This window comes from Trichomycterus rosablanca, chromosome 5 (genome assembly GCF_030014385.1).
Source record: "Trichomycterus rosablanca isolate fTriRos1 chromosome 5, fTriRos1.hap1, whole genome shotgun sequence".
Lineage (NCBI taxonomy): Eukaryota > Metazoa > Chordata > Actinopteri > Siluriformes > Trichomycteridae > Trichomycterus > Trichomycterus rosablanca.
Genome location: NC_085992.1, coordinates 23423383 through 23711740, shown reverse-complemented (window position 1 = coordinate 23711740; position 288358 = coordinate 23423383). Strand labels below are relative to the sequence as shown.

Sequence of the window (288358 nt, the reverse complement as noted above, 5' to 3'; positions counted from 1 at the left end):
TCTTAGAACATATTAAAAAAATATCTACTCTAGATTGTCCTCGATGGGCTGAGCAGGTAGTTCTTTCACCCTCTCCTGTGATTACTCTGTGTAATTATTTACAGAGTAACTCATGTTCTCCCCGTGTCTGCATGGGTTTCCTCCGGGAGCTCCGGTTTCCTCCCACAGTCCAAAGGCATGCAGTCAGGTTAATTGGAGACACTGAATTGCCCTATAGGAGAAAGAGTGTGAGTGTGTGTGTGTGTGTGTGTGTGTGTGTCTGCCCTGCGATGGCACCCCGTCCAGGGTGTAACTGTGTGCCCTGTGCCCTGCGCCCATCGAAAAGCTGGGATAGGCTCCAGCCAGCCAAAACCCACCCCGACCAGCAGTTAAGAAAGTGAGTGAGTGAGTGAGTGAGTGAGTGAGTGAGTGAGTGAGATTGCTTTGGGCTACAAATTGTGCCTTGCTTTGGGTGTGACTGCCCCCTTCCTTTTTTATTTATTTATTTATTTTACTTTTAATTTTATTATTATTATTATTATTATTATTATTATTATTATTATTATTTATTCTTTTTTGGGTATTGCTTTGTAATTTGCTCAGATTCTGCATACTTTTATATGCCTAATGTTTTATTGTTTTGACATTTAAAATTAAAAAAATTAATTTAAAAAATAATAATAGTACTGTGAATAATGTGAAATAGTATTATAAACAGTATTATTTCTCATTTTTTAAATATAGTGATCCTAACTGATTTAGGAGAGACAAATGGCAGTTATTGTGAAAAATGAATTTAAATTAATGGTCTAAGGTGTATGTAAACTTCTGACTTCAAGTGCAAAAATATTAAAAAGACCAACTAAAAATTTAACTTCATTTGACCAACATGGGCTCTAGGACCTTGATTCTGCTCACTGTCTGTGAAATGTTTTGCATGCTCTCCCCATATGTCTGTGAGCCTTCTTTAATTGTTTTAATTTACCTCTAAATGTGAGTACGTCAATCAGTGAGTGGGCTAAGGAGGCAGTTGAGAAGAGGAAAGAAAGTTCTACAGAGAGAAAGAGGAGGAAGAGTAAAAAGTTTGACGAAAAAGTAGGAACATTGAACGTGGGCACTATGACTGGTAAAGGGAGAGAGCTAGCTGATATGATGGACAGGAGAAGGGTTGACATATTATGTGTGCAAGAGACCCAGTGGAAGAGGAGTAAGGCTCGGAGCATTGGATTTGAGTTTAAACTGTTCTGTCACGGTGTAGAAGCAAGCAGAAATGTGGTAGAGGTCATCTTAAAGGAAAAAGAGTGTAGGGAAGAGTGTACTGAAAACATGGAAGGAGTATCTTGAGAAGCTGTTTAATAAAGAAAATGAGAGAGAAGTTTGGATGATGTACAGAGGGGTACCTCAGATTAACAAGAAGAAAGAGAGGGCATCTATAAAGCGAATATAGAGTGGAAAGGCCGTTGGCCAAGATGACATACCAGTGGTGCATAGAAACATTAAGGAGAGATGGCAGTTTTTAAGTACACTGTTTAACAAAATCTTGGAATGTGAGAGGATGCCTGAGGGTGATGTGCAGAGCTGCAGCAACTACAGATAAATAAATTTGATCAAGCATAGCATGAAGATCTGGGAGTAGTGGAGGCTAGGTTGATAAAGAGGTGGGGATTTGTGAGCAGCAATATGGTTTCGTGTCAGCAGTGCACCACAGATTTGATGTTTGCTTTGAGAATGATAATGGAGAAGTATAAGGAAGGCCAGAATGAGTTTTACTGTGTGTAAATCTAGAATAAGCTTATGAGAGGGTGCTGAGAGAGGAGCTGTATTATTGTATTAGAGAATTTGAGTGGCAAAGAAGTATGTAGGAAAATGGTGTGGTTTAAAGTGTTCTGAGTACTTTCTTGTTTGCACATGTCATGGACAAGCTGACGGATGAGATTAGACAGGTGTCTTTATGAAACATGTTGTTCACGGACGACGTTGTAATTTGTAACAAGAGTAGAGAGCAGAAAGCAGGTTAAGGGGAGCCTGGAGAGATGGAAGTATGCACTGGAGAGAAGGGGAATAAAAATGAGCAGGAGTAAAACGTGATGAGCGTGAATGAGAGGGAGGGCGGCAGAAAGGTTAAGTGGCAAGGAGTAATGAAAATGGACGAGTTTAAATAATTGGGTTGAAGTGTACAAAATAATAAAGAGTAAAGAACAGAGTGCAGGCAGGGTGGAACGGATGGCTCTAAATGGCAGGAGTGATTTGTGATAGAAGGGTATCTGCCAGAATAAAAGGGAGAGTTTACAAAACAGACATGAGGCCTGCTATGTTGTAGGGCTTGGAGGCAGTGGCACTGACTAAAAGACAGGTGAGATAGCTGGAGATGAGATAAATATGCTAAGATTCTCATTGGGAGTTACAAGAATAGACAAGGTTAGAAACAAGTTTATTAGAGGGACAGCACAGATTTTGGAGATAAAGTTAGGGATGAGAGATTGAGATGGTTTGGGCAGGTGCAGAGGAGAGATGAGGGTTATATCAGAAGAGTGGTGCTGAGGATGAAGCTTCCACTGAGGAAAAAGACGAATTATCCACTTTGGTGACCCTTAACAGGAAAAGTCAAAAGAAGAAGAATTTCATTAATGAGTGTGTTTATTTATTCCTGCCTTGTGCACAGTGCTTCTGAGAGACCCATTGCAACCCTGATCAGGATAAAGGGGTTAGTGACTGCATATTTAATATTCATCCGGTGGTTAAGAGTAGAATTGCATATAATTCTGCATTACACAGCACCAACTGCATACAGTGGTGTCTTGAAACCCAAAGTCAATTGGTTCTAATAGCGGCATCAAGTTTTAAAAGGTGTTGAGTTACAAGATATTTTTTTCCATATGAATGTATGAGAAACAAACCTGTTAATGCATTCCATGGTCCTGTGGAACTACATTCATTTTAAAACATGTAAAATAATGGGGTTGTTTTTGACACTTATACACTGAAAATAACACTAATATAATATTACAAAAACACAGAAATACAATTAAAAACAGTTGAAAATCTATTTAAAAATACAGTAAAATCTGCACTTTACCTTTACTTCTTTATTGTTTCTTTTTGCTTCTTAATTGTTGAGAAGCTTGATCTTGGAATACCATATACCGTTCAGTATAGGCGCATTCACATTCAAATTGCTTTTGCACTGGCTGTGCCGTTATTTCCTAGGAAGTGTGGCGGCGCACAAAACTTAATGTGACTTATTGTACTAAAACATCGAGCGAGGAATTTCATTAGTGGAGAGAACTTATGAGCAGTAATAATTCAGAGGAGTTTAGTGTTTCTATGTCGTTCTTAAAACATTAATTAATACGTTGTCACATCAAGCTTTTTTTTTTTTTTGTTTTTACAATAAGCGTTTTAGTCTCAGAAAAGCTGATTCTCACAATTTCTCAGCACCCTGAGCCATAACAGAAGTTTAAAAGTGAAACAGTGAGCAAAATCCAGCTAAACACAGATACATGTGGACACTTTTAGACTACATTTGACGGTTATTCCACGCAAATGCAGATTTGTGTCATATGCGCACTTTGATGACATTTTACCACACCACTGAACAAAGCGGCTGTTCATTGTTAGTTTAAAATTAAATACTTAAAAAAAAGCTAAACATGTCAAGTTTAAGGGAAACGTCAAGTTTAAGGGTACAAATTTCTCTACGAAGTGCGTCAAGTTTAGGGCACGTCGAGTTACAAGGTACCACTGTAGTTGGAAGTTAGGAGGAAAGTGGCATACCACAGACACAATTAAATCCAGGTCCCAGGACTCATGATACATTGTGGCACCCACTCTACCAGTTCTGACAATGAAGTGCCATGAAAGCACTGATTATTCTTTGCTAGTAGTGACTCCATAAGGTCCTGGTAGGTTGTCACAGGTATCTAGAGCCATGTAGTCCAAAGTGGATCCCACAGCTGCTGGAGGGTGCTGGAGGAGGATCCATAGAGTGAACACGATGATCAAGCTGGTCCCACAGATGCTCAATTGAGTTCAAGTTTGGGGAATTAGGGGGCCAGGGTAGTGCTTGGAAGTCTTGGTCATGCTCTTTCAACCAGTGTCGTGTCGGATATTTCTAGCCATGTGACATGTCGCATTGTCTTGCTGGAAGATCCCATCCGCCCCATGGTACTTTTAGCCATGACAGCAATGAGGGATATACGTACACTGATCAGCCATTACATTAAAACCACCTCCCTGTTTCTACACTCACTGTCCATTTTATCAGCTCCACTTACCATATAGAGGCACTTTGTAGTTTTACAATTACTGACTGTAGTCCATCTGTTTCTCTGCATGCTTTGTTAGCCCCCTTTCATGCTGTTCTTTAATGGTCAGGACTCTCCCAGGACCACTACAGAGTAGGTATTACTTGGGTGGTGGATCATTCTTAGCACCATAGTGACACTGACATGGTGGTGGTGTGTTAGTGTGTGTTATGCTGGTATGATTGGATTAGACACAGCAGTGCTGCTGTCAGTTCTGGACTGAGAATAGTCCACCAATCAAAAATATATCAAGTCAACAGCGCCCCGTGGGCAGCGTCCTGTCACCACTAATAAAGGTCTCGAAGATGACCAACTCAAACAGCAGCAATAGATGAGCAATCATCTCTGACTTTACATCTACAAGGTGGACCAACTAGGTAGGAGTGTCTAATAGAGTGGACAGTGAGAGGACACGGTATTTAAAAACTCCAGCAGCGCTGCTGTGTCTGATCCACTCATACCAGCACAACACACACTAACACACCACCACCATGTTATTGTCACTGCAGTGCTGAGAATGATCCACCACCCAAATAATAACTGCTCTGTGGGAGTCCTGTGGGGGTCCTATGGGGGTCCAGACCATTGAAGAACAGGGTGAAAGCAGGCTAAAAAAAAGTATGTAAAGAAACAGATGGACTACAGTCAGTAATTGTAGAACTACAAGGTTCTCCTATATGGTATATATAGCTGATAAAATGGACAGTGAGTGTAGAAACAAGGAAGTGGTTTTAAATGTTATGGCTGATCAATTTATGTGCAGACAGCCTATCTCACACCTTGTATACCCACCAAGCCAGCTCACGAAAGCAGACTTCCTTTCTGAGCTACATGCTGCCACCATCGATTGTGTATGACAGTAAGTAGACACATTATGTTGCTACCAATCTGTCTGTCACAAATTTGTGATGGCGTAAATAAGAGAGTCATTAATAATGTTAGCACTAACATATTTACAACTTAAATACAACATTGTCTGGATTCTTTGTGTTTGCTCCGGAGTCACTGGCAGAATTAGAAAATCACTGTTCACTGTGAACTGAAGGCACTATTTAGATCTGAATAAATGTGGCTGCCTGGATCATTGTCAGAGTCATCAAAGCCATCATCTGTACTTGCTGTCAGGGCCTCTATGTCTTCATCTGAGGTAGAGGGATGAGTCAGAATGATACGTGGTATCTAACGAGAGAGAGAGGGTATTTTGTGGTTATGATTTAAAATGTGCAGTTATGCAAAACACTGAAGTGTCAGATTTGTAGTTATGTCTATCAACATTTTACAAACCCAAGTTGGGATACTTTCTAAACATGCAATTAACGCTAAAAACTGTAATTTGTTCAATCGCTTGAACTTTAAAATTATAAAAGTACTAAGAAAACATTTTCAGTGTTTTTCACTGACAAACCTAAAAAAACTATAAAATGTGACACCTGCAACACACTCAAAAAATTGGACAAAGGCAAAATAAGACCAAAGTTATAGAAGTAACACTGTTCTGGAGGGTTCCACAATTAGCAACCTAACCTGTTAAGTGAGTTAATCAAGACTGAGTTTACAAGGGTGCTCAGATGGCGCACTGGCAAAACACGCTAGCACACCAGAGCTGACATTTTGAACTCGTCGGTTAGAAACTTAGCTCTGCCATACAGCTGGGCTGGGCACCTACATGAACAATGATTAGCTGTTGTTCATACAGGGTGGGAGCCAGATAGGGACTGCTGGCTGATTGAGGGCGCCTACATAGAGTTGAGGAATAATGTGTTGATCAGGGTGTGGCTCTCCGTACACAAAGCTGAGCCTCATTTGATCTCGTGGAGGTGAAATGATGCAGTCGGCTACTGCACACGTGTCAGAGGAGGCGTGTGTCAGTCTTGCTGTCCTCAATCAGGGGATCAGTGAGTGTTAGCATCAGTAGAGAGAAAGCATAATGCAGTTGGGTAACTGGATATGCTAAAAGTCGGGAGAAAAAGGGGAGAAAATGCATAAACAAAAATATATATGAAAAAAAGAGTATACAAAGTATACAAGTAGCATCCACCAAATGCTTAGAATGGGTCGTGGTTCAGCACTTTGTGCCAAACTTTGTGGGAGAACTGTCAAAAAAATAATGTTTCTCAGCACAAGATTGCATATAATTGAGGTATTTTGCAATCTACAGTTCATTATATTATGAAGAGATTCATGAATTCAGGGGAAATGTTAGTGCTCTAAAGGCCAAGGGTAGAAACCACTGTGGAATGTGTGCGACCATTGAGCCCTCAGGCGGTATTGTTTGAGAAAACATCATGCAACTGTGATGGATATATCCAAGTGGGCTCGGGAGTACTATGGAAAATCATTGTCAGTAAACACAATCCGCCACTGCATCATGTCAGGTAAATGCAACCTGAAACTGTGTTATGCACAGAGAAGACTTAGCTAGACTGATGTCAGAGTCAGTATTATGTTCTGGACCCTTACTAATTCAGCGCAGTAGTGAAATGTACAGCAGGTTATTGATGTAACTGCTGGATGTGTACATGGTGCTCAGAAAACAACATTGCTTTTGTAGACAGCTGGTTTCTTAATATACACCGACAAGGCATAACATTATGACCGGTGAAGTGAATAACACTGATTATCTCTTCATCGTGGCACCTGTTAGTGGCTGGGATATATTAGGCAGCAAGTGAACATTTTATCCTCAAAGTTGATGTGTTAGAAGCAGGAAAATGGGCAAGCGTAAGGATTTGAGCGAGTTTGACAAGGGCCAAATTGTGATGGTCAGAGCATCTCCAAAACTGCAGCTCTTGTGGGGTGTTCCTGGTCTGCAGTGGTCAGTATCTATCAAAAGTGGTCCAAGGAAGGAACAGTGGTAAACCGGCGACAGGGTCAAGGGCGGCCAAGGCACATTGATGCACATTGATGCACATTGGGAGCGAAGGCTGGCCCAACAGATGAGCTACTGTAGCTCAAATTCCTAAAGAAGTTAATGCTGGTTCTGGTAGAAAGGTGTCGGACTCCATGCCCTGATGGGTAAGGGCTGTTTGGACGGCAAAAGGGGGACCAACACAATATTAGGAAGGTGGTCATAATGTTAAGCCTGATCGGTGTACACACTATTACGTTTGCAATTGCAGCTGCATTTATTAACAAACCTATCAGATTTAATGACTGTCATCATCTGAGCCTGAATAGTGAGAGCAGACAACCAAACACAAAAATAGTATTCCGCACCACCTCAGCAGCAATTCACTTGAATCAGCATGAGCAATAATTGTGATCTATCCAACAGTGCTATCCAACTAAATTCCTTTAATCCAATCTCCCAGTCTGAGCTAACTGCATTAATTAAATCATCAAAGTCATTGTCATGCATTTTCCACCCTATTTCAACCCACTTTATTAGGGTGTCTGTGGTAGCTGGCGAACTTACCCCAGGTTCACAGCGAAGCAGACGTTACAGACCCACTAAAACTAAGGCCTTAAATAAGAGGCCTGGTAATTAGGGCTGACGACTCGCAGCTGCAACTAATTTATTTAACTGCAACTTTTGGGTTTTTTCCTAAGCAATAGCAGCGGTGTCCTTCCACTTTTTAGGGTCAGTTGGTATCCCCGGGCGGTGCAAGATCGGTCGGGTGTGTAGACTGAAAGGTTGAGGTAATTAGCCTTATTATTTTATCCGACAGGAAAAGGGTGGTGCGACTCCGCTCAGCCCTTGTGCTGCTCTTGCTTTTGCGTGTTTTTCACTAGCATTTTCCGGTAGCCACCGCTGAAGGCTAGCGGCGTATCTCACCCTGTCTTTTAGGGGTGTTCTATTAGCTATAAGGAGCGCAGTTTGTTAGCCCCGGAGTGGCGCATCCGGGAAAGCACTCTTCTCTAGTGTGAGCAACCCCGGTTCAAATCGGCTCTCGTTTAACTATTCGTGTTCTCTTATTTTTCCATCTTTGTATTACAGGTTGGCTCGCTCCGAGTGCCAGCGATATTCACCGGAAGGCGAGGCCAATTCTGCGATTCCCCGCTTGTGCTCCGCGAGATCCAGATTGGCTACTGAACCATTTCGTGGTTCTCTTTCACATACAAGCCAGCGCTTCATAGGAGCTTGGCGCTTTGTTACTGTTAACCTCTCGGTAGCTGAGGGAGAACGCAACCGCCTCGCAAGCGAGTGACCGGGGTTCGCGTCTCGACTTTTGAGTTTTCTTTTGTCATTTTTTCTCATACTGTTTCAATTGCCTGCGGCGTCCAGCGGCATTAATCGGGGTTCTCCCGATCTGTTTTTTTTGTTACGTGTTTTGATTCTTTTGAGTGCCTACTTTATTTTGTTAAATAAATATTATTTATTTACTGCATTATTGAGTCCTCCTCCTTTCCACCTAACACACTTAAAGATTTACCCCCTGCCATTACACAGCCCCTGCTTAGCTTAATAAATACATCCCGTTCCCTTTGATATGTACCTAAATCGGTTAAATGTGCAGTTAATAAACCCCTGATCTTGAGCCACATCTGCTATCCAATTATAGGGCAATTTCAAACCTTCCTTTTGTCTCAAGACTGTACAACCACAAATCAGAAAAAGTTTTGATGGTATGGAAATTGCTTTCATTTTTATTTAACTGCGGACAGTATGACCCCAAGATTTACTTTATGTTTTGCCTGCTCAACTTAATTTCATTTATTAATATACATCCATTTCTGCATTTCAGGCCTGCAACACAATCCAAAAAAGTTTGGACAGTAAAGTATTTACCACTTTTTAATGTTGCATATTATTGTTGCCAAAAATATGCAAATCCAAACTAAAGATCCTCTGCTCATCTCTGCTCCTTAAAGATTCACTTGCGTGAATACTGCTTTTGTACCAAATCATGATTACAATCACCTGTTGACATCATCTGTTTGAAATTACATCATCATTTACTTTTTTACCTCATTACTAGCCTCATTACTTTATGGAATGTGTTGCAGGCCTGAAATGCATGCTGGAATTGATGCATATTAAGAAATGAAATTAAGTTGCCAAGACAAAACAATGAAATAAAAGTCAAAGTAAATGTAAAAACACTGCATTTTTCATAGTCTCAACTTTTTCTGAATGGTGTGTAGAAGAAGCAATAATTGCCAATAATTATATTTCCATATTCAGATTCCATATTCATAAAACATTACAATCAGGATTTAGACCCAACCACAGTACTGAAACTGTATTAATTAATGATTACTGATCTGTTAGGTTCCTCTGATAATGAATGTGTCTTTTTTGTTCTATTAGACAACAGTTTAGCATTTGATACTATAGATCAAATGATTTTACTGGATTGGCTAGAAAATACAGTAGGCACTCTCTTGATTCAAGTCCTATCCGGCTGACCGCTCCCAATTTGATCATGTTAATAATAAATTCTCAGAAACTACAAAAGTAAAAGTATAGTGTTACACAGGGGTAAGTGCACTCTATGTGCAAAAATACAAATATTCATAAACATGAAATAAATTTTCGCTGATTGTTAGGGTGCCTTCGACGTCTGGTGAACATAACACCAGTTCCCAGCGTCGCAGGCGTTACAGAACAAAGAGCAGCGTGGCCTCAAATAGGAGGCCAGCTGATTAGGGCGAACAACCTGCAGCTGCGAGCTCCCTATTTAAGGGGGCATCGCCAGACTGCAGGCGTCGCATCTTTGTTCTCTGTTTGTGGCACGGCTGCACAGCACCAGCCATTCCTTTTATCTGGGCAAGATCGGTTACCCTAGGCGCTAATAGGGCGGTTGGGTGTGTAAGCCTCAAGGCTGAGGTAACTCAGGGTTTTGGTTGACTTTTCAGGGAAAGCCAGTGCGATTACGTGCAGTCCTCGCGCCGTGGTTATTTTGGCTTTGCCAAACATTCCCCGCTTGTCTAGTTAAACAGCGGGCTAGCTTTGGGCTAACCGCCAATTTCCGCAGCCTTCTAAAGGCGTGTCTGGATTTCCGGTTTCGTTACTGCTGACTTGGTTGAGCGGTAAGACACCGCTCTCCCACTGGTGAATCCCCGGGTTCGAATCTGCTCTCCTTTATGCTAATTTTGAGAAATTAATCATCGGTTCCTTCCCAGTCATATTAAGCTGGTGACATAACCGATTTTATATTAGTATTCATTTCTCTTGTTAACTTTCGCTTTTGTTACGGATTAATTCCGGAGATCCGTCTTTTCCCATTCGCCTCGTATTCCGAAGGCATGCCCCAAGTCCAAGCCATGCCGTAGCGTAGCGGGACTTCCCTCATCACCGCGTGTGAGTGACCTGAGTTCGCTCCTCGCGTCTGCTTATTTCCATTTCTTGTTTTTTCTTTCTTTTCAGTTGCCAGCGACGACAGCGGCGTCATTTGGGATTTCCCCGAATTGTTTTCTGTTTACGTTTGCCTTTTGTTAAATTGTATATTTATTATTCATTGTTAATAAAAATATAATTTTTGCTCCGCATCCTTGGGTCCTATTTCTCTCCTCATAACACAGATGACACATTTGTATGTTTCACCCAAGCCAAATCACATCAGCACAATCAGTAAGATTGAGGTTTGTGTGAACGACATAAACAATATAAACTTCTACTTAATTCAGAAATGTTACTTGTTGGATCTATGGCCACAAGGGGCAAGTTGTCTATCCTGGTGTAAAAACAAACTTTGACATCACAATAGATTTAGACTTTTCCTTTGATGCACACATTGCATAATATCTCTAAAATAAAAAATACACTTTTTGTTAATTATGCTGAGAAACTGATCTATGCACTTGAGGGTTAGATTACTGCAATGCTCTTTTTACATTGATGATTTGACAGATTCATAAACAAGCTTCAATTGGTTCAAAATTTGGTTCAAAGTTTGGGGTCTGTGCAGTCTGATGCTCTCATGCTTTGTCACTATTGCTCTTACGATATGTTGCCTTATCTGGCAGCGCCTGGTTTCAGTTCCTATGACTGGGACTGCCCACCCCAACTATAGAAAAAGGCATAGAGTCTAGGTAATAGAGTTGTGCTGATAAGTGATGTTGCTGTCGTTCTACCTTGTCCGATCACTCAGATTTGTTGACGGTGGGAGGTAGGGGCTGATGTCCTGTGAAAGCCCTCATGCTACTGTATGCAGAACTGACATATTACTATTAAACAGCTCATATCACGTTTTACTAAATCTTCTGTTTTGGATTCTGTAAAGTTGTTTTGAGTTTTGTAAAAATGTCACAAATTAAGCGTCTTTGTGGTCCTGGAGCCATGTTTATGTGCCACGCCCCTCTCTCTAGGAGTTGTCAAGCTTACGCCTCCTCTATTCTGATTGGATTGTAGCCAATGATCCACAGCTGCTCCTCGTTTCAGGTGAAATGCTTAAGGTATTTAAGGGAGCAGATGGGGATCATTTGGTGGAGGCTATTTTGGTTTGACTTTGGCTGGATTGTCTTGCTTTTGACTGTCATGCATTTGGATGGAATCTTTGATTGTTGTCATGTCATTTCATGATTTTGACTCATATGATGTTCATAATTTTGGTTCTTGCTCTTGCTTTTAATTAATGTCTTGTTTAGTCTTGTTCATGTCTTGTTAGTCTTTATGTTTAGCCTTAGCATAGGGTTTATGTTTTTAGCTTTAGCATTGTTAATGTGTTTAGATTAGCATTTAGCATAGGTCATGTGTTAGTGTGTCTTGTTTTGTGTTATCCTGTCTTGTCTTTTGTAATTATTAAACTTTGTAAACATCTGTGTGTGTGTCCCTGCCCTCATGTCATGTTAGCCCATTCGTTACAAAAAAGCACTATACCGATATATTTGACTATACTTGTCTATCCCAGCTTTTTTAAATGTGTTGCAGGCATCAATTTCTAAATTTGTTTATATTTAACAAATAGAAGATTGTAATTGAACATATTTTCTTTGTCCTTTTGGCTGTTAAACAGAGGTTTAAGTGAATTAACAAACTATGCTCCACTGAGTGAATAAGAATGTAGGCTTAAATCCTTGAGCGTACATCCCTGTCTAACTGTAACCTTGAATGCTATTGCTGTGCAGCATTTCTGCCAGAAGCAAAAATTAAAAGATCGCTGAAAATGACTATGGGGAATAAATTAATCAGTGTGCTTTTATTTATTAAAAAGTAACAAAATCTTATGCACTGTAATACTTTAACTTCTGTACTTTAAATATATTGTATTTACCTTTTTTTTTCTTAGTAAAAAGGCAAAATAATATTTTATCACAGTAATAAAGCACTAAATTAAACTGATCAGGCATAGCATTATGACCACCTTTTTGTTTCTACACTCACTGTCCATTTTATCAGCTCCACTTACCATATCGAAGCATTTTGTAGTTCTACAATTACTGACTGTAGTCCATCTGTTTCTCTACATACTTTTTTACCTGCTTTCAACCTGTTCTTCAGTGGTCAGGATCATTCTCAGCACTGCAGTGACACTGACATGGCGGTGGCGTGTTAGTGTGTGTTGTGCTGGTATGAGTGGATAAGACACAGCAATGCTGATGGAGTTTTTAAACACCTCACTGTCACTGCTGGACTGAGAATAGTCCACCAACCAAAAATATCCAGCCAACAGCGCCCTGTGACCACTGATGAAGGTGGACCAACTAGGCAGGAGTGTCTAACAGAGTGGACAGTATGTGGACACGGTATTTAAAAACTCCAGCAGTGCTGCTGTGTCTGATCCACTCATACCAGCACAACACACACTAACACACCACCACCATGTCATTCTCACTGCAGTGCTGAGAATCATCCACCACCCAAGTAATACCTGCTCTGTGGGGGTCCTGACCATTGAAGAACAGGGTGAAAGCAGGCTAAAAAAGTATGCAGAGAAATAGATGAACTACAGTCAATAATTGTAGAACTACAAAGCGCTTCTATATGGTAAGTGGAGCTGATAAAATGGACAGTGAGTGTAGAAACAAGGAGGTGGTTTTAATGTTATGGCTGATCAATGTATTTTGCATAATAAACAAACAGTAGATTTAAAGAGTTTTTGCAAATTGGTATTAAAGAAATGCCCATTGTAGCTGCTTTTGATGGTTGACAGGGGTTAGCATGGGCACTTGTAACTATGCAGCCCTATTCATAGATGCAGTGTTATGATTATCTGCCGTTTGAGCCACAGTAGCCCTTCTGTTGGTCCTTATCAGATGCTTTAGCCTTAATGTCTTTTGGCATTTAAAGGACTTGGCCCCCCAGATACCTTATGGCGATATTCAGCATGGCTGCCTGTGAGCATCTCTTGCTATTTTAGAGATAAATTATCCCAATCATTTGCCCATTACAATTTGGCCTTTATCAAAGTCACTTCACTCAGGGCTTCATGCTACCCATATCTGCTGCGTTTTTAAAACTGTGTACCATCTCCTTTCCTGTTAATGAGACTTCTTGGCAGTCACACACACTGTGTTTATGAAGCCACACTGTTGTACAGAATGAGGCCTGGCATTATCTTGTTAAAATAATTACTGACTTCTCAGGAAAATACTTTATAGCAAATCGCATTAATGATACCTTCACACATATGCAAGGCATCCTGATATGGCCACTGATGCACCCCATTCCTCTTTAAGGAAGGCCTTTATAATCTTTGTCATAAATAACTTAATGTTCTTTTCACTGAAACGTGGACTCATCTTGCCACAAAACATATTTCCACTTTCTATCAGTCCATGTGAGATGAGGTCAGGGCTAGAGATCTCTGTGGTGTTTCTGCATAGAAGTAATGTCTGGATTTCTCTTTGTGTGATAGTTTTAGGTTGCATTTTCTTCATGGTAAAATTTGCAATGCAGTTGATTAGTGAAAATGTTGGAAATAATTTATTTCTATTTTTGTCAGTTAAATAAAGACCCAGGAGAATAAATAAATCACAGATTCTTCTTCTTATTACATTTTACATTATGTCCCAACTTTTCTGAAAATGGGGTTTGTACCATCAACCCAACATTTAAAATATCCCTAAGAGTGACATGCACAAATTTAATGAAAATGGCATTGCCATGCACATTTTAGGCTCATCAGTTTGTTTCATCGTGCTCTTCTGCATTATAACAAAAATAATACAGTATGGACCAAAATAAAACCCAGTGCAAAATTATGTGAGAACGAAAGGGTTTTTTAATAATGGATTATTTATATTTAGAACTGGATTTGTGCTCCCTGTATGTTGTAAGATTTACTCAAACTAAACATCATATTTATGTTTTAATAACACATGATAAATTACATATTTTGGATTTATTCTATGAATCACCCACTTCTTTAACCAGCCAGCAGGGTTGGTAATTGTCTAGTTGCTAACTGGTTGCTATGGTATACCAGATGGTTGTTAGGGTAATGCTAGGTGGCAGCTATGGTAATACAAGTGGTTGCTAGGGTCGTTGAATATTTTTTGTTAGTTCTGTGTGTGTATGTAAGATGTATGTGGGTGGTTGTGATTATGTGTATGTAAGAATCTGTGTTGTTGAATAATTCTGGTTTGAGACGTGTAAGTAAACATGAATGTGTGGGGTTATGTTATGTGATTATGTGTATCTACTATCTGTATGTTTGGGGTTGAATACTTTTGGCCAGGTATGCAACTGTACTTATGTAAGTATATATGTTTGGTTGAATACTGGTTAGTTGTTACTTTTAATCAGATATTTGATTGTGTGTATGTATGTACAGTGCCTTGCAAAAGTATTCAGCCCCCTTGAACTTTTCAACCTTTTGCCACATTTCAGGCTTCAAACATAACGATATGAAATTGTAATTTTTTGTGAAGAATCAACAACAAGTGGGACACAATCGTGAAGTGGAACGAAATTTATTGGATATTTTAAACTTTTTTTAGAAATAAAAAACTGAAAAGTGGGGCGTGCAATATTATTCAGCCCCCTTGCGTTAATACTTTGTAGCGCCACCTTTTGCTGCGATTACAGCTGCAAGTCGCTTGGGGTATGTCTCTATCAGTTTTGCACATCGAGAGACAGAAATTTTTGCCCATTCTTCCTTGCAAAACAGCTCGAGCTCAGTGAGGTTGGATGGAGAGCGTTTGTGAACAGCAGTTTTCAGCTCTTTCCACAGATTCTCGATGGGATTCAGGTCTGGACTTTGACTTGGCCATTCTAACACCTGGATACGTTTATTTGTGAACCATTCCATTGTAGATTTTGCTTTATGTTTTGGATCATTGTCTTGTTGGAAGATAAATCTCCGTCCCAGTCTCAGGTCTTTTGCAGACTGCAACAGGTTTTCTTCCAGAATGGTCCTGTATTTGGCTCCATCCATCTTCCCATCAATTTTAACCATCTTCCCTGTCCCTGCTGAAGAAAAGCAGGCCCAAACCATGATGCTGCCACCACCATGTTTGACAGTGGGGATGGTGTGTTCAGGGTGATGAGCTGTGTTGCTTTTACGCCAAACATAACGTTTTGCATTGTGGCCAAAAAGTTTGATTTTGGTTTCATCTGACCAGAGCACCTTCTTCCACATGCTTGGTGTGTCTCCCAGGTGACTTTTTATAGATATCTTTGAGAAATGGCTTTCTTCTTGCCACTCTTCCATAAAGGCCAGATTTGTGCAGTGTACGACTGATTGTGTCCTATGGACAGAGTCTCCCACCTCAGCTGTAGATCTCTGCAGTTCATTCAGAGTGATCATGGGCCTCTTGGCTGCATCTCTGATCAGTCTTCTCCTTGTTTGAGCTGAAAGTTTAGAGGGACGGCCGGGTCTTGGTAGATTTGCAGTGGTCTGATACTCCTTCCATTTCAATATAATCGCTTGCACAGTGCTCCTTAAGATGTTTAAAGCTTGGGAAATCTTTTTGTATGCAAATCCGGCTTTAAACTTCTCCACAACAGTATCTCGGACCTGCCTGGTGTGTTCCTTGGTCTTCATGATGCTCTCTGCGCTTTAAACAGAACTCTGAGACTATCACAGAGCAGGTGCATTTATACGGAGACTTGATTACACACAGGTGGATTCTATTTATCACCATCAGTCATTTAGGTCAACATTGGATCATTCAGAGATCCTCACTGAACTTCTGGAGTGAGTTTGCTGCACTGAAAGTAAAGGGGCTGAATAATATTGCACGCCCCACTTTTTAGTTTTTTATTTCTAAAAAAAGTTTAAAATATCCAATAAATTTCGTTCTACTTCACGATTGTGTCCCACTTGTTGTTGATTCTTCATAAAAAATTACAATTTCATATCGTTATGTTTGAAGCCTGAAATGTGGCAAAAGGTTGAAAAGTTCAAGGGGGCTGAATACTTTTGCAAGGCACTGTATGTATGAATGTGGGGTTGAATACTTTCAGTCAGATGTTTGATTGTGTGCATGTGGGGGTTAAATACTTTAAAATCAAATTTGTGATTGCGTGTATGTATGTATGTGTAGGGTTAAATACTTTTGATTAGATATGTGATCATGTGTAAGTATGAGTGTGGGGGGTCTAATATTTTTGGTTAGGTATGTGATTGTGTGGGGGAATGTACAGTGCTGTGAAAAAGGATTTACCCTTCACCCTATTTCCTTTATTCTTGCTTATGTCACATTTAAGTGTTGTAATTGTTGCCTTAAATGATCAAAATAGCTTTTAATGATTACTCCATTTATTAAAGATAAGGACTTATTTAAAACCTGCATCACATGTGAAAAAGTAATTACTGATTGAGACAAGATATGAGTAATACATTCTAGGTGCATTCTAGGCGGGAAGGTTTTTTTTTTTTTGTAAATAATGTTTCTTACTGGAATTTACTGGAATTCCAGTCTTAGGAAATGCGTTGTAACCTTTTACAAACATTCTAGATTTTAATGACTTGTACTGCATCTATGTTTGAGTCTCTTTAGAACATGACATTATGTGAGACCTTCTATCCTGCTTCACATTGCCACATAGGTTATATACAAGTAATGTTTACATTCAACAGGTCTGGCAGTAATCAAGTCTGGGTTGACTAGTTGAATTGAACCTATTTGTTAAATGAATTTGGTGAATTGACTGATGTTGTAGCTAAAGGAGGCAATTACTTTTTTACATAGGGCCAGATAGGGCTGCTCTGCATTTTTTCTCCATAAATGAAATGAAAGGTTTTATTGGTATTTTTGTCTAATATTAAGAGTACTTTGATAATCTGTAATATAAAGTGTGACAAACATGCAAAAAGAGAATAAATTGAGAAGGAAGCAAATACATTTTCACAGCACTGTAGGTGTAATGGTGGGTGAGCCACAGAGAAAAGGAGGGATTCTGTATGTGAGTGAAAAAATGACCACTAAAATTTGAATTCTTTGAATTTGAACATTACATCAATGCATTTCAACTGTAAAATTTTAAACTTTTAACATATTTTTTGACTGCAAATGTTATTATCTCCAAAAATACATGGCACAGATCATTGCTTATTTTTTTTCAAACAAGTGTTTGAATTGGTGTTTGTCTTTGGGTTAAGCGGTTTGGGCTGTAAAAAGATGGATAACAATATAATGCTTTGCAAGCACTACAATTACATTAGGGGAAATTAGTCATCTGTCATGAGGGAAATTTAAACGTTAATCAAATGATTTATTACATAGATTTTTTTACATACCAATCCCTTGCCATTGCAGAGTAAAGCTTCAATTCTGTTGCCTAGTGGACCATTCTCAGTTTCACCCCTCTTGTGAGCAATCAGGACCCGAGATTCAGCGATGCCAGGGGAAGCTTTACTGGCCTCAAGTTTTTGATGCAACACTTTTATTCTTACACAGCTGTCAGCACTGCAGGGGGCGCTAACTGCCTTATGGTGGCTAACTGCCTGCATGTCTTGTCTGTTGACCTGCGGGCATAAAAATAAATTCAGACACAGGTCAACAGGTGAAGATGACTTACATTTTGCCCTGTGGACATAAAGGTAAACTGTGAAATGTTTGTTTGTTTGTTTATTAGGATTTTAATGTAATGTTCCACACTTTGGTCACATTCATGACAGGAACGGTAGTTACTCATTACACAAGATTCATCAATTCACAAGGAGAAGAGTCTTGGAGAGTTTAGTATCTCCAATTTACCTCACTTGCATGTCTTTGGACTTAGCCACTGTGCCGCCTGAATCTTTGAAAGTTCTTTTAAGGACACAGAGTACAGGAGGCTAATATTGATCGACCTGATGCTCTCAAACACCTCATATTTCAAAATTTACTCTCAACAGATGTTGAATAATTGAATGTGGTTGGTTGTCTGTGTGACGACCTTCAATAACGACCAGCAGAGAAACAGCTCCACAGAGTGGAATAGAACCCAAGTGCAGATCCTGTACTAGTATCTCTCTCTCTCTCTCTCTCTCAATTCAATTCAATTCGCTTTATTGACATGACAAATTCACATATTTGTATTGTCAAAGCATTCATGAAGTATATACAGTGTATCACAAAAGTGAGTACACCCCTCACATTTCTGCAGATATTTAAGTATATCTTTTCATGGGACAACACTGACAAAATGACACTTTGACACAATGAAAAGTAGTCTGTGTGCAGCTTATATAACAGTGTAAATTTATTCCTCCCTCAAAATAACTCAATATACAGCCATTAATGTCTAAACCACCGGCAACAAAAGTGAGTACACCCCTTAGTGAAAGTTCCTGAAGTGTCAATATTTTGTGTGGCCACCATTATTTCCCAGAACTGCCTTAACTCTCCTGGGCATGGAGTGTACCAGAGCTTCACAGGTTGCCACTGGAATGCTTTTCCACTCCTCCATGACGACATCACGGAGCTGGCGGATATTCGAGACTTTGCGCTCCTCCACCTTCCGCTTGAGGATGCCCCAAAGATGTTCTATTGGGTTTAGGTCTGGAGACATGCTTGGCCAGTCCATCACCTTTACCCTCAGCCTCTTCAATAAAGCAGTGGTCGTCTTAGAGGTGTGTTTGGGGTCATTATCATGCTGGAACACTGCCCTGCGACCCAGTTTCCGGAGGGTGGGGATCATGCTCTGCTTCAGTATTTCACAATACATATTGGAGTTCATGTGTCCCTCAATGAAATGTAACTCCCCAACACCTGCTGCACTCATGCAGCCCCAGACCATGGCATTCCCACCACCATGCTTGACTGTAGGCATGACACACTTATCTTTGTACTCCTCACCTGATTGCTGCCACACATGCTTGAGACCATCTGAACCAAACAAATTAATCTTGGTCTCATCAGACCATAGGACATGGTTCCAGTAATCCATGTCCTTTGTTGACATGTCTTCAGCAAACTGTTTGAGGGCTTTCTTGTGTAGAGACTTCAGAAGAAGCTTCCTTCTGGGGTGACAGCCATGCAGACCAATTTGATGTAGTGTGCGGCGTATGGTCTGAGCACTGACAGGCTGACCCCCCACCTTTTCAATCTCTGCAGCAATGCTGACAGCACTCCTGCGCCTATCTTTCAAAGACAGCAGTTGGATGTGACGCTGAGCACGTGCACTCAGCTTTTTTGGACGACCAACGCGAGGTCTGTTCTGAGTGGACCCTGCTCTTTTAAAACGCTGGATGATCTTGGCCACTGTGCTGCAGCTCAGTTTCAGGGTGTTGGCAATCTTCTTGTAGCCTTGGCCATCTTCATGTAGCGCAACAATTCGTCTTTTAAGATCTTCAGAGAGTTCTTTGCCATGAGGTGCCATGTTGGAACTTTCAGTGACCAGTATGAGAGAGTGTGAGAGCTGTACTACTAATTTGAACACACCTGCTCCCTATGCACACCTGAGACCTAGTAACACTAACAAATCACATGACATTTTGGAGGGAAAATGACAAGCAGTGCTCAATTTGGACATTTAGGGGTGTAGTCTCTTAGGGGTGTACTCACTTTTGTTGCCGGTGGTTTAGACATTAATGGCTGTATATTGAGTTATTTTGAGGGAAGAATAAATTTACACTGTTATATAAGCTGCACACAGACTACTTTTCATTGTGTCAAAGTGTCATTTTGTCAGTGTTGTCCCATGAAAAGATATACTTAAATATCTGCAGAAATGTGAGGGGTGTACTCACTTTTGTGATACACTGTATATATATATATATATATATAAATAAAAAAAGAACAAGTATATACATAGAGATAAAATAGTAAAGAAAATATCATTATGCGTGTGTGTATGTGTGATGGGGGGTTCACTCACTGTTCCGGGGTGTGTGACACTCGTGTACATATCTGGCTGCAGTGGAGGCTGATGGACCCTCTCCTAATATAATGGCCAGTTTCTCACTGTCTGTCAGCGTTCTGAAACCGCTCACTTTCTTTTTCTTTCTCTCTCTCTCTTTTCTCCGTCTGTCTTTGTATATGTACACACTCACCAGTTACTTTATTAAAACACCTGTACAACCACCCAGTGTTACTATTTAATCAGCTAGTCATGTAGCAGCAGTGCAATACAGACCATTCTAGAGAGCTTTGGTCACTGTTGATACATGGGAGACACCGTGCTCACTCAAGCAGGCTTTATATTGCCATGGGCTTTGAGGCAAGAAAGAAGTTTTTGCTTCAGCTTGCCAATTTCAAAGCAATTACTTATTTTCTTGCATGTCAGTTGCTAGGCATGTTTGAAATCTTATACACCATCAACTCTATGAAGTATCAGAAGGTTTTTTTAATTAAAAGCAGGTTGGCTCTGCCAAACCATGTTAAAACCAAAAAGCTAAAAACGTATGACGGTTGGATCATTTGGAAAAACAATATTTTTTTTATTAAAAACATACTGGAGAGATTGGGAAGCACTCTCAGTTTTCTTTCAGCACTGTTATTTACTTCAATTAAAGGTAAGATTTCTTTGATATTTGTACTGTGGAAACACTTTAGGGTTACCAACAAGGGTGCCACAAAATTTAGAGCTAGTTTGAAACTAGAATTTATCATAACACTGTCATAACAGTTTTAGTCACAAAATACGTACATTTTAATTGCTTGGTGTGAAAGCTTTGAAATCATGTCAGGTTTCAAAACTTTTTGGCTCTGACAGATCAGTATTTTAAATACTAAAAAACATATCAATTATACAGTCAAAGCCAGACAGTCTGCACACCCCTTTCACCTTCTCCACGTTTTATTACATTACAGACTCATTCTATAATAGTTTGAGTTCTCAAACATTTACACACAATCACCAATAATTAAAAAGTGAAAACAGGGTTTAGAAAATATGCAATTTAATTTTACTGACAAAAATAGTTTATTTAGAGGATACATATCTGTACACACCCTTAACCTTATACTTGGTTGATGCACCTTTGCCAGCAATTATAGCTTCAAGGCATCTTGGGATCTTTCCTTTCAAGCTACAAGCTTGGCACACATTTTTGCCCATTCCTTTTGGCATATCCTTGCAAGCTCCGTCAGGTTGGATGGGGAGTGTCGGTACACAGCCATTTTCAGCTCGTTCCACAGATGTTTGATTTGATTCAGGTCTGGGCTCTGGCTGGGCCACTCAAGGACATTAACAGACTTTCTCTGAAGCCCCTCCTTTGTTCTCTTGGCTGTGTGCTTCAGGTCGTTGTCATGTTGAAAAGTAAATCTTCACCAAAGTCTGAGGTACAGAGCGCTGTGGAGCAGGTTTTCTTCAAGGATCTCAGTGTAGCTGCATTCATCTTTCTCTCTATCAGGACTGGTCACCCCGGTCCCGCTGCTGAAAAACGATCTCTCAGTTTGTCTGGGCGGCCAGGTCTAGGAAGATTTTTGGTGGTTCCAAACTTCTTCCATTTACGAATGATGGTGGCCACTGTGCTCTTTGGGACCTGTAAAGCTGCAGCAATTTTTCTGTACCCTTCTCCAGATCTATGCTTTGACACCATCCTGTTTTTGAGGTCTGCAGATAATTCCTTTGAGCCCATGGCTTGGAGTTTGCTCTGATATGCACTGTCTACTGTGGGACCTTATATAGGCGGGTGTTGGCAATCCCCAATCATGTCCAATCAGTTGTACACTTGTGTACATATGATACTTTACATTTAGATTTTTAATAAATTAGCAAAAATGTCTAAAAACCTGCTTTCACTTTGTCGTTGTGGGCTATTCTGTGTAGAATTTGAACTCAATCTATAATAGAATGAGTCTGTAATGTAATTAAATGTGGAGAAGGTTAAAGGGGTGTGCAGACTTTCCGGCTTGACTGTAAATTCCCCAATTGTCATGCATTACATATGGCATTTGTGGTGTGGTTTGTAGCCTTTCCAGAAACATTTACCATATCAGGTGTACAATATAACACGAGATTGTGTTATAGCTGAAATAATTGTAAAATTTTTTCTCTTTCTCCGAATTCCCCCCACCAACGCTTTCCCCTAATCTAGTCATATCCAATCACCCTGATTGTGTTACGCTTCACCTCCACTGATACAACCCTCCACTGCTGACCGAGGAGCTTCGCAACTCACACACGCCCCCTCCGACACGTGCTCAGTACCAACTGCCTCTTTTCACCTGCATGAGGCGAGTTCATATGCTGATCAGCCTTGTGCACAGAGAGCCACACCCTGATCAGCATTATTTTCCAACTCTGCTCGGGCGCCATCAATCAGCCAGCAGAGGTTGTAATTGCACCCGTTATGAGGAACTCTGGTCCGGCTAACCCTTCCTGTGAACAACAGCCAATCATTGTTCATGTGGCCACCCAGCCAGCCGGATGGCAGAACGCCACCTGAGCGGCCTATTTGTACATACAGTAAGAATTTATTTTAATGTTAAATAAAAGTAGGACATTTTGTAAAATGCAGTAAAAACAAGAATCTGTCATTTTTTTTATTTAGTTTCCTCGACCTTTTATTCAGCTACACAAAGTATAAAAATGTCATTTAATGTTTTAGCTGATCAACTTAATTCATTCATTTTCTTATTTGCTTATCCAATTATGGTTGCGGGGGGGGGGGGCGGGGGTGCTGGAACCTATCCCAGGTTTTCAATGGGTGCAAGGCACACAGGACACCCTGGAAACCCACGCAGACACAGGGAGAACATGCAATCTCCTCACAGAAAGGACCCGGCCCGCCCCGCCTGGGGATTGAACCCAGGACCTTCTTGCTGTGAGGCGATGGTGATACCCACTAAGCCACCATGTCGCCCTATCAACTTTATTGTATTTTGTAAATATTAACACAATTTAAATATAATGCGCACCTGTAATAAATATTGAGATTTGTCACTTAACTGTTGTCACTTAATATAGTCCGCCACAATATAGCATCCTCACAGCTTTAAGAAAACACATTGATCAGTATTCAGGTCCTGGTATGCTTGTGCTGGTGTGTGCTCTTTGTGTGTGCTCTTTGTGTGTGCTCTTTGTGTGTGCTCTTTGTGTGTGCTCTTTGTGTGTGTGTGTGTGTGTGTGTGTGCTCTTGTGTGTGTGTGTGTGTGTGTGTGTGTGTGTGTGTGTGTGTGTGTGTGTGTGTGTGTGTGTGTGTGTGTGTGTGTGTGTGTGTGTGTGTGTGAATTATCCTAATCCATGTGAGTCAGTGATGTAGTAACAAGAAATAAGAAGTGAGGTAGAAGAGGCAAGCCGAGAGCAAGATAAACAACCTCTCTGACCATTCACTTTAATCAGGAGCTGAGGGAAAAAGAAAAGAAATTAGAAAGACTGTGTTAGCAATAAAACCTAAAACTACTAAAATACTATTTCATGTATTAATTAATTCTTTAGGAAGAATGCCTGTATTTGTCATATATACATTTACCTGTGTACAGTACATTCATTTTTCTGCATATCCCAGCCACTTTGGAATACTGGGGTCAGAGTGCAGGGTCAGCACCCCTGGAACTGAGAGGATTAATGGGCCTTGCTCAAGAGCTCAACAGAGGCCAGGATTTGAACCCACAACATTTTGTTTCATAGCCCAAAGCTCTACCTACTAGGCTACCACTGTCCCAAATCATTCACTAAATGACCATGAGCATGTAGGCATTTTTTTCTAAAACCATGGCCCTTAATATGGAGTTCTCCAAAACTTTGAGATCATTATAGAGTGTGTCTGTGGGAATTTGTGCACATTTAGCCACAAGAGCAATTCGAGAGGTCAGGCACTGATGCTGGACAAGAAGGCTGATAACTGTCATTTCAGTTTATCTGAGATGTACTTAAAAAAGTTGAGGTCAGGGCTGATCTCATCGGTACTGGGCTAACAAACTTTATCGCTTCACCACCTGAGCACCCAGTCGTGATTATTTAACATAACTGCAATTAATCAGCAGGTAGGGCAGTGGTAGCATGGTGGTTAAGGTACTGGACTAGTAATCATAAGGTTGCCGGTTCAAGCCCTACCCTTGCCAAGTTGTCACTGTTGTGCCCCTGAGCAAGGCCCTTAACCATCAATTGCTTAAACTGTATATAGTGGCCGCTCAGGTGGCACAGTGGTAAAGTACGCTAGAGCACCAGAGTTGGGTTTTTTAATACATCGTATTGAACTTCAGCTCTTCCTTTCCGACTGGGCTGGGCGTCAGCATGAACAACAGATTGGCTGTTGTTCAGGGTTAAAGGGTAAGAAAGTCAGATCATAGGTCCTCATAACTGGTGCAACTGCGGCCCCTGCTGGCTGACTGATGGCGCCTGCACAGGGCTGAGGTATAATGCTGATGGAGGTATGGCCCTCCATACACAGTGCCCGTCAAGTGTATTAACTCGACTCATGCAGGTGAAAAATGCAGTCTGTACTGACTGTACGTGCCGGAGGGGGACGTATGTCAGTTGAGAGGCGTCCTCAGTCAGCGGTGAAGTATAGTATAATCAGTATAGAGGACACAATCAGGGTAATTGGACATGACTAGATTGGGGGGGAAAACATGTATATAGTGATAATTGTAAGTCGCTTTGGATAAAAGTGTCTGCTCAATGCCGCAAATGTTAATAGGTTACACAATCTTACATTTTAATGCATTGGCAAACATAGGGAGAACTCATACTTCTAATGGACAGCAGACACAAGGATTTACCCAAGTTTCCAGGACCCATCTTGCTTGCCACCATGTTACCACTGGATTACAACAGTTCTGACATATCTGTAAACTTACATTTACGTTTAGCAGATGCTATTGTAGGCATCTGTAAAATGTAACGTTTACAGTTGTGACTGAATGCAAGCAAGTGAGGGCTTGCTCAGGGGTACAACACGTGCAACACTTTACCAGATGTGCTGCTGTGCCACTCTTTAATGCTGATTTCTTTTTTTGGTTTTTTTTTACAGTTGGCATCCTGCATTCGTTCTTTTAGTTTCCACAAAAAACAACAAGTTCCAGCTAGTGAAGCATGATTCATCACTACAATTATTGTGCATAATCATTTTAGACTTAAGTGTGGCAGCTAGGCTATGAACACCTTATTGATGTCAGAAATGTAACTCAGGAAAAAAAGCCAGAGAGTGCATCAGGACTCCGTTTCAAATTGTGTTCCAGGTACACAGTCAAATCATTGGCCTAGATGTTATAATGTTTGATGAGACATTGGGAATGATCTGATGTGAGTTTAGAGAGAATTTTATCTTCCATCCAACTGATCCTCCTCCAAACTGATCATGGCCGATGGGAACTTCACAAATAATACGTGGTTTCTGCTAACATTGCTTTCAGAGGCGGTTTGTATGTCTGTAGTGTGTGTTGCACCCAGTGACAGACTTTTTGTACAAGTTTTAGTATTCAGTGGTTTCCATTTGTGAAGTTCTGAGAGCTGAGCTGTTGTTGCTCTAAAAATTTTACAATATCAGGAATTAAAACAGACTAATTTAACAGGGCAGCTTTACAAGTAACTGAGCTTTCTTTCTATGACTGTCTAATTAGATTGCACAAGTGCATAGGTTATACAGTGGTTTTCAAAAAAATAGCAGTGATTTTAAAAAAGTGAATAAAGCACAAAATCATTATAATAACTTTTATTTCTATAAATGCAAATGCACTGAAAATACTACAACATTCAAAACATTAACAAAATTTAGCCAGTTAGTGTTAATCCTTTACAGAAAGTTAAGAAAAATGAATATTAGGCTGTTCAAAAAAATAGCAGTGCCAGCATTTTTCTTTAAAAACTCAAAAAAAATTATCTATAAACTGAAAAAAATGTTTGAGGTTTCACTTTAGTTTAAATTACTGAACTAATATTTAGTGGCATAACAATTGTTTCCAAGATCTGTGTTGCATGGAGTCGACCAACTTCTGGCACCTCTGAACAGGTATTCCAGTCCAGGATGATTAGACTACATTCCACAGTTCTTCTGCAATTTTGGGTTTTGCCTAAAAAAAAACACGTTTCAGATATCAGCCCACAAGTTCTCTATGAGATTGAAGTCAGGGGATTGGGCTGGTCACTCTATTACTTCAATCTTGTTTGTCTGTAACCAAGATGTTTTGGGTCATTGTCATGTTGAAACACCCATTTTAAGGACATTTCTTCTTTGACATAGGGCAACATGATCTCCTCAAGTATTCTGATATATTTAAACTGATTCATGATCCCTCGTATGTGATAAATAGGCATAACACCATGGTATAAAAAACATCCTCATATCATCATTTTGTACCACCATGCTTTACTGTCTTCACAGCTTGAATTCAGTGCTCGAGGGGCGTCAGACATACTGTCTACGGCCACTAGACCCAAAAAAAAAAATTTTGCTTTCATCAGTCCACAAATGTTGAACCATTTCTCTTTGGACCAGTCAATGTGTACCTTGGCAAAATTTGAACCCATTCAGGACGTGTCTTTTTCTTAACAACGGGACTTTGCAAGGAGTTCTTGCTGGTAAATTGGCTTCACTTAATCATCTTCTGTACTTACTGGTAACTTCAGATGTTCCTTGATCTTTCTGGAGGTGATCATTGACTGAGTATTTGCTATTTTGGCTATTCTTTGATCCATTCGAACAGTAGTTTCAGGTCTTTCAGGTTTTGGTTGTCACTTCAAGGCATTTGAGATCATTTTAGCTGAGCAGCCAATAATTTGCTGCACTTCTCTGTATGTTTTTCCCTCTACAATCAACTTTTTAATCAAAGTACGCTGTTCATCAGAAAAATTGCTGGAACAACCCATTTTACCCAGTGTTTCAAAAGGAAATGTGCTATGACCAACCTGTGCAACATTTGCCATCCTCCTACATTAAATAAGGGCCAAAATTGACACCCGTTCTTGTGCAGAATGAATGACTTCACCAATTGAACTCCTCACTGCTATTATTTTGAACAAACCCCTTTCAATCAATGCTTCGATTACTCAGAATGAGCAGCATGCATGTCCTAATTGTTGGGTTTGTTTTGTTTTCATTACTCTACTACACTTTCAAGTAAAATTTTTGCTATGTAGAAATATCACTTCTACTAAAAACAGTGATTTATCAGGTTAATGATGTTGGACTGCTATTTTTTTTAACACCACTGTACATCTGTCAGCAATAGGTGTGGCTAAAATAGCTGAGCTCATTAATTAGAAAGTGTTTCTATATAATTTGCCATGTATTCAATTTAATGATGCTTTATTTGTTCCGAAAGATCTCACTCTTAATGGTACCTGATAGATAAATGACTTGTATCTGATCCGACTGATCTGAATCTGGATAGGAATTGAGCTCGTAGCTGTCATCTCCTTAATGTCGTGTTGCCAGAAACGGCACTCGAAATCTGCAGTTTTTTGTTTCTGCAGTGTTGCCTCAACCTCATTGCAGCTCTTTCAGCTGCTATAAAATAAGCTGAGCTGTCCTGACGGAGAAAAGATGTTGCCCTATTTTAAATAAACCCTTTACTCCCAACACAACCCATGTCTTTCATCACTTTGCAGATGTTCACTCCGAAATGCATCTTGCAATGCAAAAAAATATATATTAACAATATTTGCATATTTAAATACATTTTTATAATCATCAGGAACTATAACAGTTTTATTCTATTTAATGAAGTTACAGTTAAGTTAGTGTTTCCATATATTATAGTTTATAATATATATTCCGATCCCCAAGTGGGGCGATCTGGGTCCTTTCTGTGTTGAGTTTGCATGTTCTCCTCGTGTTTGCGTGGGTTTCCTCCGGGTGCTCCGGTTTCCTCCCACAGTCCAAAGACATGCAAGTGAGGTGAATTGGAGACATTAAATTGTCCATGACTGTTCGATTAAAAAATTGCAGCCTTGCTGCTCATGCAGTTACGCATGAGTTGTACAGGTGGGCTAGTTAACCAAAAACACAGATGTTTTTGAAGCAACGTTTCTGTGCATTATCCACTCCAGCCAGTGCCACTGTCCAAAAATGTAAGGTGCACATCAGGGTTTGTCTACAATTAGGTAGCTGATCACAAATGGGCTATGAAGAGCCCTCTAGTGGTCCCTTGACCTATAGACAGGAATAGTCAGCATAGTCAGTGACTGCACCTGTTGTCATATTAAAGTTTAAAAAAAAGCATGTATTAAGTATTATACTTAAGTAACAGATGAATGTAATATATATGCCGTACAAATGCCATGGTTTTCTCCATATTGATCACTTTTTACTAGACACCATTTACACATATAGTAAATATTTATTTACAACCCCAAATCAGAAAAAGTTGGGACAGTATGGAAAATGCAAATAAAATAAAAATGCAGTGTTCCTTACTTTTAACTTTTATTTGATTGCAGACAGTTTGAACCCAAGATGTTTCATGTTTTATCTGCTCAACTTCATTTCATTTGGTAATAAACATTCATTCCTGCATTTCAGGCCTGCAATACATTCCAAAAAAATGTTGGGACAGGGACAATTTAGGGCTAGTAATGAGGTGAAAAACTAAATAATGATGTGATTCCAAAAAGGTGATGTCAACAGGTGATTGTTATCATGGTTTGGTACAAAAACAGCATCCAGAAAAGGCTTTAATGAGCAAAGATGGACAGAGGATCTTCAGTTTGTCAACAAATGCGTGAGAAAATGATTGAAATGTTTAAAAACAATGTACCCCAAAGAAAGATTGGAAGGGATTTGCATATTTCTCCCTCTACAGTGCATAATATCATTAAAGGATTCAATGAATCGGGAGGAATTTTAGTGCGTGAAGGACAAAGGCGCAAGCTTAAGCTGAATGCGAGTGATCTTCAATCCCTCAGACAGCACTGCATCAAGAATTGCCACTCAACAATAGCTGATATAACCACATGGGTGAGGGATTACTTTGGCAAACCTTTGTCAAGCACTACAATACAGAGTTACATGCACAAATGCCACTTACAACTTTACTGTGCAAAAAAAGAAGCCTTATGTTATCCATGTCCAGAAGTGGCGTCAACTTCTCTGGGCTCGGAGGCATCTAAGATGGACCATCACACAGTGGAAACGTGTATTGTGGTCAGATGAATCAGCATTCCAGGTCTTTTTTGGAAAAAATGGACGCTGTGCGCCCCGGACCAAAGAAGAAAAGCCAGGGTCTGTCATGGTATGGGCCTGTGTCAGTGCCCATGGCAAAGGTCATTTACACTTCTGTGATGGCAGCATTAATGCAGAAAAGTACACTGAGATCTTAGAGCAACATATGCTGCCTTCAAGACGTCATATTTTCCAGGGACGTCCATGCATTGTTCAACAAGACAATGCAAAACCACATGCTGCACACATTACAAAGACATGGCTGCGGAAGAAGAGGGTACGGGTACTGGACTGGCCTGCCTGCAGTCCTGACCTGTCCCCAATAGAGAATGTCAACGACGACCCCATACTGTTGCACATCTTAAGATGTGTTTGCAGGAAGAATGGGACAAAATAAAAGCTGAAACACTAAATCACTTGGTCTCCTCAATTGGCAACATTACAAAGTGGTAAATGCTTTACTGTTACAACTTTTTTTGGAATGTGTTGCAGGCCTGAAATGCAGGAATTAAGGTTTATTAATAAATGAAATGAAGTTGATGAGACAAAACATGAAATATCTCAGGTTCATCCTGTCTGCAATCAAATAAAAGTCAAAGTAAATGTAAGAAAGTTTTTATTTTATTTGCATATTCCATACTGTCCCAACTTTTCCTGATTTGGGGTTGTATTTATACAAGTGTAAAGTGTTGCCTGTTTTGATGTTAAATTTGGCACATTACACTAAATTTGGTTGCCTTTAAATATCTTTTTTGTACAAATATATTATTTCTTTTGATTCTTGACATTTACTTCCACTCTTAAAAGATTATGCTAGCATTTACAGCATGAAGCAGGTGATTTTATTCAAAGTGACTTACAATTGTGTTTAAATATACTGCATATAGTAGATCAATCATATTGATAGAAAACTTCTTCCTGCTCCCTTAGCAAATTCCTTAAGGCATGATTAAATATATCACATTTAGTACCCCATTAGTATTCTGCTCCATTGACAATATTATATTAAGAATGTAATACTTAAAATCCTTGTTGAATTAAAATAATTTTAAAATCATTCATGACATGCTTTCTCAGGCTGCCATCATCATAATAGTACTGCGTGCTTAGTGGAGGTCCAGCACACTTCATCCAATTTTATGAAATCACATTGATCTTTTTATGCTTAATTCTAAGCATAAAAGTGTTTAATGCCATGAGAACGTTACTTGAAAACCTGGAAGATTTACAGGTGAAATGTATGCACCCAGTTATTACAACCCCAAATCAGAAAAAAAGCTGGGACAGTGTGAAAAATGCAAATAAAACATGACAAATAAAAATACATTTACGTGTACTATTTGCAGACATCCCCAAACTGGTCAACTTAATTTCATTTGTTAATATACATCCATTTCTGCATTTTAGGCACTTAACACATTCCAAAAAAGTTGGGATGGTAAAGCATTTACCATTTTGTAACTTTGCCGTTCCTTCTCACAAAACTCAAAAGATGTTTTAGAACCAAGGATACCAAATGAAAAAGTGTTTAAGGTATTGTTTTGTCCCATCTTTCATGCAAACACGTCTTAAGGTTAGACAGGCAGGCCAGTCCAGTACCCGTACCCTCTTCTTCCGCAGCTATGCTTTTATAATCTGTGCAGCATGTGGTTTTGCATTGGACATCCTTGTAAAAGATGTCACCTTGAAGGCAGCATTTTTGCTATTAAATATTAAACCTGCCATCATACAAGTTTAAATTACCTTTGTCAAGGGCACTGACACAATTCTATACTATGACAGACCCTGGCTTTTGGACTTGTTGGTGTTAACAGTCTGGTTAATCCTTTTCGTCTTTTGTCTGAAGCACCAAAAAAGATCTGGAATATTGCTTCGTCTGACTACAATACGTTTCCATTGTATGATGGTCCATCCCAGATGCATCAGAGCCCAGAACATGGATAGCTTAGGGCTTCTTTTTTGTACAGTATAGTTTTACATGGTATTTTTGAATGTTACTCTGTATTATAGTGTTTGACAAAGTTTTGCCCAAGTAATCCGTTGCCCATGTGATTATATCAGCTAATGATGAATGACGGTTCTTAATGCAGTGCCTTCTGATAGATGGAAATCATAAGTTTTCAGCTTAGTCTTACACCCTTGCCCGTTTCCGTTAATCATTTATTAATATTATGCACTATAGATGAAGAATTATGCAAATTCTTTCCAATCATTCTTTGAGGAACAATGTAAATATTTTAATAATTTTCTTGTGCATTTGTTGACAAACTAAAGATCATTTCAAAGATGCAGCCTTTCATGGATATTCACATTCACATTATCATTTAGTTAATTTACCCCATTGTAAACTGCCACTGTCCAAAGAATTTTTGGAATGTGTTGCAGGCCTGAAATGCAGGAATGGATGTACTGTATATTAACAAATAAAATAAAGTTGACCAGATTAAACATTAAATATCTTTGGTTTACTTTTATTTATTTGATCTGCAGAGATACAACCTCACACAAACAGACAGAATGTTGGAAGCTGCAAATGAAAAATTCAGCACTAAGCTTTTTTTCATTACCTTATCCGTTGGCTCCTCTATCTAATCGTCATCTTTCTCTGGGCTCTGGTTATTAACAGGCTGCAATTTCTTTTCTATTATCCAGCACTGACAAAAAATACTTCTGCTATAGCGGTTCATAATTTCTGAATGCTTGGTGTCCCTGAAAATGACAAACAAGCACACAGAGATGCAGAATTACCTGTATAAATACTAACAGCTACCTGCTGGTCAATTTTGAGGAGCATTTAACCAGGACACTGACAGGTGGCGAATGGAACAGTCTGTCACATCTAGCAGATTCCGTGCTTGCCAGGAGCAGGAACAGAATGATGGATGGGATTTATTTTGCCTCTTCTGAAATGGCTCTGTTTTTCTTTTTTCTGTGAGCCAGTCAATTTGTGATAACGAATTAATTAGATGTAAGTTTGTAAGTTAGTGCATTTTTAAGGGGGTAACAGCAAAACAGTTTGTTGCCAGAGAGCCAAAGGGAAATATACTATGTATTAATGCTAAATCAAAATATGTTAATCCTGCAGTTTATGTACTGCAATCTTCTAACCTGAAGGCACATGGATTAATATGATGTCATTGTCCAAGAGAGTCTGGAGTCTGTTTGTTTTTATTCACTTACAGGCAGATGTATCATTAGCCCTTACACTGTTTATTGCTATTAATTCTGTTTATGAGGATTATGTCTGTTTTGCCAAATGCAAATGTTTCTGCATTGTGGTGCTACTTAACCTCTTAAATTACAAAGTTCTGCAGAGCTACAGGTAGCATGTATACACCAGAGGTATGTGGACATGTATAATTTTATTTAATAATATTCCCTCTAATTCCCCCCATGCATAACAGTCCCCAGCTGTAATAGTCTTTACTTTTTTTGGAAAACTTACAACATGATTGTTTGGTAACAGGTGAGGGTATCATGATTGGGAATTTAAAAAAAAATCCACCGAAGACTCAGTCCTTGCAAGCAAAGAAGGGTTATGGCTCACCACTTAACAAAAAACATTTCTCAATGCCATATTACACATAATTCAAGTCTTTCACCACCTACCGTATATAATTGTAAAAAGATTCAGGAAACCCACAAAAAAAATCAATCAATCGACAGTGCATCCGGAAAGTGTTTACAGCACTTCACTTTTCCACATTTTGTTATGTTACAGCCTTATTCCAAAATGGATTAAATTCATTTCCCCTTAAAATTCTACACACACATGATGACAAAGTGAAAAACGTTTGTTTGAAATTTTTGCAAATTTATAAAAAATAAAACAAATATATAACATGTAGTACATACAGGGGTTGGACAAAATAACTGAAACACCTGGTTTTAGACCACAATAATTTATTAGTATGGTGTAGGGCCTCCTTTTGCGGCCAATACAGCGTCAATTCGTCTTGGAAATGACATATACAAGTCCTGCACAGTGGTCAGAGGGATTTTAAGCCATTCTTCTTGCAGGATAGTGGCCAGGTCACTACGTGATGCTGGTGGAGGAAAACGTTTCCTGACACGCTTCTCCAAAACACCCCAAAGTGGCTCAATAATATTTAGATCTGGTGACTGTGCAGGCCATGGGAGATGTTCAACTTCACTTTCATGTTCATCAAACCAATCTTTCACCAGTCTTGCTGTGTGTATTAATGCATTGTCATCCTGATACACGGCACCGCCATTGGATGCACATGGTCCTCCAGAATGGTTCGGTAGTCCTTGGCAGTGACGCGCCCATCTAGCACAAGTATTGGGCCAAGGGAATGCCATGATATGGCAGCCCAAACCATCACTGATCCACCCCCATGCTTCACTCTGGGCATGCAACAGTCTGGGTGGTACGCTTCTTTGGGGCTTCTCCACACCGTAACTCTCCCGGATGTGGGGAAAACAGTAAAGGTGGACTCATCAGAGAACAATACATGTTTCACATTGTCCACAGCCCAAGATTTGCGCTCCTTGCACCATTGAAACCGACGTTTGGCATTGGCACGAGTGACCAAAGGTTTGGCTATAGCAGCCCGGCCGTGTATATTGACCCTGTGGAGCTCCCGACGGACAGTTCTGGTGGAAACAGGAGAGTTGAGGTGCACATTTAATTCTGCCGTGATTTGGGCAGCCGTGGTTTTATGTTTTTTGGATACAATCCGGGTTAGCACCCGAACATCCCTTTCAGACAGCTTCCTCTTGCGTCCACAGTTAATCCTGTTGGATGTGGTTTGTCCTTCTTGGTGGTATGCTGACATTACCCTGGATACCGTGGCTCTTGATACATCACAAAGACTTGCTGTCTTGGTCACAGATGCGCCAGCAAGACGTGCACCAACAATTTGTCCTCTTTTGAACTCTGGTATGTCACCCATAATGTTGTGTGCATTGCAATATTTTGAGCAAAACTGTGCTCTTACCCTGCTAATTGAACCTTCACACTCTGCTCTTACTGGTGCAATGTGCAATTAATGAAGATTGGCCACCAGATTGGTCCAGTTTAGCCATGAAACCTCCCACACTAAAATGACAGGTGTTTCAGTTTCATTGTCCAACCCCTGTAAGTATTCACAGCCTTTTCTTAATACTTTATTGAAGCACCTTTGGCAGCAATTACAGCCTCAAGTCTTTTTGAGTATGATGCTACAAGCTTGGCACACCTATTTGTGGGCAGTTTCTCTCATTCTTCTTTGCAGAACCTCTCAAGCGCCATCAGGTTGGATGGGGAGCGTGGGTGCACAGCCATTTTCAGATCTCTCCAGAGATGTTCAATCAGGTTCAAGTCTGGGCTCTGGCTGGGCCACTCAAGGACATTCACAGAGTTGTCCCGAAGCCACTCCTTTGTTCTCTTGACAGTGTGCTTCATGTTGTGGTCCTGTTGGAAGATGAACCTTCGCCCAAGTCTGAGGTCCAGAGCACTCTGGAGCAGGTTATCATCAAGGATGTCTTTGTACATTGCTGCAGTCATCTTTCCCTCGACTCTGACTAGTCTCCCAGTTGCTGCTGCCAAAAAACATCCCCACAGACCAGAGAATTTTGTTTGAGTCTTTCAGCTGCCTTTTGGCAAGCTCCAGACGGGCTGTCATATGCCTTTTACTGAGGAGTGGCTTCCGTCTGGCCACTCTACCATACAGGCCTGATTGGTGGAGTGCTGCAGAAATGGTGGTCCTTCTGAAAGGTTCTCCTCTCTCCACAGAGCAACAATGGAGCTCTGTCAGAGTGACCATCAGGTTCTTGGTCACCTCCCTGACTAAGGCCCTTCTACCCTCATTGCTCAAATTGGCCAGGCAGCCAGCTCTAGGAAAAGTCCTGATGGTCCCAAACTTCTTCCATTTACGGATGATGGAGGCCACTGTGCTCGTTGGGACCTTCAATGCTGCAGAAATTTTTCTGTACCCTTCCCCAGATCTGTGCCTCGAAACAATCCTTTCTCGGAGGTCTACAGACAATTCCTTGGACTTTATGGCTTGGTTTGTGCTCTGACATGCACTGTCTACTATGAAACCTTATATAAACAGGTGTGTGCCTTTCCAAATCATGTCCAATCAACTGAATTTATCACAGGTGGACTCCAATCAAGTTGTAGAAATATCTGAAGGATGATCAGTGGAAAGAGGACGCACCTGAGCTCAATTTCGAGTGTCATGGCAAAGGCTGTGAATTCTTATGTATATGTTATATTTTTGTGTTTTATTTTTCATCACTTTGTCATCATGGGGTATTGTGTGTAGAATTTTGAGGGGAAAAAGATGAATTTAATCCATTTTGGAATAAGGCTGTAACATAACAAATTGTGGAAAAGTAAAGTGCTGTAAGTACTTTCCAGATGCACTATCGAACACAGATGTTTGATAGGGTTTATTTCTGGTCTTTGGCTTTACCACTCAAAGGCATTTAAACAACTTGCCCCAATTTACATTAACAGCATTTAGCAGATGTGTTTATAAATCCAAAGCAATTATATTTGTGATAGAACACAGTCCAAGCAATTGAGGGTTGACCTTGCTCACAGGCCAAACAATTGCAACCTGGAGGTGGTGGGGCTTGATGCAGCAACCCTCTGATTACTAGTCCAGTTCTTGTATTTGCCTTTATCCAAAAGGTCCTACCCCTTCTGCTAAGAAGCACCCCCATAACCTGATGCTACCACCACCATGTTTCAGCGCAGGGATGGTATTAGCCAGTTCATGTGCAGTGTCAGCTTTTGCAACACATAGTGCTGCTGATCTATCCTAAGATTTTAATTTTTGTCTTATGACCAAAGAATCTTTTTCCTCATCTTACCAGAATGCTAAACATGCTGTTTAGGAAGCTCTGACCCAACAGTGGCTTTTGTCTTGCCCCTTTTATAAAGACCTGATATTTAGAGTGGTGCAGAAATAGTTGTTTGCCCAACAGGTTCTTACGTCTCTGCACAAGACCTTTGGTCTATTTTAGAGTGACCATTGTTTTACTTTAATGTCCAAGATATGTCTTGAACAGATGCCAAATTTGGTCGGACTGCCAACTCCAAAAGGTTTCATGGTGGTGCCAAGCTTCTTCTATTTCAATATTTACTGAGGTCACAGTGGTCATGGGAACACTCAAATAAAGAGATACTGTTTAATATCCATCTCTCACCACAATTTCATCAGAGATCCAACAGTTCTTTCGACTTCACAGCACAATACAAACTGTGGGTCCTTGACATTTACATTTTCAGCATTTAGCAGACGCTTTTATCCAAAGCGACTTACACAATGAGCTGAACACGATGAGCAATTGAGGGTTAAGGGCCTTGCTCAGGGACCCAACAGTGGCAACTTGGTGGTGGCGGGGCTTGAACCGGCAACCTTCTGTTTACTAATCCAGTACCTTAACCACTGAGCTATCACTGGTCCTTGACTGATCCTGATCAAGGTCATGGTGGCTCTGCAGATTGTCCTGGTAAATTTAGGCATTAGTCCATCACAAAGCATATTAGTTATTTCTTACGTATTCACACACACCTAGACAATCCACCTACTGATCTAAATTTGTAGAGTGTGCCAATGTAGGCAGAGGAAGAACATTCCAAATCCACTCAGACAGTAACTGGAGTAAGTTACAAAACCTGATTTTATGCAGATATAAATACCATTATAAATACAATGTTATACAATTATCAATATGTGTGCTGAATTTTGTTATCCAGTTAAAAAGTAAACTTGATCAGTCCAACAGAAAATTTGATAGATTTGTTAAAGTTGGAAGGCAAAGCAGCCTTATACAAACTTAGTGTCACGCCCAAGATGTGCAATACAAAACACAAACTGCTAGATATGGTCAGCATCACCATTTCCACCGATAAAGAGACTGGACTAAAATTATATCCATGGTGGGCGCCCAGGTGGCGCAAAGGGATGTTCCGCTAGTGCACCAGCGCTGAGATTCTGAACTCCAGATTTCCAACCTCAGCTCTGCTACCAGTCAAGTCAAGTCACCTTTATACCGGCCAACTGAGCGCCCTCTAGCGGGCATAATTGGCAGTGCCTGCAGCAGACAAAATTGGCCAATTAAAGTCTGCCGGGAGGGTTGAAGAAGGCTCTCCACATGCGAATATTGGCCTCATGCGCGCATTTACTGTACGTGTGGGTGAATAAGAAGGGGTCGTGTACTGGGTACGCATCGGAGGGAGCGTGGAGCAGGTGAATATACCCTCCTCAGACATGACCAGAGTCTCCAGCATCGATAGACAAATTGACTACACTAAATTGGGAGAAAATGGGTAAAATACATAAACAAAATACCCAAAAAAATTATATCCATGGGAAAGTTGCAGAGAAAAAAACTCCTATTTAACAAAGACAATTTACCAGTTTTACATTTGCCAAATACCTTGATGACCAACAAACATTTTGAAATAAATGTTTACTCAAATACTCAATAAAACATAAAATCATAAAACATTAGTGATAACGTGATTGTGTGGGGATGCTTGCTGCTTTAGAGCCTGGTTAATTTGCTTTAAAAAAAATACCCCACAAATGTCCAAGTTTGATTGACTAAAACATTAGGTTTTGGAGTGCCCTAATCCTGGTTTGAACCTAGAGCTGGGCATTATGACAGTACATTCAGTATACTGGCTTTGATTCCTCATACGGTATGGATTTTTCATATACCGCCATACCTTAGCATAGTTAATAAAACAGCTGTACGCTTCAATAGGCAGCAAATCATATAATATTGTTCACCGCTAAAAGAGCTATGGAGCATTAGCATAACATTGTAAACAGATGAGAGAGGTTTTCTAGATATGGTGGGAAAAAAATACGTTTACATTTTCGGCATTTAGCAGACGCTTTTATCCAAAGTGACTTACAGTATACTGTACAATCTAAGCAATTGAGGGTTAAGGGCCTTGCTCAAGGGCCCAACAGTGATAACCTGGCAGTGGTGGGGTTTGAACCAGCAACCTTCTGCTTACTAGTCCAGTACCTTAACTGCTAGGCTACAACTGCCCTAAAATAACCAAAAACAGAAGGAGGATGAATAGAGGGAGACCAAAAATGTGCCGGAAGGACCTGCCAATGAAATGAACTTTGAACTTTTTTTTTTGTTTCCGACACAGGTTAAAACACTATATACTGTTTTTCGGGACACGGTTGTTGCAAAAAAGCACACGGTAGAGTGACATTACTACCGGGGCGAAAATACTTCAGTTTAATTGCTATACCAATGTTCACGAAGTTAAATCAGTTCATCTGGACACAAGTTTGTTGTAGAGATACGTTTCGTCACTCAATCCGAATGACTTCTTCAGTCAGACTGAAGAAGTCATTCGGATTGAGTGACGAAACGTATCTCTACAACAAACTTGTGTCCAGATGAACTGATTCAACTTTGTGGATTTGTGTACCTGGATTATTGAGCATGCATCAACATATACCAACGTTGTACCAACAACACAGAAGCAAGCTGGAAGCGTAGAAATATAAAGTCGTCCACTTTTCTACAACAGATCTGTGATTAAGTTGTACAATCAGTGGAGTCATACCTCAGTATAACAGTATAACTGTGCACTTGCAAACATCGTTTTATTTGTTAAAGGGAGGGCTAAGGTAATTGTACAATACTTAAATACGCATACTGATTCCATCATAAAGTCTGTTAAAAAAACTAGTGATTAAAATTCCTCAACATGGATGTGAATGACTGATCACCAGTTATTAAAAGCATTAGCTTGCACTGCTGCCAAAGGTTGTACAAGCAGTTATTACATTAAGGGCTTTTTTCCCCACACAAGGTCAGTTGGTGTTGGACAACTGTTTTCCTTTTAATAGATAAAATGACTCACATCCTGTATGTTGAGTTTACTCTGCTTTACCCCTGATCTAGATGTAATCAAAAACTTGTACTACCAGGACTCTATTTCCATCCTTCAAAAGCTGATTTGATCCTATATACTCATTTTGAGTTGATGTCACGCATCAGACCTGGATTCAAATTACTGTGTAAAAATAACGGTAAAACAAATGTATGATCTTTAATGAGGTACTAGTTTGTTCAGTGTACATTCCTCACCAAGTGAGAGGGGAACGAGGTGGAAATATCTGAGTAACACAAACAGATGTAGCGACGTGAGCAAAGCAAGTGCATCATCAGCTCAACAAATCTGAAATGAACAAAGCCTGACTTGTTCATAATAGGCATCCGTCAGTCTCGGGAGACTATGGAGTTGTGCACTGTTCAGTTTTTGCAGCATCGGTTGTGGCTTGTCCGTCCTATACGGGAATGACGGTCTCTTCCACATCTTGCGCAGATGAAGCTTAATGCTGGTCTCTCAATTGCACTTAGGGCTTTCCTCTTCTGGCGTTGTACCTCTGTCTTTTGGGCTATTTTCTCTTCAAACTTGGAGAGACCCTTCTGCACTGTATGCTTCCAGGATGATCGCTCGGTGGCCAGGGCTTCCCACGTGTAGAGGTTGATATCCAGGGCTTTCAGGTCTCTTTTACAGACATCCTTGTAACATAGCTTAGGCCTGCCCGTCGGACACTTTCCTTTGGCCAGCTCTCCATACAAGAGGTCTCTAGGAATGCGCCCCTCATCCATCCGGACAACGTGTCCAAGCCAGCGCAGCCGTCGTTGTTTCAGTAGGGTGAACATGCTGGGGGTGCCAGCCCTCTCGAGGACTGTGGAATTGGGCACCCTGTCCGGCCAGGTGATGTTGAAGATGCGGCGAAGGCAGAGCATGTGAAAGGTGTTGAGCTGCTGTTCTTGTCTGGCTCGTAGAGTCCAAGTTTCACTGCCATACAGGAGTGTGCTCACTACACACGCTCTGTAGACTTGGACCTTAGTGTGTTCTTTCAGCTTTCTGTTGTTCCACACTCTCTTTGCCAATCTGGACATGGATGTAGAGGCCTTGTCAATGCGTTTGTTCAGCTCACTGTCAAGAGAAAGAGAGTCTGAGATTGTTGACCCTAGGTACACAAAGTCACGGACCACTTCCAGTTCATGTTCTGATATGCAGATGTTAGGTGGAAGGTCCACACCTTGTCCCATGACCTGAGTTTTCTTTAAGCTGATTGTAAGCCTGAAGTCGCAGCAAGCCTCACTGAAGCGGTTCATGAGCAGCTGAAGGTCGCCCTCTGAGTTAGTGGTGATTGCTGCATCGTCTGCAAAAAGGAAGTCACACAGGCATTGCACCTTAGACAACGTCCTCAGTCTGGAGAGCTTGAACAGCTTTCCATCTGCTCTGGTGCAAAGGTAGATGCCTTCAGTGGAAAACCTGAAGGTGTGCTTTAGCAGGATAGAAAAGAAGATTCCAAATAGGGTGGGGGCGAGGACACACCCCTGCTTCACTCCACTTCGGATGTCAAATGCTCTTGAGGTGGAACCGTCATAGACCACTGTGCCCTTCATGTTTTTGTGGAAGGACTCTGTGATGCTGAGGAGCTTTGGAGGACATCCAATCTTTTTGAGGATTTTGAAGAGACCGTCCCTGCTGACATGGTCGAAAGCCTTTGTGAAGTTGATGAAAGCTATGTAGAGGGGCTGTCTTTGTTCCCTGAATTTCTCCTTCAGCTGTCTCAAGGAGAAGACCATATCAGTGGTGGACCTGTTCCTCCAGAACCCGCACTGCGATTCTGGGTAGATTCTCTCCGCGAGTACTTGTAGTCTTTTAAGTGCAACTCTGGCAAAAAGCCTCCCGACAGTTCTGAGGAGTGAGATACTGCGGTAGTTATTGCAGTCATTTCTGTCTACTTTGTTCTTGTACAAAGTGACTATGTTTGCATCTCTCATGTCTTGTGGGACTTTGCCCTCTCTCCAGCAGAGGCACAGGATCTTGTGTAGCTCTTGCAGGATGGGACCTTTGCAGCATTTCAAAACTTCGACTGGGATGCCGTCTTTTCCTGGGGCCTTTCCAGAACAGAGGGCGCCGAGGGCCTCATCAAGTTCAGAGAGGGTAGGTTCTCTGTCAAGCTCCTCCAAAGTGGGCAGACACTCAATTGCATTCAGGGCATCTTCAGTGACCATCCTAAATAAACATGTTAATCCCTGGTCTACACTACATTACTATAACAATCCTAAATAAACATGTTAATCCATGATCTACTCTACATTACCATAACATTTCTAAATAAACATGTAAAATAATAAAATAGACTTGTTCATATTCCTCCTTCAAATCACAACAATCCATCTTTATTGTTGCTGCTCACAAATGAAAACATTTAGTCTCTCTTACTAAATGACCAGCATCTGCAGACACTAGAGTATCCACACCACCACCACACCACCCAGGCAGCTTTTAAATAGAAGCAGATTTGCCTTGCGATTCATTCAGAAAAACCTCAGACACATCCAGTGTGTAGGTGGTATTAGGAGGTTTTGGTGTGAGCAGGAGGGCGTTACTCGAGTAGTTTGAGAACCACTGGTGTATAAATATGAATGACATTTTTGGAGAGTGAAGACGTTCAGCTTAACATTTTTTTTTGTTTTCTCGCCAAGTGGAACTAATTTTAAATACGTGTTTAATGTCACGTCACCACGGCACCATCGCTTTGAAATGGTTGGCTGCACAGATGGGTCAGCATTCTTCATTGCCCTCTGTCTAGTGTCGCCTGTAGCAGACTTATTCTTGGTCATCCTCATCTTCTGAGTCATTCCACAAATCCTGTCATAACACTGCTTTCAAAGTTGTCATGTGGATACCTCATCAAATGCCCAAGGTAATCTAACTTTAGGACTTTTTGTGGTTCAGTAGCTCCTTTTCTTCTGGACATCTTACTCAGTGGTTATCATCCTTCTCCATGAGGTTTTCATCAGTTTTCTGTATCTCAATGTAGTTCGGTTTAAAAAGAACAACCTGAAGTAAGCAGCTGTATACTGTAAAAAAGCTCACTATGTCAGGCTCTGTTTATGGGAAATAAATATTAAATGATTTGAATTGGTAGTTTATTCACCTGCCTTGTTTCTTGCTTTTAGAGTGTAAAGGGTTACTTCTAATCATGGAAATAAGTCAGTTCATTTGATGTATGACAGTAGTATCTCAGTGGTTAAAGTACTGGACTAGTAATCAGAAGGTTAGGTGGTTTAAGCCCCAGCACTGCCAAGTTGCAACTGTTGGGCCCCTGAGCAAGGCCCTAAATACTCAACTGCTTAAACTGTATTGAGTTATAATTGTATATTTACATTTTCGGCACTTACCAGATGCTCTTATTCAAATCGACTTACAGAAGTGCTTCCATAGTGAACGTTACCTTACTCTAGTTCAAGTAGACAACAGTCCAAGAATACTAATCTGCTGAAACCCTGTTAAAACCAAAGTTTTTTTTATGCAAGAAATAAATAAGAGCATTAGTAAGTACAGTACATGTCAGATTAAGTGCTAGGTAAAGAGGTGGATTTTTAATCGTCTTTTTAAACTGAATGTGAGCAGCTACAGGAAGCCAGTGAAGGGAACGCTGCAGTGGGGTGATGTGGCTGGTTTAGGTTGGTTAAAAACTAGGCGAGTAGCTGCATGCAAGTTGCAAGGGTTTCATAGTGGACAGTAGTCACACCGAGAGATTACAAGTGACTGGACAAGAGAGAAATGGACGAATCCTCTTGATGTTGTAGAGGAGGAACCGGCACAATCTTGTTGGCTACATGAGAAGAGAAGGTCAGCTGGTTATCCAGGACAACACCAAGGTTTCGTACATTATCAGATGGTCTGATCTAAGAGTCAAAAGGGATTACTAGGTCTTGGGTTGGAGATTGATCTCCAGGAGTAAGTATCAGCTCTGTCTTGCTGAGATTAAGTTTTAGATGATGAGCCGACATTCATAGAGAGATATCGCGCAGGCATGCTGAGATGCAAGCTGAGACTTGTGTGTCTGAAGGGGGAAATGACAGAATGAGCTGAGAATCATCTGCTAGGAGTGGTAAGAGAGGCCATATCATGATATGACCCTACCAAGAGAGCAGGTGTAGATAGAGAAAAGAAGCGGGCCAAGTACAGAGCCCTGGGGAACACCATTTGAGAGAGTCCATGACACCTGGTAGGAGCGCCCTTCCAGATAGGAGGCCATCCATTGCCATGCCGAACCAGTTACTGCAAGGTTGGAGAGAGTGGACAAGAGAATGCTATGATTTGGATAAAAGTGGATAACAATTTGGGTAATTTGGATAGTTTGGATAAAGTCTGTTAAATGCCACAAATGTAAATGTATGACATCCTTATTTAGCTAAATAATGTCTTATAAAAGATGGCAGGAATAACTTAATTTGAATGTTGACATGAATTTTGAGACTTAATGCTTTTTGAAACCAACAACAGGCCCAGTTTAGTTGTTCAGTTCTTAATGCTGAGTCAGAATTCGACTTATAACTAGGAAGACAGTATTTCTCCATTCAGTATCAGTCCTTGGCATAGGCAATAGCGACTACTGCCTAGAGGAGCAACTTGGCTGGAGTGGTATAAACATATTGTGCTCTTCTGAAATCAGGCTTTTGCCACTTCAGCTCCACTCCTCAGCAATCCCAAAACTGCCAAAAACAGCACTGGCTACAGGCAACTATATATGCCGACCCTTCTCTTTGTCCCCGTCTGATTCTCTTCTCAATAAACCCAGGCTGAAGTGAAGGGAACACAAAGTGTCCGCTTACTGTCTGTATGCACCAAAGCAAACAAAACCAAAAATAAATAAGATGTAACAAACATTAATTTAAATACAGCTACCAGGTGGCACAGCGGTAAAACACGCTAGCACACCAGAGCTGACTTTTCGAACTCACGAGTTCAAATCTCAGCTCTGCTAGTGGCAGGGTGGGTGCCTAATATAAAACAATAATTGGCTTGTTCATAGGGAGGGTGCCGGAGGGTATTCCTCATAACTGATGTAATTACAATCTCTGATGGCAAAAGCACAGAGGCAAGGGATAATGGGATCAGTGCGTGTCTCTACATACGAGTCTGATCCACATATGAACTCACCTCGTGCATGTGAAAAGATGCAGTCGGCTACTGCACGTGTTGGAGGGGGCATATGTTAGTCACGGCTCTCCTCAGTCAGGAGTGGTCAGCATCATCGGAGAGGAAGCGTAATGACTTTTAGGTAATTGGATACAGCTTTATTGGGAGGAAAATTGGGGGAACAAGAAAAAAAAAAAAAAAAGATATATATACTGTATATATATATATATATATATATATATATATATATATATATATATATATATACAGTGTATCACAAAAGTGAGTACACCCCTCACATTTCTGCAAATATTTCATTATATCTTTTCATGGGACAACACTATAGACATGAAACTTGGATATAACATAGAGTAGTCAGTGTACAACTTGTATAGCAGTGTAGATTTACTGTCTTCTGAAAATAACTCAACACACAGCCATTAATGTCTAAATGGCTGGCAACATAAGTGAGTACACCCCACAGTGAACATGTCCAAATTGTGCCCAAAGTGTCAATATTTTGTGTGACCACCATTATTATCCAGCACTGCCCTAACCCTCCTGGGCATGGAATTCACCAGAGCTGCACAGGTTGCTACTGGAATCCTCTTCCACTCCTCCATGATGACATCACGGAGCTGGTGGATGTTAGACACCTTGAACTCCTCCACCTTCCACTTGAGGATGCCCCACAGTGCTCAATTGGGTTTAGTCCATCACCTTCAGCTTCAGCTTCCTCAGCAAGGCAGTTGTCATCTTGGAGGTTGTGTTTGGGGTCGTTATCCTGTTGGAAAACTGCCATGAGGCCCAGTTTTCGAAGGGAGGGGATCATGCTCTGTTTCAGAATGTCACAGTACATGTTGGAATTCATGTTTCCCTCAATGAACTGCAGCTCCCCAGTGCCAGCAACACTCATGCAGCCCAAGACCATGATGCTACCACCACCATGCTTGACTGTAGGCAAGATACAGTTGTCTTGGTACTTCTCACCAGGGCGCCGCCACACATGCTGGACACCATCTGAGCCAAACAAGTTTATCTTGGTCTCGTCAGACCACAGGGCATTCCAGTAATCCATGTTCTTGGACTGCTTGTCTTCAGCAAACTGTTTGCGGGCTTTTTTGTGCGTCAGCTTCCTTCTGGGATGACGACCATGCAGACCGAGTTGATGCAGTGTGCGGCGTATGGTCTGAGCACTGACAGGCTGACCTCCCACGTCTTCAACCTCTGCAGCAATGCTGGCAGCACTCATGTGTCTATTTTTTAAAGCCAACCTCTGGATATGACGCCGAACACGTGGACTCAACTTCTTTGGTCGACCCTGGCGAAGCCTGTTCCGAGTGGAACCTGTCCTGGAAAACCGCTGTATGACCTTGGCCACCATGCTGTAGCTCAGTTTCAGGGTGTTAGCAATCTTCTTATAGCCCAGGCCATCTTTGTGGAGAGCAACAATTCTATTTCTCACATCCTCAGAGAGTTCTTTGCCATGAGGTGCCATGTTGAATATCCAGTGGCCAGTATGAGAGAATTGTACCCAAAACACCAAATTTAACAGCCCTGCTCCCCATTTACACCTGGGACCTTGACACATGACACCAGGGAGGGACAACGACACATTTGGGCACAATTTGGACATGTTCACTGTGGGGTGTACTCACTTATGTTGCCAGCTATTTAGACATTAATGGCTGTGTGTTGAGTTATTTTCAGAAGACAGTAAATCTACACTGCTATACAAGTTGTACACTGACTACTCTAAGTTATATCCAAGTTTCATGTCTATAGTGTTGTCCCATGAAAAGATATAATGAAATATTTGCAAAAATGTGAGGGGTGTACTCACTTTTGTGATACACTGTATATATATATACACACACTGGTGCTGGTCATAAAATTAGAATATCATGAAAGTTGATTTATTTCAGTAATTCCATTCAAAAAGTGAAACTTGTATATTATATTCATTCATTACACACAGACTGATATATTTCAAATGTTTATATGATTATGACTGACAACTAATGAAAACCCCAAATTCAGTATCTCAGAAAATTAGAATATTGTGACAAGGTACAATATTGAAGACACCTGGTGCCACACTCTAATCAGCTAATTAACTCAAAACACCTGCAAAGGTCTTTAAATGGTCTCTCAGTCTAGTTCTGTAGGCTACACAATCATGGGGAAGACTGCTGACTTGACAGTTGTCCAAAAGACGACCATTGACACCTTGCACAAGGAGGGCAAGACACAAAAGGTCATTGCTAAAGAGGCTGGCTGTTCACAGAGCTCTGTGTCCAAGCACATTAATAGAGAGGCGAAGGGAAGGAAAATATGTGGTAGAAAAAAGTGTACAAGCAATAGGGATAACCGCACCCTGGAGAGGATTGTGAAACAAAACCCATTCAAAAATGTGGGGGAGATTCACAAAGAGTGGACTGCAGCTGGAGTCAGTGCTTCAAGAACCACCACGCACAGATGTATGCAAGACATGGGTTTCAGCTGTCGCATTCCTTGTGTCAAGCCACTCTTGAACAAGAGACAGCATCAGAAGCGTCTCGCCCGGGCTAAAGACAAAAAGGACTGCTGAGTGGTCCAAAGTTATGTTCTCTGATGAAAGTTAATTTTGCATTACCTTTGGAAATCAAGGTCCCAGAGTCTGGAGGAAGAGAGGAGAGGCACAGAATCCACGTTGCTTGAGGTCCAGTGTAAAGTTTCCACAGTCAGTGATGGTTTGGAGTGCCATGTCATCTGCTGGTGTTGGTCCACTGTGTTTTCTGAGGTCCAAGGTCAACGCAGCCGTCTACCAGGAAGTTTTAGAGCACTTCATGCTTCCTGCTGCTGACCAACTTTATGGAGATGCAGATTTCATTTTCCAACAGGACTTGACACCTGCACACAGTGCCAAAGCTACCAGTACCTGGTTTAAGGACCATGGTATCCCTGTTCTTAATTGGCCAGCAAACTTGCTTGACCTTAACCCTATAGAAAATCTATAGGAAGAGAAAGATGCGATACGCCAGACCCAACAATTCAGAACAGCTGAAGGCCACTATCAGAGCAACCTGGGCTCTCATAACACCTGAGCAGTGCCACAGACTGATGGACTCCATGCCACGCCGCATTGCTGCAGTAATCCAGGCAAAAGGAGCCCCAACTAAGTATTGAGTGCTGTACATGCTCATACTTTTCATCTTCATACTTTTCAGTTGGCCAACATTTCTAAAAATCCTTTTTTTGTATTGGTCTTAAGTAATATTCTAATTTTCTGAGATACTAAATTTGGGGTTTTCATTAGTTGTCAGTTATAATCATCAACATTAAAAGAAATAAACATTTGAAATATATCAGTCTGTGTGTAATGAATGAATATAATATACAAGTTTCACTTCTTGAATGGAATTACTGAAATAAATCAACTTTTTCATGATATTCTAATTTTATAATTTGACCCTACTAAAACAGATTAACATCTTTTCCACGACCACAGGATGTGTCTTTTGACATGGTTGTTTAACAAATGAGAAGCTACTCACTGCATCAGCAACATAATCACCCATGCAGTAATTATGTTTGTTAAATCCAGGTGGTGACCTTTTTTTTTGGCCAGGCCAAAATATACACATTTTCGATGTAATTTGTTGGATTTCAAGAGGATGAGCGGAGTTGCTGAATAAATGTTGATGCAAATCCCCACCTAAGGTGCCAAATAGATCAAAGCCCTACTTACATATTCAAAAGAGCTGAGACTTTTCCAACTTCTATGCAAATAACCCTGATAAAAATATTTTCAACAAGAATGGAATGGTTAGTGTTCTCCTCCAAGCATTTTCAGCTGCTCTGTCATGTTTATTGAGCTGCAAAGAGAAAGCTGGATTAATGAGTCTAAGGGTAGGCATGTTAGTCATGCATTTGGGTCAGGAAAGTGAGATTTGGGACTGGCTAAGTTAGTACAGTTACGAAGAAAACTCTATACTACCGACACATTTTACGCCCATATGTTGTATACGCATATATAAATTTTTTATTCTCATGTTTTACCACTGCCTTATCCTGGTCAAGGCCACAGTGGGTTCTTATTTTCTTCGAATCACTGGGCGCAATGCAGTGACACACCCCTAACAGGATGCCAGTCCATCACAGGGCCGCGACTATCAGACATGGACAATCATCTTTGTGTGTAGACGCCCAACCGGCCAATAGCATTGATTAGGGATTCGAACCTTGGATCCCAGTAGTAGTGAGCTAGCAGTATCTACCACTGTGCCACTCAAAGCACTGTATATACAGTGGTGTTAAAAAAAATAGCAGTCCAACGCCATTACCTTGATCAATCAAAGTTTTTAGTAGAAATGCTATTTCTACATAGCAAAAAATTTACTTGAAAGTGTAGTAGAGTATTGAGAAAAAAACAAACCCAACAATTAGGACATGCATGCTGCTCATTCTGAGTAATCGAAGCATTGATTGAAAGGGGTTTGTTCAAAATAATAGCAGTGAGGAGTTCAATTGGTGAAGTCATTCATTCTGCAGAAGAACGGGTGTCAATTTTGGCCCTTATTTAAGGTAGGAGGGTGGCAAATGTTGCACAGGTTGGTCATAGCACATTTCCTTCTGAAATACTGGGTAAAATGGGTTGTTCCAGACATTGTTCTGATGAACAGCGTACTTTGATTAAAAAGTTGATTTTAGAGGGAAAAACATACAGAGAAGTGCAGCAAATGATAGGCTGCTCAGCTAAAATGATCTCAAATGTCTTGAAGTGACCAAAATCTGAAAGACACAGAAGGAAGCGTGGAACTACTGTTCGAATGGATCAGAGAATAGCCAGAATGGCAAATACTCAGCCAATGATCACCTCCAGAAAGATCAAGGAACATCTGAAGTTACCAGTAAGTACAGAAGATGATTAAGTGAAGCCAATTTACCAGCAAGAACTCCTTGCAAAGTCCCGTTGTTAAGAAAAAGACACGTCCTGAATGGGTTCAAATTTCCCAAAGAACACATTGACTGGTCCAAAGAGAAATGGCTCAACATTTTGTGGACTGATGAAAGCAAAATTGTTCTTTTTGGGTCTAGTGGCCGTAGACAGTATGTCAGACGACCCTCGAGCACTGAATTCGAGCCAAAGTACACTGTGAAGACAGTAAAGCATGGTGGTACAAAATGATGATATGAGGATGTTTTTCATACCATGGTGTTACGCCTAGTTATCACATACGAGGGATCATGGATCAATTTAAATATATCAGAATACTTGAGATCATGTTGCCCTATGTCAAAGAAGAAATGCCCTTAAAATGGGTGTTTCAACATGACAATGACCCAAAACATCTTGGTTACAGACAAACAAGATTGAGGTAATAGAGTGACCAGCCCAATCCCCTGACCTCAATCCCATAGAGAACGTGTGTTCTGATATCTGAAATGCGTTTTTTTGAGGCAAAACCCAAAATTGCAGAAGAACTGTGGAATGTAGTCTAATCATCCTGGACTGGAATACCTGTTCAGAGGTGCCAGAAGTTGGTGGACTCCATGCAACACAGATCTCGGAAACAATTGTTATGCCACTAAATATTAGTTCAGTAATTTAAAGTAAAGTGAAACCTCAAACATTTTCAGTTTATAGATACATTTTTTGAGTTTTTAAAGAAAAATGCTGGCAGTGCTATTTTTTTGAACAGCCTAATATTCATTTTTCTTAACTTTCTGTAAAGGATTAACACAAACTGGCTAAATGTTGTTAATGTTTTGATTTAGAATTAAAAGTGTAGTATTTTCAGTGCATTTGCATTTATGGAAATAAAAGTTATTATAATGATTTTGTGCTTTATTCACTTTTTTAAAATCACTGCTATTTTTTTTAACACTACTGTACATATCCATACTATAAATGAATTAAAATATTCATTTAATTTTGAATGAGAAGATCTGATATGCTAATCAATCTATTACTATTTATAATTTTTAAAGCACATCCAACTGTGTGGTAGCAGTTTGGGAAAAGGCCATTTTCTGTTTCAGAATTAATATGTCTCTGTGCAGATCTATCTGATGAGCTTGGTGTGAAGAAACCCTTAACTTTAACACCACTGAAAATCTTTGGAATAAATTAAAACATTAATTGTATTGTAAGCCAGGCTTTCTAGTCCAACATCTGCCTGGCCTCACAAATTCCTTTTGGCCTGAATGAGCACAAATACCTACAAACACACTCCTAAATCTTGTGGTAAGCCATCTCATAATAGTGGAGACTGATACTGCTGCAAATGGTGAGGCTGGCTCCTGCAAAGCTGCAAGAAGCCAGGCAAGATCAAGGCCAATTATTTACTGGCAGAGGTGAGAGTATCAGTCATGTTACAAAAAACAGATAACCTGACATAGTTACCATGGAAACAATAAAAATATATGGGCATCAAAACTTAAAAAAAAACATCAGAGGCCAAAATCATGGATATACACTATGTGGCCAACAGTAAGTGAACTGTGACTGCTTGGGTGGAACAGCAGTAAAACACACCAGTCCACTATTGGCTGCTCGGGCATGTATACAGCCGGACCATGCATGCCCGTTACAGCTTTTAAAGGACCATAAAGACATGATTTGACGTGTCTGGTATGGAGAAACTCCAGTGGTCTTAATTAAAACACCAGTTTCAAGCCAGGCATTCTCGTCCACACTTTGCAGAAGCTCTTTTAACTGTATGCTAGGTCACCACCACTGAGATGCGGGTTTGAGTCTCAGTGGTGCAATTGGCCGACCGGACATCTACACTGGCTATGTCTGAGGGGAAGATTGCCAAAGCCCTGCAATAGATTGCCACCCTGTCCAGGTGTTCCTGCCTTGTGTCCAGTGTTTTCCAGTGGAGTCAGACCCGCTGCAACCCTGACCAGGATAAAGAGCTTGATGGAAAAGTAATAAAATAAAAATCTGGATTATTTAGTAATACAGAAGGCATTTCTACACACAACGTAATTGTTATTTATGGTATCCAATCTTGGTTATCAAAACAAATTACAATGTGCATACTGCACAGGGGTTTTTGTCCTGGATCTGTAAAATTGCTTTGAGACAATATCCACATTAAAAAGTGCTATACATATAAATGACTTGACTTGGCCTGCCTGCACCTGACATTTATTAAACACCGATTAGGCATTACATTATGACCACCTTCCTTATATTGTGTTGGTCCCCCTTTTGCTGCCAAAACAGCTCTGACCCATCAAGGCATGTACTCTACTAGACCCCTCCTAAAGGTGTGCTGTGGTATCTGGCACCAAGATGTTAGCAGCAGATCCTTTAACTCCTGTAAGTTGCGAGGTATGGCTCAGACTTGTTTGTCCAGCACATCCCACAGATGCTCGACTGGATTGAGATCTGGAAAATTTGGAAGCCAAGTCAACACCTCAAACTCGTTGTTGTGCTCCTCAAACCATTCCTGAACCATTTTTGCTTTGTGGCAGGGCGCATTATCCTGCTGAAAGAGGCCACAGCCATCAGGGAATATCGTTTCCATGAAAGGGTGTACATGGTCTGCAACAATGCTTAGGTAGGTGGTACGTGTCAAAATAACATCTACATGGATGGCAGAAAATTGCCCAAAGCATCACACTGCCTCCGCCGGCTTGCCTTCTTCTCATAGTGCATCCTGGTGCCTTGTGATCCCCAGGTTAGCGACGCACACGCACCCGGCCATACACATGATGTAAAAGAAAACGTGATTTATCAGACCAGGCCACCTTCTTCCATTGCTCCGTGGTCCAGTTCCGATGCTCACGTGCCCACTGTTGGTGCTTTCGGCGATCGACAGTGGTCAGCATGGGTAGCCCCATATGCAACAAACTGTAATGCACTGTGTATTCTGACACCTCTTTATCAGAACCAGCATTAACTTCTTCAATCATCAATGAGCCTTGGCCGCCCATGACCCTGTCGCCGGTTTACCACTGTTCCTTCCTTTGACCACTTTTGATAGATACTGACCACTGCAGACCGGGAACACCTCACAAGAGCTGCAGTTTTGGAGATGCTCTGACCCAGTCATCTAGCCATCACAACTTGGCCCTTGTCAAACTCGGTCAAATCCTTACACTTGCCCATTTTTCCTGCTTCTAACAGATCAACTTTGAGGATAAAACGTTCACTTGCTGCCTAATATATCCCACCCACTAACAGGTGCCGTGATAGAGATAATTAGTGTTATTCACTTCACCTCATAATGTCATAATGTTATGCATAGTCGGTGTAGATTACCACTCAGAATGCATGCCCTGTTCTATCCTCTTCAAGATCTAATCTCACCATTTAACTATGAAACATCAAAATCCTGCCAAATGCATAATTAATCATTCAAGGCAATTATTCATCTGCTATTTAATACAAGAAATATAGGGTGCTAATAGGGTTTTACTTTAAATATATGCATATGGTTTTTAATCAATGTACAGGTAAAGTTTGCAAACAGAGCCTAGTTTTACTGTAGAAATAAAGAATCATGTTCTGATTTCATTTAATCATTTTATTGCATCAGTGGTTAAAAGTCGTAAGAATATAGGCCCGGACCTGTTTGAGTTTTTTTTTTTCTGTGCAGCTTTATCACAGGCAAAAATCATAATAAAAAATAATAAAAAGATTTCTCTAAAAATCAGCATTTAAAATCTTGGTCTCTTTGTAGCAATAGAAAAAACACAAACTGTATTATGTAGTGTACCATTGGAAGAATAAACAAAATACAATTAAAGTTCAGAAAAAGTGCACTGTATGTTTTTTTTTTTTGTCAGAAAATGCACCTAAATAAAACCACCCTAAACCAGTAATCTATGATTAAAACGACACCCACAGGATTTATTGTACCAAACTTGCTCAAAGCAGCAATAACATTCAAAGGTAGTGCTGGTGACAGGGTGATGCATCTCTAATTCCAGTTGTAGAAAATGAATGTTTAGTGCTGCTGTATGTGAAGCCCTTGCTTACTTTAAAACAATAAAACATCTTTATTCATAATCATTGGTTTAAGAAAAGAACACACCCACCTGAAAGGTTTTAAATACGCAGTGGTCATCTGTTATATAAGATAGTGTATAATCTGTTGTATAAGAAATTAAAAAATGTTTTGTTCAAATGTTTTGTATAAAACCACGTTTTTGCTGAAGTAAAAACTGTTGATTAAAACTTGCTTTACATCGATTTTACCTCCAAACATAACACCATCTGAGCTGCCTCGGGTACAAAAACTATCAATATTCACAAAGATCTATACAACTTTAAAAGCAGTAGGTCCAACGGGTTCAAAGAATCCTGAACAATTGGAGAGAAAAAGAAGCATCCACCCAGTGTTTCAAACATAAAAAAATAAAAAAGAGAATATAGGATGTGTATACTTATTACATCTGTCGAGATTTGGAAATTAACTGTAGTGTAAGACTTAATGTAGTGCATCAAAGTATTTACGTGAAAAATAAAAATCCAATCAGAGCCGGATTTAAAAACATACCAATAAATTGATGCTCTGAAGAAATAAAAACAAGAAGGCACTTATTTTTGGAGTCATTCCCCACTTGGAGATTAGAGGAGGTAAAGGAGAAAAACAGACCCAGCACAGTGAAAGGAGAGTCACATTCCAGGAAAAACTGCAAAAGGGGGAAGGCTGAGGGTGCAAGGGAAGAACACGATGGGAACTGGGTCATCTCTGAGGTAAAAGCGAGTGGTCACACGGACGTGGTTACTCGGTCCACAGTGTTAGCGTTATTGACCTCGTTTTTGTTAGAGTCCAGGCCTTTGGCAGCATTCAGGTCATTGCGGAGGTTCTCCACTACCTTCTTCATTGTCCTCAACTCACCGGGGTGTGGTGTGGCCCGTCTCAGCAGCGTTCCCTGGAAAATAGAGGGGGTGAGGATATGACAAACTCCTACACTTGCACTTTTAACTATTAGTTGGTAAATTACCAATGAATTCTTAGTATAAATGTCCTGAAATACATCAACATTCGACAAAGCAACATTCGACAGAGTCATGAGCTTTATTCATCCTCAGGTATTTACAGACAGGACCGAACCCTGATAAATCACCAGATACACTATATTGCCAAAAGTATTCGCTCGTCTGCCTTCACACGCATATGAACTTGAGTGACATCCCATTCTTAATCCATAGGGTTTAACATGATGTCGGCCCACCCTTTGCAGCTATAACAGCTTCAACTCTTTTGTGAAGGCTTTCCACAAGGTTTAGGAGTGTGTTTATGGGAATTTTTGACCATTCTTCCAGAAGCCGTTTGTGAGGTCAGACACCGATGTGTCGAGAAGGCCTGGCTCGCAGTCTCCGCTCTAATTCATCCCAAAGGTGTTCTATCGGGTTGAGGTCAGGACTCTGTGCAGGCCAGTCAAGTTCTTCCACACCAAACTTGCTCATCCATGTCTTTATGGACCTTGCTTTGTGCTCTGGTGCGCAGTCATGTTGGAACAGGAAGGGGCCATCCCCAAACTTTTCCCACAAAGTTGGGAGCATGAAATTGTCCAAAATCTCTTGGTACGCTGAAGCATTAATAGTTCCTTTCACTGGAACTAAGGGGCCGAGCACAACTCCTGAAAAACAACCCCACACCATCATCCCCCCTCCACCAAACTTTACACTTGGCACAATGCAGTCAGACAAGTACCGTTCTCCTGGCAACCGGCAAACCCAGACTCGTCCATCGGATTGCCAAACAGAGAAGCGTGATTCATCGCTCCAGAGAACATGTCTCCACTGCTCTAGTCCAGTGGCGGCGTGCTTTACACCACCGCATCCAATGCTTTGCATTGTGCTTGGTGATGTAAGGCTTGGATGCAGCTGCTCAGCCATGGAAACCCATTCCATGCAGCTCTCTAAGCTCTGTTCATGAGCTAATCTGAAGGCCACATGAAGTTTGGAGGTCTGTAGCGATTGACTCTGCAGAAAGTTGGCGACCTCTGCACACTATGTCCCTCAGCATCCACTGACCCACCTACCACTTGGTGGCTGAGTTGTTGTCGCTCCCAATCGCTTCCACTTTGTTATAATACCACTGACAGTTGACTGTGGAATATTTAGTAGTGAGGAAATTTCACCACTGGACTTGTTGCACAGGTGGCATCCTATCACGGTACCACGCTGGAATTCACTGAGCTCCTGAGAGCGACCCATTGTTTCACAAATGTTTGTAGAAGCAGTCTGCATGCCTAGGTGTTGGTTTTATACACCTGTGGCCATGGAAGAGTATGGAACACCTGAATTCAATGATGTGGATGAGTGAGTGAATACTTTTGGCAATATAGTGTATGATAGACTGACAGACTAACATGGGTGATGTACAAACAATAGCACAGTAATGAGACCCTGGGAGTAGTAATAGTAGTTTCAGTATTACTAATACGAGCAAGGAATGAGTAGTAATTGGACGTGTCTGAGAGACTGAGAAGAGAGCTTATAGTCCGAATTTAGCGCCATTTGATTTCCACCTTTTTGGACCGCTCAAAGAAGCTTTAAGGGAAGGCGGTGCATCAGTGGCTACGCACTTAACCAAAAAAATTTTTTGCTGATGGCATTAAAAAGTTGGTACAACACTGAGAAAAAGGTCCATTGTCCACATGGACAGTGACTATTTAACCAACAGACCACAGTATGTGCAGCTTAAGGACTGCGTTTCAGACACAATCATCTGCAGCAAAAAGGCACCCAGGTGGCGCAGCAGGATATTCCGCTAGCACACCAGTGCCGAGACTCTGAACTCCTTGGTTTGGAACTCGGTGTTGCCACCGGTCGGCTGGGCGCCATCTGGCGAGCATAATTGGCAGTGCCTGCAGCAGATACTAAATGGGCACTGTATCTGCAGGGTGAGACTAAATGAGACAATGGCAGCCCTGGGTAGCTCCTTCAGTGACAGGCTTTTCCACCTGCGTTGCTCAAAGAAGAGATACCGCAGCTCCTTTCTTCCTTCTGCTGTCAGACTATATAACCAGCATCATCCCAAACACAATCATCTCCATCACAATAGTTTATATGGTTTTAATCTGCTCTCAGTTAACATAACTCTGGATCAAGTGCAATATCTTTTAAAATATGTGCAATTCTTGCTGTACTTTGTGCAGTACACTTATAGAACTGTGCAATATTTGTTCAACTTTTTTTTTAGAGACCCTTTATATATTCTCACATTTCTACTTTTTAATATACACCAATCAGCCATAACATTAAAACCACCTCCTTGTTTCTACACACAATGTCCATTTTATCGGCTTCACTTACCATATAGAAGCACTTTGTAGTTCTACAATTACTGACTATAGTAGTCCATCTGTTTCTCTACATGCTTTGTTAGCCCCCTTTATGCTGTTTTTCAATGGTCAGGACTGTTTCAGGACCACTACAGAGTAGGTATTATTTGGGTGGTGGATCATTCTCAGCCCTGCAGTGACACTGACATGGTGGTGGTGTGTTAGTGTGTGTTGTGCTGGTTCTAGTGGATAAGACCCAGCAGCACTGCTGGAGTTTTAAAACACCTCACTGTCACTGCTGGATTGAGAATAGTTCACCAACCAAAAATATCCAGCCAACAGTGCCCCGTGGGCAGCATCCTGTGACCACTGATGAAGGTCTAGAAGATGACCAACTCAAACAGCAGCAATAGATGAGCGATCGTCTCTGACTTTACATCTACAAGGTGGACCAACTAGGTAGGAGTGTCTAATAGAGTGGACAGTGAGTGGACACGTTATTTAAAAACTCCAGTGTCTGATCCACTCATACCAGCACAACACACACTAACACACCACCACCATGTCAGTGTCACTGCAGTGCTGAGAATCATCCACCACCTAAATAATACCTACTCTGTGGTGGTCCTACAGATGGACTACAGTCAGTAATTGTAGAACTATAAAGTGCTTCTATATGGTAAGTGGAGCTGATAAAATGGACAATGTGGGTAGAAACAAGGAGGTGGTTTTAATGTTATGGCTGATCAGTGTATGTGTAAACACTATTGTATTTTTAGATTCTTGAAAGATACTGTAACATTGCAAATTTCCCTGTGAGGGATAATAAAAGGCTATATTATCTTACCTGAAAGATGACTATGTAGAAAAGTGATGTAATTTGTTTGAGATTCTTAATAAATTAAGTTTTAAAAAGTGTGGAAACTTTTTGAAGAACGCTTGTAGTTAAAGACATGGTAGTGGTAACAGTAAGGCTGCTTTCACATGATAAGCATTTTGTGCTTTCTTCACTGCAAGGCTCCATGCATATTGCATGATATATTTGAATGATATGTGGCAAAACCACTTTCTACTGGCTGTGCCACTGAGCAGCAGGCTTAAAAACAATTTTCTTATAAAAGTATTTCAGTTTAAAACAAGAGTGCTCTGGAAGATTTAGTTTCATAACGTGAAAAGAAAAACGGGAAAGTGGGTGCATGAAAATTGAATAAGGTTTAATGCGCTCTTTGAAGCCATAGATTCAGGGATTAGGAACCGTGTGATTGCTATCTACACTGCAAACACAGTCTTTCTATTTCACAGCTCACTAGTCATCTTGCCGTATTTTTTTCTCATAATTCCGTGGTTCTAATTTAAAGTACAATCCAATAGTTAAGTGAGAATCAGTTTCTCACTGCCATATCTATGCTTCGGTTCTATCTATGTCATATAAACAATTTGTCTAGTTTAAAAAGGTTAGCATCAAACTTGGTCAAAGTTCAATCAGACTGAACTTTGAATGCAGCAGCGAGCAGTAGAAGCCAAGCATTAAAGCTGTACATCTGTGTCAATGCTGCAAGTAGTGCAGAAGCAAAGTAAACAGCACTGCCCAACTTCATAGTAGCACCACAGCACAAAATTGGTTTTGCTGTGTACAATGTCATTTTTGAAGAAGTAGTGTCAGTAGTATTATAGTAATAGTAATTATACAAGGGTTCTTCAAAAAGTTTTCTTACTTTTTATTAAGAAATGTTACACTTTTCTACAGTCACCTTTTGATAAATTTTTCTCAGCATTGTACCAACTTTTTAATGCCATCAGCAAAAAATGTTTTTGGTGGAGCATGTAGCCACTGATATGCTGCTGCTTTCACATCATCATCACATGAAAATCTTCTTCCCCTTAAAGCTGAAAGGTGGAAATCAGATGGCGCTAAATCCAGACTATAGGCTCTCTCTCAGTCTCTCAGACACGACCAATTACCACTCCTCCCGCCCTCACCGTTTCCAACAGAAAAAGTGCAAAAACTTTATGAAGATTCCTCGTAGTTATAGTAATAGTAGTAATAGTATTAGTGGTGGTGGCAGTGATTATAGTTTGTTTGTTTGTTTATTAGGATTTTAACGTCATGTTTTACACTTTTGGTTACATTCATGACAGGAACAGTAGTTACTCAGTACACAAGATTATATCGAACAGTCATGGACAATTTAGTGTCTCCAATTCACCTCACTTACATGTCTTTGGACTGTGGGAGGAAACCGGAGCTCCCAGAGGAAACCCACGCAGACACAGGGAGAACATGCAAACTCCACACAGAAAGGACCTGGACCGCCCCACCTGGGGATCGAACCCAGGACCTTCTTGCTGTGAGGCTACCCACTTAGCCACCGTGCCATGCTCAGTGATTATAGTAGTAATATCAATAGTACTAGTAGTGGTGGTGGTGGTAGTAATAGTAGTCATAGAAGGAAGAGTAGTAGTGTGTGTAATGTTGGTGATAGTAGTAGTATTAGGAATAATGTCATTATTAGTCATAATAGTGGTGGTAGTAACAATAATAGTGGCAGAAGTAAAATCAGTATTAGTAGTAGTAGTATTAGTAAGGACCAGAAGCAATTCTAGTGTTGTTTTGGCAGTATGCTTTGGGTCATTGTCATGTTAAAAGGTGGTCCGAGTTTGCTTGTGCTGTGGAGTATGTTCCTGTATTTGGCCGCATTTATCTGTCGTTCAATTAATCACTTCTCTCAGTTCCTTTGTGGCATCACCATATAGAATGTAAGTATGTGCTTGTGTCTTTTCTGTCTTGACTGTTCTTGTCTAAGTGAGACTAATTCTTGCCTTGGGTGGCCAGTATGCTAGGGCTAGCCCAAAGAAATGGTAGCAGCAATAATCATTATATTTAATAATGTAATAATGTTCGGCAAGTCTGTAACTGCAATATTTTGCAAAATACATTTAAGTATTTTAGCCACTGACAGTGTTGAGCTAAATACCTATCGCTTTAATGATTAATATAATTTCATTTTTACATAAATGTTAAAAGAATCTCATAACGTTTATTCTTTGCAATAAAATATGTATTAATTGTATAACACAGTTTTGGTCAATATGGACTTTTTTTCATATTTTCTCACCTTTTCATCATCCTCTTCATCATCATCCTCCATGAACCGAATGGTGCTCATTCTGTTCAGGGCTTTGTTGTCCCATGTGTCATCGGCCATGTCATTTACCAGACTCTCGAGAGCGCCACACCGTGCCAGGTTGTCTGAACCTATACACACAAAGACAGCACAAAGACCCGTTTTATAAACATTTTACACATCAATTTGTTCTTTTACTTTATTATTTCAAGGTTTTCTTATAAAGTTCAGAAAAGTGTGTGTGTGTGTATGTGTGTGTGTGTATGTGTGTGTGTGTGTGTATGTGTGTGTGTGTGTGTGTGTGTGTGTGTGTGTGTGTGTGTGTGTGTATGTGTGTGCGCGTGGGTCACAGCAGGAGAAAATCGGGGCTATGAGACACCAGATCATGCTTACAAATCCTGACTTACCCAGAGGCTTAGCGCAAGACAATCTGCAATCAGGCTTCTCCCACCCTTCCCCCCTCAGTATCCTCTATGGATTCTCACCCTACTAGGTCTTAGTCATGACCAATGAAATGAGATTGAGCATTGACCAATTAATTATTTTCCAGTAATTATACTATGCCTAGTGGTACCATGATTTTTCGACTTTGGTAGGTAAATGTGTTGTCACTGTGACTGGTGCTTAAGAGAGACAAGTGAGGTTTGGCAGACATAAGCCTCTTTGAGTCATCCCATTCACAGACTACATGCAAGACAGCAAGAGAGGAAATGTCAAGCAAGAACAGAGATTCCACTCCGTTCCGTAAATAAATTACACAGCCAAAAGTATGCACACACACCCAGATTTCAGGTGTTTTTGCCACACCCACTAAGAACAGTTGTATAAAAGTGATTTGTTTTCTTTGTCTTCCCTGCCACCGTTATAGCAGTTTAGTATTCATAGCACATATTAAATGATACATCACATTCTCTAAATGGGCAGAGGCAAAACAAATGGTTCAAAAACTATCCTGCACACATATACAGGGGTTGGACAAAATAACTGAAACACCTGTCATTTTAGTGTGGTAGGTTTCATGGCTAAATTGGCCAATGGTGGCCAATCTTCATTAATTGCACATTGCACCAGTAAGAGCAGAGTGTGAAGGTTCAATTAGCAGGGTAAGAGCACAGTTTTGCTCAAAATATTGCAATGCACACAACATTATGGGTGACATACCAGAGTTCAAAAGAGGACAAACTGTTGGTGCACGTCTTGCTGGCGCATCTGTGACCAAGACAGCAAGTCTTTGTGATGTATCAAGAGCCACGGTATCCAGGGTAATGTCAGCATACCACCAAGAAGGACAAACCACATCCAACAGGATTAACTGTGGACGCAAGAGGAAGCTGTCTGAAAGGGATGTTCGGGTGCTAACCCGGATTGTATCCAAAAAACATAAAACCACGGCTGCCCAAATCACGGCAGAATTAAATGTGCAGCTCGACTCTCCTGTTTCCACCAGAACTGTCCGTCGGGAGCTCCACAGGGTCGATATACACGGCCGGGCTGCTATAGCCAAACCTTTGGTCACTCGTGCCAATGCCAAACGTAGGTTTCAATGGTGCAAGGAGCGCAAATCTTGGGCTGTGGACAATGTGAAACATGTATTGTTCTCTGATGAGTCCACCTTTACTGTTTTCCCCACATCCGGGAGAGTTACGGTGTGGAGAAGCCCCAAAGAAGCGTACCACCCAGACTGTTGCATGCCCAGAGTGAAGCATGGAGGTGGATCAGTGATGCCATATCATGGCATTCCCTTGGCCCAATACTTGTGCTAGATGGGCGCGTCACTGCCAAGGACTACCGAACCATTCTGGAGGACCATGTGCATCCAATGGCGGTGCCGTGTATCAGGATGACAATGCACCAATACACACAGCAAGACTGGTGAAAGATTGGTTTGATGAACATGAAAGTGAAGTTGAACATCTCCCATGGCCTGCACAGTCACCAGATCTAAATATTATTGAGCCACTTTGGGGTGTTTTGGAGAAGCGAGTCAGGAAACGTTTTCCTCCACCAGCATCACGTAGTGACCTGGCCACTATCCTGCAAGAAGAATGGCTTAAAATCCCTCTGACCACTGTGCAGGACTTGTATATGTCATTTCCAAGACGAATTGACGCTGTATTGGCCGCAAAAGGAGGCCCTACACCATACTAATAAATTATTGTGGTCTAAAACCAGGTGTTTCAGTTATTTTGTCCAACCCCTGTATATATATATATATATATATATATATATATATATATATATATATATATATATGTGTGTGTGTGTGTATGTGTGTGTGTGTGTGTGTGTGTGTGTGTTAGCGCGACTGCGTCAAGCTTCCTCTTCACCAATGCCGATCCCCGCTCTGATTAAGGAGAACGAAGCTAACCCACGCCTCCTTCGACATGCGGGCAGCAGCCATATGCATTTTGTCACCCACACTTTGACAAGTGCAATGCAGACCAGCACTGTGTAGGGAGAGACACACCCTGACAGCACTCTTTTCCCGTCTTAGTGCAGGCACCATCAATCAGCCAGCAGAGGTCGTAATTGCATTAGTTATGAGAGAGTCCCTATCCAGCTTTTTATATTCCACCCCTATCTGAACAACAGGCCGATCGTTGTTCATGTGGCTACCCAGCTCAACTGGGAGGCAGAGCTGAGGTTCGATATGATATATTTGAGATCCCAGCTCTTGTGTTCAGCGTATGTTTTACTGCTGCGCCACCTGAGCGACACTAGGCTGCACTGTTACATAACACATGCGCTAATATACGTTAACAGGTAACAGGATCACCCATTGCAACCAAAGTCTGTGGATTGCAAGCAAATTATTATATTAAAATGATAATAATAACAATAAATCTAATGTGTCTTTATCAGTATTCCAAATTTCTACTGTGAGCTGCATTTTTTGTGTTTTTCATTCTGGCATTTTTAACAAAATACACTGACAAAAAGCCTTTTGTTTTGTATTGATTCATTTTTTTTAGACGGACATCACTTACAAGTAAATTGTAATACATTTAGGGGTTGAGAGCCTCTCTCAGGGCTTCATCAATGGCTCTGTAGTTGCTCCGTTTTTGGTGTTTACATTAATTTTTATTATTTTAGATTTATTTCCACTAGTGACTCTCCTGAGCTGCTATCCTATCACCAGCATATACACGATCAGCCATAACATTAAAACCAGATCCTTGTTTCTACTCTCACTCCCCATTTTATCAGCTCAACCTACCATATAGAAGCACTTTGTAGTTCTACAATTACTGACTGTAGTCCATATGTTTCTCTGCATGCTTTGCAAAACCCCTTTCATGCTGATCTTCAATGGTCAGGTCTCTCCCAGGACCACCACAGAGTAGGTATTATTTGGGTGGTGGATCATTTTCAGCACTGCAGTAACACTGACATGGTGGTGGTGTGTTAGTGTGTGTTGTGCTGGTATGAGTGGATAAGACACAGCAATGCTGATGACGTTTTTAAACACCTCACTGTCACTGCTGGACTGAGAATAGTCCACCAACCAAAAACATCCAGCCACCAGCGCCCATGAGCAGCGTCCTGTGACCACTGATGAAGGTCTAGAAGATGACCAACTCAAACAGCAGCAATAGATGAGCGATCGTCTCTGACTTCACATCTACAAGGTGGACCAACTAGGTAGGAGTGTCTAATAGAGTGGACAGTGTGTAGATATGGTATTTAAAAACTCCAGCAGCACTGCTGTGTCTGATCCACTCATACCAGCACAACACACACTAACACACCACCACATGTCAGTGTCACTGCAGTGCTGAGAATGATCCACCACGTAAATAATACCTGCTCTGTGGGGGGCCTGACCATTGAAGAACAGGGTGAAAGCAGGCTAAAAAAGTATGTAGAGAAATAGATGGACTACAGTCATTAATTGTAGAACTACAAAGTGCTTGATAAAATGGACAGTGAGTGTAGAAACAAGGAGGTGGTTTTAATGTTATGGTTGACCGGTGTAGGTTTAAGCATACAGGTGTAGGGAGACTAAAATGCATCTCTAAAAACACTTATGCATATTGCAATAGCATAAAAGACCCAATACAATGATGCTCACATCAACAGATCTAGAAGCCTGGCACACAGAGAGGTGGAGATAAATTACTTGTAATTAATAAATGGAATTCTGTTGTGTAAAATATGGTTTAAAAACATAGTCCACTCAGGTGGCACCCAGTCTGCCTTTCACCCAGTGTTTATGGGAAAACTGGATGTACCATTATCTTGACCAGGGTTAAAAAGAAACATGAAATAGGCACTCGGTTCCAATATGAATGGAATGAATGAAACATGAAAGCCACCAAGATCTCAAGCTGGAATCTCAGCTCTGCTATCAGACCAGGCACCTACACAGAAACGATTGACTATGTCTGAGGGTAGGCGGGCCAAAGAAATTCCTCAATACAGCTGCAAGTAGAGCCTCTGCTCTTCTTAGTCAGGCCAGAACAGGGGTATCTGGACAGCTGACCATGAGCATGTTGGACATCACAGTTTAACAAATGGTGTAAAAATAATGTGACTTCTATGTGATTTTTTAGCTATGATACTAACTCTTCTAAGAAGGCTTGTCACTAGAACTTTGAAGTATGTCTGTAAGAATTTGTGCCCATTCAGGGTCAGGGCTTTTTGCAGGCCACTGGAGTTTCTTTAAACCAGGCTTTTCTTCATGTCTTTATAAATCTTCCTTTGTGCACAGAAGCACAGTCATGCTGGAACAGAAAAAGGCCTTTCTTAAACTGTTGCTGCAAAGCTGGAAGCATAAACATTCCTTTATACATCCTTAATTGGTTTATTACACCTGTTAGCAATTGTTGTGGCTGAACACACCTGAATTAAAAAATTAAAGGGTGTCTCAATACTTTTGTCAATATAGTGTATTTACTATGACAGTGATCTAAAAGTCCACACGGTATTGTTTACTACTTTAGACAGACTACAAATCATAATAAATGGCATAGTGCACCTTTTTCAGACTCGCAGGGCTGCTGAGGAAGAAGAACACAAGTGAGCACTTTCTCCCCCGAGTCAGGATCAACGTCTGTCTGGAAGGTAAGCAACGGCTGAGACTGATTCTCTGACAGCCACAAAGCCTTGAGCCTCAGTGTGGTAAGAGACATGGGCAGATAAGTCAGTCTGTAAAAGAAGAGTAACAATATAAATATGCTAAAGACAGAAGATAAGACAGAATATAAACCTGTGCTATTCAGATATACAAATAGGTTTAAAAAGTGTATTAATTTATTATTATTAATATATATATATATATTATTTACTATTAACTACGACCTATTATAAACTAACCTCATGAAAACTTTACATGTACATTTACAGCATTTAGCAGACACTTTTTATCCAAAAAAACTTACAAATGTGACCAAATACAATGAAAGCAACTAAGGGTTGCTCAAGAGTCCAACTTTGGCAACCTGGTGGGGGTTTGAATCAGCAAACTTCTGGTCACTACCACGGCCCAAAAGTATGTAAAATATGTACATTCCACAGTAATGGTGTCATTTCTCTGCTTACAGACTGTTTATTGTTTATTGTGTGGTTAGGGCACCTCCTCAGTCTTTGGATTTCATGGAGGAAGGTTGAAGAAAGATGACTGTGCAAATTAAATAAACATTTAGCACTATGGCGAGCCAAAATCAAGCAAGTTTTAACCAATTAACAGAAAATACAGAAGATTTTAAAGATTTTATTTATTATTGATTTATTCAGATGTTTTACACCATGTTTACACAATGGTTATATTCACAGCAGTAAAGGGTAGGAAATTTTTATATCAGTCTATAACTCTTTTGTTTAAAGATTTTACATCTTTGCAGCACCACCTGCTGTGAATATAATATAATAGAATAGAATCTTTATTGTCACTATACACAAGTACAATGAAATTTCGAGTGGCATCTCTCCAATAGAGTAGCAGCAGTAGAAGAAAGACAGTAGTAGTAATCACACAGAAAAATTATTTACACTCTAAAAAAAATAATAATAAAAAGATAAAAATAAAAATCTTTGCACTCTTAAGTGAATTTACATTTAAGCTTTAAATATTAAATATTAACTGTGTGTGTGCAAATGCTCAGTCTTTTTCAGTTCTGTGGTGTGTGATGGAGGCCACAGCTCTAGGAAAAAAGCTGTTCCTTAGGCTATTTGCCTAAATCGTTTGCCTGAGGGTAGTATTTTTGTGCTTTTATTGTCCTAAAACGTTTGCCTGAGGGTAGTATTTTTAGGGTAGTATTAGTATATGAGGGTAGTTTGCCTGTGGAGATGTGGCTGGGTACATTTACAGAATCATTTTCTCCATGTCCTCCTGCTTTGCCAAAAAATTAGGCATTAGGTGCATGGAGGCACAGACGAGACAAGTTCCTCCTAACTGCCAGTAACAGGTAGCTCATTAATCTTTATTTTGCTCAAGGAGGAAGTGTTCCTTTTTATGATGTTTTTTTCTTCACATATTTGCCAGCACCTCTGTTGGTAACCTGCTTTTTATTTGAAACCATAATGCTGGGCTCAGTCCGGTCTGGTTTTCTGCTGGCATATGATGCCAATATACTGTGTTTCTTTCTGGGAACTCAGAGGGTCTTGCGGTTTGGATCCTGGATGAGTAAACTTCCCCAGAAGTGGCATGAGGCCACTTCTTTTTACTGTTCTTCATCAACACCATTTTTATTACATTCTGCTGTTTTTCATGAAATAACAAATAACAACTTGTTTATATGAAGGTCTGTAATAATTACTATCCCATGATGGGACGCTAGAAGCTTGTCAGTCATTAGTCAAAGGGTCCATAAATCCCTTACAAATATATTGCTTGTACATTAAGAAAACAGAAAGTTTCTCAATTTAAACAAACACTGACAAACCTGTTTCCAGACACATCAAAAACATGCAGCTCTGTAGCCTGTGAGAGTTCAGCGGGGATGTGCGTCAGACGGTTGTCTCTAACACACAGTACGTTTAAACTACTGCAGCCTCCAATCTGTTGGGAAAAAAACACAAACGCCTGAATTAGTGCTGGGTGGTATATCGGAAAATAACATATTCAATATCACTTTTTACACGATGTTGAAATTGACCATATCGTTATATCGAGTATGCCTAGGATACACAGGTTACCATGCTCTGAGTGGGTGGGCGCGTCCACGCACACACATACACCATGTGGGCCTACCATTATCAGTGTGTGCCGCTATACTAATTATCCTCGCGTTCATTAAGCTCATTCAGGTCTACCTCATTAATAGCTAATAAATCCAGCAACTATGGAGAAAAATGAACTAAGTGGCAAAGATTTAATACCCAAAAAAGACGGCGCATGGTTCAGTCGTCTAAAAATGGTTCGGCTTCCGTAGTGATGCGAGTAGAGTTTTGTGCAGTAAATATTCTGGAAATATTCTGGGAACATGAAGGAAAACATTTACAAAAGTGGATTATATCCCTAATGGAACAACACACGGATACAGATTTGGTCTCAATTTGAGAAAAAGAAGCTCAGGTAAGCAGCAGTTATAATTTTATGCTGCTGTGTAGTTGATCTGGATCCCAGTGCTGCTGCTTACCGTGCACTTTCATTTTGCAATGATAGCAAATCTATCAAATATTGAACTTTTTCGTGATTTTTTTTTATTTGAAGTAAAAGTTTGTTGTAATAATGCAAAATATAAACACTCCGTATACGGGCAGTGGTCTGCCATTGTACTTAAAGTTTACATTATATCGTATCGTATATCACCACTTTTTAAAAGCATTTTGAGATATGAGTGTTTTAGTCATATCGCACAGCCCTAGTCTGAATATAAAAGCTACAGGGGGGAAAACCCCATACCAGAGCAGGTTTAGACTAACTCTAGAACAGGGCTAATTTTTTTTCTATTTTAATCAAATGAGGACCATTTATATGACTGCATAACTAATTAAGTGAGCTGCTATAAAGGCTTAAACTGGTGGGTGGTTAAAAGAAAACCTTTTCATTGTGCTTGCTGTAGGATCCACTTTACATGTGTAAATGACTGGACAGGTGGATGATTGATTAAAAAAAGAAAGCATTCATTAAACCAGCACGTCTACAGCTTGGTGTGTGATGGATAGTGAGTTTCACATATAGCTCCATAATCATCCCAGCTTACCATGTCTCATCATTAATTCTCAAAAGGTCAAAAAATGTCAGTGTGTTCTTGAAGGCAATTATCATAACAGCATAAGACACCTGGACTGATTTCTAAGCACTTATAACAGCGAAGAATACATAATGTACAATAAATTAAAATGGATCTGTCATTTTTACGATGGCTTCCATAAAATAATGAGCTGTAGGGACATCACGTTACAAAAGTTCTCTGATATTGGTAACTTAATGACATGCCCGTCATTTACTGTCAGCACATTATGACATCTGGTATGACAGGTTTCTGAATTGTCACACAGGAGACTTCACCTCTAACGAGAACAGTGTGAGAAAACTTTTTGGTATTAAGTTTTTAAAAATGGTCTAATTTGTGCACTACTGTATACACTGATCAGCCATAACATTAAAACCACCTCCTTGTTTCTACACTCACTGTCCATTTTATCAGCTCCACTTACCACATAAAAGCACTTTGTAGTTCTACAATTACTGACTGTAGTCCATCTATTTCTCTACATACATTTTTAGCCTGCTTTCACCCTGTTCTTCAATGGTTAGGTTAGATAGTGGATCATTCTCAGCACTGCAGTGACACTGACATGGTGGTGGTGTGTTAGTGTGTGTTGTGCTGGTATGAATGGATAAGACACAGCAGCACTGCTGGAGTTTTTAAATACCGTGTCCACTCACTGTCCACTCTATTAGATACTCCTACCTAGTTGGTCCACCTTGTAGATGTAAAGTCAGAGACGATCGCTCATCTATTGCTGCTGTTTGAGTTGGTCATCTTCTAGACCTTCATCAGTGGTCACAGGACACTGCCCACGGGGCACTGTTGGCTGGATACTTTTGGTTAGTGGACTATTCTCAGTCCTACCTAAGACACCTAGCGCTGCTGTGTCTTATCCACTCATACCAGCACAAGATGATGAGGCCAACCTTTTTAAAAAGGTAAATCGAGATAACCTGTCAACTGAAATACTAGATCTCAAGCCACAAAAGTATGGGCACCCCTGGTCTAAGGTGTTGTTTTGCAGGTGTAATGATAAATACTCCTTAAGTGTTCAATATGGCAGAGTTTAGATTGTCTATAGGCATAACTGTGTTTGTTTTCAGTACAGTTAATAGGCAACATTTAAAAAAAGTAAGTGGAGCAGTAAGCGCAGTCCTGGTAAACATCTGAAAGAGCTGTATATGAAGATCCGGAGGCAAAGAACTACAGGTCTTACTTTTTGCCTTACCAGTACGAATGAATTGAATGTAACAAGCACTGTTCATAGGCGGTCTGAAATAATACTAAGCTGAATGTGCTGCGTGTTACCGAGTGGTGGCAATGTGCCAGTGTGTGGTGTATGACAGTGTGTGAGGTCAGACAAACAGTAAAGCAGTGAAGGCTCTCACTGCACAATCTAAATCACTGTGACACTGGGTCATTGTTACAGGCCTGAGAAAGCTCTTTCAGATAGCATGTTCACCAGGGCTGCGCTCACCGCTCCACAACATACTGAGGTTTCAATAAGGGAGAGAGAGAGAGAGAGAAAGAGGAACTAGGGGCGAGTGATATGGTAAAAGAATAATAATATAATATAAATCTTTACATTTGTAATACTTAGAAGGGAAAAACAAAATCAGTGTAACAAAACGAACAAAATAATGTGTCATCAACTTGGCAAAGTCTCTGGAACTAAAAGTAGCACAATACTTCTCATACAGCAATGTTCCCTAAACTGGTGTTTTGATGGTGGTGGTGAAGTGGTGGTTAATAGTGCTTTTTTTTCTATTATTTTTCTATTTATTTTTTCCCATTTTCTCCCCAATTTAGCATAGCCAATTTGTCTTCTCCTGCTGGGGGATCCCCGATTGCAGTCGAGGTGGGTATACTGCTGCTCACGCTTCCTCTGACCCGCGCGCAGCCCTCAGCGGAACCCTTCCTCACCCATGCATTCTGCACAGGCGCCTCTCTATCTGCCAATCAGGGTCCTTACACAGCGTTTAAAAACCCCACCCACTTAGTTTGGTCATCCCGTCCTGCAGGCACTGCCAATTATGCCTACTAGATGGCGCCCAGCTGACCGGTGGCAACGCCGAGTTTGGAACCGAGGAGTTCAGAATCTCGGCGCTGGTGTGTTAGCGGAATATCCTGCTGCGCCACCTGGGCGCCTATTAATAGTGCTTTTTAACATTATAGTCTATCTACTTAACTGTCTATCTACTTTATCTACCTAAATCTACTAAACTGGTTGAATTTCGGTGACAGATACGGTTTTCATTGTTTTCATATGCATTCAACTATTCTGTGATCACATAAGCTGTCATGTTTGCAGAGATCACTTTCGTTAGGATAGAAATGTTCCATTATATCAATCAGATGATGAGAATGAGTACAGATTGTACAGATTTGATGTGAGCTTTTTCTTTAAGAGAACATGTTAACCCAAACCATGCCTGCAAACTTACCCCAAACGCATAAGACAAAACAGAATGGGGGGTCAAGCATTAAAACCTTAACCATTTTCTTGGTGTATGCTACACATCATAAAACACACATAATACACTATTCAGTTTAGCAGTCTTTGTAACTGAAGCTCCTCTCATTTGGACTCAAAATCACCAAGATGCTTTTTTTAGTTTCAACATCTAATAATTCATTGTATCCTGCAGTACATGAAACATATACTTAATTTGTCACCCTGATCGTACAAGGTTATTTCTAAGCTTTTAATGTCCCTATCAAACTTAAAATCTAAAAACTGAGGCGCTCAGGTGGTGCAGCGCGGTAAGTCACTAGCACACCAGCGCCGAGATTCTGAACTCCAAGGTTTGAGTCTCGGCTCTGCTGCTACCGGTCGGCTGGGCACCCTTAGCAGGCATAATTGGCTAATGCTTGCAGCAGACAAATTGGCCTGAAGTCTGCTAGGGTGGAAAATGACCGGATTTAACAGAGGGATGGGGCTGTGAAAGGAACCTGGGCCACCCGTTCACAGTTTAGTAATATTTCGCTCATGCACATGACACAGAATTCTGTGGAAATTAGAAACAGTCGAGTCTGTCAATCAAAGCGGAGTCTTGTTCCTACAAAACATTTTCAATTGATTTATGAGTAATTGGCTCAAAAATAACTACATGACTGAACTGCAGCATTCAGTTCCAAAAGAATAATATAACGCCAACAGCTAGGCAGCACCCTAATTAACAGAGATTTTTATTATTTATATTTTTGGCTCACTTCAAGCTAACCCACTGTTTCTCTTTACTGTGCTAATATTTGAAAACAGCAGGCTTAAATCAACATCATTATAAATGATAAATTCACAACTTAGTTTACCCAAGTTGTTACCTGGAAATTGCACTGCCTCAACCTTATCTAATCAATATTCCTACGATTTTCTCTTACATGTACATACATTGATTTAGAGTGTCTGTGGGATATTGTGCCAATTTAGACACAAAAAAGTCAGGCACTGATGGATTAAAAGGCCTGGCTTGCAAACAACAATCCAATTGATCTCAAAGGTGTTTGGTAAGATTAGAAATAAGGTCAGAGCTAAGTGCAAAGAAGAACAGTCATGCTGAAACAGGACACATACTTGCCACCTTTGTTGCCACCAAGCATGTAATTTATTTTATTTATTTATTTAGATGTTTTACGCTGGGTTTACACAATGGTTATATTTACGGCAGGAAAGGGTAGATATGTCATTTATTTTATACAATTTGTTTTATACACCTTTATACACCTTTTGTATCTGTTGGTCCTGGATTTTGTAAAGTTGCTTTGAGACAATGTCTACTGTAAAAAGCGCTATATAAATAAAGTTGACTTGACTTTAAGTAATGCATGTGAGTAAAACAGCTGTGTGTCTACACACTTTTGTTCATATAGGGTCTGAAAACCTAGTGAGCTCTCTACATAGACAAGATTTTAAGGGAAGGGGGCTGTCCTAATTCTTAGATGCCTTAAAATGCTGCCTACTAAGGTGCCTTATTTTGAAGCTATAAACTGACTGAATAACGAGGAGTCATCCAATGCTTTCTTAGCAGTGAAGGCAAACTATTCTTACAAAAAACTACAAACACGGCGGACGATTGAGGAGCAATGAACAGAGGTCTTTTCAAATGTTAATAATTTGTTTGTTGTGCTAGCACACCAGCGCCAAGACTCAGAATTCCTTGGTTTGAAACGCAAAACTCGAAAACGTTGCCACCAGTCGGCTGGGTGCCATCTGGCAGGCATAATTGGCAGTGCCTGCAGCAGATACTAATTGGCCACTGTATGTGCTAGGGTGGGACGGCTGGACTATGTGTGGGTGGGATCTTCATACGCTGTGTAAGGACCCTGATTGGCGGAAGAGACGCCTATGCAGAGTGCAGGGGCAAGAAGAGGAGGGCTGTGCACGTGTTGGAAGAGGCGTGGGCAGCGACATGCTGTCCTCGGATGCAACCGGGTATCCCTCAGCAGCGGAAGACAAATTGACTGCACTAAATCGGGAGGACAATGGGGAGAAAATGCATTAAAAAAATAGTGTGTTGTATGGAAGAATGAAGCACAAAAGGCAGCTAGGGTAGAGGATGGTAAATAACAAAACTCTTTCACACAGTAAATGTTCTAATTGACCAGGCACATGCTGTAGGTTGCATCACAATGTGCACTGAGGTCATGCTATAGGAACATCATTCACTCAATACACAACACAGCCTGTAAAAGGCCGAGGTGCTGTGTGATATGACGTGTGAACATGATGATGTAATGGAGCATTAACTACAGAATCAGCTAGCAGAATCCTGATTTGATGTAGAGTGTGAGCAATTTATGTAATGTACTGATTGACCCCTATTTACCCTTACTGAAGTTCATGGTACTTAACCTTTTAAAAAATACAATCTTTTTGCAAACGTGGTTGCAAACTCTATCATAAATTTACATTTACATTTTTACACTTGCATGTTATGCATTTAGCTGAAGCGACTTACAGAACTGTGACAGTTTGTTTGTTTATTAGGATTTTAACGTCATGTTTTACACTTTTTGGTTACATTCATGACAGGAAACGGTAGTTTATCTTCACACAAGGTTCTTCAGTTCACAAGGTTATATCGAACACAGTCATGGACAATTTAGTTTCTCCAATTCACCTCACTTGCATGTTTTTGGACTGTGGGAGGAAACCGGAGCACCCGGAGTATACCCACGCAGGCACGGGGAGAACATGCAAACTCCACACAGAAAGGACCCAGACTGCCCCAACTGGGGATCGAACCCAGGACCTTCTTGCTGTGAGGCGACAGTGCTACCCACTTAGCCACCGTGCGAACTGTGACAGAATACAGTCTAAGCAACTAGGGGTTAAGGGCTTTGCTCACGAGCCCAACAGTGGAAACCTGGCAGTGGTGGGGCTTGAACCAGTGACTTTTCAATGACTAGTTCAGTACCTTAACTGCTAGGCTACAACTACAAAATCTTTTATTCACAAATGTATTTTAAACAATTTATTCAATACTTTGTAAAAGCCACTTAAGCTGTAAAACTTTTGCACACATGGATTTGGGCAGTTTATCCCATTCTTTAGGGCAAATCCTCTCAACTGCAATCAGACTGGATGGACACGTCACCATCCTGTATCACTAAAGGATGGCATTAGCATGATGATGTGCCCATCTTTCACCAGACACAATGCTTGCTGTTTCACTCAGTATTACATTTTTGTCTTATCAAAAAAGAAACCTTTTTTCTCATGCTGCCTTTACATTCTAACTCTTTTACATGCTGCAGAGATGGTTCTTTCTCGACCTCTCTCAACTCTGAACACTTTTCTTCAGTTGTATATTTTGCTTTTAAATGAAGTCTGTATCAGCCCAATGATACAGAAATTAGATGATGTAGTATTTTAGCAAGGCAGGCTATTTTGTTAATATTGCCATGTCACAATTATTTAGCTCCTACAAAATATCTCCTATCTTTAAACCTATTGCTAAGTGGTATGACCTAAAGTTGTGTTACAACATGACTAAACCACTGGAATCTTAATAACCACCTAGGTATGGGCGATTTTGCCAAAAGAAAAAAAAAATCTCGATTATTTTTAATTTATTACCGATTCTCGATTACGATTTAGATTTTTTTGTTCTTGTATAATGCAATTGAAAAAAGACTCATATTTCTTTTCTTTTTTTTACATTTTAATTTAAAAGACTGCAGAAGTACAAAAATAGTAACAGCACCACCTATAATTATCCTTTCAAGGAACTCAAACTTTATAACAATAACTGTATAACAATAATTAACAATAATTAAAACAAAATAGAAATCTTAATTAGCTATATCCTTTATAAGAATAACTCACAAACAACTCACTTTAAATAATGTGCAGCAGAACCTCCTTACATTAAGAAAAGTGCAAAACCTTATAAGTTCTTTACAGGTTTCTTAAAAGGAACACGAGCCTGTTTACTGTTTCCACCACTGAAGTGAGTCTGTATCAATATCTACACTGGGGGACATCAAGTAATCACTCAGCTCAGCTTTGATTTTGTCCTCTTGTGATGGGGGGGGGATGGGGGGGGGGTGGAGGTCTTATGATATGCATCTAACAATATGGACTACAATTCCCATGCTCCCACGGACTGTCACGTGATTATCACATGTCCCCGGTCAGCCAATCCTGATCGCGCTCATCGGCTCCGGAGTGTTGATTCATTTCAGCTGTGTTCGATTCAGTGAATCTTAATGAAACTCTTCTGTTTGTGTGTCTTGTTTTGCCGATCGTGTTTGCGGTTCTTATTACTGAATCTAACTGTTACCGTGTATGACACTTGTTGTCTTCCGTTTGCTGTTTTAGTTTTCGCTGATTTTGTACACTGTTTTGCCTTTTTGATATTAAACTTTCCTTGATTTATATTCCGCGAGCGTCTGGTCAGTTTCTGCCTCGTGACATGTTGGTATTTTAATTAAAATGTAAAGTATGTAAACAATCGCGATTGTCACATTTCTAACATCGGGTGAAAACATTCATTCGAATTAACTGAATTAATCGTGAAAATCGCCCAGCCCTATAACCACCATCAATTTGCTTTAGCTGAGATGTGTTATATACACACCATCCAGAGATTTAAGTGTTTACTATGGTTGTAATACACCTTGAAACTAAGCTGTCACAAAAGATGAGCGAGAAGATCATATTATTGCTCCGAAAGAGCGATATTTATAAGACCTTCTGGAAATACTGTCCAAAAGTTCCAAACCTGCCTGGCAATGAGTCTTACAAGGACAAGAAAGAAAACCATGTGTTATTTCAAAAGACTTGCAGAATGACCTGATGAAGGCTGGGACAACTGTGTCAGTGTTAACTTGACAACCAAGGACTTCATGTCATGGTCAGACTCCATGACAAATGCCACTCTTGACCAATTAGCTCATGAAGGTAATTGGAACTGGAACTGTCAGGTCATAATGATCTGAAGTGTCTAGTGCAGGAAAGGTGAGGGAGGGTCATATCAAACACATGCCCCCTCTTCTTTTTACCTGCCAAAGGCGGGTTCACACAGGGATAAGTATCTTGTACATAGAACCATGCAATGCTCACTGTTATTCACCGTCAGCCAGCAGAGACCTCTAAAGTCTAAACTCTAAAGACTATTGTAAATGAAAATCCCAAAAGATTGGTGGAAGTCAAATCAACTTGTCTGGCACCAACAAGCATGCAACATCAAACTCAACTTAAAACACTTGTTTTCTCAATATTTTCATCAATTTCCTGCAGTAAACAGTTGATAAAGTTTTGTTGTAAAGCGACCTTAAGTATGAGAAAGGCACTATATAAATCTAACTTATTATTATCATTTTTTCCATTTTGATGTTTGATGTGAACATCAACTATTCCCCTCTGACAGGATAATTACATGAACAGGCAGGTGTACAACTCCTAAAAATGAAGTGGATGGCAAGTGCATAATTGCCCTGTAATTAAAATAGAATCCACTTGCAGTTTTCAATACAAACTCAAGTGACCAAAGTGCCTTCTTCACAAAAGTGCTTGCAATAGTTTTTACTCCTTGTGAGTCAGTTTAGTCTATTTCTGTACTGAAAAGGATAAAAAACAAACCAAAAAGCAGTTTAACTGAAATTATTAGGTGATTGATGTTTCACTTCCAGTGACACTGGAGCTCCAATGCCTTTTGTGTGTTTACAGATCTTAATGCAACTTTGCCCACTTGCTTCAGCACATTCTTTAGCACATTTCCTTACACAGTCCTCAGTTCATCTAACAGTGAGATAGGACGTAATTAGTTCAATTAAATCAATTACAGTTCTGATGACCAAACAAACAAATTTACAAAGTACAAATGACCTGAATTAGAGACTTTTATGATAAACTAATAATAGACAAATCTTGAGATCATTGTTCAATTAATGCTGTTGGTTAAAGTAGCATTTACATTTACACTGATCAGCCATAACATTAAAACCACTTCCTGGTTTCTACACTCACTGTCCATGTTATCAGCTCCACTTACCATATAGAATCACTTTGTAGTTCTACAATTACTGACTGTAGTCCATCTATTTCTGTACATACCTTTTTAACCTGCTTTCACCCTGTTCTTCAATGGTCAGGACCCCCACAGGACCACTACAGAGTAGGTATTATTTAGGTGGTGGATCACTCTCAGCACTGCAGTGACAATGTCATGGTGGTGGTGTTTTAGTGTGTGTTGTGCTGTGTATGAGTGGATAAGACACAGCAGCGCTGCTGGAGTTTTTAAATACCGTGTCCATTTACTGTCCACTCTATTAGACACTCCTACCTAGTTGGTCCACCTTGTAGATGTAAAGTCAGAGACGATCGCTCATCTATTGCTGCTGTTTGAGTCATCAGTGGTCAGAGGATGCTGCCCACGGGGTGCTGTTGGCTGGATGTTTTTGGTTGGTGGACTATTCTCAGTCCAGCAGCGACAGTGAGGTGTTTAAAAACTTCATCAGCATTGCTGTGTCTTATCCACTCATACCAGCACAACACACACTAACACACCACCACCATGACAGTGTCACTGCTGTGCTGAGAATGATCCACCACCCAAATAATACCTGCTCACATAAACTTAGATATACAGTATGTGGACGGTTTCAGAGTGGATTTGATGCTTTTCAAATTTAGGATCTATCTCCTGTGAGTGTGTTTTGATAATGTTCCACCACACTGCTCAAGAGGAAAGCAGCAATTTACGCCCAGCCTTGTGGTGAATGAAGAGCAAAGTGCTTTTCATGTGAAAGTCCCCTAACACACACACACAAGCAGTACAGAATGCAGAATCCTTACTCACCCTAATGCAACAGTTCTGTTTACAGATGTGACAGCACTGCAGTTCTAACCAAACCTGAAAACTTTTTATATGAATATGTACTATTTAAATAATGAATGACAGAACGAATAAATTCACAAACAACAGTAATCAGCAGTATGGATTGTGAATAGACATTAAACTCTGCACATAATAATAATAATAATATTACATAAAAATTATTTTGATATTTTACATTAAGCCCAAGATAACTTTATATTACTATAAATTAGGGCTGTCGTTAATTGCGTTGACATGACATTAATTCAACCACTCACCTCACTGCCCCTAATCCCTAATTAATCGCGATTAATCTAGATTGAAAAATTTTAATCGCGGGACAGCCCTACTATAATTAACATATATTATATACAGTGTATCACAAAAGTGAGTACACCCCTCACATTTCTGCAAATATTTTATTATATCTTTTCATGGGACAACACTATAGAACTAAAACTTGGATATAACTTAGAGTAGTCAGTGTACAACTTGTATAGCAGTGTATATTTACTGTCTTCTGAAAATAACTCAACACACAGCCATTAATGTCTAAATGGCTGGCAACATAAGTGAGTACACCCCACAGTGAACATGTCCAAATTGTGCCCAAAGTGTCAATATTTTGTGTGACCACCATTATTATCCAGCACTGCCTTAACCCTCCTGGGCATGGAATTCACCAGAGCTGCACAGGTTGCTACTGGAATCCTCTTCCACTCCTCCATGATGACATCACGGAGCTGGTGGATGTTAGACACCTTGAACTCCTCCACCTTCCACTTGAGGATGCGCCACAGGTGCTCAATTGGGTTTAGTCCATCACCTTTACCTTCAGCTTCCTCAGCAAGGCAGTTGTCATCTTGGAGGTTGTGTTTGGGGTCGTTATCCTGTTGGAAAACTGCCATGACTGCCAGTTTTCGAAGGGAGGGGATCATGCTCTGTTTCAGAATGTCACAGTACATGTTGGAATTCATGTTTCCCTCAATGAACTGCAGCTCCCCAGTGCCAGCAACACTCATGCAGCCCAAGACCATGATGCTACCACCACCATGCTTGACTGTAGGCAAGATACAGTTGTCTTGGTACTTCTCACCAGGGCGCCGCCACACATGCTGGACACCATCTGAGCCAAACAAGTTTATCTTGGTCTCGTCAGACCACAGGGCATTCCAGTAATCCATGTTCTTGGACTGCTTGTCTTCAGCAAACTGTTTGCTGGCTTTCTTGTGCATCAGCTTCCTTCTGGGATGACGACCATGCAAACCGAGTTGATGCAGTGTGCGGCGTATGGTCTGAGCACTGACAGGCTGACCTCCCACGTCTTCAACCTCTGCAGCAATGCTGGCAGCACTCATGTGTCTATTTTTTAAAGCCAACCTCTGGATATGACGCCGAACACGTGGGTTCAACTTCTTTGGTCGACCCTGGCGAGGCCTGTTCCGAGTGGAACCTGTCCTGGAAAACCGCTGTATGACCTTGGCCACCATGCTGTAGCTCAGTTTCAGGGTGTTAGCAATCTTCTTATAGCCCAGGCCATCTTTGTGGAGAGCAACAATTCTATTTCTCACATCCTCAGAGAGTTCTTTGCCATGAGGTGCCATGTTGAATATCCAGTGGCCAGTATGAGAGAATTGTACCCAAAACACCAAATTTAACAGCCCTGCTCCCCATTTACACCTGGGACCTTGACACATGACACCAGGGAGGGACAACGACACATTTGGGCACAATTTGGACATGTTCACTGTGGGGTGTACTCACTTATGTTGCCAGCTATTTAGACATTAATGGCTGTGTGTTGAGTTATTTTCAGAAGACAGTAAATCTACACTGCTATACAAGCTGTACACTGACTACTCTAAGTTATATCCAAGTTTCATGTCTATAGTGTTGTCCCATGAAAAGATATAATGAAATATTTGCAGAAATGTGAGGGGTGTACTCACTTTTGTGATACACTGTATATTGTATTTTTTGGTTTGCAATTTTAATTAGCCTTTTTGTGGTATTAGTTTTACTATCTCCTGGTGTAAAATCTACACTCTGAAAGCTAAACTGTTCAGCTCATGGTGTTTATGTTCATCATATTGTTCTACATAGCTGCCACCTTCACTACGTCAACCTCCTTTTTATTAAAAAAGCATTACAGGGTGAGTCAAAATTATGTTAACACTTGAATGGTGGAAACCATTTATTCACAAAACATACTTCATATGTGTAAGATGATTTACAGAACAGTGTCAACCTGTTCGCCATCATGTTCAACACACAAAAACCAGCGAGAAACAGTACCATTTATAGCCCGGACACACATTTCGTGGGGAATAGATCCATTAGTGTTAACATTATTTTAACTCACCCGGTATTATGCTCAGTGATGTGTTTTATATTTAGTTGGAAAGCTGTAAGCTTGTCGATTAACAGTTAACCGTTAACCATTGACAGTAATCAGTAAATCATAAACTGGTGAAAATTTGCATCTCTATCCTGGTACTAAGTGCATCAACATTATTACCATCAGCTGAATCCTACTCAATAACTCAAGCAACTGTGCTAGCCTTCTGCATCTCTTCCCTCAACACCTCCACAGCTCCTCTTTGACTGTTCTCTCCTCCTCCTTAATGTAAATAACACTTAATGTAAATAACACTTAATGTAAATAAGGCCACTGTTTGTGTGTAAAGCAAATAACACACGAAGATACGTTCCAACTGAGTGCCATTTATTGCCAGCTATTTTTTTTTCTTTTTTTTTCCCGTTTATTGCCAGCTTGATGACATCATTAACATGTGCCACTGATCTACAACTCATCAGCAACAGCCATTCAGAAATTAAAACACACTAGCTGCGTCCGGAATCCCATACTTAGAGAGTACGTACTAGATTGGAGGAAGTATGCACTACTCTGTCGGTAAAAAAGTACATACTTTCAGCACAGAAGTATGCAGTATGCACACAACACTGCTACGCACTACATCCGCCATATTGCTAACGTCAAGTGACGACGTGGGACGTGATGACGTAATATCACCATGGTTACAGACTCATTACAAACCCCACTCACCAAACTTTTGGATATTTATCGTGTTTTTGTTATTTATTCGTCTTTAAAATGTTTTATTTTATTTATCTTACTTACACTTGTAAACAGAGGACCGCTATCTTTCTTGTTTCTTATTACGCTTCGAACGCCTACGCAGCTCCAGTTGCATTATGGGATACATTAACGGACCGCAAGTGTGCATCGCTTGCATACTCAAACATGGCTGCCCAATAAGTAGGTCATCCGGGTACTTCTCGCATACCTCTTTGTGTATACTGTGTATTCGGACATACTAACCGCTCTCGCGTCCTCATTTCGCGTACTATTGAGTATGGAAGTATGCGATTCCGGACGCAGCTACTGATCTACTTAAACTTTTAGCATTTAAAAAAATCATCTACTACTGCCACAACAAAAAAAACACTGTTTAAACACAATAAAAATCGCTTTATAAATGATAAATCGCTCACCTGAGATAAAGAAAACCTATCTTGTCCCAGCTTGGAGATATATCACATCCTCACTAATTAATCCATTAGTGTCATGAAATAAAACACCAAACTACACCATTTCCCGTTTAGCCACCAGTGTTAATTTCGTTGACGAATAATTTTCGTCATAGTTTTCGTCAACAAACCTTTTTTACATGACGAAAACAAGACGATAACTAAATAAAAAAGGATAAAAATGATGACGAAATGAATCGACACTTTCGTCAACGAATAAAAACGAGACGAAAATGTTTGGCAGGGACGACATCCAATCAGAACTGATTTAGTTTTGTGGAAGGTAGGGACAAGTTAGGAAGAGATCCAATCAGAACTACTTTAGCGAATGTGGAGGGGCGGGACAAGCCGGGTAGCCATCCAATCAGTACTAATCTTTTGCAGTACCGCGGCAAGACCACACTTGCACACATTTGATCTAAACCCGGGAAGACCAGACCAGCCTGTGAACTGTCTTTACTCATGGAACTAAGTTAACTTCACAATGTCAACAGGGAAAAAGAGGAGAGTCGATATATGGACACATTTCTCATTTTACGTCGTGAAAAACAAGACGATGTGTAAACCATGTGGGGCACTGCTGCTTTTACGGTACCCAGTTTTATAAAGAATGTAATATGCAATTTGTTATAAACAATGCATATATTTTTCAGGCAGAGCAGGCCTACTGGTCATTAATCTTTTGTTATTGTTATGCTCAATAAGCAAGGTCAGGTAAATAAAGATATACAGTGTATCACAAAAGTGAGTACACCCCTCACATTTCTGCAAATATTTCATTATATCTTTTCATGGGACAACACTATAGACATGAAACTTGGATATAACTTAGAGTAGTCAGTGTACAACTTGTATAGCAGTGTAGATTTACTGTCTTCTGAAAATAACTCAACACACAGCCATTAATGTCTAAATGGCTGGCAACATAAGTGAGTACACCCCACAGTGAACATGTCCAAATTGTGCCCAAAGTGTCAATATTTTGTGTGACCACCATTATTATCCAGCACTGCCTTAACCCTCCTGGGCATGGAATTCACCAGAGCTGCACAGGTTGCTACTGGAATCCTCTTCCACTCCTCCATGATGACATCACGGAGCTGGTGGATGTTAGACACCTTGAACTCCTCCACCTTCCACTTGAGGATGCGCCACAGGTGCTCAATTGGGTTTAGTCCATCACCTTTACCTTCAGCTTCCTCAGCAAGGCAGTTGTCATCTTGGAGGTTGTGTTTGGGGTCGTTATCCTGTTGGAAAACTGCCATGAGGCCCAGTTTTCGAAGGGAGGGGATCATGCTCTGTTTCAGAATGTCACAGTACATGTTGGAATTCATGTTTCCCTCAATGAACTGCAGCTCCCCAGTGCCAGCAACACTCATGCAGCCCAAGACCATGATGCTACCACCACCATGCTTGACTGTAGGCAAGATACAGTTGTCTTGGTACTTCTCACCAGGGTGCCGCCACACATGCTGGACACCATCTGAGCCAAACAAGTTTATCTTGCTCTCGTCAGACCACAGGGCATTCCAGTAATCCATGTTCTTGGACTGCTTGTCTTCAGCAAACTGTTTGCGGGCTTTCTTGTGCGTCAGCTTCCTTCTGGGATGACGACCATGCAGACCGAGTTGATGCAGTGTGCGGCGTATGGTCTGAGCACTGACAGGCTGACCTCCCACGTCTTCAACCTCTGCAGCAATGCTGGCAGCACTCATGTGTCTATTTTTTAAAGCCAACCTCTGGATATGACGCCGAACACGTGGACTCAACTTCTTTGGTCGACCCTGGCGAAGCCTGTTCCGAGTGGAACCTGTCCTGGAAAACCGCTGTATGACCTTGGCCACCATGCTGTAGCTCAGTTTCAGGGTGTTAGCAATCTTCTTATAGCCCAGGCCATCTTTGTGGAGAGCAACAATTCTATTTCTCACATCCTCTGAGAGTTCTTTGCCATGAGGTGCCATGTTGAATATCCAGTGGCCAGTATGAGAGAATTGTACCCAAAACACCAAATTTAACAGCCCTGCTCCCCATTTACACCTGGGACCTTGACACATGACACCAGGGAGGGACAACGACACATTTGGGCACAATTTGGACATGTTCACTGTGGGGTGTACTCACTTATGTTGCCAGCTATTAAGACATTAATGGCTGTGTGTTGGGTTATTTTCAGAAGACAGTAAATCTACACTGCTATACAAGTTGTACACTGACTACTCTAAGTTATATCCAAGTTTCATGTCTATAGTGTTGTCTCATGAAAAGATATAATGAAATATTTGCAGAAATGTGAGGGATGTACTCACTTTTGTGATACACTGTACATAAGTTACATTTTAAACTGTTTTTGTGTGTATTGCACATTCAAACATTAATAATATTCCATAACTGGTTAAAAATGTTTCATTTTGTGTAAGGGTATATAATGACTTAAATCATTTAGGGGAATTGATGAAAAAGCATTTACATTTGACACCCTTTATATTTATTTTAGGGCGGCACGGTGGCTAAGTGGGTAACACTGTCGCCTCACAGCAAGAAGGTCCTGGGTTCGAACCCCAGGTGGGGCGGTCCGGGACCTTTCTGTGTGGAGTTTGCATGTTCTCCCCGTGTCCGCGTGAGTTTCCTCCGGGTGCTCCGGTTTCCTCCCACAGTCCAAAGACGTGCAAGTGAGGTGAATTGAAGATACTAAATTTGTCCATGACTGTGTTCGATATAACCTTGAGAATCGAATAAATTTGTGTAATGAATAACTACCATTCCTGTCATGAATGTAACCAATGTGTAAAAACATGACGTTAAAAACCTAATAAACAAACAAACAAACAAACATGTATTTTAGTCGACTGAATCGACTGTAGATTTAGTCGACTATATTCTTATGATAATTAGTCGACTAAAACTAAAACAATTCAGATGACTAAATTATGACTAAAACTAAATTACATTTTAGTTAAAACACTATGACTAAAACTAAATCAAAATTTGCTGTCAAAATTAACACTGTTAGCCACAGATGTCCTCTTCAAAATCCAGCAGGGTTTTATAAAAACATGACAGAAAATCTCAACTCTGCGTCAGTTCTAATTGGTCCATCGCGTTTGATTGCTCAAAAGTAAGTAAAACCAAAAATGCTGCTAAATGTTCCGTGTGTAAAAGTTCAAATAAAAACAGCAGTTGTGCATAAGTGAGATGATGTAGGTTCTGTATTTATTCCTTTAGAATATTAGTTTCACAGTCTGAGCATTGTTATTTAGGTAGCTACTTTAACCATGGTGCATTGAGACATGTATTATTACTGCTTAGTTGTTTGAGAGGAGAAATGATGGTATCGGATTGGTATCGTTGTCGGACATAAAAAAGTGGCATTGAGCCAGCCCTAATCTCAATCATGTACCTCCCTTACTGTGTCTCCAAAACATCCTACCTGCACTGTCCCTCTAATAAATTTGTTCCTAAACTTGTCTATCCTCATCACTCGAAACAAGCATCGCAACCTCATCTCTGCCACCTCCAGCTACCGCTTGTCTTTTAGTCAGTTCAAACCGCCTCCAAAACATACAACATAGCAGGCCTCACTACTGTCCTGTGTTTTTTTACTCTGGCAAATACCATTCTATCACAAATCCCTCCACAAGCCATCCACTCTACCCCCTCCTTCACATCTCTATCACACTGTCCATTACTTTGTATTTAAACTCATCCACTTTCACCACCTCATCCCCCTACAACGCACCTTTCCACCTCCCTCTCATTCACACACGTCCTTTGTTTTATTCCTGCTTTCATTCCCGTTCTCTCCAATGCATAACTCTAACTCTCGAGGCTCTCTTCGACCTGCTCCCTACTCTTGCTACACATCACAATGTCATCCGTGAACATCATATTCCATAGAGACTCCTGTCTAACCTCAGCTGGCAAACAGGAAAGGGCTCAAGAGCTGATTCTTGATGAAGTCCCACCTTCATTTTGAAGATGAGATCACATTTATGAATAATGTATGAAGAAATATAGGTAATGCTAAATGGTTTATGAAGTTCCTCTTGCAAATGATAATTCTTTGACATGATAAAGGCGTAACTTAAAAAGCTATAAGGTTTATGTTTACAGCCAACTTTGCCCATAAAGAGAGCACAAGTGCCTCTTAGATGAACCACTGTAGAAAAATCTAATCAATCAGCCAGCAGAGGTCGTAATTGCATTAGTTATGAGAGAGTCCCTATTCGGCTTCTAATATCTCACCCCTATCTGAACAACAGGCCAATCGTTGTTTATGAGGCTGCTCAGCCCAGCCGGCAGGCAGAGCTGAGACTCGATACGATGTATTCGAGATTCCAGCTCTGATTCCAGCATGTGTTTTCACCGCTGCACCACCTGAGCGGCCCTGCAAGTAATATTCTTAATTTGCTCGCCAGTGGTGGCACGTAACAGCCATGAGTAGTCTTAATAGGTTATTGAATTTTTATTATTATTATTTGGTTTTTTTTACAATTGACACTTTTTGCTCTATTTAGTATTTGTTTTGGACGATTTTTCATCTATCTAATGAGACAGATAATAGCGCCCAATTCAAAAATGCATCCACCCATCAAAAAATGTCTACTTGCTAGCTCGAGTTCCAAGTGGCAAACTGTAAAGACCAAAGATTATTGCTGCTTAATTTCTCAGAGCAACTGTTCACATAAAAAAGGCAAACAAACAACCTGCGTCTCTACTTCTAAATCCAATCTTAAAGAATCATTTGCAGTACCTGAACCCCAGTTTGATTTAGCATGACTGAACTACTAAGAGCCGCACACAGTCGTACTTCACCACTTTAAGCTGTTCACAATAAGTACAAACACAGAGAGGCATTTTTATCATTTAAGATAGCTTCAGGGCTTCGTCTGGCTCGTGTGATAACAATAAGCAGGCAATGTAGAGTGACAAAGAAGTTCAAAGAAGTAGCTGGCAAAGTGGATTTCATAATAAGAACAATTCATTATGAGAAAGAAACAAGGCAAGAGTCGAAAGCATCTTATTATCGCAAAGCAGGCTCCAAAAGAAACAGAGTTGGCTCGTGATGGTTTTGTGCAAGCAAAAACCTCAAAGAGCTAATTAATTAACACTGAGACCTGACATAAGTGATTGAAATGTATTGTTTGGCACTTCAATAAAAGCTATAGGCAACTGTTTTTTGTCCATTTTAGAGCCTCTGGCTTCTTACACTAATCGAAAGCCCATTCAGCTCTACATGTATTCTTACAGCTAACCCATGGTTTGTGTGTTCATAAATTCAAAACATTTTACATACCTCCTTGGGCAAAGATGTCAGGCGATTCCTGTCACAGTTGAAGTTTGAGAGTTTCTTTAGTTTACCAATACTTTTTGGCAGGCTCTGATAAAACACATAAGCAATAAAATCAGAAAAGCTAATGCTTTGGTTGATCTTTTATTAGCCAGCTTATTGGCATAATGTAACTAATCAAGAAATTAGAGAATATCACTCTACTCTGTAGTAAGACCTTAAGGCCAAGGTAACCATGTTATTTATAGTAAGAAAATTATCACTAGCAAATTGAACTGCTCGTCAATGTCCAGATGAAAATGGCTCAGTACCAATAATTACATTCCATGTTGCACTAAGAGCACTTATTCAGAGCACAATTCATTCCTGCAGATGGTTAACCCACACTCCTAAACATATATTCAACGTCTTAAATGGGGCCCGAGTGAAGTTTGAGCTTACCAGCAGCTGGTTCTCAGTCAACACCAGTTCTGTCAGGCTTTCACAGTCACCGATGCTCACAGGCAGCTGGAGCAGGCGGTTCTGGTCCGCTTTTAGTATTGAAAGATGTTTTAATTTTCCTGCAAGAGGACATAAGCACTGTGAGACAGGGTCTTAATACTACTACTACTAATAAGTTGTATTTATATAGCACATTTCTCATACCCAAAGTCACTTTACAGACGCTAAACAAAAAAAAAAACACAAACGACAAAGGAGGTACAGGGAGAAGAGTTTTAAAAGAGAAAAATGTGGCCACTCAGGTGGCGCAGCGGTAAAACACACTAGGGGCTGAGCTTTCGAATACATCATATAAAATCTCAGCTTGGAAAAGCCGGGAAAGACGGACCAGGTTTCCTCATTACTGGTGCAATCACAACCTCTGATTGCACCAGTAATGAGGTGATTGATGGCGCCTGCACAGAGTTGGGGAATAACGCTGTTCAGGGTGTGGCTTTCCCTGCACAGAGCTGAGTCTCTAGCAGTGGAGGGTTGCACTGGTAAAGGTGAAGCATAACGCATTCATGGAAATTGGATACGACTAGGTTAGAGGAGAAAATTGGGGGGGGGGGGGGGGGGGGGGGGGGGGGGGTCTGAGGAAAGGGGGGGGGATGTAGAGCAAAAATGTAGAGTTTGTGGTAATGCTGAATGATCTGCCACCAACAGTAACTAATCTGAATTTTGGAACTGAAAAGAGACCACTATCTGAGGACCTAAGAGAACTTGCAGGAGAATAGGAGTGTAAAAGCTCTGATAAATAAACTGGGGCCAGGCCATTAAGGGATTTGTATGTTAGCAGTAGAACTTTAAATTTAATATGAATTGGGACAGGTAGCCAGTGCAGTTGATAAAGAATTGGGGTGATATGAGCTGATTCTTTAGAATGTGAAAGAACTCGAGCAGCAGAATTTTGAACATGTTGTAGAGACTGTATGATTTTGTTGGGAAGGCCAATAAAAGGAGCATTGCAGTAATCTAAGGACAGGGACAAGTCAAAAAGTACCCCCAGGTTGCAAACCACTGGAGATGTTTTTACAGCCACACTATGAAAGTTAAGAGTAAAGTCTGAGAGCTTTGATATCGTCGATTTCGGGCCAACAAGCAAAACTTCGGTTTTCTCTGTTGAGTTTAAGAAAATTAGCAGGCATCCAGTTTCTAAGATCAGAGATGCAGGAAATTAGGGTGGCAGAGTAGAGGCAGTTTTAGTGCTCATGTAGATCTATGGGTCATCAGCATTGCTGGAAATTAAGAACATGGCTGGGAATTATCTGACCAAGAGGTAACATGTAGATGATACATAAAAGAAATTAAATCATGTCACATAAAACGACTGATTGTTTTCACAGTTCTGGTGCTTAGCAGACACAACTGGCCATGACCTGGTCTGGACGAGGCGCGAAAATAAGTGGAGGAAGAATTCATAGTGAGTCGTGTGATCTTCCACACGTGCTGAGACTTTCTATAAAAAACCACCGCTGGTCAGTGTAACGTTGTAGCCAGCGGATTCATACATGACAAAGGTCGCACTGCTTGGTCGGAAGGCCATCGAGCAGCAGGCAGAGGTCAGCAGAGATCCGGGAATTTAATCTCAGAGGTTCTATTGGCCAGTCAGCTGTTTACACAGACATGACTGGCTATGTCTGAGAACAGGGGTGGCCGAACTGCCAAGCCAAAATAAAATAAAGAGGGATGCATCAGGATGGGCATCCAGCATAAAACTATGCCAAATCAAGTATGAACACCAGAATGATCATTTGCGGGGACCCCTAAAATTGAGAGCAGCCAGAAAACCAAATAATTAAAGTAAGTTTATATAGCTGTAAAAGCTTTTTGTCAGACATAATAGTTTTGTTGTCCAAAAACTGCTTAAATTTGATTTAAACAATTATATAACTTAACACTGTTGTTCAGTGGAGTCTTGGAACCATATAATATTATATTAATTTTTATCTCTTTTCAGACTAATATGTTTTAGCAGCTTTTATCGCTCTTAGAAATTCCTTCATTGTGGCATAGTGGTCATGTAGAAACTTCAACCCCCTTTAACACCAGTTAAGACGCTTGGAAATGATTGAAAAGCTGACCATCGTTGGACAGTGCCCAACCTCATAGTGTGTTGTGTGTCCATTAACTTTTCCTGATATAATGTAAAATGTTGTGTAGCTTGAAATATTCAATCAAACGTTTGATAATAAGTCATGAACAATTTAAAGTTAAACCATTTTGCATATTTTAGCGGAGCATTAACATAAGTTAAGATAAGATTTTTACTATCTTACAGGGGGAGATTTGCATCGTTACAGCAACTTAAATAGATAAAGAGATATAGAAAAGTGTTAATACATATATAAAAAAAAATACAAATGTAGGAAATATAAAAAATATAAAGATTAAAAAAAATTAACAATCTATAACAGAATTTAACAGATATTGCACTGACTGGTATTGCACAAATTCAACAAATGTTTTACTGTTGTAAAAAAGGTATTGCACATGCTTCAAGTTTGCTTTAGATGAGTGCAGATATAAGAACCATATAAATTACTGTGATTGTCTGCGTTTGGGGCGGTGCTGGTTATCTGTCTGACAGCAGAAGTTAGAAAGCAATGCAGGTGGAGAAGCCTGTCGCTAAAGGAGCTGCCCAGTGCTGCCACAGTCTCATGCAGTGGATGAGAGATATTCTCCATTAAGGATGAAAGCTTGGCCATCATCCTTCTTTCACCTACTGCCTCCACTGAGTCCAGGGTGCGGCCCAGGACAGAACTCGCCTTTCTGATCAGTTTGTCCAATTTCTTCATGTCTGCTATCATAATGCTGCTACCCCAGCAGATAACACCATAGAAAATGGCTGATGCCACCACCGAGTCATAAAAATAATTGAGAAAGGCCCTTTGTATTCCAAAAGACCGAAGCCTCCTCAGCAAATAAATTCTGCTCTGGCCTTTCTTATACAGTGCTTGTGTATTGTTAAGGTGAACACCTGGGTATCTATATGTGTTGACAATCTCAATATTTAGTCCCCGGATGTTCACTGGTTTTGGTGGTTAGCCTAGACTTGCGAAGGTCAACCACCAGCTCTTTGGTCTTGAAACATTTATGAGCATCTAACCAAACATTTTTAATCAAGACAATTTTCTCTAGAATTTTACAATGAGAAGACACTGACACTAATGACAATATATTAGCAAAGTTAATGTCAATTAATTTCCCATCACTACCAATTGATGTTTCAATTCGAAGTAGAGCTGAGGACATCAAGCAATATCAGCAATAGCAAAGTCTTGTGTTAAAATCTGACCGAGCAGAAATTTAAATGCCTTGGAGCCCATGCACCAGTTCTCCACAATACATGTTTACAACACAAGTGTTAGGCTTTATTTACATAAGCTTTACTGACATCAGTCAGAGAACACATTAAAGTGCTTTGCCAGTGTGCTTGTGGGCAGACTTTGTACTGCAACTCTACCCGTAGCACTACCGTTCATTCTTGTAACTGTTCCACATGGTTGCCACACGATTTTATGATTTATTAAAGCTTGTAGCCATTTCACATGTGCTGTATTTTATATTTAAATGGGTTACTATGTTTTTTCACTCTGACTAAGAACAGTCAATATTAATTAGCTGCAAAGTCATAATGTGATTATGCAAGAATAAACCCCCTATGCAGCGTGTGTAATAAGTGTAATGACTGACCTATGTCGTCTGGCAAAGCATCAATGAGGTTCTGAGACACGAGCAGATCAGTAAGAGAGACCAGGCAAGCTAATTCCTCTGGGAGATGCTCAAGCTTGTTCTCCGACACATCCAGACAGAGGAGGTTTTTTAAGTTGCCTATTTCCTACAGGAGAAAAGAAACATAAGCACATTTGCAAATGTGTACAGTATGTACAGTAATATTTTAACTGATTTAATTAACTCTGATTGTGTTTATGTAAATATTCATATACTATGTGTATAGATACACTGACAACAAAAGTTATGGGATAGTAGAATGTGAATTATAAAGTGGCGTTATTTAGAGGATGGCTTGGTAATAACCTATGCTGTAAAAGTTGTGAGATGTTACCTTGTGAGTGAGGTTAAACACTGGCCAGCATGCCTATGGCAAGGCGATGTGAATTATCAGAATTGGGCATTGTAAAGCATTATATAGTGCTTTTCAACCAAAAGAACTTTGGTTCTTAAACTGGTTCTGTTCGGCTTTCTTCGACCCTTGGTGCTTTTTTAAAGAACCGGCCTGTGTTTGTTTTTGAGCACCAAGCATGCGGCATCAACGGTGGGCATTGCGCAACGGAAGTAGTAACAAAGTGATGGAGTGCGTAGAGATTATCTGCGAGCATTTGTGCTGCTGTTACAGACGTTCATTCCAGTCTATAGAAAGCAAAGGCACAGCAGCGCAAAAGCGGTTTTGCAGCCTCTCATGTGAAAGCACCCAAACCTCTACAACTTGATGTCAGGGTTCACTGAAAACCCTAGTATTCTTTTGTGTCATTTCGCAATTGATCATATGATCGTGATTGGCTGTGTCGGGCTAAAATTCTCCATGCAAATAGACAAGATACTCTGCCAGAAATCACATCCACATTCAATGCACAAGGTCCACAAGAGTGTCTTTGTTATCTTGACATAAAACACAGCACCTTCCCTGGGCTTGTGAGGTTGCTTAGTGAACACTAGAGGACTTGGCAATATGTGGCGTAGTTTATCGAGTCACATTACCAATGGTTTAAGTCTGATAATAGGGTTCATGTGTGACCATATGCGCAGCTGTAAACATGGCACTGTGCAGGCTGGTGGTTGTTTCATACTGGTGTGGGGTGTGTTCTCAAAGCATGGGTTGGGTCCACTGACCCACCTAAACACATCGCTGATCAATGCTCTCAAATTTTCAGTGCTTGGTGACCATTTGCAGCCCTTCATGAACTTCATATACACCATACCCCCCACCCAAAAAATGGTGTATTCCAGCAGGATAATGCATTTGTGCTATTAAGCCCAAGTTGTCCATTGTTGTGAGGGGTCCATTCAAACTAGAGATCCTGCACCTACAAATACCATGGAGCTGTGTGTGTCTATCCAGACATCATGGCTCAAAATCCATTCAGACGTCATCTGTACACTTGTGGAATCAATGCCATGATGAGTTACTACACTTTGCCGGGTCATAGGGGGTCCTAAACAATACTCGTTCCTATACCATGACTTTTGGCATGCCAGTATACACTGATCAGCCATAACATTAAAACCACCTCTTTCTTTCTACACTCACTGTAGCTCCACTTACCATATAGAAGCACTTCGTAGTTCTACAATTACTGACTGTAGTCCATCTGTTTCTCTACATACCTTTTTAACCTGCTTTCACCCTGGTCTTCAATGGTCAGAACACCCACAGAGTAGGTATTATTTAGGTGGTGGATGATTCTCAGCACTGCAGTGACAATGACATGGTGGTGGTGTGTTAGTGTGTGTTGTGCTGGTATGAGTAAATCAGACACAGCAGCGCTGCTGGAGTTTTTAAATACTGTGTCCACTCAGTGTCCACTCTATTAGACACTCCTACCTAGTTGGTCCACCTTGTAGATGTAAAGTCAGAGACGATCGCTCATATATTGCTGCTGTTTGAGTTGGTCATCTTCTAGACCTTCATCAGTGGTCACAGGACACTGCCCACGGAGCGCTGTTGGCTGGATATTTTTGTTTGGTGGACTATTCTCAGTCCAGCAGTGACAGTGAGGTGTTTAAAAACTCCAGCAGCGCTGCTGTGTCTTATCCACTCATATCAGCACAATACACACTAACACACCACCACCATGTCAGTGTCACTGCAGTGCTGAGAATGATCCACCACCCAAATAATACCTGCTGTGTAGTGGTCCTGTGGAGGTCCTGACCATTGAAGAACAACATGAAAGGAGGCTAAGAAAGAATGTAGAACTACAAAGTGCTTCTATATGGTAAGTGAAGCTGATAAAATGGACAGTGAGTGTAGAAACAAGGAGGTGATTTTAATGTTATGGCTGATCGGTGTACAGAGGGAAACTTAGGGCAGCCAATTTCTGTTCTGCATGTTTTTGGTAGGTGGGGAATACGAGTGTACCTGGAAGACAGCCAGGCAAATACAAACACCTCAAAGCCCTCAAAGACCAAAAGTAAGGTTTAAACACAGGACCTCAGACACCATGTGGCAAGGCAGCACCTACCATAACAGCTGCATCACAGTGCCAACCAAAAACAGTTCATAACTTTAGAACTAAACCTTTTAACAGCAATGCCTGTGAGGAGCTTGGCATGTTCATTCAGTGTCTGCCTCAGGGCACTCAGGTCTGGCATTACTGTTACCATGACATCCCCCCTCTGTACATCGTTCATAGCACGTGAGTGAACTAATCAGCACATTTCAGAAATACTTTACCGCTGGTATTTCAGACAGCTGGTTTCCATCCAACCACAAGTCCTTTAGGTTCACAAGACATCCAATTGTCTCGGGCTGCAAAAGAATCAACAACAGATTGACAGTTTATTAAACAGCATACTCAAAAATGCACAAACATGCAAAATACGTGCCAACTAATTTTCCACTGTGGTATGAGAGTGGTAAATATAGTCACAAATGAAACTGGCTGGCATGTTTACTGGGAGGTTTTCACTTTAAAATAACCTCTGATATGAAAATGACTACATATTAATCCTTTCTGTACATTCAAAAAGCAATAAATGAAGCAAAACTTACCAGACTATACAGCTCATTGTTACCCACATCGAGTTCTTCAAGTCTGTGTAGCTGTGAAAGAGATCTGCCAACAGACAATCAATGAGGAAATAACTGAACTTTTAGTAAGTGATCGGTATGTAAACTCATGCACATACACACATGGCACAGCATACTTACTCAGGTAAATATGTCAACAGGTTTTCACGGAGCTCCAGTGATGCCAAGTTACAGAGGCTAAAAAAAAAATTGGCATCGTCACAAATTCATTGCGATATCAATGATTGACAGGGCGTTTCCACACCTGGACCAACGACTAGAATCTATCATTCTTATCAATTTTGAACTTGTTTAAAAAAGGGTGGTGTGACAAATTTTCACATTCCAGATTATGAACTGTGGATTTATTGCTCAATTCTAACTGACAGACATGTAAAACAATTAAGTAGTCAAAACTATCACTGTCAATTCCAGGACAAGTTCAAGTTGAGAACAGACAAGAACGAATAAAGATCAAGTCTAAACAGGGTCAGGACAAAATTTAAACAGAAATTAACCAGTATATAACATTAAAACCACCTCCTTGTTTCTACACTCTCTGATCGTTTTATCAGCTCCACTTACCATATAGAAGCACTTTGTAGTTCTACAATGACTGACTGTAGTCCATCTGTTTCTCTACATACCTTTTTAGCATCCTTTCACCCTGTTCTTCAATGGTCAGGACCCCCACAGGACCACCACAGAGCAGGTATTATTTAGGTGGTGGATCATTCTCAGCACTGCAGTGACAATGACATGGTGGTGGTGTGTTAGTGTGTGTTGTGCTGGTATGAGTGGATCAGACACAGCAGCACTGCTGGAGTTTTTAAAAACCGTGTCCACTCACTGCCCACTCTATTAGACACTCCTACCTAGTTGGTCCACCTTGTAGATGTAAAGTCAGAGACAATCGCTCATATATTGCTGCTGTTTGAGTTGGTCATCTTCTAGACCTTCATCAGTGGTCACAGGACGCTGCCCATGGGGCGCTGTTGGCTGGATATTTTTGGTTGGTGGACTACACTCAGTCTAGCAGTGACAGCGAGGTGTTTAAAAACGCCATCAGCGTTGCTGTGTCTGATCCACTCATACCAGCACAACACACACTAACACACCACCACCATGTCATTGTCATCATCCACCACCTAAATAATACCTGCTCTGTGGTGGTCCTGTGGGGGTCTTGACCATTGAAAAACAGGGTGAAAGCAGTCAGTAACTGTAGAACTACAAAGTGCTTCTATATGGTAAGTGGAGCTGATAAAATGGACAGTGAGTATAGAAACAAGGAGGTGGTCAATGTTATATGTTTCCTTTTGCATCTTTAACTGATAACAGTCTAAGTGGTCCTTTACATCTTTGGCTTCCATTTTTCCTAAAAATAAGCTGAAAATAGACTTATCTGACCACAGCACATGTTTTCACTGTCCTTTACCCATCTAAGATATTCTCAGACCCAGAGAACTCTGTGTATGGATTTCTCATTGTGGAATAATTTCAGGTTGCATTTCTCAGTGCAGCGGTACACTGTGAAAGTGACAACAGTTTTCTGAAGCTGTTCCAAGCCAATGTGGCTATATATTTATTTTTAGCTTTTTTATGCAATGTTTTTGAGAGCTCAAAGGTTTTTTTGGCATTATGTATGATAGATGGTAAAAACCTAAATTATTTGCAATCTTACATTGACAAATTATCTATTTGAACTTTTATTGCATTATACAAAATATCCCAATGTTTCTGAATATTGGCAACATCAATAATGCTGATGGTTGTAGGTTTGACATATAAACCTACTAGTGTCTTTTTAAAAAATGTTTTTATTAGTTTGCAGAATGAAACACGTTATTCAGATGCTTAATTTCAGCAAGGAATCGCTGGAATTGTGCAGCTCAGTACATTCTGCATGCTGCCATAATTACACAAGAATCTGCACAAATACATCAGTTCTGACTTCTCTCTCTCTCTTTAGCTTTAATAATAATAGCTGCTGTGTTCCAAAGCAGTCCTTGCATACCGAGCAGTAAGCAAAATAGTAATGTTATTGCTAATGTCTTAATTTCATTAACTTTTTAGTATTTTGGTTGGCACTATATTGCCAGAAGTATTCACTCACCCATCCAAATAATTGAATTCAGGTGTTCCAATCACTTCCATGGCCACAGGTGTATAAAACCAAGCACCTAGGCATGCAGACTGTTTCTACAAACATTAGTGAAAGAATGGGTCGCTCTCAGGAGCTCAGTGAATTCCAGCGTGGTACCGTGATAGGATGCCACCTGTGCAACAAGTCCAGTCGTGAAATGTCCTCGCTACTAAATATTCCACAGTCAACTGTCAGTGGTATTATAACAAAGTGGAAGCGATTGGGAACGACAGCAACTCAGCCACAAAGTTGTAGGCCACGTAAAATGACAGAGCGGGGTCAGCGGATGCTGAGGCGCATAGTGCGCAGAGGTCGCCAACTTTCTGCAGAGTCAATCGCTACAGACCTCCAAACTTCATGTGACCTTCAGATTAGCTCAAGAACAGAGCTTAGAGAGCTTCATGGAATGGGTTTCCATGGCCGAGCAGCTGCATTCAAGCCTTCTCCGTATGGCAATCCGATGGACGAGTCTGGGTTTGGCGGTTGCCAGGAGAACGGTACTTGTCTGACTGCATTGTGCCAAGTATAAAGTTTGGTGGAGGGGGGATGATGGTGTGGGGTTGTTTTTCAGGAGTTGGGCTCGGCCCCTTAGTTCCAGTGAAAGGAACTCTTAATGCTTCAACATACCAAGAGATTTTGGACAATTTCATGCTCCCAACTTTGTGGGAACAGTTTGGGGAAGGCCCCTTCCTGTTCCAACATGACTGCGCACCAATGCACAAAGCAAGGTCCATAAAGACATGGATGAGCAAGTTTGGTGTGGAAGAACTTGACTGGCCTGCACCTTTGGGATCAATTAGAGCGGAGACTGCGAGCCAGGCCTTCTCGTCCAACATTAGTGTCTGACCTCACAAATGCGCTTCTGGAAGAATGGTAAAAAATTCCCATAAACACACTCCTAAACCTTGTGGAAAGCCTTCACAAAAGAGTTGAAGCTGTTATAGATGCAAAGGGTGGGCCGACATCATAATAAACCCTATGGATTAAGAATGGGACGTCACTCAAGTTCATATGCGTGTGAAGGCAGACGAGCGAATACTTTTGGCAATATAGTGTATGTCCTCACTGCAGAATAAGCAGGGAATGTGTACAGGTTGAACTACATCATACAATTTAAAGCAAAAAATAGCAAAATAAAACAGTTAACATTTAAGGTATCTGGCAGATGTGACACTACCTTACAAAACAGTGGGCATTGAAAAACTTTTAAGTTGTATTTTATTATAATCCTCATCATCATCATCACCATCACTGGCATGATCGTTATTATTTGCTACTCCTATGCACAATGTTTAAGTCACCAATACCTAAACCATAAAGACTTGAGTCTGTTTGAAGCCCACCTTTGGTATATTTGAGCAATGTGAACACAGTTTAACCATTGCAGGTTTAGTTCTCTGCTCTGTCTAGAAAAGAGGGTCTGGGTTTTAATGTATAACACTGTGTGTGAAAGTGCGATTATGTAAACATGTCATGTTACTTTCAATTGCAAGTATTAGAAAGGCAGGGAAACAGGACCCTGTAATCAGTGAATGAATGACAGACATAATGTATACCTTCTATACCATAGATTGACTTAAGAACCTTTAGTGCAAAATGAGAATTACATTAAATAACTAAACACTGATTTGTTTTTGTACGCACAGTGGAGAAAACAAGAATTCAACCACAGTTTTGAGCCTATTATGATATTTTAGTGCAGAGACAATGAATTTTGACTTAACACTCATAAATATACACACTTAAATAAAAAAAGCTTGGGACAGTATAACCACATGGGTAGGAAATTATTTTGGCAAACCTTTGTCAAGAACTACACTGTACAACACAGAGTTACATTCAGAAATGGCACCCATCACACCGTCACACCGTAAAAACATGCACTGTGGTCAGACAAATCAGTATTTCAGATTTTTTTGGAAGAAGTTGATGCCATGTGCTCTGAATCAAGGACAAAAAGGACCATCCAGTGTCTAAAGGTCAGGGTCTGTCATGGTATGGGGGTGTCCCAGTGCTCTTGGCAAAAGTAATTTATACGTTTGTGATGGCAGCATTAATGCAGAAAAGTTGAGATTTTAGAGCAACATATGCTGCCTTTAAGACAACAGGTTTAATTCAGATACGTTCATTCATTTTTCACTAGACAATGCAAAACCACATGCTGCACACATTAAAAGGCATGGCTGTGAGAGAAGTGGCCTGGACAGCCTGCATTCCTGACATGTCCCCAGTAGAGAATATGTGGAGAATTTTAAAATAAACAATGTGACAACCACATACTGTTGCACGCTTTAAAACATGTTTGTAGGAGGAATGGAACAAAACACCTCAAACGCATGGTGTTTCACTTGGTCTCCTCAGTGCCAAAACGTCTTTTAAGTTGTGTTGTCAGAAGGAATAAGTGTTGTCAGAAGGAATGTTACCAAGTGGTAAACGCTTTATCGTCCCAACTTTTTTGAATGTTTTATGGACCTGAAATGGATGTATATTAAATAAATAAAAAAATAAAAACAAAACTTTAATTTAATATCTTGAATTCATACTATCTGCAGTGGAAAAAAGTTACATTAAATGTGAGAAACGCTGCATATTTTTAGTTGCATTTTTCATACTGTCACAACTTTTTGGGGTTGTATATAAAATTGCATTTCTAGGGTTTATATTGAATAAAACGAGGTTTGCTGATTGTGGCGCATTGTTACATAGCAGCTCTAACTTTCAACAACTTGGGAATCTCAATAGGTCTGTCTCAAAAACTAGTCAGCTCTCTATTTCTGTTAAATTTGCATGTTCTATATACAGTATATATCTCCACACCGATTAGCCATAAAATTAAAACCACCTCCTTATTTCTACACTCACTGTCCATTTCATCAGCTCCACTTACCATATATAAGCACTTTGAAGTTCTACAATTACTAACTGTAGTCCATCTGTTTCTCTACAAACTGTTTTAGCCTGTTTTCACCCTGTTATTCAATGGTCAGGACCCCTACAAGACCACCACAGAGCAGGTATTATTTAGGTGGTGGATGATTCTCAGCACTGCAGTGACAATGACATGGTGGTGGTGTGTTAGTGTGTGTTGTGTTGGTATGAGTGGATCAGACACAGCAGCGCTGCTGGAGTTTTTAAATAGTGTCCACTCACTGTCCACTCTATTAGACACTCCTACCAAGTTGGTCCACCTTGTAGATGTTAAGTCAGAGACGATCGCTCATCTATTGCTGCTGTTTGAGTTGGTTCATTTTCTAAACCTTCATCAGTGGTCACAGGACGCTGCCCACGGGGCACTGTTGGCTGGATATATTTTTGGTTGGTGGACTATTCTCAGTCCAACAATGACAGTGAGGTGTTTAAAAACTCCAGCAGTGCTGCTGTGTCTTATCCACTCATACCAGCACAACACACACTAACACACCACCAACACATAATTGTCACTGCAGTGCTGAGAATGATCCACCACCCAAATAATACCTACTCTGTAGTGGTCCTGGGAGAGTCCTGACCATTGAAGAACAGCATGAAAGGGGGCTAACAAAGCATGCAGAGAAACAGATGGACAGTCAGTAATACACTCAAGGAGTGTGACCTCCCCTTACACTTAAGCAATGTCAGGCACCATGGGCTCTTAAATCTAAATAGAATGGAACCCTAATGTCATTTGCTAACACCTGTATTTGTCCTACCTACTCTTATGACAAAATGACTGCACCAGGTTCGTGCAAGACATGCTTGAGCATTACATACACATGCATAAGTTTAATTCATTGGCAGCTTGCTCATCAAGATCAACTTTCAATCATATTATTCCATTCAAAATGAAAAAGATCATACAATCTGACATAAAATCATTATTTTGCATCAGCAAGACCTCTCTCAAAGGGAAATCAGCAAACAAACTGAATACCAGAGATGTGGCATCCAAGATGTTTTAAAGAAATCTAAATTATCAGGAGAGATTAAGGATGAAAAATAACTGAAAGGGCAAAAAAACCTTTAAAACCACATCAACAAGGGCCTGGCTCAGCATCTGGCAAGATATAACTTATAACCCTTCTGCAGTCAGAAGAAGCTTGGTCAGGAATGGTCTCTTTGAAAGGTTAGCAGCCAAGAAACCCCTTTTATAGAAGAGGAACAAGGTAAAAATGCTAAAATATGCTAAAACTCACAGGGATTGGAATGAAGATCAGTGGAAAAAAAGTATTATGTAATGACAAATCCAAATGTCAACATTATGGGCTCAATCATATCAATATGTTAAAAAAAAAGTTTGAGAAAGGTGAAGGTCTATCTTTTTGGGGCTACATTTCAGCCAGTGGTGCTGGTGATATAGTGAAAATTGATGGGAGCATGAAGGCTGAAAATACACACAGATTAAAATGAATTATGCCATTTCTTCCCTCTGGAAAGCGCCCAACCGAGAATGGTTTTATTTTTTTCAGCATGATAACGATCCCAAGCACATTGCTTAAGCAGTGAAATCATATTTGGAGAGAAAAACAGCTAATAAAACACTGACATTCATGGACTTGCCTTCACAGAGTGCAGACCTGAATATTATGGAGGCAGTATGGGACCTGGACAGAGAAATAAATAAAAGATTTAATTAAAATAAAATTTGAAGAAGGACTCTGAGAAATGTTGAAGGAAGCCTGGTACAATATACCAGAAAATTACTGGACAGCCCCAAGATGTGTTAAGTGCCAAGAGAGGTCAAACTAAATACTGACTATTGACTGTAGAGCTCATTTTGTTCTAAAAATTGTGTTTTTTTTTCATTATGTGTATATATTTTCTGCAATGCAAGCGGTGCTGAGAAATACATGTACTTTAACATACAACCCCAAATCAGAAAAAGTTGGGACAGTATGGAAAATGCAAATAAAATACAAATGCAGTGTTCCTTACATTTACTTTGACTTTTATTTGATTGCAGACACTTTGAACCAAAGATATTTCATTTCATTTGTTAATATACCTCCATTCCTGCATTTCAGGCCTGCAACACATTCCAAAAAAAAAGCTGGGACAGGGGCAATTTAAGGCTAGTAATGAGGTGAAAAAACTAAAATATGATGTGATTTCAAACAGGTGATGTCAACAGGTGATTGTAATCACAGTTTGGTACAAAAGCAGCATCCAGGAAAGCCTGAGTCTTTGATGAGCAAAGATGATCAGAGGATCTCCAGTTTGTCAACAAATGTGTGAGAAAATTATTGAAAGGTTTAAAAACAATGTACCTCAAAGAAAGATTTGAAGAGATTTGCATATTTCTCCCTCTACAGTGCATATCATCATTGAAATTTTTCCAGATTCCTTGATTCGTTTAAAGACCAAAGACGAAAAGGACCATCCAGACTGTTATCAGCAACGTCCAAAAGCCAGGGTCTGTCATGGTATGGGGCTGTGTCAGTGCCCTTGGCAAAGGTCATTTACACTTCTGTGATGGCAGCATTAATGCAGAAAAGTACATTGAGATCTTAGAGCTTACTGTCCCAACTTTTTTTGGAATGTGTTGCAAGCCTGAAATGCAGGAATGGATGTTTATTAATAAATGAAATGAAGTTGAGCAGACAAAACATGAAATATCTCAGGTTCATCCTGTCTGCAATCAAATAAAAGTCAAAGTAAATGTAAGAAACTCTGTGTTTTTTATTAATTGCATTTTTCATGCTGTCCCAACTTTGTCTGATTTGTGGTTGTAATATAAGTAGAAATGATGTACTAAGATATGTTATAGGAGAATTTAATCTCATCTGTTGTTAAATAAAACCTGGAGAGGAGACTGCTATATGACAAAAGACAGAAGACAATGACCTGGTGCTCGGGTGATACAACAATTTAATACAGTAGGCCATAAGTTGAAAGCCACGTGCCTGTACAGACTCATGATTGGCTGTGTTATTGGGGGGTTGGTGAGTGGGCAGCACTGGTTGAAGCAGGGTTCCTCATTGCTGCTGCAATTATGCTGCTGCAATTACAACCTCTACTGGCTGATTAAGGTGCTTGCATACTGCGAGACCCCCAACTGTTACGTCAGAAGCTATAGGTGTGTCCAATCTGACATGATTGGAAGTAAAGTAAAAGTAAAAGTGCTTGTGAAATTATTGCTGATTAAAGTGTATGGTGGATTTAGAGGAGCCATTGTAACTTTTGGGAAGTAAAGACCAAGAAAACAGGTCAACATTAAACCAAAATGCTGCAAAAAGCTAACTATTATTTTGCACCCCTAGTTTTAATTGCTGTCTTTTGTCTGTATATTAGACTTTCAGTACTGCAGACCCAGACACCCTACTTCTGTGATGGCAAAATTGACAGATTTAAGTATTTATGCATGACACTGCATCCTAACTTGCTTGAACCTTAGTTCTACTCTTATGAGGTGGACCATGAAAAACTTTTTGTGTGCAGCTTAAAAACAGCACCTTCTACATCAATCTATCATCCACAGTAAAAAAAACAATAGTAATAGTATAGACTATTGTACTAGACAATAGTATTAGTACAAGTGTGTAGAAGTGATTTGATGCACTTTTTATTTTTGAGTACGGAAACACATGAATTATAAAGCAGGCTTCAATTTAGGGATAGGATCAAGCAGAGATGTTCACAAATCACAAAATATGAGTCCGAGTCAAGTCATGAGTCTTTAGGCTAGAGTCCGAGTCAAGCCACGAGTCAATATAATATACACAAAACATATACTGTATTTGAAATGTAGTGTAGAAATAAACAAATAATATTTCAGTTCAAATAAAAAAAAAACCCCAACAGATTAGCAACTGCATTTTGCCGTTTTACTTAGTGCCATTACTTTCCTAGTCATTGTTTAAATGAATGTAATATCTACAGTATAACAAGAAGGCACCAGTTAAAAGCTTAAACTGAAACATTTTGTTTTCACTGCAAAACAAAAACGCACGATAAATCACAGCACAGCGGCCAAAATCAAAAACACAGCAAAAAAAAAAATCACTGCTTACCTTAACTTATGTTCTTCCAGATGCTATTAAATTTATAACCGTGTGTTGTCCCATTAGGAATATAATCCGTTATTTTGTAAATGTGTGCTTATAATTAAAAACCTCCAAACTTTTCTCGGTTGTGAAGTAAAACACAAACTCGTTAGAAAGCCAATCAAGCGTTTCACTGACATCATCTGTGTGACGCAAACAAAAAATTTAAATCAGATCACAATCTGATTGATTCAGAAAATGGTATGTGAACCATTAGCGCCAATACTGTAGGAGTGTTCCATTCACCCCAGTTGTTTCTGTGAAGTGCACTATGTAGGGTATTCCACCATTTTAAGTGAGATTCCAATCCAAAGGTAACAAAAATGTGTAGGGAGCGATGCTATCACCACGCCGTAAGCTGGCTGTAACATTTACCCATTGCGTGCATTGCGGGTTAAGACGGCCAGAGCATTATTAGAGAGCAGAATATTTATTATATATATATATATATAAATAATTGTCACACGTAACTAATGTTAACACATGCTGACGGAGTGACTCTTGTTGTTCACAATTTTTTTGCTAGTCATGAGTCGAGTCCGAGTTGTTTGAAACAAGTCCGAGTCGAGTCTGAAGTCGCTGTGTGTGCGACTTATGTGCGACTCGGACTCGAGCCGCAGACTGGAGTGCCCATCTCTGGGATCAAGTTCTTTTGTAATACTGAAGTGGACATAACTAGGCACACACTATGCAGTTTGGGCCTACAGGACACTCACTAGCTTGTCTCGAAACTATTAAACATGGGGACATTCCTGATTTGGATTGATCAAAGCCACCAGGGCATTTTGGTTTCCAGCATATAATTAAACACACCAGGGTAATCAAAGCGCAATGAGGTACTGGCATAATTACAAGGCAATTTAAAGAAATACTAGGGAATGTACGGCGAAAAATAAACATTGGGTCCAACACTATAGAGATCAAGATCAAACACACTTCAAAGACAAAAGGTAAGCCTTTCTCCCTAATTTACATTTCATTCATTAGAAAGTCTTTGAACAAACTCAAACATGCACCTAATTACCCAAAGGTTAAGGGGTTGGAACTGAGTGGCCCAACAACAGAGCTCTGACTGTCCTCGGAATTTGAAGTCACAACAGTCCAGTCACTAGGGTACAGCTTTAACCTCTGAGCTACCACCTCTTTAATAAAAATGCCAGCTAAAATGTGCTCATGTTAAACTATGACCTGTTTTTCCTCTAGACATGAACTAGACAGCCCACAACCCTGAAAAAGGGGAGGCGACCAATTAGTTTCCAGTTTGCTCTGGCATAATGCCAACCAGAACCACATCAATTTATAACATCAACTTGATGTAGACAGCACTAAAAGCCTCAGTGTAGCACAAATGGGTCACTGACTTATCACACTATCATTGTTTCATTTAGTTTAATCAAATGGTTAGAGAAACAGAAAGAGATGTAGACTGAATAAAATTATTATATTAAAGGAGATTACTTCTGGGAGGTAGATCCAGTATTAAAATTCCAGGAATTACAGGATTCAGAAATAAAAAGTAATAACTTCACCAGAAAGAAAAAGTTAATAACAATGCTCAGCTAATTTTTTGTTCGCACTTATTTTAAATAATCTAGTCAGCCAAGTAATACATACACCGACCAGGCATCACATTATGACCGCTGACAGGTGAAGTGAATAAACGATTATCTCCTTATCACGGCACCCGTTAGTGGGTGGGATATATTAGGCAGCAAGTGAACGTTTTATCTTTAGGTAAGTTAATGTGTTAGAAGCAGGACAAATAGATGGATTTGAGCGAGTTTGACAAGGGCCAAATTGTGCTGGCTAGACGACTGGATCAGAGCATCTCCAAAAATGCAGCTCTTGTGGGGTGTTCCCGCTCTGCAGTGGTCAGTATCTATCAAAAGTGGTCCAAGGTCTGTGTGGTCCGATCCAACAGACGACCTACTATAGCTCAAATTGCTGAAGAAGTTAATGCTGGTTCTGATAGAAAGGTGTCAGAATACACAGTGCATCACAGTTTGTTGCGTATGGGACTGCACAGCCGCAGACCAGTCAGGGTGCCCAAGCTGACCCCTGTCCACCGCCGACAGCAGCAACAATGGGCATGGGAATTGGATCTGAACCACAGAGCAATGGAAGAAGGTGGCCTGGTCTGATGAATCACGTTTTATTTTACATCACATGGATGGCCGGGTGCGTGTGTGACGCTTATCTGAGGAACACATGCACCAGGATGCACTATGGGAGGAAGGCAAGCTGGCGGAGGCAGTGTGATGCTCTGGGTAATGTTCTGCTGGGAAACCCTGGGTCCTGCCATCCATGTGGATGTTACTTTGGCACGTACCACCTACCTAAGCATTATTGCTGGGCGACACGGTGGCTAAGTGGGTAGCACTGTTGCCTCACAGCAAGAAGGTCCTGGGTTCAATCCCCAGGTGGGGCGGTCTGGGTCCTGTCTGTGTGGAGTTTGCATGTTCTCCCCATGTCCGCATGGGTTTCCTCCAGGTGCTCCGGTTTCCTCCCACAGTCCAAAGACATGTAAGTGAGGTGAATTGGAGACACTAAATTGTCCAAGACTGTGTCTGATATAACCTTGTGAACTGATGAATCTTGTGTAATGAGTAACTACCGTTCCTGTCATGAATGTAACCAAAGTGTAAAACATGACGTTAAAATCCTAATAAAACAAACAAACTAACTAAGCATTGTTGCAGACCATGTACACCCTTTCGTGGAAATGCTATTCCCAGGTGGCTGTGGCCTCTTTCAGCAGGATAATGCGCCCTGCCACAAAGCAAAAATGCTTCAGGAATGGTTTGAGGAGCACAACAAGTTTGAGGTGTTGACTTGGCCTCCAAATTCTTCAGATCTTAATCCAATCGACTGGACATGCTGGACAAACAAGTCCGATCCATGAAGGCCCCACCTTGCGACTTACAGAAGTTAAAGGATCTGCTGCTAACATACCACGGCACACCTTCAGGGGTATAGTGGAGTCCATGCCTCGACGGGTCATGGCTGTTTTGGCAGCAAAAGGGGGACCAACACTATATTAGGACGGTGGTCATAATGTTATGCCTGATCGGTGTATATTTGATGTTTTAAATGCTAATGTTTTAATCACAGCTTTTAGGCATCATGGGATGGGTCTTTTACATTGCTGTTGGGTGAATTTATGTCACTCCAGATGCAAAAATGCAAGCAGCTCAGATTTGTTCGATGGCTTGAGGCCAACCATCTGGAGAATTGGCTGACCAATTCACACACTAGGCCACTATCCACAACTTGATCGACCAGGTCGTGTGGAATGGATCACTGTCCTGCGAGAGAAAAAAACTATCCCCAGAGTTGGGGAACATTGTCAAAGCAGAAGGTAGCAAGTTTTCTTTTAGGATAACCTTCTATCAGCCATGCTCCATCAAATTTCACATTAGACTAGGTGTGGGGTCATGCTGAAAATTAGACTCTGAGAAGATGACCTTCCTCCAGTCATTTCATAAACCTCAGCTGGGTTCAGAAGCTCAGCTTCTCACTTCTACCTTTGCCTAACTTCAGCCCTGTCCGTAGAAGACCATTTTAAACCATACTCGCCAGGCACTTTAACCTAGCTGCTATTTGCCATATTTTAACTTTATAGGTTACTAGTACTATGGTTGTTGTGACATGTAAATGAGTGGGCGATCATCCTAGTCAGTGCAGAGTTGTCGCCTACTGCCATTCTGTAGCTTTGTTGTCCTCATTCCCTGCTGCCTGACCTTTTTGTTATGAACCACCATCATTGGAATTTTAAATTTTGCATCCCTCAATCCTTTTTCTCAAAAACGTCAGTTACTTTTAAGGTACTACTAACACTGTTTGCATCACCCAGTTAGTCCTATTGCAATATGGTAGTGATGACCAGCAGTGGTTTTTTAAACTTTATCTTGTTAAATAAGATTGGGTTCAGGTGTCATTACATCAGTAACTCATTAAGTGAAATAAGGCATGTATGTATTAGTTGAATGATACTGCAAATGAACAAAGAACAAGAATGATGTATTTTACAGTAGCGAGATATTTTGTTAATACCGCTGTGTCACAGTTTTCAAACCCCTATTTAATACTGCTGATCTTAAAACCTACTGATAGTTTGCAGTGGGTTGCAACATTATGAAACTATTGGAAACCAATTGTTTCATGGTTCTTCCATTTCAAGATTACTGAGGCCACTATGGTCCTGAAAACACTCTAAGCCTTAGATATCTTTATCTAATCTTTATCTTAACTTCACTCATGTCTTGACCTATGAATGTGATGGTTGAGTCCTCAAACAATGGCTGTGGGGTGAGTGGGTTATATGGGAGTGTGGTGTTGGTGATGGAGTGGGGGAGTACCGCTGCAGGTGTCGAGGGAGAGTGACATGCTGAATATGCTATTCAGCTGAATATGAATTTATTGATCTGCTTCATGCCAGCCCACACCTGCTTGGCATTTTTTGCTGAAGGCTTCCCTTCTGTAGGCCTCTTTGTTTTCCCTCAGTCTTACTTTCAGATTCTTCTCACACTCCTCATTTGTTCTGTCCTTTTGCCTAAATTACTGTTCTTTTTTGTCGATTTTGATTGCAGAGATTTACAGACAGTTCTCTGGGCTGCATTTTGGGCCCTTATAGACCCAAAATGTTTAATTATTTGAAATTGCAACAAGTGGTTCTAGACACATCTCAAAGATAATCTAATTAAACAGAATGTACCTGACCCTAATTTGGAGTGCTAAAGTGTTTAAATAGTTTTATGAACACAAAATTTCACTTTCTTATTATTGGGGATTAAGTGCTATTTGCATTCAAGGCGACAGAGTGGCTTGGTGGGTAGTGTGAGCGGATGTTATTTGGGTGGTGGACCACTTTCAGTACTGCACTGGTACAAACATGGTATTGTGTGCTGTACTGGTATAAGGAGTAGTGGTGCACTGCATATGGAATGTCGCTCTATGTGTATTTTTCCATTAAGGATTAATGCTTAACAAATCAAAACCATTTCACTGTGTTTAATCTTGAGGCCAATCACATTTAATAGTCAAGCTATTAAACCATTACAACAGGAAACTTGCAAGGTAATTACCAGGAAGTTAGCTAATCTGCTAACTGTTTGACTTTTAGGTATGTGCCAGCATTACATTTTATTACATTTATTACATTTATTACATTTAAATAACATACAGCATTTAGAAAACTCTCTTATCCAACATGACCTAGAGAAGTGCTAGATTTCTTTACTTTAGTACAAAAACACAATGGGCTAAGAACACATCTGCCAAACCCTGTTAGAATAAAAGTACAGGTAGAACATTTTTTGATGTTCTACCTTTGAAGAAGGATAAATAACTATGTAAATGCTTTATAAACAGGTGGGTGTTTAATTATCTTTTGAAGACAGTGCAGGACTCAGTTATGGAGCCCCTTAGGGGTCACTAACGGGAAAAAAAATATGTGAAAAGTAAAATCCGTACCCTCAGTTTAGTAATCCGTACATACGGATTTGTAAACTGTACCCTTCCGTTTAGCAAAACTGTACCCACAGATATGTAAATCGTACTCTCAGATTTAAAATCATGCTATCTGCACTTAAGGTTTTACTGTCCGTCAAAACCCTGTTTTACGGTAATACAGTTGCGAAACATTGAAAAGGGTAAAGCATCTCTTTACAGCTTAATATACATATAACCTACCGAGTCCTGATGCACAAAAATTTACCAGAAAGAAAAGTGTGTTACAACCTATATGTAGATCTAAAAAATTGGAAATTCAGACCTTCTCTGTTATTAATAAAATCTATGCATTTTTACTAAACTACTAAACCGTGGGTACTGTTAACAAATCCGTACGTACGAATTACTAAACCGAGGGTACGGATTTTGCTCTTCACATATTTTTTTCGTTAGTGACCCCTAAGGGGGAGCCTCAGTTGTTTGAACAGTCAGGGGAAGTTTATTTCACCACCTGGGTTCTAGTAAAGAAAATACCCTTGATGCCTGTCCTCCTCCTGTTCTGATGGCTGGATGCAGACGAGCTAGACTTGTGGCTCAAACGCAGTGTGGTACAGAATAAGGTTTGAGAAGTTCCCCAAGGTAGGTCGGACTGATCTATTTTTGACCTTGTAGGCAAGCATCGTTGTTTTGAGCTGATTGCAGACTGCTACAGGAAGCAAGTGAACTGAGTGCAGCAGTGGGGTGATGTGGCAGCATTTGGGTTAATTGAAAATTGGTGGGCAGCTGCATTTTGAATCGGTGGACATGGAAAGACCAGCCAGGAGGGAGCTGCAGTAATCCAGCCTCGGCATGGTAAGTGAAACTTAATGGACAAAAGTATGTGGACATTTTAACTAATCAACTGAAAAGAGGTTAAGAAAATCAATTTTATAAAATAAGTGTTTTTTGGTGATTTTTCTTCCTGTGGTTTTTTTTAAAATTATTTTGGACTTGTAGTGTTTATCTAATAGATCTTATTCAGGTACCTGCTACTACAGTTGTGTCGGCAAGACAATGCACATACACTTGATGATTGGACTTGACAGGAAGCTTTTAAAAAAGAAAGAAAAATAGCTTTATGACACCAAGTAATTTTCTTTACGGAGACCAACTGTCCATGTCTTAATGGATCCCAGAGCAAAACAAACCTGCAGTTACCTACGTTACATTCATCATGAGGAGAGATGAGTGAGGGATGAATGTGGCCTAAAAAAGAATCCTGCTGCAGGATTAAGCAAAGAGCAGAGTGATTTACAGCTATAAATAATTCCAGCCCAACGACGGACTTAGCTGTGTTGTGTGTCAGATGGTGAAGCCGTTCCTAGCCCTTCCCACTCTCACCGAGCTTGGCTGACTAATTTTGGAGGAGTTTAGTCTGGTAAATTAACCAGCATTGCTGTCAGCAATAATTACTCTGATGAAAATATGTGATGTCGTGCTGGGTTTAAAAGCAGTCAAACCTGATGTAGCATTAACATAATGACCCCCCACAACCCAATCAATCAAACGATTTGTTTTGCTTTATACAGGAATACAAACATTCAAGGTTTGCTGCAAACTATTTGAAACTGGCCTTACTGGGTTGGTTGGCAAAATTACACATCAATCAGCTAAGCTTAGAATACTAATCATTTTTAAGGGGTGATAAGCAGATGTAAAGTAATTGACAGTGTGTGTGTGTGTGTGTATGTGTGTGTATATTTACACACACACACACACACACACATATATATATATATATATATATATAGATATATATACTGTATATACACATACTCTATATACATATATGCAAACATGTACATACAGTGGTACCTTGTAACGCAACGTCCCCTAAACTCAAACTTTTTGAAACACCCTTCAAGTAATTTGTACCCCTAAACTCAACATGTGTGCGACCAGCTTGAGCGGTGCAATAAAAGGTCATCAAAGTGCGAATATGAGACGAATCTACATTTGTGTAGGATAACTGTCAAATACACTCTGAAAGCTGCACATGTACCTGTGTTTGTATGGATTTTCCTCAATTTTTCACTTTTGTGTTACAGTTTTCCAAGAGAGTCTAAAAAGCTTACTGCTAAAAAAAATAAAAAATCTAACGTGATTTAACGTATTAAAAGAAACTCTCTTAATTATTACTGCTCATAAGTTATCTCCATGATTAAGAAGCATAAGGAAACAATAAAAAAGTTAAGGTAAAGTGCAGGGTTTATTGTTTTTTTTTATAGATTTTTATTGTAATTAGTGTTTTTTATATTATAAAAATTATTATTTATAATATTTTCAGTGTTTAAGTGTCAAAAACAACCCCATTATTTTAAATAAGCCTAAAATATATACAGTTCCACACGACCATGGAACACATTAACAGGTTTCCCATACATCTTTACGGGAAAAAATACCTTAAAACTCAACGCCCTTTAAAAATCAACACCACTCCAAGAACCAAGTGACGCTGAGTTTCAAGGTATCACTGTATTTTATATATTATTAAATTTAAAATCATATATTTATTCGACTACTATTATACTAAAATCTCCAGGGCCTACAATCAAAATCCTGAAATGTACAGAATTTTGGGTAGTGTTTATCACATTTTTAATACCTAATCGTATACACTAGGGCTGCAACGATTAGTCGACGTAATCGATAACGTCGACTATAAAAATTTGTCGACGTGGAATTGCATTGTCGACGCGTCGTTATTATTGCAATGCACTAAAGGAACTGCAGGGGGCGCAGCATCGCTTCCATGGCGCAGCGGGGAGTTTATGAAGACAGAGAGGCAAAGATAAAGAGACTGAAACTTTCTAAAGTATTTCAGCCAAAATAACCCAAAGAAATGAGCTGGACGCAGACACTACAAAGCAGAGTTAAGGTTTCACACCAGCACTACGGTGAAATGCCTTGCAGCAAAGTTTTTACACCGCTTTGTGCTTTAACCAACGTAGTTAATGTTTGTTAATGCTACTACTACTTGTCGGAAAACTATCTAAGAGTTCGCTAGTTTTCAGGTTTGTTAGCTAGCTAACGCATTAAGTGCAATAGTTAATCAGTCATTTATATGAGTAACGTTATATAACTTAACATCATAGCCTAACGTTACCCTGTCTCGTCTTCCATATTTTTGCTCTCGTTAATGAGAGCACTGATTCTAAATAATAAGCCTCCTCTACTTAATGATAGCTAGTTAGCTCAGCAGATAATTCAGTTAAGATATTTAACCTGTTATGGTTTAGTTGGCATAGCCAGTACACTATTTGTAATAAACTATGATACATAGCCTTCAGTTTGTGATAATTAATACAGCTTTCTCGTTTGCTCTTTCTATTAATAGCACTAAGCAATGGAGTGTGGATGAGAAGAGAAGTTCATGCACCCCTCAAATGGCTGAGGTCTTCACAGACAGCATTCACATGTTTCTCAACGACATGTTATAAATGTTTTTTGACTTCCAGAGTGATAACTTCTGAAACATAACAGCTTCTAATGCTGTTCAAAGCTTTCATATTAAATTGAATTTTTTTATTGTGATTGTGTATTAATGTTTCAAATATATTTAATTAAACTATCAAGCTTAAGTTTCATATTCATGTTTCATGGGTCATTATTTTAATTTGATATTGGAACTTAAATAACATAACAGGTTTTTGTTATGTTAAGGCAGAGATGGAGGGTATGACATAAATAATCGTTGACTAGTCGACTAATCGAAAAAATAATCGTCAGATTAGTCGACTACTAAAATAATCGTTAGTTGCAGCCCTAGTATACACTATGTAACAAAAAGTATGTGAACAGCCCTCAAAATTCTTATGCTTTAGCCAAACCTATTGCAACAAGTGGACAACATAATAATATAAATTACACGCTGCCTACTTTGTGGCCACAGTATAGTAAAAACCTTTTGCAGTTTTAGCACAAGGCCCACAAAGATATCAGTGCCTGACCATAAAAATGCCATATTGAATATGCACAAATTCCCACAAACATACAGCCATCCCAAAAGAAAAAAATAGAATGAATGTGAGGGTTGGTTTCGAAACAGTATGTCTAACAAGCTCACTGTCAGGTGTTTGATTCTACACTCAGTGTCCATTTAATCAGCTCCACTTACCATATAGAAGCACTTTGTAGTTCTACAATTACTGACTGTAGTCCATCTGTTTCTCTGAATGCTGTGTTAGCCTCCTTTCACGCTGTTCTTCAATGGTCAGGACCCCCACAAGACCACTACAGAGTAGATATAATTTGGGTGGTGGATCATTCTAAGCACTGCAGTGACACTGACATGGTGGTGGTGTGTTAGTGTGTGTTGTGCTGGTATGAGTGGATAAGACACAGCAATGCTGATGGAGTTTTTAAACAGCTCACGGTCACTGCTGGACTGAGAATAGTCCACCAACCAAAAACATCCAGCCAACAGCGCCTCATAGACAGCGTCCTGTGACCACTGATGAAGGTCTAGAAGATAACCAACTCAAACAGCAGCAATAGATGAGCGATCGTCTCTGACTTTACATCTACAAGGTGGACCAACTAGGTAGGAGTGTCTAATAGAGTGGACAGTGAGTGGACATGGTATTTAAAAACTCCAACAGCGCTGCTGTGTCTAATCCACTCATACCAGCACAACACACACTAACACACCACCACCATGTCAGAGTCACTGCAGTGCTGAGAATGATCCACCACCTGTGGGGGTCCTAACCATTGAAGAACAGCATAAAAAGGGGCTAACAAAGCATGTAAAGAAACAGATAGACTTCAGTCAGTAATTGTAGAACTACAAGTGCATCTATATGGTAAGTGGAGCTGATAAAATGGACAGTGAGTGTAGAAACAAGGAGGTGGTTTTAATGTTATGGCTGATCGGTGTATAGTAGCTATAAGCCAAATATATTATTGTTATTAACAGGGACCTACAGCAACACTGTCCAAGTTAAAACTGTGTTTATTGATTAATTTATTTGAGTTTTTAAGCCATGTTTAACACATATGTGTCGTATAATGGCAAAATAGATATTATGTTTCTTAAAGTCATGCTAAAAAATGAAAATAAAATGACAAAACCCAAAATAAAATCCTTATAAAGATTGTATGAATCAATGTAATGTAAATACGTTCATTCTCCTGGGAGGTTGGTTGCCATCAGGACCTTGTTTCTGAACCTAATGGGTGTGGTTATGAGATATCTGTATGACTGATATGGGCGGACAGAAGGGTAAAAAATAAAAAAAGCCACTTACAAAACAATCGCAAATAAATAAGAGGGAAAAGAAGAGAAGAGAAGAAGTGGATAGAATAAAGATGACAGGCTGCTCTGGTCGTCTGCGACAACTCACTTCTAAGAAATAGAAGCACACCAACTGGCTAATTCTGCAAGTAATGTGGGTTTACAGACAGGGTTCGCTCTGAAAACAGGATACCACACCCCCTCTGGGGCAATCCTCTCTCCAAGGGCGGTTCTGAGGCCCAAAAATGCCACAACACTGGATGAGCTCCCAGAAAGATATAAACGAACTGGCATTGAGGCCAGCAAAAAAACTGTACCAGACCAAGCAGCCCAGGAATTGCGGCTTCAGAGTAAAGCAGGTTTGCCAACAGAGGAGCTGGCAAGAGTGAAAGGCAGTAACCTTAAAGCTGAAAAGAATAACAAGACACAGTAAGAACTAAGAGACACATTAATCATTTGCTTCTTTATGCTCCCTCTGCCGGCCAAAATGGAAATGCAGAAGGACACGACTCTTAACTTGGAGCAGCAGCCATGCTTCAGCTGACATGATTGTAGCCATGCTTCAGCTAACATGATTGTAGCCTACCTAGGCACCCTCCTGAACTATCATATGAACTAAATATAACAGCACATAAGCTCAATGCCTTTCAAAACAGTTATGCCATTGGATGCCACCTTTCAAACAATTCATTAATTTTCTGATCTGCTATGGCTGTCCCAGCTGAAACAAATGATCTGGACGGATAAAAGATGGTAATGCTAGATACGAACCCTAATTTTCAGAGAGTTGTGACAGTATGCAAATAAAAATATTCCACTTTAGCAGGCAGCTGAGTGCCATCTAGTGGGCACAATTGACAGTGCCTGCAGCAGAGTCAAACTGGCCACAGTGTCTGCTGGGTGGGGAAATGACCGGAAATGAGTGGGTGAGGTCTTCAAACGCTTTGCAAGGACCCTGGTTAGCGGATACAGGCTGTGCAGAAGCACGGGTTTAAAGAAGGGGTCCGCTAGGGGGCACGTGAGCAGCAATATACCCCCCTTGAATGCTATCAGGGATCCACAGCAGCAGAAAATGCATAAATAAATAGAAAACAATTCCACTTTTGACCTTTATTCAAATTAGAATGGTACAACGACAAAATATCCTAAAGATTTCAGTAATTTCACCTCTACTGTGCATAATATTATTGCAAGATTCTGAGAATTCCACTGCTGAATAGCCACGGCCTTAGATCTCCCAGAATGCAATGCATTTCAAAACAGGCATACTTCTCTGATGGATATCACCACATAAATCCTGGAATAATTTGACCGACACTTGTGAATGCAGCAACAAACACTACTTATTGACAAAACAAGTCTAAGATAAGCCTGAACTATACACAGCAGAAGTCAGAACAATGTCTCTGTAAATGAGCTCATCTAAACTGGACTGATGTGCAGTGAAAATGTGTATAGTGATGTCAACCTACCCATTAGTACTACTTTTAACTTCTACCATATTGGTCAATAGTGGTGCAACAATAGACAAATTCATCTATTTAATGCATATTATACTGTAGCTACACCATGATATGATACAACACATAATAAACACCTATTATTAGGCCTTTTTTCGTGTAATATGCGATATGCTGTGAAATTCAAGGTTTGTATTTAGTGATTTCACGCTTTTCATTCATGTAGCCTTCAAGTGTCCTACGTTTACAAAAGCAATAAGCCACGAGAGACTGTGCGTTACTGCGATTTTATCACGGGGAATGACGTTTTTGGCGCGAAGCGGAGTGCCTAAAACTTCTTTCCCCGTGATAAAATCATAGCAGTGGCTTATTGCTTTTATAAAACGGCGGTCAACATAAAATACAATAAATACAACAATGTTTAATTCATAAATGTATTTATTGTGTATAAACTTACAATAAAGCATTCTTCTGCGACGCAAGGTAGTTCGATTAACAGTGTTGCTAGGCAACATGAGGGCGAACATAACATTAACTTTTTCTTTTCAGTGGCGTATTAATATGGGATGATGTGAGGTGGTCCTAGGTTTGCGTTTATCAGGGATTTTACAACGGCTTCGAACGCGGCTCAGCCAGTCAGATTTTAGGACCGGAACTATCCGTTTTATAATGGTTAATTTGCACTTTGAGGCGGTCCTAGTTTAACCGAGCCTCTTTAGAGTTTGCCGAGTTTATAAATTAAGAAATAAATGTACATAGACAAACTATCGAGAGCATAATACTTTACTGGCTTGTTCTTTTGAGACGCAGGACAGACTACAGAGAGATGATCACATGTGTAGAGAAGCACACTTTCTCATTGATTATGGAATTCCTAAAGGGAATGCACTCAATACTAGGGCTGCAGCTATCAATTATTTTTGTAATCAAGTATTCTACCGATTATTCCAGTGATTAATCAAGTAATCGGATAAGAAATGCTTTTGATGATGGCATTTTTAAGTATGCAAATATAGCATACCTGCATACTGAAAGATTTCGGAGTAGCCCTTGTCTTCTTCACATCACCTGCCCAAAGTGTGAATGCATTGTGCAAAACTAAAAGTCATCCGTGCGAAACAACATGAGATGTACATAGTTGGATTATATGGATTAAACGACACTTTGATGCGAAAAATTTGAATTGATGATTTTTAGTAATCAAATTACTCAAGTTTCTCGAGAAATCGTTTCAGCCCTACTCAGTACGTAAACACATACATCAAACCCTGTCAGCACACTACACCACAGAAAAGTCTGTTATACAAGCAATCCTACGGCAATTCAGTCAGCAATCAGGTAGTCAAAATGTCTAAGATGTTGAAGTCTAAAGCAGCTAAAAACACAACTTAGGTAATTGAGTTTGGAAAACTTTCAACCAATTCTGTAGACGCGGGGGGTGTCAAAACACGGACAAGTTTTTTTATATTTGAAACGGAGCCCCACACCATCGCTGGATGTTCTAGGTTCACATACAACTATTAAGGTAGGTTGTCCTGTATATTGTAGCTTCCATTACTTTTTATCATTTAATTTATGAGTGTTATTTAATGACTGTCGTGAAATGTGGCACTTTTCTTTAAAAATCTGTGAAACCTGTGATTTTTTAAAAACAAGGATGGTGAAATTAAGCACATTTTCCTGTGAATTTAGTAGGGATCCTACCCATTATATACTAGTGCATGCAGAACAGGTCCAATAAAGTCCATGCTACTACATGTTTAAATGACCTGGTGTTTAGCAACTCCCAACATGGCATGAGTGTATGATGATTTCGGAGGTCATGTTTAAAAGAATACATATGGTAATGTATTAATGCTAAGTGTTTATTATGTGAAGCATTTAAAATGATCATGCAGTGCTTGGTACACAGTGCAGTCAGATTGTAGCAGACCCCCATTTGATGGCAGACAAGATAAAGCTGAAGAATTCAAGCAGCGGGCGGAAATAACACAGGAAACGAACAAAGCAATGGAATGAAAAAGGCAGAGGAGGAGATGACAAACAAATTTCCAGAAAGGATGCCAGACAAATGTTATAGTTCATACAAACACATCAGATGTTGATGGACAAAGCTGATTGGCACCTTCTTTGAATCTATGTGTTTCAGCCAAAGCAGTTGCAATAAATCCATAATATAATAAGGAAACTGATTTAAACTGATTGTACTTTGCCGCAATTGTTTAGGGAAGGCCCTTTCCTGCTTCTCAGTTTCTGTATGACTGTGCCCCTGTGCACAAAGCAAGGTCTATAGAAACATAAAGAAAAGCTTGGTTTAAAGAAACTCTAGCGGCCAACATCAATTTCCCACAGAGAAGCTTTCTCAGAAAAGTGGTTGTTGTAATAAATATACAAAAAGAGAGACCTGAGTGAAATACAGTACAATGTTTTTAAAACATATTTTTTAGTGGCTTCAGATAAAGAGTAAATAAAAAAGTGTACTTACTTTCCAATGTTTTCAGGAAGTGCATGTAACGAAATGTCGTTGATGGAAAGGCATGCTAGATTCCGTAATTCAGCAAAACTCTCTGGCAACCTAAAACAAAGAGGTATGTTTATTCCTTTGCTGAAAACCTGGTAGCATAAACACTTATACCCACACTATATAATGCAGAAACAATACTCCAAACTATTTATGCAATACAGGTTATAAAATGTATTTATTTGTTTATTAGGAGTTTAACATCATGTTTTACACTTTGGTTACATTCATGACAGGATCAGTAGTTACTGGTTACACAAGATTCATGTTGAGTGAGTTGAATGATTTGCAATGCAACGTTGGTATTATGTTTTGTAGAGAACGTTAGGGTCAGAAATACTGTAAAACGTGTGTGTGTGCTGATGTATTCTGAAAGAAACTATATTATGCCCCTGTACCACATTTTACAACGTCTTCCCTGCCAGGCGCCCGAGTGATATCCAGATATTTAGCATGCTACATATCTATCGTCAAGCCCTACCACTTCCAGGTTGCTGCTGTTGGGCCCTTGAGGAAGGCCCTTAAACCTCAATTGCTTAGATTGTATACTGTCACAGTTATGTAAGTCGCTTTGGATAAAGGCGTCTGCTAAATGCTGAAAATGACAAAATGACAGAATGACAGCCGAGTTTCGATCGCCGAGCAAACGCCGAGTTGCTTCCAAGCTACCAAATAAGATTCCTTTATTGATCCCCATGGGGGAGTGTTACAGCAGCTCCAGTACAGTGTAAGTAGTAAATAGAGTAAATAAAAGAGTAGAATAAAATAAAAATAATAATTATGAAAAAATATTAACAATGAAATGCAATTACTATTATACAGCTGTAATAGTAATTGCATTTCATTGTTAATATTTTTTAATATTTTTTAAATCTAGTGGCAACCAGTCCACGAGCAAAAATCAGGGCAAAAATCATGTAGTGTGAACTAGGCATTAGTCAACAGTGGCTTCCGCCTTGGCATTTTTGGCCATGATGATGAATCAGGACACCATGAAGGTGCCACTAAACTTCTGCCAAAATACTTAGGAAATTCAGAACTTCTGAAAAAAGACAAATCATTCCACATAAAATTCTAAATTAGCCTGGACAAAAAGATAAACACCTTCTTAAAACTGCAAGAAATAATTGGATTGCAATTGTGATGCTATATTGAGTTGTACCGAAAGATGTGGCCAGAAAAGGTGCTGGAAAAAATAAAAATTACACTTTCAACCAGTATAAATGGCAAAAAGTTACTCCATCTCTGAGTCTGTATGTACCACACTGAGCATGGAAAAAAACGAAGGCCAAAGAATTGTCAGAGGGTGACAGAATTAAAATTCTAAAAAGCATGGACAAACTCAAGGCTACAAGGATCATGTTCTTGCATCCACTGTGTGCAACATCATTAAAAAAGTTTACATCCCATATCACTGGAACTGACCTCCCTGAAAGTGGACGGTACAGCAAATTGATGAATAAATGCAAAAACCTCAATCGACCTCCAAACAAATTCAAACTGACTTGCAGACAGGATACAACAGTGTCAGTTGCACCATTTATCACAATCTGAATAAAATAAAATGCTTAAAAAGAGACCCAGGAGAACCTCATTACTGACACAGAGACATAAAAAAGCCAGACTAAAGTTTGTCACGTCTTACCAGAGGACACCATAATCAATCTGGTTTAATGGTCAGATGAGACCAAAACAGAGCTTTTTTGATGAAGCTCATGATAGTACCATTTACAGAAAATTAAATAAGGGCTTCGAAGAACAGAACATAGTCTATTTTTATGTATGTCTTACATAAAATGTAAATATAACGTCTTATTGCTTTAATATGAAGGGATTCTTTATCATGAGAAAGTTATAAGGGTTAAATAATACAAAAAGATGCACATCGAAAATGATAACATAATATCAGTAATCTCTTTTGCTGATATAAACACTGCAACACTAGGAACTACACACAATGGTCATGTCCATGAAAATAGGAATGCCCTAAAAACATGGTTTGTGAAGCTGCTGCTTACAGTTTAAAGCAAATACAACCACAAATCAGAAAAAGTTGGGACAGCATGGAAAATACAAGTAAAATAAAAATGCAGTGTTTCTTACATTTACTTAGAATTTTATTTGATTGCAGACAGTTTGAACCCAAGATATTTCACGTCTGCTCAACCATTTCATTTGTTAATATACCTCCATTCTTGCATTTCAGGCCTGCAACACATTCCAAAAAAAGTTGGGACGGGGGCAATTTAAGGCTAGTAATGAGGTGTAAAAACTAAATAATGATGTGATTCCAAACAGTTGTCCCAACCTTTTCTGATTTGGGGTTGTATATTAAGGTAGAACCCTTGCTTGTTGTAAGCATTTTACTACAAGTTAAATTTATCGATATGAACTAAGCAACTACACATGAATGTGATTTGTTTGTTTGTTGTTGTTTTGAAATAAAAATCTTTCCTCTGCAAAAAGCTGGCTCACATATCATTCAGCGGGGTCCATACAATGCATCCAGACAAGCTTTCACCATTCTAGTCATCTGACCTAAACCCTATGGAAAATCTGTGCAGCGTGGAGGAATCCAGGACCTTCTTGCTGTGAGGCGACACTGCTACCCACGGAGCCACTGTGCTTCCCCAGGGCTAAAGTAAAAGCTGTCTACATAGGTGCCATTAATTGTGAAAAGGTTTTGAGCGGGTGTTTCTGAAGCTGACTGTGTATGAGGAAATTAGAATATGACGGGTCTAAACCTGGAAGCGTAGAGCATTATACTGTAATCAAGCTGCATTCTGACACAGCAACAGAGCAGATAATCAGAAAATGAGACAAAATATATTCAGTGCCAAAGCAGTGTGAATAACCAATCAAGCCATTACTGCAGTATGAGTGTATCTATGGCTAAGCCCACATGCTCATTAGGGTTCTATTTATATTAAAAGTAATACAACATAACACAATCAGTGCAACAACGCTTACGCTGATCACTCAAAACTGAAAAATGCAGCAACCTCAAATTACAGCACACAGTCTTTGGGATCACAGTGTGAAAACTAATTAAAAAGAATACATACATTCACAGATTAAATATTAAACAAAACCAACATTTTAAACCCAATTTGCAGGATGCTGAATCAGGGTAAAAACAGCACTGGGGTTGAAAGGTCACAAATGAGAACCACAAAACTTCTGCTGCCCAAACACAAAAAAGTGGATGGAACAGGGATAGCGCAGAAATGAAGCTGGTTGTCACAATATGGCAAGCTGCTCAGAGCATTAGAGACAGTCAAGTTCTTTCCAGAACAAGCTGGGGACACCAAATGCACAACCGCACCAACAAATGTAGCCTACATCCAGCCCTGGTCCAAACATGAGGCCTGCTCCGGAAAGGGCCGCCATCTCTGGGAAAGCTTGCTCGTCCGGGATGTGATGTCAGCTGGGTTCCAAGGAAAAAAGTAGTGGCACCTAAATAGCAAAAAGTGGGCTAATTGAGCCGGCCATCACTAGACTGTATTCGCTTTTTATTAAAAAAAGCAGGTTGCCAATGGCTAAGCCGGTAAAATCTGTGAAGAAGAAACTGTGTTAGATAGAAACGCTTCCATCTGGAGCAAATTAACACTCAACGAGACGAAAGTGACCATCAGTTAAAAAGAACTGACACGTCAATCACCTGCCTCCCATCCCACTCTGTCGGCAATGAAAGGCAGAAGAACTTGAATTCGTAACTATGACAAGTCACTTCGACAGGTGAACCTAGAGCTGGGCGGTATGACGGTTCATTCGGTATACCGACTTTGATTCTACGTATGGTGTGGATTTTTCATATACCACTGTACCGTAGCACAGCTGTAGGCTTCAACAGGCAGTAAATGATAAAATATTGTTCGCTGCTAAAAGAGCTATGGAGTGTTGTGTAGATTAGATACAGCTCACTTGTTAACCAGGTAGTATTAGCATAACAGTGTTAACAGATGAGAGAGGTTTTTTCAATATGGTGAAAAAGAAAAAACAAAAACAGCAAAGGAATGAGCTCTGTCGGCATTTTAGAAGGTTTTATTTTTGTTCCGATATAGATTAAAACACTATACACTATACACTATACGGGTTGTCAGGGCACGGTTGTTGCAAAAAAGCAAGCGGTGGATCGACGTCACTACCAGAGCGAAAATACTTTTTTTGTATCTGTTGGTCCTGGATTTTGTAAAGTTGCTTTGAGACAATGTCTATTGTAAAAAGTGCTATATAAATAAAGTTGACTTGACTTGAGTTTAATTGCTATACTGACGTTGTACCAACAACACCGAAGCAAGCTGGAAGCGTAGAAATATAAAGTCGTCCACTTTTCGGACCTGTGATCAAGTTGTATAATCAGTGGAGTCATACCTCAGTATAACAGAGTATAACTGTGCACTTAATCAGTGATGACTGAAAGACTGCAAACATTGTTTTATTTGTCGAACATTCTGGTCTGCACTGGCACGGTTTTTACCTCCAGATGCAACCCTACTTATTTAATCAGGGCTTTGCACCAAAAGCAGACGGACAAGTGCAACTCTCGATGGCTGGGACATTTGGCTATCATTCGGCTAGCAGGAATGGGCTAGCATATTTTACCGCTGACCCAAACATTGTATAATAGGGCTTTAAATATCTGATGAACTATTTGTACACAGTTCAGATCTCCGGCTTATTTACACATGACAATGTGAAAAATCCAAACATTTTTAAGATCCTCTTTAATATGCATTGTGTGTGAATGCCAGATCCAGACTACAGTACTGCAATACTGTATCACACTACATACTTGCATGTTGAGGAAGCATATTTATTTATTTAGATGTTTTATGCAGTAAAATACGCTAGCACACCAGAGCTGGGATTTCTAATACATCGTATTGAATCTCAGCTCTGCCATCCGGCTGGGCTGGGCGGCCACATGGAACAATGATTGGCTATTGTTCAGGGATGGGATGACCCGGACCATAACTGGTGAAATTACGACCTCTGCTGGCTCACTGATGGCGCCTGCACAGGGCTGAGGAATAATGCTGATCAGGGTGTGGCTCTCCGTGCACAAGGCTAATCCGTATATGAACTTGCCTCGTGCAGGTGGAAAGGTGCAGTCGGTACTGCACACGTGTCGGAGGGGGCGTGTGTCAGTTTGCGAAGCTCCTCAGTCAGCAGTGGAGGGTTGTATCGGTAGAGGTGAAGCGTAACACAATCAGGGTAATTGGATACAACCAGATTAGGGGGGAAATTGGGGAAAAACCACCCTTACAAGATACAAGTGTGTTAAATGTGTGTGTCTAATGCTTCGTCTGGTGTAGACCACCTAATCAATACGTTTCGCTGGTTGTATTCTTACTTTGGTGGCATATTTCATGAAGTTTAGTTTCGCATTGTGTGTTCCATTCTATCTGCCACATATTTTTAATGTAGAAAGATGCAAGTGGTTTGACATCTGATGGGGGAAGTTTAAAGTCTGTTTTTTCATCTCCTGCTGTGTTCCGTGCTAATTGGTCTGCCTTTTGATTACCAGCAATGCTGCAGTGTCCCGGACTCAAGCAGAATCTTATGTCACAGTTAAGAAGCATATTGACAACATGCTTATTTATTTAATCATTAGGATTTTAATGTCATGTTTTACACACTTTGGTCACATTCATGACAGGACAGGTAATTAAGTAATCATCAGTTCATAAGTTTAAAGTTAAACACAGTCATGAACAATTTTGTATCTCCAATTCACTTCACTTGCATGTCTTTGGGTCTGTGAGAGGAAACCGGAGCTCCTGGAGGAAACCCACACAGAAAGAACCAGGACGACAACATGCTTATCAGACAACTCGCACAGGGTCAGTAGGCCAAGTCAGTTGTATTAACACACAGTTAGCTAGAACAGTTTACAGATTATGAGCAGCTGACTGTTGTTTTAACTTACAAGGAGTTTTTTTCTTACAGGAAAAAGTCTTTAAGCTGCTTTGTTTGGGGGAGGCCTCATAACTAGCAATAAATGATTTCAAATATGACTATAAAGTTCAAATGTAAAGTTGAAATAGAATAAGGAATAGCGTTGTTTTTCTGTCCCATCTGCTCTGAGAAATTAAATAGGCAATTTTCTTGAGTCTGGAAACTCCCAGCGGCGCTTTATCTCCCAAATGCGAACGTGCTGGACACAGAACAACCAGTAATTTACCATTTAATTCTAATGAGCAAGACTACAGATTCTGAGGAGTGTGTTGCTCCCATCTTGAAAAGTTGAAGATAAATGAATAAACAACTGATTGTTTCAATTCAATTTATAAAGATTTGTTCTTAGTGATGTGATGTGTAATTATTGGCTCATTTTAATAAGTAAGAGTGAAATAAAACTCTCCCGGGTTTATCGCTTATCTAAGAAAGAACACTTTATTAGTTTATAAACAGAAATGACACGGCGAGCTTTAAGGAAAAACGCATAATTATTCTCTAAACCCACTTCTAAGAAACTGATCATGAAAAGTGCACCAATGTTGCAGGACCAATAATGACTGCACCATGCAGGTGGTAGCACAAGTTAAAAGACTCGAGGTTTATCGGAGAAAAGGCAGTCTAGGATTTTTAATTGACTTCCTCCCATGCTTCATACAGACACAACTACATCACAAATCCACATTCACTAATGAATAGTCTGAAGGAGAGTAAAAAACAATCCCCAAAACTTTGGAATAACACAGACTATGTGCCTCCCTTTTGAACAGAAACAAGCCTATGCCTGGAACTAATGATTTCAGGAAGTGCTTAATACTAGGACTGGCACTGATCCAATACTCTGTATCGGTATTGGTCCGATATTGGCCCAAATCACTGGATCAGATATCGTAAGGAAAAAACGTGTAATCCGATTCCGATACTGTTGCTTAATGTAAATAAGGCCATTGTTTGTGTGTAAAGCAAATAACACACGAAAATATGTTCCACCAGACTGCCGTTTATTGCCAGCTCACTCTGCAACTGCCGTAACAAGGTGCATCTTGATAACATCATTAATATGTGCCACTGCTCTACAACTACTAGCGAGATGTGTCACATGAACGACAGCTCGAACGTAAGTGAAAACAAAAATGCTGCTAAATGTTCCGTGTGTAAAATTTCAAATTAAAAAAGCAGTTTTGCATAAGTGAGATGATGTAGGTTCTGTATTTATTCCTTTAGAATATTAGTTTCACAGTCTGAGCATTGTTATTTAGGTAGCTACTTTAACCATGGTGCATTGAGACATGTATTATTACTGCTTAGTTGTTTGAGAGGAGAAATTGACGGTATGGGATTGGTATCGGTATCGGCAGATACTCAATATACAGTATCTGTATCAGTAATGGACATAAAGAAGTGGTATTGAGCCAGCCCTACTTAATACATGTTTATTTATTTTTGATTGGATGATTAGCTGGAACCTATGGAGCCCCTAAGAGGGCCTTAGTTAAAAAAAAACTCCCACCTCCATTAAAGCTTTTGTGTTTTAGATACCCAGTCTACACTGAGTTTATTTAGTAGTTGTTTAAAACTCACAATAATTCGAGTTAATACAGGAGGACAAGTCAAGAGCAGTGATAATGACAGTGATGTCATAATCATTCATTCATTGTCTGTTTTACCACTGATTAATCCTGATATTGCGCAATGCAAAACATTTGTAAGAAAATGCATTTTTGCAAAGGAATGCCAGCTGTTAACTAGGAAACACATCGGGTCTGTCTGATAATTTTGTGAGATCTCTACATAGAGAGCATTTTATGTCATCCTATGCTCCCAAAAAGACGTCTGTCTCAATTCTTACATACCTTAAAATGCTGCCTACTGAGGTGCCTTAATTCTGCGTGATAATTTGAATGAATAACGAGGGAGCATCCGATGCTTTCTTAGCAGCGAAGGCAATCCCCAGCATTCAGTGCGGCACAACATTTCTCAGAAAAAAATTACAAATATGGCAGACAAATGTGGCGCAACGAATGAGTTCATTTCAAATGTAAATACATTCTTATTGACTTTTAATTTGTATAAAGGTGAACAAGTGTAATTTATTTGCAAATCAGTTTATCAGGCATGTCAGTGACAATTTAACCATTTTTGGTACACAAAGGGAGATGTTAGCTGGCATGCTAGTGGGTTGTGCCGCCTCAGCCCATTGGTTCAAATGGCCTGAGGATAACTGTGTTAGCTTAGTAAGCGCTGTCTAAGTAGTGCGTTTAAATAATTTGCCTTATGATGTCAATGACTTATTAGAATCCTCTCTACATAGGCAGCTGCCTAGGTAGGCAGTAGGCAGCAAGTCAGCTCACTAGGTTTTCACACAGACCCATTGTCATTACCTCTTCTTTTTTAACCATGGGCCCTTAGGAGCTGCAAAGGATCATAACATTATATTAAATACTAAAAATCAAATGTACAAGTGCACCTCCCAATGGCTTCCAATGGGATGTTTGGCTATCCTCCCTCAGACATAGGTATGCAAACGCCCAAACTGCTTATGGCACCTGTGATTCAAACCGAGCATCTTAATGGGCTAGCATATTTTAAATACTAAAAATAAAATGTACATTTACAGCATCCTGATCATAAATGAGCAAATAAGCATGAAAAAGTCACTTCATTTTTGCATCTTTTAGAGAATAAAAGAATTATAACTTTTTTAAAAGGCTTGTTATTGAGGTGCTGTATTTATGTACCAAATCTGACAGACAAAGAGAAGAAAGAAGCCTCGGTAATAAAATTAAAAAAAGAAACCATGGAGACCTCCTAAAAAACTGCAACTTAAATACTATACATTTAATGTTTCATGATAGCAATGGTAGCAAATAAACACATCATCTACATACACATGTTAAGCATCCACCCAACCATAATATTTCTAAACTGTGATGAAAATGACCCAAGAAAAATGTTATAAACATATAAATATATAAATGGTTTGCAAACCAAGTTGTCAGTGTGAAAGCAAGGGGACTTTGTAAAAGCTACATAGTGCATGATTAATATTAAAGCCATTGCTTTTGTGCTCAGTGTAATGCAGAGAAGAAATACTGGGTCTGGCACCAAAACACTGGAAGCTACCTCATGGTTTGAACAGACACACGTTCACTGTAAATCAAAAGTTAAGAAAACAGATGGAAAACACTCATGTTTTAAAACTTTTGGCATGGAAATTGCTGGCTAGTTGCTTTTGTTTTGCCATTTCTATTTATTATATTGTTTAGATATTGCAGCAATAGATAAAACTATATAAAATAAAATGTTAAAAACTTTGTCTAAAACTGTGGTACAGTTAGTTGGTCAAATGGTTGAGTTTAAACACTTTACCTTGTCAAAGGGTTTCCACTAAAGTCTGCTACTTGAAGAGCTTTGCAAAAGGAAATGCTTTCGGGAAGCTCCATAATGTCTAAATAAAACAGAGAAAAACAAGTGGTAACAGTCACTTAGTTGAGATTATATCATTAGTTAAACCAATCTTAATCTTTTACTTTACCAGATTTATCTTATCATATACACTGATAAACATAAACATAAAATTAAAACCACCTCCTTGTTTCTACACTCACTGTCCATTTTATCAGCTCCATTTACCATAATAAATTACTGACTGCAGTCCATCTGTTTCTTTACATGCTTTGTTAGCCCCCTTTCATGCTGTTCTTCAGTGGTCAGGACTCTCCCAGGACCACTACAGAGTAGGTATTATTTAGGTGGAGGATCATGCTCAGCACTGCAGTGACACTGACATGGTGGTGGTGTGTTAGTGTGTGTTGTGCTGGTATGAGTGGATAAGACGCAGCAGCACTGATGGAGTTTTTAAACACCTCACTGTCACTGCTGGACTGAGAATAGTCCACCAACCAAAAATATATCCAGCCAACAGCACCCTGTGGGCAGCGTCCTGTGACCACTGATGAAGGTCTAGAAGATGAAAAAACTCAAACAGCAGCAATAGATGAGCGATCGTCTCTGACTTTACATCTACAAGGTGGACCAAGTAGGTAGAAGTGTCTAATAGAGTGGACAGTGAGTGGACACGGTATTGGTATTTAAAAACTCCAGCAGTGCTGCTGTGTCTGATCCACTCATACCAGCACAACACACACTAACACACCACCACCATGTCATTGTCACTGCAGTGGTCCTGTGGGGGTCCTGACCATTGAAGAACAGGGTGAAAGCAGGCTATAAAAGTATGTAGAGAAATAGATGGACTACAGTCAGTAATTGTAGAACTACAAAGTGCTTCTACATGGTAAGTGGAGCTGATAAAATGGACAGTGAGTGTAGAAACAAGGAGGTGGTTCTAATGTTATGGCTGATCGGTGTAAGTCGCAGCCATCAAATAGAAAACTTGTTTATATTTACAAAATCCAGTCAGTCAAAAACTGAAGTCAATTCATTGTACTTCATTGCATTTCAATTAAATAAACTGTTAAGTAAATTTAAATAGAGAAAAAAAACACAAATGGGCACCCAGGTGGTGCAGTGGGATAATCCACTAGCACACCAGTGCAGAGATTCTGAGCTCCCGGGTTCAATCTCAGCTCTGCAACCGGGCGGCTGGGCACCCTCTGGCAGGCACAATTGGCTAATACCTGCAGCAGACAAAATTGGCTTCCAGTCTGCTGGCTAAAAAAGACCGGACTAAGGGGTGTAGTTATCAACGCTGAGTAAGGATTCAGTTGCTCGGGGCGTCTATACAGAAAGTGGAGGAGCGCAGAGATCGGGGCGTGGCTCTCAATACACGAAACCGACCTCAAGCGCAAATACACAGAAGTGTGGGTAAATAAAAAGAGACTGCGCACATATTTGTGTTTCCGGTAAATATATACAATCTCATTGGATGCAGTTGGGGGGGTCCCCAGCAGCAGATTGGCTATGCTAAATTGGGAGAAAAAGGGGGCATTTTGCAAAATGTCCCAACTTCTAGAATTGGGGTTTGCATATGCCCCCTCCTCAGGCGGACCCAATTTCTCATTCTGATAATGCCTTACCATTCATGGATAAAAACCCACAGGGGCATAACCAGCCCTGCCCTTTGACAAGAGCCCTGCGCATTTCAACCTTCTTAATCAATAAAAAAGTGACACTTGCCAATTCTGACTCCCATGAGCTAACATACACAATACGACACTTTGCACTCTCATCCAAGCTTACATAACTGTTTTCCTAAGAGAGAGAATGTTTTAGCCTTTAGCATTACAGTCTGGTACAGGTAACAAAAGTGAAAATTATTGTAGCATTGTGGCATGGCCATTCGAGTTGGCAGCAGAGTTCCAGGGTTCAGATTTTCTGAATAGAAGGTTCACGTGTCAGTCCACTGTCAGTGTTGGTTCCAAGCCCAAATAAAAATAAGGAGGGTTGTGTCAGGAAAGGCATTCGGCATAAAAACCGTGCCCAATCAGACCAAAATGATCCATTGTGGTGACCCTTAAATACAGGATCAGTCGAAAGGCTAAATGTTTTTGAATTATTTATTTTCATACAGACATGGGCCAAGACCTTTAGTTAATTCACATCAAACACCAGAACGAGGGAAAAATATGATCTGAGTGATTTTGACAACAGCAGCAGACCACAACTGGTTCCACTAATAGCAGACAAAAACCAAATTCGGCCCATATCATCTGCATTTCACAGCAGAAAATAAGATTGATCAGACCAGACAATGTTTTTTCCCCAAAGTTGTGAGACTCAGATTTCTATTCTAGGCTTACAGTAGTAAAACATGATGTGCTCTTCTACTTTTCTAAACCATCTACCTTAGGTTTCTCATGCAGTGCATTTTGTTTGTTTGTTTGTTTTTATACCGCCATGTTATCACTGCTGTGCATTTTAAGATGCTTTTCTGTTTAGTACAGTTGTAAATGTGTTTATTTACAACCATAAATCAGAAAAAGTTGAGACAGCATGGAAAATTAAAAAAAAAACTAAATTTACTTTGACTTATTTGATTGCAAGCCAGGATGAACCTGAGATATTTCATGTTTTATCTGCTTAACTTCATTTCATTTATTAATAAACATCCATTCCTGCAATTTAGGCCTGCAACACATTCCAAAATAAGTTGGGACAGTAAAGCATTTACCACTTTGTAATGTTGCCATTCCTTTTCCCCACACTTAAAAGACGTTTTGGCACCGAGGATACCAAGTGATTTAGTGTTTCAGCTTTTATTTTGTCTCATTCTTCCTGTAAACACGTCTTAAGATGTGCAACAGTACGGGGTCGTCATTGTCACATTTTTCCTTTCAAAATTCTCCACACATTCTCTATTGGGGACAGGTCATGACAGCAGGCAGGCCAGTCCAGTACCCGTGCCCTCTTCTTCTGCAGCCATGCCTTTGTAATGTGTGCAGCATGTGGTTTTGCATTGTCTTGTTGAAAAATGCATGGACGTCCCTGGAAAAGATGACGTCTTGAAGACAGAATATGTTGTTCTAAGATCTCAATGTACTTTTCTGCATTAACGCTGCCATCACAGAAGTGTAAATGACCTTTGCCAAGTGCACTGACACAGCCCCATACCATGACAGACCCTGGCTTTTGAACTTGTTGCTGATAACAGTCTGGATGGTCCTTTTCGTCTTTGGTCCGGAGCACACGGCGTCCAAAAAAGACCTGGAACGCCGATTCATCTGACCACAATACACGTTTCCACTGTGTGATGGTCCATCCTAGATGCCTCCGAGCCCAGACAAGTCAACGCAGCTTCTGGACATGGTTAACATGAGGTTTCTTTTTTAAACAGTAAAGTTTTAAGTGCCATTTGTGCATGTAACTCTGTATTGTTGTGCTTGACAAAAGTTTGCCAAAGTAATCCCTCACCCATGTGGTTATATCAGCTATTGTTGTGGCGGTTCTTGATGCAGTGTCGTCTGAAAGATCGAAGATCACGAGCGTTCAGCTTAAGCTTGCGCCCTTGGCCTTTACACACCAAAATTCCTCCCGATTCCTTGAATTGTTTAATAATATTATGCACTGTAGAGGGAGAAATATTCAAATCCCTTCCAGTCTTTCTTTGAGGTAAATTGTTTTTAAACATTTTAATCATTTTCTCACACATTTGTTGACAAACTGGAGATCCTCTGATCATCTTTGCTCATCAAAGGATGCTGCTTTTGTACCAAAGCGTGATTACAATCACCTGTTGACATCATCTGTTTGGAATCACATTATTATTTAGTTTTTTTTCACCTCATTACTAGCCCTTTTTTGTGTGTGTTACAGGCCTGAAATGCATGAATGGAGGTATATTAGCAAATGAAATGAAGCTGAGCAGATAAAACATGAAATATCTCAAGTTCATACTGTCTACAATCAAATAATGTAAATGTAGTCAAAGTAAATGTAAGGAACACTGCATTTTTATATTATTTGCATTCTCCATACTGTCCCAACTTTTTATGATTTGGGGTTATAAGTCATTTAAGCCTTTCTGTCAGTTGAACAAGTTTCAGTCTGCAAAACTTGTTTTTTTTTTGTTTGTTTGTTTGTTTTTCCACACAGTCCTGAAAAAAGCGCCAAGAGATTTTCAGTTCTGATTTTTGATTTGAACATTGACTTTGGTTTGAACCCATGTTTGTAAGATTTTATGCAGCGTTCTGCTGCTAAATGACAGCAGATGGATGAATGATTAGTTTTAGTCGCTTTGAATAAAAGTGCTATATGGCAGATGTGCACGAGTCTGCCCACAAGTGGACAAAAAAAGTGAAACAATAATAAAAAGTAATAAATTGTTTTCAAGCCTATAATGGGTAGGACCATCTTTGGTGTCTGTAACAGCTTTAAACCTTCTGAGAATGCCTCATTCAAGTCTCGGGTGGTTTGTGGTGGGATATTGAAGCACACTTCAAAAAGAAAATCTTTCAGTTATTTGAAGGATGAAGCAAGTGGAGAGCTACTTCAAAGTAATGGTTCTTAAATTTTTAATAACATTTTTCATGTGGTGGTGAATGTCAAAAGTGAAAGCCTGTGTTGGCAGAGCTTATCTTGTTTTTCTTAGCACACGTAAATCCTTTCAGCAGCATTTGAGCATCATCATTCTGAAGTATGAGAATATCAGGAAAAGGACTGCACTATAGGGTACACTAGGTTCTGTAAAAGTGTCTTACAACTACACAAAACAATCACCGTATTAATCATTTTTGCTGTAGATTAAATAAGGAATGCTTTATTGTACTACCCCAAATCAGAAAAAGTTGATACAGTATGAAAAATGCCAATAAAAATGCAGTGTTTCTTACATTTACTTGACTTTTATTTATTTGCATACGAAATGAACCCAATGTATATTATGTTTTATCTGTTCTTTACCTGCATTTCAGGCCTGCAACATTCCAAAGAAGTTGGGACGGTAAAGCATTTACCACTTTGTGATGTTGCCATTCCTTCTCATAGCATTTAAAAGATGTTTTGGCACTGAGGACACCAAGTGATGAAGTGTTTCAGCTTTTATTTTGTCTGCGAACACGTGTTTGTTTGTTTGTTTGTTTATTAGGATTTTAACGTCATGTTTTACACTTTGGTTACATTCATGACAGGAACGGTAGTTACTCATTACACAAGATTCATCAGTTCACAAGGTTATATCGAACACAGTCCTGGACAATTTAGTGTCCCCAATTCACCTCACTTGAATGTCTTTGGACTGTGGAAGGAAACCGGAGCACCTGGAGTAAACCCACGCAGACACTGGGAGAACATGCAAACTCCAAACAGAAAGGACCCGAACCGCCCCACCTGGGGATCGAACCCAGGACCTTCTTGCTGTGAGACGACAGTGCTACCCACTGAGCCACTGTGCGTCTTAAAGTGTGCAACAGTACGGGTTGCCATTGTCACATTTTCTTTTCAATTCTCCACACATTCTCTATTGGAGACAGGTCAGGACTGCAGGCAGGGCCAGTCCAGTACCTGTACACACTTCTTCCACAGCCATGCCTTTGTAATGTGTGCAGAATGTGCAGCATGACCAAACAATTTTGAAGCACAGTGCGGGGAGTTTATGAAGACAGAGAGGCAAAGATAAAGAGACTGAAACTTTCTAAAGTATTTCAGCCAAAATAACCCAAAGAAACGAGCTGGACACAGACACTACAAAGCAGAGTTAAGGTTTCACACCAGCACTACGGTGAAACGCCTTGCAGCCGTGATGAGCAGCGTTATTCCGGTAAGTTTTTACACCGCTTTGTGCTTTACCCAACGTAGTTAATGTTTGTTATAGCTAGAGTACTTGTCGGAAAACTATTTAAGAGTTCGCTATTTTTCAGGTTTGTTTGCTAGCTAACTCATTAAGTGCTATAGTTAATCAGTCATTTATATGAGTAACGTTATATAACAACATCATAGCCTAACGTTACCCTGTCTCGTCTTCCATATTTTTTGCTCTCGTTAATGAGAGCACTGATTCTAAATAATAAGCCTCCTCTACTTAATGATAGCTAGTTAGCTCAGCAGATAATTCAGTTAAGATATTTAACCTGTTATGGTTTAGTTGGCATAGCCAGTACACTATTTGTAATAAACTATGATACATAGCCTTCAGTTTGTGATAATTAATACAGCTTTCTCTTTTGCTCTTTCTATTAATAGCACTAAGCAATGAAGTGTGGATGACTTTGACCAGAGAAGAGGTTCATGCACCCCTCAAATGGCTGAGGTCTTCACAGACAGCATTCACATGTTTCTCAACGACATGTTATAAATGTTTTTGACTTCCAGAGTGATAACTTCTGAAACATAACAGCTTCTAATGCTGTCCAAAGCTTTCTTATTTAATTGAATTTTTTTATTGTGATTGTGTATTAATGTTTCAAATATATTTAATTAAACTATCAAGCTTAAGTTTCATATTCATGTTTCATGGGTCATTATTTTAATTTGATATTGGAACCTAAATAACATAACAGGGTTTTGTTATGTTAAGGCAGAGATGGAGGGTATGACATAAATAATCGTTAACTAGTCGACTAATCGAAAAAATAATCGTCAGATTAGTCGACTAGTTGCAGCCCTACTCAAGAGTAGAGTTCATGGGTCTTTCAGGCAGACAATAACAAAAAGCATATTGCATCCAGTTGTTCCCATTGCAAATTGAAAAGTGCAAACAGTGTTGCAAATTGAAATAAAAATAGCTGCAACATCAAGCATTTTAGTCTGTATAAATGACATCTTGGTATGACTGAGCATAACTTATACTCTGTCCAACCCTGGTTACCGAACTGACTCGGGATGTAACAATACACTCTTCCCACGATGCTATACGATTCACGATACTGGGTTCATGATACTTTTTTTCCCGATTTTTTATAACAAAATGAAATTAAAAACAAATTATGACAAAGTTTCCTTTTATTATTTCTCTTCAAAAAAATTAAATAAAGTACTGTATTTGTGTTTATCTTTTATTTATCTAAATAATGAATGTCCTTTTATTTCTGAGGTAGGTACACACTATACCTAATAATGCTTATTGTGTAAAAAAAACAAATGAAATTTATAAACAAATCCTACAAGATATAAATAAATGAATAATACAAATAAAGAAAGTATCCTCACATAAATACATCTGGCTGAAAAATCCCCTACCTGGCAACTCTGTGAAGTGCCGTCAACCAGGCAAGGTGAATAGCGCTAGTGCCCTCTGCTGTTTAAAGTAAATATCGATTCATCTTAAATGAATAACCGATTCGAATCGTAGCACATGTGCACTGTCTTCTGGCGCATCATTACATCCCTATACCTGACAGCAAAATGTTATAGCCAACAAAGAAAGTAGGGGCTTTGCTTACCGTTTCGTGAAACATCGAACTCCACGAGCTGCATGAAGTTGGCGATCTCTGGAGGAAGTCTTTGTATCTCGTTGTCACTTAGTCCAAGCTTTCTTAACTTTGTCAGCTGGAAGAATGGCTGGAGGGAGAGAGAAAGCCTTACATTTTATCCTCTTGCAGAAACATATAGATCTTGTCTTTACCTGTATAAACCTGTAAAATCATCTTTTGTATGTTCATGTTTGTATGTATCATAGAGTTTGCATGTTCTCTGTGGGTTTCCTCCGGCAGCTCCAGTTTCCTCCCACAGTCCAAAAACATGGAGTCAGGTTAATTGGAGACTGAGAATGATCCACCACCCAAATAATACCTACTTTGTGGTGGTCCTGACCATTGAAGAACAGGGTGAAAGTAGACTAAAAAGGTATGTAGAGAAACAGATGGACTACAGTCAGTAATTGTAGAACTACAATTCTATAGTGTTTCTATATGGTAAGTGAAGCTGATAAAATGGACAGTGAGTGTAGAAAAAATGAGGTGGTTTTAATGTTATGGCTGATCAGTGTATAAATATAAAGATAAAATGTGCTGTTCGCCAACACAAACCAAGCAGAAATAAAAGTTATTACTATCCAGGTTACAACCCCTGCAGTTGTGCCATCCCACAATCAATTTCTCATCCATAAAGAACAGTAAAAAAATGTCCAGTGGCCGGCCCTGCACAGGCCTTCTCTGATGTAATCACCATTCATCTCTCACTGCCCTACTTGTACAGCTCCTCCCAGTGCCGACGGGCACAAGATCAGAATCTGATACTCTGATTTAACCACCATGCGAAAAAAACATGGAACAAATGTGACATGAGCTCAAGTTGTAGAATTGAGACGTTTCTAAAAAGCCAAGTATTTAATTGTGTTGATAGGAATACGTGCCACATCAAAAAGATCAGCTGCTTTGATCTTTTTTAGAATGTGAACAATCAAAACCCCAATCAAAAAAAGCCTCAGAGGAAGAAATGTACAGACAGACAAGTGCAAAAGAAAAAGGCTAAAAAGTATTTCTAAAACCCGGCTGATGCAAAGATCACACTATGTACAAATTTAGAAAGCTGAACAGTCAAAACCAGACCAAAAAAATACAGATGATAAAATGTGCTTCACTAAACAAAAAAGTCTGCAATAAAAAAATGCTAAACCTGGCGCCCAGGTGGCGCAGCAGGATATTTGGCTTGCACACCAGAACCGAGTTTCTGAACTCCCCGGTTCGAATCTCGGTGTTGCCACAGGTCGGCTGGGCGCCATCTAGCGGGCATAATTGGCAGTGCTTGCAGAAGATACCAATTGACTACCGCATTTGCAGGGTGGGGGCCGGACTATGTGTGGGTGGGTGGATCTTCATACGCTGTGTAAGGACCCTGATTGCGGAAGAGACGCCTGTGCAGAATGCATGGGCGAGAAGAGGAGGGCTGTACACGTGTCGAAAGAGGCGTGTACAGCGACGTACTCTCCTCGGATGCGATCTGGCATCTATCACCAGCGGAAGACAAAAATTGAGTGCGCTAAATTGGGAGGAAAATGGGGAGAAAATGCATAAAAAAAAAAAATCAGAATCAAAAGTCATGTGGATAAATGAGACAAACGTTCTTTTACATGTTCAAAACCAAGACCTCATCCACACTGTAAAGCATACTGAAGCATCATGCCTTGGAGCTGCTCCCAGTTCTCATTCAAACAGCTTTCTCATTTTTATTATCATCAACTTTATTGAGTTTCACCGGGTTTTGACACTGGGCACAGCGCAGGAAATAACCTGGAGGGTGCAAATTCATCTCAGGGCATAAGTCATCCCATCTCAGACATAACCAATCATGTCTGTCTAGACACCCGGCCAGCCAAGCTGAGCTTTAACCCCGGCATAACATATGTGCCACTCACACACTCATTCTAAAAGCTTGCAATTAAAAACTGCATCGAAGAAGTTTACATGATCTCATTAGAAAGGTCTGAAAACTTTAACCATGAAGAAAAAAGGGGGGTGTTTTAAAATGACCTGGTCGGAGGCACAATGGCTCAGTGGGTAGCACTGTCGCCTCACAGCAAGGTCTTGGGTTCGATTTCCAGGTGAAGCGATCCGGGTCCTTTCTGTGTGGAGTAGGGCTGAAACGATTCCTCGAGTAACTCGAGTAAATCGATTACTAAAAATCATCGATACAAATTTTTTGCATCGAGGAATCGTTTAATCCGCCCAACCATATACAGCTCACGGTGTTTTACACGGACGACTTTCCTTTTTGCGCAGCGTGTTTAACGCTGTGTGCAGGTGACGTGAAGAATCTGAGGGCTGCGTCCCAAATATCTTAAACATAAACAGAACTTAACAGGACTTAATCCGGGTTCTTTTTGCGGACAGTTTAATGAACACTACGTATTTGGACACGTTCGCCACTCCTGCGAACTGAACGTATCAGTTTAGGACGCAGCCGAGATTTGATAGCGCGGACTGCAAAATATAGAGAGAAAATAGCGAACAGGAGGAGACTGGACAGAGAAAACCACAGAAAGTTTGAGATCAATTTAAGCTGATAAAACTAAAACTCAGTATAACATCCACACCATCAGAGCGTCGTGTTTACTTTACTCATGTTTACTGACTTTACTTCGTTTCAACCACCACAGGCTTTTATGAAGATTTAGGCAAACACACACATACATACACACACACACACACACACACACACACCAGATCTACCTCATCTAGAGACACAATCCTGACAGATTTTTATCCCCCTACAAACACCACAAAACCTCCCAACAAAATATTAAAGCTTTATGTTCTGCGTGAGCTGTAGCTGAAACTGAGTTTTGAAAGTTGCACAAATTACAGGCTTATGTTCATGTATTTTTGTTTATTATTATTTATGACTTGATGACCTGATGTTTCAGGTTGCCTGTTTACATTTTAAAAGTAAATTGATTTATTTTTGATTGATTTATTTTTGCATTTAAAAAATGTTAAACTGTCCTGTATGCAAGGAATACAAATGTACAGTTTGGTTTAAGAAACATGTCTTATTTAATGTAATATGTATTTGTTTTTGCTCTTTGTTAAAGCAAAAGTATTTCTTATCCGATTACTCGATTAATCGCTGGAATAATCGATAGAATACTCGATTACAAAAATTATCGATAGTTGCAGCCCTAGTGTGGAGTTTGCATGTTCTCCCAGTGTCTGTTTGGGTTTCCTCCAGTCCTGCATGTAACCTGACATGCAGCCAGGTTAATTGGAGATACAAAATTGTCCATGACTGTTATGCTTACGTTTTACGTTTTCGGCATTTAGCAGACGCTTTTATCCAAAGCGACTTGCAGTGTACAGTCTAAGCAATTAATGGTTAAGGGGCTTGCTTAAGGGCCCAACAATGGCAACCTGGCTGTGGGGGGTTTGAACCAGCAACCTTATGTTTACTGGTCCAGTACTTTAACCACTAGGCTACAACTGTGTTTTACATTGAAAGACTTGAACTGATAAATCTTGTGTAAGCAGTAATTACCTGTCCTGTCATGAATGTAAACAAGGTGTGTTAAACATGATGTTAAAATGCTAATAAATAAATACATCGACCAGCCATAACATTAAAACCACCTACTTGTTTCTACACTCACTGTCCATTTGATCAGCTCCACTTATCATATAGGAGCACTTTGTAGTTCAACAATTACTGACTGTAGTCTATCTGTATCTTTACTTGCTTTGTTAGCCCCCTTTTATGCCGTTCTTCAGTGGTTAGGACCATGACAATGACATGGTGGTGGTGGGTTAGTGTGTGTTGTGCTGGTATGAGTGGATCAGAAACAGCACCGCTGCTGGAGTTTTTAAATACCGTGTCCACTCACTGTCCACTCTATTAGACATTCCTACCTACTTGGTCCACCTTGTAGATGTAAAGTCAGAGACGATCGCTCATCTATTGCTGCTGTTTGAGTTGGTCATCTTCTAGACCTTCATCAGTGGTCACAGGACACTGCCCACGGGGCGCTGTTGGCTGGATATTTTTGGTTGGTGGACTATTCTCAGCCCAGCAGTGACAGTGAGGTAGGGCTGGGCGATATATCGAGATTTTATAATATATCGATATATTTTCATACGCGATATAAGATAAGACAATATCACTTATATCGATATAGATGTTGCGTTCCAGTTAGATCCAACAGTTCGACTTTCTCTTCTCCCAGTTTGTCTCTGCACATGTTCACCTGCCCCGCCCCTCTCCCTCACTGAACACAACTCGCCCCTCCCCACCGCTTCAGTAATTCCTGCAGGCAGCGATAGCATGGAGACGGATAAAGACATGACAGAAGCTATCGAGGAGCTGCTTACTAAAAAGAATAATAATGGCTCAATTGTTTGGAGATGGTTCGGATTCAAAGTGTCAGATGAGCAGCAGAATAATGTATACTGTAGAGAAAGCCGAAAACAAGTCCAGACAAAATCTTACAGCTCCGTGTACCTTTGGTCATTCGTTTTTCACTTCAAATCCCAAAGTTGAAAAACAAGAAAACGAGTCGTTATTCGTTTCAAAAACCAATATAAACATAGAAGCGCATGCACGGGCTGACATGCACGTTAGTTTATACTGGATGATATCCCGACGTCCGAGACTCATTTATTTATTTATCTTCTATTATATTATTTCTTGTTCTCGGCCAATAAACATCCAAAATTTAATAAAATTGCACAAACTAACTCTGCAGTAAACAAGGAGCAAACAGCAATTAAACAACAAATAAAGCTGTGAAATAATAATAAAGTGCATTAAGCAGAACGCTGATTAAAATGCATTAAATGTTGTAATAGTTACACAGTAACATGAATGATTAGTTCTGCCTGTATTACAGAACTGAGTTCTATACGGTAAAAAAAATATTAATGTAAATGTTAATGTTGTGACGACTGATGTAAAACAATGTATAAAGTCCAAACATGTGAGGGGGAACGCTACTTTTAATGTCACACAAGCTCAGTGCAAAACACGTAAGCTCACACAAGCGCAGCCGGAAACGGTCAATTTCTGTTATCTTCCCTACACACTCGCTCCCTGCGCCCTATAGTACACTTAACATTCTTAAAGGGCCAGACAATATATTTGTAATTCACATTACACGACAGGTGAGACGTTAGAAAACAAACTTTTTTTACAATAGTTTTTTTTTTTTTTTTAAGTAAAAATAGTTCTTGTGTGAAGCTTCCCAGCATGAATATTAATAAAAGTGCCTGTAAAAAATTTGGAACATGTAGCTTTGTCTCAGAAGTGTCTTGTTGTTATTACCTTATGGGATGAAAAAATATCGAGATATGTATCGTGTATCGCCATTCAGCGAAAAAATATCGAGATATTATTTTTGATCCATATCGCCCAGCCCTACAGTGAGGTGTTTAAAAACTCATACCAGCACAACACACACTAACACACCACCACCATGTCAGTGTCACTGCAGTGCTGAGAATCATCCACCACCCAAATTATACCTACTCTGTAGTGGTCCTGTGTGGGTCCTGACCATTGAAGAACAGAATGAAACAAAGCTAACAAAGCATGCAGAGAAACAGATGGACTACAGTCAGTAATTGTAGAACTACAACGTGCTTCTATATGGTAAGTAGAGCTGATTAAATGGACAGTGAGTGTAGAAACAAGGAGGTGGTTTTAATGTTATGGCTGATCGGTGTATATAATACAAAAGAAATGAACAGAATTTTTGTAGCATGAGCTGAAGATACCGATACATACAGCCAATCCCAGTTTTGTACTTTTAATCAGTAGCTTTAGACAACACAACTGCTGATAATAGAAGTTCTACCAGTTATTAAATAAAGCATTTATCTACTTTGTTTTTTTTCCAAACCTGTAAATAATTAATCTAGCTGTTTAGTGAAGACATGACATACGATTGTGTGCTCGAGATTAGCTTTGGCAGAATATGGTTGTTCATAATTATGGACTAGATCAAACTTTTTCTCAAGCGTCCCCCAAGTTGTCCATGACTTTTACTGCGACCCAGGAAACACAAACAATGCAAAACGAAACACAAAACGAAATCTAATTAATTAGTAAAACTGGTCGCAATGCCCAGGTGGAGCAGTGGGATATTCCGCTAGCAATTAGCAATCTGAACACCCAGTTCGAATCTCGGCTCTGCTACCAGTTGGCTGGGTGCCATCTAGCAGGCACCATTGGCAGTGGGAAAAGTCTGGACTAGGGGGGTGGGGTCTTCAAATGCTGTGTAAGGACCCTGGTTAGCAGGCCGAGGTGCCTGTGCAGAAGTGGAGGAGTAACATGTGCGAATTCACAGAAGCTAGGGCGAAAAAGAAAGGGTTGAGGACTGCGCACGAGTCGGAAGGGGTGTGGTGCAGGCAAATATACCCTCCTCCTTACTCAATCAGGATCCCCAGCAGCAGAAGACTAATTGCCTACGCTAAATTGAAAGAAAAAAAGAGAAAATTCATAAATAAATGTTAAAAAAATTGTGAGGCCGCTCAGGTGGCGCAGCGGTAAAAACACATGCTGGAACCAGAGCTGGGATCTCGAATACATCATACTGAATCTCAGCTCTGCCTGCCGTCTAATGCTGAGCGGCCACATGAACAACGATTGGCCTGCTGTTCAGATATGGGCGGGACTAAGCTGGATGGGTCTCTCACCCATGACAGGTTTAATGTGCACAACGTTTAAATATTGGGTTTTGTATAGCATTTGTGTGTGATGAGCACTCTGCCTTTTTGTGATCCTGTCTGGCAGCTTTTGCACGTTGCCATCCTGCTCTGGCTTTATACACTGTTTAATATTGCACTGTGGATCTAAAGGAATGGCTTTTCATTTCACTGTTTACCTGAATATGGATGGAATAACAAAAGCGTACTTGACGTGACTTGACTGACTCTGAGCATGATTGTACAGGACAGACAACAGTGAGGCTGTGATAACATTCTACAAAAACATGTTTCCTGTTTCTGTTGGTTATGTTAAGACCAAAAACCACACAGAATTATTGACTTATTTACAAGCCCAAATCAGAAAAAGTTGGGACAGCATGAAACAGAGTTTCTTACATTTACTTTGACTTTTATTTGATTGCAGACAGGATAAACCTGAGATATTTCATGTTTTGTCTGCTCAACTTCATTTCATTTATTAATAAACATCCATTGCTGCATTTTAGGCCTGCAACACATTCCAAAAAAAGTTGGGACAGTAAAGCATTTACCACTTTGTAATGTTGTAATGATACCAAGTAGAGATGGGACGATCGATCGGCTACGAATCGGTATCGGACGATTTTTTATCAAAATATGCTATCGGCGATATTTCCTAAAAGTAGCCGATCCGATCGTGTGATATATAAAGACCATGTTAAGTTAACAGCTCAGTGGATTGATCCAGACTTTGAGCTACGAAGCACCAACCATCACATCACCATTCATCAACAATCGTACAGAAACCATCGTGAAAGCTCTTACGATGTAATTTTGCTGATTGTAATATTTACTTTAAAAAGATAATTCAACCCTGTCACATCGGAGTCGATTCTATCAGCACGTTATATAAACTCCTGGTTCACTTTGGTAAATCGTAAGCGGTTCTTACTTGTGGTGCAGATGAGAACAGAAGAGGCAAAAGTTTATTCATTACCAAATTCGTTAGTTCATCTGCTGAACGTTTAGAAAACTTTTAGCTCCTTAGACGGAACGAGTCTGACTCGGTTACAGATCTGTGGTAATAGCAGTTTAATTAAGCTTTATAATGAAGCTTTTTAATGTAAGAGAGTCACACAAAATGTTCTGTAGTAGCTGGTGTTTATTTAAAACCACGACATTTAATTAATAACAGTAAACACGGAGAGATAACTGAGAAGAGAAACTTACGCTTCACATAAAAACGAATCAACTCATGAATCAATGAATCACTTATAGCGATACTGTGAACAAAGCGTCTCTTCTAAAGGCACAAACACACACACACGCACGCACGCTGCTCCGGTTTATCTTTACTGTGAGGCTCTTTTTAAGTTTCTTTACTGCTAATCCCCCCCCCCGAACGGAATCGGCTATCGGCCGATGTCCCTGAAAGGAGATCGGAGATCGGAATCGGTGCCAAAAACCCCGATCGGTCCATCTCTAATACCAAGTGATTTAGTGTTTCAGCTTTTATTTCGTCCCATTCTTCCTGCAAACACATCTTAAGATGTACGGGGTCGTCGTTGTCACATTTTTCATTTTAAAATTCTCTATTGGGAACAGGTCAGGACTGCAAGCAGGCCAGTCCAGTACCCGTACCCTCTTCTGATTGTGTGAAGCATGTGGTTTTGAAAAATGCATGGATGTCCCTGGAGAAGATGACGTCTTGAAGACAGCATTTGTTGTGCTACACACTACACATTTACACTGTGTGATGGTCCATCCTAGATGCCTCAGAGCCCAGAGAAGTCAATGCTACTTTTGGACATGGTTACCATAAGGCTTCTTTTTTGCACAGTAAAGTTTTAAGTGCCAATTGTGCATGTAACGCATGTAAGGTTTCTCAAAGTAATCCCTTGCCCATGTGGTTATATCAGCTATTGTTGAGTGGTGGTTCTTGATGCAGTGCAGATTTCACACACTGAAATTCTTCCGATTTCTTGAATGGTTTAATGATATTATGCACTGTAGAGGGAGAAATATGCAAATCCCTTTCAATCTTTCTTTGAGGTACATTGTTTTTAAACATTTTAATAATTTTCTCACACATTTGTTGACAAACTGGAGATCCTCTGATCATCTTTGCTCATCAAAGACTCAGCCTTTCCTGGATGCTGCTTTTGTACCAAACCATGATTACAATCACCTGTTCACATCACCTGTTTGGAATCACATCATTATTTAGCTTTTTCACCTCGTTACTAGCCCTAAATTTCCCCGTCCCAACTTTTTTTGGAATGTGTTGCAGGTCTGAAATGCAGGAATGGATGTTTATTAATAAATTAAATGAAGTTGAGCAGATAAAACATGAAACATCTTGGGTTCAAACTGTCTGTAATCAAATAAAAGTCAAAGTAAATGTAAGGAACGCTGCATTTTTATTTTATTTGCATTTTCCATACTGTCCCAACTTTTTCTGATTTGGGGTTGTACTTACTTATCACTTCACCTTAAGATTTTCTTTTACTGTGACTAAGAAACACCAGTCACTTTGTGATCTGACCCAGATTAATAGATGGACGTCCTCATGCAACGTGCATTCACAAACTTTAGGTTACAACTTTTTTTAAATGCAGAAATATGCACATAAATAACTGCTGCTTTTGGCCATCTTTTTAGCCTTTGTGTCTGGCTTTCAGAGAGCAAAAGTTCACCCACAGCTTTGGCAACTCACAGAAATCCAAAAATACTTGACTGGTTCATTTCAGAAGCAAAACAATGGCATTAAAAAAAAGCACACTGTGGTTGCTCATAGACTGTCATGCTGTGCTGGCATAGGAGAGTAAGAGCCATGCTGAGAAAGCGTTTGGCTTGAAAATAAATGCTAATTTATGTTAATATGTAGCAGATCTACGTATAAGCAAAATAAAGGACAGTAAACTTTTGGTCTACACAAAAAATGTGAATAAGATCCTGCTAGTTCATTCGTAAATAATCTACAATGTTTTAACCAGATAAATAACAAGATGTTTACAAGACCTACTAATACCATATGACTTGTAATGACTAGCAGGTCTGTTTGTTATCTGTAGAGCTCGGTTGAACAAGTACCACAATCCAGTCTTACCATAAGCAAATAAAATCAAATACAGACTTAGAAGTTATTTAAGGCTTAGTGCATTAGCACTGAGTCTGTGATACTTTTTTAAATGTCAGTGAAAGTTCAAGTAAAATACACTTAACAATACATAAAAACTTAAGGGACAGTGGTAGCCTAGTGGGAAGAGCTTTGGACTGTCAATCAGATGGTTGGAGATCTGAATCGCAGCTCTGCAACGCAACCACTGTTTATTATTCATTTAATCAATATTCAGTGGCCACAATTTCTGCTGCAGCATTTTGGAGTTAGAATTTGGTCCGTACAGAATTAGGTGAGCTGTGTCGACAGTTCAGGTCTCTGCTGCTGGTGGATGTATGGTGTGGCAGATGTTTTCTTTGCTGACAATTGAGTTCCACAATTTAAACTGAGCTTTGGTTATATGCCCCAGCCTAGGCCGCTCAGGTGGTGCAGCGGTAAAAACACACGCTGGAACCAGAGCTGGATCTCGAATACATCGTATCGAATCTCAGCTCTGCCTGCCGGCTAAGGCTGAGCGGCCACATGAACAACGATTGGCCTGTTGTTCAGATGGACGGGACTAAGCCGGATGGGGTATCTCTCTGTCATGACTGGTGCAATTATGACCTCTCCTGGCTGAATGATGGCGCCTGCACAGAGATGATAAAAGTGCGCTCTCCGGGTGTGTCTCTCCGTACACAACGCTGAGCTGCACTGCACTCGTCAAAGTGTAGATGATAAGATGCATACGACATGTTGCCCACGTGTCGGAGGGGGCGTGGATTAGCTTCGATCTCCTCGGTCAGAGCAGGGATCGGCATAGGCGGAGAGGAAGCATGATGCAATCGGGCAATTGGACGCGCTAAAGAGGGAGGAAAAAAAGAAAAAAACTCAAAGCCTTTTAAATTCAACGCCAGTCCCAGAACCAATTGACGTTGAGTTTCAAGGTACCACTGTATTGGATTTTGTATAGAATTTGTTTGTGATAATCAATCCCCCCCCCCTTTTGGTGGACAGCTTTTGCACACTGCCATCCTGCTCTGGCTTTATACAATGTTTAATACTGCACTATGGATCTAAAGGAATGGCTTCCCGCACCTGCAAGAGTTAAAAATGAAGACAATTTGCAGGATGCCTAACCAAGGTGGCTAAATTGTGTGGCTAAAAACACAAAAAAAAGGGTAAAGGGAAAATACCAAAAACGACAGTGGAAAGTGGATAAAAAAAATGGACAGAGAAAAACTGAAAACAATATATTGTCACAATATAACAAGCTGCTCAGAGCACCTGCGACAACCACGTTCTCAAAAAATAAATAAATTAAAAAAAGAAAGAAAGCTCAGAAAAGCCCAGCCCAATCTAGGCCCAGCGTGGTCTGGTGTCGCAAAAAGGCTGTGACACCAGCTGAGCTCCCAGAAAAAAAGTATGCTGGAATTGCCAGTAGAGGAGCTAGCAAATTTGTGAGAAAAACCATGATAAAACACATCCACCTGAAGCAGATTTACACAGGTGACAGTCAGGTAACAGGAAGTGATATGTCAGGTATCAGCGCCCCTATGCCCACTCTGCTGAATAAAAATAGCAAGGCAGAAAGATGTGATTTTGTAACTGTGCCCAGCCACAAAGCTCAATGGCAGGTGGGCTCATAACACTAATGAAAACTAACATTGCTTAAGGGTTATTTACTCTTACAACACAAATTGTTATATTCAATATTTTTGCTAGTGGAAGTACAAGAGATATTTTTTATGAGTGGAGAAAAAACCCACCACTGTAGAACGCCAGTTTCCTTCTGCAACAATAATAATCTTAATACAGTGCATAACACAACAAACTGAGCACATGAAAATAAATCCTGCCAAGCTGTTAAAATGACGGCAAAAATGTCACCCGGCCTGTTCTTCAAGTGCTTTCTTAGTGTTGTGAAGTCTCCAGCAAAAACAGAGACACTAGCCTTCACAACAACAGAAGAAGCAGAAGCAGCAGGTGTCCCATATGGGTTGAAGTCTGCTTGGATCTTTTCTTTAGAATCAAACAATTCCCGTACAAACGTATTAAAAGGAAATTCTTTGAACTAGGGGTGGTAGTGATTAACTAAGTTGTCATCAAAGACGATGTTGTTTAGTTAATGCTGTCTTGTTTAAATTCATTTCCAGCAGCTGACACTTCTCCCTCTCTCTCTCTCTGAACTACTACTCTCACTGTGCAAGTGCGACTTCAGGGTACATCGAGAAGAACGCCACAGTTTGATCTTCAACCAAAAGGAACTGATAGTTTTTATATTACTGAAATCATAAACGATGTAACTATTACACATAAAATCACAAACGGTGAAGCTGTTTAGCATTAGTACGGATTGTGACTTCATGTTAAAGCTCTTTCTGAGATCACTGTTATTATAAGATGAGTTTAACATAGCAACTGCATCTCTATTCATTGTTATTAGCATGTTTAGTTTGTAATAAACTGTACACTACCAACTCTGTGTAAAATCTACATTCTGAAGGCTGAACTGCTCTATGGTGTTTATGTTCACGTTACTGTTCTACAGTACATTACTGCCATGTTCACTGCTACGCTGTTCTTCATCAAATAGAGCATAAAGCAGTGTTGATGTGAAACTCTGTAATGTGTTTATTAGGCTGTAATGTGACACTAAAAGCTTGTTGGTTATTGGTTCAAAGAATGTGACTAAATTGGCGCCCCTATTCCGGACATTAAAAAAGGCCATCGTAATGTAATATAAAAATCATATGGTCTTCATTTATAAATAATAAACATTACTGAATAAATGAATGAATTATTCATTTTGGCCCCTCCGCTAGGGGTCGACACAGCAAATCATTTGTCTGTATATTTAATTTGGCACAGTTTTTAGACCGGATGCTCTTTCTGTTGCAACCCACTGGTGTGTCCCCCCTAATAGGTAGGTTTACATAAAACTGTGCACCTTCTGTGCAACTTGTGTGCCCAGCCCGGAATATATTGCTGTTGCCAGCATCATGACTTTTATTGTTACACCACACAAGCTCACAATAAACATTACTTATTAAAGTTTGCTACCTCAGTTTGGTACTGATGTGCTCGAGTTTAAATCTCAGCTCTTGGTTTGGTGCCTACACAGACATAATTGGTTAAAGCAATAGGTCAAAGAAATTGGATATGACTACACTAAAAGAAAAAGGGCAAAATTAATAAATAGAATTCATTTTATTTTATTTTATTAGGATTTTAATGTTATGGTTTACACACTTTTGATACATTCATGACAGGACAGGTAGTGACCGGTTACACAAGATTCATCAATTCAAGTTTTTAATGTCAAACACAGTCATGGACAATTTTGTATCTCCAATTTACCTCACTTGTATGTCTCTGAACTGTGGGAGGAAACAGGAGCTCCTAGAGGAAACCCACACAGACACAGGAGAACATGCGAATTCCACACAGAAAGGACCCGGACCACTCCACCTGGGAATCAAACTGAGGACCTTCAACACTGAAATCATTTTGGAATCTAGCTGTTTCTTGATTGTAGGAAAAACATAAAACTAAGAGCATGTGAGCTGGTAGTCAAGAGTGGGGGGGGGGGGGGGGGATGACAGGTTCTTCAGACACATCTAATATAAATAATTTTACTAGAGGACTCTGCATCTTAGGATAAGTTGCAAAATAAAAAAACGACATAAAAACTACTCTGGTGGACCTAGGTGTGAGTGAATGTGCCCAGGTGTGATGCCTTGTAATGGACTGCTGTCCTGTCCAGGGTGTATTCCTGCCCTAGGCCCAGTGTTTTTGAGCAACCCAGATTGACCTCTAAGCTGATGAAGAATGTTCGCGAAAATAAATTCATGAATGAAAGATACTGGTTAAAGGATGAGTTTATTACTATTATAAATAGAGTTTCAAAGTCTGCTATACAACAGTCATGTATTTGCCCCAACCAAATTTAAATAAACTGAAATCAATAGAGGGTTAAAGGCTTTGCTCAGGGGCCCGACAGTAGCAACTTGGAAGTGGTGGGGCTTGAACCAACACCTTTTTATCAATAGTCCACTGTTCTACCATTGCTACTATGTTTGTTCTTTTTAGTGTGTGTGTATTTAAAAATTGGATTTAGCTAATTTACTGCAGAGAAACAAAGCTTTTGGGGTGGTTGATCGTAGGTATGCAAATTTCTCCTATTTCTTTTAATTATTAGTCAACCATTAACCAAACACCGACAAGCTAACAGTGTCACATTAGTACATAAAATGCAACACAATGTTCATATAAACAAGTCTTAATACTGTATTTAATTTTTTTAAAAGTGTAATGTAGTGACAGTAGCAGTAATATAGAACAGTAACCAAAACATGAACCCCGTAAAGTCAGTGGCGAACAGCTCATTGCAAGCACTAAATATGCTAATCAAACAAACAAAATAAATAATAAAGCTCTTTCTGATTGCTAATGCCATTTTATAAGATCATAAGCAAAGATTTATCTTCATACTGGGACATTCTGTAAAGTAAAACACACACACGCGTGTGTGCAGAGTTTCACATGTTGTCATACTCCACAAAACAGCTTTGTGAATTTAATTGAAACAATACACATGCATAAAAAGTTCCTGTTCAGATAAGAATCTCCAAATAAAACTCATAGAGAGAGCTGGTGCTGGCACACTGAAGGTGGGTTGGAGTGTGTCAAAAGTGTGCCATTGGAGTAAAGCAACAGCTTTTGGAAATACATTTAAATTCATATTATACATCCCAAATATATAATAATCTTTGCGGTGCTGCATGATGTGTAATATCTGACCAAAAAAGAAATCACATTTCAATTATGTTACTAAAAGTAGGACTTGAGTGTAACCACAGCCTTCCTAAAACAGAAAGAGCAACACAAGGCTGCTTTACTTTCATTTTCATGTTTCCACATGTAGATAATAAAAAGTGGAGCTGCCCGAGTTTGTTAAGCTATTCATTTTGTTTGTAACAAAAGCTGATCAAGTAAATAAGTGTTCCCTGCTTTGATCCAGCCTAACTTTCTCTTAAACATTATTGGCACTGCAGTAGTTCTCAGGATTAAACCACTTGTGGAACCGTTTTGATGGTTCTCTTTGAACAAATGACAGGAAATAAAGAATACTGTCATTGTTATTGTTCCCAGTCAAATCAAAAAACTGTATTTTCTTAATAAGCCATACGTAAAATATATTCATTAAAATAAATGAATCCAAATTAAATAAAAATTAATAATTAGACTATTAGATTATTTATCATTTTATTATTTGACAACATTTGGCTGAATTCATCAAATTGTACTCAAATTTCTGTGAGTCTTAACCTTTTAACATGCTCAGATGATGCTCGGGTGGATTTGATTTACCCAGCCGATGCTAAAATAATGGACCATTTTAGACCAAGTCACATTAAATAGTAAGAAATATAAATCAAAAATAGAGGTTATAAAGCAAAGGGGTTTCTCAGCATCAGATCATTGCTAAACACAAAGTTTCAGAGGGGGCACTCTAAAACACTTTGCCAAAACTGGATCATTGGTACCCAAACCATGATAAGGTAGACCATTAGTGACCACACCATCTGAGGACCAATACGTAAAGCTTTGTTAATTGACAGACCAAACACCAACTGCTACACAGATTAAAGAGCAAGCAACTCTATTCAGCAAAACTTTTACGGCTTTGCCGTAATGGCTTTAAAGGACATGCAACACCCCTTTTTAGGAAGTTTGTTTGTTTGTTTATTAGGATTTTAACTTCATGTTTTACACTCTTTGGTCACATTCATGACAGGAACAGTAGTTACTCATTACACAAGATTCATCAGTTCACAAGGTTATATCAAACAGAGTCATGGACAATTTAGTGTCTCCAATTCACCTCACTTGCATGTCTTTGCGTGGGTTTCCTTCGGGTTTCCTCCCACAGTCCAGACACAGGGAGAACATGCAAACTTTACACAGAAAGGACCCGGACCGCCTAGGGATGCCAACTTTCAGAAGTGGAAATAAGGAACACCCTGGGCTGGCAGGTTGGCGGAAGGCATAGGGTGGGGGTTGCTTTGGCGGGTGTTTACACCTATAAAAAAATATAACGGGTCTTACACCGTCATAGGAACATTATCAAAATGTTTAATATAGGCTGTTTAACATTTATTATTTTCGCTCTTTATAATAATAAATCAGAACCATATTTTAGGCAAAACAACATGCATGAAGAACATCATGAAACTTTTTTTTTTTTTTTTTTTTTCAATAGTGCAAACTATTGCAAATTTCACTTTTTTAAAAAAATAAAACAGACCTGGTATTACAAAAAATGCTGAACATTTCTCACACTTTTTCATAAATACTTGTTTTTTTTTTTTTTGTCTTGTTTAGTTTATGTATTACAGTGGGCACTGTTTGAAATAAACTCAACTGTGTGGCATCTTTTGCTGGCATGTTACTTTTTTGTATTATATTTTGTTAGAATTTTATATCACATGTACACTGTCAATTTGATATTTTCTTCCACTAGATTTCTTCTTACGGTAATTTTGCTGTAGTTCAGCTTCTTCCAGTGTGGAAGTCTCAGTCTAATCTGCAGCATTTCTCTCCCGTTGATAAAAATACGGAATAAAGCGCGTCCCGTATTGGTTCAATACGGAACACCATGTTTAGTTTCAAATAAGGAATATTTATATTCCGTATTTTACGGGGCGGTTGGCAACCCTAGGACCGCCCCACCTGGGGATCGAACCCAGGACCTACTTGCTGTGGGGTGACAGTGCTACCCACTTAGCAACCGTGCCGCCCTTTTAGGAAGTAAACCATGCAAAATGCTACACATGGGCTTAGCCATACAACACTAATAGAAGCGTTTATGGAAAGAGAAAATGAGAAAAACCACTGTGTATTAAAACAACAATGAAGCATGGTGGTGAAAATATATCAAGTCTGAGCATGCTTTGTCTACACTAGAGTTGAAAAGCAGCACAGAATCAACACCACCCCGACAAACTACTTAAAAGACCAAAAAAGATCAAGGCATGCTGACAGTCATTGACTTTCCTCCCAGTCACCTGACCCAAACCAATGTCACGTGATGCATGACGTCACATCGACACAGTTATAACAATTTAAAAATCAGACAAATTCATTCTCTCGTTCTCCACAAAGCTACTCTTAATATTATTCAGGGTTGTACTCAATCATAAAAAAAAATTTTCTACTCCGACTTTCTGTTTTCCGCCATCTTTCTTCTTCCACTTCGAACGCCTTTGCAGCTCCAGTTGAATTATGAGATAGACTGGTGTGTGCTGTGTTTGCATACTCAAAAATGGCTGCCTATGCAGTAGGTCATCCGGGTACTGTTTTATAAATACTACGTATTCAGACACACTACCCGCTCTCGCATACTACTTTCACGTACTATTCAGTATGGAAGTATGCGATTTCAGACGCATCCCAAGTGTTTTTTTTATGTTGGCAACTGTGGAGACCCAGCAGATAACTTATTGGTTTTTATTTTCTGTGAATAAATGTACTTTACTTGAAGGTCTGAATTCATATTTTCGAGCTGCTCTGAAAGAAATTTCACTGTAAAATAACAGTAAAATACAGACAGCAGACGCCAACTTAACAGTACGTATTTCACTGTATACTGATTTACAGTATAACAGTATAATAACTGTGATTTATGGTAATTTAAAACATGCCAGCATCCTATTTTTGCATTTGATTCTCATTGTTGCGTCAGCTTGTTCAATGACAAAAAATTGTTTTCCATGTTCTTTTATTGAACCGGGTGGAGCAGGCATCTACTCCAATACTAACTTTAAACTAAACACAGGAAAAGCCCATCAAAAAACAACACAACATGCCAAAACAGTAGCTCAACATAAACACGCACCTAACATCACAATACACATTAGCCTTGACAGTGACACAGTTACGAAATCATTTATGCAATTATTTACATAATAAAACACAATTATTTACACCGAGTGTTGTGCAAGGAATCCTGCAAGAGCCACAACAGCCACGCCCACTCTAACACAGCAAACCTGCACTGCTCAACATCATAAATCAAAGTATTTTGAACTAATATTTTCCCTCAACTAAAATTCCACTGATCTGACGACCTTATTATAGAAATAGGAGTTAACTGACTTGAATGAAGGATTTTGGCTGCTTCCATTAGGAGTCGCCTCTATTTCATTTAGCACAGTTTTAACACCCAATGCCCTTCCTGACTCAAGTGGGTAGCACTGTCGCCTCACAGCAAGAAGGTCCTGGGTTCGATCCCCAGGTGGGGCGGTCCGGGTCCTTTCTGTGTGGAGTTTGCATGTTCTCCCCATGTCTGCGTCGGTTTCCCCCCCACAGTCCAAAGACATGGAAGTGAGGTGAATTGGAGATACAAAATTGTCCATGACTGTTCGATATAACCTTGAGAAGTGATGAACCTTGTGTAACGAGTGACTACCGTGTGTCTGTCATGAATGTAACCAAAGAGTGTAAAATCCACAAAATAAACAAACAAACAAATCCTGACTCAACCTTCCTATTAACTTGGTCTTGGGACCAGTACTAAAGATGCACTGATGTGTGTCCACATAACGGCTAGGTTCACGTACCACCATGTGCCTTCTGAGTTAACTGTCTTCATATTTTGAAAGAGAATTGATCATTTTTAGAAAAGTCTTCGGCTGATAGATGCTGTTACACTGTGAAGGTGCCTAATCATCACTGTTTTTAGTCAGATTTAAGATAATAGATAAGGAACTGGAGATTATGATGAAAATTACTGTTTGTTCAGTAATTACTTCAAAGTTCTTTATTGTGATATTGTGTTTTTGTCTTGGTTTTAATAAAATGCACCATTGATGAGCCATCAAACCCAAACAGCCAGGCAAGCAAACAGCAAACTGTGTTTGTCCATCTCAAAAAGTTTAATATTCACAAAAGTCAATAAAATGTTGATAAGTCTTAAAGATCACATGTTGATTACATGTGAAAACGATGTCAAATCATGTTTTCATTTGCTAGGTCGATTCCATGTTTGACCCACTTGAAGAAATCATGCTTCTCAAATATATTAATCAGAACTTTGCAACCTTCCACTGATCTGGAAGAGTCGCCTATTTATCAGATATCAGTTGACTGAACCTGCATGAGATTTGATTACTTACATATCGATGAACACTGTAAGCACTTTTGGTCGATTTAACAGCATTGCATGCCACACTTGGCATTACTATAGCAACACACAACTAAGTAACATAAACTGTTTAGCAAGTCTCAAAACCTTCCCATGTATCTTTTTGCTTACACTAAATCTCTAATGAAAAACTGCCAAGTCAAAACTGTACATACACATACACTAACTTCAGTGACATTTTCTGTAACTCAAGAACTGGAAGGCGTATTTCCTTGTCAACAAAAGACATCCAAACCAAGCCCTTCTTGCTGTGAGGTGACAGTGCTACCCACTGCGCCACTGTGCTGCCCTGTAAGTTTATTGGGTTTTTTGAAAATGTTATCAAATCTGCTGGGTCAAAAATAGACATGCAATAATCTGGATTATTAATCTGATGTTGCAGAAAAAAATGTGTTGGGTTTTTTCTCATTGCATCTATATACACTGATCAGCCATAACATTAAAACCACCTCCTTGTTTCTACACTCACTGTCTATTTTATCAGCTCCACTTACCATATAGAACAGGGGTGTCAAACTCATTTTCACCGAGGGCCAAATCAGCATTATTGTGGCCCTCAAAGGGCCGATTGTAACGTATCCTGCTGTGATTGCAGTCTGTTGTTTTTCTTGGAGCCTGAATTCTGCATTTATATTGTCCTCCTTTACGACAGACACGGCCTCATAACACAAGAGACGCACTGGTTTCTCTTCCTGAAGCACAAACTTGTTTTCACTTTCATTAAATTTCCTCCTTCTGCTTAATTTTCTTACTTATCTTCTTGTACATTTTGGGATTATGTGTAAATGTTTCTTAACATCATCTACTGGCGGGATGTGTCAATTTGCAGGTCACAAAATCAGCATGCATTTTGAGAGATGCAGTTAATGTAGGATTTTACAGTGTATTTTAAGACAATTGTTTTGCCCTCACTAATAGTTTATCCCCCTTGCTCAGCTAGACAGACAGACAGACAGACAGACAGACAGACAGACAGACAGCTCCCTTCAGAATACAGTCGGTTTTATTTGCTTCCCAGCTGTGTGATACACTGTGTGCACCAGAATGAAGTAAAAATACAAACAATAAAAACAATAAAGAACTTAATACAGGGGTCATTGACGTGACGCCTAAATTTTCTGTCCGACTGCATTTTCTTCAGTTAAGAAAATGTTTAAATGCATAAAAAGATGCCATATGTATGTAGTATCTCTCCTATATATGCACTCAATTTTCACAAAACATTAGTAAATTGTCATTTTTTTTATTTTTAAAGTGTCAAAATATCATATGGTGCGACCGTCCGGCCATGACTTCTGTTTTAAAAACTTCATTTAAATTCTCTACACCTGTTCGTCTTTATTTTATGTCCTACTCAACATAATTTTTAAAGTGTTTTGCAGTACTGTACAAAAATGCAAAGCGTTTTTATTTTAACTTCCATCATAATATACAAACAAACTTTGTCCGATGATGCCCATTTTATGAAATATCATGTGGTGCGACCATGAAGAAATGGCCACTTTGGGGTTTTAATGTTGAAAACAAGTCAAAGACTTGAAGTTGTATCATACATCTATTTGTCAAGGGTCCTTGAAAGCAACAAGCAGGTTTGTAACTCAAACTCAATTTTCAAAAAAATAACCCTTTTAACAGCTGGTATATAGTTGTCATATTTGGAAATCATGTGGTATGACCTCAAAAATATAATGAATATTAAGTTATTTCTACAAACATATATTTTAATTATAGATTTCAGAATTACATTATGTGGGAAGCTAGCTTATTTTGTTAAGGTGGCCAATTCTGCGCCTGTAAATTTGAACTAAACTTGAAAATATCATGTGGTGCGACCAAATATCATGCGGTGCAACCATTGCAGAGTGATTTCCAAGATGGATTTATGTCCTAGATTGGCAGTATTTGTGCTTTTATATTTATAAAACTGATGATTTATATACGTAAAGTACTTTATTATAGTTTTAGGGGAAATATTTAATTGCAACATGACTAACATTTCAGAAACAATGACTTATGTTTAAACTTTGAACAATTTTTGAAAAATGCAAAATTAAAATTAGTAAATGTAATTTCACTTTGGTAATTATGCATTTTTAGGCATTTATTCTTTTTTTATTTATATATTTATTTATATCTGCAGTATGATCTCAGTACCTGGCTAGGAGAAGAGAAAGGTTATGCTAAACATGAAGCATAAATAAACAAACATGAAGTACATATAGCTTGGGTGTATTGTAGTTCTTTTTATCACCTGGAGAAAAATAGATTTTTCATTAACATGTTTTTCTGCTGTCTATCATTATTGCAAAATAAAATATATCCTATAATTAAGGCATAACACTATTTACTGACCAGGCATAACATTATGAGCACTGACAGTTAAAGTAAATAACACTGATTATTTCTTCATTACAGCACATGTTAGTTGGGGGAGGAGGGCGGGTATATTAGGCAGCAAGTGAACATTTTATTCTCAAAGTTGATGTTAGAAGCAGGAAAAAGTTTGATGAGTTTGACAAGGGCCAAATTGTGATGGCTAGACGACTGGGTCAGAGCATCTCCAAAACTGCAGCTCTTGTGAGGTGTTCCCAGTCTGCAGTGGTCAGTATCTATCAAAAGTTGTCCAAAGAAGGAACAGTGGTAAACCAGCAACAGGGGCATGATCGGCCAAGGCTCATTGATGCACGTGGGGAGCGAAGGCTGGCTCGTGTGGTCTGATCCAACAGACGAGCTACTGTAGCTCAAATTGCTGAAGACGTTAATGATGGTTCTGATAGAAAGGTGTCAGAATACACAGAGCATCACAGTTTGTTGCATATGGGGCTGCTTAGCCGCAGACCAGTCAGGGTGCCCATGCTGACCCCTGTCCACCACCGAAAGTGCCAACAATGGACACATGAGCATTGCAACTGGTCCACGGAGCAATGGAAGAAGGTGGCCTGGTCTGATGAAGCACGTTTTCTTTTACATCATGTGGATGGCCGGGTGCTGGTGCTGTGTGTTGCTTACATGGGGAACACATGGCACCAGGATGCACTATAGAAAGAAGGCGAGCCAACGGAGGCAGTGTGATGCTTTGGGCAACATTGTGCTGGGAAACCTCGGGTCCTGCCATCCTTGTGGATTTTACTCTGACACGTAGCTCCTACCTAAACATTGTTGCAGACCATGTACACCCTTTCATGGAAAGTTTGTGAAACATTTCTATTCATGTCAGTTTGATGAAATGTTAATACAATTTGGTTTAAATTTCTTGTTGTAGGGAATTTGTTTACTGATCTCTTCAAATAGATTTTTAACAATAAGAGGTCTTCATGTCATTTGGGGCGACCACTTATCATGTGGTGCAACCAATAACAGAAGTAACTGAATTAAATTATAAATAATAAATCTCACTTATGTTGCTAAAATATTAATCACTGATTAAGTATGCCTAAGTTAAAGGTAATTGTAAAAAAAATTAATATGTTTAATGTGATTTACAGGAAAAATAAGTCTGTCAAGTACATTTAAGGTAGTGAATTTGATGTTATACAACAAAAAATACAAGTACATTATTTACAAAAACTTAAAGTAATAACATAATTTGTTTCTAAACACATTATATTATTGAGTACTTGCAAAAAAACTTAAGCATGTTGAGAAAATTAATTAATTTTAAAATAAATCACAGTCGCACCACATGACATTTTGTTAGGCCACAGCCAATTCATCTGGATGAAAAAACACTAAAATTACTTAATTAAAACATTTAAGAGGAATTCCCATGTACACAACATTCTAAATAATTGAACAATTGCAAGAAACACTCTTATTTTTAGTATTTTAAAATTGGCCTGTTGAAATTCCTTATTCGTCATTGACCCACAGTACAAGCACACAGGTGTAGTCAAGTGTTGCATCTGGTACAATATGAGATTTAACCAAACGTAAAATAGCGCTAACGAGTTAGCATTTTGTGTAAAGATACTAATTGCGATAGTAACGGTAACAATAGTATTTAATTACGGTACATTTGTAACTAAAACGCTGTGATATACTCACTAAACATTTACATACAACTGAGAATATAAACGCCACTACTTACAGACGATGCTTTGGTATTATACTGCAAGATAATTATTTATATTTATTATTATTGTTTACATTACTTCCCACGTACTTTTGCCGTAAAAGTCACATGGCTTCTAGCGAAGGTCAAAGTTAGTTGCCATGACAACGATATCACCGGTTGCCCTTAAAGGCGCAAGAGTCCCATTAAATTATAAGTGCGTCTCTGTAACGACTCGAACCATCACAACAATCATACAGTTGTTTAAGCTCTCGCGGGCCACATAAAATGACGTGGCGGGCCGGATCTGGCCCGCGGGCCTTGAGTTTGACACCCCTGATATAGAAGCTCTTTGTAGTTCTACAATTACTGACATAGTCCATCTATTTCTCTACATACTTTTTTAACCTGCTTTCACCCTGTTTTTCAATGGTCAGGACCCCCACAGGACCACCACAGAGCAGGTATTATTTGGGTGTTGGATCATTCTCAGCACTGCAGTGACACTGACATGGTGGTGGTGTGTTAGTGTGTGTTGTGCTGGTATGAGTGGATCAGACACAGCAGCACTGCTGGAGTTTTTAAATACTGTGTCCACTCACTGTCCAGTCCATTAGACACTCCTACCTAGTTGGTCCACCTTGTAGATGTAAAGTCAGAGACGATCACTCATCTATTGCTGCTGTTTGAGTCGGTCATCTTCTAGACCTTCATCAGTGGTCACAGGATGGTGCCCATGGGGTGCTGTTGGCTGGATGTTTTTGGTTGGTGGACTATTCTCAGTCCAGTCCAGTGACAGTGACGTGATTAAAAACTCCAGCAGCGCTGCTGTGTCTTATCCACTCATAACAGCACAACACACACTAACACACCACCACCATGTCAGTGTCACTGCAGTGCTGAGAATGATCCACCACCCAAATAATACCTGCTGTGTACTGGTCCTGTGGAGGTCCTGACCATTAAAGAACAGCATGAAAGGGGGCTAACAAAGCATGCAGAGAAACAGATGGACTAGTCAGTAATTGTAGAACTACAAAGTGTTTCTATATGGTAAATGGAGCTGATAAAATGAACAATGAGTGTAGAAACAAGGAGGTGGTTTTAATTTTATGGCTGATCGGTGTACATATGGCTTGTTTGGCTGCACACATAAGACTGGGTCTAGAACAATCTGTAGAGCTTAAAGAAAGTCCATGAACAGTGGTCTCTTTCTAAAGGTAAAAAAAAACTTGAAATTGCCATGGGTTTAAAAGACTGTAGTGCAAATAGGAAGTCTTAGTTTGAGAGGAAAAAAAGATTTGTGGACAGATAGAATAGATAAGGCATCCAAACACAACAACACTGTACCTATTGAGAAGCATAGTGGGAGTTAGGGCTGGCACCGATCCTATACTCTGTATCGAAATTGTCCCAAATCACTGGATCGGATATCGGAAGGAAATAAACGTGAAATCCGATCCGATACTGTTGCTTAATGTAAATATCACTTAATGTACATAAGGCCATTGTTTGTGTGTAAAGCAAATAACGCACAAAGATACGTTCCAACCATTTATTGCCACTCACTCTTGAGCCATTCAGAATCTAAAACACACTGATCTACTTAATACTACTGCCACATCTAAAAACACTGTTTAAACACAATAAAAATCGCTTTATAAATGATAAATCGCTCACCTGAGATAAAGAACCTATCTTGTCCCGGCTTGGAGATCTCCCACATCCTCAAAGATTAATCCATTAGTGTTATGAAATAAAACAAACTACACTGTTTCCCGTTTAGCCACAGATGCCCTCTTCAAAATACAGCGGGGTTTTTTAATAAGTGCACTTTGGTTTTTAATAATCTAAAAATGTGACAGAACTTTAACGGAAAATCTAAACTCTGCGTAAATTCTAATTGGTCCATCGCGTTTGATTGACATCCACATCTTCTAATTGTAGAAACTTTTGTTAAACAAGCCAAAAATGCTACAAAATGTTCTGTGTGTAAAAGTTAAAATAAAAACAGCAGTTTTGCATATTCTTTAGAATATTAGTTTCACAGTCTGATCATTGTTATTTAAATAGCTAGTTTAACCATGGTGCACTGAGACATGTATTATTACTGCTTAGTTGTTTGAGAGGAGAAATGACGTATCGGATTGGTATCGGTAGATACTCAATTTGCAGTATCGGTATCGGACATAAAAAAGTGGTATCGAGCCAGCCCTAGTGGCAGTATTATGTCTCAAGCACTCATCAGTCTAACCACAGTTGTTCCAGAGGGTTGTTGATGGCAATATACAGCTAACAAAGGTAAAAAGGGTAAACGAAGATATAACAAAACTATCAGGTGAGCTGTATGTTTTTAGACTGTCATATAAGCTTCTGAAACAGGGTTTGTTTGTGTATACACACATACACATGTACAAACAAACCTCATTTTAAGAAAAGTTAGGTATAAAAATACAATACCTTGTTAATTCACATTTAATTAACAGACAACAGGGCAAAAAAAAAAATTTTAGTGTTTTCAATGAAGAACTTAATTCTACCTGTTAAATATAAACAAATTATAAAATTGATGCCTGCAACAAACTCGAAAGAATCAAGTTTTAACAAAAGAATCACATCACCTTTACTCTTAATTATACTTTTTAATTGTTTGGGAATTAAAGATACTAATTGTTGCAGTTTTGCATACAAATTTTTGCCCATTCTTGCTGTCTACAAGACTTGAGCTGCTCAACAGTCCATGTCGCAGTTGTCTGATTCTCATCTTCATGATGCATCAAACGTCTTTGAACTGACTGACAATTCTCTCAAGTGGTGAACCCACCCTAGCTTGAACGACTAAGCATTTGATGGACACTCCTATACGCAATCCTAGGACATTCCCTGTTACCAGTTAAACTACATTTTAAAGCTGTTTACTGGGGCTGAGGTCAGAGCTCTGTGCAGGCCGCTAAATTTTTATATCTTTAAAGACCTTACTTTGTAGTAGGGCTGGCTCGATACCACTTTTTTATGTCCGATACCGATACTGCAAATTGAGTATCTGCCGATACCGATACCAATCCGATACCGTCATTTCTCCTCTCAAACAACTAAGCAGTAATAATACATGTCTCAATGCACCATGGTTAAACTAGCTATCTAAATAACAATGCTCAGACTGTGAAACTAATATTTTAAAGGAATAAATACAGAACCTACAACATCACACTTATGCACAACTGCTGTTTTTATTTTAACTTTTACACAGAACATTTAGCAGCATTTTTAGTTTCACTTAGGTTCGAGCTGTTGTTCAAGTGACACATCTCGCTTTACGACGTGTCGCCCAAAATGTCTACAATTTTGAAGATGTGGATGTCAATCAAACGCGATGGACCAATTAGAATTGACGCAGAGTGGAGATTTTCCATTAAAGTTCTGTCACGTTTTTAGATTATTAAACCCTGCTGGATTTTGAAGAGGACATCTGTGGCTAAACGGAAAATGGTGTAGTATGTTTTATTTCATAACAATAATGGATTACTTGTTAAGGATGTGAGAGATCTCCAAGCCGGGACAAGATAGGTAGACAAGGTTTTCTTTATTTCAGGTGAGCGATGTATCATTTATAAAGTGATTTTTATTGTGTTTAAACAGTTTTTTAGATGTGGCAGTAGTAGATGATTTTTATTGTGTTTAAACAGTTTTTTAGATGTGGCAGTAGTAGATGATTTTTTTTAAATGCTAAAAGTTTTAGTAGATCAGTGTGTTTTAATTTCTGAATAGCTGATGCAGATTAGTTGTAGATCAGTGGCACATGTTAATGATGTCATCAAGATGCACCTTGTTAGGGCAGTTGCCGAGTGAGCTGGCAATAAACGGCACTCTGTTGAAACGAATCTTTGTGTGTTATTTGCTTTACACACAAACAATGGCCTTATTTACATTAAATGTTATTTACATTAAGGAACAGTATTGGATCGGATTACACGTTGTTTTCCTTCCGATATCCATCCAATGATGTGGGCCAATATCAGACCAATACCAATACAGAGTATCGGATGGGTGCCAGCCCTACTTTGTATACAGTGTATCACAAAAGTGAGTACACCCCTCACATTTCTGCAGATATTTAAGTATATCTTTTCATGGGACAACACTGACAAAATGACACTTTGACACAATGAAAAGTAGTCTGTGTGCAGCTTATATAACAGTGTAAATTTATTCTTCCCTCAAAATAACTCAATATACAGCCATTAATGTCTAAACCACCGGCAACAAAAGTGAGTACACCCCTAAGAGACTACACCCCTAAATGTCCAAATTGAGCACTGCTTGTCATTTTCCCTCCAAAATGTCATGTGATTTGTTAGTGTTACTAGGTCTCAGGTGTGCATAGGGAGCAGGTGTGTTCAATTTAGTAGTACAGCTCTCACACTCTCTCATACTGGTCACTGAAAGTTCCAACATGGCACCTCATGGCAAAGAACTCTCTGAGGATCTTAAAAGACGAATTGTTGCCCTACATGAAGATGGCCAAGGCTACAAGAAGATTGCCAACACCCTGAAACTTAGCTGCAGCACAGTGGCCAAGATCATCCAGCGTTTTAAAAGAGCAGGGTCCACTCAGAACAGACCTCGCGTTGGTCGTCCAAAGAAGCTGAGTGCACGTGCTCAGCGTCACATCCAACTGCTGTCTTTGAAAGATAGGCGCAGGAGTGCTGTCAGCATTGCTGCAGAGATTGAAAAGGTGGGTGGTCAGCCTGTCAGTGCTCAGACCATACGCCGCACACTACATCAAATTGGTCTGCATGGCTGTCACCCCAGAAGGAAGCCTCTTCTGAAGTCTCTACACAAGAAAGCCCGCAAACAGTTTGCTGAAGACATGTCAACAAAGGACATGGATTACTGGAACCATGTCCTATGGTCTGATGAGACCAAGATTAATTTGTTTGGTTCAGATGGTCTCAAGCATGTGTGGCGGCAATCAGGTGAGGAGTACAAAGATAAGTGTGTCATGCCTACAGTCAAGCATGGTGGTGGGAATGCCATGGTCTGGGGCTGCATGAGTGCAGCAGGTGTTGGGGAGTTACATTTCATTGAGGGACACATGAACTCCAATATGTACTGTGAAATACTGAAGCAGAGCATGATCCCCTCCCTCCGGAAACTGGGTCGCAGGGCAGTGTTCCAGCATCATAATGACCCCAAACACACCTCTAAGACGACCACTGCTTTATTGAAGAGGCTGAGGGTAAAGGTGATGGACTGGCCAAGCATGTCTCCAGACCTAAACCCAATCGAACATCTTTGGGGCATCCTCAAGCGGAAGGTGGAGGAGTGCAAAGTCTCGAATATCCGCCAGCTCCGTGATGTCGTCATGGAGGAGTGGAAAAGCATTCCAGTGGCAACCTGTGAAGCTCTGGTAAACTCCATGCCCAGGAGAGTTAAGGCAGTTCTGGGAAATAATGGTGGCCACACAAAATATTGACACTTCAGGAACTTTCACTAAGGGGTGTACTCACTTTTGTTGCCGGTGGTTTAGACATTAATGGCTGTATATTGAGTTATTTTGAGGGAAGAATAAATTTACACTGTTATATAAGCTGCACACAGACTACTTTTCATTGTGTCAAAGTGTCATTTTGTCAGTGTTGTCCCATGAAAAGATATACTTAAATATCTGCAGAAATGTGAGGGGTGTACTCACTTTTGTGATACACTGTATATGGGCACAGTTCTGCTGGAACAGGAAAGGGCCCTCCCTAAACTGTTGCTAGAAAGTTGGAATTATATATATATTTTTTTCAATTATATCTTTAATTATTGCTGGCTGAAACACTTTCAAAAATGATAAGGGGTGTCCCAATACTTTTGCCTATAGTATATATGCACCATAGGGTCAAAAGTACGTGGACACAACCACAAACTAGTTGGAATCCCATTTCAATGTCATGTGCATACGAATTCTGTTGGCCCCCACTTTGCAGATGTCAAGGTTCACAACATTGTGAACTGTGTCTAAAGGAATTTGTGCCTATGAGGTAAGATCCTCTGTGAGGTAAGTCACTGATGCTGGACAAAAAGATTCTAAATTCATCCTAGAGTATTTAGTAGCATTGCAGTCAGGGCTTTATGCAAGCCAATGAAATTCCTTGGCTTTATTGTTTTATGTTTTATTAGGATTTCAACGTCATGTTTCACACTTTTGGTTACATTTATGACAGAAACGATAGTTACGCGTTACACAAGGTTCATCAGTTCACAAGTTTTAATGTCAAACACAGTCATGGACAATTCTGTATCTCCAATTTACCTCACTTACATGTTTTTGGACTGTGGGAGGAAACCGGAGCTCCCGGAGGAAACCCATGCAGACACGGGGAGAACATGCAAACTCCACACAGAAAAAACCCGGACTGCCCCACCTGGGGATCGAACCCAGGACCTTCTTGCTGTGAGGCGACAGTGCTAATCCACTGAGTCACCGTGCCACCATCTTGTCTTTATTAACCTCACTTTGTGCACAGGGACACTGGAGCAGGAACGGGCCTTCCTCAAACTGTTACCACAACAGTTGATAGCATAAAATACATTCTATTAATAACTTTCATACACCTGTTTGCCAGGATTGTGGGAGTGTGGTGAATAGCAAATCTTGGCCCTCTGACTCCCAGCCTCTGCTAAAAAAAAAACAGCCTATTTAGGGGTCACCACAGCAAATCATTCTGGTCTTTAGAGATGATTTGGATTCAGTTTTTACCCCGAATGCTCTTGCTGATGCAACCCTACTTATTTTATCCAGGCTTAGGACCAGCACTGAAATCACACTGACAAGCGCGTCTTCCAATCGGCTGTTCACCAATTCAGACATAGACAAAGACATAGACATTTGTGTAGACGTCTGACCGGCTAATAGCACCACTGAAATTCTAAAGCCAGAGTATTTTACCACTGTGCCACACAGGCAACTTCCAATAATGTTACATAAATAGTATGTTACATACTAAGACTTAGTTGCCCCTAAAACTAAATAAAAAGCCTCTTTATTTCATTGCATTTAAACAACTGCAAAACGTTTTACATCCAAAGCGACTTACAGTTGTGACAGTATACAATCTAAGCAACTGAGGGTTAAGGGCCTTGCTCAAGGGCCCAACAGCTGCAACCTGGCAGAGGTAAGGCTTGAACCGGCAACCTTCTGATTACTAGTCCAGTACCTAAACAACTGGGCTACAACTGCCCTGGTTAGTTACTAAAATGTTGTTATTTAACGCCGTTCAGGTGGCGCAGCAGTACGCTAGCTCACCAGAGTTGTGGTTTCGAATACATCATATCGAATCTCAGCTCTGCCTTTCCGACTGGGCTGGGCGGCGGCATGAACAACGATTGGCTGTTGTTCAGGGTTAGAGGGGAAGAAAGTCAGATCATAGATCCTCATAACTGGTGCAACTGCGGCCCCTGCTGGCTGACTGATGACGCCTGCACAGGGCTGAGGAATAATGCTGATGGGGGTGTGGCCCTTCGTACACAGTGCCCGTCCAGTGTATGAACTCGACTTGTGCAGGTGAAAAATGCAGTCTGTACTGACTGTGTGTACTGGAGGGGGCACATGTCAGTTGAGAGGCGTCCTCAGTCAGCGGTGAAGGGTCGAATCAGTATAGAGGACGCAATCAGGGTGATTGGACACGACCAGACTGGAGGATAAAAATTGGGGGAAAAAGTGGGGAAAAAATATCAATAAAAAAATGTTGTTATTCGACGACATCTCTCAAATCACATCTCCAGTAACCTGCAAAGCTTCTGTGCTAACACTAATAAGCTTGACAGGGCAAAACCTGTCCTTTCAGAGTTCATCAGTGGACTCAATGGATATCAATTCCAAATGTCAGTTATTTCAGGATTTATGCTCATGGCAACACAATAACCTTCAAAGTAATTAAAAGAATCTTACAAAACAAGATGCAGACGCTTTAGATTGAAGAGTAACTAATTGTGTGACAGAAGTGCACTACTAGGTCACAGGAAACCACGCCAGGTAAGTTGTGGCACTTTGTTCTCTCCAAACACAGGACCCATTCATACAGAGAGGTGTACCACAACTGTTTGTCAGTGAATAGAACACAAAGGTTCCCATCAGCACAGCCTAGTGATCACCAATACAAGCTCATATTATATGAGCTAGAAACTCAAAAGCTTCAAATGCTCGAAGTTGTTTATTGTCCTGTGGTCACATGATGGTTAACTAGGCAGCATAAAATGGTCATTTCTAAGTTTGTGAAAAAGATAACGGCTTTCTTAAGCGTACACTAGCACTCCTTCAACACATACTTTTTTGCAACTAAATTATTTTAAGAACATGAATCATCATCTAACTGGTTGGTTCGGTTAAACGCTTTAAATTCTATGTTTAACATTTGTAAAGCATTTAAACCAAACCAACCTGCTAGATGATTAATTATTTTATTATTATTTGCATTTTTTTAAAAATAAGTGCAAGAAATTATAACGTTTTATTAATATTTTATTAATCTTCATTAACCGGTTGTTACCGCAGCCACTGTTGAGCCCTTAAGCAAGGCCCTTAACCTCTCGGTTACACATAAATTGTTGATTTGAAGGGCTGAGGAATAATGCTGATCAGGGTGTGGCTGTCCATGCACAAGGCTGATCCGCATATGAACTCGCCTCGTGCACGTGAAAAGATGCAGTCGGTACTGCGCACGTGTAGGAGGGGCCGTGTGTCAGTTGTGAAGCTCCTCAGTCAGCAGTGGAGGGTTGTATCGATAGAGGTGAAGCGTAACGCAATCAGGGTAATTGTATGACTAGATTAGGGGAGAAAATTGGGGGAAACATTTGGAGAAAAAGATCAAGGCAAAATGGGTCCATCAAAACCAAAATCAGAGCACAGATGAAAAGACCAAGACTATAACCCTGGACCGAATGCTCAAAACTCGATGGAGGTACTGTAACAGATCTGAACTCAAACTGCCTGCATCTAGCTAGAAATTAAAAAAAGGTAGCAGGTTATAGGGTTGTCTTAGTCATTTAGACACTGAGCATAAACCCCAGAGAAAAAAGACACTTCAGCTGTACAGCCAATCCAAAGTCTGCAATGTGTAGCCAGTGGTTTGAACTAAAATAAGGATACGAAGAAAAACTTGATGGAAGGGTCTGGTATACGAGACTAGTTTAAGTAATAATTAATTACTACTGTGAGGGACTTGGCTAGCTATGTTTATTTTGAAATTAATCATTGATTTAAAAAAATATATTTTTACTATAACCCTTTCCTCTTTAACTAGTATTTAATCTAGTTCTTTGCAACTCTATCTACATAGTATATTGCTTTTTAGGAGGTTTTAGCATGTCAGACAGCTAGTATCTTCACAAATCATGAATATTTAGAAGCGTAATTTAGGTAGGACTGCTCTGAGGCAGACATCAGTTTGGCTCCAGTCCCATCTATAAATAGGACAGATAATTAAGGATGGAGTGGCGCTCAGGTGGCGCAGCAGTAGAACACGCTAGCCCACCAACACCAAGATCTCAAGCTCTAGAGTTTGAACACCAGCTCTGCTATCAACCAGCCAGGCGTCTACACACAGACATGCTTGGCTGTGTCTGACAGAGGACAAGTCACTGCCACGGCCTCTGCTGGCTGGCTGACATCTTCTTGGTCAGGGTAGGGGTCTGCAGCAGTAGTTGTAGTACAGCTGTGTGTACTCTGGATATGACTAGATTAAAAGAGATTTTTTAAAAAGCAATTAGGGATGGGAGTGATTAAAAAGTTAAGCGAAAAGTCACTGCTTGGTTAATGCTGTCTGTTCCCACAGCTGAAGCTTGATCTGAACTGAAAACGAAGCTCGAGTGAGAGTTCAGACTGTTGATTTATTTATAACCAGCTAGGGGTTCAAACACATTCAGAGAGCACTGCTATGAGTGTGTGTGTGTGTATGAAATGTAATATTTAATATCTAAGTTTATTGAATAGAAATACATTTAATATATGTTTATGAATTAGATTGTGTCAACTGCATATTGATGTATCAGGGTCAAACCTTCCCTGCCCCCCCCGTAATTCAAATCATGGTTAAGCTGACAGTTTTAACCAGCGGTTAAAGGATATGATAAACTTAATGCATGCATGAATAAAGATCAGCTACTAAGTCAAATGCGGCCTATGGCATGATTCAACTTGAGCGCAGCTTCTCTCTCAAAAAACATGTATAATCGATTCATGACACTTCACACACATTTTCTGTGTACCTAATGCCTAGTTCACACTACACGATTTTTGCCCTGATTTTCACTCGCCGACTGGCCGGCGCTAGGTTTGCTGGCTCAGGAGCAACTCGCCACTCGCTCTGCAATCGAAACTCAGCTCTCATTCGCTATGTGTGAACTACTCAACAACTCGATCCGAGCGGCTCGCTGAGTGCTCGCCGAGCTGAAGAAATATATCTAGCATGTCAAATATCTGGATACGAGTCGCCCAACTGCCAATGAGTGCTATGTCGAACGACCAATGAGAACACAAGATACGGGGTGAGGGGAAACACAGGGGAGGAGTTGTAAAAAGGTGGGACAAGGGCAAAATATAGTTATACATCGGCACACACAAACGTTTTACAGTATTTCTGACCTTATCGTTCTCTACAAAACATAACACCAACGTTGCATTGCAAAAATATTTATTAACCTTCAACTCACTATACAACAATACATGCTGTTCATGTAGCCAAATCCACTCAGATTCATAAATTTGTTCTCCTCACTAATTGTTGACGTGCATTTTTGGACGTGGTATCATTAAACCTTTCGTCACTTCTCGTGTTTGTTTTCGTGACAAAAGTAGTTTGGGAGACCAGATAGACTCGCCTGCGATTCCAGTTGGTGATAGATGGTGTAGTGTGAAACCCCCTATCGCTGATCAGTCGTGTAGTGTGAAAGCCACACCGACTTAAAAGACTCCCGATTACAGGAGATCCAGTTGTGTAGTGTGAACTGTACAGCGATCTGACGACTTGGAAAGTCTTGTAGTGTGAACTTGGCATAAAGGTGCACAGCACCAGATCTTTACTTAACACCTGCTGGCTAAAATAAAGCTCACCTTCTTATTGAACACAAGCGTCAGTGCACACTAAGTCTGCTACACACTAAAACAAGCCTAACCGCTACCTGTGATCAAAAACCAAAACAAGCATTTCACAGTAGGTAACATGAATAGCTTTCTAGAGATGTGATTTGTGTTCATGTATGTTTTGCTGGAATGCTGAAATCTTACGCTTCGTATAGTCACATTTGTAGGATGTGGATTTATGCTCGAGTGCTCCTTGAAACGAATATTTTGAGAAATACTGTGTTTTTGAGTTTCTTATGGTTTATAAATATAACAAAACAATAACTGAATAATGTTTTGGCAACCTTCTTTTCGATTATCTTGAACTGGTCTTGTGGGTTAATGCTGTATTCAACAACAGTAACCTCCGACTAGGAAAATTCAAGAATTCCAACAGGGATCAACATGACAGCTGAGACGGTCAACAATTCAAGTTGCACTTTTCTACATTTAAAACTAAATGTAATGTAAATGAGACTCCTGTTGTTTTGGTTATATTTCAAACATGTGTAATTCCCTCCAGCTTGCTGATTCCAAGGAAAGCAAAAAAAAAAAAAAAAGCATATGGCCAACCTACCTGTTTTGACAATCTGGGGCCTGTTTGTTAGTGTATCCTACGATGGACTTACTACTGCCACCTGTTGATAACCCTGTTGATAAAGTCGCTGCTTGTTGATGTGCATTTTTGGACGTGGTATCATTAAACCTTTCGTCACTTCTCGTGTTTGTTTTCGTGACAAAAGTAGTTTGGGAGACCAGATAGACTCGCCTGCGATTCCAGTTGGTGATAGATGGTGTAGTGTGAAACCCCCTATCGCTGATCAGTCGTGTAGTGTGAAAGCCACACCGACTTAAAAGACTCCCGATTACAGGAGATCCAGTTGTGTAGTGTGAACTGTACAGCGATCTGACGACTTGAAAAGTCTTGTAGTGTGAACTTGGCATAAAGGTGCACAGCACCAGATCTTTACTTTACACCTGCTGGGTAAAATAAAGCTCACCTTCTTATTGAACACAAGCGTCAGCGCACAGACGTCTGCTACACACTAAAACAAGCCTAACCGCTACCTGTAAAATGTTTGTGTGATTTTAGGAGTCTTGTTTTGTTGATCAAAAACCAAAACAAGCATTTCACAGTAAGTAACATGAATATAGCTTCCTAGAGATGTGATTTCTGTTTAAGTATGTTTTGCTTGCATGCTGAAATCTTATGCTACGTATGGTCACATTTGTAGGATGTGGATTTATGCTCGAGTGCTCCTTGAAATGGATATTTTAAGAAATACTATTTTAAGAGACAATTGTGTTTGACTGTGCTTGAATAAAATAGAATCGGTCAACAAATATAAATAACTGTATGTGTTTCTGTATGAGCTTCATCAAAACAATGACTGAATAATGTTTTGGCAACCTTCTTTTCGATTATCTTGAACTGGTCTTGTGGGTTAATGCTACATTCGACTACAGTAACCTCCGACTAGGAAAATTCAAGAATTCCTAAACCTTATCAACATGACTGCTCAGACGGTCAACAATTCAAGTTGCACTTCTCTACATTTAAAACTAAATGTAAAATTAAGGTAAATGGGTAATTTTTGTGTAATTCCCTCCAGCTTGCTGATTCCAAGGAAAGTAAAAAAAAAAAAGCATATGGCCAACCTACCTGTTTTGACAATCTGGGGCCTGTTTGTTAGTGTAACCTAGAATGGACTTACTACTGCCACCTGTTGATAACCCTGTATTCACAGAGCTGTATCGTTGTGTTGTGTTTCGCGATATATCGTTACACAGTCCTGATGGTTTTTAGTTGGTGTGCGTTTTCTGGAGGATCATGTTGTCCCGGTTTGGGTATTCGATCAGGGTTTGGGGTGCCATGTCTATATTTGCCTCACTCACCTTGGGCAGATCTCGGAGCTGGTTGGCATCCAGCAGCAGTTCCTCCAGGCTTCGGCTGTAGCGGTAAATCTCATCGGGTACATAAAGCAGCGAGCAGTGGCGCCGGTCGATGGACTCGACGTGACGGTTACACCGCCACAGTGGGATACAGTGAAACATCCCGGTTCAGTAAATCCGTGCGCTAAAGTCGAAACTGCACCCAAGTTTACACTAGTGGAAACGGAGCGGCTTCAGTTTGTTTACAGTGTTTTATAAATGTAAATATATAAACAGAACCGTGTGTGGCATAAATTGCATAAATAAACAGCAGGTCCCGACCCGAGTGTTACACACCAACATGAACTAAACAGCGAGTAACTCCACTGCTCCACACACACTTTCAAACTGCACCCCGTCCATCATTATTCTCTCAGTCCCGCTTCACTACACTGTTCACCAGCACTTCACATTCACCTTTAATAAAAGTTTACATGACTTTCCACTAAAATGTAATCTGTATTCAGTTCAGTTTAGCGTCCTGTACTTTATTCTCTCACTGACCCGGAACACACACTCCTTCATTCCTGCTGCCGTCACAACTCACACACAGCCCCGCCCCGAGCACCTCAGAACACCGCCCACCAAATAAAGAAGGAAGAGCGAGTTCTATTTCCATATGGGAGAGCAGTACTTTTGTTTTTTTATTATTATTAATTAAATTTGTTTGTTTATTAGGATTTCAACGTCATGTTTTACACTTTGGTTACATTCATGACATGAACTGTAGTTACTCGTTACACAAGGTTAATCAGTTCACAAGGTTATATCGAACACAGTCATGGACAATTTAGTATCTCCAATTGACCTAACTTGCATGTCTTTGGACTGTGGGAGGAAACCGGAGCACCCGGAGAAAACCCACGCAGACACGGGGAGAACATGCAAATTCCACACAGAAAGGACCCGGACCGCCCCACCTGGGGATCAAACCCAGGACCTTCTTGCTCTGAGGCGACAGTGCTACCCACTTAGCCACCGTGCCACCCTGCCACCCTTTAATTAAATGTAGATAAAAATCGAACATAGTCATACAGTAAAAGGGCATAAGTTCAATATTTATCATTTAACAGAAAAAGAGAAAAAAAAACAAAAAAAAGAAAAACAAAAATCAGTAAGCAAAAAATAATACTAATAATACTAACTAATAAAACTAAATAATAATTCAGATAAAATTGAAAAGCTTTAACAATGAAATAGATCTACAACACTTCTTATTTTGCTTCTGTCGAAAATTTACCAATGTATCTATATACAGTAGTTACACAAGTCTGTTCTAACAAAGGTCATATATGTAGGTGTTTTTTTGGCAAATTTCATTTTATGTATATTAAATTTGGCTAAAATTATAATCAGGTTAATTACAAAGCGCTCTTCAGGGTTAAATAAAAGGTCATTGAAAATAAATAAAACATATTGGCCTTTCAGAGGAATTTCCTTACCACATCTTTTTAAGTCTAGGAAGAGATCAACACAGAAAGAATAGGAAAATACACAATTAAAAAATAAGTGTTCAATGGATTCTGTAGCCCCTTTACAGAAAACACATGCATCACTCACATCATAAAATGTACTCAGAATTGCATTTACAGGGTAGCATTTGTGTAAAATTTCAGCTCTTTTATTTTGTTATTAAGAACATATTTGTAAGGAAGAGTCCAAATTGAGCTGCTGTTTTTTCTTTGTTGAGCTGACCACTGGAAAGTTATTAATGGAGTGGATTTAAGGGATAAAAGCTGCCTTATAAAATGATTATTGCATTTCTTATCTATTATATCAACCCCATTCAAAGCTATACCATAGTTAGTTAAAGAAAAGTCTGTTGTTGCCTTATAGTTACTTTTAAGTAAAGAAAGAAGACCATCAGAAATAGAGTCACAAACCTTCTTAAATTCAGTATTGGAACTAAAAAATTCAAATTTGTTACAGAAATCAGAGTAGGAAATAAAATTATAACAATCATCAAGTAACTGGTGAATGAACAGAATATCATTATTAAACCATAAATGTAAAAACAGTGATTTTCCCTTATAGGTGATGTATTCATAGTTCCAAAGTAAAGACAATGTAAAGTTGGGGTGAATAATTATGTTTGTAGATCAATAACCAATTTAACAAGGCTTGTCTGTAAAAAGCAGATAGTTTTATGGGTAGTCTATTAACTTTGTAGGGGCACATGAGTAAAAAGTTTAATCCACCAACTTTTTTAAAAACAAAATTAGGTATAAGACTCTACATACTTGCAGGATATTTAAGAAGATTTTTAATCCATCTAATTTTAATAGTTTGGTTGGGGAGAGCAGTACTTGCAACCATGTAGTAGTGGTGGTAAATTTGGTTAATTCGGGTTAATCTGAGTCACTCAGTAAAGTGATCCGGTTCACTTGAGTCACTTGTACTGACATCTTAATTGCGATTGATTTACTGCATGAAAATGCATCCAAATATCACTTGTCTTCTGTGCACTCATCTGTAAATAAATCATTCTCTCTTAATTCTCTGGGCACCTCACACTTCTCTTGTCAGTGACAAGTTGACACTTTTTTCTAAGTGGAATCTTGATCATGGGGGAGAGGGGGGTAGACTCACCTACCAATCAGATGGGTATATTAATGAGTCAAGGGTTCAAGGGGGATGGTCAACAACAAACTGCCATGGTAACTTCACCCAGTCAGGCAGCCACAGTGGCACCAAAACAAACAGTCAATAAATTACCATGGGGGCTATGATACTCCTTAAGTGGTACAGTACTAAAGTAGCCTGTAAGCATTTGCATTTTAATAATAATATAAATATATTTTGTTGTTGTTTTGCTTACAAGAAAATATGCTGCATTACTAATCTATACCACTACCACTGATAATAATAATAATAATAGCATGTGCATAAAATCAGCCACATAACAAACACCAGTGTGTTTAACCGCTTGTTTATTGGAATACTTAATTTATTACTTAGATTCACGGACTGGAGTGAAGTCGGTTTAGTTAAATCATCTGAGTCCGTGGTGTTTCTGGTGAGTCTGCTCACTCACCTTGTGTACTTAGCAGCAGCCAGTTAAAGGACTCATAGGATCCGGGTTTATTGAGATTTCGGACTCGTGATTCCTGATTCAGTACAAAGATCTGAATCATTAAGCCAGGTGATTCAGGAACCACCCAGCTCTACCATGTAGTAGACGTACTCATTTGTCCCTTAAATAAGGTGACCATGTGTCCTTTGTTCCTATTGTTTGTGTGTTTTTACACTGATTTCACCTTTCTCTTTAGGTCCTGCCCTCTCACACTTCTCTTGCCCTAGCGCAAATGCAAATTCACAGACGAATTACAGAAAAAAAATGTTTTCGTCTCAGTCTGGATCCTTGGGAAGCAGAATGCATTACCTGCAATGCTGGCATGTACGTGTCAGTGTTAAATAAAGATGCCAGTTCAGCAAAACACAAAACTGCAGCTAAAGACGTGAGCTAAAAGAGTCTGTCAGGTAACTAAACTATTTTGTGAGACCAGGTAAAACTGAAGATGCTGTTACTGCTGCAGAGGGACTTATTGCATTTCATACCACAAAGCATCACAGCGGTTAGACGTAGTTCAATATTTAAAACCATACTCCATACACATTGTGCCACCAATTACATTAATTTACTTTCCAATGCAAAAAAACCTAACCTTCCACCCAGCACAGGTGTCCGTCTGCCCCATGTTGCCAGCCTGCCCTAAGTGTCCTCTTTCTGAAAACCAGAATCTGGTCATCCTACCTTAAAACAACATTTAGAAACCCTGGAATTGACTATTTTTAGTAAAAGAAATGGCTATTAGTTCACCTTAAAACTATTTACGAGAAATAAGGCAGCAAAAGCTGGAATTCCTGGAATTCCTCCTTGGAAAAAGTGTGGCTGTGTAAAACTAAGTGGTAGATAAATAGAGCCCTACTAATTTCACAGGAAAATGTGCTTAATTTTTACAGACAATTTCAAAGACAAATTTTGACAACCAACCCCACCACCTTTTAAAAAAAAAAGCTATGTTTATTAAGTAAAACACTAAATAATTTTCTCCAGTTAAATACATGTAAAATACTTGTATTTTATTTTTGGGCTATATATCATAATAACATGTCTATAAGCAACATTTTTTAAAATATTGTTTAAAAATGCCACTACATACAAAAAATATGACTAATTTTAGACTTTTTTTCATTTGGGGGATATGTCTATAGCTGAATACACTGTATGTGTAGTTGTATTTGATCACTAAAGTGATCAACTAAATTTGGTCATTACCTCAGGTGAGTATTTTTTTAGTCATAAACTGAGCCAACAGACAATAATAAACCATTAACATGAGCTACAGCATGAGGCAGACCTAGGTTCTGAAGGGACTTTACAGTGTATCACAAAAGTGAGTACACCCCTCACATTTCTGCAAATATTTCATTATATCTTTTCATGGGACAACACTATAGACATGAAACTTGGATATAACTTAGAGTAGTCAGTGTACAACTTGTATAGCAGTGTAGATTTACTGTCTTCTGAAAATAACTCAACACACAGCCATTAATGTCTAAATAGCTGGCAACATAAGTGAGTACACCCCACAGTGAACATGTCCAAATTGTGCCCAAAGTGTCAATATTTTGTGTGACCACCATTATTATCCAGCACTGCCTTAACCCTCCTGGGCATGGAATTCACCAGAGCTGCACAGGTTGCTACTGGAATCCTCTTCCACTCCTCCATGATGACATCACGGAGCTGGTGGATGTTAGACACCTTGAACTCCTCCACCTTCAACTTGAGGATGCGCCACAGGTGCTCAATTGGGTTTAGTCCATCACTTTTACCTTCAGCTTCCTCAGCAAGGCAGTTGTCATCTTGGAGGTTGTGTTTGGGGTCGTTATCCTGTTGGAAAACAGCCATGAGGCCCAGTTTTCGAAGGGAGGGGATCATGCTCTGTTTCAGAATGTCACAGTACATGTTGGAATTCATGTTTCCCTCAATGAACTGCAGCTCCCCAGTGCCAGCAACACTCATGCAGCCCAAGACCATGATGCTACCACCACCATGCTTGACTGTAGGCAAGATACAGTTGTCTTGGTACTTCTCACCAGGGCGCCGCCACACATGCTGGACACCATCTGAGCCAAACAAGTTTATCTTGGTCTCGTCAGACCACAGGGCATTCCAGTAATCCATGTTCTTGGACTGCTTGTCTTCAGCAAACTGTTTGCTGGCTTTCTTGTGCGTCAGCTTCCTTCTGGGATGACGACCATGCAGACCGAGTTGATGCAGTGTGCGGCGTATGGTCTGAGCACTGACAGGCTGACCTCCCACGTCTTCAACCTCTGCAGCAATGCTGGCAGCACTCATGTGTCTATTTTTTAAAGCCAACCTCTGGATATGACGCCGAACACATGGACTCAACTTCTTTGGTCGACCCTGGCGAAGCCTGTTCCGAGTGGAACCTGTCCTGGAAAACCGCTGTATGACCTTGTCCACCATGCTGTAGCTCAGTTTCAGGGTGTTGGCAATATTCTTATAGCCCAGGCCATCTTTGTGGAGAGCAACAATTCTATTTCTCACATCCTCAGAGAGTTCTTTGCCATGAGGTGCCATGTTGAATATCCAGTGGCCAGTATGAGAGAATTGTACCCAAAACACCTAATTTAACAGCCCTGCTCCCCATTTACACCTGGGACCTTGACACATAACACCAGGGAGGGACAACGACACACTTGGGCACAATTTGGACATGTTCACTGTAGGGTGTATTCACTTATGTTGCCAGCTATTTAGACATTAATGGCTGTGTGTTGAGTTATTTTCAGAAGACAGTAAATCTACACTGCTATACAAGCTGTACACTGACTACTCTAAGTTATATCCAAGTTTCATGTCTATAGTGTTGTCCCATGAAAAGATATAATGAAATATTTGCAGAAATGTGAGGGGTGTACTCACTTTTGTGATACACTGTATATTTGGCTCTGAAATCTGAAATCTGAAATCTGTGGCCTGGAATGGAAAGGTCTGAACTCCTAGCCTTCCACAACATGTAATTACAAAACTCCAATGTTAGGTTCACATGTTTGGTTAGTCTCAAAAATAAAGTAACGAAATTCAATTTTTGAGCTTAATATACTGTAGTTCTGATTTGGCTGTTTTATTTTAATGTTATCAATTATTCATTTATTAATAATAATAATAATGGATAAGGGGTCAGATGCCACCTTAAAACACAAAGCACAAGGCGAAAGTACACTTTGGACAGAATATCCATCCATCACAGCCATTATTCCAGCCCTTACTCCTGCATAAACATCTGGTTTCTAGAAATGTTATTTCTAGAAACTGTTTCCTAGATCCAATCCCTATGTGTGCCCCTAAACAGCTTTGGGTTAAATTGGACAGTCAATTGCAAGCCAGGTCTTCTCATTACCACACAAATGCTATTTTTATTAAATGGACACAAATTTCCCACAGACACCATTTTAATGACCACAGGTTTTGGAGTGGAATGTCTAACAAAGTGTTAAGGTATCCCCATACTTTTGGCCATATAGGGTCAGTGTCTTGTGGGTTAGTAACAGGCCATGCATGTGTGTGTGTTTACTTGCAGGGATAATTAGAAAGCAATTGCACACATAACTGAGTGTGTGTAAATAAAAAATATATACTATCACTGTAAGCTTACATATTTACTTTTATAGTATATTATAATTATTTAGTTAAATGCTATGTTTTAAGTAATATAAGGCAGACCACTCCAGCTTCCACTGAAATCTTTGGGTGAAATCCAATACAAAATAACAATGTAACTTAAATATTTGCATTAACAACATTACAATTTGAGCAGCAAGGTGGTGGGTTCTACATAGCAGTGGTTATAATGACCATAATGAGTATATCTAAGATACAAGATCTGAAATCACTGTTTGTGAGGAGTTTTGCATGCTCTTTCTGTCCCTGCATTGGTTTGCTTTGGGTGTTATATATTTCTTGCACCTTTCGCAATATCCAAAACGTGTATTTACTACTAATGTAAGTCAGTTAAGTCAGGCTCTGCTACCGACAGGCTGGGCGCCTACACTGACAATGGATGCTGAAAGGGAATTCCTTATCACTGATGCTGGTTGATCAATGGCACCTTCACAGAGACGAGGGATAATGGGATCAGTGTGTGACTCTCCGTGCACGAGACTGAGTCCAATATGTAGTCGGCTATGCCACACATGTCGGAGGAGGCGTGTTAGTTGCAGCCCTCCTTGGTCAGGAGTGGAGGTCAGCAGCAGTAGAGAGAAAGCGAAATGAAATCAGGTGATGGGACACTACATTGGGAGGAAAATTGCAAAACAAAAAAACGCAAAAAAGGGGTTTGTATGGCTGGTCACTGATGTTGGTCAAGAAAGCTTGAATTGATGTTCCAGTTCATTCTAAAGCTGTTTAGTGGGGCTGAGGTCAGGGCTCTATGCAGATCAAACAAGAGTTTATTTAAACCAAGCTCTTTTTCATATCTTTATAGACCTTGCTTTGTGTACAGGGACACAGTAATGCTGGAACAGGAAATGCCCTTCCCTAAACTATTGCTGCAAAGATGAAAGTATATAATTTTCATTTAAATAATTGATGTATTAAACCTGTTAGCGATTGTTGTGGCTGAAACACATGCATTTAAAAATTAGACGTCTCAATACTTTTGTCCATATAGTGTATCATAAGCATATAAAATAAAAACATCTGAACGTTAGAGCCCTGTTCTGTGATCTAAATCTTAGTCCTGACTTGGGCTGGCTCGATACCACTTTTTTATGTCCGATACCGATATTGCAAAAAATACCGTTACCAATCCGATACCGTCATTTCTCCTTTCAAATAACTAGGCAGTAATAATACATGTATCAATGCACCATGGTTAAACTAGCTACCTAAATAACAATGCTCAGACTGTGAAACCAATATTCTAAAGGAATAAATACAGAATCTACAACATCACACTTAAGCAAAACAGCTTTTTTATTTTAACTTTTACACAGAACATTTAGCAGCAATTTTGTTTTCACTTACGTTCGAGCTGTATTTCACGTGACACATCTCGCTTTACTGCGTGTCGTCCAAAGTGTCTACAATTGGAAGATGTGGATGTCAATCAAACGCAATGGACCAATTAGAATTGACACAGAGTTGAGACTTTCCGTTAAAGTTCTGTCACGTTTTTCGATTATTAAACCCTGCTGGATTTTGAAGAGGACATCTGTGGCTAAACGGGAAACAGTGTAGTATGTTTTATTTCATAACACTAATGGATTAATTGTTGAGGATGTGAGATATCTCCAAGCCGGGACAAGATCTTTATCTCAGGTGAGCGATTTATCATTTATAAAGCAATTTTTAATGAGTTTAAACAGTGTTTTTAGATGTGGCAGTAGTAGATGATTTTGTAAAATGCTAAAAGTTTAAGTAAATCAGTGTGTTTTACTTTCTGAATGGCTGTTGCAGAGTAGTTGTAGATCAGTGGCACATGTTAATGATGTCATCAAGATGCACCTTGTTACGGCATTTGCAGAGTGAGCTGGCAATAAACGGCGCTCTGTTGGAACGTATCTTTGTGTGTTATTTGCTTTACACACAAACAATGGCCTTATTTACATTAACTGTTATTTACATTAAGCAATAGTATCGGATCGGATTACATGTTTTTTCCCTTCCAATATTCGATTAAGTGATTTGGGCCAATATCAGACTGATACCGATACAGAGTATCGGATTGGTGCCAGCCCTAGTCATGACCATGGACTGTCAGTGTTGTCTTCTATAAAGGTTTGTAGTCTCAAGTGTCGATTGCATTATTAAACTTTAGAGTCGTCCTTATTTTGCACTTCTTTTGTGCTGTTTGCCATCTGCTTCAGATTTTCACCATCCAAAAGCCCACAGCTATGAAGGCCTTCAGGTATAAGACAGATTTCCATATGTCTCACACAGGCAACTTTTACCAACAATGTCTTCCAGAATTTGAAATTTAAACTGGAGTTCCTTAGGCTGTCAACTATAATGCAGAAAGGGGTCAATGAAGTTCAAGTCATTTTGATCTGTTACCTGATCAATATAAGGTGTCTGAAAAGTAAGGTAACATTCATATTAAAAATTTGGATTCAACTTCAGTTTCAACATTGTGACATATCAAACTGGTAGAGATTTTCTCCAGAAAAAATCAATGATGTCCTTCATGTTAATGTAACTTTATTTGTTCTCATGTTAAATCAGTAATTTTCCTCTTGTACAGGTGATGTGAAGAATGGTGTTATCCCGAGCAGAACATGTTGAACATGTCCTTATGTCTGGTGAACAAAGCACACATGTAATTCCAAAGGATTTCAACCCACACCAACCAAACCGGCCTCCCATCACCCACAGACTACAATGCCAAATTCCAAGAAACAGGTTCTGTCGTCAATAAACTGAAAGCTGGACGACCAAAAACCAAACACTTATTCTTCTTTATAAGTATTGCATTTTATGTCCCAACTTTTATGGAAATGGGGTTTGTATATAGGAGTTTCTTTACTTTTGAGACACCCTCTATAATAGGACGTTTGCTGGAGCCTATCCCAGCTTTTCAACGGGTGAAGGCACACAGTATCACCCTGGACGGGGGTGCCAGTCCATCGTAGGGCAGACACACATACACACATACACCCATTCACCTATAGGGCAATCCAGTGTCTCCAATTAACCTGACTCCATGTTTTTGGACTGTGGGAGGTAACCAGAGCTCCCGGAGGAAACCCACACAGACACGGCAAGAACATGCAAACTGCGCACAGAAAGGACCCTGACCGCCCCGTCTAGGGATCGAACCAAAGACCTTCTTACTGTGAGGCGACAGTGCTACCCACCAAGCCACCGTGCCGCCCTGTATTATATCAGTATATTAGAAACTTTACAGACAGTAGTACTGCTACTAGTAGTAATTAGTTTAACTCAATTTCTTAGTAACATTGGAGTAGCAAATACAACCCCAAATCATAAAAGCTTGGGGCAGTATGAAAAATGCAAAAGAAAAAACACATTAACTTTAATTTTATTCAGTATGAAACCAAGATATGTCATGTTTTGTCTGGTCAACTTACAACCCCAAATCAGAAAAAGTTGGGACAGTATGGTAAATACAAATAAAATAAAAATGCAGTGTTCCTTACATTTACTTTGACTTTTATTTGATTGCAGACAGGATGAACCCAAGATATTTCATGTTTTGTCTGGTCAACTTACAACCCCAAATCAGAAAAAGTTGGGACAGTATGGTAAATACAAATAAAATAAAAATTTAGTGTTCCTTACATTTACTTTGACTTTTATTTGATTGCAGACAGGATGAACCCAAGATATTTCATGTTTTGTCTGCTCAACTTCATTTCATTTATTAATAAACATCCATTCCTGCATTTCAGACCTGCAACACATTCCAAAAAAAGCTAGTACGGGGGCAATTTAGGGCTAGTAATGAGGTGAAACAACTAAATAATGATGTGATTCCAAACAGGTGATGTCAACAGGTGATTGTAATCATGGTTTGGTACAAAAGCAGCATTTTGGAAAGGCTGAGTCTTTGATGAGCAAAGATGAGCAGAGGATCTCCAGTTTGTCAATAAATGCATGAAAAAAATTATTAAAATGTTTAAAAACAATGTTCAATGTTCCAAAGAAAGATTTACATAATTCTCATCTTACAGCACATTAATAAGGAATTTCAGCATGTAAAGGGCAAGAGTGCAAGCCTAAGCCGAACTCCATTATGTACACTCCCTCAGTAGCTAATATAACCACATGGGCAAGGGATGACTTTGTTTAACCTTTGTGAAGAACTACAGGTGCATCTCAATAATTTTTTTCAGTAATTCAATTCAAAAAGTTAAACTCATATATCATATACATTTATTACACACAGAGTGATACATTTCAAGTGTTGCGTTCTTTCAATTTTGATGATTATGGCGTACAGCTAATGAAAATTCAAATGTCAGTATCTCAAAAAATTAGAATATTGTGAAAAAATTCAATATTGTAGACTCATTGTGTCACACTCTAATCAGCTAACCAACAAAAAACACCTGCAAGAGTTTCCTAAGCCTTTAAATGGTCCCTCCGTCTGGTTCAGTAGGCTACACAATCATTGACACCCTCCACAAGGAGGGTAAGCCACAAAAGGTCATTGCTAAAGTTCACGGAGTGCTGTATCCAAGCATATTAGTGGACAGTTGAGTGGAAGGAAAAGTGTGGTAGAAAAATGTGCACAAGCAACAGGAATAACTGCAGCTTTGAAAGAATTGTCAAGAAAAAGCCATTTAAGAATTTGGGGGAGATTCACAACGAGTGGACTGCGGCCCAGAGTCTGGAGGAAGAGTGAAGAGGCACATAATCCAAGTTGCTCGAGGTCCAGTGTGAAATTTACACAGTCAGTGATGGTTTGGGGAGCCATGTCATTTGCTGCTGTTGGTCGACTGTGTTATATCAAGTTCAAAGTCAGAGCAGCCGTCTACCAGGAAATTTTAGAGCACTTCATGCTTCCTTCTGCTGACAAGCTTGATGCTGATTTCATTTTCCAGCAGGACTTTTGCACCTGCCCACACTGCCAAAAGTACCAATAACTGGTTTAATAACCACAATATCTCTGTGCTTGATTGGCCAGCAGACTCCCCTGACCGAAACACCATAGAGAATCTATGGGGTATTGTCAAGAGGAAGCTGAGAGACACCAGACCCAACAATGCAGACGAGCTGAAGGCCACTATCAAAGCAACCTGGGCTTCCATACCAGCTCAGCAGTGCCAAAGGCTACTGAGTGCATATACTGTACATACTTTTCAGTAGACCAACATTTCTGTATAAAAAATCCTGTTTTTATTAGTCTTATGTAATATTCAAATTTTTTGAGATACTGACTTTTGCGTTTTCATTAGCTGTAAGCCATAATCATCAAAATTGAAAGAAATCAACGCCTGAAATGTATCACTCTGTTTGTAATGAATCTATATAATATATGAGTTTAACTTTTTGAATTGAATTACTGAAATAAATTAATTTTTTCATGATATTCTAATTTATTGAGATGCACCTGTACAATACAGAGTTACATTCACAAATGTCAAGTCACAAAGTGCTTTAACACATTACTGTGCAGAAACATGAATTAACACCTGATACACTTCACTGCTTGGTATCCTCTGTGCCAAAATGTCCTTTAGTGTTAGAAGGAATGACAACATTACTGTCACGTGGGAAGAAAGGACGCAAATGCAGAAGTAAATAAAAATAATAATATTTTATTTAATTATAAAGGACAACAGAAAGATAAACAGCAAACGAAAAACAGAACACAAAAAACCCGATCGGAAACTCCGACGGAGCTGCTGACGCAACTAAATGAAAAAATAAACAAAGTGAAACCAAAACAGAAGGAAGCGGGACGCGAACCCCGGTCAGCCGCGTGGCAGCCGGGAGCGTTACCACCGCACTGTAGTGGTGCTGGGAAACGAGAGCGCGAGAACCTCTAATACGCTTAGGAGCGAAGGAAGAGGAGGGGAACTCCGAGGAGCGCTAGACCCAACACCGCGACTAACTATCGCAGTGACCGGTCGGCGCGCTCTGGATCGCGGAGCTGACACACCAATCTGAAACCAGAAAGAAACAAATAAACAAAGTTAGGCAGACCCAGACTGCGGATTCGAACCGGGGTCTTTGGCACGACAACCGCTTGCTCAGTGGAGTCGCCACCCAGCGGTTGGAGAATCCAATGTTCAGAATAACTGAAGGCACTGATGCCAGAATACCTTCAGCGCTTTAACACAGCGCTGAATGAAACCGCTAACGCTAAATGCTAGCGCAAAATGAACTGCAGTTCGAGGACTGCACCGCGTTGCACCACACTGTATCTACGAGACCAACAGAACATACCAGTTACCTCAAACCTTGCGGTTTTACTTGCCCGAATGGCATACGCCACCAGGGCTACCAGCTAAGGCTACGAACGTGTGGACGAGCTGCCACCACGGACCGGAAAACAAACAAAGGTGCGACACCCGCTGCTGTGTGGAGCTGGCTTAAGTAGTCAGCCCCACAGCTGCGGGTGATCAGCACTAATTAGGAGGCCTGGTATAAGAGGCCTTTGTTTTCTGAGCTCTGTAATGTCTGCTTCGCTGGGAACCCGGGGCACGTTCACCAGCTACCACAGACCTCGTTATAATTACAAAGTGGTAATTATTTACAGTCTTAACTTTTTTGGGAGATGTTGCAGGCCTTAAATGCAGGAATGGATGTTTATTAACATATGAAATAAAGTTGACCAGATAAAACATGAAATATCTTGGTTTTATACTGTCTGCATCAAAATAAAAGTCAATGTAAAAAACAGTGCATTTTTATTATTTGCATTATCCATACTGAAAGAAGTGTCCCATTTTTTTCTGATTTAGGGCTGTAACAGGCTAATGTAAAGCACATTTTCAGCTTTGTTGCTTTCTGGGTCAAAATGCATGTGCTGTAATAGTAATGGCTCGGTGGGTAGCACTGTCACCTCACAGCAAGAAGGTCCTGGGTTCAATCACCAGGCGGTGCGATCCGGGTCCTTTCTGTGTGGAGTTTGCATGTTCTCCCCGTGTCTGCGTGGGTTTTCTCCTCCCACAGTCCAAAAAATGCAGTCAGGTTAATTGGAGACACTGAATTGCCCCATAGGTGAATGTGTGTGTGTGTGTAGATGTGTCTGCCCTGAGATGGACTGGCGCCCCATCCAGGGTGTTACTGTGTGCCTTGCGCCCATTGAAAAGCTGGGATAGGCTCCAACAGCCCCCCGTGACCCTAACTGGATAAGCGGTTAAGAAAGTGAGTGAGTGAGTGAAAAGACAAACTCATGGTTTTGCAAAAGTAAATCCCAATTAAATGTTTCTCTTCTTTTTTAGTAAAACCCTGGTTGTCCTTAATAATAATGTGGTGACGTTACATAAATTTGATGTAAACTAGGCCAATTATTACTCAAATAGACTTTATGTAACATGTTGTAAGCAGGCTGTAACCATAGCAAAATGATCTAAATTAGCTGTAAGAGCTCTATTGTTGCGTGGCGGTTGACAGGTGTCATATGCCACTTGACGTGCCACTAAACCTGTTAAAACCTGAGGCAACTGCCAATCAGCCTGCCATTAAGCCTGGTTTAACTTAAAGTGACATGCCACAGTGCTAATGACTACAGAGATACCTGCTTTAAAGTGAACACAAAACACCCTTAGTTAGACTTTTTCTGAATTGAGTTAGAATTTATTTTGTAAAAAGAAGTCAAATGATTTTGCTTAATTATAAAAGATTTATGTTTTGTACTAAATTATGCTTGAGCCGCTATGTTGCCATTGCATCAGTGACTACATCATGAGGTTTGCTTGTTGGACAGCAGTTGCAGTAAGTTGCATGTAATTTTGAGAGAAAATTGCTTGTTGCTTCAGGCATAAGATTAAAATTGATCTGTGTTTTTTGGAGATTGGACAGTGGTAGCATAGCGGGTAGAGCTTTGGGCTATTAACTGAAAGGTTGAGAGTTCGAATCCGGGCTCTACCATGCAGCCACTGTTGGGCTCTTGAGCAAGGCCCTTAACCTTCTCTGCTCCAGGGGCGCCGTACAATGGCTGACCCAGCTTTCAAAAACAAGCTGGGATATGTGAAGAAAGAATTTGTTGTACTGTACACCTGTATATGTATAAATGACAAATAAAGGCGTTCTATTTTATTCTATTCTATGTTCTATTTAAGCCAGTATGGAGGGGATTTATGAACTCAACTGTATGAACTTAAATTTGTTTAAGCAGCAGTCAATTCCTCGAGGTGTGAAGAAAGTGAGCAACACCAGCTGGTGCAAGTATGGTAAGTGCATTTAAATGCCAACAGCAAGCAAATTGCAAATAGCAAATCTGCTATCAGGAGCTATTTCAGTTAACAGATACTCTGCTGTTAGATGGATGTCTTGGAGGTGCCCATGCTCTCCCTACACAAAGTCTGTGTTGAGACCCTGGAGTGGCCTATCAACAGCAGGTATTGTAACCTCAGTAAACAATTACTCTTTAGTGGGGTGTGCAAACTATTTATTTATGCATTTCTCCCTTTTTCTTACGATTTAGCGTAGTCAATTTGTCTTCCGCTGCTGTGGATCCCTGATTGCATTCAAGAGGAGTATATTTGCTGCTCACGTGCCCTCTGATGCGCGTGCAGTCCTAGCGGACCCCTTCTTTACGCTCGTGTTTCTGCACAGCTGCCTCAGTCTGCTAACCAGGGTCCTTGCACAGCATTTGAAGACCCTATGCACTTAGTCTGGTCAATTCCCCAACCCAGCAGACACGGTGGCCATTTTGTGTCTGCTGCAGGCACTGCTAATTGTGCCCGCTAGATGGCACCAGCCGACCCGTAGCAGAGCCGAGACTCAAACCGGGGTGTTCAGAATCTCGGCGCTGGTGTGCTAGCGGAATATCCCACTGCACATAAAAAACAATCTAAAATTGTAAAATCTAATTGTTGCTTTTATTCTCCCTAATTCAAAACATTAATATGGGGCGAGGTTCCTTTTCCCTAATATTAGGTGCCACTATTTCCCTACCTTCAGGGACATATAGCGGGGAAAATAAGTATTGAACGCATCAACATTTTTCTCAGTAAATGTATTTCTGATGGGACTACTGACATGAAATTTTCACCAGATGTTGGTAACAACCCAAGTAATCCACACATATAAAGCAGTCAAAACAAATAAGTCCAAAAATTAAGTTATGTGTAATTAAGTGAAATGACACAGGGAAAAAGTATTGAACACACTTACTGAAATTTATTTAATATTCAGTAGAAAAGCCTTTGTTGGTAAGGACAGCTTCAAGACGCCTTCTGTATGAAGAAACTAGTCGCATGCATTGTTCAGGTGTGATTTTGGCCCATTCTTCCACACATACGTCTTCAGATCATGAAGGTTCCGGGGGCCTCTTCTATGAACTCTGATTTTCAGTTCTTTCCATAGATTTTCAATTGGATTCAAGTCAGATGATGGACTAGGCCATTCTAGCAGCTTTATTTTCTTTCTCTGAAACCACTTGAGAGTTTCCTTGTCTGTGTGTTTGGGATCTTTGTCTTGCTGAAATGTCCACCCTCATTTCATCTTCAGCATCCTGGTAGATGGCAGCAGATTCTTATCAAGAATGTCTCTGTACATTTCTCCATTCATCCTTTCTTCAATTACATGAAGTCTATCAGTACCATATGCTGAGCAACAGCCCCACACCATGATGTTCCCACCTCCAAACTTCACTGTTGGTATGGTGTTTTTGGGGTGATGTGCTGTGCCTTTTCTCCTCCAAACATGGTGTGTGCTATGACATCGATAGAGTTCAATTTTGGTCTCATCTGACCAGACTATATTCTCCCAGTATTTTATAGGCTTGTCCAAATGTTGTGCAGGAAACTTTAAACGAGCTTTAACATGCTTTTTCTTCAGAAATGGAGTCTTGCGCGGTGAGCGTGCATAAAGGCGGTTGAGTGCATTACTTATACTTTTCTTTGAAACAACTGTACCTGCTAATTCCAGGTCTTTCTGAAGCTCTCCGCGAGTGGTCCTTGGCTCTTGGACAACTCTTCTGATTATTCTTTTGACTCCTCTGTCAGAAATCTTGTGAGGAGCACCTGGTCGTGGCCGGTTTATGGTGAAATGATGTTCTTTCCACTTCCGGATAATGGCCCCAACGGTGCTCACTGGAACATTCCGAAGTTTAGAAATACGTCTGTAACCAATACCATCAGTATGTTTTGCAACAATAAGGTTGCGGAGGTCTTGAGAGAGCTCTTTGCTTTTACCCATCACGAGATGCTTCTTGTGTGACACCTTGGTAATGAAAACCTTTTTGTAGGCCATCAATTAGGACTAATCCAGCTGATATTAATGTGCACTGATAGGGGCAGGATTGCTTTCTAAATACTGACAGATTTCAGCTGGTGTTTTGGCTTTCCATGCCTTTTTGCACCTCCCTTTCTTCATGTGTTCAATACTTTTTCCCTGTGTTATTTCACTTTATTACACATTACTTAATTTTTGGACTTATTTGTTTTGACTGCTTTATATTTGTGGATTACTTGGGTTGTTACCAACATCTGGTGAAAAAATCATGTCAATAGTCCCATCAGAAATACATTTACTGAGAAAAATGTTGATGCGTTCAATACTTATTTCCCCCGCTGTATGTGTTGCTCAGGAAAGCTCAGGCTGTCAGTTAAGTGTTATGTGGGGTGAAGGCAGGGTGCCCTGATTATTATCCAGCAATGATCTTTATTTTTTAATCTATCCGTGTTTACATTTTAGCTAGAGGTGTTCTAAAGTGTATTGGATTGTGATTACTTAGGGTATTTTTATGATATGTGATAAATGATGTGTTATTTGATATATGATATGTTACTGTTTGATTTGTCAGGAAACAGCTGCTGTAATGTAATAATGATCCCATTAAGATTATTTACTGGTAAGCGAAATCTTAGTTGACACAACACTGTCAAAGATAGATCATTAAAGCTAGTCAGTCAAATGAAAAGGATGAAAAGGATGTACAGTAGTTGATAATAATCAAGTAGGCCTGTTATTTTTTTATTTGTTTTATTACACAGAGTCTGTGGCCCGTCATTGCATATTTTATCTACATCTGACCCCTAATAATAAATGCTTGGACACTCCTGCTGTTTACTATTTAGTCATGTACCAGGGCTCAAAACAATATAACCTTAGCAAAAAATCTGTATGAGACTGAAAAGTTTTAGTTCAAGATGGTTCAAGAGTATTTGCTCTGCATAAAAAAAGACTCCTGATTCATTCTACTGCATGATATTTTTTTCTGAACAAGGGCCAGAAAAAGTGCCAACCAGTTTATGGAATGATATTTGTGGCCATTAAATAAATTCAGTGCAAAAACAACACAGGGGGAAAAAATAGTGTAATTTATGTGGCAGGTTAACTGTGGCAGGTCAAGTGGTAGCCACTTTTTAAGGTAGAATGGCAGGTTGAGTGGCATTCATGCTAGGTAGTACCAGGTTTAGTGTCAAATGTGATCAATGGGTAAGTGCCCACTCTATGTTTTAGAGTGGTGCTGGACCAGGCAGTTTTTTAAATTATATGTTTTTGTACTGTAAGTAAAAAAACTAATATTGAATAAACAACACTTGAGCCTACCATAGGGTAGTGCAAAGGGTAGCAGTAGTGGTGCATACCTACTTTTTCCTATTCAATTAAATTAGTAATACAGCAATAAAGCAATCAGCAATACAATATTTTTTAAGGTAAGTGAATGGATTTTCTTTTCCTTTTTGTTCAATTACCTTCCACTGCATTTTCAACTTCTGCCTCATCCACAACATCCATGCCGGCTAAAAAGGGCTGCAGGTTTTTAATTTCTCCTAGCTATTTGGGATTATTAGGACCTAATAAGTGAAAAGTCTAAGTGCTGTCATTGAAAAGAAAGTAGATTTTGAAAAAAATGTCCTCATATGGGTACAGTGGTTTTATTTGACCATATAACACAATAACATCAATAACAATAACAGTTTTTTGTTTTTTTTGTATTTTTCCCTTTTTCTCCTGACTTTTAGTTTATCCAATTGCCCGATTGCATCACGCTTCCTCTCCACTAATGCCGATCCCTGCTCTGATTTGAGGAGAACAAAGCTAACCCACGCCCCCTCCGACACGTGGGCAGCAGCCGTATGCATCTCTTCACCTGCACTAGTTGAGTGCTAATGTGAATTAGCCCTGTGAGAGACATGTATGGAGAGACATGTATGGAGAGCCCAGTATGGAGAGACACACCCTGATCAACGCACTCATTCCCCGCCCCTGTGCAGGTACCATCAGTCTGCCAGCAGAGGTTGTAGTTGCATCAGTTACGAGGAGACCCTATCTTGCTAAATACCCCACCCCTATATGAACAACAGGCCAATCGTTGTTCATGTGGTTGCTCAGCCCAGCCAAATGGCAGAGCTGAGATTCGATATGATGTATTTGAGATCCCAGCTCCTGTGTGCTAGTGTGTGTTTTTACTGCTGCGCCACCTGAGTGGTCTAACATCAACAGTTTATAACAAAATGTAAAACTATTTACAGGTATATGCCTGAACATTGATGTACAACCTTATACCTGAAGATGACTATATAGAAACAAAAAATAAAAACAAAGACAAAAAATATCACCTTTTTAAAGTTTTGTAACTATGCATACATTTTCCTTGAACCATATTCCAAACTAGGAATGTAATTTTGGACTGTAGTAACACTGGGTCACACCTTTTGACTTGTATGAAATTCTGCAAAACAGTTGTGTTCACTTTGCAAGCAGAGAAACACAATTTTACTCTGCAACGTTTTACTCTGCAAAGCATTGTATTTTTTAGATTAACCATCTCTGGAAGATTCTAAGCAGAAACTGTGTGGACTGAGATGTCAGGTACTGGTGTGATCAGATGACTTTTGCCTTGTTTAGAAAGGTGTGCATTTTATTAGTATCCATGATCGACATCAGTATCACACTTGTTCAAATAGGCCTGAGCCACTGTCATGCACTCAAGGAATTGCTCTATGCTCTTACTTGGTGTACCACATTTAATGTTGTCTTGCTGGAAAAATAGCCAAATGTTGGCTAAAGCAAGGTCAGTGAAGTGCATCAGCATCCAAATGTCTTAACTTCTTGGGTAGTAACTCATCATCCAGTCTACCAATGTAACCCCACTTATCTTGGAGTTGTACTCATGCACAGTACTAGGTTGTTTGACAGTCACATATTGTTTGTTCATCTTGGACCACCGCTTGCAGGTGTCTTCTGGTTGTTCAGCATGAACAGCGGAAAGCATTAATATTGGTTTGTTGACATACCACTTCAATACACATACACTACACCATCTCCCCTGGTAACTGATGCTGAGGCACCTCTTCCTTGCCGTTTTATGGTTTGGTCACTTAGTAGCTTCTGCAGTGCTCTGGTTACACGACTCTTCATTACAGTAACAGTGTAGTAAATGTTCTTCCTAAGTATTTGATCCACAGCTTTCATAGTTGTTAAGAATTGATCACACACTGATATACTTTTGTACCAGGATACAGAGTTTTAGTCAGACATGTGAGAACCAAATCCCCCAAACCTAGTCCCACTGATTTTTAAACCTGCACCTTGATATACTTCAGAGTGCAACACAATAACATATGTTGGAGCCAGCACAAAGTTCTTCATGCCTAGTGGATTGGGCAAAAAAAGACAGGCTCCTGTAGATAAAAGCATCTGTTTATCAATTGATACACATTCCGGTCGAGCCTAAAGCAATGTAATCCATAAAAGGCCTTATCTTCCAGAATCGGTCAGATGCTTTCTCTTTACTAATGTTAAACTCCTCCCTGGTTGAGGAGAGCCGTGACTAACACATGCCCGCTCCGACACGTGTGGATATGTGGATCAGCTTTGTGTATGGAGAGCCACACCCTGATCCTCATTATCCCTCAACTCTGTGCAGGTGCCATCAATCAGCCAACAGAGGTCGTAATTGCATCAGTTAGGAGGACCCGTCCGGCACGCCCTTGAACAACAGCCAATCGTTGTTCATGAAGACGCCCAGCCTGGCATGGCAGAGCTGAGTTTTAAACCAACAAGTTCGAAATGTCAGCTCTGGTGTGTCAGCTCACGCCACCTGAGTGCCAATGACTACTTTTAAATGTTTCCTTAGTTTGAAAAATCTGTCACGCTTGATTTTGTAACTTATGCCAGGGATTTGTAAGGCACTGGACCAGAACATTCTAATTTGTGCGTAAGGCACACAAGACATTAAAATTGATGCACCAAAAATATATAAATCTTATCAACTGAAGTGTTAAGAGAAACACCACTGTCAGCTCATAACAAAGCATTTGTGTACTAGGCAATGAGTTTCATTAACTCTGTGTCAATGTGCTGTTCCACATAGTCTGGCTGCCAGTCTCGTTGCTCATGCAGATTTTCACCTTCAGGCTCAAACTGAACCAAGTCTGGAGTAAATGTAGTAGATTTCCTGCCTGGTTACTGTAATCATGTTCTCATGTCTCTATCACCATCACCACACTGATCTCTGCACATAGTGAGTGTCAGTAAGGTTGCATGGTTGTGGGCTGTGTTGTGGCTCTCTGTCACTATTATAACTACTCTGCTGATTAGATTCTGAGTCAGGTGGGATATAATCTATATCACTTAGTTGTTCCACACCAGAATCAACAACATCACAATCAAACAAATTGTCAACCTCAGAGTCTCCTTATATTGCAGTCAACATTTTTCACCTTTAGACAGAGAAGTATGTCCTGGAATTTTAACACATAAGAATGAAAGATAAAATAATTATATACCTCATTAATTATATACAATTCACAATAATTAGGACGACAGACAAAAATTATTTTTCCTTTCCAAATGTATCAGAGATACGGTATGTATCCCTACATTTTACACCTTTATTTTCCATCAACAATTATGAAGTCCCAATGTCCTTAAATGAGTACTTGCTAATTAGCAGAGGTGGAAGGTAACGAATTACATTTACTCGCGTTACTGTAATGTGTACTTTTTAAAGTAGATTTTACAACCAGTAATTTTACTTTTACTTAAGTATGTTTTGTATTAAGAATTGTAATTCGCTACATTTTAAATAACATCCATTACTGAGTAAAAAAAAAAGCTAAAAGAATTGCGTCTGGGAAACTGCTGCAGTGAATTCTGCGATAAAAAATAAACTGGTGCTAAAATAAAGGAGCTGTAATCTAGGTATAGAGTAGGGAAGGGTGATTGGAGTTTGATGTTTTGTTATTTGACAACATAGTCTGATGTCAAAGAATGGCAAAGTTCTTTGGGTCATTTAGTGAAAGTCACAACACTTGTAACCTTGACTTGTTTTGAGTTATGAGATTTGCAGTATGACTGTTGTTTGGTATTTGTTGGTGATGAAAAGTAATCCACAATTAATGCCAACTTCAGTGGTTATACAGTTTAAAAAAGTGTTATGGGATGGTCTGTACTAAAATGACACATTACACATCTCTAAATGTTTTTTCTATAATATTTGAATTAAAAACAACTATTGTGAGATTTATATCCACTTTTCCTGTTTGCATTACACAGAAGAGACACCCTCTGCGGGTAAAAAAGTAACTAAGTAATGCTTACCCTGAGTACATTTTAAATGAGTTACTTTTTACTAGAGTAGATTTTTAGACAGTATACTCGTACTTAAGTAAAAAAATCATTAAAGTAATAGTACTTTTACTTGAGTACAATATTTTAGTACTCTTTCCACCTCTGCTAATTAGCAACGTTCTGCCTTGTTACTATTGCTACATTTGATCAAGTTTGTATTCTATTTCAAACTACAAACTACTACTACTTGATATTTTCATACCTTTTACACTTTTACCTCTGAATTGACCATAAAACATGTTGAGGGACATTGGGGTCATCTTGTTTTACCTTATTTATTGTCTAGTACTTTTGCTACCACTAGATGGCAGACAAGTGTCTAATGGGGACAACAGGTCCAAGTTTAGCAGAACAAGGTACATTGATCAGCCATAATATTAAAACCACCTCCTTGTTTCTACACTCACTGTCCATTTTATCAGCTCCACTTACCATATAGTAGGTATTATTTGGGTGGTGGATCATTCTCAGCACTGCAGTGACAATGACATGGTGGTGGTGTGTTAGTGTGTGTTGTGCTGGTATGAGTGGATCAGACACAGCAGCGTGTCCACTTACTGTCCACTCTATTAGACACTCCCACCTAGTTGGTTTACCTTGTAGATGTGAAGTCAGAGGCGATCGCTCATGTATTGCTGCTGTTTGAGTTGGTCATCTTCTAGACCTTCATCAGTGGACACAGGACGCTGCCCACGGGGCGCTGTTGGATACATTGGATATATTTTTGGTTGGTGGTTGGTATTCTCAGTCCAGCAGTGACAGTGAGGTGTTTAAAAACTCCATCAGCGCCGCTGTGTCTTATCCACTCATACCAGCACAACACACACTAACACACCACCACCATGTCAGTGTCACTGCAGTGCTGAGAATCATCCACCACCTAAATAATACCTACTCTGTGGTGGTCCTGTAGGGGTCCTGGCCATTGAAGAACAGCATGAAAGGGGGCTAACAAAGCATGCAGAGAAACAGATGAACTACCGTCAGTAACTGTAGAACTACAAAGTGCTTCTATATGGTAAATGGAGCTGATAACATGGACTGTGTGTAGAAACAAGTAGGTGGTTTTAATGTTATGGCTGATTGGTGTATAAAGCATAACAAAGCCAAAATATAATGAGACTACAGGGTCTTAAGAGGATACACCCCCCTCCAACATGTGTAAGGTCATCAGACTCTTCTCTTCACCAGCCAGTGGTAGATTCCAACCACACTTATGCATGTGCCTTGATCAGACATAATGTGTTACTATTAGAGAAGCAATAATTTAATATGCAATGTAGACTTCTGTACTCAGACACAGCCAGTTATGGAAAACCTGGAACCCAGCACTATGATCTAACTAGCATTAGTAGTGTGATAGGTCTCATGCTATTTGCCAATTAGGTCACTGGCTGAAATAATGTTCCACTGAAATAACAGCGCCCATTAGCAAAACAAGGCAACACATGGCCGGGAGCCATACCGCTATATAATCAATGCACTAGTTACAAAACCCTGTTAAAACGAATAGAAGCTAATGTTATTCACCCACTCTAGTACTTACAATAACCCCATGCATGGAATAGGCAGACATAGTCAGTAAGGTTTTAAACAGCATAAGTAGTTTAATCCACATTTTAATTAAAATGACCACTGGACTACTGGAAACACAGGGCCACATCGTTTGCACGATTGCACAGTGTATTTTAAGAAAATCATAAAATAAAATGACATAAAATGACGTGGCGGGCCGGATTTGTACGTAGGCCTTGAGTTTGACACGTAACCTAACTTATTGAAAGTTTGTGGAGGATTTTAAAATTGTGAGTCTATTAAAGGGACCTCATAATCATGAGGAATTGAAAACAATGTGTTAAAAAAGATGGGCCAATATGAAATCACAATCACAATGCCACAAAAGTTCATTTTTACTGTAGACATTTAGACTTTATTTATTATTTCTTTATTTATTTTTATTATTAGTCCTAAAATCAGCAGATTTTGGTCATTTTCTGTATTGTTGTATTAAATGCTATTTTATCTGCTGCACATTTTGAGTTACTTAGTTGGCACTGTGGCAAATCACATTAGCCCATTACTGCCAAGAACCAGGGTTCAAATCTTTATGGTGCTATCAGCTGGTCAGGCATCTACACAAATATGACAAGTTATGTCCGAGGTAGGGGAATGGTTAAACACCCTAACCATTGGGAGGTGCACCTGTCCATGCACTCTTAGTGCTGGTCCCAAGCCAGGATAAAATAAGAAGGGTTGCATCAGGAAGGGAATCCAGTGTAAAAACAGATATGTGGACCAATATGATATGCTGTAATAACACCTAAATACAGACTTAGTTTTGTTTTCTCTCTGCTTTAATCTTCACTATTGAGACATTTTGTCTGGTTATGATAGCAAACAAAGGCTGTCTGGCCGATGATTCATAAAGTTTAGCCAATGTTATTATAGGTCTGATAATCTATGATGAAGTCTATAAACATTTTTTTGGACCCAACACAGACTTCTAAGGGTTATTGGTTTGTGTCATTTTTGATTAACAGCTTCTTTTTGATCAATGCACCCACCAATGCAGCCAATCAATTTTACCCAATGACTTTTTTTTAGATAATTTTGCACTTCTTAAGGCTAATGTCTTAACAGCAACACTTTATTGGCAGCCACAGATTTTTGGAATTCAAGAGCGACAGATGGTGTCAGCAGTTTTACCCAATAACCTTTCTAATTAAGGTTTATAGTTTTATTCTGGGGTGGCACAGTGGGTAGCACTGTCGCCTCACAGCAATAAGGTCCTGGGTTCGATCCCCAGGCGGGGAGGTCCGGGTCCTTTCTGTGCTGAGTTTGCATGTTCTCCCCATGTCTGCGTGGGTTTCCTCTGGGAGCTCCGGTTTCCTCCCAGTTCTAAAACATGCAGTCGGATTAATTGGAGACACTGAATTGCCCTATAGGTGAATGGGTGGGTGGGTGTGTGTGTATGTGTGTCTGTCCTGTGATGGACTGGTGCACCATCCAGGGTGTTACTGTGTGCCTTGCTCCTATTAAAAAGCTGGAATAGGCTCCAGCGCCCCCCACGACCCTAATTGGATAAGCGATTAGGAAAGTGAGTGACTGAGTGAGTTGTATTTTGACTTGGGTAGTAAGATTAGGTAGATACTTAAGACATTTAGGTCATTTTCTCCACCTTTTCATGCTGTATTAAACTATGTTTCTGTGCTTCTTTATTATTAGATCCCAGACTTTTGAGTGTTTCTTATGACTTCTTTTGATTCATTGTATTATAACAGAGCTTTCCATTGAGAGACCTCACAAAACTTTGGGCTTTATGTCTTTTCAGTAACTGTACATTTAGGGTTTTGATGGTTTCTTCTTTTCTATAAAGATGACTCAAACTTTAGTGCAAAGTCTATCAAAAAGCAGTAATAGACTGGGGTGAAAGAGTGATCTGTTGAAGCCCTAGAAAGGTACTTTGTTCAAGAGACTGTCACACCAATTATCTCTTCTCTTCTAAGTGGAGCTTGTTCTTTAATAACTTACAGGTAACCCCAGCACCCCTACAGAGGTTCTTGCTTGTTGTGTTTAGCTGGAAAGGTTTTGTATAGCTTCATGGCACAACAGTACAAATCTTATATCCATTTTTAATTGCTGTATTCACTTGCATGAAAAACTCTTAAGGCTTTCAAATCAAAAAGGAAATACAGTCAGAAGGTTACGTAGGTTTGTCTTGGGATTTCAATGGTTAAACTATTTAAAGTCTTTTTAATTAAAAAAAAATATGTTCACCTTTTTTTCTTTGTTAAGTGTCACATCAGGTCTAGTTCTAGAGGAGCACCTAAGACAGGACACTAATCCATTGCAGGACTTTGACCATTCCCCAAGAAATCATGTCAGTGTAGAAGGCCAACCCTATAGCACCACTGAGATTTTTGGGATGGGGGCAATTTAGGGCTAGTATTGAGGTGAAAAAAATAAAGAATTACGTGATTCCAAACAGGTGATGTCAACAGGTGATTGTAATCATGATTTGGTACAAAAGCAGCATCCAGTCTTTGATGAGCAAAAATAGACAGAGGATCTCCTGTTTGTCAACAAATGTGTGAGAAAATTATTAAAATGTTTAAAAACAATGTACCTCAAAGAAAGATTGGAAGGGATTTCCATATTTCTCCCTCTACAGTGCATAATATCATTAAACAATTTAGGGAATTGGGAGAAATTTCAGTGTGTAAAGGCCAAGGGCGCAAGCTTAAACTAAACGCCCGTGATCTTTGATCCTTCAGACGGCACTGCATCAAGAACCGCCACTCAGCAATAGTTGATATAACCACATGGGCAAGGGATTACTTTGGGAAACCTTTGTCAAGCACTACAATACGGAGTTACATGCACAAATGCCACTTAAAACTTTACTGTGCAAAAAAGAAGCCTTATGTTAACCATGTCCAGAAGCGGCGTCAACTTCTCTGGGCTCGGAGGCATCTAGGATGGACCATCACACAGTGGAAACGTGTATTGTGGTCAGATGAATCAGCATTCCAGGTCTTTTTTGAAAAAAATAGACGCTGTGTGCTCCAGACCAAAGACGAAAAGGATCATCCAGACTGTTATCAGCAAAAAGTCCAAAAGCCAGGATCTGTGATGGCAGCATTAATGCAGAAAAGTACATTGAGATCTTAGAGCAACATATGCTGCCTTTAAGATGTCATCTTTTCCAGGGACATCCATGCAGTTTTCAACAAGACAATGCAAAACCACATGCTGCACACATTAAAAAGGCATGGCTGTGGAAGAAGAGGGTATGGGTACTGGACTGGCCTGTCTGCAGTCCTGACCTGTCCCCAATAGAGAATGTGTGGAGAATTTTGAAACGAAACTCCGTACTGTTGCACATCTTAAGACATGTTTGCAGGAAGAATGAGACAAAATTAAAGCTGAAACACTAAATCGCTTGGTATCCTTGGTGCCAAGGAAAAGGAATGGCAACATTACAAAGTGGTGAATGCTTTACTGTCCCAACTTTTTTTGGAATGTGTTGCAGGCCTGAAATGCAGGAATGGATGTTTATTAATAAATGAAATTAAGTTGCAGACAAAACATGAAATATCTCAGGTTCATCCTGTCTGCAATCAAATAAAAGTCTAACTAAATGTAAGAAACTCTGTGTTTTTTTTCCATGCTGTCCCAACTTTTTCTGATTTAGGGTTGTATATAGTTTTATAAAATAATCCGGGCCAAAAGTATACATATAATAACATCTAATATAAACTTGTTGATGTAGAAACTTCAATTTAATTTAACTTTGTGGCATGGCTTTCAAATTTCTTGTTAGTGCTTACATTTACTGCAGACACTAATTCTCTGGGGAAAACCCAACAATGTCACCTGCCACACTGTTGCTGAAGGTAAAGTTTGTGCAAAAGGCCAAATGTAATCCAAAAACCACCAAAAACACGTCTGCCATGAAGTGGCAGCTGATGAAACTTGAGTGACACTGTTCACAGTGAAGCAAACTTTGCATCACCATGGTCTTGGCTAACAAGCAAAAAAGAATCACCTGCCACATTAAGAATCAACTTCTTTTTGAAAACAGAAACACATTTAGAATTTGATTCCTGAAACAAACCCCAAAAAATTGAGACTGGGGAAAAATAAGAGTGATGGGAGCGGTTAGGTCAAAGAATCGATCCGAATTTATCAGAGCCTCAGAGTTGTCTGGGCTTGACTTCATCTCAAATGGTCCTAAAGACAGAGGAAACGTGTGCTGTGGCGAGATTAGTCCACGGTTCAGCTTGTTTTGGGAAAACAGACGTCAAGTTCTCCTAGCTAAAGATGAAAAGGACAGTCAAGACTTATCAGTGAAAGGTGGAGACTATAGACACAAAATGTGTGTGCTTGACTGGCCTACCTGCAGTTCAAATCTGTCTCATATTGAAAATGTGTGGTGCAGCATGAAGGAGAATCAGACGAAGTGGACCACAAACTGTAAAGGAGCTGAAGTCACATATCAAGCAAGAACAGACAAAAATTCCACTTGTACAACTGCAACAATTAGTGTTCTCAGTTCACAAGCAATTAAAAAGTTACAAAGGAAATGAGAGACATAGGAAATAGGAAAGTAATTACGCCTACAACTTTCTGGAGTGTGTTGTTGGCATGACTATTTGAACGTGTTTACTTTTACAAAATATAAAGAAGTTGATCAGTAAAGACCTTGGAAATTTAATGTCTATTTTTATCAAAAATAAGATCAAAAGAATTAACAGATCATTAATTCCTATTTTTATTGTTGTACAAAATGTCCCAACTTTTCTGGAAATGGGCTTTGTATATATACACTCAAGCCAGAAAGTCTGCACACCCCTTTCACCTTCTCCATGTTTTATTACATTACAGACTCATTCTATTATAGATTGAGTTCGTTTTTTTGTCACAAGATTCCACACACAATGACAAAGTGAAAGCAGGTTTTTAGACATTTGTGCTAATTTATTAAAAATCAAAATGTAAAATATCCTATGTACACAAGTTTGCACACCCTTTGATATGACACCCAAAAGTGAGCTGAGGTGCATTTTGTTTTCACTAATGCTGCTTGAGATGTTTCTACAATTTAATTGGAGTGCACCTGTGGTAAATTCAATTGATTGGACATGATTGGGGATTGCCAACACCTGCCTATATAAGGTCTCACAGTTGACAGTGCATATCAGAGCAAAGGAATTATCTGCAGACCTCAGAAACAGGATTGTGTCAGGGCATAGATCTGGAGAAGGGTACAGAAAAATTGCTGCAGCTTTACAGGTCCCAAAGAGCACAACAGCCACCATCATTCGTAAATGGAAATAGTTTGAAACCACCAAAAATCTTCCTAGACTTTCAGCAGCAGGACCGGAGCGACTAGTTCTGATAGAAGGAAAGATGAATGCAGCTAAGCACACCGAGATCCTTGAAGAAAACCTGCTCCAGAGCGCTCTGGACCTCAGACTGGGTCGAAGGTTTAACTTCCAACATGACAACAACCAAAAAAAAGAACTTAATCTATTATAGAATAAGTCTGTAATGTAATAAAACGTGGAGAAGGTGAAAGGGGTGTGCAGACTTTCCGGCTTGACTGTATATGACAGTCGCACACTACTGTCTATTTTTTATCTCCATAGTCACCTTTGACCTGACAGCAGAGGCCACAATTGTAGCAGTAATGAGGATTAACCATCAACCCTAACCGACACAGAAAGTCGTGTCTATAGACACAAGAGGCTGTTGTAGCCGAGCGGTAAAGGTACTGGACTAGTAACTAAGAGGTTGCTGGTTTATTTATTAGGGTTTTAACGTCATGTTTTACACTCTTTGGTTACATTAATGAAGAAATGGTAGTTATTCGTTACTCAAGATTCATCAGTTCACAAGTTTAATGTCAAACACTGTCATGGACAATTTTGTATCTCCAATTCACCTCACTTGCATGTCTTTGGTCTGTGGGAGGAAACCGGAGCACCCGGAGAGGAAACGCACGCAGACACAGGGAGAACATGCAAACTCCACAGAGAAAGGACCCGGACTGCCCCACCTGGAGATCAAACCGAGGACCTTCTTGCTGTGAGGCGACAGCCACCGTGCCACCCTAGGTTGCTGGTATAAGAGGTGGCCTTTAACCCTCAAATGCTTAGAAAATATACTGTTACAGTACTGTAAGTCGCTTTGGATAAAAGTGTCTGCTAAATGCCAAAAATGTAAATGTAAAAATGTAATGTAAGATACCCAGCCATTAGAAAACACAGATAACCACATCTGGGATCTTGTGCGGTGTGGGCTGGTAGATCGCTGCACCACCTGAATGCAAAAATCTTTAATTTTTTGAGATATATAGAAGAGTTAAAGAGCTTCTCTACAGTTTGCACTTTCAAACTTTTAGAGAAAGGCCTTTTAGAGAAACCAATTCACATTCCAAGGTTTTTTTTTCAGTGGGGCATATCATCATTCTGTAATATTGAAACATTCCCTGAAAAAAATTTTGTACCATATTGACTGCATATTACTTTCTAATGTGTGAAGAATTATTTATCAGATAATTATGCTAAAATACGCTAGCACACCAGAGCTGGGAATTCGAAGACATCGTATCAAATCTCAGCCATCCGTCTGGGCTGGGTGGCTATATGAACATCATTTGGCTGTTGTTAATACAAGGTTAGGGAGCCGGATGGAGACCTGATGCAATTATGACCTCTGATGGCTGGTTGATGGCATCTGCACGAAGTAGAGAAATAATGCTGATCAGGGTGTGGCTCTCCTTGGACAGGGCTGATTCACATATGAACTCAACTGGTGCAGGTGAAAAAAATGCAGTCGCCTACTGCTCACGTATTGGAGGGGAAGTGTGTTAGTTCGCTCTCCTCAATCAGGGGCGGGGGTCAGCACCAGTAGACATGAAGCATACCGCAATTGGGTTAAAATTGGACGTGCTAAAAATCAGGAGAAAAAGGAAGAAAATGCATTAAAAAAAAAAAAGTTGAGGGTCATAAAACATCTAAGCTCTTATGTGATGAGGACCTGTTTTGAGCAGTTTGGAGAAATACTTACCAGCCACTTCATTGTGAACATCCTGTTGCAGCACTGTAATGTGTAATATCATAAATACTTGGGCCAAGAGCTTTACTTAATGTTCACATTAAACACCAGAATATTTGTTTTGGTGGTTTTAGTATGTAGTATTTAGTGTTACTGATGTGGAACTTTATTATGCAAAATTCTCATTCAAAATGTAGTGGAACTAAAAAATTTCAAAAGCGTTGCAGTTATAGAGTGTATGCTTGTTGAGGAGAACAAATGAATGACCCGACTAAAAGGCTATAGTTAATCAACTGACCATTCATTACATGGTGAGCAGAATAGCTTATCAAAATACACAATGGATCCAACCATGAGCTACAACAGCACAAGATAACATGAAGGTTTTTTTAGTGTGGTCCTTCAAACCAAATTACCAAACTTTTTAAACCATGTGTGTATGGATGTCGCTTTGTGCACAGGGGCACAGTTATGATGAGGTAGTAAAGGGCCTTACGTGAATAATTGTTTTTACATCTTGTTTGCCGCTGTTACACACCGATCAGGCATAACATTCTGACCACCTTTCTAATATTGTGTTGCTCCCCCTTTTGCTGCCAAAACAGCCCTGACCCGTCAAGGCATGGACTCCAATAGACCCCTGAAGGTGTGCTGTAGTATCTGGCACCAAGATGTTAGCAGCAGATCCTGTAACTCCTGTAAGTTGTAAGGTGGGGCCTCCATGGATCGGACTCGTTTGTCCAGCACATCCCACAGATGCTCGATTGGATTGAGATCTGGGGAATTTGGAGGCCACGTCAACACCTCAAACTCGTTGTTGTGCTCCTCAAACCATTCCTGAACCATTTTTGCTTTGTGGCAGGGCGTATTATCCTGCTGAAAGAGTCCACAGCCATCAGGGAATACCGTTTCCATGAAAGGGTGTACATGGTCTGCAACAATGCTTAGGTAGGTGGTACGTGTCAAAGTAACATCCACATTGCCCAAAGCATCACACTGCCTCCGCCAGCTTGCCTTCTTCCCATAGTTCCTCCTGGTGCCATGTGTTCCCCAGGTAAGCGACACACACGCACCTGGCCATCCACGTGATGTAAAAGAAAACATGATTCATCAGACCAGAGCATCTTCTTCCATTGCTCCGTGGTCCAGTTCCGTTGCTCACATGCCCACTGTTGGTGCTTTCAGCAGTGGACATGGGGCAGATTGGCATCTGTGGCTATGCAGCCCCATACACAACAAACTGTGATGCACTGTGTATTCTGACACCTTTCTATCAAAACCAACATTAACTTCTTCAGCAATTTGAGCTACAGTAGCTCGTCTGTTGGATTGGACACGGACCAGCCTTCGCTCCCCATGTGCATCAATGAGTTTTGGCCACCCATGACCCTGTCGCCGGTTTACCACTGTTCCTTCCTTGGACCACTTTTGATAGATACTGACCCAGTCGTCTAGCCATCACAAATTGGCCCTTATCAAACTTGCTCAAACGCTTACGCTTGCCCATTTTTTCTGCTTCTAATGCCTAGTTCACATTACACTATTTTTTCACTCGACAACCGGTCAGCGCTAGATTTGCCGGCTCGGGAGCAACTCTGTGTTTGCTCGGCGATCAAAACTCTGCTCTCAATCGCTGTGTGAGAACTACTCAACAACTCGATCCGAGCAGCTTGCCAAGCACTCGCAGAGTGCTCGGCGACCGAAGAGAGATATCTAACTTGTCAGATATCTGGATCTAAGTTGCCCGACTGGCAATAAGTGCTATCTTGAACAGCCAGTGAGAACGCAAGATACGGTGAGGGGAAACGCAGGGGAGGTGTTGTAAAAAGATGGGACAGGGGCGTAATATAGTTTATATCAGAAAACATCGGCACACACAAGTTTTACAGTATTTCTGACCTGATCATTCTCTACAAAACATAACACCAACGTTGCATTGCAAAAAATATTTATTAACCTCCAACTCACTACAGAACAATCCATGCTGCTCCTATTTTTCCTACTTGATTTTATGCTGCACCATCAGCGCACGAACTTTAATCGCTTGCTACTTGTTGACGAGCATTTTTAGACGTGGTATCATTTAACCCCTTGTTACTTCTCGCGTTTGTTTTCATGACAGAACGTAGTTTGGAAGACCAGAAAAGCTCGCCTGTGATTCCAGTTGGTGATAGATTGTGTAGTGTGAAACCCCCTATCACCGATCAGTCATGTAGTGTGAAAGCCACACCGACTTGAAAGACTCCCGATTACTAGAGATCCAGTTGTGTAGTGTGAACTGTACAGCGACCTGACGACTTGGAAAATCATGTAGTGTGAACTTGGCACAACACATCAACTTTGAGGATAAAATGTTCACTTGCTGCCTAATATAACCACCCACTAACAGGTGCCGTGATGAAGAGATAATCAGTGTTATTCACTTCACCTGTCATAATCACCTGTCACCGGTCATAATGTTATGCCTCGTCGGTGTATTTAGAAAGATGTGGCTATTAAACACCAGACAGTTGTTGTTTATTAATGTGCATTCTCATTACATTTCTAACTAAAACGTAATTTGTTTTTATCATAATATCCACTAGATGGAGGCAAAGCATTTACAATAAAGTACACAACACGTTGAATAAAACAATACACGTTACAAATGTTTTAATTTAGATGTATTTATTTAGCTAGAGCATTTTTGCTTCAGTCATTTATAAGTGCATACCGGTCTTTCTATATCAAAAAATATTTAGTTAATCCAAACGAAAAGTAATGCAGATTCAATCTGCTAAGGCTTTATAACAAAATGAAAGTAGCTTACAGTTGTTCACATTGGTGTGTAATAATTGGTCATCAAAAATCTGTTTATCTGCGTCCAAGCTGCTTCTTAAAGGCTTTTAAAGACTTGGCCATCATGGGTGCCACTCCTGTAAGTAAAAACATAAAATGTTAAAGCATAAACATACACTGATCAGCCATAACATTAAAACCACCTCCTTGTTTCTACACTCACTGTCCATTTTATCAGCTTCACTTACCATAAAGAAGCACTACTGACTGTAGTCCATCTGTTTCTCTGCATGCTTTGTTAGCATGCTTTCATGCTGTTCTTTAATGGTCAGGACCCTCACAGGACCACTACAGAGCAGGTATTATTTGGGTGGTGGATCATTCTCAGCACTGCAGTGACACTGACATGGTGGTGTGTTAGTGTGTGTTGTGCTGGTATGAGTGAATAAGACACAGCAGCACTGATGGAGTTTTTAAACACCTCACTGTCACTGCTGGACTGAGAATAGTCCACCAACCAAAAATATCCAGCCAACAGCGCCCCATGGGCAGTGTCCTGTGACCACTGATGAAGGTCTAGAAGATGACCAACTCAAACAGCAGCAATAGATGAGCGATCGTATCTGACTTTACATCTACAAGGTATCTAATAAAGTGGACAGTGAGTGGACATGGTGTTTAAAAGCTCCAGCAGTGCTGCTGTGTCTTATTCACTCATAACAGCACAACACATACTAACACACCACCACCATGTCATTGTCACTGCAGTGCTGAGAATGATCCACCACCTAAATAATACACTCTGTAGTGGTCCTGTGGGGGTCCTGACCATTGAAGAACAGGGTGAAAGCAGGCTTTAAAAAAAGTATGTAGAGAAATACTGTAGATGGACTACAGTCAGTAATAGTAGAACTACAAAGTGCTCCTATATGGTAAGTGGAGCTGGTAAAATGGACAGTGAGTGTAGAAACAAGGAGGTGGTTTTAATGTAATGGCTGATCAGTGTGCATTCATGAGAGAGGACAGGAAATTAAAACAAACAAATCAAAGTGCCTACATTGATTTAGAATGACAGCATGCCCAAATTACAACTCATACCAACACTAAAGTTACCGCAGTAAGAACCCTCAGCTAAACCTTGATTCTGACTGTGTTTAGTATCAAAATCGATATAAATTTTCCACAAAACAATTTTTGTTTTCATCCTACATCTGCTAATCATGTGGAATGTTCTGATCTGTAAAGCAATGACAAGTTCTCATGTTATTGTTAGACAATTTTTACTCTGATCTTCCTCAAGGTAACATATTGCAACAGTATTATGGCTCAAATTAATGATCTCTAAAATTTTGCCATTCAAGAGCCCCCAACCGACTTGCCCTAAGTGAGCATAATATTCTATATTTCAATCTGTAAAACAATTTTGTAAATTAAATTGAATTATTGAAAAAAACTGAATTATTTAAAAGATTAGACTAATATTTTTATGCAAAACCCCACATGTTGCATCAACCCGAAGAACACACCACTAGAAGTATAGTACTATATTTTAAAAAACAATCTTACTTTTGATCTTTTTGGGTTCTTGAGGCTGGCTGGATCCTGAGCTGGTGCTGGAGGGCATAGCAGGCTCATTGACACATGGTCTTCCCTTATTTTCATTACTCTTCACACTAAGTGAAAACGGTCACAATGATATTGACTTTGGGATCATTCCATAAATTTTTTTCTACAGATTAATCAAACCCGGCTCAAAAAAATTGACTTAGACCACAACCCATACCAGATTTCGGTACAACTCGACCTGAAAAAAAGGACCCAAAAAGAGGGGGGTTCTCTATTAAATATGAGACAGGAAATTTAACTAGATGATTAGCATTTAAACAAATCTACAGTGAAGAAAGTGGACTTGCAGTCATACACAAACTATAACATTAATGGTGGGGAAAGTTTGTACATGTAAGACTGGGTTAGTTTATCGGTCTCTGCGGTTGTAGTTTATACATTTTCCTCAAAATTTTGTGCCAACACAGTCATACCCAATAACCCGATTTGGATTTCGTCCTCTATTGTTGCAATTCTCCAATCTCAATCTTGGGAGTGGCACAACAATCGTATTCCCCCTCTGATATGTGCATGGAGCTGGCCACTTCTATTCACCCACACAAGGCAGGTTCATATGGGGATCCATATTGCGTGCGGAGAGTCACACACCTATCCCGATTATCCTCTGTTGTTTGTGCAGGCACCATCAAACAACCAGCAGAAGTCGTAATTGCAGCAGTTATGAAGAATTCCCTCCAGCAATCCAACCCTTCAGACGAGCCAATCACTGTCCGTATGGGCGCCTGGCCTGCCCTAGAGGAGCTGATATGTCAAGCTCTGGGGTTCTAGCGGATTTTACCACAGTGCTACCTGAGCACCTGCACTGGTTGTACATTTTTTGTTTGTTTTTATGGTTGTTTGTTTCCCCCTTTCTCCCAATTTAGTGTAGTCAATTTGTCTTCCGCTGCTGAAGACTCAACAAATCAACCCTTTTGGAAGAACAGCATCACCTGGTTTGAAATTACATTTGTACAATATGTCGCTTCCAAATGTAAATGTATTAAACATAGAATTACAGTGGTACCTCAAAACTCAACGTCAGTTGGTTCTGGTAGTGGCGTTGCGTTTAAAAGGCATTGAGTTGTAAGGTATTTTTTCCCAGGAGGATGTATGGGGAACTGGAACTGCATATATTTTAGGCTAATGTAAAATAATGGGATTGTTTTTAACAATTATACACTAAAAATAACACAAATATAATAAGAAATAACACTGAAATAGAATTTAAAACAGTTAAAAATACAACAAAACCTGCACTTTACCTTTACTTCTTTATAGTTTTCTTATGCTTTTGAATTAGTGGAGAGAACAAACAAGCAGTAATAATTAAGAGAGGTTTATAGTGTTTATGTCGTTCTTTTAATACATTAAGTTACTTTTTTTTTTTTTTTACGTTAAGCGCTTTAGACTCTCTCGGAAAAGCTGATTTTTACAATTTCTCAGAACCCCGAGCTATAACACAAGTTTAAAAGTGAAACAGGAGAAAAATACAGCTGAACACAGATACACATGGAGCTTTCAGAGTAAATTTGACGGTTATTCCACACAAATGCAGATTTGTCTCATGTTCGCATGATGTTTTACGGCACCGCTGAAGCCGAGCACTGAGCAAAGCAGCAGTCTCGCACACATTAAGTTTAAGGGAAACACTGAGTTTAAGGGTACAAATTTCTTAGAGTTACAAGGTACCACTGTAATGGGTTTTGTTTTGCTGGAAAATACAGCAACTCATTAATACTAGCACAATGAGTGTAAAAGTGCTACACTGCAAATCTGTAAAAATCACAACTTCTTAATAAAGCGTATGGTCTGTTCATCCTCTATTTAACATGGTGTCTTCACACCCACTGTATGTTTGCACATTTGGCCCTGCTACACTTGTGTGAAATACAAGCTACAGTATCTGGTACAAACAATAATGCATTACAGTACAAAATGCTTCAGATCTGTTAGAATTTATGTTTAAATACACTAATGTTTATCAGCTGTATTGTCACTAGCTAATTGTATGTATTTTCCCCCTTTACATCATATCACACAATAGACACCTGGCAAGCAGCTTTGCAACAGGACAGCAGTAAATGCATTTTCGTGTGTGTGTGTGTGTGTGTGTGTGTGTGTGTGTGTGTGTGTGTGTGTGTGTGTGTGTGTGTGTGTGTGTGTGGCTGAAGAAGCTCATACTAGCCCGATCTGGTCAGAACTGACCTGGATTTGTCCGTGTTATTAGGGAGCACAGGGCCGGCAGTGCCATGGATTTCCTGTTGAATGCGTATGTTTCTAGGTGGCTTGGCAGCTGAATGCATAAATGCCATCTTCACCTGTCTTCCTGAGGAGATACCGAAAAACACACAGCTGGTAAGACACATGCAAATAAGCAGATACATCTACCAGCAGAAAAATAATGATAGTAAGGAGCTGAAAGTTAAAAAGAATTATTTTTTAACCCAGTAGCCTGGTGTGCAGGTGAGGTCATAATCCAACAGCTATGAGATTGTGACACCCATGATTAACATTTTTCAGCTTTTAATACAATTACATTGCTAACATTTTAAGGAATACGCATTGCTTACAGTAACACGTGGGAATAAAAGCACATTGATTGGTCAGTGGGGAAATTTAAGCTAGGGTAATTGACCATTAAACACCCAGGGCTGTTAACATATTTTACTCCAATTAAAAACCTATAAAGCTAGTCTAATTGAGGGTAAACATGTATTTAATTGTTTTTGCCATTTTACTTAGTCAATGCAGATATCCTCTTCAACTACAGTATTAACATAATGTGGTTAGATTGTTTGCTTTATAAGTCCGAACAAAAACATATGTAGTTATAAGCATAAACAAAGACATGATTATAATAATTGAAAGAAGAAAGAAGACACAAATTAATTAGTATGTTGTTACAAAAACCATTTATAGCTTTAAGTACATCTACCGTTACTAGGCTCACTCGTTATTTCAAAATCCTCTATAAAGCAGCTGATGACTTTTTTACACCAACCTGTAGCAGATTCCTACAGAAGACTCTACCTGCTATACACACTGCTATCCATTTACATTTTCGGCATTTAGCAGACGCTTTTATCCAAAGCGACTTACTAAGTCTAAGCAATTGAGGGTTAAGGGCCTTGCTCAAGGGCCCAACAGTGGCAACCTGGCAGTGGTGGGGTTTGAACCTTCTGCTTACTAGTCCAGTTTCTTAACCACTAGGCCACAACTCATGCCGGCACCTTAACCAGACACTAGAAATTAGTATTGCTTGCAGCAATCTTATTCCGCATCCATTCTTCTCTCTTTCAGACATTATGACTGAACCCAGGTCTCTATGGTGGTGGGCTAGAGTTTTAAACCTCTGGGTTACCACAATGCTGACATAAAAAACGCCAAAAGTCTAAAGCCACTAGTGAAAATGCTTCCAGTTTGCATTTTTATTTCTAATAATTTAAACAGCATTACAATTAGAAGTTTTTAGAATTTGTTAGTATTTGGCACTACTGAAAAGCGAATAAGCACATTTGTGACTGATCATGTCAATTCTTTTGACAAAAGATTAGAATTTCTTAAGACTTAGCCTGCCCATTAAAGCACATGTTCAGACGACTTTGAGCTGCAAAATTTTACTTATGAGAAGATCAATACACAAAATTTGTAATTTTATACAAACATTTGTAGTGATTTAAGGTGCTCAGGGGACACAGCAGTAGTACACTAGCCTCTACCACTGAGATCTGGGGTTTGAATCTCAGCGTGCTAACGGCTGGTCGGCTCTGACTGGCTATGTCTGGTGGCGGGATGGCCGTTGAGAGGTGCATTTCTGCACTGGTATGCATACCAAATCCAATGTGATGACCCCTAAATATTAAGGATTAAGGATTTGAGACACATTATTATGCTGATTATATGATTTGTAATAAAAAAAAAAAACATAAGTAAATTTGAGAAATTTAATTTGAGAAAAATGCAAGATACTGTAGAAGCATGTTCACTAGTGGTCTCAGACTTTGCTCAGCATTGTATACATTTTTAATATCATGGAAAAATCCAGTGTCCCATCATTCTGGCTTTTTAAACATGTCCTTAGTTATGCTTATAAATACAAATGGTTTTTCATATATATTTATTAAAACAAAGTTAAGACCAGACCAGAGGATTTTAGCACTGGAATGTTTTTCTATTTTATTTTCAGATTTCACCACTACTTATCCCCCCAGATGTTTGTTTGTTTGTTTGTTTGTTAGGATTTTAACGTCATGTTTTACACTCTGGTTACATTCATGACAGAAACAGTAGTCACTCATCACACAAGGTTCATCAGTTCATAAGGTTATATCAAACACAGTCATGGACAATTCTGTATCTCCAATTCATCTCACTTGCATGTTTTTGGACTGTGGGAAGAAACTGGAGCACCCAGACAAAACCCACGCAGACACAGGGAGAACATGCAAACTCCACATATAAAGGACCAGGACCGCCCCACCTGGGGATCGAACCCAGGACCTTCTTGCTGTGAGGCAACAGTGCTAACTGAGCCACCGTGTCGCCCATCCCCTCAGACGCAGTCAATCAAATGTGCATATATGCTCAAAGGGCCGATAGCACCATTGAGGACTCAAACCCTGGATCCCAGCAGTAGTGAGCTAGCGTCAATTACTGCTGTGCCATTTGAGCGCCCATACTGGAATATAAACTATATGGGAAAAAGTATTGGGACACCTGACCATGAGCTTGTTGGGCATCCCATTCCAAAACTATAGGTATTTGTATTAAGTTTCTCCCTCATTCCTTTGTAGCTTTCAAATCATCCACTCTTTTGCAAAAGCCTTTCTACACGACTTTAAAGGGTGTCTTTAGGAATTTGTGCCCAGTCAGTAGGGCTGCAACGATTAGTCGACGTATTCGATAACGTCGACTATAAAAATTTGTCGACGTGGAATTTCATTGTCGACGCGTCGTTATTATTGCAATGCACTAAAGGAACTGCAGGGGGCGCAGCATCGCTTCCATGGCGCGCAGCGGGGAGTTTATGAAGACAGAGAGGCAAAGATAGAGAGACCGAAACTTTCTAAAGTATTTCAGCCAAAATAACCCAAAGAAATGAGCTGGACGCAGACACTACAAAGCAGAGTTAAGGTTTCACACCAGCACTACGGTGAAATGCCTTGCAGCAAAGTTTTTACACCGCTTTGTGCTTTAACCAACGTAGTTAATGTTTGTTATAGCTAGAGTACTTGTCGGAAAACTATTTAAGAGTTCGTTATTTTTCAGGTTTGTTAGCTAGCTAACGCATTAAGTGCAATAGTTAATCAGTCATTTATATGAGTAACGTTATATAACTTAACATCATAGCCTAACGTTACCCTGTCTCGTCTTCCATATTTTTGCTCTCGTTAATGAGAGCACTGATTCTAAATAATAAGCCTCCTCTACTTAATGATAGCTAGTTAGCTCAGCAGATAATTCAGTTAAGATATTTAACCTGTTATGGTTTAGTTGGCATAGCCAGTACACTATTTGTAATAAACTATGATACATAGCCTTCAGTTTGTGATAATTAATACAGCTTTCTCGTTTGCTCTTTCTATTAATAGCACTAAGCAATGGAGTGTGGATGAGAAGAGAAGTTCATGCACCCCTCAAATGGCTGAGGTCTTCACAGACAGCATTCACATGTTTCTCAACGACGTTATAAATGTTTTTTGACTTCCAGAGTGATAACTTCTGAAACATAACAGTTTCTAATGCTGTCCAAAGCTTTCTTATTAAATTGCATTTTTTTATTGTGATTGTGTATTAATGTTTCAAATCTATTTAATTCAACTATCAAGCTTAAGTTTCATATTCATGTTTCATGGGTCATTATTTTAATTTGATATTGGAACTTAAATAACATAACAGGGCTTTGTTATGTTAAGGCAGAGATGGAGGGTATGACATAAATAATCGTTGACTAGTCGACTAATCGAAAAAATTATCGTCAGATTATTCGACTACTAAAATAATCGTTAGTTGCAGCCCTACCATTCAGTCTATAGAGCCAGTGAGGTCTGATATAAGAAGAGAAGGCCTGACTCACAATTTAAGTTTAATTCATCTTAAGTGTTGGGTTGAGACCAGGGCTTTGTGTAGGCAACTGGAACTCCATTGCACACAACTGGTAAAACTATGGCTTTATAGACCTTGCTTTATAATCAGAGGAATAGTCATGCTGTAACAATGGATGTGACAGAAACAACTAAATTCAATCTTTAGAAGAGATGTCCACATACTTTTGGCCATATAGGTCATTAAATAAAAACAGAAGTGGTTAAATACTTGTTTCTCCTCACCGTTCTAAATATGAACAACAAATTAGATCAGCTTGGTAAAACTCACCTCACAAACTCCTCACTAATCACCACACTGTTCCCCACTAATCTTAATAATCCACAAACCCTTACTTCATTAGCAAGTAGAAGCAGCTGTTAAATACCAAGTAAAGTGGCGATGCTAACAAGGATCTTGTAAAGGAGTCACAACCTAAAGGTCATGCAGCAGTGGAGGCATTTGGCTGACAGCTGAATGCATGCCAGAGTGCCACATGCTACACTTTCAGGGTGAGATAAGAGTTTAAGTGCAGCATAGTCTCCTGCGATATAAAACTTCCTCTCAGGATTGTTCTGTTAACCACATGCTCTCTGACAGAAATTCATTTCTCATTGACCACCTCTTTAGGATTGCAGGGGGTCCTGTCCTGCATCACCCAAACAAACAAGATTCAAGGCAGGACACCAGTCCGTGACAGAGCATCACACACACACCCTCTCATTCACACCTAGGGCTGATTTTGATAACAAAAGCCACCAACTGCATGTCTGTGGGACAAAAGCAAATCACCTGGATGATACTGAAAGAAAATGCTAATCAATTTACAAGACACCCCAGTGCCAGTAATCTTTATCAGGCATCAAAACTAGCTAGGGGATAATATAAAAATAAAGATAACTGGTAATAATTAGATGTTTAAAGTGTTAATGTATTCTTTCATATAGCCGCCCAGCCTTTCGACCGGTGAAGGCAGAGCTGGATTCGAAACGACGCTCCTTCGAAATCCAGCCCTGGTTGCAGCGCGTGTTTTTACCGCTGTGCCACCTGAGTGGCTGTTAATGTATTCTTAAAGATTATATACAATGTGAGCAATCCTTTGGTGACCTTAGTATACCCACAATTTTTCCAACAAGCCTGTACATGAGGTCTATAACAATACCTATAGTCATGGTGGTTTTACTATACTTACAGTCTATTCAGTACAGTAGTATGTTGTCTGGATGCAAATGAGGCAGCTGCATGGAGATTTATGGATGTATAGTTTTAGAAGAAGTAGGTAGCTAAATGTAAGTCCACTTTGGAGCTTAAAAGCTAATAAATAAATAGAAATCAATGTTCAAAATGCCATTTTTTATTAATTTTTTCCCTTTTTCTCCCACTTTAGCGCATCCAATTCCTGCCCGTCAATCATCCTCTCACTAATGCTGGTCCCTGCTCCTGATTGGGGAGGACGAGGCTGCTCCACGCCCCCTCCGACACGTGCACAGCAATCGAACATCTTATCACCTACACTTGACGAGTGCAGTACAGCGCTGTGCACGGAGGGCCACACCCTCTACCGCACTCCTTTCCCATCTCCGTGCAGGCGCCACCAGCCAGCAGAGGTCGTAATCGCACCAGTCTGAGAGACCCGCACCAGTCCCCACCCGACTTAATCCCACCCCTATCTAAACAACAGGCCAATCGTTGTTCATGTGGCCACTCAGCCTCAGACGGCAGACAGAGCTGAGATTCGATATGATGTATTCGAGATCTTAGCTCTGGTGAACAGCGTGTGTTTTTACCGCTGCGCCACCCGAGCAGCTTAAATGCCAATTTTGTTTGCAAACTGACACATTGCACAATTCAGCATCTCAAAAATACAGTATTTTCAAAGAAAATGTCTAAGTTGTCCAATGCTTTCCACATTTGGATGGCCTAGCAGTATATTACTCTAGCCTGCCACCACTGGGATCCAGAGTTCCAATCCCACCGGTACTATTAGCCAATCGTGCGTCTACCTACAAACATGACTGGCTATAGCGATGAAGAGGTGTCCTGTCTGGGGTGTGCTACATTGTGCCCAGTAACACTGGGGAAGCCTAACCCACCTGGGGAAGTTTTACCACCACCACTAGGATGGTGGTGGTAAAACATGGAAATAAGATGAATCAGGCTAAGTCATTAGCAATGCAAAATGATCACATTTGCCAACAAACAGCATAAAAAGAGGGCAAAGCAAATTCCAAAGGTTTTACATAAAAAACAGGGATAAACTTTGTGTTCAAATTAGCAGATCCAAAACTTCACTCAGTATTCATCTTAAAATCCTTTAAAAAAGGCTAAAGATGGAACATTTTTGGACTGGCCCTCAGTCACCTGACTTGAAAATCTGTTGGTAGATTGTAAACATGCTGTACATGCAACACGGTTCAACACTATATCTGAACTGGAAGCTTTTGGCAGGTAAAGTAAGTAAAAATTCTTAAGACATGAATAGAAAATCATTATTTTACACTTATTTCAAAAGATAAAGAAAAGTTTGAGCAGAGTTAAGCAGGGGGTTAAAAACCTGAGTGATAGAGCACCACGACCTTGAAAGTTACCTCTGGGTTTTCTAGAGTGAGCAGAGACGATGCTCTTGGTAAGCAGCTGGAATTTTTGCTCTCGTTCCTGGAACAGTCGGAGGTACAGTTCCCTCCAGGATTCATACTCCTCCAGCTGAGCGCTTCTGAATTCCCTGTGGCAGTGTTTCTCCCACAGGTGATCAGTCACACCTATGTACACCTGAGGGCCAAACGTACACAAACAGTCAGATCCACACTCCAGCTAATTTGCAGCTCTTCTGTTCTGAAAGAGTACACATCAAAGCTTTACTAAGAAGTGAAAAGTGTATGGCACCACCAACAACCTGTCATGGATGACCAAGCAAGAAGGATATTGATCAGGGAAGCTACTAAGAGGCTAAATGCAACTTTGAAGGACTTTAAAGTCTGTATAGCTGAAACTTGTTGGTCTGTGCATGTGACAAAAACCTACAAGCTTCACACAAAGCTGACCTTTATGGCAGGGTGGCAAGAAAAAATGCTCCCAAACAAGTGCTTTGCTATAAGACTTTAAAGATTGAAATGACATTCAGCAAAAGTTTATGGTCAGATGAGACCACATTTGAACTTTCTGAACTGAACTCCAAGCCGTATGTTTGGAGAAAACCGAACACAGCACAACATGCATACAAAAATACAGCGTGAAGACATACACTGATCAACCATAACATTAAAACCACCTCCTCGTTTCTACACTCACTGTCTGTTTTATCAGCTCCACTTACCATATAGAAGCACTTTGTAGTTCTACAATTACTGACTGTAGTCCATCTATTTCTCTACATACTTTTTTAGCCTGCTTTCACCCTGTTCTTTAGTGGTCAGGACCACCACAAAGCAGGTAGTATTTAGATGGTGTGTTAGTGTGTGTTGTGCTGGTATGAGTGGATCAGGCACAGCACCACTGCTGGAGTGTTTAAATACCGTGTCCACTCACTGTCCACTCTATTAGACACTCCTACCTAGTTGGTCCACCTTGTAGATGTAAAGTCAGAGCTGGTCACTCATCTATTGCTGCTGTTTGAGTTGGTCATCTTCTAGATCTTCATCAGTGGTCACAGGATGCTGCCCACAGGGTGCTGTTGGCTGGATATTTTTGGTTGGTGAACTATTTTCAGTCCAGCAGTGACAGTGAGGTGATCCACTCATACCAGCACAACACACACTAACACACCACCACCATGTCAGTGTCACTGCAGTGCTGAGAATCATCCACCACCTAAATAATACCTGCTCTTTAGTGGTCCTGGGAGAGTCCTGACCATTGAAGAACAGCATGAAAGGGGGATAACAAAGCATGCAGAGAAACAGATGAACTACATTCGGTAATTGTGGAACTACAAAGTGTTTCTATATGGTAAGTGAAGCCAATTAAATGAACATTGAGTGTAGCAACAAGGAGGTGGTTTTAATGTTATGGCTGATCTGTGTATTTCAGAAAAACTGACCATTTTAAAGGGGTATGAAGATTTTCTTTAGACAATAAACCAGTCAGCTACAGTTTTAGTGTCAAAGCTCATGCAAGTACAGCCATAAAGCCTCAAAGCTCACAGCCTTTGCATTCAGGTTGATTAGTGATGGGATTGGAATGAGTTTATACCTCCAGACCATACAGCCTGTTGTCTCCCTCATGCTTTGAACAATTCCAAGAGTAACAGCATTACCATTTTGTGCACATTGTGTTCTGACAGGTTCTTGCAGTATTAATGAATAATTAATCTTCTGTTGCTTATTAACTATTCATTTGGGTTCCTTTTAGTTACAAATTTGACCTTTAAATAGTTTGCATAATCAAGCCTTAGCTGATAAACCGTAGATAAAATATCTGCCAAATGACTAAATGTAAATCTAACTTTAGACTGTTTTTCTAAAGGCTAAGAGTTCCAATCCTAGATCTGTCAAACTGGCACAGTTGAGCCCTTGAGGGAGTCCCTTAGCCATCCACTGCTCAGCTCATCTGCCAAGGGAAAACATCATTTCATGTAAATGTTAGTGTTACATGGTTGAATTCACATCAACATTTGGTTACGTCTCGCTCTTACAGGATTGCACTCTTCGATTCGCAGCAACTGCTCTGACGTACAGCGCTCCAGCACAGGCTCCAAAATTTCAAATGGAACACCTCCAATTTCATACAGCACTACAGAGAAAGAAAGAAAAAATCAAGTCATGTAAACGAAGTAAAAAGTCAGAAATACTAGACATCATTCAAACAACTTGGGATAAGAAGCCAAGTCGGTTATCGAGGAACACTCACAATCAATGTTGTTCTGTAAGGTCCGGATGCATTGCTGATACAGCGTCATCATGGTGGGAAGATACGCAGTCTTACTTCCAGAGTACACCAGCATCTTTTTATTCATCCGCTGACCAGTAAACACAGGGGCTTCACAAACATCTGCGGTCTTCTCTTCAACTGCAAGACCCAAACTTCAGGGTTTAAATCTGTAAACATGCTGTGTAATCTTGTGATTGCTTTCTGAACGTTTTATTTGTAAAGGAAATGGCATTTTGTAGTAGCTTTAAAAAATCCAACTCAAATACTTTTAATGTAATACAGTATAATGCAACTCATAGTTTGTAAAGCCATATTGATTTGTGGAAGTTATCCTGAGCATGGTACTTTCCAAATTTCTCTTGTAAATGGCTTTCATGGTAAATAATATAACCATTCAGTAATACATTTCCATTTGAAATAAATACATATACTGTTGCGAATGACAAAATGATTCCAGATCATATAACCATTCATTTATGAAGCAAAGTTTTCCAACAGCCATATCAGTTTTGTACATTTTAATCACAAACTTTATTTAATTGGTAAACCAATTTACCTAATTGAACACAGCCAGGCTATAAGACTGTAAAAAAACAGTATTAAAATGTTTTTTTAGAGAGGCCAAGAACTGCTTCAAACCCAATAGCAATCCAGTTATGCAAAAAAATGTAAGCTTATTTTTAGATGCAATCAATGCTGCTAAAGGTGGTGAAACTGCTCATTAAGTTCGGAGGCAATTATTTTTTCATGGGGTGATTTTATATGGTTGATCAATAACTAATTATTGCTGTAACTGAGTTACTTTTATGCCATATTTTATGATCCAATGTTATTTAGTAAAACAATTATGAAACAACAAAGACAGTTTAGGGGACAAGCACAACTACATGCAAAAAACTAGTCCTAAAAAAGAAATAGTACACAATTACATTGACCCAAAAAACATACAGTGCATAAAGTATGCCGTTAATGTTTGATGCTTAACATTTGCTTTAAATTTGCATAAACTTTCTACACTTAATAATAATATGAACAATGTTAATATGTTAATTTAGCACAAATAAACCAATAAAAGACTAATAGTGAAACCTTAAACACAAGTATGTGTAGATATTAACAGTAAAAAAAAAAAAAATGACAAGCTCTGGTGACACAGTGGTCTATTATGTTTGCTCACCACTGCTGGGATCCAGGTTTGAATCTCAGTGGTGCTATCAGCTTGCATCGACAGACATGATTCATGTCTGAAGGGGGAATCGGAGGTGTATGGCCAAAGTCCTGCGATGAACTGGCACTTTGTACAGGGTATTCCTGCCTTGCACCCAGTGTTTCCTGGTGAAACTTGGCCCTCTGCAACCCTGACAGGGATAAAGTTGTTAATAAACAAAAGAAAGACACCGCTCAGGTGGCGCACCAGAGCTGGGATTTCAAATACATCGTATCGAATCTCAGCTCTGCCATCCAGCTGGGAGACTTCGGAAATAATGCTGATCAGGGTGTGGCTCTCCGTGCACAAGGCTGATCCGCATATGAACTCATCTCGTGCAGGTGAAAAGAGGCAGTCGGTACTGCACGTGTCGGAGGGGGATGTGTGTCAGTTGCGAAGCTCCTCAGTCAGCGGTGGAGGGTTGTATCGGTAAAGGTGAAACGTAATGCAATCAGGGTAATTGGATACGACTAGATTAGGGGAGAAAATGGGGGGGGGGGGGGGGGGGGGGAGAAAAAGAGAAGGGAAAAAAAATACAAATAAAAAAAATAAGACATTTGTACCTTAAAATAATAAATTAAATGACAATAACCCACCTCCTCTGCTTCAGAACTACTTTCAGCCTTTTTATATGATCAAAGCAGTGTTTGATTAACAAATGATAAGCCTCCCCATGTGTTCTAAATCTGCTAGATTTACTGGACAATGGTTGCTGACTTATATTAATTCATTCTGATAGTTGCCATCTACCGTCTTCAGTCAGTCTGGAGACCAAAAGGCTCTTGCTAAAACTTTCTTTAGGTTCTTATTAGAAAAAAAACATTGTTAATCAAATTGTATTGAATGTTTTGGAGCCTTTGGTGTATTAAAAAAAAAAAAAATCACATGATTTACACATTACAAGGATACAACCTTTTAAGCTCTACGGTAACAATACCTCACCTCCCTTATCCATGAAATCCCGATGCTGAGAAAAATCCTCATCCTCTGGTAAAATTGTAGGCAAAGGAACCTTCAGTAGGTCCATCACATTTGGCTTTGGGGCCTGAGAAGTAAAATTCAACCATTTAATTTAAATCCGCAATATGTAACTATATACATACAGTATATATATATATATACAAAAATATATTTTATTTATACAAGAAAAATACACTGAGATCTTTGAGATCTTTATCAGTGGTCACAGGACACGGCCCATGGGGCGCTGTTGGCTGGATATATTTTTGGTTGGTGGACTATTCTTAGTCCAGCAGTGACAGTGAGGTGTTTAAAAACTCCAGCAGCGCTACTGTGTCTTATCCATTCATACCAGCACAACACACACTAACACACCACCACCATGTCAGTGCCACTACCTACTCTGTAGTGGTCCTGTGGGGTCCTGATCATTAAAGAACAAGGTAAAAGCAGGCTAAAAAGTATGCAGAGTAACAGATGGACTACAGTCAGTAATTGTAGAACTACAAAGTGCTTCTATATGGTAAGTGGAGCTGATAAAATGGACAGTGAGTGTAGAAACAAGGAGGTGGTTTTAATGTTCTATTTGTCAAAAAACAAATGCTTTTTCCTTCAGATATAAATACAAAACCAACAGGAGGTCAATCTTAAATTAATATTTGTACTGGAAAAGTATAAAATTAAAATAAAGCAAAAAAAAAGTTTGGGCATTTTGTAAAATGCAATAAAAACAACAATACGTGACCTAAAAATTAACTTTCATTCAGCTGAAAAAACTATGAAGAAATTACGTTTAATGTTTCAGCAGACCAATTTACATATATTGTGTAAATATAAACACATTTTAAATTTGATTCCTTTTGTCAGTATTGGTGCTCCACAAAGGTGTGTACTCGCCCCACTACTTTTTTCTCTCTACTCCAATGACTGCATCTCTAAGGACCCTTCTGTTAAACTCCTAAGGTTTGCAGATGACACTACGGTCAATGGACTCAGGGTGGATGAGGCTTCATATCAGTGGGAGGTTAAACGGCTGGTGCAGTCACGACTGTGTAGATGACTGTGAACTTCAGGAAACACCCTTCAGCACTGCTCCCTCTCAAAATATCCAACAATCCGGTGTCAATCATGGAGTCCTTCAAGTATCTGGGAACTACTGACCTGAAGCAGAGGCCTAACATCAACTCCATGCTCAAAAAGTCCCAGAGGGTGTACTTTATGCAGCAAATGAGGAAAATGAGTATGTCATAAGAGCTGTTGAGCCAGTTCCACACTGTGGTCATTAGGTCCATCCTGTATACATCCATCATAGTCTGGTTCAGGGCAGTCACAAAACAGGAAGAGCAACAAAAGACAGATGTAAAAAATCACTGCTGCTCTTCTGTCCAGCCTCCAGGACTTGTAATCTTCAAACTCTGCGGAAAAATCACTGCAGATTCCTTGCTCCCCGTCACAACCTTCTTCAACTCCTACCCTCTGACAGACGCTGCAGATCCCAGATTACTAAGAGTATCAGACACCGGAGCAGTTTCTATCCTCATGCCATTAACCTCATAAATAGCTGACCAGTAATAGTATCTGCTAGTCTATAGCTACTTCTGTTTTTATCCACATAGTTATTACACCCTACTTCGAACCCATAACACTGTATAGTACAGTTTCAATAACTACAATACAGTGCACACTACAGTTTGGACTACCACACAATTATGTATATAGCTTGTCACTACATACTCTGTAGCATGCTTGTATAATTTTTGTGTTTGAAACATCATCTTTATATGTTATTGGCCATATATGGTCTGCTTACTGCTTGCATACTGCATATAACTGATATGTACATTGTATGTATATTGCATATAATACTAGAGAGACACCATAAGCTGAAAAATAAAACCTTGTGCGTCAAGAAATCTGATTCTTATTTTAAGAGAGGTGTCAGACGCTATAACGAAACCAATGACTACAGATTTTCAAGACAAAAAGCTGTTTAACATGGATATTTGTGAACAAAACTTGTGTATGTGTATATATATATATATATATACAGTGTATCACAAAAGTGAGTACACCCCTCACATTTCTGCAAATATTTTATTATATCTTTTCATGGGACAACACTATAGAAATAAAACTTGGATATAACTTAGAGTAGTCAGTGTACAACTTGTATAGCAGTGTAGATTTACTGTCTTCTGAAAATAACTCAACACACAGCCATTAATGTCTAAATGGCTGGCAACATAAGTGAGTACACCCCACAGTGAACATGTCCAAATTGTGCCCAAAGTGTCAATATTTTGTGTGACCACCATTATTATCCAGCACTGCCTTAACCCTCCTGGGCATGGAATTCACCAGAGCTGCACAGGTTGCTACTGGAATCCTCTTCCACTCCTCCATGATGACATCACGGAGCTGGTGGATGTTAGACACCTTGAACTCCTCCACCTTCCACTTGAGGATGCGCCACAGGTGCTCAATTGGGTTTAGTCCATCACCTTTACCTTCAGCTTCCTCAGCAAGGCAGTTGTCATCTTGGAGGTTGTGTTTGGGGTCGTTATCCTGTTGGAAAACTGCCATGAGGCCCAGTTTTCGAAGGGAGGGGATCATGCTCTGTTTCAGAATGTCACAGTACATGTTGGAATTCATGTTTCCCTCAATGAACTGCAGCTCCCCAGTGCCAGCAACACTCATGCAGCCCAAGACCATGATGCTACCACCACCATGCTTGACTGTAGGCAAGATACAGTTGTCTTGGTACTTCTCACCAGGGCGCCGCCACACATGCTGGACACCATCTGAGCCAAACAAGTTTATCTTGGTCTTGTCAGACCACAGGGCATTCCAGTAATCCATGTTCTTGGACTGCTTGTCTTCAGCAAACTGTTTGCGGGCTTTCTTGTGCGTCAGCTTCCTTCTGGGATGACGGCCATGCAGACCGAGTTGATGCAGTATGCGGCGTATGGTCTGAGCACTGACAGGCTGACCTCCCACGTCTTCAACCTCTGCAGCAATGCTGGCAGCACTCATGTGTCTATTTTTTAAAGCCAACCTCTGGATATGACGCCGAACACGTGGACTCAACTTCTTTGGTCGACCCTGGCGAAGCCTGTTCCGAGTGGAACCTGTCCTGGAAAACCGCTGTATGACCTTGGCCACCATGCTGTAGCTCAGTTTCAGGGTGTTAGCAATCTTCTTATAGCCCAGGGCATCTTTGTGGAGAGCAACAATTCTATTTCTCACATCCTCAGAGAGTTCTTTGCCATGAGGTGCCATGTTGAATATCCAGTGGCCAGTATGAGAGAATTGTACCCAAAACACCAAATTTAACAGCCCTGCTCCCCATTTACACCTGGGACCTTGACACATGACACCAGGGAGGGACAACGACACATTTGGGCACAATTTGGACATGTTCACTGTGGGGTGTACTCACTTATGTTGCCAGCTATTTAGACATTAATGGCTGTGTGTTGAGTTATTTTCAGAAGACAGTAAATCTACACTGCTATACAAGCTGTACACTGACTACTCTAAGTTATATCCAAGTTTTATTTCTATAGTGTTGTCCCATGAAAAGATATAATGAAATATTTGCAGAAATGTGAGGGGTGTACTCACTTTTGTGATACACTGTATATATATATATATATATATTGTGTATGTATATATATATATATATATATATATATTGACAAATAGAACATTAAATATATATATATATATATACTGTATATGTATATACATACACTGGTGCTGGTCATAAAATTAGAATATCATGAAAAAGTTGATTTATTTCAGTAATTCCATTCAAAAAGTGAAACTTGTATATTATATTCATTCATTACACACAGACTGATATATTTCAAATGTTTATTTCTTTTAATGTTGATGATTATAACTGACAACTAATGAAAACCCCAAATTCAGTATCTCAGAAAATTTGAATATTGTGACAAGGTACAATATTGAAGACACCTGGTGCCACACTCTAATCAGCTAATTAACTCAAAACACCTGCAAAGGCCTTTAAATGGTCTCTCAGTCTAGTTCTGTAGGCTACACAATCATGGGGAAGACTGCTGACTTGACAGTTGTCCAAAAGACGACCATTGACACCTTGCACAAGGAGGGCAAGACACAAAAGGTCATTGCTAAAGAGGCTGGCTGTTCACAGAGCTCTGTGTCCAAGCACATTAATAGAGAGGCGAAGGGAAGGAAAAGATGTGGTAGAAAAAAGTGTACAAGCAATAGGGATAACCGCACCCTGAAGAGGATTGTGAAACAAAACCCATTCAAAAATGTGGGGGAGATTCACAAAGAGTGGACAGCAGCTGGAGTCAGTGCTTCAAGAACCACCACGCACAGACGTATGCAAGACATGGGTTTCAGCTGTCGCATTCCTTGTGTCAAGCCACTCTTGAACAAGAGACAGCGTCAGAAGCGTCTCGCCTGGGCTAAAGACAAAAAGGACTGCTGAGTGGTCCAAAGTTATGTTCTCTGATGAAAGTAAATTTTTCATTACCTTTCAAAATCAAGGTCCCAGAGTCTGGAGGAAGAGAGGAGAGGCACAGAATCCACGTTGCTTGAGGTCCAGTGTAAAGTTTCCACAGTCAGTGATGGTTTGGAGTGCCATGTCATCTGCTGGTGTTGGTCCACTGTGTTTTCTGAGGTCCAAGGTCAACGCAGCCATCTACCAGGAAGTTTTAGAGCACTTCCTGCTGCTGACCAACTTTATGGAGATGCAGATTTCATTTTCCAACAGGACTTGGCACCTGCACACAGTGCCAAAGCTACCAGTACCTGGTTTAAGGACCATGGTATCCCTGTTCTTAATTGGCCAGCAAACTCGCCTGACCTTAACCCTATAGAACATCTATGGGGTATTGTGAAGAGGAAGATGCGATACGCCAGACCCAACAATTCAGAAGAGCTGAAGGCCACTATCAGAGCAACCTGGGCTCTCATAACACCTGAGCAGTGCCACAGACTGATGGACTCCATGCCACGCCGCATTGCTGCAGTATTCCAGGCAAAAGGAGCCCCAACTAAGTATTGAGTGCTGTACATGCTCATACTTTTCATCTTCATACTTTTCAGTTGGCCAACATTTCTAAAAATCCTTTTTTTGTATTGGTCTTAAGTAATATTCAAATTTTCTGAGATACTGAATTTGGGGTTTTCATTAGTTGTCAGTTATAATCATCAACATTAAAAGAAATAAACATTTGAAATATATCAGTCTGTGTGTAATGAATGAATATAATATACAAGTTTCACTTTTTGAATGGAATTACTGAAATAAATCAACTTTTTCATGATATTCTAATTTTATGACCAGCACCAGTATATACTGATCAGCCATAACATTAAAACCACCTCCTTGTTTCTACACTTACTGTCCATTTTATCAGCTCCACTTACCATATAGAAGCACTTTGAAGCTCTACAATTACTGACTGTAGTCCATCTATTTCTCTACATACTTTTTTTAGCCTGCTTTCACCTTGTACTTTAATGGTCAGGACCACCACAGGACCACCACAGAGCAGGTATTATTTAGCATGCAGAGAAACAGATGGACAACAGTCAGTAATTGTAGAACTACAAAGTGCTTCTATATGGTAAGTGGAGCTGATAAAATGGACAGTAAGTGTAGAAACGGAGGTGGTTTTAATGTTTTATATATAAATATAAATAAATCAATCTACCCTTATTTACACAATGATGTCAAAACATATGTTCACACTCTCAAAAATTAATTACAAATCAAATTAGTCATCAGGTGTACCCTTTGCTTTATCCTTTAGTTGTGCCTTTCTTTAAAGTATTGGGGGGAAAAGATCTGATATAATGATAAATAATATTTAGTGAAAAATTCAAAAAAAAAAAAATTCACTTTATCACTATGGGTGATTAAGTGTGAACTGATTGGTAATAACTGAAATGATATCCATTCAATATCACTCAGTGAATGCATACATATTTTTTCCTAAACAGTTTGCTTTTCCTTTACATACAACTGTACTGTAGTATATAATCCTTACCAATGTAGGTAGTGCTTCTGTTACAGGACTGCTTGACTTCCTGCTTGAGGAATGCTGTTTGACGAACTCGTTTTGGTCAGGTTTAAGACCTTTCAGGTCCTTTGCATTACATGATTTCTTCTTTCGCTTGGGGGCCTCGAGATCATAACTCAAGTATTCCTCAAAGGACATGGATGGCACTTCAAAGTCATCATTTTCAATGTCCTTTTCTTTCCTTTTCTTCCCTTGATTGTCTTTTCTCCCTACATCTCGACTCTGAATGAAATCTTCTTTTATAGAGTCAGGTTTTCGTTTTGTGGACATACTGGATCTATGCTTATTTGTTATATCAGAAACTTTTTTCTCATTTTTCTTAAGTCTGCCTTCTTTAGGCTCAGAGTGGTGGTAACTGGTTGATTTTTCAATTGACTGGACAGAGTTCTTAGAAGTCTGCAACACAAGGTCCACAGGGTCTTTCTTTGTACTATCCTTATTTTCAGAATCAGTGCCGTCTCTCAGTTTGCTAGTGCTTGGTTTTACTTTAATTTTAGCATCCAGATCCCTTGATGGTTTGTATTCAGGACCAAAGTCTTCATGTTTGTTTTTCCGTTCAGGTGAGGTCCTTTTTGAAGCCTGACTCTCTTCTTCTTCATTCATTTGTTCACTTTCTGGCTTTGCTGGTTCCTTTAGCGAGGGAGGGTGAGGCTGCACACTACTTAAAAAAGAATACACAAATACAAAATAAGTTTCTGTATTCAGCACACCATAATTTATTTAGTTATGCTAAATGTTTCTTAATAAAATAAATATTAAGAAGCTTAAAGACTTAATCTGAAAAAAAAAATGTTTTGTCACTAGGAGTCTGAACCCACTTGGCAGCATATAATAATAATAATAATAATAATAATAATAATAATATTAATAATAATAATAATAACTTCACCTCTTGGCTGAAAATACATTTTGTAAGGCCATTTCATCTATTTATATAGTTTAAAAACAAGCCCATGATGCTGTTTAACTGTGATTTGCAGTTTTACAGATTCACAGTTTTAGTTTTATCTGCTTGACATTTCACCTTGAGTTATTATGACCATTAAACCTAAAAAGTCTGGTTTTTCACACATCATGGCAGCTTTACCCGGTGTATGGTTTTCTACAAAACAGAAATAAAAAATTTTCATTTAGAATACACAAATCCTGGGCGCCCAGGTGGCGCAGCGGGATATTCTGCTAGCACACCAGCACACCAGCACACCAGGTGTTGCCACAGGTCGGCTGGGCGCCATCTGACGGGCATAATTGGCAGTGCCTGCAGCAGATACTAATTGTCCACCGTATCTACAGGATGGGGACCGGACCATGTGTGGGTGAGTGGGTCTTCATATGCTGTGTGAGGACCCTGATTGGCGGAAGAGACACCTGTGCAGAAAGCAGGTGTGAGAAGAGGAGGGCTGTGCACGTGTCGAAAGAGGCGTGTACAGCGACGTGCTCTCCTTGGAAGCAATCTGGTATCTGTCAGCAGCGGAAGACAAAATTGAGTGCGCTAAATCGGGAGGAAAATGGGGAGAATATGCAAAAAAAAAAAAAAATACACAAATCCTATTTTAAGAGAAGTTGGGGTGTTTTGTAAAATGCAATAAAAAAGAATCAGTGATTTGGCTTAGGTCGCCCATGACCCTGTCGCCGGTTTACCACTGTTCCTTCCTTGGACCACTTTTGATAGACACTGACCACTGCAGACCGGGAACACCCCACAAGAGCTGCAGTTTTGGAGATGCTCTGACCCAGTCATCTAGCCATCACAATTTGGCCCTTGTCAAACTCGCTCAAATCCTTACGCTTGTCCATTTTTCAGCTTCTAACAGATCAGCTTTGAGGATAAAATGTTCACTTGCTGCCTTATATATCCCACCCACTAACAGGTGCCGTGATGAAGAGATAATCAGTGTTATTCACTTCACCTGTTATTTGGTCATAATGTTATGCCTGGTCGGTGTATGTGTTATACAAGGTGTATTTTTTTTAATTGTGGTTTGAAGGATTTAAGTTCAACAGTGTTTCTTGAAGACTGAGAGCAATGGGATTAAGTGTTATGAAGAGCGGTTGTAATTCTACATCCTTTGGATTCCCACTTTTATTTCTAGCACTTTCTAGGCATGATTTCTGCTGCAAGATTCGTTTCTTTTTAATCATACTTTCTATATTTGTGATTTGTGTTTGGTTTATTGGGACTGACATTCAGCCAATGCCTTCTGGGGACTTATGGTAAGTAGGAGCCAAAGTATTGTTTGTTGGAATTGAAATACCTACAGTCTATCCTATTCCTCAAACACCTGGATCTCTTTCTTCCCATTACAGGTCGCAGCTCACAGCAAACAAGCCACCCCCATTTGTCGTTTACCATCAGCAAGGGGGAAAGTGCTGGGGACCTGCTTTACCCCGGGTCCCCACAGGGGCTATATCGCCACAAAATAAATTACTTTAATAAAACAATATAAGCTTTAGGGGACCATAAGGAAGTTTTGTTTGTTTATTAGGATTTTAACGTCATGTTTTACACTTTGGTTACATTCATGACAAGAATTGTAGTTACTCATTACACAAGGTTAATCAGTTCACAAGGTTATATCGAACACAGTCCTGGACAAATTAGTGTCTCCAATTCACCTCACTTGCATGTCTTTGGACTGTGGAAGGAAACCGGAGCACCTGGAGGAAACCCACGAGGACAGGGGGAGAACATGCAAACTCCACACAGAAAGGACCCAGACCGCCCCACCTGGGGATCAAACCCAGGACCATAACAAAGTGAGACTACTGCCAGCGTTAGGAAACTTGGATGGCAGGAACTTACTTTTTAATATGATTCATAGATTACATCACTTAATCCATTTCAGACAGTGCATTTATATATAGGGCGGCATGGTAGCTTAGTGGGTAGCACTGTCGCCTCACAGCAAGAAGGTCCTGGGCTTGATTCCCAGGTGGGGCGGTCCAGGTCCTTTCTGTGTGCAGTATGCATGTTCTCCCCGTGTCTGCATGGGTTTCCTCCAGGAGCTCCGGTTTCCTCCCACAGTACAAAGACATGCAAGTGAGGTGAATTGGAGATACAAAATTGTCCATGACTGTGTCTGATATTAAACTTGTGAACTGATGAACCTTGTGTAATGAGTAACTACTGTTTCTGTCATGAATGTAACCAAAGTGTAAAACATGACGTTAAAATCCTAATAAACAAACAAACAAACAGCATTTATATATAACCCGCTCATAAATACTATTCGAGTAATCTGCCCAGCTCTGTAATACCATTAAATTTTTAAAAATAGTCTTAAACATGATTACTTGATAGGATATGTTACCATGAGGGATCTTTCGGAACCAGTTTTTTCCATTGATGTACTAACGATTTAGCAATTTCACCGGCATCATCATGCTTGCGAAAGGAGTTCACAACTTTACCAATTCCAGTCTCCTAAATAAATGATACAATTGTGTTAGTCACAAAACACAGACGAACTAAATAGCACCTTGTGTTTACAATTTTCGATATAGAGAATTGCCTCTTACAGCCAGAATATCAAGGGTAATGTCCAGTTCTTGAAGCTTTTTTAAAGTTTTTAGCAGCTGAAATATAAAACACACAAATATAAATACATATAAATATAAAGACATAATGACTAAGCTACAACCCCAAATCAGAAAAAGTTGGGACAGTAAGGAAAATGCAAATAAAATAAAAATGCAGTGTTCCTTACATTTACTTTCACTTTTATTTGATTGCAGACAGAATGAACCTGAGACGTTTCATGTTTTTCTGCTTAACTGCATTTCAGGCCTGCAATACATTCCAAAAAAAATTGGGACGGGGCAATTTAGAGCTAGTAATGAGGTGAAAAAACTAAATAATGATGTGATTCCAAACAGGTGATGTTAACAGGTGATTGTAATCATGGTTTGGTACAAAAGCAGCATCCAGGAAAGGCAAAGATGATCAGAGAATCTCCAGATTGTCAACAAATGCGTGAGAAAATTATTGAAATGTTTAAAAACAATGTACCCCAAAGAAAGATTGGAAGATTGGATTTGCATATTTCTCCCTCTACAGTGCATAATATCATTAAATGATTCAAGGAATCGGGAGGAATTTCAGTGTGTAAAGGCCAAGGGCGCAAGCTTAAGCTGAACGCCCGTGATCTTCGATCCCTCAGATGGCACTGCATCAAGAACTACCACTCAACAATAGCTGATATAATCACATGAGCAAGGGATTAGTTTGGCAAACCTTTGTCAAGCACAACAATACGGAGTTACATGCACAAATGCCACTTAAAACTTTACTGTGCAAAAAAGAAGCCTTGTGTTAACCATGTCCAGAAGTGGCATCAGCTTCTCTGGGCTCGGAGGCATCTAGGATGGACCCTCACACAGTGGAAACATGTATTGTGGTCAGATGAATCAGCATTCCAGGTCTTTTTTGGGGGAAAAAATAGGACCATCCAGACTGATATCAGTTACCAAGTCCAAAAGTCAGGGTCTGTCATGGTATGGGGCTGTGTCAGTGCCCTTGGCAAAGGTCATTTACACTTCTGTGATGGCAGCATTAATGCAGAAAAGTACACTGAGATGTTAAAGCAACGTATGCTGCCTTCAAGACGTCATCTTTTCCAGGGAAGTCCATGCATTTTTCAACAAGACAATGCAAAACCACATGCTGCACACATTACAAAGGCATGGCTGCGAAAGAAGAGGGTACGGGTACTGGACTGGCCTGTCTGCAGTCCTGATCTGTCCCCAATAGAGAATTTTGAAAGGAAAAATGTAACGACCCCGTACTGTTGCACATCTCAAGACATGTTTGCAGGAAGAATGAGACAAAATAAAACCTAAAAAACTAAATCACTTGGTATCCTCAGTGCCAAAACGTCTTTTAAGTGTGGTGAAATGGTAAATGCTTTACTGTCCCAACTTTTTTTGGAATGTGTTGCAGGCCTGAAATGCAGGAATGGATGTTTATTAATAAATGAAATGAAGTTGAGCAGACAAAACATAAAAATTCTGTCTGCAATCAAATAAAAGTCAAAGTAAATGTAAAAAACTCTGTGTTTTTTCTTATTTGCATTTTCCATGCTGTCCCAACTTTTGCTGATTTGGGGTTGTAGTATAAATGTTTATGTTTATTAATATAGATAATTTACTGGACCTATTTACAGCCATAACTTTCAATCTAACATTAAAAGAATTAGGGCATTTATCATACTCCATTTAAGGAAACACTCCACCAGTTCCACGCTATAAGAAAGCCAGATTGTGTTGACCAAGCAGAAGCAGCAGTCACTATGTATGGCAAAAAGCTACTCCACTGGCAAAGTACTATAATTGGGCAATATCACCACACCCCATAGGTTGCCCAGAGTCTGTGCATGTGCTTACAAAAATCATTTGTGACAAACAAATGTCACAGTTTAAAATAGTCACTGACCTGAAGAAAGATTAAGAAAACTAAACTGTAATCTAAACAAATTAAAGCAGTTTATCAAAATAATACAGAGTAACTTATTGCCTCATGGCTTTTAAATGTTATTCCTTAGATTGACAGCTACGCAAGGGGAAGCACAACTGCAGAAGTATTTTTAGGCCAGGAACACTAATGTCCCAACCCCCATGCCCTGTTGACACTCAGTAGGCCACCTGCATGAGGACAGACTAGAAATCCAACCCTGCATCTTTAACAGCAGCAGTCATTAAAGACGGCCTTGCCGCCTAATAGCTTTAAATTAGTCTCAGCTCAAGATTAGTCCTAATGCTAAACTTTATACAGTTGGTTCAACGTAACAGTTGCATATCAGAAAAATTGGGTGTACATGCCAGTACAGTGGACCCTTGACTTACGAATTTAATTGGTTCCGAAGGGCTGTTCTTAGGTCAAAATGTTCATTAGTTAAACCTATTTTTTCCCATAAGAAATCATGTAAACAGAATTAATCCATGCCAGACCTCCCAAACCACCCCCTTACCTAACCTTTCTAATGTCTTAAATGTTTTTCTTTTGTTATAAATACAATTATATTTAAAATTATAGAATAGACAATCCTGTAATAAACAACAATACACAGTAGTACTGTACAGTACATAAACACACATCACATTTTTTTATAAAATGTATCTACCAGAAACAACAATAACTCTCATATTTCTCTATTATTTCCTTTTTTATTTCAATAGCGTTGTATTTTGTAGGTGTAATTTCAACAACAAAAAACTGCGCTTCCTCTGCACCTTCTCTGGGGACATTTTAATATTGAATTTTACAAAATATAAAAAACATCGGAAAACACCATCCGCTGTCCGAATGTTCACTCACTATATATATATATATATATATATATATATATATATATATATATATATATATATATGAGTACACCCCTCACATTTCTGCAAATATTTCATTATATCTTTTCATGGGACAACACTATAGACATGAAACTTGGATATAACTTAGAGTAGTCAGTGTTCAGCTTGTATAGCAGTGTAGATTTACTGTCTTCTGAAAATAACTCAACACACAGCCATTAATGTCTAAATAGCTGGCAACATAAGTGAGTACACCCCACAGTGAACATGTCCAAATTGTGCCCAAAGTGTCAATATTTTGTGTGACCACCATTATTATCCAGCACTGCCTTAACCCTCCTGGGCATGGAATTCACCAGAGCTGCACAGGTTGCTACTGGAATCCTCTTCCACTCCTCCATGATGACATCACGGAGCTGGTGGATGTTAGACACCTTGAACTCCTCCACCTTCCACTTGAGGATGCGCCACAGGTGCTCAATTGGGTTTAGTCCATCACCTTTACCTTCAGCTTCCTCAGCAAGGCAGTTGTCATCTTGGAGGTTGTGTTTGGGGTCGTTATCCTGTTGGAAAACTGCCATGAGGCCCAGGTTTCGAAGGGAGGGGATCATGCTCTGTTTCAGAATGTCACAGTACATGTTGGAATTCATGTTTCCCTCAATGAACCGCAGCTCCCCAGTGCCAGCAACACTCATGCAGCCCAAGACCATGATGCTACCACCACCATGCTTGACTGTAGGCAACCTGTTTGCTGGCTTTCTTGTGCGTCAGCTTCCTTCTGGGATGACGACCATGCAGACCGAGTTGATGCAGTGTGCGGTGTATGGTCTGAGCACTGACAGGCTGACCTCCCATGTCTTCAACCTCTGCAGCAATGCTGGCAGCACTCATGTGTCTATTTTATAAAGCCAACCTCTGGATATGACGCCGAACACGTGGACTCAACTTCTTTGGTCGACCCTGGCGAAGCCTGTTCCGAGTGGAACCTGTCCTGGAAAACCGCTGTATGACCTTGGCCACCATGCTGTAGCTCAGTTTCAGGGTGTTAGCAATCTTCTTATAGCCCAGGCCATCTTTGTGGAGAGCAACAATTCTATTTCTCACATCCTCAGAGAGTTCTTTGCCATGAGGTGCCATGTTGAATATCCAGTGGCCAGTATGAGAGAATTGTACCCAAAACACCAAATTTAACAGCCCTGCTCCCCATTTACACCTGGGACCTTGACACATGACACCAGGGAGGGACAACGACACATTTGGGCACAATTTGGACATGTTCACTGTGGGGTGTACTCACTTATGTTGCAGCTATTTAGACATTAATGGCTGTGTGTTGAGTTATTTTCAGAAGACAGTAAATCTACACTGCTATACAAGCTGTACACTGACTACTCTAAGTTATATCCAAGTTTCATGTCTATAGTGTTGTCCCATGAAAAGATATAATGAAATATTTGCAGAAATGTGAGGGGTGTACTCACTTTTGTGATACACTGTATATACTGTATATATATATATATATATATATATATATATATATATATATATATATATATATATATATATAGAGAGAGAGAGAGAGAGAGAGAGAGAGAGAGAGAGAGAGAGAGAGAGAGAGAGAGAGAGAGAGAGAGAAGCTCGGAGTTAACTTGTTTGTGACGTCACGTGTTTCGCTAATTTTGGTTCGTAATCCGAAATTTGTTTGTACTTTAAGTTGAAAAAGATCATTCGTAACCCAAAATGTTCGTATGGTAAACCGTTCGTAATTCAAGGGTCTACTGTATTTGGTAGGAACACATAATCTGTTATTTTAGGATTGCTAACTGACTGGTAATCCTATGACTGGTGGTAAAGTAGTGCAGCTGGTATACCAGGCCCCACAAAGCACCATGGGTAACAAGGGACTGGGCTCAAGCCTCACCACCCGTCAATGTGAGTTTGTATGTTTTGTATGATCTACCCATGTCCATGTGGATTTTCTCTGGGTGGTTATTCCCCACGTCACCTACTAAAATATGCCAGTGTTACGGGGTGACTTGTAATTAGTTACATTATTTGAAACATTTTAAGATTATAAATTTTTGTAGCTGTCTCTTATATTTAATCTGCCCACTGTTAAGACTCTCCAAGAATTAAAGGAGGGTTGGCAGTCTTAATGCCCAAAGGACCAGAAGAAGAACCATGTTCAGATGTCCACTTAGTCATCTCTATGTATTGGCACACTCAGAAAAGATGTGTTAAATATTATTGACAGTGGAAGAACTTTGGCAAAGCAAAGCAACATTAGCCCACCACTGCTGGGATCTAAATCTATAGGGTTTGAATCACAGTGCTATCAACCAGCCTACACAGACACACAATGGGCCATATGTCTGTAAAATGATGGACAATGGTCGAGGCTCAATGCTCATCACTGCTGCGACTACGACTTCTGCCAGTTGATCAAGGCGTCTGTTTTCTGGCATGTCTTTCAAATAATGTTGGCATAGAGCAGGCATCTAATTGTATATTTGGAGACTTGGTGCCCCAATACACTGCAAATCTCCACAGCGAAAGCAAAAAAATCCCTATATGCTGTTTATGAATGTAAACAAACTGTTGTCTTATTGTCAAGTCAAGTCACCTTTATTTTTATAGCACATTTAAAAGACAACGTGTGTCAACCAAAGTGCTGTACATTAAAATCAAGTATAAATACCACTCAACTATGCAACATTTAGCAGATCATTAACATACATACAAAATAACATATGTACGCACCAACATATAAATAAAATAAAACCACTAAAACAAAGATGGCTATGACAACCTAACAAATATTCAAAAAAACTTTAAATTCTATCCTATACTTTACTGGTAACCAATGCAATGATGCCCTGGTATAATTTTAATGTTGGATTTTAAGATAATTAACAAAAATAATTCTACAATACTTTACAATACAATACCAAAGACATCTAAGTATCTCAAACACCACTGTATTGTACTGTAATGGGTTAATGATTAAAATGTGTAACTCATTTCTGACCTCATGGAACTGGTGGTTTATCACAGGAGTCCACCATGCTTGTGTTTAAAGCATGCAGAGCCTTTGGTGGGGTATATAGGGCAGTAGTAGCCTAGTGGTTAAGGTACTGGACTAGTAATCAAAAGATTGCTGGTTCAAGCCCCGCCACTACCAGGTCGCCACTGTTGGGCCCTTGAGCAAGGTCCTTAAACCTCAATTGCTTAGACAATATACTGTCACAGTACTGTAAGTCGCTTTGGATTAAAAAAGCATTTGCTAAATGCCAAAAATGTAAATGTATATAACATTATCATCAAGGATTTTTGTCTGTCTGGACTTTTACTGATGTGACATTTTCTCCATATTTATTATAAATAAATCCTATTGTTTTAACATATTTGTGTCTTATGTTTTTCAGTTTTAGATTTGCAAAATTATGAACAATAAATTATAGACATCACAACCCCACAAATACTTGTATTTACATACAATCTGGATTTAGTTAAATGTTACATAGACTATTCTGTTACATTAAAATTACAACATATACCTAGATCCAAATAAAGCACATTCCGTGCAGTGATCCGAGCGACACAGGTTCCCCTAGTTACCTTTTATCATTACATTTTATTTCATTAGATGTGGTTCATTAAAAAGTAGTTCTTTACCACTAAAACGAGTAAAATTCTTTTCTCGTTTAATATGTTTCTTGATAAAAAGAGTAAATGAGCTGTAAAAAGTGAGAGAGGGTTCAGGTGGGGTAAAGCTTAACCAGGGTTGCATGGATTGTGGTGTTTTTGCTGAGTGAAATTAAATAATCGTGTCTTATATGTAGGTCAGTTCCTGCAGCTGTGAGAAAACTGGCGTGTGTAACTGTAAACACAAGGGTGCACGTTCACATAAAAACGCACGGAATACCGTGAGCTTAATGTAATTAGTTTTAGCTAGTGTGCAACATGTCGGTGAAGAAAACAATACCGTGGTTCCCTCGGTGCACTCTTTTAGCTGATGTTTCAGCTGTAGCACTTTTTTCACGTCTGTAGACGCCATACTGAATGAAAGAAGCACTCTCTCCCACGCTCACTCTCATTCTCCTTCTGAGAGAAAACGCGACCCACACTGACCGGCTTTTTTATAAAGGCGGAGACCAAGCATGAAACAATTTCCAAGTTATTATTAAAGTATACAAGCTATTCATTTTTATCTAAAGAACGAATAAATTAATGAAAAATATATTATCCACAACTAGATATACAAATATAACGCTTTTATGTGTGTATTTTAGGATGAATACATGATCATATACATGTATAACATGTACAGTTCTACAATTACTGACTAGACCATCTATTTCTGTACATACTTTTTTTAGCCTGCTTTCACTCTGTCCTGTGCACCACAGAGCAGGTATTATTTAGGTGGTGGATCATTCTCAGCACTGCAGTGACACTGACATGGTGGTGGTGTGTTAGTGTGTGTTGTGCTGGTATAAGTGGATCAGACACCAGCCCTGCTGGAGTTTTTAAATACAGTGTCCACTCACTGTCCACTCTATTAGACACTCCTTCCTAGTTGGTCCACCTTGTAGATGTAAAGTCAGAGACGATCGCTCATCTATTGCTGCTGTTTGAGTTTTTTCATCTTCTAAACCTTCATCAGTGGTCACGGGACGCTGCCCACGGGGCGCTGTTGGCTGGATGTTTTTGGTTGGTGGACTATTCTTCGTACAGCAGTGACAGTGAGGTGTTTAAAAACTACATCGGCATTGCTGTGTCTTATCCACTACATACCAGCACAACACACACTAACACACCACCACCATGTCAGTGTCACTGCAGTGCTGAGAATGACCCGCCACCCAAATAATACCTACTCTGTAGTGGTCCTGGGAGAGTCCTTACCATTAAAGAACAGCATGAAAGGGGGCTAACAAAGCATGTAGAGAAACAGATGGACTACAGTCAGTAATTGTAGAACTACAAAGTGCTTCTATATGGTAAGTGAAGCCGATAAAGTGGACAATGTGTGTAGAAACTAGGAGCCGTAATGTTATGGCTGATCGGTGTACACCTATAAATTATATATTTTGTTATATATACATTGTTATATATTATATATTGTTGTATGTTAGGGACACACCTTCTAAACACTGAGTTCAGGTAATTCAGCCATTACCGTTGCTAACAAGTATATAAAATCAAGTTAAATCAATTATGAAGTAGATTTATTGTTCAAGCATGATTCTGCCCCTATGCACAAACCATGGCTCATAAAGACATGACATGAAGACTTTGGCATGCTGTGAGCCATGTATCCTCTGCCAACATCAGTGCCAGACCTAAAAAATGCACGTTTGACACAATGAACACAAATTGCCATTGGCACGCTCCACAATCTTGTGTAGGTTGTAATAGCACTAAGGGAAGATTCTATATTAATATTAAAAGTTTGAAATTGGATGTCCAACAAGCTTAATGACAGATGTGCACATAGTTTTGGCCATATAGTGAACATGCATACACAGTATGTATTTAGTATGTAGTATAGTATACACACACACACACACACACACACTTGTGTACACTGTTAGTCAAAACGGAAACTCTGTACCTTTTCCCATAACTAGAGCATATGTTGATCAAATTTTAAAATTCTTTACAAACACTGTTAGTAACTTGCGGTTGCAAAAACAGATAATCAATGTTGAACTTGGTCATAAATGAATACTAAACTACTAAACTAAAGTTGTCATGTATCGTTAATATGAAAATATCACTGTTCGTAAAAATTTCATTTCACAAGGTGTTGTAGCTACATGCTTAGGATGTGGCAACCAATATAATAATCACTCCACAAAGAGGAATCTGTTTATTTGTTTCCCACTGATTAACCACTTAGTTGACGGTTATCATTTATTCTGTGTAAATATAAGTTGCGGCTATCTGTGTGCGTTCTCTGTGTTTGTGTGTGTAAAGAAGTAAAATTGCCATCTACTTTTTTATACTTACTAGCTTAATGGTTATTTCCAATGGGCTGGTGGCATAGTAAATTAGATTGTTGTGCCAGCCTACACTTTTTTGCCTGCTAACTTCACAAATTCTTATAGAATATAGAATATTACAATATTAATGAAAATCAAATCAAAATTCTAAAGTTAAAAGCCCAATTTAGGCAAGTTAATTAGTGATAAACTTGCTGGCTAATTGCCAACCTGATCTGGCCCCTGCACAGTTACACATCTTTCAATAAGCTCTGGAGACGACTATCCTGCCAGCTGCTCAATATGAAACATTTTGACATAGTTTTCTAGTATCTTTTGTTAATACCCAATCATGATTCCCTCACCTATTAGAACATATTCATCTGCTTATTGTGGAGTGTTTGAAAATACTGTTACCTTATTTTTTTTTACTTTTTTGTCTTTGCCCCAACTTTGAGTGTGCTACAGGTATAAAATTCTAAATGTGTTTAAAATGACAAAAAACAATATAGTTGATCAGTGAAAACGTTGGAAATATTTTCTTTCTACTTTTGTCAGTAAAATTTAGATTCAGAGAAATAACAAATCACAGATTCTTCATTCTACTGCATTTTACAAAACATCCCAACTTTTCTGGAAAAGGTGTTATGCTATTGCAACAGGCTGCATCCACTTAAACAGTATTTCACATGGTGTGTCAGAATATTATTGACACCATGGGTTCTGCAGTAAACTGATATTCTTTTAGTAAAGTTTAGTACAGTATGAGATTTAGATCAGGGGACTAAGATGGCCAGAGCTGAAGCTTGATTTTGTGCTCAGTGAACCATTTTAGTGTTGACATCTTTTGGATCATTGTCTTGCTGGAAGATCTAAGGATGACCTACTTTAGTTCCTTGGCAGAGGCAGATAGATTTTGATTTAAAATGTCTTGGTATTTCATGGAGTCCAAGAGGTAGGCACTACCTGTTTCCCAGGAACAGGCTATTTCTTGGCAAGCCCTCCAAATAAAGACTTGGTCACCCTAAGATGCTGTTTTTTCCCAAGGAACTCTCCAAAAGTGATCCTTAGGAATTTTCATTTACCTCTTTTACCATACTGTCACAGTTAACTGGACCTTTTTAATTACTGCCCTAAATGTAGGGATTGGCATTTTCAGGTGAATAGCTATTTGTATAGTAATGCTCTGCTTTGTGAAGGTCAATACACATTTCATTTCATTTAAATTGTGTGTTCTCTTGTCTTTCCATGTTGAAGAATGTGACCACTTTGTCACTTCATATACACCAATCAGCCATAACATTAAAACCACCTCCTTGTTTTTTACACACATTGTCCATTTTATCAGCTCCACTTAATATATAGGAGCACTTTGTAGCTCTACAATTACTGACTGTGGTCCATCTGTTTCTCTGCATGCTTTGTTAGACCCCTTTTCATGCTGTTCTGCAATGGTCAGGACTCTCCCAGGACCACTACAGAGTAGGTATTATTTGGGTGGTGGGTCATTCTCAGCACTGCAGTGACACTGACATGGTGGTGGTGTGACTTCACATCTACAAGGTGGACCAACTAGGTAGAAGTGTCTAATAGAGTGGACAGTGAGTGGACACAGTATTTAAAAACTCCAGCAGTGCCGCTGTGTCTGATCCACTCATACCAGCACAACACACACTAACACACCATCACCATGTCATTGTCACTGCAGGGCTGAGAATGATCCACCACCTAAATAATATCTACTCTGTGGTGGTCCTGTGGGGGTCCTGACCATTGAAGAACAGGGTGAAAGCAGGCTTAAAAAAGTATGTAGAGAAACATATAGAGGTGGTTTTAATGTTATGGCTGATCAGTGTATATACCCCAGTGAAACAGGTATTTAATGGATTACTCTGACCACTTCAAAAGTAAATAAAACTGCTAAATTGTTTAAAAATGCTTTAGTTTCATTGTTTAAAGAACATCTAGAAGAAAAAATATTGTGGTTTAGAAATAACTATTTTTTGATAGGGCATTTTTTTCTATGAATGAATTTACTTCAAATAAAGGTTGGATTTCTCCCCTTTTGTTAGGGTGAGATGTTTTCACAGTTGTTGTTGATGAGTCGTGAACTGAATCAATTAGAATGAATCACTGAGTCGAGCAGCACTAGTGTGGAGGGATAAAGGAGGAGTTGATCATTACCCACCTACCGTACTCAGTGTGTGTCTCAGTCTTTCTGTCTGTCTCTGTCTCTGTCTCTCTCTTCTCCTGCACACCAACGTGGAGGTGCAAGTCCTTTCCTTACCGGCACCCATATTATCTTCGTATAGGTATGTTTAACTTTTATATTTTACTTTTTCACTACTTTTAAATAATTGACTGCTGTTAATAAAGTTTTGATTTTTAATTTTTGCATTGGGAGGACTTGTAGACTTAAAGAACTTAAATTCTTGAATTGTTGCAAATACATGGATCTTATTTATAGAAACAGACTGCAGCCATCCTGATAATACCCTCATGTTTAAATTTTATTTCTCAAAATAACTGTCACTGTTGAAATCATAATTATTTACAATAAAATGAGTACAAGACGTACAGGCAGACGTATTCAGGCTTGAGTTTAAACGATCACAGATCATTGTAATTGTTAAGGCAAATATAGAAGAATAGAGAATAAAAGACTTAATAGAATTAATATATTTTAAATAGTAAAAGGTCTAGTACTAGAGAGATTGTGGTTCCTGACAGAAAGCCTATAAAAGGAGTGTGAGGGGGGAGAGATGCATGGCTGCTATTCCTGGCTACAGCTGTGATAAACTGTGACAGATGCACTGAAAGACTTGTTGATATGCTGTAGCATGCTGAAACAACATAGAAGTGTATTCTGAGGACAATATAGACAGACCTTGTTTCAGTTTTAGCATTTTATAGTTTTATAGTTATATAATCTAGTTATATAATATAGTTATAATCTGTCCTGGTAGTCAAATCAAGTAACCAAGGGAGCAATTACTTTTTCACAATCTTGATAGGCATGTTCAAGTAAATTAAATTATGTTTTACAAAATGTATTTTTCTTTTGTGTAACATGTTTTTCACTTCATTTTCATCAATCGCTTTATCCTGGTCAATGTCACAGCGGGTCCAATTAACCTGAAATCGGGCGGCACGGTGGCTCAGTGGGTAGCACTGTCTCCTCACAGCAAGAAGGTCCTGGGTTCGGTCCGGGTCCTTTCTGTGTGGAGTTTGCATGTTCTTCCCGTGTCCGTGTGGTTTCCTCCGGGGGCTCCGGTTTCCTCCCACAGTCCAAAGACATGCAAGTGAGGTGAACTGGAGATACTAAATTGTCCTGTGACTGTGTTTAACATTTACATTTTCGGCATTTAGCAGACGCTTTTATCCAAAGCTACTTAAAGTTGTGACAGTATACAATCTAAGCAATTAAGGGTTAAGGGCCTTGCTCAAGGGCCCAGCAGGGGTAACCTGGCAGTGGTGGGACTTGAACAGACAACCTTATGGTTACTGGTCTAGTACCTTAACCACTAGGCTACAGCTGCACTAAACATCAGTTCAACATTAAACTGTTGAGCCGCTCAGGTGGCGCAGTGGTAAAGTACACTAGTGCACCAGAGTTGGGGATTCGAATACATCGTATCGAACTTCAGCTCTGCCTTCCGTCTGGGCTGGGCGGCAGCATGAACAACGATTGGCTGTTGTTCGGTGTTAGGGGTAAAAAGTCAGATCATAGGTCCTCATAACTGGTGCAACTGTGGCCCCTGCTGGCTGACTGATGGCGCCTGCACAGGGCTCAGGAATAATGCTGATAGGGGTGTGGCCCTCCGTACACAGTGCCCGTGGGTGTATAAATTTGACTCGTGCAGGTAAAAAATGCAGTCTGTACTGACTGTACGTGCCGGAGTTGAGAGGCGTCCTCAGTCAGCAGTGAAGGGTAGATTAGGGGAGAAAAAAAAACAAAAAAAAAAACACATTAAACTGTTGAACTGATGAATCATGTGTTACGAGTAACTACCGTTTCTGTCAGAAATGTAACCAAAGCGTAAAACATGACATTAAAATCTTAATGAATAAATAAAACAACCTGAAATCACTGGACGCAAGGCAGGAATACCCTGGTGCCAATCCATTGCAGGGCTTTGGCCACTCACATTGGTTTTAAAAGGTCTAAATACCCCTGTTAAGATGCCAAGCTTTTTATATTTTTGAAAAACCTACATCACTGCCAAAAACATGAGGGAATGGTCTGATAATGTGCTCAGCACTCAGTACTAGTAAAATTTTACTCAGGCCGTTAAGCGTACATTTATCATATCACATAAATTCAGTAAATCTTCATATTAAAAAAAAATTTGTTACTTTTTTATATTTTAATAAAATACTGGAATAAGTACATTTAGGGCAGTCTAGCCAGTATGCAGCCAAAAATACCTCTTCAAAAATTCTGCTGAATGATTTACACTGATCAGCCATAACATTAAAACCACCTCCTTGTTTCTACACTCACTGTCCATTTTATCAGCTCCACTTACCATATAGAAGCACTTTGAAGTTCTACAATTACTGACTGTAGTCCATCTGTTTCTCTGCATGCTTTTTTAGCCTACTTTCACCCTGTTCTCCAATGGTCAGGACCCCCACAGGACCACTACTGAGCAGGTATTATTTAGGTGGAGCACTGCAGTGACAATGACATGGTGGTGGTGTGTTAGTGTGTGTTGTGCTGGTATGAGTGGATCAAACACAGCAGCGCTGATGGAGTTTTTAAAGTGTCCACTCACTGTCCACTCTATTAGACACTCCTACCTAGTTGGTCCACCCTGTAGATGTGAAGTCAGAGACGATCGCTCATCTATTGCTGCTGTTTGAGTTGGTCATCTTCTAGACCTTCATCAGTGGTCACAGGACGCTGCCCAGTGACAGTGAGGTGTTTAAAAACTCCATCAGCGCTGCTGTGACTTATCCACTTATACCAGCACAACACACACTATCACACCACCACCATGTGAATGTCAGTGCAGTGCTGAGAATGATCTACCACCCAAATAATACCTACTCTGTAGTGGTCTTGGGAGAGTCCTGACCACTGAAGAACAGCATGAAAGGGGGCTAACAAAGCATTCAGAGAAACAGATGGATTACAGTTAGTAATAGTAGAACTACAAAGTGCTTCTATATGGTAAGTGGAGCTGAAAAATGGCCAGTGAGTGTAGAAACAAGGAGGTGGTTTTAATGTTATGGCTGATCGGTGTATAGTAAGGTGCAAAAATGTGTATCTGCATTCAAGAAAAGCATTATTGCTCCTTTAATAGTGTGGTGAAGTTTAATAAGTAAATCAGCTAATGTGCTTTGGGCAGTTTGGAGGGCTTACCTCAGTTCTCCTGTTTAACATGTTTGTTGTATTTGTTTATTCATGCTTTGAGCTAGACACCTACTAAATGAATTATTGTCTCCTTAAATGCCCAGACAATTCTCTTCAACTTTAAATTTAAATTTTCCCCCCAAAAAAAATATGTCTAGGCTTTTGCACAGTGGACACCTGGCCATGAGCTTGTTGAACACCCTATTTAATAACCATGAATATTAAAATAGATTTTGGAGCGTGTCTAATGAAAATTTTTCTAATCCAGTCAAAAGACTAAATAGGGCCGCTCAGGTGGCGCAGCGGTAAAAAGACACGCTGCAACCAGAGCTGGATTCTGAGTACCTCGTATCGAATCCAGCTCTGCCTCACCGGTTCGAGGCTGAGTGGCTGTATGAGCAATGATTGGCTGGTTGCTCAGTTGGGGGGTGGGACAAAGAACCGGATGTGGGTCTCTCTCTGTCAGAATGCGATTACGACCTCTGCCGGCTGATTAGAGGCGCCTGCACAGAGATGAGGAAGAGTGCCCTTAGGGTGTGTCACTCCGCATGCAACGCTAGGTGGCGCCAAACTCATAAATGTGTGGGTGGCAAAAATGCATCCGGCTGCTGCTCATGTTTCGGAGGGGATATGGGTTAGCTTCGATCTCCTCTGTCAGGGCAGGGTTCGGCATAGACGAAGAGATGAAGCACGATGCAAATTAAACAATTGGATGCGCTAAAGGGGGAGAAAAAGGGGAAAATAAAAAGCCATAACATTAAAACCACCTCCTGGTTTCTACACACTGTCCATTTTATCAGCTCCACTTACCATATAGGAGCACTTTGTAGTTCTACAATTACTGACTGTAGTCCATCTATTTCTCTACATACCTTTTAGCCTGCTTTCACCCTGTTCTTCAATGGTCAGGACCCCCACAGGACCACCACAGAGCAGGTATTATTTAGGTGGTGGATCATTCTCAGCACTGCAGTGACAGTGAGGTGTTTAAAAACTCCATCAGCATTGCTATGTCTGATCCACTCATACCAACACAACACACACTAACACACCACCACCATGTCAGTGTCACTGCAGTGCTGAGAATCATCCACCACCTAAATAATACCTGCTCTGTAGTGGTCCTGGGAGAGTCCTGACCACTGAAGAACAGCATGAAATGGGCTAACAAAGCATGCAGAGAAATATATAGACTACACTCAGTAATCGTAGTGCTTCTATATGGTAAGTGGAGCTGATAAAATGGACAGTGAGTGTAGAAACAATGAGGTGGTTTTAATGTTATGGATGATTAGTGTAAAGCTTACTTAACAATGGATGTTCCAGCAGCATTTGAAAATCTGGAAATGGTCTTAGAGAAAACAGGTCCGATGTCCAGTTCTGATGCCTCTGTGCTTATTGTAGATGGTTTTGAAGGTGGACAGGAGAAAGCATCTGCACTTTGACTGTGTTATGACACATTCCTCCATCATCAGTATTAAGATTATCTGCAACTGAGGCCAATGTAGTTCCATACCAGACGCCATAGCCTTTATGTCCTCTGGCATCAATGAGTCTTGGCCGCCCAAAAACCTGTCGTCAGTATATGGCTTGTCTTTATTATATCACTGTCAGTGGGTTCTCACCAATGCTTCCTGTGGACACCCCTAGCTGTTTCAGAAATACTTCCACCCAGTCATCTGGCCATAATGATTTGGCCCTCATCAAAGTCACTCAGGTCTTTATGCTGCCAAAATCTGTTTCATTCTACCGTATTACCAGTAACTACCATCAGCTCAACTTTTTATATAGTCTTGACTATGGCATGCATTATTGTTATAAAACAGACATTGCTGTGCACGTTGTTTTAATATTTTGGCTCATCAGTTGTGTATTATCATCTCTTTATCTATAGGTCTGGGCGGTGACCAGCTGCAACAGTCATGGCACCCAAAAAGAACAAGGCCGCAAAGAAGAATAAAGCAGACATCAATGAGATGACTATTTTGGTGGAGGACAGCCCGGTAAACAAAATCAATGGGCTGAACACTCTTTTAAGAAGGTGCAAATGGCTTTAGCTGTATCTCGACAGAGGTTACAGATGCTGTCTATGCCCCTAACCTCCTGCAGGGCCTCAGTAACATGAGACAAGATAGTTTCCTGTGTGATCTGACACTAGCAACTAAATCCAAGGCCTTCGACGTTCAAAAAGTTGTAATGGCTTCTTGTAGTGAGTATGTACACAACATGTTAAAGAAGGAACCAACACTTCAAAAAATTGACCTTAATGAGATTTCCCCAGTTGGTTTGGCCACAGCCATCACATATGCCTACTCTGGAAAACTGACCCTGTCACTCTACACCATCGGTAGCACGATTTCAGCAGCCATGTTTCTGCAGATCCAAACCCTGGTCAAAATGTGCAGTGACTTCCTAATGCAAGAAATAAGTGTGGAAAATTGTATGTATGTAGTCAACATTGCTGATACATACAACCTAAAAGACACCAAAGAAGCAGCTCAAAAGTTTATGCATGAGAACTTCATTGAGTTCTCAGAGATGGAGCAATTCCTGAAGCTCACCTACGAACAGATCAGCGACTTTCTTACAGATGACTCCCTGCAGCTGCCGTCTGAGCTCACGGCCTTCCAGATTGCAGTCAAGTGGCTGGACTTTGATGAGAAGAGACTAAAATATGCACCGGACCTGCTGACACACATTCGCTTTGGTACCATCTCTCCTCAGGACCTGGTTAGCCACGTGCAGAGCGTTCCCAGGATGATGCAGGATGCAGAGTGCCACCGTCTTCTGGTAGATGCCATGAATTACCATCTGCTGCCATATTAACAGAACATTCTTCAGTCCAGAAGAACCAAGGTTCGCGGTGGCCAGAAAGTACTGCTTACGGTGGGAGGACGACCTGCTTTGACTGAAAAGTCCCTCAGCAAGGACATTCTCTATAGAGATGAGGACAACATTTGGAATCGTCTGACTGAGATGCCTGCAAAGAGCTTTAACCAATGTGTTGCTGTCCTGGATGGCTTCCTCTATGTGGCTGGTGGTGAAGACCAGAATGATGCAAGGAACCAAGCAAAACATGCTGTTAGCAATTTCTGCAGGTAAATGTTTCTCAAGTTTTGGCACTACATGAAACTGGTTAGTAACACACTCACATTTACAAGAGGGCAGTTTCAAGCTGCTCAGGTGGCGCAGCGGTAAAAAGACACGCTGCAACCAGAGCTGGATTCTGAGTACCTCGTATCGAATCCAGCTCTGCCTCACCAGTTCGAGGCTGAGTGGCTGTATGAGCAACGATTGGCCGGTTGCTCAGTTGGGGGTGGGACAAAGAACCGGATGTGGGTTTCTCTCTGTCAGAATGCGATTACGACCTCTGCCGGCTGATTAGAGGCGCCTGCACAGAGATGAGAAAGAGTGCCCTTAGGGTGTGTCTCTCCGCATGCAACACTAGGTGGCGCCAAACTCATCAATGTGTGGGTGGCAAAAATGCATCCGGCTGCTGCCTATGTTTCAGAGGGGATATGGCTTGGCTTTGATTTCCTCGGTCAGGGCAGGATTCGGCATAGACAGAGAGGAAGCACGATGCAAATTGAACAGTTGGAAAGGGGAGAAAGGGGGAGAAAAAGGGAAAAAAATAATAAAAAATAAAAAAAAAGAAGAGGGCAGTTTCTCTGGGCAGTGGGAACCTTCTGGCACTGTTGTACTTTTTTGTGTGCATCATGAACAGTTATAATGGTTCTTTGCATGTGTTTTGCCTTGACTAAGCAATTACTTGTGTTTTTTATTTACAGATATGACCCCCGATTCAACGCATGGCTCCATCTTACCAGCATGATTCAAAAGCGTACACACTTCAGCCTCAACACGTTCAATGGTCTCCTGTTTGCTGTGGGTGGCCGTAACTCGGATGGCTGCCAGGCCTCTGTTGAGTGCTATGTTCCATCCTCGAATCAGTGGCAGATGAAGGCCCCCATGGAAGTATCCAGATGCTGTCATGCTAGCAGTCATTGATGGCAAGATCTTGGTAACCGGAGGTTACATAAACAACGCCTATTCTAGGGCAGTATGTTCTTACGACCCGTCAACAGACAGCTGGCAAGATAAAAACAGCCTTAGCACCCCAAGAGGATGGCATTGTTCCACCACTATTGGTGATCGGGCTTATGTTATTGGTGGCAGCCAACTTGGCGGGCGCGGAGAGAGGGTAGATGTCTTGCCAGTCGAATGTTTTAACCCACATTCGGGTCAGTGGAGCTATGTTGCCCCCTTGCACACGGGAGTGAGTACAGCCGGTGTTTCCACTCTGAATAACAAGATTTACCTCTTGGGTGGATGGAACGAGGTGGAGAAGAAGTACAAGAAGTGCATTCAGGTGTACAACCCTGACCTTAATGAATGGACTGAGGAGGATGAGCTGCCTGAGGCCACAGTGGGCATCTCATGCTGTGTTATTACCATCCCCACCCGAAAAACAAGAGAATCAAGGGCTAGCTCAGTATCATCTGCTCCTGTCAGTATATAGGTGGCATATAAAGCTAATATAGGATTTAGAATAGGGAAATATACTTCACTTGATCCTTCTAAAAAAGATAATAAATTCCCAAGGTTTCTGTTTGCTTCAGGTTACTGTTCACATTAAGACCAACCATTTCTTATTTATTGCTGCCCCAAATGAAATGAAAACAATCATACATAAGCTAATGAAAGTAACAATGGTATGTCATAATTACACATACAATAGACCATATACATTTAGGTCATTATTAATTCTTGGACAGAGCCCGTGGTTCAATACACAATCAAGGAGACTTTAAGCAACACCAGTGACATGGTGGCTGCTAGTCTGAATGCAAGGTTATTCACATTTTGTGTTAATTAGTACATACTTTTATGCATTCTGGTGACCTCTGCTGCTTGCATAACAGCCTCGCTGACCAAGGACAGCATGCTAGCATGTGCCTGCTATAAAAATTGTACCCGCTCCTTCACACCTGTCGGTGACAGATTCTTACAGAGAGCTTTACTGCAGCTTGTGCTGGCACCTCATTCAGGCAGTAGGGCTGCAGTCCAATCTGAAGTAATCATCCTCCAATATTAGGTGGCAGTTTGAAGTGGGACTGCTTGATGGAGTCATTCCAATCTTTTACAGGCATTTTGCATCAGCAGTTTTTCAAGGAACGTACTGAACATTTTAGGCCTTAGAAGTTCTACGACAACCAGCAAGATTAAACAGAGATGCAATTTGAATTAAAAAATGTGATTATAACTTACAGACTTTAAAAATAAAGTTGGAAGTCTGTTACAAATGGTTATTTTTATTCCCCCTTCAGAGTGAGCTTATAGGCTCTTTGGTGTTAGGGCATAGTGATGATCACTTCATAATGGACCTTGGTTTGTTTCTTAGGATTTTAATGTTATATCATACACCTTGGTTACATTAATGACAGGACAGGTAGTTACAGGTTAAACATGATTCATCAGCTGAAGTTCAATGTCAAACACTGTCAAGGGCAATTTTGTATCTCCAATTCATTTAACTTGCATGTCTTTGGACTGTGGGAAGAAACTGGAGCTCCTGGAGGAAACCCACACAGACGCTGGGTAAACAAGCAAACTTCACACAAATAGGACTTGGACTGCTCCACCTGGGAATCAAACCCAGTGCTACACGTCAAGCCACTGTGCCGCTCCCATAAACCAGGAGTTGATGTTACAGGAGCAAGGTTATTTACCAGCTCTCTTTCTCTAAAACACAACCAAGAGAGTACAAGACTGACACTGCTGTCAGTCTGGAACTGGAACTTGGGTCTTCACATCGCATTAGAATGCCGCGCCATCCGAGCACCCTGTGTGTTAAATTAGTTGCCTGAATCTGAAAGTATTAAAGTGGTTCAAAGGTTGGGAGAATACTATTAAATAATTAGGTTTGTTTTCGAAGGTAGTTTTTTTTTGTCTTTTATTTTGAAAAATGGATGTGAAAAGAATAAAAAAATGATTTAGAGGTTATTTATTATACAGTTACTTTTGAAAGGGGCCAAGGGTTCTATAATTGCTTATTCAGCCCTTCTCAATAATGTAACATGCATTGGGTGCATAGAACTAATCTATACAAAATTGTTTGTACACAAGAACTTTCAGTGATGCCAATGATAGACATAAGTGAACAATTATTTAACAAATTTTTGTTTTCCATAATGAGATAAGCTTATCATGATATATGTTTCTTTTCAAGAATGTGGTGAGAATTGAGGATTTTAATTTACATTTAGCAGACACTTTTATCCAGAGAGACTTATTTGGCTCTGGGGCCCAACAGTGGCAACTTGGTGGTGTTTGGGCTTGAACTAGCAACCTTCTGAATACTAGTTTACTACCTAAACCACTAAACATCCACTGCTAATTAATTTAATCCCACTTACCAGAAGTAGTTGCGATGAAAGTTGTGTCTCCCACGTGACACTTGAGTAGAAGTGTGCATGATGGCTGCTTTGGATATAGCAATATCAAACATCAAAGACAGGAAACATTAGAAGAGTCATGATGAAAGTTGAATAGGGACACAAAGGGTGACAGTGATGGTATGTTTTGTAAAACGTTTGAAGGGCTACTGAAATCTAAGTTATGTGCCTGAGCTTTCTGGATCGTCATGATGAACTCCTGACAGCTCATGATTTTATTAATTGTAGGTTCTTGGAAACAAAGTATTGCGACAACTGCACACCACTGTGATTTTTTAAACTGACTCATTTTAAATGAAAAGCATTTTGTATTTATGCTGATTCATTGTACTTGTCCAAGTTCTACATATTTATTAAAAGGTTCCTATAAGTGTTAGTTGTCTTTTTTGTAGTTGATTCTCTGATGTAGATATTATCAAGATCTTCTTACTCATTTAGAATTTACTTGTTACCCAAATACGAAAGCTCTGATTTTCTCCAGCATTTTTATATGATTTTACCTTTAAAGAATGTTTTGTGTATTGTTTTCATAATTATGATGAAGTCAAATATGAGTCTTAGACATAATTGGCCATCCCTGAAGACAGAAAGGTGTAGTATTTTCAACTCAGATACCAGTATAACTGAACCTCTAGTAAATGCAGGGAAACTTTGTTACTATAAATAGAATATGAGAGACTATTTTATGTTAATAATATTTAATTAATAGAGTACCAGTTCTATTAACAACACTTCTCAAAATGGGATAGACTGAGTGAAAATGAATTAAAGACTAGTAATGAAAAAATAGCATTACTAGTTGAATTAACTTATACGTATAGTAAACTTGATAAAATGTGGACAAATCTTAAGATTTAAAATTCTACTGAATTTATATAACAAACCACCTTACCAACATTTATGATGGTAGGTAAAGAAGATCTTCTGGGGGTTGTTGACTAAAAATGAGTCTGAGTGGTCCCCCTTGGTCATTGTCAGATTGGGGGAGACTGAAATGGACATGGGATCAGCCATAGGTTGATCAGTGGTCCTGGATGAACTGTCACTCACATTTTTAGAAGATAATATACCTAGTAGCTGAGAAGTCCTGTAAACCTGTGAGAACAGAGGTCGCTGATTAGTCAGAGGAATTCCACCATCCACACTTACAAACTTCTTATACAGGACAGACAAAGGCAGTACATACATACAGTAGACCCTTGAGTTACGAATGGTTTACCATACGAACATTTTGGGTTACGAACGATCTTTTTCAACTTAACGTACAAACAAATTTTGGATTACGAATAGAAATTCATGAAACACGTGACGTCACGAACAAGTTGACTCCAACCGTCTCTCTCTCTATATATATACTGTATATATATATATATAGTGAGCGAACATTCGGACAGCGGATGGTGTTTTTCCAGTGTTTTCTTTATATTTTGTAAAATTCTATATTAAAATGTCCCCAAAGAAGATGCAGAGAAAGTGCAGTGGTGAGAAAATGAAAAAATCACTATTTGATGTGTTGTATAATTACTCCTGCCAGTAGCTGTCACTGTGTATCAGACAGAGGGGACAGTGAGTGAGAGAGAAGAAGGAATTCGGCTCAGTAAAGTATTCTTTCTTTCGTTCAATTACACCTACAAAATACATCACTATTAAAATAAAGAGGGAAATAATAGAGAAATATGAGAGTTATTGTTGTTTCTGGAAGATACATTTTATATAAAAAGAAGGAAATTTATTATGATGTATGGTACAGCACACGTACTGTACTGATGTGGTGTGTGTTTTATGTACAGTACTACTGTGTATTGTTGTTTATTATTGTTTATTACAGGAATGTAGATTCTATCATTTAAGATTTAAGGGAAAATATAGTTGTATTTATAACAAAAAAGACCATTTAAGACATTAGAAAGGTTAGGTAAGGGGGTGGTTTGGGATTAATTCTATTTACATTATTGCTTATAGGAAAAATAGGTTTAACTAACGAACACTTTGACTTCAGCCCTTCAGAACCAATTACATTCGTAAGTCAAGGGTCTATTGTATTAGAAATGGGGCATGGTGTAAACAGTTTTTCTTTTTAAATGTTTAATAAACTGTTTTAAAGCATTTTAAATGCATGTAGGACCAACCATGACACACGTAGTGCATAAAATTACATTTTAGTAATACAGAGAAATGAAACAATAATGGAATATGATATAATCATTCAATTGGTATATTATAAAGTAAGGTCTAATGAATGTCCTCTTAAGTTCTTGATCAGAAATATAAAGGAAAACATGTTGGATGTTTTTCCTTTAAACACATTTCCATGGAGACTCGGATGCTGAGGTCCTTATCTTTACAGCAAGACATGCTTAAGATGAGACGGTTATAAAAGCATCTGGATCAGTAAATCAGGTTGGGTGTAGCCAAGCTGTAGCCTAGTGGTTAGGGTACCGGACTAGTAATCAGAAAGTCGCTGGTTCAAGCCTCACAACTGCCAGGTTGCTGCTGTTGGGCCCTTGAGCAAAGCCCTTAACCCTCAATTGCTCAGAATGTAAACTGTAACTGTACTGTAAGTCGCTTTGGATAAGGGCGTCTGCGAAATGCCAAAAATGTAAAATGTAAATGTAAATGCATTCTCGTGTCTAAGCCATCAATACTACTGCCTTTCTTGTTCTTGCAACAGCGACCTCTACTGTGTGGTCAAGGTGTCACCATCAGTGGTCTAGTCTGTAGTTCCTTCTTGGCCATTGAGGAGGAGATGAAGATGCAATAGGGAATTCGACAAAAACAAAGCCCTGTGATGGACTGGCACCTTGTCTGGGATGTGCTACTGAATTGATAGATTAATATATATATTATAATAATATAATATAATAATATAAATAATATATAATATAATATGTATGTATGTATGTATATACAGTGGTACCTTGAAACTCAACATCAATTGGTTCTGGGACTGGCGTTGAGTTTAAAAGGCACTAAGTTTCAAGGTATTTTTACCATAAGGATATATGGGAAACCTGTTAATGCCTTCCATGGTCCCGTGGAACTGTATATATTTTAGGCTTATGTAAAATAATAGGGTTGTTTTTGACACTTATACACTGAAAATAACACACAAATTACACACAAATGCAGATTCGTCTTATATGCACACTTTGATGATGTTTTACTGCACCGCTCAAGCCGAGCTCTGAACAAAGCAGTTGTTCAATGTTAATCTGAAAGGAAGTAAAAAAAAAAAAAAAACTGAACACATTGAGTTTAAGGGAAATGTTGAGTTTAAGGGTACAAATTTCTCAACAAAGGGCATTGAGTTGCCAAGATTTTGAGTTTAGGGGGCGTTGAGTTACAAGGTACCACTGTACTGATATATTATTACTATGACAATTATCCAGGCTAGATTAAATAAAGCCAGCTCTACCTAGTAAGCCACACGAGCAGCTGTTAAGTGAACTGTACTCACCAGGGTACTCCTAAACTATGATTTGATTGACTGACTTATTGACATTGCAATAATTTATATAACCACTTTGTCCTGATCATAGTGATTTTTTTTATTGAGCCTATGCCAAAAACATTGAAATGGGGTGTTAATCAATTTCAGTTTTGAAGTAGGTGCAGGGCTCAAAAAGTGCAGCTCTACCTGACAAAAACATTTTTTTCACAGTTTCTAAGCATACAAAACAGAAGGGGCAATCCAGAAACCAAACTAGGTAAAAGTGAAGGTCAGTTCACAACAATCCGGGTTTATACACAGTATTTAAACCATGAAAACACAAACACAGAATTATTTATTTATTATTAGGATTTTAACATTATGTTTTACACGTTTTGGTTACATTCATGACAGGACAGGTAGTTACTCATTACACACAATTGATCAGTTCACAGGTTTAATGTCAAACACAGTCATGGACAATTTTGTATCTCCAATTCATGCATGTCTTTGGACTGTGGGAGGAAACCGGAGTGCCCGGAGGAAACCCACACAGACATGAGGAGAACATGCAAACTCCACACAGAAAGGACCCGAACCGTGCAACCAGGGAAGCGAACCCAGGACCCAAGGACCTTCTTGCTGTGAGGCGACAGTGCTACCCACCGAGCCACCATGCTGCCCAAACTGTAAAGTAAAAAAACTGTACAGTGTACAGAAGACCAGAAAGATCATATGTTATTTTATGTTGTGATCTTGTGTTGTGATTTATGTTTTTCTTGCGATCACAACTTTTTCTGGTGATCAAATGCACAGGCTGTATGTGTACATCACATCATGAATCCATCCATGCATTTGTTTTCACTGATCAGAGATAGACACAGGAGGATAACTGTATGTTTATCAGTGATAGACAGTTTCCTAATTAGTCTTCATCGCAATAGTGTATGCAATATCTTGAGAACACTGGAAAATAAGTCTTAAGAAAGCAACTTTTGTTACGAAATAAAATCACGAGATTTGATCACGAGTTAAAAAAAAAAAAAGTAACCCATGACTTTTCTGTACTTCTGCACCACAGTGTAACTGCAGGCTGTAGTGTTTTTTACTAACTGTAAGTCTGGTGAGTGGTGTGTGACCATGTGACTGATAAGAGTTCAGGCGACGGTGACCTCTGATGGTCTGGAACAGTATTACAGTATCAGCAGCTGATAAGCTGCCTATAAACGAACTACTCAAGCAAGTAAAATATATACACTGATCAGCCATAACATTAAAACCACCTCCTTGTTTTATCAGCTCCACTTACCATATAGAAGCACTTTGTAGTTCTACAATTACTGACTGTGGTCCATCTGTTTCTCTGCATGCTTTGTTATCCCCCTTTTATGCTGTTCTGCAATGGTCAGGACTCTCCCAGGACCACTACAGAGTAGGCATTATTTGGGTGGTGGATCATTCTCAGCACTGCAGTGACACTGACATGGTGGTGATGTGTTAGTGTGTGTTGTGCTGGTATGAGTGTTATCAGACACAGCAGTGCTGATGGAGTTTTTTAACACCTCACTGTCACTGCTGGACTCAGAATAGTCCACCAAACAAAAATATCCAGCCAAGAGCGGCCCATGGGCAGCATCCTGTGACCACTGATGAAGGTCTAGAAGATGTGTGATCAGCAATAGATGTGTGATCATCTCTGACTTTACGTCTACAAGGTGGACCAACTAGGTAGGAGTGTCTAACAGAGTGGACAGTGAGTGGACATGGTATTTAAAAACTCCAGCAGTGCTGCTGTGTCTGATCCACTCATACCAGCACAACACACACTAACACACCACCACCATGTCATTGTCACTGCAGTGCTGAGAATGATCCACCACCTAAATAATACCTGCTCTGTGGGGGTCCTGACCATTGAAAAACAGGTTGAAAGCAGGCTAAAAACAATATGTAGAGAAATAGATGGACATCAGTCAGTAATTGCAGAGTAGTTCTTGGTAAGTGGAGCTGATAAAATGGACAGTGAGTGTAGAAACAAGGAGGTGGTTTTAATATTATGGATGATCAGTGTATATACTATTGTTTTAAAATGTAACATTTGCAATTTAAGCTAAAAACATATAAAAAGGAAAGAAAAGTGCACGTCTTTGGACTCAACACAGAAAGGACCCGGATGTGCCTCACCTGGGGATCGAACCCAGGATTTTCTTACTGTGCTACCCATAGAGCCCCAGCAGGTGATAAGTGGGCTATTAACGCACTACTCAAGCAAATAAAAAAATATATATTATTGTTTTAAAAAGCAAGATTTGCAATTTAAGCTAAATAAAAAGAAGAGAAAAGTGACATAAAGTTAACATTTAAATAGTATGTTTTTTGGTAATACAGCACTGATATAAAGGTGCCAGTTATTTTATTTCATTCAACGTTTTATTTTGGTTAGGGTCATGGCAGGTCCAACAAGTAAAAACAAGTAAATAAATAAACAATGAAACTTGTAGATCTGGGAAAGTGTTGTATTGAGGCTAAGTGGTAAAATCAATTTTAATTGAATACATTTTTAATGGGTTTTTAATGCATTTTCTACCCATTTTCTCCCGACTTTTAGCATATCTAATTACCCGAATGTATTATGCTTCCTCTCTACTGATGCTGATTCCCATCCTGATTGAAGAGAGCGAGACTGACACACGCCCCCTCCGACACGTGTGCAGTAGCCAACTGCATCTTTTCACCTTTAAATGCTGATCAGCTTTGTGTACAGAGAGCCACACCCTGATCAACGCATTATTTCTTGCTTCTGTGCAGGCACCATCAATCAGCCAGCAGAGGTCGTACTTGCCTCAGTTATGAGGAGTCCCTATCCGACTCCCACTCTGTATAAACAACAGCTAATCGTTGTTCATGCAGGCGCCCAGCCTGCCGGATGGAAGAGCTGAGTTTCAAACTGACGAGTTCGAAATGTCAGCTCTGGTGTGCTATCGTGTTTTACTACTGCACCATCTGGGCGCCAGATTTTTTATGTGTTACCACTGTTTCACCCTGGTCAGGGTCACCGTGTGTCCGGTCTCCCAGAATACACTCTGCGCAATGCAGAAACACGCTCCGGACAGGACACCAATCCAATGTGAGGCCATCACCAGTACCACAGACATGTATGTACACACCTGACCTTATGTGTTCTGGGGCTTACATTATGAGGAGGTTCGTCCTGTGACCACTGATGAAGGTCTAGAAGATGATGACCAACTCAAACAGCAGCAATAGCTGACCGATCGTCTCTGACTTTACATCTACAAAGTGGACCAACTAGGTAGGAGTGTCTAATAGAGTGGACAGTGAGTGGACACGGTATTTAAAAACTCCAGCAGCGCTGCTGTGTCTAATCCACTCATACCAGCACAACACACACTAACACACCACCACCATGTCAGTGTCCCTGCAGTGCTAAGAATCATCCACCACCTAAATAATACCTGCTCTGTAGTGGTCCTGTAGTGGTTCCTGACCATTGAAGAACAGGGTGAAAGCAGGCTAGCATGCAGTGCTTCATATGGTAAGTGGAGCTGATGAAATGGACAGTGAGTGTAAAAACAAGGAGGTGCTTTTAATGTTATGGCTGGTCAGTGTATATAGCTTTTATAGCATTTTGCAGTGTCATGATGAGTGTGGCGCTGGAAGAAAAAGATTAGTTGACTTGGCAACAGCAATCAGTGTGATTCATTAACCTAAGAAAACCTATGAGACAAAGAGAGAGGGAGACAGACTGAGCGACCGAGAGAGAGAGCGTGGGAGAGAGAGAGAGAAGCACACTTTCTTCTTTACTGCCCAAACAAACGTGGTATTTAAACAGTTTGTGGAAATTAAGAAGGTATTCCTCTTGTGACTTTTTCTTGTGCACTGTTCTGTATTTAAACTTTGTTGGCAGAGCCTTTTGTCTGGCCAGCTTTAGAATTGTTGACACTCTCTATAATGGTAGGTAAAAAGGTCATAAAAACGTCTTTGTAATCAGCTGGGGCATGGCAAAAGCTTGAATATGTGGTCATCAAACTATTTTGGATCATTGTCCTGCTCAAATACTAAATCACTGCACTGAAACACTGTTTGACTAAGGGCATGTTATACTGTTATACACCAAACACACAGAAAATGCTGATGTTTTTCATTACAACGTTTGTGGATAGAAATGGATTTTGGTGCCATGCTGAATTTTACAAATCTAAATACAATGAATTACAGTTTGCCAAAGGCAGGTTTCAAGGGTTGTGGTACTGATTTAACTCAAAATGTGTTCAAGGTACAATAAGTTCCTTTTTTGTAATATCATAAGATATTCATTAAATATCTAAGGCAATCAGAAAGAGGCTTTTAAATTATAATAATTGTACAAGGGAGCCGCTCAGGTGGCGCAGCTGTAAAATACGCTAGCACACCAGAGCTAGGATTTTGAATACATCGTATCAAATCTCAGGGACCCCAAAACTGATGCAATTACGACCTCTGCTGGCTGATTGATGGCGTCTGCACAGAGTAGAGGAATAATGCTGATCAGGGGGTGGCTCTCCGTGCACAAGGCTGATTGGCATATGAACTCGCCTCATGCAAGTGAAAAAATGCAGTCGGCTACTGCTCACGTGTCGGAGGAGGTGTGTGTCAGTTCGCTCTCCTTAATCGATGCGGGGGTCATTACCAGTAGAGAGAAGGCATAACGCAATTGGATAAAAATTGGACACGCTAAAAATTTCGAAAAAAAGGGAGAAAATGCATAAAAATTTATAATAATAGTACAAGGGATCTTTAAAAAGTTTCTGCACTTTTTTATTTTAGTTGCACACGGTGAAGGCGGAAGGAGTAGTAATTGGTCGTGTCTGAGAGACGGAGAGAGAGCTTATAGTCCGGATTTAGCGCCATCTGATTTTCACCTTTTTGGAACACTCAAAGAAGCTTTAAGGGAAAGAAGATTTTCATGTGATGATGATGTGAAAGCAGTGGAGCATCAGTGGCTACGCACTCAACCAAAAACATCTGCTGATGGCATTAAAAAGTTGGTACGAAGCTGGAAAAATGCATCAGAAGACGACTATTTAGAAAAATTATGTAATTTGTTTTTGAAATTCTTAATAAAAAGAGTTTTTTTAAATATGCAGAAACTTTTTGAAGATCCCTCATATTATGATTGGCACTGTGTTTAAGGTTGTTTATAAACATATTAACAAGTACAGTACAATGAAATGCTTTTTCTGTATGTTTGGAAGCTGAGGTCTGAGCGCAGGGGTGGTCTTTGTACAGCCCAGGAGCTGAGAGGGTTAAGGGCCTTGATCAAGGGCCCACCAGTGGCTGCATGGATTCAAACCAAACAACCTCAGGTTCGATAGCTCAAAGCTCTACCCACTAGGCTATCACTGTCCAACTGTCACCAATCACACACACACACACACACACACACACACACACACACACACAGTATATTCTTAGAAAATACACAATACACATTAATAAATAAATATTTCTAAACATTTATTAAAATGTTTATTGCAATTATTCAGCAACAGAATAGCACATGACATACACTGTATAGCAAAAAGTATGTGGACACCCCTTTAACTATTTAGTTTCATACCCATTACTAATTGGGGGACAGTATAGAAAATGCTAATTAAAAGCAGTGTTTTTTACATTTACTTTGACTTGTATTTCATTGTTGACAATATGAACCTGAGATATTTCATGTTTTTTTCTCTGATCTACTTAATTTAATTTGTTAATACCAGGGTTCTTCAAAACGTTTCCGCACTTTTTTTAAACTCTATTCATTAAGAATTTCAAAAACAAGTGCGTAGCCACTGATGCACTGCTGCTTTCACATTATCATCACATGAAAATCTTCTTCCCCTTAAAGCTTCTTTGGGTGTACAAAAAGGTGGAAATCAGATGGTGCTAAATCCAGACTATAAGCTCTATCTCTCAGACACGACCAATTACTACTTCTCCCGCCAACCAAAAATATAAAAGTGCTGAAACTTTTTGAAGATCCCTCGTATATATGTTTATTTAATTTAGGGCTAGTGATGAGGTAAAAAAAAAAGTGATTTCAAACAAGTAATGTCAACAGGTTTCAAGCCTATGTGCTCCTGGAGTGTGTTTATGTGCCACACAACTCTCTCCAGCAGCACATTTTAGAGAAGTTATGTTTAGGTTGGCAAGCCACTCACTGTGATTGGTCTCCGGCTAATTACCCACAGCTGCACCTCATCTAAGGTAATAAGCTCATGGGATTTAAGAAGGCAGCTTGGGAACAGTCATTGGAGACTATTTTGACTTTGACTTGTTAAGCTCTTGTTAGTCCATGCTCTTGTTAGTCCATGCTCTTGTTAGTCCATGCTCTTGTTAGTCCATGCTCAGTGTTTTTCTTGTTCCTGTCTTGTGTTAGTCTAACATGTTTAACCTTAGCTTAGGGTCTAGTATAGTTTAGTCAGGTTTCTTGTGTGTTTAGATTAGCGTTGGCTGTGAGTAGAGCATAGTTTAGCTTTAGCATTGTTCATGTGTTTAAATTAGTGTTAGCATTAGCATGTAGCTTAGGTCTGGTCTTGTCTTGTCTTGTGTACCCTTGTCTTGTCTTGTTTTGTCATTATTAAGTACTTTGTGAAACATCTCTGCATGTGTGTTCGCCCCTCTCTGTCACGTTAGCCCAATTCGTTACAGTTTCTCAAAAATGGAAAGGTTGGAAGGGATCTGCAAATTGTATTCTTCTACAGTGCATAATATCATTAAATGGGTCAAGGAATTTGAAGGAATTTCACAGCATAAAGGGCAACAGTGTCATACTTATTTGGAATATCTAACCACAAGGGCAAGAGATTACTTTTTTTGGAATATATAAAATACATTAAATGTTTCTCAGCTTGGTGTAAAAGAAACTAGCCAGCATAGAGCGCTGCACCTCAAGCCCGCTGAATAGCTTTGGGATAAATTTGATGCACCCAACCATTCTCTCACAAGTTTCTACAGAAACACGCCAATGTGTTGTGCAATGTCATCTCAAAAAAGTAGAGGTTAATACTGCTGCAAGAAAGGGTTACTGTATATAAGCTTTTTTGATTTTGTAATCGTTGTCCAACAAGGTGTGTTGGGCGTGTTCCTTACGAGGTATGCTTTTAGTTACAGCTCTATACAGTCGTATGCTATATCACTGTTACTCAGCGTAAAGCAGTGATACAATGAACAAGTCAGTGAGTAAATGATTGAATGGTTTAGAGAAGGGTGGGAGCTGTAAGCCAAACACTTTTTAATATTTAGATTAATAAGTTGGCAAAAAATATTAGAAAAGTCATTTCCTGTTTACACTCTGCATGACTCAGTGAATTATTTCCTTTTCTATGCAGATAACCTGCTTCTGCTGTCCGCCACTGCACAGGGTCTACAGCAGAACCTGGACCTAACAAAGTGACTAATGTCATGATATTCCAAACAGAATACAGATCTCAGGGGTCAATACACATTTACAAAGGATCTTCAAAAAGTTTCTGCACTTTTATATTTTCGTTGGAAACGGTGAGGGTGGGAGGAGTAGTGTTATTGGTCGTGTCTGAGAGACTGAGAGAGAGCTTATAGTCTGGATTTAGGTGAATTTCCACCTTTTTGGACCACTCAAAGAAGCTTTAAGGGGGAGAAAATTTTCATATGATGATGTGAAAGCAGCGGTGCATCAGTGGTTACATGCTTAACCAAAAACATTTTTTGCTGATGCCATTAAAAAGTTGGTACAACGCTGGGAAAAATACATCAGAAGGTGACTATGTAGAAAAGTGATGTAATTTGTTTTTGAAATTCTTAATAAATAGAGTTTTAAAAAGTTCAGAAACGTTTTGAAGAAACCTTGAACATTAGCTACTAACAATATTAAATATTCAAACATTTATAATTAGTTAGGAGTCAAAACTAGTTCTTCTGGATACTTTAACCTGGCAGTGAATGAAGAAAGAAGAAAAGCACCCAGGGCTTTTTTTGCCATAAAACAAAACATTCCAGTAGTAATTCAAATCAAAATTTGGCTAAAATATTTAAACCTGTAATTAAACCAATTGCCCTATTTGGCTGTGAGGTGTGGGGACCGCTTACAAATCATGAACTCAGCAAATGAGACAAACATCCAAATGAGACCCTGTAAAACTATTTAAAGGTGCACAGAAACACCACAAATAATGCCAGCAGGGCAGAATTAGGTCGGCCCTTATTGTCCCTACTTTCCTTACTGATGAGAAAAGCTGGCGTATGTTCTCAGTGAACACAAAGAGATTAGCATACTGCCAGCACTGGATATTCAGACCTGCCACAGGGACAGTGAGTGACCATATCAGATCTCAGATATACAGATCCACGAGCACACGCTGACAGTTTAATTTATAAAAGTGATAACAGTAATAATAATATTATTAATAAAATATTATATGGTTAATATATTATTATTAAAGACGGCGGTAGTGGTGGAAGTAATTATGATAATGGGAGTATTGATGTAGTATAGTTTATTATTGTTTTTATTACTATCGTTGGTAGCTGTAATAGTATGGCTGGTGGTGGTGTTATTACTTTTGTTTATCATTTTAATTTTCTTATCAAAGCCTTGATATGTCAATAAAGTACTATTAAATTAAACTGAATTGAATTGAAGTGAGAGAGAGTTACTGCAGTATATCTGCACCAGAATAAAGTAACACTGTACAGTTATATAAGCCTCTAAAGCAGGGGTGTCAAACTCATTTTCACCGAGGGCCACATCAGCATTATGGTGGCCCTCAAAGGGCCGATTGTAACGTATCCTGCTGTGATTGCAGTCTGTCGTTTTTCTTGGAGGCCGAATTCTGCATTTATATTGTCCTATTTTACCACAGACACGGCCTCATAACACAAGAGACGCACCGGTTTCTCTTCCTGAAGCACAAACTTGTTTTCACTTTCATTAAATTTCCTCCTTCTGCTTAATTTTCTTACTTATCTTCTTGTACATTTTAGGATCATGTGTAAATATGTGTAACATCATCTACTGGCGGGATGTGTCACTTTGCAGGTCACAAAATCAGCCTGCATTTTGAAAGATGCAGTTTGTTTAGGATTTTACAGTGTATTTTTAAGACAATCATTCTGCCCTCACTACTAGTTATCCCCCTTTCTCAGCTAGACAGACAGACAGACAGACAGACAGACAGCTCCCTTCAGAATAGTCGGTTAATTTGCTCGCCAGCTGTGTGATACACTGTGTGCATCAAAATGAAGTAAAAATACAAACAATAAAAACAATAAAGAACTTAATACAGTAAAGGCACACAGCTGTAGTCAAGTGTTACATCTGGTACAATATGAGATTTAACCAAACGTAAAATAACGAGTTAAAATTTTGTGTAAAGATACTAATTGCTATAGTAACAGTAACAACAGTATTTAATTACGGTAAATTTGTAACTAAAACGCTGTGATATACTCACTAAACATTTACTAACAACTGAGAATATAAACGCCACTACTTACAGACGATGCTTTGGTATTATACTGAAAGATATTTGTATTTATTTATTATTGTTTACATTACTGACTACGCTACTTCGCGTTCTCTTTGCCGTAAAAGTCACATGGCTTCTTAGCGAAGGTTAAAGTTAGTTGCCATGACTACGATGTCACGGTTGTCTCTTAAAGGCGCAGGAGTCCCGTTAAATTATAAGCGCGTCTCTGTAACGACTCGAACCATCACAACAATCATACAGTCGTTAAACCTCTCGCGGGCCACATAAAATGACGTGGCGGGCCGTGAGTTTGACACCCCTGCTCTAAAGGAACTACAGTAGGATTTTTTTAAATGTCTATAATATATAATATATAATATGGCATCTTTTTCAGTTATGCTAAGTTCACACTACATGACTTTCAGGGTGTTCAGATCGCTGTACAGTTCACACTACACAACTTGATCTCTTGTAATCTGGAGTCTTTAAAGTCGTTGTTGTTTTCACACTACACAATTGACTGGCAATAAGGGGTCACACACTACACAATCTATCACAGGGAGGTATCCCAGACGAGTCTATCTGGTCTCCCAAACTACGTTTTGTCACGAAAACACACGGAGAAGTAAAAAAGCGTAAAAAAGAAAGAGGAAAAAGAAAATAATCTGAGAAAAGGAGTGGATTGGGCTACCCGGCCAGCAGGGATTGCCCTGTTTTGCAGAGAGAGTTGGGGGTAAATAAATATTTTTGCAATGCACTGTTGGTATGATGGTTTGTCGTGAATGATAAGGTCACTAATACTGTAAAGCTTGTGTTTGTGCTGATGTATTCTAATAGAAACTATATTATGCTCCTGCCCCACAAATGAACAACTTCTCCCCCAGGTTTCCCCTCACCTAGTATCTTGGAGTGACTGGAGTTTGACACTGCACTCACTGCCAGTCACAACCTGATTGCAACACTTTTGACACTACATGATTTTGAGTCGCTGACAGGTCCACATATTTACCATGCTAGAAACCTTTACCCCTTTTCCACCGACGCAGTTCCAGTTCCGTTCCGGTTTAAAGTGGACGTTTTCACATGAGACATTATAACATTATATAGAATTTAAACCACTTTCATCTTTTAAAGTTCACCTGATTAAAATTTGATCCAGTTTGCCGCTGATATTTTCAAAGCGCTGAACTGTGTGATATAATGTGGTAAAAGTGACCCGGACAGTATAAACACTTCACGTGAAAAGTAAAGCATAATGTGGAAACACTGAGGGATAAATTTGGGCAGTACAGAGCACTTATAACCAGTAATAACGGAAAGAAATTGAGTGTTTCTGTGTGGTACTTTTAGTACATTCAGCCACGTTACGCTTTATTTAGGTGAAGCTTTTTGTGGATTCAGAACCCCGAGCTGCATAAACACCACATGTGAAGTAAATCCAGCTAAACACAGATACATGTGGAGCTTTTAGACTGGATTTGATGGTTATTTCACACAGATGTTTGTTTGTGTCGTGGAATTTTAGTGATGTTTTATTGCTCAAGTCAAGTGCTGAGCAAACCGAGAGTCGCAGTGAAAGCGAAGCGCAAAACGCTTCTCACGTCAATGAACTAAAGAAAACAACAACTGCAACAAACACGTCTACGTCTTCTTATCACCAATAGTTGAGCGATGCTTTTTGCATAAAAACGAACATCTGTAACAACAGCACAAATGCTCGCACATAATCTACACACTGCGCCATCATGTCACTACTCTTTACTTTCATTATGTAATGCCCACCGTTGATGATGCTGCTTGGTTCCCAAAAACTGGTGGAAATGCAGGTCGGTTCTCTACAAAACACCAAGGACAGAACCAAGGACAGAAACCTGAACAGAACCGGTTCAAGAACCATGGTTCTTTTGGTGGAAAAGCGCTACTTGAGAGGAACCAGACTCAGCAGGGACCCCCATCCTCCTTTTCCTCCGCCTGGAGAATAATTTGAATAAATAGGATTTACACAAATCATACATACACAAAATTAAATTGAACTAAAAGTTATAACTAGCAAACAAAAATAAAAATAATGAAAACAATTGGAGTGCTTCACTATTAAGTCAAGTCTGTGATAAAGTCTGTGGTGAGAATTAGTGCAGTGCAGTGTGAATTAGCCATTAGTGTCTGGAACGTACATTCTTGAGCTTATCTTCGGCTTAAAATCTTCAAATAATGATTTTAAGAGTTGTATCAAGGACGTTGACATCATAATTCTACAGGGGATGTGGGGCAAGGATGACATGATCACTCCCAAAATCTGAGTTCAGTACGTCAAGGCATAATGTGATATACTGTACATCTAGTCTATGTTAATTTATAGACAGAAAATAAAAAGGCAAAGACCATATCAGGCCTCAAAATCAAAAACATGTTTACAGTCTCTTTACAGAAGTACACATTTCTCTGTACAATCTTCATTCCTTCCTTAGAGTCCTCGTACTACTCTGAAGACGATCTCAGAGTTGGCAAACAGGTGTGCTATTCTCAAGGAAATGTGCAAGTACAGGGACACAACCTGACTTCATCCACATAGAAAAGGATCATTTATCTACTAATAAACGATGTTGTATTGATAACCATTCTTTTTACCCCCACAGAAACAATCATGACAATGCATTCAACAGAAATGTAAAAACACTTCTGCAGTGCTGTCAAAATCTGGGCCTGTACATTGTGAACAGTAGGTCACGAGGAGACTCCCTAAGAAGATGCACATTTTGCTCATCTCTTGGGGATAACACTGTACATTATGTAGATCTTTTCTCTGTCAGTGCATTCAGCGTTAAACCACTAACCTTCCTGTCTGATAACAGCCAGATTACAGCGTTCATTAGAAGGCCAGAGACTAACACTGCACTCACACAGCCCAATAATCTGTACATAATCAGAAGACCACACAGACTAGCCCACAACAGCACAAAAGAATCCCAGAAAAGAATCAGTACTGGCGAATTTAAATATTTTTAGACACCTTTCTGTCAAATATGTTCAGATTGAGATAGGAGTCAATCTGGCAGTAAAAATAAGAATTAAATAAGGAATATAAACGTATTTGAAGAGTCAATCAAAATACACTAATTTTGATACAACTGAAGCAACCTTAAAGAAGAAACAATGAAGAACTGACAATACAAATTAGAAACCTTTGGACAATCCATTTCTAGACTTTCTTCCAGAAACCAAATTATCTAAACAAAAAAACTGGAAGAACTAGAATAAAGAGTCTCCTCACTCAGCTAGTCCTGAAACACAGTTCAGTATTAACACACTAACACTACACTAACACCACACACACACTCAGGACCAGAACATAACAGCAAACCCAATCAAAATTACTCAAACAAAACCCCTTATTGGGAAACTTAATCAAAATCAAAGAGTAAAATGAAATGTTATTTGGCCCTAAATTGACAGTACAGCATAGCAGGTTACCTAAGCATCCTGTCTGACCCAAAACTCAGGTCACCCCTGACCAATGTACAAAAATAAACAAAATTCATTACCAAAAATAGTCAAATATTAAGAATTTTAAAACCTTTCTGATGATGAGAATAGCTGCCATATGTTCTCGGTGAACATAAAGAGCTCAGCATACTGGCAGCAGTGAACGTTCAGTCCTGCCACAGGAACAGTGAGTGACTATATCAGATCTCAGATATACAGATTCACGAGCACATGCTTACAGTTTAATTTATAATTATTATTATTCATTCATTCATTCTCTTTTACCAGCGCTTTATCCTATTCCGGGTTGTGGTGGGTCTAATTTACTGGGTAAAAGGTAGGAAACACCTTGATGGTTGCACGCCCACACACACATTCACACATAGACTCATATTTAGGGCAATTTTGTGTCTCCAGTAAACCTGACTGCATGTCTTTGGACTGTGGGAGGAGACCGGCGCACCCAAAGGGAAACCACACAGATATGAGGAGAACATGCAAGCCCTACACAGAAAGGACTCGGACTGCTCCACCTGGGAATCAAACCCAGGACCTTCTTGCTGTAAGGCGACAGTGCCACCAAGCAACCTTGTCACCTATTATTATTTTTATGTTAAATAATTGTTATTATTATTATATTATGTTAGATTATTATTGGTATAATATATATATATATATATATATATATATATACAGTGTATCACAAAAGTGAGTACACCCCTCACATTTCTGCAAATATTTCATTATATCTTTTCATGGGACAACACTATAGACATGAAACTTGGATATAATTTAGAGTAGTCAGTGTACAGCTTGTATAGCAGTGTAGATTTACTGTCTTCTGAAAATAACTCAACACACAGCCATTAATGTCTAAATGGCTGGCAACATAAGTGAGTACACCCCACAGAGAACATGTCCAAATTGTGCCCAAAGTGTCAATATTTTGTGTGACCACCATTATTATCCAGCACTGCCTTAACCCTCCTGGGCATGGAATTCACCAGAGCTGCACAGGTTGCTACTGGAATCCTCTTCCACTCCTCCATGATGACATCACGGAGCTGGTGGATGTTAGACACCTTGAACTCCTCCACCTTCCACTTGAGGATGCACCACAGGTGCTCAATTGGGTTTAGTCCATCACCTTTACCTTCAGCTTCCTCAGCAAGGCAGTTGTCATCTTGGAGGTTGTGTTTGGGGTCGTTATCCTGTTGGAAAACTGCCATGAGGCCCAGTTTTCGAAGGGAGGGGATCATGCTCTGTTTCAGAATGTCACAGTACATGTTGGAATTCATGTTTCCCTCAATGAACTGCAGCTCCCCAGTGCCAGCAACACTCATGCAGCCCAAGACCATGATGCTACCACCACCATGCTTGACTGTAGGCAAGATACAGTTGTCTTGGTACTTCTCACCAGGGCGCCGCCACACATGCTTATCTTGGTCTCGTCAGACCACAGGGCATTCCAGTAATCCATGTTCTTGGACTGCTTGTCTTCAGCAAACTGTTTGCAGGCTTTCTTGTGCGTCAGCTTCCTTCTGGGATGACGACCATGCAGACCGAGTTGATGCAGTGTGCGGCGTATGGTCTGAGCACTGACAGGCTGACCTCCCACGTCTTCAACCTCTGCAGCAATGCTGGCAGCACTCATGTGTCTATTTTTTAAAGCCAACCTCTGGATATGACGCCGAACACGTGGACTCAACTTCTTAGGTCGACCCTGGCGAAGCCTGTTCCGAGTGGAACCTGTCCTGGAAAACCGCTGTATGACCTTGGCCACCATGCTGTAGCTCAGTTTCAGGGTGTTAGCAATCTTCTTATAGCCTAGGCCATCTTTGTGGAGAGCACCAATTCTATTTCTCACATCCTCAGAGAGTTCTTTGCCATGAGGTGCCATGTTGAATATCCAGTGGCCAGTATGAGAGAATTGTACCCAAAACACCAAATTTAACAGCCCTGCTCCCCATTTACACCTGGGACCTTGACACATGACACCAGGGAGGGACAACGACACATTTGGGCACAATTTGGACATGTTCACTGTGGGGTGTACTCACTTATGTTGCCAGCTATTTAGACATTAATGGCTGTGTGTTGAGTTATTTTCAGAAGACAGTAAATCTACACTGCTATACAAGCTGTACACTGACTACTCTAAATTATATCCAAGTTTCATGTCTATAGTGTTGTCCCATGAAAAGATATAATGAAATATTTGCAGAAATGTGAGGGGTGTACTCACTTTTGTGATACACTGTATATATATATATATATATATATATATACTGATCAGCCATAACATTAAAACCACCTCCTTGTTTCTACACTCACTGTCCATTTTATTGGCTCCACTTACCATATAGAAGCACTTTGTAGTTCTACAATTACTGACTGTAGTCCATTTATTTCTCTACATACCTTTTTAACCTGCTTTCACCCTGTTGTTTAATGGTCAGGACCCCCACAGGACCACTACAGAGCAGGTACTATTTAGGTGGTGGATGATTCTCAGCACTGCAGTGACACTGACATGGTGGTGGTGTGTTAGTGTGTGTTGTGCTGGTATGAGTGGAAAAGACACAGCAGCGCTGATGGAGTTTTTAAACATCTCACTGTCACTGCTGGACTGAGAATAGTCCACCAACCAAATTTATCCAGCCAACAGCGCATGTGGGCAGCGTCCCTTGACCACTGATGAAGGTCTAGAAGATGACCAACTCAAACAGCAGCAACAGATGAGCGATCGTCTCTGACTTTACATCTACAAGGTGGACCAACTAGGTAGGAGTGTCTAATAGAGTGGACAGTGAGTGAACACGGTATTTAAAAACTCCAGCAGCGCTGCTGGGTCTGATCCACTCATACCAGCACAAAACACACTCTAACACACCACCACCATGTCATTGTCACTGCAGTGCTGAGATCATCCACCACCTAAATAATACCTGCTCTGTGGTGGTCCTGACCATTAAAGAACAGGGTGAAAGCAGGCTAAAAAAGTATGTAAAGAAATAGATGGACTACAGTAAGTAATTGTAGAACTTCAACGTGCTTCTATATGGTAAGTGGAGCTGATAAAATGGACAGTGAGTGTAGAAACAAGGTGGTTTTAATGTTATGGCTGATCAATGTACAGTATAATACTGTATATACTATATACGGAGAGAGAGAGAGAGCAGGAATGTAGACTTGCTGAGTCATAAGATGACGCGCCTGACGAGCTTGGATCGGTCACGTGGTCTCCATCAGCTCTATGTTAGCGTGAGGGAAGCAACTGTCCTCGACACGACGTTTCAACTCTATTGCGAGCTGATGTAGATGTACCGCACTTTATTCCCCTCATACTTTCGTGTCTCTCTTTGTTCACCTTTACTTATTACAGCAGCAGTTTAGTGCTTTACAGTAACTGTGTGACCGTCACCGCTTTTTCGCTTTTTAATTGCAGTCGAGGCTTTTATCGCTGCTCACAGTTCGAGTCGTTGCCTTCGACTAGCGTTTGAGTTACCTCTCAGAGCAGCCAAGGCCTTTTGTTTTTACTTAACAGGTTCATCCCGCTATTGCCGTTTTTAACTTCTAACGTTGGCTATCTTGAACCGAACCTGACTGAATTAGCGGTCAGCTAAACAACGCGCTCGTGTCAGGTAGCCCGCTGTCTGTTTCGGTCGGTGAGTTTGTGCGATCCGTGCTAATGGGCTTGCTGTCTCAAGGCTCGCCGCTTAACTGGGTAGAGACCAAGAAATATGCCGACCATGTCAGAAAACACGGCATTCTGCAGTTTCTCAACATCTACAACAAGGTGAAGGACCGACAAAAGGATGTGTTAAAATGGGGCGACGAGGTAAGAATGTCCACTCCTCCATCCTCCATGTGTGCGTTTCCGTTTCGTTCAAGCGTTTGTTTACATCTAGCTCCACTGACTGTTGTGGTTGTAACTGCACGCAGTTGGAAACCACGTTACTGTCAACAGAACGCAGGGGTCGAAGCTTTAACTTTTAACAATGGCTCGATTCCAGATGGCTCTCACATTCTTTTCCAAGTGCACTTCACGGGATGCGAAATGACACTCTCCACACCCTATTTAGTCCACTCTTTGTCCGTAGGAAAGCCATTTGGGATCGAGCCAGTTTTATAACAGGTGCAGAGCCAACGATAATCTAGGGAAGATGGAATGCTTTTATCATTTAAGTTTAAACCCACTATATACCCAGTCTTTGTAACCACCTCTATCATGTGCAATTTACCCCCTCCCCCAAAAATTTGTGCAATAAGTTTGTTCTTATGCAAACTTTTTTTCTTTAAAAGGGGATTGTTTAGTGTAAACTACACACCTTATGTGCAGTTTATTCGGTTTATTTTATTTTTTCATTCGTCTTCTTTTATTTTGCTGTAACAAGTTAACTTCCCCGATGGGATCCATTAAAGTCTTATCTTTATGGTGCCCCTGCAGCCAAGGTGGTTTTTTTAAAGGCTCAGCTAAGGCTATTTGGCAAAGCTGGATTTAGAACCCACAACCTTCATCTGTTAAAGGTCCATGGGCCGATATTTCAAGTGATTCTAACATTATAAGCAATGAGAGAGTTTGTCGTGTTTTTTTTCACATTAAAACTGTTTCATAGCTTTAGAAAGATTCTAGATACCTTGAGTTCACCATTCAAAAGACAAACATGCACAAATTCCTAACACGGGTGTGATGACCCCTTTTGAAATTTCAATTGTTTCCAAGTCAGATTTGTTTATTTTAGCTGAAAGATTGAGTACTTCAAACACACAAAGGGCTTTGGATAATTTTTAATAAAGTAATTGTGTGAACTTACACTTCAAGTTCAATTAAAAAAAATTGTAAATTACAAATATTTAAAAGGAAATAAGAGTAGTTAACTGTTTTTTCACAGCATTGATTAGTAGAACCTTGTAATCGGCAACTTTTTTCTTTTTTTTTTCTTTTAAGTTTCACCAATGCTTCACATTGGATTTTAAAGTGTCTTTTAAAGGGTGGCACGGTGGCTTGGTGGGTAGCACTGTCGCCTCACAGCAAGAAGGTCCTGGGTTCGATCCCCAGGTGGGGCGGTACGGTTCCTTTCTGTGTGGAGTTTGCATGTTGTCCCCGTGTCTGTGTGGGTTTCCCCCGGGAGCTCTGGTTTCCTCCCACAGTCCAAAAACATGCAGTCAGGTTAATTGGAGACACTGAAATGCCCTATAGGTGAATGGGGGTGTGTGTGTGTTTGTGTCTGCCCTGTGATAGACTGGGGCGCCAGGGTGTTACTGTGTGCCTTGCGCCCATTGAAAAGCTGGGATAGGCTTCAGCACCCCCTCTTCCCCCACGCCCCTAATTGGATAAGCGGTTAAGAAAGTGAGTGAGTATTTTTTTTAAATAATACTGTGTGCTACTAAAATACAGTTCCCTTTACAATTATTGGCACCCCTTGGTAAGGAGAAACAACAAGCAAAAGAAACTCACCTTTTGGGGCTAGATGACAGGAAAGGCTTTTTCTCCGAGGATTTTTTTGCCCCTTTTACCATCTTCCATGTTGTGCATGGGGGCAAAACAAACATGGGTTTGTCTGACACAGTTCCAGTTGATTGGAACTTAATCATTATTGCCTTAACTGTCAATACTGGCATTTTCAGGCGTGTGTGTATTTTTATAGCCATTCCCTGTCTTAAGAAGGTCAACAGAGTTTTCCCCTTATTTGAGTTGTGTTGTCTTTCTTGTCTTTTCATGTTGAAGAACGTCTTAAAGAATTAGATTTCTTTGACAAGCCGGGCAAAGGATGCCACGCTCGAAGTGAATAGTTTAATAGTTCCACCTAGCTCCTTAAAATGTTATGCTAACAGCTAAATTCAAGTTGTGATTAGTAGCTTTTTTGTGTTGACATCTGAAAAGGTGGTGCTACATGCTGATACACATGATCCAAAATGTCAAAGAATTTAATACTGTCAAAGTATTAAATTACCCAACCGGACTAGAGATTATTTAATAAAAACTGTAGAGGTACAGGGGTTGGACAAAATAACTGAAACACCTGGTTTTAGACCACAATAATTTATTAGTATGGTGTAGGGCCTCCTTTTGCGGCCAATACAGCGTCAATTCGTCTTGGAAATGACATATACAAGTCCTGCACAGTGGTCAGAGGGATTTTAAGCCATTCTTCTTGCAGGATAGTGGCCAGGTCACTACGTGATGCTGGTGGAGGAAAACGTTTCCTGACTCGCTTCTCCAAAACACCCCAAAGTGGCTCAATAATATTTAGATCTGGTGACTGTGCAGGCCATGGGAGATGTTCAACTTCACTTTCATGTTCATCAAACCAATCTTTCACCAGTCTTGCTGTGTGTATTGGTGCATTGTCATCCTGATACATGGCACCGCCTTCAGGATACAATGTTTGAACCATTGGATGCACATGGTCCTCCAGAATGGTTCGGTAGTCCTTGGCAGTGACGCGCACATCTAGCACAAGTATTGGGCCAAGGGAATGCCATGATATGGCAGCCCAAACCATCACTGATCCACCCCCATGCTTCACTCTGGGCATGCAACAGTCTGGGTGGTACGCTTCTTTGGGGCTTCTCCACACCATAACTCTCCCGGATGTGGGGAAAACAGTAAAGGTGGACTCATCAGAGAACAATACATGTTTCACATTGTCCACAGCCCAAGATTTGCGCTCCTTGCACCATTGAAACCGACGTTTGGCATTGGCACGAGTGACCAAAGGTTTGGCTATAGCAGCCCGGCCGTGTATATCGACCCTGTGGAGCTCCCGACGGACAGTTCTGGTGGAAACAGGAGAGTTGAGGTGCACATTTAATTCTGCCGTGATTTGGGCAGCCGTGGTTTTATGTTTTTTGGATACAATCCGGGTTAGCACCCGAACATCCCTTTCAGACAGCTTCCTCTTGCGTCCACAGTTAATCCTGTTGGATGTGGTTTGTCCTTCTTGGTGGTATGCTGACATTACCCTGGATACCGTGGCTCTTGATACATCACAAAGACTTGCTGTCTTGGTCACAGATGCGCCAGCAAGACGTGCACCAACAATTTGTCCTCTTTTGAACTCTGGTATGTCACCCATAATGTTGTGTGCATTGCAATATTTTGAGCAAAACTGTGCTCTTACTAGGGCTGTCGCGGTGACAGAATTTCCTCTTGCGGTATTCAGCCTGTCTCAATATCGCGGTATGCGGTTATATCGCCATTTTTTTGTTGTTTTTGAAAATTACTTAATTTATCTGGATTTTAGAGCTATTTAAACAAGCTTTATTGTTAGGCTATGATTCGGTATATTATTGCTTTATAATGACAAAGATGAGACGGCTTTAAGACCAATGAAATGCGTGTTTAGGCTATTGTTAAATACAGAACAGAGCAGGGATGCGCGTCTTTTCTCTATTAAAAAAAGGTTTAAATAAGCTTCTAGCCTAGGTTAGATATACACTGTGAAACAAAAAAAAAGTGTTTAGGCTAAATATTTTAAATGCACATCTAATCAAAATATGGTAAAAAAAATAGAATAAAGAATAAAGTGTGTAAGAGTTTAAACCTGCGTTATCATGCGCGCTAGACGAACCAACATGTTCACCTGATGTGTTTTAGAGAGGATCTGAGTGGGGTAGCGATGTTCCCCTCGGTACTAAAACTCTCTCTGATGGTGCTCGTTGCATTAATACACTGTAGATGTACTGAACCTGCATGTGACTTTAGAGATCAGAGAAAGTCTAGCCTGGTTATCGCGCCACTATTAACCATCTATTTAGTAGGTATAATTAACATAACAATATATACTACATTTCAAGTTATTATTCGTTTCAATACATTTTTATTCAACGAAAAAATGCATTTAAATCATTCCAGCAAGCCAGCAAGAGAGAATCTGCAGGCTGCAATGCCATATTAACCGTCATTAAGTGTTTTAGTACGCCGAGGCTGTTTGAATATAGTCTCAATTACAAGTATTTATTGAGTGTGAACTCAATTTAATCATTAATAAACTTGCCTATAATTCCTGTTGCGATTGTTTACATTTTAAAACACAAAGCCTGACACTCAGTAGCAACGCATGAAAACAGGTTGCGGGAAAATGTCGCTCCTAGCTCATTTTCATTATGAATTTATTTAACATTTATTACGCACGAATGTAAGCGTATAAAACAAGATGGACCTGCAACAATAAAAAAAAGGAGAAGAAAGAAAGAAAAAACGTGAATATCGCGGTGTTGCGGTTGTCCAGCATGCCCTGCGGTTGGCTGGTCTATACCGCGATATTTCAAAATTGCGGTTAGCGCGACAGCCCTAGCTCTTACCCTGCTAATTGAACCTTCGCACTCTGCTCTTACTGGTGCAATGTGCAATTAATGAAGATTGGCCACCAGACTGGTCCAATTTAGCCATGAAACCTCCCACACTAAAATGACAGGTGTTTCAGTTATTTTGTCCAACCCCTGTATGTGTTAGAGGTTGTGTGTGGGTGTTTTTATGTTCACACGGTCCAAATTAGATTAGCTAAAGACTAAAGAAGCAAAGAAAACTAGAAAGAATTCCGAAAGTACAAGTTGGGTCTAGCTTTGTACACAAAGTGAAAGATTGGGTTAAATAACAATGCTTTGGTGCTTTAGTCCCATTGGAATGCTGTTGGCTTTAAACTAATCTCCTGGTCAGACAGCGGACTTTGTTTGTAAAGTCAGACATGAGAAAATGTTGAAAGAGACTATGATGGTGTTTTGTCATTTCAAAACAGATTTTTTTGTCCAAGTTAGTGGTACATTGAGTAAAATATTGTCTAGAGTGCAAGCAAGGTACATGCTTTGGATTTGAAAGTCTTGTTAAGTTACCAAATAAGTACGGCTTTAGTAAACTTTCACTTGTTGTTTTAGTTCTAGTTTATTATAACATCAGCGTATTAGGTATTACGTATTTGGCCTAGCAATGTGTCTAAAAATCCTGTTGTTTTATTTACAGGTGGAATACATGCTGGTGGAACTAGACGAGAAAAATGAAAAAGCTCGTCTGATTCTGAATGGACACAAAGTTTTGGAGACGCTGCAAGAACAGGGCGAAAATATCGATCCCAAGTAAGCTTTAAACGTTGCCGTTTAATCTGTGCTTGTTTCATTTGGATTTTTGTGATCTGAAAGTGCTGCTGTCAAATGCCCTTTACCCTAGACACGCCTAGCTTTCTAAATACATTTAACACACAGAAACATTACATACTGAACGTGAGTGGATAGATGGAGAACTACGGGCTATTTTTAAGTGAGTTTGTCTGGATTAGGCTTTGAGTTGGTCATGTGTGCTAATTGAACTGTAAAGCTATGGCATTTCTTGTTCCCACCTCTGCTGGAAACACTTAAAAGAAGAGAACAATCGTGCAATCACATGTACTTTCTCTCTCTTACACACACACACGCACCCACCCCACCCCACCCCACCCCACCCCACCCCACCCCACCCCACCCCACCCCACCAAGCAGTTTTTAAAGACTTTGCATTACGCCCAGGACTCCTTTTCCCCAGATGCAAATGTACAGGGGTTGGACAAAATAACTGAAACACCTGTCATTTTAGTGTGGGAGGTTTCATGGCTAAATTAGACCAGTCTGGTGGCCAATCTTCATTAATTGCACATTGCACCAGTAAGAGCAGAGTGTGAAGGTTCAATTAGCAGGGTAAGAGCACAGTTTTGCTCAAAATATTGCAATGCACACAACATTATGGGTGACATACCAGAGTTCAAAAGAGGACAAATTGTTGGTGCACGTCTTGCTGGCGCATCTGTGACCAAGACAGCAAGTCTTTGTGATGTATCAAGAGCCACGGTATCCAGGGTAATGTCAGCATACCACCAAGAAGGACAAACCACATCCAACAGGATTAACTGTGGATGCAAGAGGAAGCTGTCTGAAAGGGATGTTCGGGTGCTAACCCGGATTGTATCCAAAAAACATAAAACCACGGCTGCCCAAATCACGGCAGAATTAAATGTGCACCTCAACTCTCCTGTTTCCACCAGAACTGTCCGTCGGGAGCTCCACAGGGTCGATATACACGGCCGGGCTGCTATAGCCAAACCTTTGGTCACTCGTGCCAATGCCAAACGTCGGTTTCAATGGTGCAAGGAGCGCAAATCTTGGGCTGTAGACAATGTGAAACATGTATTGTTCTCTGATGAGTCCACCTTTACTGTTTTCCCCACATCCGGGAGAGTTACGGTGTGGAGAAGCCCCAAAGAAGCGTACCACCCAGACTGTTGCATGCCCAGAGTGAAGCATGGGGGTGGATCAGTGATGGTTTGGGCTGCCATATCATGGCATTCCCTTGGCCCAATACTTGTGCTAGATGGGCGCGTCACTGCCAAGGACTACCGAACCATTCTGGAGGACCATGTGCATCCAATGGCGGTGCCGTGTATCAGGATGACAATGCACCAATACACACAGCAAGACTGGTGAAAGATTGGTTTGATGAACATGAAAGTGAAGTTGAACATCTCCCATGGCCTGCACAGTCACCAGATCTAAATATTATTGAGCCACTTTGGGGTGTTTTGGAGAAGCGAGTCAGGAAACGTTTTCCTCCACCAGCATCACGTAGCGACCTGGCCACTATCCTGCAAGAAGAATGGCTTAAAATCCCTCTGACCACTGTGCAGGACTTGTATATGTCATTTCCAAGACGAATTGACGCTGTATTGGCCGCAAAAGGAGGCCCTACACCATACTAATAAATTATTGTGGTCTAAAACCAGGTGTTTCAGTTATTTTGTCCAACCCCTGTATGTAAAGCTATCATTTTTATTAATGTTTACTGTTCTTGTCTTTCCTAATTTCCAGCCATCCAACCCTGTGGAGACCAGAGTATGGTAGCTACATGATTGAAGGCACGCCAGGTCAGCCTTATGGAGGGACAATGTCCGAGTTCAACACAGTAGAGGACAACATGGTCAAAAGGAGGAGGGAGGCATCGTCAGTGCTCCACGAGCACGAGACGCTCTGCACCATCACAGCATTCCCCAGGTAGCGTGCAGTAGACGACATGCAACACACACAGCAACAGTATTTCCTCTGCATTTGCATTAACCAGCAGTGACGTGCAACATTTATGTCCTGTCCTAACAAGAGCAGGAATTATTTGTTTGTGCCATTGTTTCCTATTGGTTTGGGTGGTGCTGCTTGATTTGCTGCTGTGCTACTTTGAGTGAACATTTACCTCTTTGATGCTTGTTTTTACTGCTTCTTGCTGTGCTCAAAAGTTCAGTCTGATTGAACTTTGACCCAGTCTTCCCTGACTTATTCAAGATGCCGCAAAAGATACAAATTGTTTATAGACTGAAGAGAAGCACGGGCGGCCCTTGGCAGTTAGAAACTTTCTCACTGTTTCATAAAACCCTGAACTGTTAAATTCAACCTTAAATTGAGCATTACATTGTGAGAACAATATGGTCTGGTGAAAGGTGAAATAAGAAGACAGGTCTGAATTTTAGAGAGCCAGTTACTAATTCTCTAATTGCTTATTGTGGTTAATTGTGATTAATTGACCCTTAGTTTGCTAGAACAAAGTTTCGTTAATTTTAGGCCGCAGTAAAACCGGGTTCTACAGAAAGTACTGGGCACATAGCAGGAATGCCCTAGACAGGTTTTCAATCCATCACAAAGCTTTGGCCAAACCCCCATCCCCCATGACCTAGCCAAGCACAGTCTGTGTAGATGCCGGTCGGTTTAAAAGCACCGCTATTGTTCAAGGACAGATTTTATTGGTAATGAGCTCACATAATAGTGTAAACCACTGATTAAAATTAACACTTCACATGTGATAGAAAATTGTTAATTACATTTTTCACTTTTTTAATACAATATTGGTTTTAGTATTGAGTATCAGTTGAATATAATTTTGTTTCAATCCTGATGTTCTTAGTAACTGAGCTGATATGCAAAATGTCAAAGGTTTGATAGAGATCTGCTTCCTACTAGTTTATTTATGTGTCCTGTTTGCCTACGCCAAACATCCTCATGGCTTAGAATATATCAGCCTGTTGACTGGAAATTGTAAAAATGCGTGGCGTGCCTTTGCAGTAATTTCTAAAAAGACATTAACATAAAATATGTTAGTATCCTTCAGTTAATAATGGCAAAGTTCATTTCTGCCTTGCCAAAAGCTTCAATACTTTTTATGTGTACTGGAATTTTTTATTTTTTTTATTTGTTACCAGGCTGTTTTTTTGTGCAGAAAACAGTCAAATGTATTACTTGAAGTGTGGCTGCTTTGCATTTAATCTGTTCCAAATCCTGTGTTTCAGGTTGGGTTGCCCAGGATTTACAAAGCCGGAATTTAGGCCGACTCCTGTTGAAAAAGGAGTGTCAAAGTCCCTCTTCTTTCCTGATGAGGCGATCAACAGGCACCCCCGATTCAGGTGCAGGTTAAGAACATCCGTTTGGCTTGGCAGTTCAGACGATTGTACATAGATATTTACTCTGAACCCTGCTGTTATGAAAGTGCATGTTTCACATTATTAACAGGTGCTCATTTGTTCATCTGTTTCAGCACTTTGACCAGAAATATTCGTCACAGAAGGGGAGAAAAGGTTGTGATCAATGTACCGAGTGAGTACATCTTATTTACTTTGCATTTAATACATTTGGGTTCAAGAGCTAGGCGCCCAGGTGGCACGTGCACACCAGCGCCGAGATTTTGAACATCCCAGTTAAAATCTTGGCTCTGCTACCGGTCGGCAGGGTCTTCAAATGCTGTGCTCTATCCCATGGTTAGGGATAGAGGTGTCTGTGCAGAAGCAGAGGCGCAAAGAAGGGGTTCGCTAGGACTGCGTACGCGTCTGAGGGTCTGATAGGTTTAAAAAAAAAAAAAAAGTATGCATTTTCTCCCCATTTAGCACACTCAATTTGTCTTTCGCTGCTGACGGATACCAGATTGCATTCGAGGAGAGCACGTCGCTGCACACGCCTCTTCCGACATTTTCACAGCCCTCCTCTTCTCGCCCCTGCTTTCTGCACAGGCGTCTCTTCCGCCAATCAGGGTCCTTACACAGCGTATGAAGACCCACCCACCCACACATAGTCCGGCCCCCACCCTGCAGATACGGTGGCCAATTAGTATCTGCTGCAGGCACTTCCAATTATGCCCGCTACATGGCGCCCAGCCAACCAAAGGCAACGCCGAGTTTCGAACCGAGGAGTTCAGAATCTCGGCGTTAGTGTGCTAGCAGAATATCCCGCTGCGCCACCTGGGCGCCCCATAGTATTATTTTATGTAAAAGCAGCAAGCTGAGCTTCAAAAACTATGAATTGTCCTGTCTCTGAATATTTCATTTTCATGTTTACCATTGCTTTACCATAGTCAGGGTCTCACTGGGTCCAGTTTTTTCAAAATCATTGGGTGCAATGCAGTAACACACCCCGGACAGAACACAATCCATTGCAGAGCCTTGGCCATCCTCTCAGACATAGCCAGTCAATGTCCGTATGTAGATGCCTAACTGGCCAATTGCACTACTTTGGGATTCGAACCATGAATTCCAATGGTAGTGGGCCAGAGATGTAGAGAAAATATATTTTATTTCATTTTCATTTTTAACACTGCTTAATCCTGGCCAGGGTGGTAGGTCCGGTGTCCACTAAAACACTGTGCACAAGGCAAGAACACACACCGAACCAGGTGTTAATCCATCTCAGGCTTTGGTGACCAAACCTCATGCCCATCCCAAGCCAATCATGTCTGTGTAGACGCCCAACCGGTCGACATCAGTGTGTATATCGGAGTGTATTTTGCTGCTGCACCACCTGAGTGAAAATATAATTTTTGTTGCCATTTAGATCAAACTCTGGTTTGTTAAACATTTTCTTGTTTACTGTTTTCATAGTTTTCAAAGACAAGAACACGGCATCTCCATTTTTGGAGACATTTCCTGAAGATGATGGTGAAGCAGCGCGTGCAGTCATCCCTGACCACATCTACATGGATGCTATGGGCTTTGGAATGGGAAACTGTTGTCTGCAGGTAAAACCGTTCATGCAGTACATTACAAAGTATTTCTCATCTGCCATTCCATGTGAAGTTATTGTTAGGGATACAACTCTACATAGTGTTAATGGGTACAATGTGGTAGCTATTTGCTGTCTGATTGCCTGTTTGTTTTGTTTCTGTTATTGTAGGTCACATTTCAGGCTTGTAGCATCAATGAGGCACGATACCTGTATGACCAGCTGGCCACTTTCTGCCCTATTGTGGTAAGTAAGACCACTGAAGAGTAAAATTCTGGGTTGAATTTACCAATAGGCTTAATAAGTGCCCGAGATCATATACACAGTTTTCATATATATGTTATTGTTTTTTTTTGTTGATTGACTAATCCAGATATATTCACATTATCTGGAGGGTATTTATTACAGCAGAGGAGGAAAAATATTATCATGTGCATCATATATCAATAACTTGTCCTGCCCCCACCTTATAACAATCTATTGGTTAGAAAAGGCAGCAACTTTACTTTGCATGCAAGGCATCAAAATAGTCATTAAAATAGTAATGGCCCATGCTCATTTTCCATTTTTAAATACATGATCATTTTTTATCCTTTCACACTTCGGATTACAACTATGGCATTGTGTGAAAAATGCAGCATGGGTTTGCATTTTAGATAGCACGTTTTCTTATCATGGAATCACTTGCTGTGACCTCCATATGAATTAAAGGTTAGATTAAAACAATAAAAATTTAATTTACTCATTTCACTTATTTTTTTTTTATTATCTATTTTTTTCCCCACTTTTTCCCCCCAACTTTTATCCCTATTCTAATTGTGTCCAATTATCCTGATTGTCCTCTATACTGATTCGACCCTTTTGCTGCTGACTGAGGACGCCACTCAACTGACTTGCGCCCCCTCCGGCACGCAGTCAGTACAGCCTGCATTTTTCACCTGCACGAGCCGAGTTCATACACAGAGAGACACGGAGGGTCACACCCCCCTCAATGTTATTCCTCAGCCCTGTGCAGGCGCCGTCAGTCAACCAGCAGGGGCCGCAGTTGTACCAGTTATGAGGACCTATGCTCCGACTCTACACCTAAGCCCCTGAACAACAGCCAAACGTTGTTCATACTGCCGCCCAACCCAGTCGGAAAGGTAGAGCTGAGTTTCGATACGATGCATCTAGAAACCCAACTCTGGTGAGCTAGCGTACTTTACCGCTGCGCCACCTGAGCGGCCTCATTTCACTTTTTAAAAAATCTCTAATGTTCATTGACAGAGCTTTCTTGTTTTAACTAAAGTGCATTTCATAACAAAACTGCATATAAATAAACTGTCAATATTGTCTGTCAATCGAGTATTGTTGCATATCATGTGAAAGGCGTAAATGCAGCAGTAAGCAGAAATCTGCACTAAACCAAGCACAAAAAGCTTCTCTTGTAAAGGCAGCCTTTGAGTTTTGTCTAAATTGCTAGAGTTGCACAGATACTAACTTGCTTTAAACACCATATAGCCCCCTAGTGGTCAGCATGTATACACATTCACCAGTCACCTAAAACAGACACTGATTAAGATAATAATCTGCTACATAATGTTTGTCTCATTGTCGTTTCTTGTGGTTGGTGAAAATGTACCTGACTTGGGAACGCTAAATAGTATACAAATGCTAGTTATCAACTCTACAGTACCGTTACACCCTCGCATTTGACCTACATCAAAAAACCTACTCATGAGAAAGAATGTTTGATGGCACCCATGTGGAATTTAACCTAAGAAATTCTGTGGTGACCTGGTGGAACAATACTGTGGCTTAAAAGCCACCAACAAAACCGGAGGATACTTGCAAAAAAGTGGTGGCCAAATAATTAGAAACAAAGCAACAAATGAATGACACAAATACAAAGTGGGCAATGTGGGTGAAGCAAGAAAAACTCCAGGCAGTACTCACTACATAATGCGTTTGATATTTGCAGATATCAGTTGTTAGCTGGAGATAATCAAACAGTTGCTAAGTGTATTTGTTGCTCAGCTGTCAATCATTAACATTCCTACATTTCAGCCAACAGCAGCAGATCAAAGCAATTATTCATTTCAAATGTGCTGAAATATGTGCAGATGGCCCTTAGTGCTGCTTCACCTTTCTATCGTGGCTTTGTGTCGGATATCGACTGCCGGTGGGGTGTGATCTCGGCCTCTGTGGACGACAGGACTCGGGAGGAGCATGGGCTCGAGGTGAAACTTTTTCAAACTTTTAAGGCTTGTCTGTTCAGTTTATGCTGTATGCAAGACAAGTTAAATGTGTTTTCTGTACAGTAACCTTGATTGCTTGGGTGTTCTGCAGCCTTTGAAAAACAACAAGTTCAGGATCCACAAGTCCAGATATGATTCAATCGACAGCTACCTGTCTTTTTGTGGGGAGAAATATAATGATATTGAACTGACGAAAGACGAAGAGATCTATAAACAGCTTCAGGATGCAGGTAGATACAATAGAGCGGTATTGTACACTGATTATGTTGAAAGAAAAAGGTTGTGAAACCTTTAACATAATTTAAATATCTGCAAAATGTGGTCTGCCAATACAAAAATAATAGAAGACATATCCATAGATAGAAACTCTAAAGAAAAGTATTGTGTGGTTGTTCATTTCTGAGACAGTGGCAGAAATACATAACTCCATATTTAAAATAAAGCTGTTTTGCACAAGATCTTTTTACTCATACTGCAAAGCTTTATGCTTAGGAACAGATCACAATCTGGGTGTCTAATGCTTCTGGGGTTCACTATTTTTTTTGCAGTTGTGCTCTAAAGAATAAGAAGTGTAACTTGTTTTTGCAGGAATTGATAAATTACTGGCCCAACACATTGCCCACCTTTTTATACGTGATCCACTGTCGCTCTTCGAGGAGAAGATCAATCTGGACGATGAGAACGAGTCTGATCATTTTGAGGTATTTTGAGTATATTTTGAATGTATTACTTTTCTTTGCATCACTTTTAAAATTCAGGCTTGTTTAGAAATGCCATTGAGTTTTACAGCATTTTACTGGAATAACCCAGATTTTTTTTTTCCATGGAACAGAACCTGCAGTCGACCAACTGGCAGACCATGCGGTTCAAACCACCCCCTCCAAACTCTGACATAGGTTGGAGAGTGGAGTTTCGCCCTATGGAGGTATGTGTCTTAAATAAGCTCTTACATAAGTGTTTACATAAGTAGTTAGTCAAAACACCTGCATTGCATTCAGCAGAACCTTTAAGCTAAGCGCAATGTAAAAGTAAAGTTTGCATTCTTTAATTTAAATGTGAAAGCACAGTGCTGTGCATGCATATGCAGTGTTCAGGATGGGGAGGAAAAAACCTTAACAATGTTTTTTGCTTAATATTGAGTTTAATATACAAGTACATAGTAAATCAAGCAAAAGCTAGGTGATTTAGGTGCCTTTCTATAGACATGTAGGCATCTATAAAAATGAACTACACCATAATGGTATTCTGATTTGGAGTATACCCTGGCCAGTGTAAATATATTACTTGTAAATGTAGTATTTTTTTCCAGTTATACTAGTAATGCTCATTTAATTCACCACCAATTCAAGGTCTAGTAAAGTAAAGTCAAAAGATAAGATAATCCTTTATTAGTCCCACACTGGGGAAATTCACAAAATCAAAATGTTCTGCTAAATTAGCTATGGGAAATTACCCTAGCCCACCAACCAGACAGGCATCTACACAGCCATGATTGGCAATGTCTGAGAGGAGGGATGGCCAGAGCCCCGCAGTGCATTAGCGTCCTGTTTAGGGTATTCCTGTCTTGGGCCCAGTGAAAACTGGCATGACCATCATGTGGCTAAAAAGAAATAAATAAATGTATAAAAATGCAAGTGGACACACAGTGTGACTTGTGCTATATGGCCAAATGTATGTGGACAATTTACCATTAGTGTATTGGACAGCCGAAACCATGGACAGTAATATGTAAAAAGGTCCCAAACTGTTGCAACAAAGTCGGAAGCATATAATTTATTTTCTACCGTTGATTTAGTACAGTTTTTTTGAAGTGTTTGGCTTGAATATCTGAACTTAATAATTAGAAGGGGTGTCCACATACTTTGAATCATACCAAATAGCTAGAATATGTGGTTAGAAAAAGCTCCATCCAGCATTCCAGTTTTTTTATACAGTATTGTACTGTAGATTATATACACTATGCTTTTATTGCTTCGTTTTTTCGTTTTCAATATATTATTACCATTCCGCCCGTTTTTTGTCTCCCTTTCTTCGTCCGCAATTTTCGAGATATCGACCCCGTTCCAGTGCCAAATCGTCCGGCCCATACGGGAATGGACTGCTTGTATACAGCTTTTGGATCGAACCAACACTGTTGGCACAGTGCCCGTTTTAAGGTGCCCGTTTTGCCCCATTGACTCCCATTCATTTTGAAAAAAACATTTCCATAGAACGTCAACGTGATGACGTAGGCGGCATCTTCAGGCCGTTCTGAGAGCAGAAAATGGCGGCCGCAAAAAAATCTGACTTATTTTGGTCTGTAACTAAAGTATTAGTGATTTTTAAGGTGAAAACGCTGCACAGAATGAAATTATAGTGCAGTTACACTTAGCAGTGAGCGTCAAATCGTTCGCGTTGCAACAGAAAAAAAGATATTTATATCCGTTAGCTTCAAGGCTAACGGATGCATTGAAAGCAATGGCAATGGCTACATGCTAAAAGAGGGACCGAAGTGTGAGCACTGTGTAAGTGCACTATGCCTGAAAGCTGTAAATGAGACACAGCTGATCATAGATTGTGCAATACCATTGACTTCCATTCATTTTTTTTAATGGTTATTTAATGGTTATTTCTATAACCTTTATTTAACCTATAAGAGCCCCATTCACTTCCATTCATTTTTTTAACGTTTGAGATATCAACGCCGTTCCAACTTTAAATTGTAAAGCCCACTGATGTAACCCCGACTCAGATACAGCATGGGGACTCGAACCCACGCCCGGTTTTCAGCCCCATTCACTTCCATTCGACCGGCACACGGCAATCACACTCGCATTTTCTCCGGAAATGCACTCTAGTTTTTGTTGCTCCTGTATTTAGGGGTTGCCTAAGCAGATTATTTCTGCTCTGCATACCTGATCTGGGACAGTTTTTACATCAGATGCCCTATCTGATTCAACCCTCCTTATTTTATCCAGCCCCCCTTCCCCCTTCACCAAGACCTAGACTGACTGACAGCACTGCTGAGATCTGCAGTTCAAATCTCAGTAGTGCTTGTGGGCTATCATATTTTACCACTGCAACACCTGAGTGCCCAATGCTTTATACATATTATTTACCAGCTAATGTGTGCCAAGGTTGTTAACTGGAAGCATGGTTTTCATTTTTTCTATTCTTAAACATAATTAGCTGAGTTGAAATGTAGGTTTTCACATACAGGTATTGTTCATGAGACCTGACTGATTTGTCCAAATTTAATAAAACAACTCATCTTGTCTCAACAGGTTCAGCTGACAGATTTTGAGAACTCTGCATATGTTGTGTTCATTGTCCTTCTTACCCGGGTGATCCTCTCTTACAAGTTAGACTTCCTCATTCCCTTGTCAAAGGTTGGTAAAATTCTTAATTATTTGCCAAGGCTATTTTAGTTATGTTTTAAAATGATGTCAGTTAGATTTGCTTTTAAATCTTAATGTAAAAAACTAGTAAAACTAGTAAAACTAGAAAATACAGAAAGACACATTTATATCAGATTTATGCCAGGATTCTTAAAGAATGACCATTTTTTATAGGTTGATGAAAACATGAAAGTTGCTCAGAAGCGAAACGCTGTGCAAGAGGGCCTGTTTTACTTCCGGAAGGACATCTACAAAGGTAAAGAAATGTTGAACTGTAATTACAATTATGAAAGCATGAAAGAACATGTAATTACAATTATGAAAGCAGCTTGAGCTTAAACCAATGCTCATCGAAAATAACATATATTGTTTGTAATTTTCCTCAAGGCTGCAACCTCTTAATTGACTCAGCTTCCACAGCAGCTCAAAACGGAGTAGAGAGCGAGGGGGTGCACGAGGAGTACACCCTGATGAGCATCGACACAATCATCAATGGCAAGGTACACATTCTTGGTTCAGCCAATCAGTTCAGCTGAGCTTAGCAGTAAATGAACTCTTGATTAAAATGCTGATTGTGATTTATTCAGGAGGGAGTGTTCCAGGGTCTGATACCAATCCTGAACTGCTACCTGGAGAATATGGAAGTGGATGTAGACACACGCTGCACTATCCTGAACTATCTGAAACTCATCAAGAAGCGAGCATCTGGTATGTAAACAACCACTCTAGGGCTGAGCGTATACAGTACACTCAGAATATTTAAAGTTAACTGCATTCACAAGACACTTCAGACCAGGGGGTCTGGCAAATCCAGGGTGTGGGAATTTGAGGAGAATTTTTGTTGGACGCAATCAGAACTCATTTTAACTAGTTCACTGGATTTTTCTCTTGCATTTCAGTGCCTAAAATCTTCAGCGTCACTTCACCTTACTTGGTGCTTACATTGCCCAAGTTTCCCCAACTTGTCTAAACACTGACTAAACACTTAGAAACCCATGCAACATTGCTTATGTCAAAATTAATGAGACATTATAAATAGGTGTCTCAATGATGCCACTGTTTTCCTTAAACCCCTCTTGTGACTCTTGGAAGTTGGTTGGCAGAGCTAATTAATATGCTAGGCCATTTGTACATTCTAAGACTCCGTATAAATTTGCTACTGGGGATGGCCAAGGCGCTGTGATGGATTGGTGTTCTGTCCATGGTATGGTAATGCACTGTGTCAAGTGAGTCTTGAGAAAACAGACTCACTGTGACCCTGACCAGGCTGCAGCAGTGATAAAATCAAAGAAAAACAAAATTAAATTCTGCATATATAATTTCTCTAAAATTGTGCTTGAGTGGCCCAACCTGCCGTGATCCTGACCATGATACAGTGGTTAATGAAAATTAAAAAGGAATAAATAAATTACATTGAAGAATTTGTTAGTATTTGGCAGTACTGACTGATCATGTTAGTTGCTTTATACAAATGGTCTGAATTCCTGACTTATTATTATACATTGTTCTTCTTATTGTCTATCTTTTTATACTGAGTGCTGTACTATCCCTTCGGTGCTGCAACGATGTGAATTTCCCCACTGTGGCACTAATAAAGGATTATCTTATCTTATCTTATCTTATCTTAATTCCTTGAGAGTTCAGATGCTCAGATGACTTTGAGCAGGTAATTTTAATCTTACTTACTAGAAGCTGATTTACGTTCATATGATTGCAGTCATTGTTCACCTGTTATAAATATGGACGTACCAAACTCTAAGAGATTCTGAAATTTGTTTACTATAGTATACTGTATTATACTGATTATGCAAATAGAAAAGAAAATCGCTGTACTAAATTCGAGACATACGCAAAACATTCTGCATTTTCCCTAGAGGTCTTAGATTTTTTCCACCACTATGTACTACATACAGTATGTTGATAATTCTGACAGTTTGGGAAAGTAGTAACATGAATCTTTGCTACCAAATGTGATTTTTAATAGGCACTTTTTTTCTTTTCTATATTCAGATGCTACTTACTTGATATAATGCACTAATCCCCGACGGTACTAATTTCAAAAGCAAAAGTACAGGTCTTAAAAAAACTGTAGCTACATGGCTAATGTTTTAACTTGATGTGTGTTCATGTTTCTAATTAATCTCAGGAGAACTGATGACTATGGCCAGATGGATGAGGGAGTTCGTCACCAAGCATCCACAGTACAAGAAAGACAGTGTGATCTCCGACAGAATAAACTACGACCTGATTTGTCAGTGCGACCGAATTGCTAGGGGCCAGGAGCACTGCCCTGAACTGATCGGTGATCTAATAAACAGAGGACTATGAAGGTCTTTAACATTTTCTGAAAAGAATGTGCATTTTAATTCTTTCTTTTGGGATGAAAACCGACAACCAAAATCTTTTACTTAACGCAAAGATAAGAATGTTCCAGGCAGGGTTCCAATTCATAGTTCAAAATGCAAGGCTTGGCCAAATGTTTATTGAATTTGTATATATAAGATTTTTATGATTCTTCAAATTATTTTATTATCTTTGAGAATGAAAGCTATTGAGAGCAGATATGTACATATTTCATTGTTGTTTCTGACTAGATGCAGCTCTGCATGAAATGTAAATGTAGCGTAAATGATTTGTACATCAGTAAGATTTTTTTCAGTGACGCATACTGTAAATATTAATTCCTTCATCAGATATTAACAAGTGTACTTTCTTTTTTTTCATGGACAAATTCAGTGGCTTTAACTGCAGTGTCTTGAGTAAATGGATTCTGCTGTGTTGCTATTTTCTTGGTTTGAATCAGGTATATGCATAATAGATTTTATACATAGAAAAAAACTTGGTGTATAGGTCTGTATGAGGCATCACACGTGACTTAGTAGTGATGTGGTTGATCAGTGTTTTTTAAAGATAAATAACTTGACTAATTAAGTAATAGTAGGTTTAAGGTAGCTGGACGTAGATTTAATTTAAATATTTGTTTTTGCTTAGTAGTTCATTTGTACAGCAATCCACTAGAGGGTGCACCTGTCCCGGACACCGTCGGATGAGCTTTGAAAAGCTTTCTGGCTGGGGTTCATTACCTTGCTGGTGTTGATGGCCTTTTAATAAAGTGATTCCTGTACACATCAAACGTTTAGTTTGGTTTATTATTTAATTAGCATGTTTCCTTGTTGAAAAATATGTTCATTAATATTTGTCTGCAAAGCACAATATTATGCCTATCTTTGCTCCTCAAAGCCTTTTGAGGATACTGTTTTAGTTTTAAACCATGATTACAATCACCTGTTGACATGAAATGTTTAAAATCACATCATTATTAATTTTCTTAATCTCATAACCAGCCTTTCATTGCCCCTGTCTTAATTTGGGTTCATAAAAAACTTGGGTTTTTTTCTTTATTTGCATATTCCATACTGTCTCAACGTTTTTAATTTTGGGGTTGTAATACTGTATTGTATTTGACATGGGATGGCCAACAAGCTCATGGTCAGGTGTCCAAATACTTCTGGCTGTATAGTGTATGTGTAAATTACCCATTCAATGACAGATAACTGACCATGGCTTTTGAAATGTACCCAGTTATCCAGATGATTCTTTTTTTGGCACAGAAAAAGTAAATCCATTA

At 39.9% G+C, this 288358-nt stretch overlaps 3 protein-coding genes, 1 long non-coding RNA gene and 1 pseudogene across 7 annotated transcripts; 3 read left to right on the top strand and 2 right to left on the bottom strand.

Moving 5' to 3' along the window:
• Window positions 1-53050: 53050 nt before the first annotated feature.
• Window positions 53051-170691, bottom strand: lrrc1 (leucine rich repeat containing 1). 2 transcript variants are annotated; one of them, XM_062994993.1, is made up of 14 exons: window positions 170163-170691; window positions 134132-134249; window positions 126663-126741; window positions 117297-117386; window positions 93602-93658; window positions 93443-93506; window positions 93125-93199; window positions 90403-90547; window positions 86668-86786; window positions 86233-86316; window positions 66790-66905; window positions 64884-65053; window positions 59897-60036; window positions 53051-54419 (listed from the first exon to the last, which is right to left on the bottom strand). In XM_062994993.1, exons 1-14 carry the CDS (start codon window positions 170319-170321, stop codon window positions 54255-54257), a joined length of 1581 nt encoding a protein of 526 aa, XP_062851063.1. In that variant the 5' UTR covers window positions 170322-170691; the 3' UTR covers window positions 53051-54254. The 2 variants fall into 2 exon arrangements, 1 of the variants encoding a protein (XP_062851063.1); XR_010012379.1 differs by lacking the exon at window positions 53051-54419 and adding an exon at window positions 64472-64629 and having other exon boundaries at window positions 59976-60036.
• A 33021-nt stretch (window positions 170692-203712) lies between these two features.
• Window positions 203713-234964, bottom strand: LOC134314398 (elongin-A-like). Its single transcript, XM_062994992.1, has 11 exons — window positions 234893-234964; window positions 228121-228177; window positions 227913-228025; window positions 224569-225262; window positions 218501-218603; window positions 216331-216489; window positions 216116-216213; window positions 214074-214254; window positions 207607-207727; window positions 205363-205469; window positions 203713-203933 (listed from the first exon to the last, which is right to left on the bottom strand). The coding sequence occupies exons 1-11, from the start codon at window positions 234962-234964 to the stop codon at window positions 203872-203874; spliced, it is 1767 nt and encodes a 588-aa protein (XP_062851062.1). The 3' UTR covers window positions 203713-203871.
• LOC134314400 (uncharacterized) lies at window positions 210424-211187 on the top strand. The gene is made up of 2 exons (XR_010012378.1): window positions 210424-210528; window positions 210993-211187. It is a non-coding gene; the product is annotated as an uncharacterized LOC134314400 (long non-coding RNA).
• A 4157-nt stretch (window positions 234965-239121) lies between the features above and the next one.
• LOC134315000 (kelch-like protein 31) lies at window positions 239122-249078 on the top strand (annotated as a pseudogene).
• Window positions 249079-261784: 12706 nt separating this feature from the next.
• Window positions 261785-287863, top strand: gclc (glutamate-cysteine ligase, catalytic subunit). Of its 3 annotated transcripts, none has more exons than XM_062994989.1 (16): window positions 261785-261973; window positions 274084-274196; window positions 275955-276137; window positions 277418-277531; window positions 277663-277721; window positions 278996-279132; window positions 279288-279362; window positions 281219-281335; window positions 281445-281583; window positions 281942-282054; window positions 282186-282278; window positions 284617-284721; window positions 284905-284986; window positions 285118-285230; window positions 285318-285438; window positions 286877-287863. In XM_062994989.1, exons 2-16 carry the CDS (start codon window positions 274093-274095, stop codon window positions 287056-287058), a joined length of 1737 nt encoding a protein of 578 aa, XP_062851059.1. In that variant the 5' UTR covers window positions 261785-261973; window positions 274084-274092; the 3' UTR covers window positions 287059-287863. The 3 variants fall into 3 exon arrangements, with proteins under 3 accessions (XP_062851059.1, XP_062851060.1, XP_062851061.1); XM_062994990.1 differs by lacking the exon at window positions 261785-261973 and adding an exon at window positions 265632-265680; XM_062994991.1 differs by lacking the exon at window positions 261785-261973 and adding an exon at window positions 268567-268959.
• The last annotated feature ends 495 nt before the right edge of the window (window positions 287864-288358 follow it).

Excerpts from the sequence above, each read along its gene's own strand:
- lrrc1 (XM_062994993.1), bottom strand. The coding sequence starts at position 170,321 with ATGTTTCACTGTATCCCACTGTGGCGGTGTAACCGTCACGTCGAGTCC. Across the intron at positions 93,659-117,296 it reads CTTCCTGAAAACATTGGAAA|CCTCTGTAACTTGGCATCAC; the intron begins GTAAGTACACTT and ends TTTTTTTTTTAG. Across the intron at positions 65,054-66,789 it reads TTTGATGTGTCTGGAAACAG|ACTGACTTATCTGCCCATGT; the intron begins GTTTGTCAGTGT and ends CTTCTTTTACAG.
- LOC134314398 (XM_062994992.1), bottom strand. The coding sequence starts at position 234,964 with ATGGCGTCTACAGACGTGAAAAAAGTGCTACAGCTGAAACATCAGCTA. Across the intron at positions 207,728-214,073 it reads TCACTCTAGAAAACCCAGAG|GAAGACAGGTGAAGATGGCA; the intron begins GTAACTTTCAAG and ends GTATCTCCTCAG. Across the intron at positions 203,934-205,362 it reads AGAACCCAAAAAGATCAAAA|GAGTGGCACCCATGATGGCC; the intron begins GTAAGATTGTTT and ends TTTTACTTACAG.
- gclc (XM_062994991.1), top strand. The coding sequence starts at position 268,810 with ATGGGCTTGCTGTCTCAAGGCTCGCCGCTTAACTGGGTAGAGACCAAG. Across the intron at positions 274,197-275,954 it reads GGCGAAAATATCGATCCCAA|CCATCCAACCCTGTGGAGAC; the intron begins GTAAGCTTTAAA and ends CCTAATTTCCAG. Across the intron at positions 276,138-277,417 it reads ACCATCACAGCATTCCCCAG|GTTGGGTTGCCCAGGATTTA; the intron begins GTAGCGTGCAGT and ends CCTGTGTTTCAG.